This window comes from Macrosteles quadrilineatus, unplaced genomic scaffold (assembly GCF_028750875.1).
Source record: "Macrosteles quadrilineatus isolate MER2022 unplaced genomic scaffold, UCM_ALF_1.0 Scaffold_2__2_contigs__length_208266976, whole genome shotgun sequence".
Classification (NCBI taxonomy): Eukaryota; Metazoa; Arthropoda; class Insecta; order Hemiptera; family Cicadellidae; genus Macrosteles; species Macrosteles quadrilineatus.
The window spans coordinates 112,635,604-112,923,961 of NW_026542595.1; the positions used below are offsets into that span (position 1 = coordinate 112,635,604).

Sequence of the window (288,358 nt, forward strand, 5' to 3'; positions counted from 1 at the left end):
CATGGTCCTCTATATTTATATAACGAAGTATATTGAAAAAATGTATACTAAAAGATCTCTCTGTCTCTTTCTCCTTCATACACTCACAGAAATATTTCATAACATATACGGTACTACTAAATTTTTACTACTAAACTAATTTTTTTTTGCTATTTTTTTACTAAAATTTTCGTGAGCTATTCTAGCAAATTTTACAACTTAACACCTGGTTTTAATCACGCAGGGAAATAAAAACAACATGACATTTCTACATAATTTATTCTTACCTAGGAAATATAATGAGTTACCCTATACAATTTAACATTAATAACACAGAGTCTTAAATAGTTGGTGCCCATCAGTCCTTATGGCACATATATATACACTATTAGCTAGCGAATATCTTCACACTCATACATTCACTTACACACACTCGCGTTGATAAATATGTCAACTCAAATCGTCAGTTAAAAATCATCAGTTTTAAACTTTATCAGCTGATAGTATCATAAGTCAATAGCTACTTAAACTTAAATATACATCAGATGATCGATTCACCAAATGAATTAATCAGCAAATAACTATGTCAGTTGATGGTGGCATTATTGAAAAACATTATTAAAAAGGTTCATTTCTTGGTTCTTTTTAAGCTGAATTGATTGGTTAAGTGATCAACCTAAGTTTTCATCAATTGACTGTACCATCAGCTTTTAGTTTTATGAATTGATAACCTCTTCAACTTTATTTGGACACTGAAAGCGTAATTAGACCTACACGATGAAGCACTTGATGACTCGATCAACTGACTTTATATCGTCCTTGGCCGAAATTGGTCAAATGACACTGTCAGCTGTTTTTTTCTTCTGATGAATCATCCAACTGATAACCTTCCCAGCTGATATGTTTTCCTGACAACTGACTGAATCCTTCGTCCTGCGGTTACAAAGGGAACAGATCCTTGTAGGGGAAGGAGGATGCGATGCCGTCAGCACTCTCCAGCATGAACTTGGCCAACGCCTTCTCTATGATGGGTCTCAACTCGTTTATGAACTGCTCAAAGTTGGCGTTGATCGCGCTGTTGATCACCTCACCTGCAACATGGCGGGGGAAACATAGAATAAAACATATTAATAAAGTGGGAAACAGAGAAATTAGGGGAAAAGTCGAAATAGTGGAGGGAAACATAAAAGTAGATCGAGGAAACATAGACAAATTGTAGGTTAACGTATAAAAAGTACGGATAAACAAAAAAATAGTGAGGAGAAACATATAAATAGTGAGAAGAAACATAGAAATTGTGAGAAGAAACATAGAAATTGTGGGGAGAAACATCGAAATAGTGAGGAGAAACATAGAAATAGTGAGGAGAAACATAGAAATTGTGAAGAGAAACATAGAAATTGTGAAGAGAAACATAGAAATAGTGGGGAGAACCGTAGAAATAGTGAGGAGAAACATAGAAATTGTGAAGAGAAACATAGAAATAGTGGAGGGAAACATAGAATTAGTAATCGATAGCTAGATAAATGACTGTTAAAGGAAAGTAGTCACGATAAACAGAGGTATTGGTCAATTAGTCAAATATTTTAGCTTAACTGGAAAATCAAAATAATCAGCTGTGTTCCCTAAATAATGAAAAGGAATACTTTACTGTACGAAAAATATTTAAATATGTTTCCCAGTTTGATAATGCACAAGCCTGATTGGTGTTATTGATTTAATCAGTATACTATATATTGATCAGTATATTGATCCTAGCTACATAATCAATTATTACCTTTTTGGCAACCATAATATCCTTAGTAAGGAGTATAAAATGAAAGGAAATACTTGTTGTGGTTTTGTTACTGATAACGCTCAGCTGTTTTTTTAGCCTGGACCATTTATATTCATGGTGGAATTATATTACTACCCATGTTTTAAGGCCCGAGACAGCCCCAGTTAGACTTTTAATATATATAATCGGGAATATATAAATTGGGACATTAATTGGTCAGGTGAAAGGATCCAAAATACAGACTTTAGAAAGACAATTGGTTGCCAGTTTCAGTTTAAAACAACGTATGGACGAGAAAACTAGAGACGAAATATTTTTTTGTATATTTCAATTTCGTTGTAAACAGAAAACTTTGTACTTTTGTCACTAGAAAAACGATATCTGTAATTTGTCAAATGAATGAAAACTGTTCTAAAATTGTATGCAAACTGTAACCATCTAACTCCAATTTTAAATTTGTCTTAACATCTTTTTAAAAAAGTCAACAGACATCCCAGACACAAACGAGAAATATGTGGGGCCTGCAGTCACTGTTTTCACATACGAATCTGCCGGTGTAGACGATGTTTTAGACAAAAACTATATCACTCAGCCACCCAGAAATCTAAATACATTCTAAAAAATGCCCGTTAATCACATTCATTGTTAAAAGCCCCAAATAATTGTATAATTAACAATCTAAACGAGATACTTACCCAGCACAGCTTCTCCTCCAAACAGATTGGCAAGATGAAGCTGTCCCTGAACAACTTTAATCTTGATCGTCATCTTGTTGTAGTGAAGATATTCTTCTCCTTTTCTTTTGACGATCAACCCGCCAAGTGTTACATTGGCTTTGGCGTTGACTGAAACGGGATAAAGGAATGTATTCTGACATAAAAATAATTTCATAACATATCAGTTTTTAAGTGTGTATAGCTGGTAAATTATAATATTCCAGCATAACCTAAGTAATGTCATAGATAAAACCTACTCCCTTATAGTTTTCCCATCCTTATGGAACAGCTGAAGCCAATTTTATCGTTAGTTCTGTCCGGTGTACTGCAGATGTCGTGTTTTGTTTACAATTTGTTGCTTGTTATTTCAGTCATTTAAAACCTCGTTTAGCCAAATAAAACGATAAAATCACAAACAATAACTCATCCTCTAGTTATATGACCAAACAGAAAAGCACAAACCATGAAATTAGTCCTAAAATAATAGGAACTAAATTTTGTCGACACCATCCACCAGTGTCACTGGACATGAACTAGACACGGAAAACGAGCTTCAAAATTTACGATGGGATGAGAAGTATATTTGTGTTGGTTAGTTTATGGTAATGTCGAAACGAACTGTCAAAATGGACGTAGTTAGTGAGCCACTGACAGATTGCGCTGAACAAATTATTTATTTCTGTCGAATCACTTGCTTTTTAACCAAGTTGAGCTCATGGGGACAACTAATTGTAAGTTATACCATCTTTTATCTTTATGCCCCAAACTATCTCAGTAGTAAAAGAATGGTAGGATATGAAATTTTGGACACTAGTGCACTCTGTGGCTGGCTCACAGAACTATGTTCTATTTTAATAAAAAACATGTTCATAACTGGTTCATATAGATAGGATGTCTTGGTGAAACTGCTTTATTATCTCAAAGACAAAGTAATGGATGTACTACACATAATTTAAAAAGTGTTGTACAGCTTATGTCTAAACAGTTCTAATACACTTCCAAAATAGTTTTCCAACTACTAAAGTAATTACTTTACAGATTACTACCAACACAACTACAAACGCAACATGAAGACATCCACGTAACAAAAAAAAAAACTCTTTATCCAGAGTGTGTATGTAAATCTCACGCACGTTATGTTAACATTATTATTGTAACGAAATTTAAAATTCTGGTTTAGTCATATTTTATTTGATCTATTGGTTGAAATATGAATTTAATCTATAATTTTAAAATATTGTAGTTAAAAAAGTTATTCATGCTTTACACATTTATTTTAACAAAGGTGAAATTGATGGCGGATATCCTCGTATGTTCTACACTAAAGTAAAGGCGGTGTCTTAAAAGTAAATGGAATACATCGCGAGGTCTAGCGGACAAGACTGGAACCAACTGCAACTACTTTCACTATCCTCCGTCTGGTAGCAGCAGCTACCTCGAAGTCAGTACAAAGTAAAAGAATATAAACTAAGTGCCTGATCTACATACATGAATAATTATTAGGAATAATCTTAAACTTCATACAATCAACATCCCTTCCATGAACATTCCTTTTTCAGCCATCCTATTTAACAGATTTTTACGATTGAGGTGTCATTATAAAGCTCATGTTCTAGCGCGCAAAAGGTAATTTACTTTAGGGCTTCGCCCTCTCACGTTTAATTTATTTCCAAGTCCATTTTCAAAGACCTAGTTTCGCTGGCCAACAGTATTTACAATGGTTTAAATGAGAATTGTTATTAACACCTGTTTCTTCAGTTAATTTTTTAACCATAGTCAGACTGTTAACAAGGGAGTAAACAGATGTTACAAATGTACATTATGTAGGTTACATTTTTGACAATAATTGTGGCTTAATTGGGGTAGGTAAATCACTATGTATAGTGTAGATCTAAAATCAACAAATTTATTGTAAAATAGTAATTCTATTCACTTTATCGTTAAAAACAAAAATAGTCTTAAAATGTAGCCTAAGTGGGTATTGCACAGGATCATTTTACCTAAGAAAAAGGTATTATACACTTTTAAACTGCGCAATTTTCCGGGTTCAACGTCTGTACTCGTTTATGGTAATTTAATATAATGAATCTTGGAAAAAACCAAAAGGTACTTTAAAGTTAGATTTATTAAGGGCGGCATCGATGAGCTGGTTATTTCACCAGCTGAATATAAGAAAAAAATAAAATTACAATTTCCAAACGATAAACTTGTATTGTTGACATGTCCAAGAAACTAAACTATTTCCGCTTTGATGAGAGCACTGACCCGACCCACATTTCAGAAACTTTGCTTACTTCTAAAAAACTTATTTACCCCCTTCCAAAATGGTAAATTGGATTGTAAACAGAATAAATTGGGTCGCAAAACAAAAAGTTAAATTATTTTATACACAACAACTACACTTCTAAGACAAAAGATTGAAGTAAAATATTCAGTAAACTAGTTTGTTTGGTTACTTGTAAAAACTGCATATCATTTAATATTATTATATCACAATGCAAAACTATTGAATAAAATGGGGTTTTATAAAATATAATGTGTTATTTTTCGAGCTTTCACAAATTGTGCTTACATATGTCTCCTGTAAGTCTCCCCTTTCCTCTGATGGGGATGAGAAGAACTCTGCCATCGATGACGTATCTTCCGTCCAACACTAGGTGAGGGAGTTTGATGTTAAACTGATATTGATGGGTCTTCAGGTTCACACTGTAAAACAAAATATATCAGTTGTGATATTGACTATAACTGATATATCCAATCTTAACCATAGAGCTATAGACATCGTGTAAGATTTTTCTTGTTATTGCATTATTGACGAAGATTTGTCATGCAGCAAACCATTGCATATTTGAGTTGACAAGCATACTGGAGTTCAATATGAAGTCAAACTTCTTAAACAAAAGGTGCATCATGTTAGACAGGACAGAACGAGTTTATTGTTTTGGAAAAGTAATCACAAAATGGCAACAATTTAGGTTTCCATACCCTCAGTTAAGGAATAACAGGCTTAGATAAAATGGCTGTAAAGTGCACTAAACATTGTCTTATTATTGATGGGATAAAACATCTTTATACGCCTAAGCCTTTATTCAGCAATCGAAGTTTGTATTTGTGACTTTTGAGAAAAGTTCAATACGTTATAGGAAAGTCTTTTGATGTTCAACTGGACTGCAGAGTGTCAAACATTATTGAAAACTTATTTGTCTTGTAATCTTTAAAACTATGTAAGGATACTAATGTTTCTCTGATTTTCCATTCTTAAAGTGAAGAGTTTCTGTTTAAAAAACTCGGTGTGACTCAAATTTCATTTCCTGTAAAATGACACACGAAATGTACACATTTAACATGTACTTGTTTGAATAATATGGAAATAATTGCATTAAAAAATCATAATTAAATGGTTTATATTGTATTGTGATTTTTAGAATACCGGTACTTGAACTTGTGAAATTCTATAAAAGAACTAGCTGACCCGGCGAACTTCGTATCGCCTAAGTTATAGGTTTCCCCTAAGACAGACCGATGGAAAGAAAGTACCGTTACGTTTAATTTTCAAGATGATCTCGTTCGCATCGCTCAATCACGTCCTGGTTGAAGTTCGTTCGCTACGCTCACTCACCTTTGGGTTGGAGCTCGTTCGCTGCGCTCACTTGCCTTCAGGTTAGCTCGTTCGCTACGCTAACTCGCCTCCAGGTTGAAGTTCGTTCGCTACGCTCACTCACCTTTTGGTTGCAAATTAGCTGTTGTCATAAATGTAAAAGAAATAATAGTGCTGCACCCTGTTGGTAATCCTTGTAACTTTAATGCTATTGAACATCATAGAACAGAACCAACTTGTTTAATTGAAACAGCTGTTAAGATTCATTAATTCCATTTCTCATAAGGTTAACATGGGAAACTCCAGAGCCACTGGGGCGGAGCCCTTTTAAGAATTTCGAAACGGGAAATAGTTTACGTCCGATTCGCATACCTACAGAATTTACACACCAAATTTCATAACGATCGGTGAAGTCGTTCCGGAGGAGTTTGCAGACAAACACTGTGACACGAGAATTTTATATATTAGATAACCTTATGAACATCTCTTTTGTGATGAGAGTTAAAACAACCTGTTGCCTTCTCAAAATATAAATATTTTACTTCTCATTACAATGAGTAACTTCTCAAAGAGAGCAAATTGATAATTCTCAGTATAAGAAACTAGATATATTTAAGAAAAAAAAAGAAACACTAATCCTCTCTCTAGACAAAAAGTTGTAATTTTTCAAGACAGCAAGATAGTTTCTTATACTTTCTAATTCTCATGAAACTCACTTTAACTTGACCAAGGTGAAGTTGGCACACCCGTGCACCTTAAGGTTTTCTGTGGTGATCTTGAGTCCACTTCCCTCTGCGGCGACTAACTCCTTGATCACCAGGGGTTCTAGAGAGGGAACCTTTAGCTCAGGTATACCTGCAGACAAAGGGTGGCTAGAGATACCTTTATGAAAATGCATACTTTAACTTAAGTAGTCCATCCGAAGAAAATCCCACACGAATATGGGAGGAGAATGAGTTTTGAATGGAGTTAAAATGCCTTGTGTAGCTTTGTTACTGATTAGCTGATTTATAACCAAGACCATTTATTTAAAACTCAATGATCAAGGACAGCGGGGTATACCTAATTAAAGTCATAAAATTGTTTATGATACTCTAAAAACAGGGATTTTTACTTTCTCCTCCTATACCATAGTATTGTTTTCGTCAACATTTTCGAGTTTAGGTTTTGAGTGAATATAGGCCAATCTGTTTTGGGTCCCTAACGTATAGTATATAGTATGTTGTAGCACTTTAAATTCTGAACAAAATGGTGTGACTCCCATTTCTGTAAAGATTACGGTTCAAAAAGTATTGTAAATTATGTTATTTTCCCATAAAAAAAACCCCCATAAAATAACGAAAAAATCGTATTTTCTCGAAAATGGTCCAAACGGATTTCTAAAAAATGTAATATGTTATAGTGAAAAAATCCAATTTCCGTAAAAATTGCGGTTCTAAAGTTGTTGTAACTTATGTTATTTTCCTATAAAATAACAAAAAAATCGGATTTTTGCAGAAGAGCTGGTTGTGATCAAAACTAATATGTCATGGTCCTTATAATTCTAAAAAAAATAGTACAACACCCCATTGCTGTAACAATTCCAGTTCAAAAGTTATTGCAACTTTTGTAATTTTTAACTATAAAATACCATATTTACTCTCACCGCTTACTCATGATAAAGGTTGTTGACGATCTAATGGAAGAAAGTATGTGTATGAAGGTAAATAAACGGTATCAGCATTCTTATGCTGATACCGTTTATTTACCTTCAGACTGCCATAGCAAAATGTATTAACAAGCTAAAGAATTTTGTTTTTAAAGGAATACGTAGATATTTTCCATGTTTTTCTAACTAGTTCGGTCACTTTTCTGTAGAGCTAAAACTCGAATGTCTGAACTTTTTCCCAACTGTAGTAAACAATCAAAAAATGTCTGACATGTTTCAGTAAAGAACCAGCTGATATTATGATATAAAGCACTCAGCTACAAAGCTAATTTAAAACAAAAAATCATTACATTTTAAATAATGATTCATTATAAATTCAAAAATAGTGTACAGTAGAACCTCGAAACAAGACTCATTGGAAATATAAGACTTATCAATTGACTTCTTATCGAGGTTTACAAAAGTATGTGATTAATTGTGAAATGAATTCAAGGGGATTTTAAAATGACACTTAATTTGACTTATTATCGAGGTTCCACTGAATCATCTACACAACTCAAGCAACACCACAAACATTGAAGTATTCCAACGTCAATGAAGTTGTCAATGATTCATGAGCAGACCAAGGTGAAGTTCTGCACAATCACTCAAGTGTGCAAAACGGGTGATTTCCATTCAACCCGTTTGATGGGAGAGTGTTGATTTTAGAAATGGCGGGTGATTTGCAAACCGCAATCAAAGTGGCCGTGGTCGTTGAATATAGATAATGTGCGTCACAAGTGTGTGACTAGCAATAATGAAAGTGTGATAATTGTGTGCTGTTTCTAAATGTTAGCATTAGTCTTCAAGGTTGGTGAGTGCGATTTGTGTTAGGCTCGAAGTTTATTTTGAACTTGTGACTACTTTTGTTTTGTACTAGTTCAGAGGTAAACTAATGAAAAAGTTAAATTAGAATTCATTTTTGTATTGCTGTATGTTGATTTATGATTATATGAAGGGTTTGGTTGAAATATATGCTATTCCCGAGGCACCTACAATAATATGCTTTGTACAGGGTGGTAATAAATTATTGGACACATTTTAAGATTATATAAAAAATAACCAAGCAACAGAAACATGGGAATTGTTTCATTGAATAGCAAATTTAAAACTGTTTTATCCAGTTACTGCAAAACAATGATGATATAAATGTAATTAATTTAAAAAGTTGTTATAAAAAGTGTGCAAAAATCAAACAGTGAGTGTAAGTTATGTTTTTTTCTCAATGACTTGTGTTATGGCATACTCAGCATTGATAGCATGGCAAAACCAACAATGGACCTTTCTACACCAGCTGTGTATGACATTTGGTGAATCAAACCTTAAACTGACTTAGCTAAGTAACAAAATAACTAGTGTGCAATAAAAAGCAAAGTCTTTGGTTTCAATGAAAGTAAATCTGTAAAAACTGTTCGAAGAAGGCTTCGTTTAGAGTATGGCAGTAGTTCTCCGTGTAACAGTTCTATAAAATGGTGTTACAGACAGTTCAAACGACTGGGAAGTGTCCAACATATAGTCTAAAGGGTCCTCACCTCAGAAGAACATAACTTACAATAAAAGTTTAGATGACTTTTATAGTATCTTCAAAACTACCGGTACATTTCATAATTGCTGAAATTTTTTAAATTTATTTTTGCAGTTACTGTATAAAACTGTTTTAAATTTGCTATTTAATTAAATAATTCCCATGTTTCTATGTTGCTTGGTTATTTATTTATTTTATCTTAAAATGTGTAAAATAATCAATGACCCTGTATTACAGGTTAGGTTATTCCAACATTACAGAAAATGCAATAAATTCGACTTTATTTGCAATATAACTATACTACAGTCCGTTTAGTAAAGTATCGTTGAATAAATACTTCTTTTAGTAAAATGTATCATCTATATCCCTATGCTACTTTTGTCTTTATTGTTGTCCAGTTTTCTTGCGTTTTATATTCTCTCAGCCTCTTAAAAGTTCTTGTTATCAACTTAATACATTTATTTTATAACGTTCTGTCAACGCAGTCTTAACTGTTTGTATGGCTGGGTGGTTGAGTGGTTATAGTGCTTGCCTGATAATCAAAATGTTGTAAGAAGGATCCTGAGAAAAGTCAGTAGCTACTTAGTCAGTAGTATACTTATCCTTCACTCTAGGTCAAAATACGCACCTAGGTGGCGTCCCCATTTAAATTTATAATTATAATGATAGCTATTTCAAAAATCACTGAAGTAAACATCAAACTAATTGAAATGCATGCATTAAAACTATAAAGTCATTAAATTACTGCTCTGTCTAAGTTTTATTTATAATCTACAAAAGATCTAGCTGAGAAAGCATTTTAAAACGAATCCTTTGGTAAGATGTTATACCCAACCAGTTCTTTGTCTCTTCGTAGATATTGTTTTTATTTTAATTTTAACCTCTTACGAGTTTTTGCCACCAACAAAAAAAAAAAAAAAAAAAAAAACAGCCACAACTGACTACGGTTTATAATGGTTTGACAATGCGCTCTTTGATATTTGGTAAAAAAAAGAGTAAACCACAAAATTTATCGACAGAAATGGTAACAGATATTTATACAATTTCCAACACATTGCACTAAAACAAAACTACTATTAAGGGAGTCTTGGAAAGATTTATTAGAATCAAATAGGTTCGATAGAATATTTTAGTTTCAACTTTTGGAAGTGAGAGCGACTAACGGAAAATTCCAAATGTTCAACGCCAATCCTCAAAAGCTGGTCTTTTATGTAACAATTCAACCGAATCATTAAACATCGTAAAACTATTCAGGAGCTACACTGAAGAGAGGTTTGAGCGAGAAAAAGACAAAGACTTTTCTTATAACTTGTTTCCCCTTTTAGAAACTACAAACATCTTCAGTCATTTTTAGTACTTATGATCAGCAGATAGGTTTCCTATAAAGACATCCTTCAGGTTCCTTCGTCGTGGCACAAAATATACTTGCACTGTAACGGCATTTTTCTACTCATTTGAAAATTTAACTTGAATGTCCTATATCAACATTATAGTGTAATATATTTTATTTCTAAAGTATGGTATTTATACAAAAGATGACATACCTCTTCTAAGATACGGCCTGAGTTCTTCTATGCTATTTCGTATACATGTCTCAACTTGAGGATCATTCCTCTTGCAAACGTGGATGAAGTCGGCTGAAAAACGAAAAACAAAATTATTAAATCAAATCCCCTTGATAAGTTCTTTAGCTAAGGTAAGACTAAACATTATATTTCATAGATCATACCTAGTCATACTTATTATCATACATATTCATAGAAAATGTCGGCCTTAGGCACTAACAAGACTACAAGATCGCGCCACTCATCCTTCACTCATATTTGGGATAAAAAACGCACATAATGGCGTCCCCATCTTAAATAATTGATAATAATAATTGATAAATACTTACTTAGCATGCATAAGTATGAAACATTTTACTAACAATATATACATCAGTAAAATAGTTCTAGAAATGATATTGATTTGTTGTAAGAAATATATTAATCACCTTCAGAGCGTGAATTTGCTAGTTTCACCTTTGGCTTTTTTATATGGATATAATAAAATGTATCCAGACGTTTGCAATCATTCTTAACCTAGGCCTACAATGGAAACTCCAAATTTACAAAACAGAAACTTCATTTTATCAAATAACCGTGCAAAAACTGATAGTAAAGAAAAGAAAGGGATTCACAATAAGAGTTTACAATATAGGGAGTTGAATTTAATAAATAAAAGCTTTAGGCTAGTACAAAAATTTTAATTTAGGCTCAGGAGGTTTATTACATGGATCTTTATCTCAGGTTGGGGTGATCGGGCGGCGTTAGAATTTAATCTTGTGATTTTACAATTAAATTTGGTTTTTAAATATAAATTATTTTAAAATTCTTTTTCTGATTGGTTGAATTAACGTTATGGAATAAGCTTCTAATAGTTTCTTGATTTCAAAATTTGGTACAAATTTCCAAAAGTTAAGGCCTAAAATGTTCTAATGGCTTCCAAGAAAAAGGTTCTACAGGAGTGATCTCACTAATTTAGAAGTCTTCTTCACAGGTAATGAAATAATTCTTGAGATTTGTAATTAATGTTTGTAAAACAAGGACGAATCTTCTTTCATTAAGTTTCACTAATTTTATTCAAATATATTTTTTTGGGATAAATTTTGATATTAAAATATACCAGTTAAACATTCATATCTTCACACTAATTCAGCTCTGTTGGAATTGAGGAAGGTTTGGTGCATTGTTGAACTCAATCACATGTCAATGCTGACTATATCACTGTAAACTTTTAGGTCAATGTTCAAACATATATTATAAAATTTACATTTGCTTAAAAGCTAATATTGAATTTTGAAAAGTTATTTAAGTAAAATTATATTAAATTTGAAGCATTTTTGTTACAACAGGTTATAGGTTATAATATATTTACATAATTAGGTTATTTAAACATTTTCTATATTACATTGTATTGAATCAATTACCTATTGGTCTGCTTGGACAATTATTAAACATGGTTTAAAAAAGGAGATGATTGAAATATAAATAAAAAGAAAAACATATGGTGGAAATTAAATTATTCTATGGAAAATATCAGTGAAAATATTGAATTGATACACGTTCAGATTTTGAAAATAAATTGACAACGTAATTTTTTTTACGTTTCTGTCAAAACCTTTAACCTGCCTAACCTAACCTAACCTAGCCTTTAATATGAAACTGTATGTACACAAAGCAAATGCAAATTAACCAAAAACAAAGAAGGCCTACTACATAGTAGAACATTGCAAGCATATCTGCATATGCAATTAGCCATTGCTATGCTGAGCTAAATACCTCCATTACACTAGCAATAACCATTAAACGGTTAGTTGCATCATGAGGAAAACCAACAGAGTAAAGACAAATTGCACTCTAAGTGCACACAGTGAATGTAGTCTATATAGTGTTGCGCTATGAAACTGCATGCCATAACACACTGAAGAAGAACCAAGCGAAAAAAAAATCCATCGAACTAAGCTAAGTACTCTTGAAACGCAATGGAAAATTAATAGAAAAATGGATCAGGTTTTCAAAAAATATCCCCGCTGCAGAAGAGTAAGCGAAACTCTGCACACTAAGTGAATTGTAATTTGTCAGATCTGAGTTGTAATTCAATATTTTCATAATCAAGTCATATGGATTCCCTCTTAAAATAACATATGGTTTTTCGAGTACTTAAGCCAATTATAGTCATAATTGTTGTATATTTTTTAAGTAAGTTATATTGACATGAGTTACTTTGTAAAACAGTTTTTGTACTGAAAAACGTTCGTAAATCAAGGCATTTTATTTATTTATTTAAAATACGCACATAGTGGCGTCCCCATCTTAAATAATTGATAATTGATAAATCAAATTCTTGTAACGGTAAATACAATTGCAAACTGACTATGTAAACAGCATTATTTTACCAGTAGTAACGACAGGTATATATACTATATTATATACTCATTGAAAGTTAAAACTCCGGTTGCCGGTACCAAATAATCTAAAATTAACAACATTTACAAGACAGTATTATCAGTAACAATATGAATATATAAACTCACTGTATGATAACATTGTTTATGTCAAAGCACCATTGTACTAGCAACACTCGTTCCGGTTGCAACGGTGACAAAATATCTGAAATCTATATTGTTTACGTTGCAGAGTTTTGGTAACAGTCCAAACAATTGCATCGATATAAACTCATTGTTAACTTGTCATAGTTTATTTTAATACATGTACCGGTAACAATTGTTTCGGTTGCAACTGTTCCAAAAATATGAAATTGGCATATTTAGACACACATCAGTTTTATCAGTTACAACTAATTATAAGTTAACATTTTTTATGTTTTTTGTACCAGTAACAATCGTTCCCGTTGTAACTGTGACAAAATTATCTGATATTGACATTATTTACACCACAGTTTTATCAGCAACAGTACAACTGAATAAACTCATTTTAAGTTAACATTGTGTATTTCAAGGAATTGTACCATCGTTTATTTTAATACATTGTTGACCCGGTTACAATAGTTCCAGTTGCAACGGTGCCAAATAATCTGAAATTGACATTATTTACATTGTACAGTTTTACCTGTAACAGTAAAAACTATTGTAGTGAGACAAACTCGTTGTTAAGTTATCATAGTTTATTACACATTATTTTACCAGAAACAATCGTTCCAAAACGGTACCAAGTTATCAGAAATTTAAATCGTTTATAGTTTTTAAAATACAGTAACAGTAAATCAGGTTACAACGTTTGCTATCATCGTTTATTATACATTGTTGAACCGGTAACAACAGTTCCGGTTGCAACGGTTCCAAAAGTTGACATAATTTAAATTTAACAGTTTTATCAAAATAACTGGTTGTAATAAAATAAACCGTAACTTGGTTATGTTGTTGCATTGTTAGTACCTGTTAAAAAAAACTGTTCCAGTTGCAACGGTGACAAATTCGGAACCGCGATTGTTTACATCCCGCTATCAACTCATCACTCGTCGATTGACATTGTTTATGTAATTCCACCGGTCTCCGTCAGATAGCAGGTGCGTGGTGAGCCAACAATGCTGCAGTTACACAAGAAAACCGGTTCATGCTTTCTCCGCTGCTAAACTCACCGATCACAACACTAGCGCTCCGCATAACTTCCATCTCGCCGATATACAATCTTTATCTAAAAATCTATATACGAAGTTTAAAAAAACTATATAATAATAGGCAAACATGTTAAGTTCCTTTTTTCTCAGCTTGTGTGCATCGCTGGGAAAATCTACGCAGTTAGAAATATATTTTCCTGTAGATAGTCAGATTTCAAAATTAAGCACAAAAATGAATTTAAAAAACAACTAGAGGACCCATGCTGCTCCGCATCGTTAAAATAAATTTAATATCCGAGAAATAATCATGATTCATGATTTTTAATTGAGTAATACAGTATCTTAATCGCTTAAACAAAAGCCGATATTTCACTGAAAGTTCTTAGGCCAAAATATGTAGGATTATATAATATAACTGGTGAAATACATCTTAAATTGATGTAATAATTCGAAAATTATACAAATTATATTTAAGTCGAGTACCTCATACAGAAGATTACTTGTAGATACTTGATGGCAAATCTGTACGTGCACACCTTCAATTCGAGACCCCAATCATGAAAATCGGTCGGGTAGAAAAGCCAAACGAACTCGGCAAAGAAAAACCAAATTTTACTCCCATAAGAAATACATGGGGAGCAAATTTCGTTTACGTATAAGTCGAGTGGGATTATAGATAAATATATGCTGATGTTTAATGGCAAATCTGTACGTGCACACCTTCAATTCGAGACCTCAATCATGAAAATCGGTCGGGTAGAAGAGCCAAACGAATTCGGAAAAGAAAAACCAATTTTTTTAAATATATAAGATAACATGGGCCTTATGGGTCGCCATGCTGGTGACGTATTAACGAAATATAAACAGAAAATTAACACAAATGTAAGAAATTCCAATCGCATATTTAATTTACAGCGTGGGGTGAAAATAGATAAGTCTGTAAATTACGCAATTTTGGTCGAGTTTTCGACCACTGGAGGATCACTAGCTAAATTTAATGCGTACAACAGTATGTGGAGTGGAATAGTTTTAAGGCATTTAAGGATTTTAAATGTTAGAAGGGAAATGAATAAACCAGTTATTATTTGTGGAGCCCCGATTACACGTATACCTTGATAGCAAATGTAATTTTCAAATACCCTTGATTCTATCATTGACTATTAATTGTCTATATTCTTAATAACGTCTTATTGCAAATCTCGATAAGAAGTCAAACTTGATAACAAACCTTATCTCAAAATCCCCAAATGGTAATTTCTTCTCTATCATTCAATCTGGTTGTAACAATCATTATAGATAGATTCTTAGATTGTAAAGCCTTAATACACACTTTTTCTACAAATATTGTATACAATTTGTTACAAACACGTGTTACAGATCGGTAGGAAATTCTCTGGATTGTTTTAGTTTAAACTATTCATGTTTACCAAAACAGGCCTTTGCACATTGAGTTTAATTTATTTAAGATTGTGATTTCGTTTTGTAAAAAATTATGTAAATATGAAACAAAATAATTTTTATTGAATGAAAATTGACTTGATTTATGAATGTTTGATGTTATAGTAATGATTTTCTACAAATCGTGTCAATCTCTAATTGAAAAATAATGATAACTTAAAAACAAATTATAGGCTCAAAAATTAAATTTTACAATTTATATTCAACAGAACGGAAATTTCTCATGCTAATGTAATTTTATGTTCAAGATGTTTGTCCATACTGATACGAATTCTATATAATAGTACGAAATATCAATGTTACGTATATATTTAATATCATCTCGCTTGTATCAAGATTTTCAACTGAAAATATACACTACAGGTGTGTTTGTTTGTTAGAAATTGAGACCAAGATCAATAATTAAATTTATTATTTGTAACGTAATTAAAACAATAATGGTATTCAACAATTTAAAGATCAGCCAATACAAATTGCAAAACCTATTTACTGTAGTGCGTATTGAACGATAATACTAGATAAAGGACATTACTAATTTCATAATAATTCAAAATTACTACTTGTAGTTCACCAAGTAAGTGTAACAAAGTTTAATCAAGTAAAGATTGGATCTGCGATGGTTGGCAAACTTTAGATTAATTGGTGGAAAGATCAAACAAGAACCTGAAAGTTTCTTGAAATATGTCAACACAAAGTATACCAATAACTTGAGAGTTATCTAGACTAACAAATTTCAAACTATAAAAATATTTATAAGTTCAAGTTAAGTGATTCTCTTTAAGGCTGATTAGTGTAAACAATCACAGTGAAATTTCAAAAGCAAGTAAAAATCAAACGATTATACTGTAAGGGAGTATGCTGGATAATTGAAACCGAATAACTACTTAAACATTTCACTAACCGTATACTATTGTTTATAGAATATGAATACAAAGTTTTTGAAAAGCGAGAGTTTTCAAGTCACCAATTCGATTTAAAAGTAATAACAGATCATTGAAGGAGCGAAAAGTGGATACAACTAATTGTATAACTTTTAAGTATTTTAGTACCTGTTGTTGAATCGTATGCACATTTCACCAGTTTGTCTGGCATATTCAGAGTGTATTCTTATGCATTTACTAACACTATTGTATTTATACAGGGTTAGTAAAAAGTTTGGAGACCCCCTGTTAATTTTTTAACGGCCCATACTAGAAAAACTAAACTCTACACACCTGTATGGCATGTTATGAAGTACTTTTTGGCCATGACCACCACCTGGTGTACATCCCCAAAATGGGGGATTTTGGGAGAAACTTAAAAATTTCAAATGGTAAGACCCCCTCATTTCGAAGGTCCTGGTAAAATAAAACCAACAACGCAAACTAGAGGTCTATATCTCAATCAAGTAAAAAATGGCAGCCAATTGAAATTCTCAGAAGTGAAATTAAACTTACAGCTTTCCAAGTCTGAAGACCCCCTGTAAATTTCACTAAATTTTCACATTTAACTTACATTTTCATCCGACATATCAAGTTCCCAATTTTAATTTTCATAATAAGAACTTGTAGCACCATCTGAAGAATAACCTGTAGCACTATCTGAATAATTATAATAATCACCATCTGAAGAATTAGAACAATGTTTTCCAAAACTCTTGTGACTTCCTGAATTGTTGTTTTTGTATGAGGTAGTCAGAGAAACATTTTTTTGAGAAACTGACTTGGGACCACCGCCGTTAATAAGAACTGGAGATATAAGAAGAATAATTTAATAATTTAGTGGTCCCAAGTCAGTTTCTCAAAAAATGTTCACAAAAATATGTATGTAGTATCTTTTTTCAAAATGTTTTCAATGTTGGGAAAAGCCGCAATTTTAAATTGTGATTTTAGTGGTTTTCTCGTGCACCGATTTTTGGCAACTTTTAGTATGTCGTTCTGTAAACCCAACACTACAAAATAAAACCATAAAACGTTTTCTTGCAATTTTTTAAGGTCATATCCTATATTTCTCTGACTACCTCATACAAAAACAAAAATTCAGGAAGTGACAAGAGTTTTGGAAAACATTGTTCTAATTCTTCAGATGGTGATTATTATAATTATTCAGATAGTGCTACAGGTTATTCTTCAGATGGTGCTACAAGTTCTTATTATGAAAATGAAAATTGGGAACTTGATTATGTCGGATGAAAATGTAAGTTAAATGTGAAAATTTAACTTATTTTTGAAATTTACAGGGGGTCTTCAGACTTGGAAAGCTGTAAGTTTAATTTCACTTCTGAGAATTTCAATTGGCTGCCATTTGTTACTTGATTGAGATATAGACCTCTAGTTTGCGTTGTTGGTTTTTTTACCAGGACCTTCAAAATGAGGGGTCACTCGATGGGTCTTACCATTTGAAATTTTTAAGTTTCCCCCAAAATCCCCCATTTTGGGGATGTGTGTTTGGGGATGTTTTGGGGGTGGCGGTCATGGCCAAAAAGTACTTCATAACATGCCATACAGGTGTGTAGAGTTTAGTTTTTCTAGTATGGGCCGTTAAAAAATTAACAGGGGGTCTCCAGACTTTTTACTAACCCTGTATAAATACAATAGTGTTAGTAAATGCATAAGAATACCCTCTGAATATGCCAGACAAACTGGTGAAATGTGCATACGATTCAACCAAAGGTACTAAAATACTTAAAAGTTATAGAATTAGTTTTATCCACTTTTCGCTCCTTCAATGATCCGTTATTACTTTTAAATCGAATTGGTGACTTGAAAACTCTCACTTTTCAAAAACATTTTATTCATATTCTATACACAATAGTATACGGTTAGTGAAATGTTTAAATAGATATTCGTTTTCAATTATCCAGCATACTCCCTTACAGTATAATCGTTTACCAGATTTTTACTTGCTTTTGAAATTTCACTGTGATTGTTTACACTAGGCCTACTAATCAGCCTTAAAGAGAATCATTTAACTTGAACTTATAAATATTTTTATAGTTTGAAATTTGTTAGTCTAGAAAACTCTGCCAAATTATTGGTATACTTTGTGTTGACATATTTCAAGAAACTTCAAGGTTCTTGTTAGATCTTTCCACCAATTAATCTAAAGTTTGCTAACCATCGCAGATCCAATCTTTACTTGATAAAACTTTGTTACTCTTCCTTGGTGAACTACAAGTAGTAATTTTTAATTATTATGAAATTAGTAATGTCCTTTATCTAGTATTATCGTTCAATACGTACTACAGTAAATAGGTTTTGCAATTTTTATTGGCTGATCTTTAAATTGTTGAATACCATTATTGTTTTAATTACGTTACAAAATATAATTTTAATTATTGTTATTGGTCTCAATATGTAACAAACAAATACACCTGTAGTATATATTTTCAGTTGAAAATCTTGATACAATCGAAATGATATTTAATATATACGTAACCTTTATATTTCATACTATTATATAGAATTCGTATCAGTATGGACAAACATCTTGAACATAAAATTATATTAGCGTGAGAAATTTCCGTTCTGTTGAATATAAATTGTAAAATTATTTTTTGACCTTATAATTTGTTTTTAAATTATCACTATTTTTCAATTAGAGATTGACACGAGTTGTAGAAAATCATTAGTATAACATTAAACCTTCTTGAATCAAGTATTTTTTTTATTTAATCAAATCATATTTTTTTCATATTCACATAATTTTTTTACAAAACAATTTTTTTTCTTGCATTTTTTTTAATGATCCCTGTGTCAGTTTTCTTAGTTTGCTTGGACTAAGGTGCTATTTGTGACTTGTGGCGTGTGTGATAAATACAACAAAAAACGCTCCAAATTACAACTCCTCCAACACTCATTGAAAAAATGTGATAACCACTTGAATCTGCGATAGCTAAGAAAGTAATTGTCAAGTTGCGGTTTTGCCAGAAGCAACAGTATTGCTGAAAGATAAACATTTCCAGTAGTTCCGCCAGTGAGAGGCTCAGGCTTACATAACGTCAACACAAGGTCGTACAGTGACCTACTGACATTCCGTACAGCTGTGAGTCAGTAGGCTATTGTCGTATGTCTTCGCTTACCAGGGATTTCTAATATACCACACAGAAATGTGAAATTGAATGCTGTCGGCACGCACTATACGTATTTCCTGCTGAATTTATATGAAGAGTGAGAGAAGAATGGAGTGAGATTGTACAGATTCATGGTTGTTACTGAATAAGATTAGCTGTTTTTTACTCAGGACCATTTGTTAAAACACAATAATCAAGGATAGCTGGGCCCGGTTTATGAAAGCAGTAAATCAATACTAGACTAGTAGTGGACTAGAGAAGCATTTATACACACGGTGAAAGTATCTTGCGGGGAATTTTTGTAAAACTTTGTACCGTCAATACAAAACTATTGACTTTTTGCATATTTTGTTGAGTAAAGCAAATACCCCCGCCACAGCAAACCTGCAGACTAAGCGATTGGATTTAAACTAAAATGTCTCCTTAAAATATCACATTTATGCCTATTTAAATATAATTAGTTTAACGCGTACTTAGGTTTGCTGCAACAGGAAGGTTAAAAAAGTGTTTTTTAATGGTAATAGTTTGGTACGATATCAATGCATTTTACAAATTTGATCAAAATATGTTCATTGACAAGCAAACTACAACAATTTACTTATTTTCCAAAAACCGCAGCTATTTTTGGCATGTAGGGACCTCAAAACGAAAAAGAAAATCGGTCCCGGGTACAGGTCTTACCATGAGTATTACGGTGATAGCTTATTCCCTATATGGGAAATTTTCTAAAATAGGATTTCATAACACTGAACTTAGAAATTTAGATAATTGTATGTACATGTAACAAATTTTACTAATAGTGTTTTTGGTCACTGGGGACATCAAAATGAAAAAATAAACCACTCGGGTCTAGACCGATCGGGCCGTCGGTCGTGTGTCGTTGGGTCGGCACCACCTACGTTAATAATATTATAATATAATAATAATATATATAAATATATATATATATATATATAATAATAATATAATAATCATATTACCTACGGTAATAGCTACCGGCAATTCCCTATGGGGAAATTAGCTAAAAAAGAGACAGTACTAAAAAAGAAGCTTGAAACATAGATAGGCAATGGAAAAAAGAGGGAAACATGAACAATAAATTAGAAACCATTGAAATAAGTAGGGACAAACGTAAAACATAGATTTGGAATGAAAAGTAATGTGGTATTAAGAGAGAGTGTGTAAAGTTTGTAATTGTGAAGAAAAAAACTTGTTAGGAGGGAGGAGTGAAAAATATATTTTGGATCATGGAAAAAATGCACTATAAGAGGCTGTAAGCTTACATTCTCAACAATCGAAAAATACTTAACCATCGCAAATAGGAACATAAAAAAATCTATAACAATGCCAAACATGTTTCTAATATAAAACGTAGAATTTTGTAAATACATGGTACTAAGATGCTTGAAACATACAAAAAATGGAAACCACAAAAAGTACGTGACCAGGAGGTCAATGACGCGAAGGATGCAACTGATTAAAATGCACGAGTCGCCCAGATTGCCCAACCGAAGGCGTCCACTTGGTCAAGGTCAAAGGACATCACAAGGTCAAACCGTCCGGAGGAATTCTAAACATGTGAATCACATTAGAACTGACTCTGGAAAATCGAAAAAGAACTGGAGGATTTTGAAATAGCTAATGCATTCCAGTTCTTTTCAAGGTTGTGTGACTTAATTTGACAGTAATTTAAACTGATAAGATACATACGAAAGTCCAGGGCGTTTTTTACGCAACCCAAAATACAAGTACTGTGAGACACTATTTGACGATAAGCTAAAAAATGTTGGTATCCCTGTTTTAATTACTTTATTGTTGGTAAAATGATATGAATTTTTGTCCTAGGACGCTAGGCACGAGCCCGGGATTGTTTTTCACATTACTTCAGGCTAGACCTAGGGGCTGCGGCATTAACACTTAGATAAAATCCATTGGTGATTTAACAGGATTTGAACCCGGAACCTTAGGGACCGAAGTCCCGCGCTCTAACCAATAGACATAGCTCGCTCACCCAAAAATAATATGCATTGTTGCATGAGATTTAGGGTTAATGAGAATCCATAGGAAATAAAGCTCAATATGGTACTTTTGCAAGCTCAAATAGAATACGTATTGTATGTCCATTTATTTTTTTTATTTATACAGATCGGGTTTCTTTAAATTTTCGAAAAGTATTTAACTTGTTGATTTACTATCTACTGGTATCACATCTGAAACTTAAATTCAACCATTTCTTTGTATTAAACTAACTATTTACTTTCAACATATTCTTCTACAATACATACTCTTTGAAATTGTGAAATAACCTTGTTGAGTCTTATTTACAATAAATTCCCAATAAATCTCATAGACAACGACGCAACAATTCATATCAGCTGATTGACAATGAAATAAAGAAAATAGGGATACACCATATAACGTTGTTTTTTCGTTAAAAGAGTCTTATGGTACTTGAAATTTGGGTAGCGTTTAAAGAAATACCCTGTAAGTTATTGGGTTATAAAGTATCTAAAACGAATGGGCTTTAAAAGTTTTCAAAGCTAAGTTAATGAATAATACATATTTGAAGTCTTCAACAATACATTGACTAAATATGTAACATGAAGTATTATTTTTACCATTATTATTATCATTATTTTGATTCATAATACTGAAATAAAATTGTTCAGTTGCTTAGTCAAGTAGTTTATACTATAATTTTATATTTTTATGAATAACAGTTTTCTTCGAAGATTGAAAATATTATAAAAAGGATTTTTGTTGAGATCTAAAGCAAATCGTTGATGTTGGTAAGAAGACTACCGGTAACTTCTAATTGAGAAGTTCTAGATCACTATTGTTGTTTAACAAAGCTCTTAAATAGTACTGGGGGAATTCTCAATCCTTATGGACTGAATAAAAACTCATGTCTGAAAAAAGTGAAACTTTCAAATAGACTAATAGAAGAAAATAGTTCTAAATTTATTTATATAAATTCAAGTGGTGGAAATCGTACTAACTGCTAGTTTTCAAGCGACGACAGCTAGCAAACAAATAAACAGTAATTACATGTAGCAATTAAAACTAGTAATATAATTAAAACCCTGTGTTTCATTACGCATAAATAATAAAATGCTGCATGAGGAAAAGAAAGCAAGACAATTTATCGTGTCAAATTATAATGAATCTGGATTTAGTTCATTCGATGTTAACTGTAGCAATGTTCAATCACGCTTAACAAGACCATAATAACTATTTACATAAACGACGATAGGTGAGAGATTAGATTTAGAATTTGACATGAATTGGTTAATTTATTTCGTACTAAGATATTGACATTTCAATAAAGAAAACACCCAAAATGTTGACCTTCCATGAAGCAGCAAACCTAAGTACTCATTAAAATTTACGTTATTTTTCTAAGTTTGGGCTGTATGATTTAAATTTGTATTTTTTATTTTTTTACTTTGTAAATCAAGTTAAATGTATCGTAACGATGACGAAAATGTGTTTTAAATAGTTAGTTATTGATTTTATGTTTAAAATGTTTTCCTGTTAACACCAACATAATCTGCTGACCAGGGACACAACAAATCGATCTCATTCACAAAGTACACAATCAAAGCTAGTACGACGATGAGTCAAACACCAACATATACTGCTGACCAGGGACACAACAAATCGATCTCATTCACAAAGTACACAATCAAAGCTAGTCCGAAAATGAGTCAAACACTAACATAATCTGCTGACCAGGGACACAACTAACCGATCTCATTCACAAAGTACACAATCAAAGCTAGTACGACAATGAGTCAAACACTAACATAATCTGCTGACCAGGGACACAACTAACCGATCTCATTCACAAAGTACACAATCAAAGCTAGTACGACAATGAGTCAAACACTAACATAATCTGCTGACCAGGGACACAACTAACCGATCTCATTCACAAAGTACACAATCAAAGCTAGTACGACAATGAGTCAAACACTAACATAATCTGCTGACCAGGGACACAACAAATCGATCTCATTCACAAAGTACACAATCAAAGCTCGTCCTACGATGAGTCAAACACTAACATAATCTGCTGACCAGAGACACAACAAATCGATCTCATTCACAAAGTATACAATCAAAGCTAGTCCGACGATGAGTCAAACACTAACATAATCTGCTGACCAGGGACACAACAAATCGATCTCATTCACCAAATACACAATCAAAGCTAGTCCGACGTTGAGTCAAACACCAACATAATCTGCTGACCAGGGACACAACAAATCGATCTCATTCACAAAGTACACAATCAAAGCTAGTCCGACGATGAGTCAAACACTAACATAATCTGCTGACCAGAGACACAACAAATCGATCTCATTCACAAAGTACACAATCACAAAGCTAGTCCGACGATGAGTCAAACGCCAACATAATCTGCTCACATGGGACACAACAAACCGATCTCATTCACAAAGTACGCAATCGAAGCTAGTCCCACGATGAGTCAAACACCAACATAATCTGCTCACCTGGGACACAACAAACCGATCTCATTCACAAAGTACGCAATCAAAGCTAGTGCGACGAAGAGTCAAACACCAACATAATCTGCTGAACAGGGACACAACAAACCGATCTCATTCACAAAGTACGCAATCAAAGCTAGTACGACGATGAGTCAAACACCAACATATACTGCTGACCAGGGACACAACAAATCGATCTCATTCACAAAGTACACAATCAAAGCTAGTCCGACAATGAGTCAAACACTAACATAATCTGCTGACCAGGGACACAACTAACCGATCTCATTCACAAAGTACACAATCAAGGCTAGTACGACGATGAGTCAAACACCAACATATACTGCTGACCAGGGACACAACAAATCGATCTCATTCACAAAGTACACAATCAAAGCTAGTGCGACGATGAGTCAAACACCAACATAATCTGCTGACCAGGGACACAACAAATCGATCTCATTCACAAAGTACACAATCAAAGCTAGTGCGACTATGAGTCAAACACCAACACAATCTGCTGACCAGGGACACAACAAATCGATCTCATTCACAAAGTACACAATCAAAGCTAGTGCGACTATGAGTCAAACACCAACATAATCTGCTGACCAGGGACACAACAAATCGATCTCATTCACAAAGTACACAATCAAAGCTAGTCCGACTATGAGTCAAACACCAACACAATCTGCTGACCAGGGACACAACAAATCGATCTCATTCACAAAGTACACAATCAAAGCTAGTCCGACTATGAGTCAAACACCAACATAATCTGCTGACCAGGGACACAACAAATCGATCTCATTCACAAAGTACACAATCAAAGCTAGTGCGACTATGAGTCAAACACCAACACAATCTGCTGACCAGGGACACAACAAATCGACCTCATTCACAAAGTACACAATCAAAGCTAGTGCGACGATGATTTAAACACCAACATAATCTGCTGACCAGGGACACAACAAGTCGATCTCATTCACAAAGTACACAATCAAAGCTAGTGCGACTATGAGTCAAACACCAACACAATCTGCTGACCAGGGACACAACAAATCGATCTCATTCACAAAGTACACAATCAAAGCTAGTCCGACTATGAGTCAAACACCAACATAATCTGCTGACCAGGGACACAACAAATCGATCTCATTCACAAAGTACACAATCAAAGCTAGTGCGACTATGAGTCAAACACCAACACAATCTGCTGACCAGGGACACAACAAATCGATCTCATTCACAAAGTACACAATCAAAGCTAGTGCGACTATGAGTCAAACACCAACATAATCTGCTGACCAGGGACACAACAAATCGATCTCATTCACAAAGTACACAATCAAAGCTAGTCCGACTATGAGTCAAACACCAACACAATCTGCTGACCAGGGACACAACAAATCGATCTCATTCACAAAGTACACAATCAAAGCTAGTCCGACTATGAGTCAAACACCAACATAATCTGCTGACCAGGGACACAACAAATCGATCTCATTCACAAAGTACACAATCAAAGCTAGTGCGACTATGAGTCAAACACCAACACAATCTGCTGACCAGGGACACAACAAATCGACCTCATTCACAAAGTACACAATCAAAGCTAGTGCGACGATGATTTAAACACCAACATAATCTGCTGACCAGGGACACAACAAGTCGATCTCATTCACAAAGTACACAATCAAAGCTAGTGCGACTATGAGTCAAACACCAACACAATCTGCTGACCAGGGACACAACAAATCGATCTCATTCACAAAGTACACAATCAAAGCTAGTCCGACTATGAGTCAAACACCAACATAATCTGCTGACCAGGGACACAACAAATCGATCTCATTCACAAAGTACACAATCAAAGCTAGTCCGACTATGAGTCAAACACCAACACAATCTGCTGACCAGGGACACATCAAATCGATCTCATTCACAAAGTACACAATCAAAGCTAGTCCGACTATGAGTCAAACACCAACACAATCTGCTGACCAGGGACACATCAAATCGATCTCATTCACAAAGTACACAATCAAAGCTAGTGCGACGATGAGTCAAACACCAACACAATCTGCTGACCAGGGACACAACAAATCGATCTCATTCACAAAGTACACAATCAAAGCTAGTGCGACGATGAGTCAAACACCAACACAATCTGCTGACCAGGGACACAACAAATCGATCTCATTCACAAAGTACACAATCAAAGCTAGTCCGACTATGAGTCAAACACCAACACAATCTGCTGACCAGGGACACATCAAATCGATCTCATTCACAAAGTACACAATCAAAGCTAGTCCGACTATGAGTCAAACACCAACATAATCTGCTGACCAGGGACACAACAAATCGATCTCATTCACAAAGTACACAATCAAAGCTAGTGCGACGATGAGTCAAACACCAACACAATCTGCTGACCAGGGACACAACAAATCGATCTCATTCACAAAGTACACAATCAAAGCTAGTGCGACGATGAGTCAAACACCAACATAATCTGCTGACCAGGGACACAACAAATCGATCTCATTCACAAAGTACACAATCAAAGCTAGTCCGACTATGAGTCAAACACCAACACAATCTGCTGACCAGGGACACGACAATTCGATCTCATTTATTAAGTACATTACTGTACTTGAGGGTAAATTTGCTGTATTTGAATGTAATATTTCATTTTATTCATTAATTATTTAGTATTGAGATTCTTAAAATATGTTAACTTTTGTTCATACACCTTTGCTGTTAATCACTCCTCAGAAAGGCTGGCCTTGTATTCATTAAATTTATTTATACAATTCCATTAATCTATGTTCAATTAATCATTAATAATATTCATTCCATAGCCTATATATTTTTGTACAAAGCCTACAACTTAGTTAGGGTATTTATTAAATATGTAAGAAAATTGCAATACATAAAAATTTCCTATAATATAATTTTAAAATTAGTCCTTAAGGAATCTACAATCAAGTAAGCAGTGATCCATGTGTTCCAACAATAGACGACCCATGTGAACATTCAAATTCGAGAAGACTGAGAAGAGAAAGGAAGCCATAGTTGAAAGTTGAAACTGTTAAAAGAAGGAGTCCAGATTCCATCTAAGTTAAATAGTTTATATTCAAGTTATATTACAGTCAACCTTAAGAGGACTAACTCCAACATTATTTTTCAAAATTAAGTAATACTTTTCCTTTTAAACTCATTTAATTTCATTGCAGATTGGACTTACCTTTTGGACAACCTCAAAATTTGATATTAATTGTAGGGATATTGTAAGTTTAATAAATTAATTATTTTGACACTATTTAATTTATTAATTCTTAGCATTCAAGCCAGCACGACACCCTACCCTGAGATAGAGCCCATCTTAATTATACTATAGTAAATTTGAACCTTTATTTGAAATTAATCTTCTATTTTATTGTAACTTCAGCCCACACTCCATTGTCCAGTCCTTTCATTATAACGTAGCTTAGCCTTTTAAAATTCGTTGCATGTGTGTTCATTTGTTTCAATAAAATACCTTTTTGTAATTTTATATATCGTTCTGTTATTCTACATAGAATAAACCTAGCCTAGCCTAGCCTTACCTAAATGAATATGAATTTAAAACAAAGCTACATGTTCCTTACTTTTTTGAAATATTGTTCCATTCCCCTTTGACGGTGGAATTGTTTACGATTTCTAAGTCAAGTTTTTCGGTTATGTTGATTTAATTTTTAATTTGCATTTCAACACGATGTTTGTATTTAACCATCTAAATTTTTGAAAAAAATTTTGGTTTCAATACAGCGAAAAATGTATACTGCGCTAAAATGAATATTGATACGTTTTTAATAATAAATCATGTAGGTTAGAGCCGGTATATATTATTGTAATGTTTGTTTTTATAAAGTAAAAAATATCATGATTTTTTTACTTCAAAAGACGTTTTATACAAGTCATTTGCCCATTGCAAAATTCAATCGCGTTTTTCTGTTCTTTTATTGACTATGACTACTATATTGATGATGACACAGACCGCTTATGCATTCTACTACTTTGTAAAAGAGCTTTTTATTTGTTAAACTTCCTGAGTGGTAAATTTTCAAATTCTTTCTATTGATTATAATTTTTAATTTAACCATGTTTGTATTCATTATTTACACATATTTAACATCAACATCCGCAGAAACCTTAACAATTCTTATCATTTAAATTCACCTAATTATCAAGTAAGCCAAAACTACGATAAGTTAATATTGTCAAGAAAAAACCCCCAACAAGTGGATTACAGAGATAAAAAAAGACAAATATAAGATTTCAATTGAGTTCTTAAAAAGAACAATAACGATAAACTTACAGCATTAAAAGGCAAAAACAAAACTACAAGTCAAAGTGTAGTAAAATTGATTTTATACGAAGAAAACTACGGTAAGATGAATAGTTACTAGGGGATATGAAGAATGCAACAGAATACAAGGAAAAACCTCTTAATATTAAAATGACCTGAGTGATTCCAATGTTCAAAAAAAAATTAAGTAAATAAAAAGATCATGTGAATTGACTTATTCTAGAAACTGTACGATTTCTGTACACAAAGAATTGTAAAACAAAATAATAAAAAATAACAAAATAAAATTGCATACAAAATAATAATTAATACGCATACTTTTACGGATGAGCTACCGGTACTTGAAGAAGTAAAAATTGACAAATTGAAACACTAAAAGTTTACTGAATCATAAACAAACTGTAACCCTATTGATTATATACAAAGAATAGTGACAATCAAACGTTCAATCCTAGTAGTATAGATTTTCGATACTTTTATTACATGGACAAACTACAACACTAAACGTTTAATCAATTAACAAGAAACTGAAATACAGCTGATTGTATACAAAAAACACTGACGATAAAACCATTGACTTAAGATACTGAAAATAAAACGTACAAGCCAAATATATCATTTTCCAATTAGTGTATGGACAAATTACAACACTAAAAGTTAAGAGAATTATCAAGAAACTGTAATACCACTGATACACAAAAAATCATAACAATAACACCCATAACAGATTCTCCCACACTTAATACACAAAAACACTAAAAACTCAGGATATTTGAGCTAGTTTTATAAGAGCAAGTTATGTAAACTCACGTATCGTGGTGAGCGAGTGGTTGAGAGAGTTAACAGATGTTAGAGCGAGACACAACAGAGCGGCCGTGTAGAACGTCATGTTGCACGAGACTGAGGCAACGCTGGTGCACGACTGGTGGAAAAGAGGGAGATCCTAGAGCCATCAGCTGTTTGGTGACGTCAATGTGTCCGGGAATTAATCTTCCTATTATTCCTTGAAAGGAAGTAGCAGATTGTTTCTATAAGTGAACGAGCCATATATCGTCAGGGTTAATACATCCAGTAACCTTTGAGTTAGAGTCAATACTAATTGAGACAGAAGTGCGATTTAGTTTTACCCAATTATATATTTTCCGTTATATTTATTTCCAATACTAAGCTAAAGTTTTTCCACAGAATCTTTTATAACACTAATGTATATCAGACCTTAAAGAGTCTGTGAAGGCGAACTTTGAACTGTACACAAATCGAATGTCAAGCAAATAAGACCACTCTGTGTTAATTTTGCGTATAAAATCTAAAGAACAAGAACGTTACGCTAAAGGAAAATTTAAAAAAAAACTGTTATTTATTTTGTTGAAAATGAAAACTATAAAAATTAGTATGATTTCAAATGAAAATCCTTTCTTTATCGAGGCAAACTTACGACCTCATGATTTTACTGTTGCAGATAAAATATAAAGATAAATACAAACCTATTGTATAATAGATAACCATAATATAATAGATATAAACATATACTTTAAACAGTTAAACTTGTACTTTAGAAAGTGTTTCGTGTCGATATATCGTAGTATACCTCAGACTTCAGCATCACCCACCATTAAAGTCTCTTTTGAAAACTGTCGGGAGGCCAGTGGAAATGGTAAATTACGAAAACAGTTACATTTGTTGTGGTATCTTATATGTGCGTTAGTCGAATAACTTAAAAATAATACTCAACTTACGGAATTTTTCTTTTTAAAAGCGCTTGCAGAAAAGTACGCAAATTATTTTGTAAACAATTAAATATAATCAGTATTAACCTGTAAAGATAGAAATGCTTGAACATTAGAGTAACAGCAAACTAAAAGAGAAAAATTCCCTGGAATATAGTACATTTTAAAACAATAGACAAAGTTGCACACCTAAGTAATCAGGCTAGTGTTAAGATAGTAAGTTTTCCCATGTCAATTGTGTATATTTACAATCAGAAGAAGTCACACGTAGTTGTATTTATACGAGGTTGTTCACCTACTATTGACCATGTAGGTCAGAACGATGACGTCAGAATCCCATTGACGTCATCCTTGCCCTGAGGAACGTAAGAACAACTCTGCGAAACGCCGTGGATTACCCGTTTTATACAGCTGTTTTATTAGAATGGTTTCTCGGAAACGAGAGGTTTTAAATAATTACGATTTTGAAATTAAATCCCTTCTGATAAACAGCTTTCTTTGAAATGCAAAATTCTGGTACTATTTAATTGTAGTACATTGAGATGGCAATTAAACGTTTTTACGATAATATTAAGTTACAGTTAAAGACAGAAACCTATGCAATTTTAGTGTAATCACATGGAAAACGTACCAAATTAATGTGGCCAAAAGTCATTCAAAAGCTTAAACGGTGGTGAAAATTAATACTGAGTAAACGGAAAATATTTACATCATTGAGTATACAACCGAAAATAATATCTTATTTCATAAATTGATTGATACCTTTATTTGATGATTGATGCAGAAAGAATTCTGGAATTTGTAAATATGATTCCATTACGGATGAAAATAATAAATAAAAAAAATCTTTTATGAGATTGAAAGCTAAACTTAAGTCTATTGACATTCAAGTGTTCAAGTTGATTCAAAACAAGGAAATTAGACTTCAGACTCCACTAAATCCTACAGAAATTATAAATACTGCGAAAAACCACGTAATAAGTAGTTCTTCGCGCGTATGAACGGCTCAGTAGCACGCAACGTTTGAGGCGCCGGCGCCGATGTAAGTGAAAGTTACCAGTATCTGCAACACGATACAAGCAGTCTGAGGCGATACACATAACTGTGTTTATTTTGTGCACGTATACACATTACTGTGTTTATATTGTGCACGTATACACATAACTGTGTTTATATTGTGCACTGATACAAATAACTGTGTTTATATTGTGCACTGATACAAATAACTATGTTTATATTGTACACTAATACACATAACTGTGTTTATATTTTGCCCTAATACATATAACTGTGTTTATATTTTCCATAATACACATAACTGTGTTTATATTGTGCACTGATACAAATAACTGTGTTTATATTGTGCACTGATACAAATAACTATGTTTATATTGTACACTAATACACATAACTGTGTTTATATTTTGCCCTAATACATATAACTGTGTTTATATTTTCCATAATACACATAACTGTGTTTATATTGTGCACTGATACAAATAACTGTGTTTATATTGTGCACTGATACAAATAACTATGTTTACATTGTACACTAATACACATAACTGTGTTTATATTTTCCATAATACACATAACTGTGTTTATATTGTGCACTGATACAAATAACTGTGTTTATATTGTGCACTGATACAAATAACTATGTTTATATTGTACACTAATACACATAACTGTGTTTATATTTTGCCCTAATACATATAACTGTGTTTATATTTTCCATAATACACATAACTGTGTTTATATTGTGCACTGATACAAATAACTGTGTTTACATTGTGCACTGATACAAATAACTGTGTTTATATTGTGCACTGATACAAATAACTATGTTTATATTGTACACTAATACACATAACTGTGTTTATATTTTGCCCTAATACATATAACTGTGTTTATATTTTCCATAATACACATAACTGTGTTTATATTGTGCACTGATACAAATAACTGTGTTTATATTGTGCACTGATACAAATAACTATGTTTACATTGTACACTAATACACATAACTGTGTTTATATTTTCCATAATACACATAACTGTGTTTATATTGTGCACTGATACAAATAACTGTGTTTATATTGTGCACTGATACAAATAACTATGTTTATATTGTACACTAATACACATAACTGTGTTTATATTTTGCCCTAATACATATAACTGTGTTTATATTTTCCATAATACACATAACTGTGTTTATATTGTGCACTGATACAAATAACTGTGTTTATATTGTGCACTGATACAAATAACTGTGTTTATATTGTGCACTGATACAAATAACTATGTTTATATTGTACACTAATACACATAACTGTGTTTATATTGTGCACTGATACAAAGAACTATGTTTATATTGTACACTAATACACATAACTGTGTTTATATTTTGCCCTAATACACATAACTGTGTTTATATTTTGCCCTAATACACATAACTGTGTTTATATTTTGCCATAATACACATGACTGTGTTTATATTGTGCACTGATACACATAACTATGTTTATATTGTACACTAATACACATAACTGTGTTTTTTATTTTGCCCTAATACACATAACTGTGTTTATATTGTGTCCTAATACACATAACTGTGTTTATATTTTGCCCTAATACACATAACTGTGTTTATATTGTGCCCTAATACACATAACTGTGTTTATATTGGACACACATAGGATTTCAATTGGATCTGCTCGACAGCCAATTTCAATATCCAAGCTCAAAGAAAAGGAATATATCCAATTCATAATATTTTTGAATTATATTGAGTGGTTGGTTATTTAAATCCTTTCACGGGTATACATTTCCTTTTTCGATTCACTCTTCTCTTCCCTTAAACTTTTTCATGGTATCTTTAGATTATAGAGACCAAAATTCTCTAAAACCATAAACAAAAAGAATTAAAAAATAGACTGTCAGCTATGCTGCGGTTACCATAGGTTCTGGCGCACACCGCCGTGAGCACCTATGGTAACCTATGATAACCTATGGAACCTATGGTAACCGCAGAACGGCTGACAGTCTATTATTTAATACTTTTGTCTATGCTAAAACCCAGTCCATGAAATGTAACAGAATTTTTAAAATCACTGCCATTTCACAGCTAAAACCTTCACCTTCACTGTAAAGCAAAGATTGATTACCGTCTAGATGATCAATCTTCACAGTAATTACAATCATCGGATTTTCGCGATTCACGGGCTGCATCCATCACGCTCACGCAAATGTTCAAGATCGCACATATAGCTCGTCACGGCGACCAAGACGTCAATGGCGACCTTCAGTTCTTCTTATGACTTCCTCAATTGTCATAAATATTTTGCGTGACTTCCGGCGAACGGACATTTTAAACATTTGTCACGTGGTGCGTTGTGTTGGGTCTCATTTTATATCGGAAGAGCATTAGGATGCATCCACGTTGCATAAGTTGTTGTTGCAAACTTGACTCTCCGCCTTCTAAATAAGTTAAATAAAAATAATTGGTTTTCATAACTCGACATTTATTACTTGGCATTTGAAAAAGAACCGAATAGTCTAAAAAACAGTAGCAGTTTGGAAACTGAATACCAAACTGTTATTAATAACGTGAATTTTACATAGCATTTGAATGGATTAAAGGAAGTTCGAGAGTCCGTTGTACAACGGGAGGATCCATGGCTATTGGTAGGTATGATAAAAAAACTTAAATAAGCATACATACTTAAAAGAAAGAACCAAAAAAGTGCACTCATCCTTCACTCATATTTGGGTTAAAATACGCACATTGTGGCGTCCCCATCCTAAATAATTGATAATTGATCTAATGTTGAAAATGCAAACAATTTGGTAAATAAATTGGAATTCCTCCCCGGAGTGTAGTAGACATTTGGTTTGAAGTCTATACATTTCACTTACATTTCATAGGAAACTGTTCTTCATCAACCGAAACGGTCTCCTAACAAATGTTATTCGCACTGTCACAACATAGGTATAAAACTGAGACTCTTAATATATATCACAATTTTACTTTAGGAATCACATGTGAGACAAAAAGGCATTCACTCACTATAGGCGGGCATTCTTAACTGCTTAATTCAGCAGCCAAAATCAGCAACTAGAAATAACCCGTCTCTTATTGGTATCTAATCACCTTTTGTCGGCATTGCTACCGGACCACACAACTATGCTTTCATCTTTCATCACGGGATAAAGGTATTTTAACAGAACTTTTGTCGGCAACACAGATCAGCCAGCACGTTTTTGTCGGCAACCCAGTACAGCACATGGTATTTAACACGATTTTCGTCGGCAACGCAGTACACGGGTATCGCAACGTCGCCGTGACCGGGGCCCAACTGTTCCAACTGTTGCTCAAGGCTTATCTCGCCGCATAATTTCACTAACCTGCAAGAATGCGGAACAGAATCTCACAGATTTTCATAAGTCGCATTCAGCCGTCATCAAGTCCTGCGATTGTGACAACCTCTCGTTAGAGACTCGTGTCCTCAATAGATTGTTTAATGACGGGTTAGTCTGACGCGGCTGCAACTAGTGGTTTTTACCTAAATAAATCCGGCAAATCTCATGTCCAAACGACTGAGGTGGAGTCCGTAGTATGCTTTAACCTGTAATAGGGTTTGTGTATCAGATTATGACCTAATATTGTATATAGTACCTTTCAGCCAAAAAACAAATACAGTAACGTGGACGAGATACATGCCGGTATTAGTCTAAGCCTCACCTTTCATATAGTGATTTTTCATTTAATTTCAATCTTGCATGTGTCAATTTAGGTTTCTTTGTTAAAATGTATGGTTCAAATCGTCCATGTACAATTGGTGCAGACGACAATTACTTCGTTTACATTTGGTAACTGTGATGTGTGGCTAAATATTTACGAAATTTCCATTGGTGTTCAAAATTGATTTTCACGCGAGTTTCCAAACATTGTTTATACCCAAAATATACAAATTTATAAAAAATGTGTGAGTGAGGTAACTTGTGTGATGTACCCAGCACCGAAGTGAACTTCAGTCGGTACAATAGCAAAAACGTGGCATTTCGGATCCAAACGATGTTCTTGGAAAAACTATCTAGTTGAACATCCACCATTGGTGAACAGACTGACCTCTTCAGGACTTTTCTTTTTATGTCTTTGGTGAGCTATATGAGGCATTGAATAACTTTGGGCCTGTATGGATCGTCTTTTACTCACAAGGCTTTAAACAAGTGCAGCAGCAGGAACGTTTTGATGAGTTCTTTTGTTGTCCAAATAGTCGGTGTTTCTAGTTTATCCAAACCTTATGTCCAAATTCTACTACAACTCCATCAGGTCTACCTAACAACCTTCCTAGGTCTTTTCCGGAAGTGTGGCCGGCCTAGTAAAACATGCTGTTTCAGTCGGTCTGAATACGGCAATAAAGATTGCCGAAATATGTAACCATCAATATCAAATTAAAGTGCTGTATGACAGAGTTAACGTATTTATATGGCTAGTTATACATAAATTTTAATGTGGAGGTATTCATTGTGCACCGTTTATTATCACATTGCCTGGAGGAATAACGAAGATAAGAGCAGGACATTGGCAGAGATGTCCGATTGAACCACTTTCCCCATTGCAACATTCCTCTGTACTTGGCCGAGTTATCATAGTGACCAAGTGTGCTGCATTAGGTGCTCATGGCGTGCTTACTTGTGCTGCGCTTCGTGCTGCAACTAACACTACTATTTACCACCAGCAGTCATTACGCTGCTATTTTACCGGCTGAAGGTCACTTTTACAAGCTGAATGGAATTTTTGTCAAAGATTTGTTGAGAGAGAGATACTTTAATTTTCATCCAATTGAGCAGAACCTATTTCTTGCTTTATTTGGATCTCATCTAAACCAAGATGAACAAAAACTACAAGTAAAAAATTGAGGAATTGGTTTAGTTGATCCGAAATGCATGGAAATAAGAGGAAAATAAGTATTACAGAACATGAAGAACACTTGTTACTAAAAAGAACTCAAAAGAGGCGGAAAGATTAGAAGAAGAATACATTTTGAAACCATGTATTCAAAATCTTCATCAAAGCAGCAAAAAATTATCTTGTGAGGAGCAAGTACTAAAGCGGAGCACAATGGATAGTTATCATGTGTTCCATTGAAAAAACTAAAATTGGACTTTTCTCCAATAGAATTCAGAGATGCTCTTGCCCTAAAATATGGAAAAACTCCTGTCTCTCTTCATGCGATAGCTGTGGCAAAAACTTTAGTATGGAACTGTCAATCACTGTTGATCATAAGAAGACATAATGAAGTAAGAGACACTCTTGGAAGTTTGATGGTGCTGGCATGGTGAAACTTTGTTCGAGAACCACTATCTCTGAGCATATGGTAATTGAATCCTGCACCTCCCATACGAAATTGTATTGGAACATACTGAAAAAGGGAAGCAAAGAAAATACATGACACTTGGCAGAATCAAGAAACGCTTCTTTCACCCCACTACTTACTTCTGTAGACGGAATGCTAAGCAAGGAGTTCCGGACCTTGCACAGAGCAGTGGCAAAATGACTGACAGAAAAATGGAAGAAACAGTGTGGTGATGATCTGGATAACGGTAAAAACCATCTGTGCGACATTAAGGGCCAGCAAAGGGGGGGAGTATGTGTCTGAGGAGAACACGAAAGAAGTGGAGGACTCGCTGAGAATTTTAATATGGGGCAAAAATATTGGTATTTTATTCATTTAATTAGCCTTTTTTGTTTATATTAACTGATTGATTAATATTATAATTATATTTTTTATTAAATGTATTGGGAGTTTCATAACACCAACACCTTTATCAACTAGGGAGTCCTATCTAGACGGAATATCCAGCCCATGTATTCATGCAAATCAATTCATTCCATCAATTTTATCGACAAGGGGGTTCATCTTGAATGATAGTCCAGTCAATGTATTCATTGCAACCATTTTATAACAACTTAATTAACTAGGGGGTCCATCTTGAAGGTTTGTCCAGCAAATTTATTCTTGCAACCATTTCATTACAACAACTTAATCAACTAGGAAGTAAATCTTGAAGGTTTATCCAGCCAATGTATTCTTGCAGCCACATCATTACAACAAATTTATTAACTAGGGAGTATATCTTGAAGGTTTGTCCAGCCAATGTATTCTTGCAATCATTTCATTACGACAACTTAATTAACTAGGGAGAATATCTTGAAGGTTTGTCCAGCCAATGTATTCTTGCAACCATTTCATTACGACAATTAAATTAACTAGGTAGTCTATATTGAATGTTTGTCCACCCAATGTATTCATGCAACCATTTCATTACAACAAACTTAATTAACTAGGGAGTATTTCTTGAAGGTTTGTCCAGACAATTTATCCTTGCATCCATTTCATTACAACAATTAAATTAACTAGGCAGTTTATCTTGAAGGTTTGTCCAGCCAATGTAATCTTGCAACCATATTATTACGACAACTTTATTAGCTAGGGAGTATATCTTGAAGGAATGTCCACTCCCATGAATTCTTGGAATCCATTTCATCAACTGTATCATCTAGAGAGTTTCCCTGGAATAAATACAAAAAAGTAATAGATGTTTAGGAAATATTGAGCAGGAGTAGTGTTAAATGCCGTTTTTTTTACCATAGGATCTTTTTTAAATGGTAGTCAAGGAAGAGGAATTGTGGAGGGACAGAAGATGGAGAGGCCTAGTGAACACCTAGACCCGGAGATAACCGGAATGGGAGAGGATATGTATTTATGTAAGTATCCATGAAGGCAAAATTGGAAGGAAGAAGACCCAAGGTAATACCAAGAACTAGATGGTAGGATCATGTCTAGCAGGCCATGAGACTTTTGGGAATTAAATATTTGAAGATGCTGAGGACAGAGATTGACGGAGGCGCTGTGTTGCTGAGGCCAAGTAACAACGGGGATACAAATGGCCAAGACAGTCTATTTCCTAGGGGGTTTTGGTAAAATTTGGGAATTTACACCGCATGAACTATGCAATAGGAAGTCTATCTATTTGCAGAGCAGCTTTAGGAACAAGTTACTAAAGCATTATTTTGCCCAAACAGCTTTTTAGAACAAATAGTATATTTCCATGGTAATTTCAGAAGTTGGATTATTGAATACACTTCCCATCCCAGCAACTTATTACATAGGAAGTATTTTACCCCACAATTTACAAAAGCTTCATTCCTACAAACCATTTCTAACCGGCCAAATTTGAATTCTAAATCAAAATAAATAAAACCTGAAAGTGTTTAGATTTATTATTAACAAAATATCCAAGGATGTTACAGATTTTAAACTTATAACATTTTTGTCACCAGTTTCTTATGCTTAAGAAATGTAAAATATGTGTCAAATGTATAATGTGTCAAATGTAAAATAGTGTTAACAATACGAGAAGAAATTTAAGAAGGTGAGTGCCAACCACTAATTGCATTGATCATTAACAAATAAATTGGTAAACTGCTGATTAGTTGAAGTTCAAGGCATTACAATTTTACTTCTTTTCCCTCAATCCTTTAACCTCATTGGTCATTTTACTCATATTGTTAAGGCCCGGTTTCTCCAACGCAGTTTAAACCAATGCTGGCGTTTAAGCTGTGGTTTAAACTTGAAAAGTGTTTCTCCAATGTCTTTGACAAGCTTAAACCGAAGATTAGTTTAACCATAGATAAAACATACTCCCTTAGTAGATTTCTCATCCTTATGGAACAGCTGAAGACAATTTTATTGTTAGTTCTGTACGGTTTTCTGTAGAGGTCGTGTTTTGTTTACAATTTGTTTCCCGTTATTACAGCCATTTAAAACCTCGTTTAACCAAATAATACGATCTAATCATAAACAATAACCTGTCCCCTAGTTATATAACCACACAGTAAAGCACAAATCAAGAAATTAACCCTAAAATAATAGAAACAAAGTTTCGTCGACACTAGCGCCCATGTGTCACGTACATGAACTAGACACGAAAAACGTGCTTCAAAATTTACAATGGGATGAGACGTCTACTTGTGTTGGTTAGTCTATGGTTTAACTTCATTCAGGACCATGGTTAAACCAGTGAGTCAAGTTTAAACTACAGCTGTTAGCTATGATATGTTGTCAAATATTGTTTACATTAATAAAATAAATAAATAAAGTCTTCATTTGTCAAGTCTACACCAGATTGTATGCATTTTTCTCACTTTAGTTATTTACTTTTCTATTTGTGCCCCAAAATCTATGTCCTAACATATAATGGAGGAAGTCATAGATATTCTGGATGGGATAGAAGACGAAGATTTCGAAGAAGTAGTTCAAATTAGAAGAGGACCAACAAAAATTCGAACAAGAATTGACCATTTTACAAAGTGGGATGAAGCAGAGTTTTTTGCCAGATATAGGATGAGGAAGAGAACGGCTAATATAGTGTTGGAATTGATCAAAGAGGAAATAAAGTGTGCAACAATTAAAAACAGAGCAATATCTCCTGAAATGAAGTTCCTAGTCACACTCAAGTTCTATGCTTCAAGTGGTTTTTTAATAAATGTAGGGGATCAAAATGGCATTCATAAATCAACAGTGAGCAAAATTGTCAAACAGGTATCAGAGGCTATTGCACGGTTACGTCCACAATTCATTTGTATGCCATCAACACAAGAAGAACAGTCAAAGACGAAACTTGGCTTCTTTGAAATAGCTCGGTTCCCAAACTGTGTAGGCGCTATCGACTGCACTCATGTAAAGATTTTGTCTCCAGGTGGTGACAACGCAGAGTATTTTAGGAATAGAAAAGGTGTTTTTTCAATAAACGTACAAGGGGTTTGTGATAGTTCCCTGCGCCTTACAAATATAGTAGCCAGATGGCCTGGCTCAACCCATGATGCCCACATCTTTACTTCCTGTCAGCTTAAACAAGAATTTGAAAATGGACTGTTTGGAAACGGTGTGTTGGTTGGAGATAGTGGTTATGCCTGCAGTAATTACTTAATACCCCCTTTAGAAAATCCAGTTCTTTGAGAAGAGCAACTGTTTCAGGAATCACAGATCCGTACAAGAAATCCTATTGAACGTTGTTTTGGTGTATGGAAAAGAAGGTTTCCAGTGTTAGCCCTAGGAATAAGACTGAAGCTAGATAGACTGGAAAGTGTTTGTGTTGCTACAGCAATATTACACAACATATGCATTATGGAAGGTGATGATACTCCGCCTGTTTCTCCTGATGAATTAGCTGCAATTGAAGCTCTTCATGATCTGCTAGGAAATGACGGCCAAGTTCCAGAAAGGCAGAGGCAAAGAGGAGGAAATGGACACTTACAGACCCGCAACAAACTAATTTACGAATATTTCAGAAATATGTAACACAGATAGGCCTAAGAAGTATGGCCTTTATTTAAATCTGTTTATTGTAAAAGTAGGTCCTTATTTGATTTTGTTTGTTTGAGGACAGTCTGATTTTTAAAAATATTTATTTTTTATTTTTAAGATTTTGTGTATTTTGCATCTTTGGAATTTTGTGTAAATATATATCATAACTCACTTTTTAAATGTTAACATAGTATAAACAAACTGTAAAAAATGTGTACAATGCTTTTTTACAAGGGCTCGGATGGCAACGCCTTTGGCCACCGGGAACTTAAACTGAAAATAGAAAGGATGCCGGGGCTCATCACGCCAACCAGCTGCACTGGGCTCAACACGCCCAGTGCGGGGATGGGGAAGCACCAGGCTCAACACACCATTTTACATTGCCAAACCTTGGCCTTCTTAAACATTTCATTACAAGTACAAATAAGTAAATAACACAACATATAATTCAACTGAGAGAAATATTTTTTATACAATCAAAAGAAATTTATTAACAAACGTAAGTTAACATGTTTTTTAATGAACACTGTGACATGGTGATAACTACTTATGCATAATTTCCGCTTAAGTTTAACTGGTTTTTTAATTTTACCTCTTCATTTTTTATTTTTAACTGAACTAATCTTCTTTCTTCCTGGAGTAGTTCCATTTTCATGCTATGCTCTTCCTTCTGCATTTTTATTTGTTCTTCAACCATTCTCTTCTGAAGGCCAAGAAGTTCTTCCTTTGCCTTCGCTACTAATTCAATCTTCTGGCCAGCCCTTGAACTGTCTATTATTGTTTTTAGCGAATTTCCCATATAGGGAATAAGCTATTACCGTAGTACTCATGGTAAGACCTGGACGCGGGACCGATTTTTTTTTTCGTTTTGAGGTCCCTAGAGACCAAAAACACCATCCGTTCAAATTTATATATATATATATATATTTATATATATATTCCCAGCCCTGCAGGGAAAGGCGGCCATTCTATATGAGCCTGGAGAAGCGGCCAGGGGGACCCCCACCTATATTCGTAGGATATAACCTCAAAAGCATTTTTGATTGCAGAAAAGCCATCCATAGATGTTCCCGCTTCTATATATGTCTACTTCAAACGTCACACTTAATTAAAAAAATTGCGTTATATATCACTCAAAACACTAAAAGGCGCCCTGGATAAAAATCAGGGGAAGGAGGCCACCTTGAAGTAAGCAGGGAAATAAGGCCATTAGCTATAAGTGTTATATAGTAAGGAAAAGACGACCAGCAAGCTATATTTGCCTGAAATAGATGCCATTAGCGTTTATTTCGAAAAGGCAATATGGTTGAGAAATTATAGGAGTCGTGTAAAGTTTACAATTAATTAACATAGCTATAAGTTGTACTTTGTATACTGTATAATAATTATAGGCCTAAATTTGATACAATTGTTTTATCAGAAGAGATTTGTAACTGTACAGGAAGATGATAAACTTTTAAAATTTCAAATCAAAATTAACTCTAAAATTCTTAGAATTTTTTGTACTAACAAAATATTGAGTGAAGAATTAACCAAATCGGGACTATGTCGAATACACATCAAATCGTTGCTTCTCTAAAAAAAACAATAATTCGGCTTAATGTCAAAACGAACCAGAATTTCTTTAAATTATTTTAAGAGAAAAGGAAGTAGCCCTTTCATCATTGACCCATAAATTGTACAGTATATTACAATATAGTAATACTAGAGAACCCGTGCGGCTCAATGAGCCGCATAGTATGAAACATAATCCCGAGGAAAACATTAACGTTATGCTTAAATTAGAGTTATTCTAGTTAAATCTTAGAGTTGTTTAAACACTTGTTAGAAACTAATTTTAAATATCTATATTTGCGTCGTCAAGGTTCACCTACATTATTTCTGCTCTCAGTTTTAACTGATAAATAACTTCTAATGAATACTAAACGATCTCCTTCAATTCGAGTTAACATGATGCGAAAGTTTTTCCAGCATTGTGAATTGAAGAAAACTGTTGCCTTACTGATAACCTGTGTTAAGTAATTTAAGTTGGGTCATTTTATTTCTTTGATTTGAGACATCCTCCTAATAAAACAAATTTTCTCCTTATAGAGAATCCTAAAAAGTGGGGTGATACAGAATCAACCATTTCATGTGCTCCATTTTTTACTTACAAACTCTGGGTTACCAACTGGACAGCACTAATCCGCTTTGAATAGGCTAAGGCAGCAACACCATTGAATGTTGGTTAACTATTTTAACCAAGTGAATGTATATCTGGATAGGTATCTGTGAATGTATATCTGGATAGGTATCTGTGAATGTATATCTGGATAGGTATCTGTTAGACCCGGCCGCCTCTCTATATCCACTCTCTTCATATGCATAAGATATCTTATTATTAATTGTCTCATTCTCCCGTTTTAAATATTTCTTCTTTGAACTTGAGGTATTTTCTGTTCTTCCAACATAGTACAGTGCAATTAGCTTAAAAAAAGAGCAAACCGGGACATCAAAAAAAAAAAGTTTCAAACCAGCGCCAAATTGTTGAATACACTTCCCTTCATATGTAAAAAAAGTTACACTGATTTGAGTGTCGGGTTTGGGGGGAGAGGGGGTGAAAATGGGGTGAAAATAGGACTTTTTTTACTTTTTCGCAAATATCTAAAAAAAATGGCGCTTTTTTCTTACAATACAATGAATTACAAAAATAATCTACATTAAATTTCGAGCAAAATGATAACAAAATTGCACCGTACTAACAAAACTGATTAACTGTTTACTTGGTCTTAACCTCCTGAATATTACAAACATTAATATTTACTCCCAAAAAGCTAATGAGTTTCTTTTTATAAACAGCTGTTTTTTGTTTTAAAATTTGTTCCATGTATTTCTTATGGGGAAAACCCGACCTTTGAGAAGGTCTCACGCCCTTAAGAGTGGGAATTTCAAAATTCTAAAACCTTATTGCAAAACTACATATTGAGACGAATCTTTTGACACCTTAAACGTTGAAATTGGTCCACAACTAAGGGAGGAGTTGCGTTAACAAAAAACGGCTTCACGTATTATATATATATAGATATAGATATAGATTTTAATCAAATCGAAAAAAACCGGTTTTGTTAGTGTAAAACCAAATGATTATGGACTCAAGCTTTCTAAAAATCCATATATAAACGATCTTTAACCAAACAGTGCTCTGGGTCACCGGAGCAATATCAGTGGCATAAAATGAACTTCCTGGATCGTGTGGCAGGAAGATCAGCGGTGTATACATTAAATAACAGGGGGCGAGTACCGACCCCTGAGACGCAGAGATCAAAAAGATTGTAGAAGTAAATTTGTTACAACCATTTCATTTAATGAAAAATATATATTTTTATTATTTTGTTATGTATTAACAAAGACAAAAATAACAAAAGTGCTCCCAACCCTAAGTCGGGCAATACTTCTCCTAACCACAGACAAATTACAGCCTTCTTGCAATCATCTTAAGGTTAGAATTTTGGAAGTTGGACACATTTGCAAACTCTCCTACCTGCTTACAAAAGATTAAAATAGGCCTATAAATATTTTAAGGTTCTTTTTAATTGTTTACATGGGATAGAGAAGATCAAACCCGTAAATCGTAGATTATTATTACAAACTCTAGTTTTTCAAAATAACTAGGTGTTATTAACTTTTTATCTTTAACTTGTTATCTTCACCCAAAATAGACTATAACCTCAATTGCACATGACGGGAAAAGTTTTACTGGTATGATTTGGATAATGGCCAACTGGACATTAATCTTACTAATATTATAAATTTAAAAGTTTGTTTGTTTGTATGTTTGTATGTTTATTTATTTGAAGCTCAATCACGCATTAACCACTGGTCGGATTAGGTTTAAATTTGGTATGATGATAGCTCACATTCCCGATTAACATTATAAACATATTCTTATCTCAAAAATCCTTTCGGTCTCCACCCCACTGGCTCTAGAATTTCTCATGTTAACCTTATGAGCATTCATATTTTTAAAATAATCAAAGAATTTTGCCAGCTGTTTCAACTACACAAGTTGGTTCTACTATGGTATTCAATAGCATTAAAATGTTATAATGTTTACCAACAGGGTGCATCGCTATTAAATCCTTTTTTTCATTTATGAACCAAGCAGCATCAAAAAGCTGTGCGAACTTAACTTTTTTCTATTGTAATAGTGCAGTGGTAGAACATTAATATTATGGTTATGGTGCATGTGCTATAATTATAGTATACCAAAAATTTTAGTAAACCAAATTTTCTGAAAACGTGTCCTCTCCTATTGTAAACGCAAAGCACGAGTATAACTGTAATAAGCATTTTATACTTATACTCCAACCCCGTACGAAGGACGGGGGTACTCTGCTAGTAGGCTATAAAACGGTTGAAACACCTTAGTCAAACTGTGGCTGAATAAAAAATATTCTTGCATCCTTTACTTAATCATTCAAACATTTAAATGACAATTTGATTAGTAAAATTTAGAATCGTTAGTCCCAAAGTTAACCGATTAGGATTCAGGCCAGGCTTACCCTGTGTCTGTAGGAAGTTTAGTGGGTTTACATATACCAACATCTGAGAGGATATCCTACACCGTTCTCTTTAGGTTCGCTCATAAAGTGTACCTTCTATGAATGAATAAATAAATAACCAATATTTTTAGTACCAATTGTTGTAAATTACTAGCAACTAATCCGTGCTTCACAACATAGGGTGAAGATTAAAAAATCTTAAAATTAATAATACTTTGTCTTATATAAACAAACAATGTCACTTTTTGTTCTATTTTATTCTAAGGATAACATGGAACTTTAAGGAACTCTGTCCTCTAGGTTGGAGACCTAGACATTTTTATATCAAAATAGCTTACTTTTCATATTTATTTCTGCCCAAAGTACAAAGTGTACAAAATGTCAGCTGACTAGATAAATAGGAAGTTGGAGCATTAGTAATGAGTGAGTCAGTGCATTTTATGTAAAGTTACATTGTTTCAGCTCCTATATTTGATTTTGTGCATATATACAGGTTGTTCAAAAAGGTGGGGACATAATGTACGTAGTGATTCCTTGGGTCAAAATAAAATAAAGAGAAAATCAAGAATAACATTTTTCCCAAAATCACTCTTTAACACTATTTGTGCTGTCGACATGTTTGAACATAAAAGTTGCATTTATTTCAATGTTAAGCAATTGCGGGAATTCCCGTCATCAGCACCCAACGTGTTAACCAGATATTTGCCATTTTGTATTTTTTACATAAACATTTTTATCTTTGAAAATTTTCAACTGATCTTTATGAAACTTTGTATGAATGTTAAGGTAAAAGAGACCCCATGTTTGACTAAAGTTCATTTTGATCCAACTAAAAATTCAAAATGGTGGCCATTTAAATTGTTTAAACCCAAATTAATCAAGAATGGCTGATTTCATGAAAAAATGTCAGGAACACTTTTATTTACAATACCAAGCTAAAAAAGTTCAAATAAGAAATAGCTGAAATATTACGGGTTTTAAATGGGGCAAACCTGCCTAGCGTCTGCCTTATTCTACCCCTTTTACAATTAAAAACCGTAATATTTCAGCTATTTATTATTCGATCTTTTTAAATTTGGTATTGATTGATAGGGAACTAAAATTGCTAGGTAAAAGTGTTTTTTAAATTGTTTCATATAATCAGCCATTTTCGAGTAGGCCTTATTTAAGTAAAAAAGTTAAAAAATAGCCGTCATTTGAACATTTAAGTTGGATCGAGATGAATTTTGTTTCAAACATGGGTCTCTTCTACCTTAACGTACATACCAAGTTTCATTAAGATCGGTTAAACAAATGCAAAGATAAAATTGTTTATGTAAAAAATACAAAATGGTGGATATTTGGTTAATGTAGTGATTTTGGAAAAAATGTTATTCTTGATTTTCTCTTTATTCTGACCCACGGAATCACTACGTAAATTATGTCACCACCATTTTGAACATTCTGTATATATAATGTTATGGCATGCAGATATTCAGTTAACTATGGTCTTTCATTTGATGTATGGTGCATATTTTTCATTAGTGTGATCTAAAGTGAAGAGCTTAAAAAAAATACAAATTTATATTCTTTTGTATATTTGCTTTACAATATGATCATCTTAAATTGAATTAAATATATTTTAAATCAATATGTTTTTAACACAAATTTTATTTTAGAATTAATTGTGTTAGGTTAGGCTAATTGATAGTTAAAATCAGACACAAAATAAGGCGAGAGTTATAGACCTATCTCCAAGCGTAACATATTTTAGAATTTTCCTTAAAACAAACTTTTTATATCTATCAGATGAGGTGAAGGCAAATGCACTGGTGAAATGCCAAAGCATTTCGAGGGAGAATGGATTGAAACTAAGCCTAGGTAGCAGCACTGTACTATGTGAAATAAAATTGTAATATTAGGGGGTAGGCAGCCCTGCACAATTCAAGCGTAATGGCCGCCTAACCATGTTGGTCTGGAACTATATATATATATATTTATATATATATATATATATATATTTATATATATATATATGTGTCCGTTAGCGCGATAACTCGAGCAAAAATGATCCGATTTTGATGAAATTTGGTACAAACATGTAAACCTACATTTATTCGAACGAGTTCGGGATCCAGCATAATCGGACCATGGGAACAGGGGTTTATGGGGGGTTTTCCCATTTTTGACCCTAAAAACAAAAAATTTTAGAATTTCTTTCCCAACCATTTTGTAGAGCTTAAAAAAATAAATAATTTAGTATATTGAAGCATTGTTGTATGCCAAACGGTCACGGAGAAAATTAAAAAAAATGCAAATTTAAAATGCCCATGTTATCCTTATGGAAAAAATGAAAACTGTTGTAGTTTACTTGTTTATGGATATATGTTGATCAAATTTGGCAAACTTATTTATTTCATCCTATACTATTGTTGTTTGGTTAAAAAACACTGTTTATGTTCCCCGCAGCAGCAAACCTAAGCACTCGTTATATCTAATGTTATTTAAATTGGGAATAAATATGTCTTATTTATGGAAGTATTTTAGTAAATATGTAATCAGACAAGTTGAAATTCGCTTAGTCTGCAGGTTTGCTGCGGCGGGGGTATTTTTTATTTTTAGTAAATAATGGTGCAGATTTTTGTGTCCTAAGGCTGGCAATTGAAAAATCTTTACCAAACCCACAATGCTTTGCTGGTGTTGTGACGAATACCTTTGAATCAGGGATATTCCTTGGTACTATTCCCTGTCTCTGTAATTTCGATTTCTACAGGTATGCTCAGGTTATTCGCAATCTCTTCCTCACCCACAACTTCGATTTCGTCCATCTCAAAACACTGGATCCTGTCCTCAGCATCATTGTCAAACCTTGTTTGAATTCCAAATAATGGGAGCTCCCCTAAAATTTCTTTTACCTTGCAATCTGTTTCTGTAATAATACTCGGTGGTTTGTAGGAGCCTCCACCAGTGCCTAAAACAAACTTTTTGTCCTCAGCCAACTTTTTTTTGGAAGTTTTCTTTATATTGTCGTATTTTACTTTTAGAGATTTCCAGTCTCTGTAAATCTGCCCGCTTTCAAGGTTGAAATCTTTTTCTATTGTTCGCCAAGTTTCATCTTTTTCTTTGAGCGTTATATGGTCGCTTCTTTTACATTCTAAAATGTCCTTGTATTTTCTCACCAAATCTAATAACAAACTAACCTCACTTTCCTTGAAATTTTTAGTTCTTTTTAGTCCATCCTGTGATTGGGTTTGGTCCATTTTATCAGAGAAACACTACTTATGGAATGTTTAAACTATACACTAGACACAGAAAATAGCCAAATAGTTAAAAAATTCTTACAATTTAATAACATCAACTTGAGTCAATATAAGGTTAAACACAGTTAGCACTGTAAACAAAAACAGATATTTACACTCTGAGCTATGAAATAAACAAACAGGGCTGCCAACTTACTCGCACCCCAGCTTAAACTAAACCTCCTGGGTAGTACAGTTGGAGAAACGACAAAAAAGTTAAACTTAGGTTTAATCTTTTATTTGGTTTAGTTTAAACGTATTTGGAGAAACCGCCCCTAAGTAAAACATTGCTGTTAAGTAAACAATGCTGTTAAGTGAATCTTTTCAATTCTAATAACTGAACTGAAATGGCTAGTTTGAAAAAGGTCGTAGGTAAATACTTTTAACTGTTAGACAGAGGTTATAGAAACTAATATAAAATAAACACCAAACACACTATAAATATATTTGTAATTTCCATTTCACTTTAGATATGGGACATTTTGCTAAAACTATTGACAGTCTTCTGGGTATGGTATGAAACCAAAAATATAGTAAGTGATAATCACAAAACTAGTTCTCTTCGCTGTGTTTTTGGCAGTAAAAACACATACAATGTGGTATGAGTGTTTATTTATAACTATGTTAGCACAGGTAACTTAAAGCATTGTAACAATCATTCAAACGTCCACACTAAGTTCATATCCTAATTTAAGCCCTGTACACACCGGAGCGATACTTTATCGCTGGGGACGCGCGATACTATTCCTAGAATTTTATCTGCGATACTTGGGCGATAATATCGCAGAGAAAACAGGTGCTTCCACACCAGAGCGGGAAAGGGACGCGCGGGAAAGCCAGTACACCTCAGAGGGTGCGGTGGTTGTGAGACTCTAGTTGCAAAAGTGTTGTGTTATAGTTAGTGTTTTTATACTGTACTGTGTGTAAACTTAAAACTATGACATGGTCTGATGAAGAAGAAGCTTTTCTGTTAACTAGCCGTGCTATTATAGAAGATGAGAGAGCAAGGAAAATGTGGGTATACGACATAAATAAAGAACGGCTGCGATTTGGCGAGTACCGTATACGCTCATGACCCAGTTAAGAAAAGATTAAACAAGATTCTACATATTTTGGAATTAATCAGGAATGTTTTGACAAGTTGCTGAGTTTGATTTCTGGCATTATCGAAAAGGAAAGTACCCACTACCGTGAAGCGAGTGCCGAAGAACGGCTAGCAATCACTTTTAAGGTTTTTTTTTTCCTAGGACGCTAGGCACGAGTCTGACTAGCAAAACCTTTACAATATGCTGTGCTATAGCTAATACAATATTGTATGAACTATTAAATAGTAATTGGAATCCTCATCAAACCAGTATTAAATACGTTATTCTGTCAGCAATCACCCAACATTGGATTGACATCGGCACTGGAAAAACTATTGATAATTCAAATCAAATGTTTAAGTGTTAAAATAATTAATAAATCCAAGACGTCTGAATGTTTGGGAATTCTATTGTAAATTCTTCAGAAAAACGTAGTTTAATAACAAATAATGAAGACGAACCCTATTTTAAATTTCTAGTTGCTAAAACGTGATATAAATCATAGTGCATCGGGTATGTATGAACAACTTCAAGTAAATGTTCGGTGATACACGACATGTTGTTGTTGTTTTTACACGTACAGAGAAAAGACAAAACTGAGTAGTTCATCGTTTGGCCACATTGGTATCGCCGCGATACAGCGCTGCAAACAGTGCATGCAGCGTTACCGCGATACTATCGCTACGGTATCGCATTCGCCTCGGTATCGCGTATCGCGGTTCGCTCTGGTGTGTGCGGCTCCATAAGGCTCCATGGTATCGCACGGACCACTGGTATCGCAAGAGAATTTCCAAGAAAAAGTATCGCGCCCGCTCCAGTATCGCACGGAGTATCGCTCTGGTGTGTGCAGGGCTTTAAACAGATATCTAACGACATAAAACTACATAAAATAGTAGCTAAAGTTAACAACAAGTGGTATAAGTAACTAACTAACCTGCAAAATATGATTTTAATTTGTAAAATATAATATTAATATAGGTTGGGAATATTTAAAACCTATACAATCTATATATTAATAGGTATGCATGTTTCTTTGAAAAATGTTTTATCTCAGCTTGTGTGAATGGCAGAGAAAATCTATGCATGCTGTTAGAAATATATTTTCCTGTAGAGTGCAGAATCTCTTTACAATTAATTTCAAAAAGGCTCAAAAATAAATATTAAATTCGAGAAAAATTCACATCGGCCTTATGGGTTGTCATGTTGGTGACGAAATAACAAGAAAATATAAACATAAAATCAAAACAAATGAAAGAAATTCCATTCACATGTTTTATTTACAGCGTGGGGTGAAAATAGAGAAATCTGTACATTACATATTTTTGGTCGAGTTTTCGACCACTCTCCGACCACTAGTAGATTATTAAACACTCAAGAAAAGTTTTGTTTATTTTCAAGTTTTTGTTGAGTTCAAATTACACCCTAAACATGTAAATATTCAGCCTCAATTATTGAGTACACAAGGCTTCATACACCTTTCCTCAGAGGAGTTAAAATTAAGATAACACTAATAGAAAATAAATATAATTAGGATTCATAATACAGTAGGTAGTTACAACACAAAACAAAAAGAACACCTTACATGTAGACGTTCTACCGTTGAACATTCTCCAAGTTACTCTTGAGTAAAATTACGCGATAGTCTGCCTGGTACCTAAGAGTTTAACCAATTTTAAACTATTGTAACCATTTAAATTAATAATTGCTACAATTCCCTATAATGATCACTGGCCATGATCATAATAACATATTCATGGAATTTTAGGAGCTCCTTCCATGAGGGATACCACAATTATTACAGTTAAACATGGGTTTTGCAACTAGAGTTCTGCAGGCACTAAGGAAAATACATAGCTCAGGAATTGAGTTGAACTTTGTCCGCCCCACTCCTCCCCCCCTTGAAACATGTTCTTAACATAAAACCTGCAAACTGGACTGGAGTTGTACATGAACAAACAGTGTGGAAATTTTCAGTACTGAATTGACGACATTGATGTGATTTAAGTTAAATGTTAGCCATTTTGGAGTCAGCAAGCCTAGAAGAAAGTGTCCAGCAATCTACAGGCTATCTATCCAGATCATTCTTTCCCTCCTGACCACCTTTAGGGATTTATTGGCAGAGGTGAGAATAGTTGTAAATACTTTAATGGATTTTTAACCATTTTGTAATCAAATGAATGATTAAACTTAACTTTTAAAATATATTTTCAGTGAAATTTGTTCATGATTAAATCTTGGCTATGCAGTGTAGGAGGCTTTGGAATATTTTAAGAATTATTATTTAATATTGTTACCTTTAATTTTAAAGTGATTTGGTCTGTACGTTTTCACTGTTGATAGACGAGTCCACCTCATCAAGTGCTCCACAACCACGTGTAGTATGTTCGTATTAGTGTTAAAATTCTAACAAAAATGGTATGTGCACGTGATACAAGTGAAAGTTCAAATAAGATAATTAATTTTTTTCAGATAAATGCTCCTACAGGATTGAGGACTTTTCCAGTCAGTAAACTGGACAAGCGGAAAAATTGCTTCACTGCACTCCACTTCCATGCCTAGGAAAACTTAGCTTTAAGGGAAAAAATGGTGCTTCTAGATAGATTTTAATCAAATAGTGCAGCAAAAGTGACAAATGAATGTTGTTTAATTGTAGAAACAATTCAAGTATAAAATAAATGTACAATAGTAAAAAAGGATTTTTTTGTTTGCATCTCAAATTACCCTATTTAATCTGACAAGGCCAGATCACCTAATTTCGGATAGTCGGAATTCTACTGAAACAGGATGTATTTATTATTTTGACATGAGGCTTTTGCGGATATTGGTAAAGAAATTTGAATCTTGAGGAAATACCAAGGATCTGCTATAATTGAATTAAGCTGCCCTCTACCTATGTGTGCATAAAAAAGCTACATAGAATATTGTTGTAAAAGCTTTCAGACCAGTGCCAGAGGTGGAAGAGGAAATAAGGGGCTTCATCCTTAGAACATGTCAGGATCAGATGGTATTTTATCTTGTTTTTTTTATTGTTTGTAAGATATGATTAGTAACTCAACATTAATACAAGTTTGGTTGAGCCTCATTGATCAACTGAGATCGCAAGTACCAGAATTCTATAAAGTAATTTTGAAGCGTTTTCCCTGCTAAAAGTGCCTTAGTTTGTTTAGTGACAAAAAAAAATATTTTATTCCCTCTTTCAGATATTTAAAGTGAAATATTTTCTTGAACTTGGTTGAATTCTTATTCTTCCTTATCATTCTCTCTATTTTGGGATACATTAAGCACATCAAGACATAGAAATAAATTTTTAAAATGATTTCTAACATACAATTCTGACAAATCTCACTAACATAATTGTATTTCATCAGCTTGTTTCAAGCTCTATCACATAATTTAATACCTGTAGTAGGTAATAATTACAATGTCTATACAACCTAGAGTTAAAATATTGTATAACATATTTCAATGAGCATGCTATCGCCACTAGCTATGTTTGTATTATCTTAGACTAATGATAGAAATAGACATACCATCCCAAGGTTTAAGTTGTTGCGGGTTTTTAATAAAAATGGAATGTTGGATTGAGCAGATTGGGCTGATGTAAATTGCTGAATTCTGTTGAACTGAAGACTGTTCAACAAATTCAAACTGATAGAACCACTGATTGTATGCTATAGCATATTTTCCGTCAGGTAAACTATTTCAGTAACAAAAAATAGAGCTTTAGACTCACACTACGGTCCACAAGAGTCTGCAGTTAAGGGAGGAGCCTATTTACCACGTGACTTCAAAGCCAATGAGGACAGTGCGGTGTACCCAAATCTAATTATACCAGCTGATTAAAAAAAAATACTGTTTAGTATATTTTGTATTAGTGTTGAAAATTAGTGAAGGGCGATGTTGCAACGTACAGTCTTGCTATTGGCTGCCGCCAACTGCAGACTCTTGTGGCCCCTAGTATGGTGACCTCTTTGACTTGCTCATCCATATTTTCTTTAATGGTAGGCAACAGCTGGTCCATATGGTTGGGTTGTCCAATTCGGTATCCAAAAATCAATAGTACAACCTAACAGGAACACCAACTTGAATCACTAGAACTGCCAGAAATACCCGGACGATAAGAACTGCCAGATTTACCCGAACCACCAGAACTACCAGTAGATCTAGAGATAGAAATTATATCGGCTCTATGTAACATGGTATTATTTTCTAGTGATGATGAAGGGCCAATAGCCATCAGTGGACGTTGTCGTGTAAGCTTGTGAGCTAAAGTGAGGAAGATGGCATCTATGTTGCTTGCTTCACTGTCTGTCTGCGCTGACGTCTCAAACAGCTGAAATGAAAACAGTTAATAAATGGGTTTTACAAAAACTATTTTTGATAACTTGATAGTTGTAAAAAATCTTTTTCTAAATAATACATTGAGGAAGAGGGGATGCATACATGACTCTTACCGAAGAAAAGCGTTCAAGGTAGTTGAAAGTACACAACACTTGATAGCCTATTTCGCCTCTAGGGGATTTTTCAGAAGAAAGAAGCAGAATGGTAGTTACACTGTTTACTGCCATTTTACTTCTTTCTTCTGAAGAAAAATAACCACGTCCTAAATCTTTATTTGAGAAGGTTCGAATTTTTAAATTTAGGTTCATGTAGTGTTTTTCAACATCAACAGTCCTGTAACTTTATTATGAATAAATAGTCCTTAGCTCTGGTTTTCCGAGAGGAAAACTGAAGAAAAGATCTCAAGCAAAATAATTTATTTCTAGAAGGAGCTAGACAAAATTGGTTGCTCTTGACTTAATATCCTAAGTGTAAGAATCATTTTAGGCAGTCAGTCTAGACAGTAGAACCCAATTATCCAAACTCCAATTTAAAAAAACCTATAATTAGAGTTCAATTCAATTATATTCAATTCGTTTATTAACGGCATAAACCAGTTTACACTTTGTAGTTATAAGATCGTCTAAAATATTGTTATTAAAGAAGGCAGAAGCTGAGATTGTAGCCAAATCCTGAACACCTCTTGTGGTTAGTAGAGACATCTTCATCATCATTTTCCCTTTGTCAGGGAAAAATAATAATTGTCTTCCGTTATGGTGGAAAAATCAAGAATACCACTAACAAGTGTAAACATCATCATCGTCTTCCGGCGGAAAAACTTGGGAATCTCCCGCGGTCATGTAGACATCATCATCGTCTCCCGCTTTTCACAAAAACTATATCCTTGTCTTTGCAATTGCGAGAGAACCATGAATTTCTCTATTGTGACATTTTTGCAGACACATTCTATGATTACGATAGTAAAGTTTAGCTCGAGCTTTCTACTTAACAACTTATATTAACACTATTATAATTATAGTATGAGCAGTACAACTTGGAAAAAGGGTCTGTTTTTTATAAAAAAAAGTACAGTACCTACAAAAAACAAAATAGTATTTTCAACAGAACACCAAAAATTTAGATAACAATGCAACCATCCAAACTTTTGACTACCAGTACCTGAAAACTTAGTATATTCCAATTGATTCGAATGATTAGAGTTCTACACTAATTTAAGTTACTGCATCTTACAGGCATATTGTGAGAGTCCGCTAGTCGCTGGGCCAAGTTGGTACTGACGGCTACAGACTCCACACAATCACACTTGTTACCTACTAATATCCTGGGGATTTGTCTGGTTATATTGTGTCTTTCACACTCCTCCAGCCACACTGGGACATTCTGTAACAAAACCGTAAATTGACTAGTCACAAAAATGTTCAATTAATAAAATATGCCTATAGAAATAGTTCTTTAGAAGAAAAAAACAAAGTAACCCTTCTCCAGTTACCCCTCCGTGTAGATTAAAAGATAAAATGTTAGCCTGCTATAAAAACTACAAGGTAATTTATACAGTGGAATAGTACAAATATCAGTTTTAAAGGTTGGTCTTGTTAGCAGAATAAATAATTAAAGCTTTTTAGTCCAGGCCTACTCCTTTATTTTGGGCAGTCGTCTTACAGTACAATCGAATATAGACTATGCAATATACAATCTATATACAAATACAATAGAATCAGGTTTATTCTGATTACGACCATCAAAATCAGCAAATCACGATCCTTCATCGAAGTTTCGGCCTCGATGTAGAGTGCCCCCCTAAGGGTGACTTGACTTCCGCAATTCTACAATAAGTGACTGTGAAAGCCTATTCGGGAGGATTACTTAAGCCAAGTTAAATTATGACTATCATAGGCCTACCTGGAACGTGGACATTTTAGTGACATCGTACACAATGACAACAGCATGAGCATTTCTGTAGTAGTGTTGAACCATTGCCTTGCGGAATCGTTCTTGGCCTGCGGTGTCCCACAGCTGAAGCTGGAAGTAAAAGAAAATTAGGCCTACTAATGATCCTGCCAATAACCGTAAATAACACACAATTTTAGTTTACAAACTACCGTAATCCACATCCCTGTTCAAGTTTTGAACAGGCCTGCAGGAATATGAAAAAGAATCATTTCTCCTCAAATTAAAATCCTTGTAAAGGTTCCGAACTTAGCAAGTACGGGAAGTCAAATCGATTAAACTAATATGAAGATTCTGTTATAAATTCTTAACCCCGTCACTTTGAATGAGCTAGGCCTACATCGCTAAACTTCTAGATCACGCTGCCTTTCTGGTATGGGTAACTTACTTAGGATAAAAGGTCTGACCTACTAAGATAACTTAGCCTACTCTAAATTACTAGGTAGGCTAACTTAATTTTAACCATGTAGTGAAAGAATGTTGTTAACATATTTTGTAGCCTATGACGATTGCTCAGAAATGTACAAAGTACCTAGCCTAATAAGTTGCATATTCTGCAGGATCAAATGCTAGTGTTGCCTATTTCTGCAGGCTAGGCCTATTCATCATTTTATTAGAATTAATTAGGTATTTTTTAAATCCGGGTATTTGATAAGCGGCGGAGACCTGTAGCGGTATGTCTTAATTCAGTTACTCCAATCCTAGGTCAACAGAAACATTGGAAAGAACAAATTACCCATCCTAACTTTATTATACACAGAATAGGCTACATCAGAGAGTGTGGCAGTAGGATAATTTTAACCCTTAGAGTGCCAGGCGAGAAATAAAAGTAACTCTCAAAAAATGCCGATGATTTTTCCCGAAGGTCGCGCTAAAAATGCCGAGCGCGATCTGGCGATTTTTAGGTTAAAATTTCGTAAAAATCGAATTTTCGATATTTCGACCAACGAAAATCGATGTATCGCATCTAGTAACTTTCGACTCAATGTTAATATAACTTATGGGTTAAAAGAATCCGAGTATCCATTCGGTTGTTATGACAACTGTTCGATCATTACGAAACGTCCGGTCAGCCGGACGTTGGCACTTTTGGCTCGTTCTAAAAACGTCCGGTCGGCCGGACGTCGGCACTTTTGGCTCGTTTTAAAAACGTCCGGTTCCCCGGACGTTGGCACTCAAAGGGTTAAGGTTTGGTATCGTTAAGTGAGTTAAAATTAGAGATAAAAAGAAAAACAGGCCTAGGCTAGAAAACTTACTTTAACTTCCTCCCCTCCAATGTTTACGACCCTTTCTCGAAAGTCTACTCCTATGGTTGCTTCAGGTTGCGTCTGATATTTTCCATCACAAAACCTGTATGTCAAACATGTTTTCCCAACGTTTGAATCCCCGACGACAATAATTTTAAATGTCTTCTTCTCTTTTTGGAAATTCATGCCTCCTTTACCTATTTAAAACGTAGAAATCACAAGACTTTTTTGCAGATAAACCAATAGGATAACGTAAGATTATATTGTATGGATCTAAATTAGCATCCTAACAAAAGGCTGTGCTACAAAATGTTATTTCCTTATGATAGGCCTACTACAACCTAGTAAGTTATCCTTTTATGTTTGAGGTTAATCACAATCAATGCCTAATAAATAACATTGAATTGTCTTCAAGACATTCTCGCGTGCTAATAACATCCACAATATTATTTTGCCTAAACTGACTGAAAATATCAACCGCAAAATTGTCGAATCATATCGTTATTCCATTTAAAACTAAGTTATTTGCAATAGCACATAACAGTCATAACACTAACACATAAAAACAGTACTTAGTAAGGTACTTAGTATTTAGCAATGGCAAAGCAAACAAGAAGAAGAACAAGAAGGAGCAAAGAAAAACAAAAAAACGCAAAAATTTAAAGCCCCCCACCCCCACACACGGAATGGACACACGGAAGGGACTAAGGCTAAAGGTGTAGTGACGTCATATCTCTAATGGGTAATGTCTTCTCTTGAGGCGACACGATTACCGTTACCAAACGATGTGATTTCAGCGGCGTTCGTGGCATAGTTGGTAGCGTATCGGATTGATGTGCAGGAGGTCCCGGGTTCGAATCCCGCTGGTAGCATTGACTTTTTGTCAACAAATTTTTCATATCAGCAAGTTTGGTTGGTTAGGTTAGGTTATGACAGTTTAATTTTAAAAATTAAAAATTTATTTTATAATTTTAAAACAATATTTTATAATTAAAAAGTTAATTTTATAACTAAAAAAAAAAATAATTTAAATTATTTCAACTTAGCAGTTCTAGCGGCGAACGCTGACACTACAAGATATGTTAGCCTTAGTCCCTCCCGTGTGCCCCAACGCCCCACACACTACCAGACCAGACCTCCAGACCAGACCGTCTGGCTGCAACCAGACTGTCTTGGACGGCTCTACACACTCCCAGACCAGACGGTCTAACATTCGTAATCGAGAGACCGTGGTGAGAACTCCAACAAATGGATGAAGACTGTCACGATAGTCGGCCGTCTGACAGACAGCGCTACACACTCACAGACCAGACAAAAATAGTGGTGGGGGAACCTCAGACCGTCTGTGGTCTGAGGGTTCAACCATCAGACACGCAGACCGTCTGGTCCGAGAAAATCGGTCTGCAGACAGTCCCACACACGATAAGACAAGTGCCAGACGCCAGACCAGACGGTCTGGTCTGTAGGTCTGGTCTGGTAGTGTGTGGGGGGCTTAATAGTTGTTTTTTTTTAGTCAGTGACCTTTTTCTTGATTGCTTGCAAGTGCTGGCTTGGTTAAACTACCATGTAGCAGCACTATTTAAACTAGTATCAAGCACGACACGATTATATTAATTTTTTTACGAAGAGATCAGTCATGGTGGAAATCAGTAGGATCAGACAACAGAGGTGGTGCTGAGGGCTGTGCACAGCAATTTTGCACCATGTCTGCCTTACTTAACTCCAAATACATGTACAGAGTGAGGCAATGAAACACGGCCACCTTTAACTCCAGGCCGCGGCCTTCGAAGTGGCAACGTCGCAAGTGGGGTTGTAACAGCTGTTAAGTTTGGCAGCAGCTAATGGTATTTGTGAATTTACGAAAGCTTGGTTACTGGACTATGAAAATATTTACTCTGCTTTAAAGTTACAGATATAGATTTTCAATTCATATTGTTTTGGTTTTCAATTCTGGATGTTTTATTTTCAACTGGATAAGGGTGAAAACCATCTGTGCGACGTTAAGAGCCAGCAGCATGTGTCTAAGGAGGACAAGAAAGAAGTGGAGGACCCTTAGAGAGTTCGAAGATGGGGCTGGAGTACCAGCTTTTTATTAATCTAAATAGAAAAAGTTTTATTATTTTTTCATGTAAAAAAATGTAAATAAAGATTGCTTGTTTGTTCTAGTCTTTTATTTTCAATATTCTTATAAATTTATGTCCATAAATTTAAATAAATAAAGTGCGAATTTGTTAGGTACCAAATTTTGAGGGGGGTAAAAACGTACTATGAATAAATGAACACCAGAACTTACCCGATTTTTAACCACAATAGCCTACTCCGAGGCCTATGTGTTGGCCATAGCTTGGGCTATGGGCCAAAGAACGTAGGCCTATTTTTATTCACAGTGAAGTATACAAACACATCCACAACTACATATTTTTCATAATAGCACTTCGTTTCACATAATAAAGTTAAACCGACCGATTTTACAGATATTTAACGCCGCCGACGACATAACCCCAAACTGGTGTTTATTTGTTTGACCAACGACAGACGACAACTAGACCGGCTCAACAGGTGAATTTCCGATCAGCTGTTGGCTAGTTCTCGAACTCACCACCAGAGCGATTAAGCCTCGACCGAGGAAATCATGATTTGAGCCGGACAAGATTATTCGCTGTTCGACCGTCGACTCGTTAACGAGAAGCCTCTTCGCACAACGAAACTAACTTCGTCATACGATATCGATTCAGGTTAGCTACGTTTTCAGACTTTCCTACTTTTTTTTTAAATATTCTTTTTCCAACATACGCATACTCGTCTGCCATTTATTTTATCCGTTTACGTCCGATTATAATTTTCTAAATTTTATTAACTTAGTTCTTGCCGACTCGTACAAAACCCGCCAGTTCCTGCCTGCCAGTGACTAGCGGTGGATATTTTTCGGCACTCTTAAACCAATTGGCTATTAAATTACGTTAATTCGGTTCGTTTCACGATTAAATTATTACTTAAGTTACTCCAGTTAATTCGACGTTTTAATACCCCGAGACTCGTCGTCTGAGTTCTAAACCCCGTCTTTGGCGGGTGAAAGAATCGAGTCTTGGGAGCAGGCTGAGTTGAATAATCAGCTACAAAAATTAGTATTAAATTTATTTTAAACCACTCACGTTAAATTATCCGTCCAATTATATTAATTAGGCCCCGACGACTCTGTAGGAATTGCTTCTTACATTAGATTCGATTTTATTATCCACCACCGTCTTTAGCCAGATAGTTTACAGTTTAATACGAGTATTTATATCACATTGGCTTAAGATTGAATACTCGTCGGCCCTACAGAGTCATTCTAAAAGTTAGGCAAAATTATCCAAAACACGTTAGCGAAGGTGAGGATGAAATAGCTCCTACTGAGCGTCTGCAGGATTTCCTGAGCGCTTCTAGAGCTCTGAGCCTTCGATTAAAATTTTAAATAAATTGATCAGTCAAAGCCGTGACGACTTCGTATCGACCCCTGGATTTTTCTCGGCTCCTTCTGAGCACTCCGGGGAAGAAATTTGAGTGTGGCCGGTTCTAGGGGTAGGCCTAGCCTGACTTGGTGAATACTAGTTTATTCCCCCCCTAGAATTTTGCGTCACATCTCTGGCACCCGAACAGGGACTCGAAAACACGGTTTTGACTTTGACATTTAAACGAAATTACGAGATAAACGAAATCTACGACGACTTCGACTACTACGACGACCATTACTCGACCCGATACGTTATCGATTAGCCACGTAACGATAGACACGGTGGAAATTCAAACGTTGACGACTACAACTACGACGAAATTTCTGAAATAATGCCTTCGACGATGGAGAGCTTAGCGAGATCGCCGATAGACGACCCGCCTGTCGGTTGGATCCACACTTTGAGCAGACAATAATAGCTGAGATGACGAAGTATCGGCTGGGAACTGGGAGTAGCGTCGCCGAGCTTCGCAAACGCTTTTGCGAGTCTTTGAGAAACCCGTTGGGAAGCATCGGTCAGCCGATGAACCCGACGGTGACTAAGATATCGTGGACTACCGCTTATGCGGCCCATGATAGCCGAATTTGACCGCAGTTGCTGAAACCTCCAACGCACCAGGAGACGGCCAGCATGCGAGATATACTCGGGACTCCCACCGAACATTCTTCACCCGTTCGACGAACCCTCGAAGTGTTGGTAAAGCTGCCAGCCAACATCCCGTCGCCCTGGCAAGATATTCCGTCGCGCATCACGTTTTTCGGTCCAACGACGGAACACGATCACCACATAACGTTCGATAGACGCAACGATTTACCCGACGCCGTACGACCTCCGAGTGGAGCCGTTTGCTCCATTTCATAACGCAATTCACGGGAACCGTCAGCCGCGAACGCGCCCCAGAGATGACCGACCCTTCGTCGACGCGGTCATCTCAGGTGAGACGTTCAGCGCCCTCGTCGATACCGGCTCGTCAGTCAGTCTGATTGGAGATCGTACGTCACCTTCGGACGTGCGGCGTCGTACCCGACCAGGCTGACGTCAACCAACGAACGGACAACGCAGCGTGTGTTTCAGATCGGTACCGAGTAGACGACGAAATCGCTGGCCAACCTTATTCGCGGGATATCCACGTCCCGGGCCTAAGTGTGGAGGTGGTACTCGGCATTCGGTGTACTGCTGACCTCGCTCTAGTCAGAGTACACACCGTAGTACGAAACCTCCACAACGACGATGTCTCCCCGCCCTTTCCGGTCAAAAACATCAACCACGAAATCCAAATTTTCAAAATTACACGAAATTTGCAGAATTTCTGGAACGCGAAATACCGCTGTTTGACAACGATTAGGGGTAGTCGGCGTTGACTGAGCAGACGCAGTGGCTCAGGGCAATTGCAACCCCTGTCAAACAGAGGTACCCCAGAAATCCTGTAACGCAATTTATCGTAAAGGACCGCTTTCCCGAGGCAACCCGTGGCAAACGGGGGCCAAACGGGCCTGGCCACGGTGAGTCACCTCACATCGGAGGTGGCCGACGTGCCTCGTGAACGTTCCAACGTGCTAATTCGCCGAGACCGGAAAGACGACGCATCGAGGCTAACCGCGACGAACGACGGCCAATCGGGCCTTGTCGTGGTGAGTCACCTCACATCGGAGGTGGCCGACGTGCCTCGTGGACGACGCCCGACACGACGTAGATTCTTCAAAACCGAACAGCCGATCGAACAACGCAACGAACTCCGACGCACGCCCTGACGGAGCTGGTGATATCCCTCCCGTTGGTTGATACGATACGATCCGAACGATTACGACTAAACGACGACTTCTACAGGCACCCCTTCTTCGAGACCATTCCGACCCCGTCCGAACCCCTACGTTTTAGATCTTTTTTCCTTTTTTTTTGCTGAAGTTGGTAAGGGGTGTAAGGTACCAAATTTTGAGGGGGGTAAAAACGTACTATGAATAAATGAACACCAGAACTTACCCGATTTTTAACCACAATAGCCTACTCCGAGGCCTATGTGTTGGCCATAGCTTGGGCTATGGGCCAAAGAACGTAGGCCTATTTTTATTCACAGTGAAGTACACAAACACATACACAACTACATATTTTTCATAATAGCACTTCGTTTCACATAATAAAGTTAAACCGACCGATTTTACAGATATTTAACGCCGCCGACGACATAACCCCAAACTGGTGTTTATTTGTTTGACCAACGACAGACGACAACTAGACCGGCTCAACAGGTGAATTTCCGATCAGCTGTTGGCTAGTTCTCGAACTCACCACCAGAGCGATTAAGCCTCGACCGAGGAAATCATGATTTGAGCCGGACAAGATTATTCGCTGTTCGACCGTCGACTCGTTAACGAGAAGCCTCTTCGCACAACGAAACTAACTTCGTCATACGATATCGATTCAGGTTAGCTACGTTTTCAGACTTTCCTACTTTCTTTTAAATATTCTTTTTCCAACATACGCATACTCGTCTGCCATTTATTTTATCCGTTTACGTTCGATTATAATTTTCTAAATTTTATTAACTTAGTTCTTGCCGACTCGTACAAAACCCGCCAGTTCCTGCCTGCCAGTGACTAGCTGTGGATATTTTTCGGCTCTTTTAAACCAATTGGCTATTAAATTACGTTAATTCGGTTCGTTTCACGATTAAATTATTACTTAAGTTACTCCAGTTAATTCGACGTTTTAATACCCCGAGACTCGTCGTCTGAGTTCTAAACCCCGTCTTTGGCGGGTGAAAGAATCGAGTCTTGGGAGCAGGCTGAGTTGAATAATCAGCTACAAAAATTAGTATTAAATTTATTTTAAACCACTCACGTTAAATTATCCGTCCAATTATATTAATTAGGCCCCGACGACTCTGTAGGAATTGCTTCTTACATTAGATTCGATTTTATTATCCACCACCGTCTTTAGCCAGATAGTTTACAGTTTAATACGAGTATTTATATCACATTGGCTTAAGATTGAATACTCGTCGGCCCTACAGAGTCATTCTAAAAGTTAGGCAAAATTCTCCAAAACACGTTAGCGAAGGTGAGGATGAAATAGCTCCTACTGAGCGTCTGCAGGATTTCCTGAGCGCTTCTAGAGCTCTGAGCCTTCGATTAAAATTTTAAATAAATTGATCAGTCAAAGCCGTGACGACTTCGTATCGACCCCTGGATTTTTCTCGGCTCCTTCTGAGCACTCCGGGGAAGAAATTTGAGTGTGGCCGGTTCTAGGGGTAGGCCTAGCCTGACTTGGTGAATACTAGTTTATTCCCCCCCTAGAATTTTGCGTCACAAATTAATGAACTGATGTCACCTGTCTGCCACGTTATCTTATGGGGCGTCTGACACTAACAACCCTACTTGCGACGTTGCCAATTCTACCAGGCCGTGGCCTGTAGTTAAAGGTGGCCGTGAATGAAAGCACCCCAATTTATAAATACATGTAGTACAAACTCAATACTATTTACCTTATTCATATAAATAGCACATCAAAACACAGCTTATATTTTGCCATTTTATCTTAACAAGTTATTTTTCAATTTCTTGTCATCAAAACCCTTCAAGTGACGTCTTGTCCTGTACTTCACATTCCTTTTCAGTCACTTGAAAATGCCATTGAATACTCCTTCGAAAATTTCTTCAGGAATCACTTTAGTTTCTTGGACAATTCAAGAAACTCTCTAGGGCAACTTTGAAAAACCTTAAATTTTCTTTGGGAGAACCCCCAAAGAAAGTAAATAGCCAACTTAAGCTTCCAACAACGAAAGCATCCTGGCCAACCTCTTTTGGACTTTGAGTTACTGCGACTCACACTCTTTCAACATTTGCTGGTGTGGTGTACAAAGAGTTTTGCGGCTCCCACCGATTATTTTTATGGTTTAAGCGTTTAAGCTGTTATCCTAAATAATTTTACCCAGTTCCCTATTGTTTTCCAATCTGGAACCGCACCAAATTGACCAAATTGGAATCTGTTCTACCTATCTCGAGGTGTTTGCACAAGAATCACTATTTTGAAAATAGGTTACTGTCTAAAAATCTCAGTGTTTCAAGTTTCAGGCACAATGTTTAGTAAAATGGTAGGTTTACTGATGTTATAAGCACAGCTGTTCATTCATTTTTGCTTTACTTAATGTGACAACAAAAGAAAATCAGGGTGCTCTCACTGCCTCATCCTGTACTATTTATTGTCAAAAAAATTTATGTTCTTTCTTATTCTTATTCACGTCAAGTGACATTGGTTTAGTTATGGATCAACAGCTTTTTGATTACGGTATCCTTCTCAGGTCGAATGTGTTTTGGACTGGTTTAATGTATGTAATGTTAATGAAACCATAGATAAAACCTGGGATTCAACATACTAACATGAAACGAAGCAATCACAACGTCCCTGATGGCGCTGAGGTACAATCCCCAAAGCCAGTATAAATAGTATAATGACAGGGCCATAAACAAACCAAACCCAGGGTTCAAGGGCCAATGGTGGGAAAGGGGCCAGAATGTATCAAATTGAGGATCTTACGCCAAGAACAGGAAGACAAAAATTCTTTGGAATTACTCCAAGGGATCTTACGCCAAGAACAGCAAGACATACATTTTTTTGGAAATCCTCCAAGGGATCTTACGCCAAGAAAAGAAAGACTAACATTTTAGCATTTGAAAAATTGGTTTTTCTAATTTTATACCCTAAAAAAACTTAAAAATTTCCAAATTTTCCTTAACTGTTTAAATGATTATTAAATAAACGGTTACCTGTTCAATATCCTTTGATTTTGTTAGATGACAACCGGTTTCAAAATGATGGTCACATCATCACGTCAATCCTCGTAGAACGTACAATTCGTTGAATACACTTAAAATTTATAACAAACACATTGTCACACATTAAATTTACAAAGTATTTACAGTTATTTTCCCAAACTGAGACAGAGAAACCTTCATGATGCATTCCATGCGAAACCATGAGAATAAACTCTGATCCATTTATAGAAAAAATTCAAAAAGTTGTAAATTTAAAATTCCTATATGTGATTCTTATGTAGACAAAGTAAACTGCTGTGTAGTATTTGCTTGTTTAAGAATATATTTAATAGAAAATTTATTTATTTTATAAAGTTTTAAATATTTTACTAAAAAACACACTCGTCCCTATAGCAAACAAACTAAAATAGTTTTTTAAACATAATGTTATAAAATTGATTTAATTGAAAATCCAATCAGGAAAATGGGAAAATCGCTTACTCTGCAGGTTTGCTATGGGGGTATTGATTCTTACCAATTTTATGTTAAGCACCTTGAAAAATAACAGTATGTAATTCTGACTATAGCTGATAGCGATATAGCTATAGCTACCTATGTGAATGTAATTATCCTATTTTGTTTCAGAGAATCACAACATGAGTATCTTCTCTGCGTTCGGCAGAACAACTAGTTTAAGTAACATTATCAAAATATGGACCGCAGAAATTTGTTATCCCTAATATATTATCACAGTCTATATTACAGTTTTAGTCCTTGAAGAATAGTGATATTTATTGCATTAAAACAAGGTTGTAACTTGCAGTGGCGGTTCCAAGGGGGGGGGGGCTATAGGGGCTAAAGCCCCCCCTTGGACCCTTGAAATATTAATCAAAATAACACACATTTCAAAATATAAATGCAACGTCAAGTTTTTAGATACAGTTATAGAGGTTGAAAATGGCTTTAAAACGTCACCAAACGGCTTCAAAATAGCAAATTCTCCGGGGGAGGACCCCCAAAACCCCCCTCCTGTTTTGGGACAACCCTGTTAGCCCCCCCTTGACATGGTCCTAGAAACTGCCACTGGTAACTTGCGGTGTTGTTGGTTGTTGCTGGTTGGTTGGGGTTGTCTTCGGTGGGAATAGGCGCAGAGGAGCCCAGATGTGCTGTGTGGAGGGATAGAGCTCCTTTCAATCCTCCCTGCGACCCATGATACTAATTTGTTCGACCTCATCCAACAGGGACATATAGGAATATGGACCTAGGTCCCTAGGTCCTAGGTTAATAAATAAGCCAATAATGTCAATGAGTCATGTATTTAAGATGTACAAATCAGTCATCATAGTTTTAGAACCATGATCCTTTCACGTTCAAAGCTGCGTCACTGGTCCAATCCTGTGGACAACTGACTTTCTGATGATCGAATCGGTGAATCGTAGCTGTGTCTTTATTGAAACTCAACCGATAACCAATGAATATTTTAAAACATGATCCTTTTTTGGTTTTGAAGACAAGTATAAATTCGTTATCTTTTATAAAGGAGATATCGAATAAATGTTTATTTGGTATTGGCTTCGGAAGGCGGTTGATGTACATCCCTTCAACTTCATCTGGACAAGAGTCTAGAAATAACTTTTCTAAGATTAAACCCTCATAAGTTATATATCCAACTGCAATGGGAGTTGATTGGATGGATCCATCTGTTGTTTTTTCTTTCTTGATGTATTTTTGGCACTTGAGCTTGAGGTTTGAGTCGGCTTTTAAAGTCTTTAAGGAAGGCTCGCCAACAGGGTTAGCATCTGTGACCAAATCCATGATTTCGTAATCTCCCCATGGTAGCATTCTTTCTTCTATGAAATACAGTAAATTTATTGGAACAATTAATAAATAAATTATTAATAAGAATTTAACGTGTTATTAAATGTACTACAAGTAGATAATTTTTTAAATATATTTACGCTCATACTATTGATTCAAGAGACAGTAAATACATACAAATGATGGTGAGTTGTGATAGATTTCGATTGGACACTCCAATCATGATCAGACCCAACAGTCGAATGGCAAGAACCTCGATAGCCTCATACTTACATCCAATTGGCTAGTCAGAAGTGATGGACAAGAAGTCTCTAAAAGTACAACCGGAGTCAACATTTACTTATTAACAAATTAGCTTAATTCCATTTTTCATTTTTTCCTTTAAATTGTATGATAAGTATATATAATTCTTTCCAAGCATTCGTCACATAATCTTCTCATACCGTAGTGAGTACTACAATTATTCGCAGTACTATCGTGATAATTAGACCAATTCTTTAATTACAAGGAAAAAATATGGTTCGGACTCCACTATAATCTGTAGGTGTCTTAGTTGCCATTAGCTGTATGGGCTATTAATTAACAGCTGTGTCTAAGGAACATGTAGACCTTAGTCACTAACAAGACTACAAGATCGCGCAAAGAAAAAAGAAAACAGGGATACCAACATAAGCTGGTTTTGTCGTAATGCAATGTCTAACAGTACTGGTAATATTTGGATTGCATTAAACAAATCAACATGTTTAATAACACAATAACTGATTTATATGCTTATTTTTAATCTAGTTTGGCTAGAAGTGCTATAATGTTTTTGCTAAATACTTACTTATATAATCTTCTGCATCCCCCTGAAAAATATGCAAAACTTGAATGACAATTTTCGGTACGAGGGATTTATAGGGATTTAACCAAATATAAATATTGTTAAAAATAGAATTTCTTGACCCATTTCCTTCTACATATTCATATTTCCATATACTTAAGTATGGAATTTGATCTGAACTTACTGTTACTTAATCTAAGACTTAAACTTTTATTCATAATGTGCCTCCAGGATAATAAGATTACCAACCTGTTGCCAAACAATCAACGTACGCTGTCTGTAGCAAATGTTACCTATCAAGATGGACTTTCTATATTTTCCGAGGTACTGTTGGACTTTCATTGGGAAAGTGACGTCATTAAAAAACTGCATTGAAGTAAAAGTCTTTTGGAAGAATGGGGTTGAGTGCCGGTAATGAAAGATTGAAATTTGAGCGAAGAGGATAACTATGGATGCTTGAAGAGCTGTAGGATGGTTGGGTTTTCATAATTAATTATAAAGTTACAAAGATGTAAATGGATGGGACAGTGAGAACTTTGTGAGATCTGAAGACTTCTTTGCAGGATTGGCTTAAGTGCTTGCTTAAGTTAAATGGTTTTGCTTAGCTTTATTTAGTTATATCACAGAGAACTACGGGACAGAGAAAACACCCTTGTAGGACTACCGTGTGCTTTCAGAGAGCACTCTGTGCAGAAACTCCTAATATATAGGGCACAGGGTAATCCTAGCATGATATCATGGGGTGGGATTGGACTTTGCCCTACACACCAGCACTAGTGCTAGACACCACTTAAGACTTCAGTGTACCATTGCATGTCCGCTCTGTACTATACTTGTCTGTGGTCATATGACGCATAATTTAAAACTGAAAAACAAAATTATATACATCGAATAAAACTATTTTCACCTATACTGTTGACTCACAGGACGGTAAATACATATAACAACTGGAAAGTGGTGATCGATTTCGATTGGACACTCCAATTATCAGCATCAGACCCAATAGGCGAATAATGATGACCCAATTCGCCTATTGGGTCTGATGCTGATGATTGGAGTCAATCGAAATCGATCACCACTTACCATTTTTGATATGTATTTACTGTCCTGTGAGTCAATAGTATAAGTGTAAATATATATTAGGCTATTACAAGTGTAAATAGACGTATATATTTGTGTTTTTAAGGTAATTTAATAAAACGTACAAAGTTGATCAAGAAGTCAATTTTAAACTTACTTTCATCATTTCATCTTCGCAATATATTTGTTGTGGGCGATCTCTCTTCAATTTGGCATAGTAGTCTTCAAAAGTGGTAAGCGTGTAAAACCTAGGGATGCACATGACATCCTCCCCCTCACCAAACTTGTACAGCAAAGTGAATGATAACTCTTCTTTATCCTTAAACTTAAGCGGATTCCGACGAAGACTTATACGATCCTTCACATTATTGCATGCAATTTTACGGAGTTCCATCTTCACTCTATCTACCAAGTATCCTTCTGGGGCGTATATATACACCGTAGCTTCTTTGTCATCTTGTACGCATTTAACAACCAAATTTTTGTCTCCGAATGATATTTTGTGCTGCATTAAACGATCTTTCACATTATCCTCTGGTTTGATTGCCGTGTAGTGTTGCATTAAACCATCAAAGCGTTCAATTTGTTTAGGACAGAACATAACTGAAATAAAAGCATGTGGCTTTATTAATAATTGGCATTATTTAACCGTGCTATTTCTGATATTGTTAAGGCAAAACCAGAAAAACCTAGGTCACATAGTTAAATAGACTTTATCAACTGCAATTTTTTTCAAAACAAATTTAGATTCTTTAAAATTGGTCTAAAATATTAAATGTCGTTTTGACCACCTCTGGGTACGAGATTTAAAGTCACGATTCATTCAATGTGAGTAGAAATTGATATATTGTATTCTTATCGTAACATTTTTTGAATGAGGAAACTGTTTTAAAGATATCTTTGACCCATACATTTACACATCATGAAAAGGGGTAAACAAGCCTATAAGCTGTCAGAAGGATACGTCTGTCTGATACACTCATCTCCATTCATACTTGGCTTAAAATACCTACTTTATACGGTTCCCATTTTGTTGGGAAGTATTAAAGTATCAGGAGAGACAACAAAGAAAGCAATTACTAACTAAATAGGTTGTCAATTTTGTCGATGTGTCCAGAAAACTTCAAATTTCTGTCAATGACAACTTCTTTAAATGTCACACTCGAACTAGAAGACTAAACAATACTGAAGTCGTGGGTAGGAAAATTATAGTATTGGATGCATTGGACGAATTCTGCCTTATGCAAAATTTTAAAGTTAAAATATTCTGAGAATCTTTCTAGTTGCTCTGAACTCTCTCTCTCTCTCTCTCACACACACACACACACACACACACACTCACACATTATATATTCTACGAGTTGTTACCTAAGTTTTGAAATGACTATCTAAATAACAGAGTATGATTTAATGAATATTGGAACCCTGTGCGAAGGACGAGTAATCTGCTAGTAAACAATAAAAACACATGAAAACATTTGTTTAAATTACACACTTATTAGAAATTATGAAAAGGACAATTAATACATATAAGTAGATTCAGATAAGATCTTACCAGAAATGGTCCTAAAACCATGGAAAACCACAGTATTAAATCCATGGCAAAGAATGATGGGTTGAACCATTCACAACTATGCAGTTGGATCTCTGTATGTAGTTTTGCTGGTAATAATTTGCCATTAATTGCATGCCAGGTGTGTACTTATCTGACTAAATATAATTTGCGCCGTTTAAAGTCATAACTCATGGCGTAATACACGCTCAATAGCTATATTCATCAAATTTAACATTAACATTTTTTCAATACTAGTAAAATAATATATTGCTTTTGACATCAATGGAAATTTAATCCAATAATATATCAGAGATTTTCTGCAAAACAGTAACTACCATCTAATAAAACAATAGTAGTAATTACTGTCATTTTCGTTCATAATAAATATGGCAAAATAAAAAAAAAATAGTACATTTTCAGTGTCGGCATTGGAGTTATTTACACATTTAAAATGTCAATTTCAGGCTTAAACGGCTTTCATAATGGCTGTCACTAATTTATAATTTCATAAAAACAAAATTAAAACAGTAAATTAAAATAGTAAAAACAAGCGAGTAAATACAGGGTGTTTCAGTAAAGCGTTGCGTGCTATTCAAATTTACATAAGTCGAAAATGTACAATAACTTTTTTTCGATTTCGGCTTAGTTTAGGCGTAATCCGCCAATTTGTATTTTGTTTACAATTCGTAACTCAAAAGCCCTTGGAGATATTTTCATGAAACTTGGTATAGACTTAAGACTACAGGTCTAAACATTCTCCGAAAATATCTTTGATCAGACTCATCAAATTTCAAAATGGCGGCCATTACTGAGAACGGTGAACTGTGAACGGTGAACGATGAACTGTGAACGGCGAAGGATGAATGGTGAACGATGAGCTGTGAACGGTGAACGATGAACTGTGAACGGCGAAGGATGAACGGTGAACGATGAACTGTGAACGGCGAAGGATGAACGGTTAACGATGAACTGTGAACGGTAAACGATGAACTGTGAACGGCGAAGGCTGAGCGGTGAACAATGAACTGTGAACGGGTAAGGATGAACGGTGAACGATGAACTGTGAACGGTAAACGATGAACTGTGAACGGCGAAGGATTAACGGTGAACGATGAACGGTGAACGACGAACTGTGAACGGCGAAGGATGAACGGTGAACGATGAACTGTGAACGGCGAAGGATGAACGGTGAACGATGAACTGTGAACGGTAAACGATGAACTGCGAATGGCAAAGGATGAACTGTGAACGGCGAAGGATGAACGGTGAACGATGAACGCTGTACGGCGAAGGATGAACGGTGAACGATGAACTGTGAACGGCGAAGGATGAACGGTGAACGATGAACTGTGAACCGCGAAGGATGAACGGTGAACGATGAACTGTGAACGGCGAAGGATGAACGGTGAACGATGAACTGTGAACGGCGAAGGATGAACGGTGAACGATGAACTGTGAACGGCGAAGGATGAACGGTGAACGATGAACTGTGAACGGCGAAGGATGAACGATGAACGATGAACTGTGAACGGCGAAGGATGAACGGTGTACGATGAGCTGTGAACGGCGAAGGATGAACGGTGAACGATGAACGGTGTACGGTGAACACTCATATGAAACACTGACGACACTGATTTTAATCTGCTCTGGAGATCCTAAATAAGATTAAAATGAGGTTGCGACGGATTCCAAAGTGAGCTTAAGTGTATGGGAGGCAAAATAATAAGCCGAAATCGCTCATTTTTTAGTTTTTCGCTTATAATTTAAAAACTATGCATCCCACAAAAAAAGAGTTTACATACTTTTCTAATGAACATTACATTCCGCGTCGAATGACGTTAAAATTAGTTTAGTCGTTCTGATACAAGAGGTCGTCAAAGTTCAGTAATTGTAACATTCTCCTTGTCATCCTATTACTGAAAATTACAGCGAGTTCCGCCAGATGGCAGTGTATGCTATAGTTTTCGGTTAAAATTAATGAAATTGACGATCTGTTGTAGCAGAATGACTGAAACTATTTTAATGATTTTAACGTCATTCGATGCTGAATTTAATGTTCATTAGAAAAGTATGAAACACTTTTTTTGTGGGATGCACTGTTTTTTAGTTAACAGCGAAAAACTAAAAAGTGAGCAAAATCGGCCTAGCTTTTTACCTTCCATACACTTAGCTCACATCAGAATCCGTCGCAAAGTAATTTTTAACTTATTTAGGATCTTCAGAGCAGATTAAAACGATTTACAGCTTTCTCCCAATTTTTAGGAGCTACAAGTACAAGTTTAATTTGCCTGGGTTATATTGTTTAGTCAGTTTGCACTGATGATTATATCAAAATGCGTAGTATGGATACATGAAGTATTGTTACACATTTGATCTTCGAAATGCTGAATTTGTGTTACAACTCACACATGTTCTATAATTGCAGCATTTAGCGCCATTGACTAATTATTGCAGCAGTTTAGACTATTAGATACTGAAGTAGACATTGCCATCTATATTATGTAACATCTTTCGCAATTTTTTTTTTTTTAATAACATAGTTTTGTGTGAGTCTGTCACGGAATATGCTAGTTTATAAAATTCTATTTACTACCTTTTAACAGTCAGTAGCTATAGCTCACAATAAAGTTATTCAATTACTTTGAGTTGGTAAAATAGTTTTTGTACTCGACAGAAATTATTTTGTAAACTGGCAACAGCTTTAACATAGGAATGGAATGTATAGTTTTATCAATAGTCTAAGGTTAAAGTAAAGGTTACTACCACAACATGTTTTTAATATTGGCGTCGGCTGCTAAATCTTTTCAAAACTAATTGTTTTAGCGAATTTCCCATATAGGGAATAAGCTATTACCGTAGTACTCATGGTAAGACCTGGATGCAGGACCGATTTTTTTTTCATTTTGAGGTCCCTAGAGGCCAAAAACACCATCCGTTCAAATTCATATATATATATATGTGTGTGTGTGTCCGTTAGCGCGATAACTCGAGCAAAAATGATCCGATTTTGATGAAATTTGGTACAAACGTGTAAACCTACGTTTATTCAAACGAGTTCGCGATCCAGCATAATCGGACCATGGGAACAGGGGTTTATGGGGGGTTTTATGGGGTAAAAATGTGTTTTTTCCATTTTTTACCCTTGTAAGGGTTTTATTTTTAGAAGGACGTTATTTTAATTCGAAAGACGATTTTATTTTATTTAGAAGACGATTTTATTTTATTTAGAAGGAAATGTTATTCTACTTAAGAAAATAGTTTTTATTTTTGTAAATATAAATATAATTTGAACCTGAAGGTATATTTATTATTTCGTCGAGTATAAATGCTTAATTTAAATTAAAAGAATATTTTATGTTTAAAGCCGAGACGAACTTTGTTGTCGACGGGTCGTATCAGTTGTTAGGAGCGATAAGGCGCGGACGAGCACGCACCGTCGAGTTACCCGTCCAAGCGCGTTGCAACCTGCACTCGCGACCTTTGCACTGATATCTGGAAAATTCCTACCGTCACAGGAGCGTATATAAAGGCTCTGGCGTATATAAAGGCACTCGTACGGTGTGGGTTAGGCGAGTGCAACAGTACATGCTGCACCGCTAACACGGAGTAAGGTAAGTTTAGGGAAACGTGTGCAATAGTAAATATTGCACAGTACGATATTAAAGCGAACGGTAGGGAAACGCGTGCAATAGTGATATATTGCACCGCACGGGGTTCAGAATAGGCGTTAGGGATTTCGGCCCGCGTTTATTTTACCCAACGACGATATTCGGCCATCAGGGCACTAATTTAAGCGAACGGTAGGGAAACGTGTGCAATAGTATATATTGCACCGTACGGTTAGGTTGCGTGTGCAATAGTTATATATTGCACCGCTCGGGGTTAGAATCGGCGTTAGGGATTTCGGCCCGCGTCCATATTTTACCCAACGACGATATTCGGCCATCGGGGCACTAATTTAAGCGAGCGGTAGGAAAACGTGTGCAATAGTATATATTGCACCGTACGGTTAGGTTGCGTGTGCAATAGTTATATATTGCACCGCTCGGGGTTAGAATAGGCGTTAGGGATTTCGGCCCGCGTCCATATTTTACCCTACGACGACTTTTGGCCATCGAGGCATTATCCGGCTCTAAGGACCAAAATTTATTTCCGATCGATTACTAGGTCTGTGATAGCTGTGATGAAAAGAGTTGTATTGGAGTAAGCTTTTGCTTGACTCACACTCGTTTCTGAGCTTAGACTTAGTATTTACGTACAAATCGAATCTTACCGACGAAATTACCCACGCTTCGACTGTTTCATCCGGCAAACTTTATTTGTGAGGTACGTTTTTCGACACCCCGGTAATTTTAACCTCACACCCTAAAAACAAAAAATTTTGCAATTTCTTTCTAAACCGTTTTGTAGAGCTTAAAAATAGAAATAATTTAGTATATTGAAGCGCTGTTGTATGCCTAACGGTCACGGAGAAAATTCAAAAATAGTTTAAATGAAAATTCCCATGTTATTCTTATGGAGAAAATACAAATTGTTGTAGTTTACTTGTTTATGGATATATATTGATAAAATTTGGCAAATTTATTTATTTCATCCCATACTATTCACATATGGTCAAAAACACTTTTTACCTTCCCCGTAGCAGCAAACCTAAGCACTTGTTAAATCTAATGTTATTTAAATAGGGAATAAATATGTCTTATTTATGGAAATATTTGAGTAAAAATGTAATCAGACAAGTTGAAATTCGCTTAGTCTGCAGGTTTGCTGCGGCGGGGATATTTAAAACTTAAATTCTAAAAGTATGGCTCGAAATTTTCTTTCCTCTTTATATTACCTTTCCTTTCAAAGAAAAATAATACAAATCTTTGACGACATAATTTGCTTAGAATATTCGCTCCAAAGGCTGTGAACCAAATACTCCTTCGTAGTCGCGGTTTTCCCCCTAGCGATACATTTCAACACTGCATTAGGCCTGGCCTACCATTCTAACCTAAAAATAAAAACACTAAAATCAATAAACAAACAAATACGCAATGTTTACATCAGCAATATCTAAAACAGCCTTAGAAACACTGTATCAGTATTTCCATTAAAATAGGACTGGATTTTTGACGGCATGTGAGACTGAGCACGGGAAATTTTTGACAAAATTTTTCCCATCGGCCTTGGATCTTAAGCTTTAAAATTATTAATTTTCATGACTCTTATGTATGAGTTATTAGCTTTGATGTTTTTTCTGCACAATCTAATATAATGAGTGCTTACGTATTATACTGACCAAATTGATAAATCGACTTCCAAATAATATTCATTAGTTTCAATAACAAAGTCTTCCTAACCTAACTTAACAACACTTAGGTTATAAATATTAGGTGTGGTCGGTATAATACGCAAGTACAAAAAAACTATGGCCAGCGTGGGGTCTAAACCCTTCCCGGACGGGCGAAATCGTGACACAGAACGGGGAAAAAATTATAGGAAAATAAATTAATTTTCCTTATTTGTGTTTTGTTATACACTTATTCATAAAATTATCACACTGGAACACTCCATACTGTAAAAATAATCTTTTACTCGTTTTTAAATATGCGGATATATCCGCTACCCGTCCGCGTATGAGTATAAAAGCAGCGGATATATCCGCCACCCGTCTTTAAAAATATGACCATGACAACGTTAGGCAATAAATAAAGAACAATATGTAAATAATAAAGACAACGTAGTGTTGAGCGCGAGACGTCGTAGTAGAGGTTGGGGGTGTGCGGTAGAGGGTAAGGCGCGGGAGAGGGGTAGGCGCTGAGAGAGGGAGGAGTGCCGGGATTGAGCGCAGCCATGAAGAGAGCAGGAAAGTGGCACCTTTGTACCGCGAAAGGGTCGCCGGAAATTTATCCCACATCTGGTTACTGCTCAAGCACCTACCAGTCTGTCTGAAGAAGGCGGATATATCCGCTTCCCGTCCGGAACATCAAAAACCATAAGCGGATATATCCGCCACCCGTCCTTTATCGCCAAAGACTTAGGTGGATATATCCGTCACCCGTCCGGGAAGGAAGGTAGGGATTCGAACCCCTCTAGCCCATGAAAAACATTCTTTATATACTTTCCCGTAAACGCAACGCGCATTTACATTGGAGCAATGAACTCTGTACACTAAGGCATACTGCCGATGACACCATGGACATGACGTCATCTATGTTGGCTGCGACGTTGTGACGTAGCGTGGAGGTGGCCGAGCGTCGAGACGTTGCTAAAACCGTCCTCAGTTGAGGCGTCGACGCAGGAGGAGTCCAATCTTGGAGCCGTGTGAGTCAAATTCTTACATATCAAGATTATACCTATAAGGTTGCATTTTCACTCTAAGTTCTAAGTGCTGTGTTTTAAATAGTGGGAATATATTTCTCAGTCATCAAACAGTTTGCATAAAGGTACCTCGGCCACGAGCATTTCATTCTGGTTTACATTTAGTTTTCAGTTTCGTAATGATAACTTACAGTAGTCATAGGGTATAAAGGTTTGATAATAGGACTATATTGTGTTACGTGTTCATTAAAATCGGCAATTTGGTCAGTTTCACCAATTTCTTTCTTTCTGTGATCATTGGATTTTAAATCATCATCGTTTCCAAATAGTCCGTCAGTCCAACAGATTCAGAGCTAAGCTATTTCACTATCCCAGCCTTCATAATACCGCGATCACGAGTGCATCTAACAATCGCTATTGATAACATTGAAATAAAAGGTAAATATAATTAATCGTGTGGTAAAATAGCTAGTAATGGTCATATGAGCCATCGAATTGTCCCGTGCAATATTGTACACAATAATAGCACAATGTAAAAGTTACTATAGTATTTATATCATACACACATTTTAATGCATGTAATTGGTTGTAAAAATGACGACTTTGCAGTAAATAATAAATAAATAATTTAAATAAACGGATAAACGGTGTCAGCAATCTGACATATGCTTTCTCCCATTAGCTTGTGAACAACTATCATGGGTAAGCGGTGGGAGTAGGCCTAACTATGATATTGTATAGGGAGAATGTCAAAAGTTGCAATAACTTTTGAACCGTAATTGCTACAGCGATTGGGGGTTGCACTATTTCTTTAGAATTATAAGGAACATAACAAATTCATTTAAACAAAAACCAGCTTTTTCTCTAAAATCAGATTTTTTATATGGAGTTTCACACAATTATATATTCATGTAATTTATTGTAAAAATGGCGATTTTGCACTAAAAAATAAATTAATAATTTAAACAAAATTTAGTTAAAATTCAAAAGTATAAACAAAAGCGACTGAAACTGTATTGTGACGATGCGATTGTAGGAAGAACTTTAAACAAACTTCGATTTGTGTGGTTAAATCGTAGAATGGGCTTGTTTTGATCGGACGAAATTTAAGAAGGTCTGTGGACGAAAATTACCTCATTAGGACGATGTAATTCGTAATTGTGCTAAGACTTTTGATGAGTGTGGAAAATGACTAGCTTTTCAACTGCATACGCAAATTTAGCCGGTTGCAATATATTGATTACTGGGTTATCAATTTATATCACTTGCAATGATATTAATCATCATGAATCTAGTCCATTGTGATTCACTATAAATAATACGTAATTTATATTTGTGTATTGGTTTCTAATAAATATTGTTTAATTTGTTTTTATTAATATGTATGTATTTTGTCAGTTATACTTTCTATCTAATTGAGTGATATAAGCATAGACAAACCACCACAAGTAAGTAAGACTTCTCGTCCCATTTTAAACTTTCAAGCTTGTTTTTTAGTTAATGTCCAGTGTCATTAATCACCAGCGTTGAAAAATTTGTTTCAATTTGTTTCGATTATTTTAGGGTTAATTTCATGATTTGTGCTTTACTGTTTGGTTATTTAACTACGGGACGAGTTATTGTTTACGATTAGATAGTTTTATTTGTCTTGATACTTGATACTTACTTGATACTTGAAAGTCTCCCACTGGAAGCACTGATGTGCCGTGGTCGTCAGTTTGTTGATGGCCTAGTCATTGAAAAATTCTTCCACAGAATAGTAAGGCCTCTTGAGAAGGAAGTATTTTAACGAAGTCTTGTCTAAACGAGATTTTAAATGACTGAAATAACACGAAACAAATTGTAAACAAAACACGACCTCTACACTGCACCGGACAGAACTAACGATAAAATTGGCTTCCGCTGATCCATAAGGATGGGAAATCTACTAAGGGAGTATGTGTTATCTATGATATAAGTAACCAAAGTTAGTTATCAATATGTGATTTATTTCATATAATTCGTCCTTTTATACGCTGATGAACGTGTTTAATGCATTACAGGTATTTTTTACACTATAAAATTTTATTTAACAAGCAGGCCTGCGGAAAATAGTTTAAAGTTATACTTATAACTCACATACTGATATTTCTCAAAATTTACTTTCACAATGTGAACTCTTGGTAGATGTGGTAACTTCGGACTATTTGTGCCATTCTTGTTGTGCCAAAACTGTTTTGTTCACTGTTCATTCATCAACAACTCCCACGAGTTCCGGTAAACACAGGGCCAACTGTTTACTGGTAGACCAACAAGCCAACACTTCAATAGGCCAACAGTCCTACAGGCCAATACGTCATCAGACCAACAGTCCTACAGGCCAATACGTCATCAGACCAACAGTCCTACAGGCCAACACGTCATCAGACCAACAGTCCTACAGACCAACAAGCCAACACGTTAATAGGCCAACAGTCCTACAGGCCAACACGTCATCAGACCAACAGTCCTACAGACCAACAAGCCAACACGTCAATAGGCCAACAGTCCTACAGGCCAATACGTCATCAGACCAACAGTCCTACAGGCCAACACGTCATCAGACCAACAGTCCTACAGACCAACAAGCCAACACGTCAATAGGCCAACAGTCCTACAGGCCAACACGTCATCAGACCAACAGTCCTACAGGCCAACAAGTCAACAGGCCGACACGTGTGTCAATGTAACAAAGGATATTTTATAGGCTCCGTGTGTTGAAACATAGTAAACAAGGAGGCCAAAACGTCATCAGACCAACAGTCCTGCAGGCCAACACGTCATCAGACCAACAGTCCTACAGGCCAACACGTCATCAGACCAACAGTCCTACAGGCCAACAAGTCAACAGGCCAATACGAGTGCCAATGTACCAAAAGATATTTTAGGCTCCGTGTGTTGAAATATAGTAAACAAGGAAAGTTCTAAAAGAATCAACGCTCGCCGACGCAAAAATACAAAACAAGTGGAAATTCAATAAAGCGACGAGAACTCAACATTATAAAATTGTAGATTATTGAGTTATTTTTGTGTATTTATATTGAATTATTATACCACAATTAGTCTAATAAATTATCGTATGGTTATTGAGTAGGTGATCTTTAAAAAGGGGTAAAATAGTTTGTGTTTTTCAAATTGATGGTGAAACATGAAACTGGAATGTAAAACATCCGATCAAGTCATGATCGAATCGTCATTGGCGATTGTCGAAACTTAAACCCAGATTTTCAAAAGCAAAGTCCCGAACTCCTCTTGACCAACCTGACCAGTTTTAAATGCAAAATTTGAACTTAAAATTTAACATTAATCCTACAGTAGATTTTGGAACTTGAAGATGTTTTTAAAAACGATCTTATTTGATCCTATAAATGTCCTAATTTCAAATACTTTTAAAAAAACTAGTAAAAAATAGTAAACTGGCTTTTCAATGCATTTTCAATTGACGTTTTGTTTTACCAGTTTAAAAGTTAATAGCTGAAATTCTATTGGGCTCAAAATGATCATTCGAAACATCAAAGGATCCAAAGATGATATATTTGACTTCACACTATTTCCTCCAAGGTTAATCATTTTGGCGCATCTGGTGTTTTGCTGTGAAGTTGACCCAGTTTTCGGTCTGCTGCCTTTACGACGTACCGTGGTGTTGGTACTGAAGTCTCTTAATCACCTTGTATTATCCACATTATTTTCATGAGTACTGCACGTAAAATATTGTTTTTGAAAAATATCTCAAGCAGTAGAAAAATATTGCCAACCCGAAAATCTACATGACCAATAGGAGGTTATGAAGAAAATATAGAAGACACATTTATGTGAAAATCAGATTAAACAATAAATCGATCAGCTGGACTAAGAAAATATTAAAATAACCAAAAACGCTATTCACAGAAAACAGCTGTTTCTCCTAAACCTTTTTTTCTCAACAAGACTACAAGATTTCCCCTCCAAACTATTCTAATTATTGTAAATTTGCTGATTCTTGGCTTCTTCTGTAAGCTTGTGGTTTGATACTCAATTTTACCCTAGACACATAGCTTTCTGAATGTATAATTATTTGTCGATAAATTGCTGGTCAACAACAATAGTTTTGCATTGAGAGGTTAAAGATAAGAAATTCGCATACACCGTTACACTAGGTTAGGTAGTGGTGAATAAGTGGTATGATAGCCTGGCAAGACCAGCTGATCAGCTGATCCATTTATAAAGCAAAACGATCAAGAACAGCTGGGTCAAGTTTATAACCATTAAAAAGTTACTAACATCTCTCATAGACGTAGTTTTTTGTTTGTTTTTCTCGTAGAACCTACAATTTCTTACAAAAGATGTTTAGGATTTCGCCACGATCGCGGGAGATAGGCCTCAATAATTGGCCTAACGTTATTTTTTAAATTCCGTCTTTTAACTTTGTCTGCATGCTAAACTGTTACTTGCTTCAACCTTTTCTAAGATTAAAGTCTGTTGAAAAACACAGCTGACTGCATAATATTCAAAATGACACATTGAACCTGTCACAAAATCGTTTGAAATCCTTCCTGATCCGAATCTTTGACTCCAGGACGTGAAGTATTCGGAGATCAAGGCTATCCTGGAGTACATGTACCGAGGGGAGGTGAACGTCGGACAGGATCAGTTGGCGCCCCTGCTCAAGGTGGCGGAAGCGCTGAAGGTGAAAGGGTTGGTGGAAGAGAACGGAGCCAAACTGCCAGTTGAAGAAGATCCCAACATGATCACCACATCTTCCCCCGCGGCTCCTCCTCCGATGCCACATAGTAGCAGCGTGAACGACTCTTCCCCACCTCACTCTACAGGTGAGTCGAGCTACATCAACTTGAATTTATATTTGAGATTAATAATGTAAAATCCTACGTGTACAAGGACCTACAGTTTAAGGTATTTTTGTAAGGATAGCAGGCTTTGAATGCGAAAAGAATTGCAAAAGAAGATTTGAGCTGGAAAAAGAACGTTCTTTTTCGTTCTCAGGACGTTCTAAAGAGCCCTTCAGTCGGTGACAGTGAAATTTTCTGTTGTCTAGAATAAATTATTTTAGTGTTTCTCCCAGAGAAGACTCGTTAGCATTCAAAGCCTACTATCCTTACAAAAATACCTTAAACTGTAGGTCCTTGTACACGTAGGATATTCATTACATTATTAATCTCAAATATAAATTCAAGTTGATGTAGCTCGACTCACCTGTAGAGTGAGGTGGGGAAGAGTCGTTCACGCTGCTACTATGTGGCATTGGAGGGGGAAGATGTGGTGATCATGTTGGGATCTTCTTCAACTGGCGGTTTGGCTCCGTTCTCTTCCATCTACCCTTTCACCTTCAGCGCTTCCGCCCCCTTGAGCAGGGGCGCCAACTGATCCTGCCCGACGTTCACCTCCCCTCGGTACATGTACTCCAGGATAGCCTTGATCTCCGAATACTTCACGTCCTGGAGTCAAAGATTCGGATCAGGAAGGATTTCAAACGATTTTGTGACAGGTTCAATGTGTCATTTTGAATATGATGCAGTCAGCTGTGTTTTTCAACAGACTTTAATCTTAGATAAGGTTGAAGCAAGTAACAGTTTAGCATGCAGACAAAGTTAAAAGACGGAATTTAAATGGGAAAGCAAAATTAGGCAAAATATTTCAACCAGTGTGTTAACATCTACCTTCAACAATGTTAAGAAGTGTGACGTACATTTTTTTAGTTATGACATAAATTAAACATACCTCCTTGGGTTAGTCTATGGTTCACTAGGATCTGCACAAGATTATAATATATTTAAATAAAAAAACTTATTTGTATGGTTTGGTTACTATATACTTCTAGTAAATAAGTTTTGAACACTTTTTCATACTAAAATATGCAACCTGTTTGTACCAAAATCACATTTGAAAGCAGGATATCCTCATTAAAATTTAGTTTACTAATACAGTCTAAACTCTTTGGGACTTAGACCTATTATAAAATGTTTCCCATCCTGAAAATCCAGGGATAAAAATACTTTTCTGTCTTGATGTCGAAATTTCCGTCTTACCTCTACCAACAGGCAATGAAAATAAAACATCCAGTATATTTAAGATTTTCCTGGTTCCAAGTTCACATATTTCATGCTCAGTGACCAACATAGGTTCGCCAAATTGTGGTCCATGCAGCTGTTGACGCCTCACACAACATTAGTTGTGACTTGTCACAAACAATTTAATTGGCATTCCCGTCGTACCATCTTCAGTTGTGACGCAGATTTTGAGCTTGTCAACAACGTCAACACGACCGAAACTTTGGCAGAACATCTGATTAGTTTTCTGCTCTTCTCAAAGATTCGTTGGCCACGGTCCGATCTTTAATATTTTGAACATTGAGCGTAGCTGTCAATGATCACTTTTCAAACGTTTTCTGACTCTTTATTTCAGATGGTATTCTTCAGTGACGGATCCATTATGGTACACTCATTCAACATACATTCATTGAGAACCTACTTGAGAAACTTGTAATACTTATCTTTGAAAAAGTGGCATGTGCATGTGAGTGGTCGGTAAATTTAGCGTACTCCAGCTGACATTACCCTACTCCAGCTAAAAATTACCGTACTCCAGCTGACTTTACCGTTCTCCAGCTGACTTTACCGTTCTCCAGCTGACTTTACCGTACTCCAACTAACTTTACCGTACTCCAGCTAACTTTACCGTACTCACGCTGATTTTACCCTACTCCAGCTAAAAATTACCATACTCCAGCTTACTTTACCGTACTCCAGCTGACTTTACCGTACTCCAGCTGACTTTACCGTACTCCAGCTTATTTTACTGTACTCCATCTGACTTAACTATACCAGCTAAATTTACCGTACTCCGGCTGACTTTACCCTACTCCAGCTAAAAATTACCATACTCTAGCTGACTTTACCGTACTCCAGCTGACTTTACCGTACTCCAGCTAACTTTACCGTAGTCCAGCTGATTTCACTGTACTCCATCTGACTTAACTATACTCCAGCTAACTTTACCGTGCTCCAGCAGACTTTACCGTACTCGAGCTAACTTTACCGTACTCCAGCTGATTTTACTGTACTCCATCTGACTTAACTATCCTCCAGCTGCCTTTACCAGTCCCTTTCTGTAAACTTCCACAAAGAGTGCAAAAACCAACAACTTTTTAGTGTAGCAAAAACATTTTCATTCAGGCTATTCATATATCAACTAATGAAAGTAAACAAAGTTGGTACCACGAAAATTGATGAAACGACAAGCATGTGTCAAATCCACCCGTATCACCTTGACAGACGGGTCCACCTCTTGGCAGACGACAACCCGACACCTTGGCAGCAGCGAGCGGTAACCTTCCTGGTGTTTCACCTTTATCTTCCATTGTTCTGCAAGGCGAAGGCCCTTTATCGACAGAATGCGAGGTTCGACTCTTATTTTTCATACGGGACAGTGTTTAATATTTTTTCTTTATCTTGTTGTTCATCTTTACATGTATTCTGGGTCCATAACAAATTAAAATATCACATTCAAATCAATGGTTTCTCATGGAGCCACCATTTTGTAGTTTTACACTGGAAATCAGATATTTTGTCATAAGATATTGACACTAGTATTAAGATTCGTGCAAAATTTTCGAATTCCAAGTACCATGATTGTTGAAAAAACAAAGGCTGAAAAAATAAACTTGTGGCTCTTTAAGTAACCATTGGACAACAGATGGATTAATTGTGATGTAATTTACTATGGATCCATACAAAATGTTTAAATAGGCTGGTAGAGCATTACGAAACACCCTGTATAACATAACTGATCTATATGTCGGGACCCTCTTCTAAATACTAAAACCTCTGCAATAATAAACTAATATCACATTATCAATTAATGATACTATTTTACATTAGGTCAGTGTAGGATACTATTAAGACTAGGATTTGTACAGTTCCCAAAACCCCGTTAATATGCCATATGCATGGACAAACACTAAAATTAAGTTTAGATTAGGCCGCAACTAGGAGTATGTTTGGTATGTTAATGCTAAATCCATATGATGAAGGACGAGGACATTTTTACTGACTAAGATCAGCTGTTTCTTAGACAATTAAGAGCCCAATAATCATGGACAGTTTGGAAATACATGCAAAAGTTCACCAGAGAAAGAGCGTATTTACTCCGTCCACAAAGTTTAGATGGTTTTAGGGGAAGAAATCTATCCCCTCCACTTCATCATGCCTTCGAAACAATAGCTCAACAGCTGGGGCTGGCCAAAACGTCAATCAGCTGCAAAGCAAAAAAGTAGTGGGGAACTTCCCCTCAAACCAAGTACATTTTGTGAACGGATCATGTAATGGCGAATTAGATCACGTCATAGAAAGAAATGAGACACATATCTCGTGCGGGGGTTTATACAATGATGTTTACAGTATTCTGAGTCTATAAGTAGAGTTGTAAGTCAGTTGGCGAGATAGCAGTAGGTGTCGCCAGTCTCACCATCTCCTCTGCCAACTCAGCTAACAAAACCTACAGAGTAAATAATCATCAAATCATTTAATTGAACAATGATTGGACTGTCTTACTAGTGATCCGAAGTTACAAAACCTACAGAGTAAATAATCATAAAATCATTTAATTGAACTGTCTTACTAGTGATCCAAAGTAACAAAGCCTACAGAGTAAATAATCATAAAATCATTTAATTGAACTGTCTTACTAGTGATCCAAAGTAACAAAGCCTACAGAGTAAATAATCATCAAATCATTTAATTGAACAATGATTGAACTGTCTTACTAGTGATCCAAAGTAACAAAGCCTACAGAGTAAATAATCGCCAAATCATTCAATTGAACTGTCTTACTACTTATCCAAAGTAACAAAACCTATAGAGTAAATAATCACAAAATCATTCAATTGAACTGTCTTACTAGTTATCCAAAGTAACAAAACCTACAGAGTAAATAATCGCCAAATCATTCAATTGAACTGTCTTACTACTTATCCAAAGTAACAAAACCTATAGAGTAAATAATCACAAAATCATTCAATTGAACTGTCTTACTAGTTATCCAAAGTAACAAAACCTACAGAGTAAATAATCATCAAATCATTCTATTAAACTATCTTACTAGTGATCCAAAGTAACAAAACCTACAGAGTAAATAATCATCAAATCATTCTATTAAACTATCTTACTAGTGATCCAAAGTAACAAAACCTACTGAGTAAATAATCATCAAATCATTCTATTAAACTATCTTACTAGTGATCCAAAGTAACAAAACCTACAGAGTAAATAATCATCAAATCATTCTATTAAACTATCTTACTAGTGATCCAAAGTAACAAAACCTACTGAGTAAATAATCATCAAATCATTTAATTGAACTGTCTTACTAGTGATCCAAAGTAACAAAACCTACTGAGTAAATAATCATCAAATCATTTAATTGAACAATGATTGAACTGTCTTACTAGTGATCCAAAGTAACAAAGCCTACAGAGTAAATAATCGCCAAATCATTCAATTGAACTGTCTTACTACTTATCCAAAGTAACAAAACCTATAGAGTAAATAATCACAAAATCATTCAATTGAACTGTCTTACTAGTTATCCAAAGTAACAAAACCTACTGAGTAAATAATCATCAAATCATTCTATTAAACTATCTTACTAGTGATCCAAAGTAACAAAACCTACAGAGTAAATAATCATCAAATCATTCTATTAAACTATCTTACTAGTGATCCAAAGTAACAAAACCTACTGAGTAAATAATCATCAAATCATTTAATTGAACTGTCTTACTAGTGATCCAAAGTAACAAAACCTACTGAGTAAATAATCATCAAATCATTTAATTGAACAATGATTGAACTGTCTTACTAGTGATCCAAAGTAACAAAGCCTACAGAGTAAATAATCGCCAAATCATTCAATTGAACTGTCTTACTACTTATCCAAAGTAACAAAACCTATAGAGTAAATAATCACAAAATCATTCAATTGAACTGTCTTACTAGTTATCCAAAGTAACAAAACCTACAGAGTAAATAATCACAAAATCATTCAATTGAACTGTCTTACTAGTTATCCAAAGTAACAAAACCTACAGAGTAAATAATCATCAAATCATTCTATTAAACTATCTTACTAGTGATCCAAAGTAACAAAACCTACAGAGTAAATAATCATCAAATCATTCTATTAAACTATCTTACTAGTGATCCAAAGTAACAAAACCTACTGAGTAAATAATCATCAAATCATTCTATTAAACTATCTTACTAGTGATCCAAAGTAACAAAACCTACTGAGTAAATAATCATCAAATCATTCTATTAAACTATCTTACTAGTGATCCAAAGTAACAAAACCTACTGAGTAAATAATCATCAAATCATTTAATTGAACTGTCTTACTAGTGATCCAAAGTAACAAAACCTACTGAGTAAATAATCATCAAATCATTTAATTGAACTGTCTTACTAGCGATCCAAAGTAACAAAACCTACTGAGTAAATAATCATCAAATCATTTAATTGAACTGTCTTACTAGTGATCCAAAGTAACAAAACCTACTGAGTAAATAATCATCAAATCATTTAATTGAACTGTCTTACTAGTGATCCAAAGTAACAAAACCTACTGAGTAAATAATCATCAAATCATTCTATTAAACTATCTTACTAGTGATCCAAAGTAACAAAACCTACTGAGTAAATAATCATCAAATCATTCTATTAAACTATCTTACTAGTGATCCAAAGTAACAAAACCTACTGAGTAAATAATCATCAAATCATTTAATTGAACTATCTTACTAGTGATCCAAAGTAACAAAACCTACATAGTAAATAATCACCAAATCATTTAATTGAACTATCTTACTAGTGACCCAAAGTAACAAAACGTACAGAGTAAATAATCATGAAATCATTTATTTGAACTATCTTACTAGTGATCCAAAGTAACAGAACCTACATAGTAAATAATCACCAAATCATTTAATTGAACTGTCTTACTAGTGATCCAAAGTAACAAAACCTACATAGTAAATAATCACCAAATCATTTAATTGAACTGTCTTACTAGTGATCCAAAGTAACAAAACCTACAGAGTAAATAATCAATCACCAAATCGTTCAATTGAACTGTCTTACTGGTGACGAAAAGTAAAACAAACCGTAACAGCAATCTGACACATACTTTCTCCCGTTAGCTTGTCAACAACCTGTATCATGGGTATGCGGTGGGAGAATATTTTATAAGAAAAATCACAAAAGTTGCATTTACTTTTGAACAGCATTTTTGCAGCAGTGTTGCACTATTTATGGTTTGGAATTATAAGGACCATACCATACAAATTTTAATCAAAAAACTGTTTTTTAAATCCGAATTTTCCGTTATTTTATGGGTTTTTATGGAAAAATAACAATAACTTTTTAACCGTAATTTTTACAGTAACGAGATTAGTAGGGCTACCACTTTGTTCAGAATTTAAAGGGCTATAACATACTAAATTTTTATCAAAATTTAATTTGATTAGCCTATTCCGTTATTTTATGAATTTTATGGGAAAATCTTCGTTAAAATAAAAATTTAAAAAACGCTTGGAGATACCATACATACCGGATCCCTTTTACTCCAATTTTTCAATCCAAATACAATTTTTAAACTGTGGAATATCAAAAATTTAGGTTAGGTTAGTTTATAGCTTTACTCACAGGTTTTTTTTTACTGAACAGAAATAACCACAAAAGGTCAAAAACCACATAACCTAAACTATGGATTTCCAGAGTTTAAATAGTGGCTGCCCTCTTCTGAAAAAGACGCTCGTTTATTTCTAAGACAAAACAAATTATGCTAATTAAGTTAACCATTGATAACCGATCGATGCGTTTTGTAAGGTGGAGGCGCGCATAAGAGTGAATGGATGCGCCAAACCACCCAGAGATCGGTGCCGATATAGAACAATGTCAGTGAATGTGTGAATGTGGGGGAGCTACGAAAATAACCTCCTGGAGAAAAGGTCGACCTCATCTCCCGTGGAACACTGCGATTGTCAAAACACATGTTCTCTCACAACCTTGTAAACAAATGATGTGATCCATGCGCAAATCGCGAATTTTAACGGCGTTCGAAACTTGATTCAATGGTAAAAATAATACAATGCCCTGTTACCATCCCATTGTAAAGTTTAAAGCTCGTTTTCGTGTCTAGTTCATGTCCGATGACACCGACTGCTAGTATTAACGAAATTTTGTTTCTGTTGTTTTTGGGTTATTTCATGATTTGGGCTTTACTGTTTGGTTTTATAACGTAGCTTATGAATAGATCATTTTATTTGGCCGAGCAAAGTTTTAAATGACTGAAATAACAAGAAACAAACTGTAAACACCCCAACAAATGAACCTCACCCCATCAACGGTTAAACGTGACACGATCAGTTTAATAATAAATTATTAAACTGTCACAAGCAGCCAACGTCGACTTAACAAAATTATAAAATAAATTTCAAAATTTGTTTATTATGAAATTAATTTTTTTTATTATAAGACTAATTTTACACTTTTTAATTATAAAATTAAACTGACATCACCTAACACAACCAACCAAACTTGCTGATAATATAAACAAATAAGATAAAATCGAATGAAAGTCTACTAAAAAATATAAAAAAAATGTCCTGTTTAAAAAATAAAATTATAAATGCCTCAAATTTTTACTGTACAAAAGATGTACAGTTAAAAAATAATCGAATTCTAAGCAAAATATGTGACAAAAAGTTCGCCAAGGAGAGGGATCCCGATCTGGATACCTCATGAACACCAGTCAAGTAAGATTTTCACTACTTTTATATATTATCAGCAAGTTTGGTTGGTTAGGTTAGGTTATGACAGTTTAATTTTATAATTAAAAATTATATAGTTAATTTTATAATTTTTCTTAAGTCGACGTGAGGGGCTCTCGCACAATGTCCGACGTGTCCGACTTCTTCGCAGAAGAGGTTTACATCGGCTTCCGGCCTGGCGCCTGAGACAAGCTAGTCTCGGCGCGCGGTGTCACTTTTGATGTTGACGTTACTCGGACACTTGGTATTTCCATATTTTTTAAAATAATTTATTAAACTCGGACAAATGAAAACTCGGACAAATGAAACTAGGACAACTGATTCTTCTAATATTTTGTAATTTTTAACAAACTCGGACAGTTGAAAACTTGGACAAATGAACCTCACCCCATTTAATCAACGGTTAAACGTCACACGATCAGTTTAATAATAAATTATTTAACTGTCACAAGCAGCCAACTAGTTCTGTAAGCCTACCGCTACATGAAGCGGTTAGAAATTCCTTGGCATTATTGTATAGGAAGTGTTATTTTACACTTGGTTTCGTCGAAGTCTAATTTGCGTTCTTTGCCAAGTGTTCAGCGTCTACTCGCTGTGAAATTGTCTTGTTCGAAGCGTTTCGTCCAATTTGAGAGGGAATTTATTGCGTGAACATTTAGGCCACGTGCGTAAATGAGAATCAATTGAATCATTAGCATACCAGACTACTTAAAATTTGATATTAGGTGTGGAATCTTCGATCTTGAAGGAGTATTTGTATACATTTATTCTTTATACAGTATACGGAACCGCGCCGAAGTTGGACAACGACACACGTGGACAACGATAAACCTGAACAGATTAAGTTTTCCAGGACAACTTTAAAATGTGTCCGGGTTCGTCGTTAGTGTGCAACGTTAAACTGAGACACTTCTCAATGTGTCCGGTTTCGTCGTGTCGTGCATCGCAAATTCAGAACAACTTTAAAATGTGTCTGGGTTCGTCGTTTGCATGCAACGTTAAACTGGGACACATTTGAATTTGTCCGCGTTCCTCGTTGTCTGACTTAAGCGGTGTTTGTTTTTATCGTTGTCCGACTCCGTCATCGTTCCCAGTATACACATTTGTTAGAGGACCATTCATGTTTTTACTGTCATAAAAGTTCCCAAAAATATTTCTTGTTGGTTGATTTAGTCCTATATGCATTTTCAGTCACGGGTGGATTTGACGGTTGAAGACGTTGGCCATACTTACACAAATTCACTGGCATACAATTTTAATTTACCGAATGTTAGTTGAATAACATTTATTGGACCTGCCGATGGAACATTTCCAAGATCAAGTTTAAACAAACAATAGCCCACGTGGACCCGCGAAGATCACATAAATAAAAGGTTATTATTGAATCTCCCCCGTCAATCTGGGCCGCAAAACAGCGCTAGTGAAACTTCAACCTGTGACTAACAAACAGCCAAGCAGTACTGAGAAAAGCAATTAATTAGGGTAATTATGTTTGAATTAAAGGCTTTGAAATAGTTCTGGCAAGGATACAATTCTGCGCAACCTGTTTTAAACCACGGCTGCTGGTGTGTAATTGTTCCGTCGACTGAATTATGATATGAAGTTTTACAATGTTGAATGTTTTCAATCTTCCCTGAGCACAGAATAAAGAAACATATTTTTTTGGCTTGAGTAGTATTTTTAGGTGACGAAGTTATTTGTGATGTTAGAATGATAAATCAGTACCTAATATTACGTTCCATATCGGCGGTTTCTATACTATAGTCTGTATGAGGGAACCTGTCTCCTGGTAGTCACGTGATATTTGTTTACAAGATAATTTTCCCTATTAAAACTTTATGCGTGTAAACTAGCTGTTCTGAATTATATCCAGTTTTAATCGACTACTTGATTCCCGTACGTAGGACTGGCCGACAGCTAGTACAGAGGTAAATCAGAAATACTTTGTGGATTTTAGTTCAGAATTTTATTTTGAAGAAAAATCTGTAATCATAAAACCAGCTGTATGAACTATCAAGTGTTTATTGGGAGCATACCATATAGTCTAATCTAATACCTCTACGTTGGTCTGTGGCAACGTCGCACCGGCCAGTCTCGTGTCGGTGAAAACAAACGTGTAAACATAAACATTGTGCAGACGCTCCATTATGAATGAGTGCAACAGCTGATTCGGTAGGCCGGAGCTGCGGTGTTGCCACTTTTTTTCTCGCCACGGCCTTGTATTAGAGGCTATGGATCATCCCTTTACGATGCAGTTAAACATTACAGATTTATAATTATTTGCCTAATATTAGCATCATTGTTGCAGGAATCTCGGAGAAGCGAGATGTCAATCAAAGTAGACGAAAATGACCCAGTTGGAGGTGAGAAGAATATAAATATGTGTAAAGAGCGTTATAGTTGTGTAACAAGTGTATAATATAGGTAGTGAATTTGAATGAGGTGGCTAGCTTGAAAAGTGATACTCTTGATCCTGAATTGATAAAATAACTCACTATAAACCCCTTTCTACTCTAATAGACACAGTCTTGGGATTGTTTGTCACTCTGCTTTAAGTCATAGGGTAGCATGTGACTAAAGCTTGCACCATTTCTGGCATTCAGTTCTTTTATGAACTAGACCGCATCCTGATCAAGGTCGAGCTTCTTGCGGTGAACACCCTGGAAGATCTGTGACACACAGGTCCTATTGTCCTCACTCTCCGTCATCATCTACCGTGTCCAACGACATATTATTGAGTCTTGGCGAGGCCTTTCCCAAGAAAGGCAGTGGGGAAGAAAGTGATTTCCGCATTGTCCTGAATACCTGGGCAGTAGATACGGGTGACATGGCTTTGGCCATCCTGAACAGGTACGTCTAGAAAACCTGTGACCTGTCAGAAACTGGGTGAGGTAATAATCAACTTTCTAATCAACACCGAACTACCCAAGGTAGCCCCAAGGCTTGCTGAATCAATCACCTGGTCCAGCTTCCCGTGTCTTCTGTTTAAAGCTCTTCTGCCTGAGCTGGTACATGCAGGTGGGCTCAACTGTTCTTGCCTGGTCCTACCCTTGCCACAGATAATTTTCCTTCCTATCTGCTGCCAAAAGTTTGACGTGGATGATTCCAGCAACGACCAGGACAGAGAGTTTGAAGACGAATGCTATCCTGAGTGCTGCCTGACAATGAAAATGGACTGCACCATACGTGCAGTCTTCGTAGAATGGACTGGACAGTCCAGTATAGACTCCAGACATCAACATTCTTTTTCGACTGGATGTTTACTCAACCGAGGAGGACCTCTGACAATGACATTGGCCATTAACCGGCTAAGGGAAGAAACAACCTTGGCGGCCTTGTCCCCCATACGGAAGATCTGGTCCCGCCAGCTAAGCTTAATGTCCACCATAACTTCAGGGTACTTGGCAGCACGGAGAATTTAAACTCTGACATCCTTCATTCTCAAAAGCACTGTCGTGTCAATCCGCTTTTTGGTTATAAGGATTTTGTATTTGCTCATAGCAAGCAAGAGACCGTGGTCTGCCATCCTTGCGCTGGTAGTACACATGACTCGATTCAGCTTCATCTGGGCCAGATCAATGATGCGTGCAGCTATCAAAGCCGCATTGTCATCCGCGTACCCAACTATAAAACGGTTTCCTAAGGCATCTCAGACCTCAGGAGGCTTTCGTAGGAGACATTCCAGAGGTCCGGACTGAGTATCGAGTATAATTCCTTGAGTATCACCAGAAATGACACTCTTTGTCCACAAACCTTACATAGTGTCATAAATAAAAAGGCGGAACTTGAGGTAATCCTTTATGATGGCCATATGGTATGCTGGAATGTTAAAGACGTTCTCCAGAATGTCCATCATATCACAACATCGGAATTAAATGCGTTTCACACATCGAGTGCTACTAGCAGCTCGATAGTACTTGGTTCTAACATCCTCATCATAGCGTTAACCATTGGTCGCCCCTTCCTGAGGCCGTAAGGGACGGCCTCCTTAGTGACTGTGGCTGAATTCAGTCAGGAACGGATCAACAAAGGACTTTTCTAACTGTGTCAAACATACGGAGAAATCTGTAAGAGGATGGCGGGTCTAGGTCTAATTTTCCCACGAACACAATCCTAGCTGTTTTTACAAGGGAAACACCCTTAGCCAGACAGGCGTTTTAGGTGCTCAACGGGATCAGGGGATGCATTTGAACCTATGGTTGTGAATAGGATTAGGTAATTGTTAGAGCATGACTGAGTCAGCTGACAACACAGACTGTAGATTCACACAGCACACAGGCCAGTGGCACAGTAGTACAGATTGGCACTCTGCCAACGATGGCCGACTATATTTACAACAGACGCTCTGGAATTTGCAGAGCCTCTGGTTTACTCTTCTAACTTCTTGATTTGTTCTCCGTGTTAAAAGCATAACTTAAATAAACAATAGGGTTACCACACAGTTTAGGACCCTTTAGTTTTGTGATAAGTTATTTTCTACTTGGTGTTTTATTTGTATTTGGAGTTTAGCATAGTTTAAACAAATAAGAGTGTAACCACACAATATCAGACAATTTTAAATCTGAACAGTAGTTAAACTCTCTACACTGATATTTTATTACGGAAGAGAGGTCGTGTCTGAATCGTAAATTTTTAATATTTTTATTAATGTGGAAACAAGTGACAGAATCAAATTTAAATGTTAAGCACTGCTCATGACAGTGTTGCCCATTTTTACGTTTAACTTTGAACCTTTTATTACAATGTATGTTTTTTTCATATGCCACTTTTTAGGGGGATTGGGGGAGAGGGTTTTAAAGGTATGTTTAGGCTTACAGGTAAACACAGGGTAAGAAGGAAGCCTGTAGTGTGAGTCTCGTTGAACAAATAACTCACTATACCCTGATCAGTTAGACAGATCTGAAGTTTTCCGATTATACTTTTCAACCAAATTAACAAATTGACGTGTTTATCTCGTACATTGTTGCAAATTAATTATGATCTATTTAGTTTTAAAACACCTTTTTGCAACTTAATTACCGGTAATGTTTTTGTTTGCAGAATTGGAGCCCAGTTTCCCCTACAGAGATGTCATAATTAAAAGAAATGTGGACATGAAAGAGTTTTATGACTTGGAAGATGAAATCGGCAGGTATGTGACCCAAGTTATTTGCTTATAGCAAACCAGCCCTTCCCTTAAAAATCTCAATTTTGTTAGTAACTACAAGATGAATTTTGCACCGTACTTAGATACTTGGAATACTCTTACTAATATCTCATCAATGTTGCTGATCGTCGTCAGATTTTTTCTTCTTTTTTTCATTTTCTTTTACTTTTTTATTACCTCTTCCGGGAATCATCTGGCCTAGAGATAAATTTCTTCCACAGTGTAGTCTTTTAAATATATTTTTACATGATCTTATTTTTTTTTTACTGAAGGTTCTTGGGTGATATTTTGAGGCAGACTAACGTAAACACTCTCTATCTTCCTCATTATCTTTCTACCATTTTCAAAATCGTAAAATAACAATACTACAAAAACGAGTCATTGGATTGGGAAATAATCCTTTACCACACAAAATGGTGTTATAGATTCCACATAGTTTATGAGGTTGTTTGCCTACATAACAAAAGTATATCTTCACCCAAAACATCCCAACTGGTTAATATTTTTGCGTGAGTCTGAAATTCTCTAGTTTTATCCATAGAAGGCTTGTCATAGTTCTAACTTTTGCACGAGATATTAAAATAATAAATGCATGTTTGTTTCAACAAGCTCAGTGTTAATCCCAAGCGATTGCCAACTCACATAATTTTGTTGCAAAAGATTCATTGTGTATCAAACTGCACATTCAATTCCTTTGACTCACCAATGAATCTTTTAATGTAGACTGTAGAAATAATAAAACTATGTTCAGCTTTGTAATACTTCAAACTGAAAGCATCAGCTGTCCTTGATCATTGCATTGGAAATTATTCTTAATAACTAATCAGCTGATCTATGCAATGATGTAATTTCATTGTTAATTTGCTGTAAAATACACGCTCAGGTGTGACAGAATGGTAAAAATAAATCTAAACTTCTCTTATCTCTTACGTAAATATAACTTTGAACAATAAAATACCCCAAAGGTTTGAAAAAAGCCATAGACTTTGTAAGAGACAAGGTAAATGAAAATTTTCTTATTTGGTTAGAAACAAGAATTATTTCCAGTAATTGTATTCAAACTCTTTCACAAAGTGATTATGAGTCCATATATTCAAATACTTATGTTGGATTGATAAATCGGTTTAAGAGTCGCTAATATTAATATAAGCAAAGTACATATTCCACTAAGCAAAATCCCTGTGTAGACTTAACTTGTAATACTTAGTTGAAGTACTTTGAAGTAATTAGTTTGGATAGCACCACGTGGCTAAACGACCGAGATTTGTAATACGAACTGCTTCGTGTAATTCAAGTGCGGGTTAATGAACAGTTTTGGGAGGTGAACACTGCTATTTCCAGATGAGATAAACATTTGAAATATTGGCACTACGGGACGAGGATGTTTTGGTTTGTGTATCCCACGTCTATTTTCTATTTCCACGGTGCTCTGCCACTTGTAACCGAGCTGTGTTTCTAATTGAGGAAATTTTGTCCCAGTACATTTTAGTAACGTATCCGATCTAAAGTAGCTTTTAAGCCGGGTATAAAAAATTGTTACAGTTGAACCTCGTTTGTACGAACCTCAATAAAACGAATTCCTCGATAAGACCAATTTTTTTTAATCCCCTTGACCCTTTCACATAGGTCAATGCTAAAAACACCTCTATACAACGTAGTAATTAAGTTAAAAACCTCCATAAGACGAATTTGTTTGTGACATGGGCTAGGACCTTATTAACCTCTATAAAACGAATATTCTTAGGACAAAACCTCTACAAGACGAACGTGACCTCTATAAGACGAATTTATCATATTCTTCACCTCCATAGTACGTAGTTTTCAAAACAAACAGAAGCTTGTCTCAACATGAAACCCCCATCCATTCCTCCTCCTTCCTCAGTCATTGTTTGGAGAAACCTTGGAGCGAGGAGAAACCTCTATAAGAAGAATAACAGCAGCATTAAACCTCGATAAAACGACCCTCTTTATTAAGAATACCTCTATAGTACGAATTTTTCCCGTACCCCTTGACATTCGTCTTATAGAGGTTCAACTGTACTTTTATTAACGATAAAATGAGATTGTGATGGTTTAGAATTAGAAATACAGTAGAACTTTGATAACAAGACTCTCATGGGTATTAAATAAGACTTGTTATCGAAGTTGACTTCTTATGAAGGTTTGCAGTAACATGTGATTCTGTAAAATAAACTCAAAGGTATTTGAAAATGACAGTTGTAGTCGAGGGTGACTTGTTAACAAGAATCTTGTTATCGAGGTTCCACTGTATAAAGATGCATATCCACTCCTAATTTTCCTTGCTTTCTATGAATTGTAGACATTTTACTCCCATGTTGAAGTTTTCGCCTCCTTTGGAATGTATAATGAACATACAGTTGAATAAAGTTAATTGATTATTAATGAAAAACTAAGTAAAAATAAAATTTTTCACAAAGATTAAGTTCCAAAATTGTTAATTTCTTTCTTCTTTCTTCTAAGCCAACATAGTTTATTCTTTTATACAAAAATTTGATTTTCCTTGTCTTTGTTGGCGTTTGCTTTGCTGACAACGTCGTGTAGACAGAGACAAGGTCAGAAACATAAGACTGTTGACAGACTGGAAACATTTTTGAACATCTGAAAAGATAATACGATGTAATAAAGAAGCTGAACTAAGGTCAGTGTTGCTAATGAAAGACAACAGAAATAGAATGTTTGGCGGACACTCAGTCAAACAGCGGCAGACGGTTTAGTTACGAGCAAACATCAATGTACAGATACTTACAAGTTGCTGTGGAATGAATGAATACAAGAAGTGATATTGTGAAGATAAGTTGATGTAACAATAGTTGCGGGGAATCATGTATGAAAATGAATACCAACAGATTTTGTACCAATGAATAAAAATGTTGATGTACCAATAGTTATTGTGAAATATTAGATTATTCATCAACATGAATATCAACAGTAATGAACCATTTACTGAATAAAAATGTTGATGTACGAAATAGTTGAGAGGAATCGTGTAGCAACATAAATACAAAAGTGATGCACTGGTAATTTACTGGTGATGCAAGTATGCACTGGTACCAATAAAGAATGTTGATGTATCAATTATTGTCAGCGAAGGAATGGTGCACCAAAACAAAAACTAATATTGTATTGAGGATTGTTTGTGAGATAAGCCTACATCCTCTAATAAAATCCTAAAAACCTAAGCCCTTGTGCTCTATGTTACGTCCTTAATATTAATCTTCCATCGCTGGAGATAATGTGTTTAATAACACGAGCAACTACAAATTTGATGATTACAAAGAACAATAAATGAAACAAGCAAAAATACCAAAGAAGAGATGAAATAGCGGATATATATTTTTGGGCAATTATACTAACTTAATTCAAACTTTCTCGAAATAGTCAATGTATAAGATTACTGATATGCAAATAAATGAATCAATAAGTCAAATAACAATATAGAAAAGATAAATACATTTTGTAGCTTGTAGCAATTGAAGAAGTAATTAAATTACTAAGAGAGTTTGGACAATTTAGGGTGTGCTTTAAAAATGGCAAAATGTTATTGGTAGAAACTAAAAACGAGTAAGCGTATGATTGAATGGTAAAAAGTTACAGGCAGATAATCCGAGTGGAGGTAGAAGTAACAACAGTGAAGAAGAATGTTGGCTGATGTAACTGGCAGACAGCCACCTTACAGCGGTAAACACCAGTAATGCTTGATTTTGCGGAAAGTAACTCAGGGAATTAAGGTATAGAGGAAACATTCAATGGTAAACTTAAGTGGTGTCTAGCTCTAGTGGTGTCTAGGGAGAAGTCCAACACCACCTCCTCGTCCTAATCTACAACGCTGGTGGAAGAAGACCCTGTGCAATAGGAATTTCAGCAGTGCTCATATTGCTCGGGCTCTTCCTTGATCAATAAGTACTTTTCCAGCACTACTAGAGCTGGAAGCGCACGGCCGTCCCATAAGCTTGTTTCTTCTGTATGGTCCCTTACTTCTCTGTACTGAGCTTATCAAATACCAATACCTATACTTTGAGTCCATAGATGAAACTTTATGAAACAAATACTATCAACTCCTTTACCATTGAATTTTGGGTACTGAAGCAGACATCCCATCTACATCGATCAGCTGTCACCACTCACAGAATTTTATTTGTTTATGTTTCTGAGATGGTTGATCTAACATAAAAGATGCAAAAGTAGCCCTAACAGTTTGACTTGGTTGAAAAATCAGTACATTCTTCAGAAATCAATAACTTAAATCAGCGCATTCTGTCAGTGGTTCTATTCAACTACAGTTTGGATTTTTAAAATTGGCAAAAACTTTATCATGGGGATGGAATGTTTAGTACTATAGTCAATAATCATAAGTTGTATAAAAATAACAAAAGTGCCTGTTTCTCTTTATATTTGGTTTTGATTTGGGTTGTGTAATCAAGGTGATTCCGGTTTGATTAGATTTTCATTGAAAATCACAGGTCATTGAAAGAAACCAAAGTTCATAATTGGTTCTTGGCCAGGCAAGAGTTGAGCCAAACCTAATATAGATGGCGTACTCTTCTTGCCAATCCCTGATGATAATTGATATCTGCAACCTTTAAGTGAAAGTTTTATCTGTACATTTAGTTAAACGTGCACATTTTTCTGTGTAATCTTGTTTTGTCTTGGACATTTAGTTTATTTCCACAATTACTTGCCCAAACCAAAGAAACATATGCAATGAATGTAAAAATGTATTCTTTAACACTTGGAAATATACGTTTTGTGTCCCTCTGAACCCAAAAAAGTGGTTTTTGAAATAATACCATCCACCCCTTACGCATTATAAGGGTTTTTGACAAGCTACTAGGAGCAAATAATAGGAGAAAGTATGAATCAGTTTAATGATGCCGTTTGTTTTTTATCATTGTTATTATTTTGTTATGTCATGTACTGTTATTTTCACTTTTGTTATTCAGTTTGTGCATTTTATCTTGTTGTTTCTTGTTAGACTTTATCATTTTAGATTTTAAGATAGTCTTTGTCTAGTACTAGAACACCATTATAATTTTAAATCATCAAATGGGTCATTAAAGAAGGATTAACCAGAACCGATATCTTAATGTTTCAGAGGAAAGTTCGGGACGGTGTACCGATGTAGAGAGAAGAGCACCGGGTTGACGTTGGCCGCTAAATTTGTTGGCATCGCAAGACGAGAAGACAGAAGAAATGTGGAGAGGGAAGTGGACATAATGAGAATGCTGCAACATCCGAGAATCATCCAATTGTACGACGCCTTCGAGTCCAGCAACGTCATGTGCGTCGTACAAGAACTGTGAGTGACTAGACCACATAGTAGATTAAACTTACGATCCCTTATAGGGTTGTCTTGTCATCCTATGAATCAGCTGAAGACAATACATGCTGTCTAGATCATGTAGGGAAGTGTTATTTTATGATATTTTTGTTCTTTAATATTAATTGTTGGGGAGCGAGCTGGCGTAGTGGTTAGAGCGCGGGACTTCAGTTCCTGAGGTCCTGGGTTCGATCCCCGCCAAGTCACCAATGGATTTTATCTAAGTGATAATGCCGCAACCCCTAGGTCTAGCCTGAAGTAATGTGAAAAACAATCCCAGGCTCGTGCCTAGCGTCCTTAGGACAAAAAAATAAATATATTAATTGTTGAGCTACAAAGTATTCTTTTAAAGGTAAAAGGGTATTGCATTACTTATTATGCCTCGGAGACAAATTTGAAACCTGATCCAACTTAACTTCCAAACATATGATTGTGCAGTCACATTAGATGTCAAGGAAAACGACTACTGAGCCTACATGTTTTTTTTACAAAAAAAAAAGCTCACAATCAACTATAGTCTTGTTTGTTTCTCTAGTATTGAAGGAGGGGAACTATTCGACAGGGTGATTGGAGACGACTTCATCCTCACAGAAAAATCTTGTACAGTCTTTGTCAGACAGATCTGCGAAGGAGTTGCCTTCATACATTCTAAAAACATCCTTCATCTTGATTTAAAGGTTTGTATTATTTTTGTTTTTGTTTAAAACTAATTAGAATACTCAATCCTTTTAGCTTTAAAGGCTTGGTGTTTAGCACCGCCCCCCTCACCCTCGTACTACAACACTCACAGTGGAGGAAGACCCTGTGCCTTGTGCGATAGGAATTTCCGCACAGTGCTCACCGCTCTGGCTGTTCCTTGCTCGTCACATATTTCCAACACAACAAAACATGTACCAGATCTGAAATCGCACGGTCGTCCCATAAGCATGTTTCCTGTGTACCTTACTTCTCTGTAGTATAACTCAACACAAACAAATAAAAGCTTGTACCTGACATGTTTTGCTACCTGGGAGTCAAGTTCAAAACTAATACGCTTGGTCTTTTGACCAATATTTGGTGTTGTGGATTTTTAGAAGTAAAAGACAACGTAATATCCAGAACTACGAGAGAATTAGCAAATTTTGTATCACTGTTAACTCATTCACGTGCCTCGAAAGAAACAAAAAATTTACATTTGTTTGAAGTTTTGTTTTTCTCGAATCTCTTAGATAATTTTTTTAACTTTAATATTGAAATTTTCACTCCTATGGTACCAATAATGTATATTTATTTTTGTAGAAACTAAACCAGCAGAAAATCTCTGTTGTGAAAGTGTTTAAAATATAATGATTAACTGTAATATCTACATTAACTGTTTATTTTATTAAGAAAATCGATTCAAACTTTGTCAATTAGGTTTAAATTAACCAGCTAAAAATCCCCGTTTACACGAGTACTTGACTCAGTTAGTGAATTTGAAATAGGTAACCTGTATGCCTACAGGCCCCGTTTAAACACGGCTTAAGAGAATTTTACTGAAGTATTACATTACAGTGTCTGTGATTACAGCCAGAAAACATCCTGTGTCTAACACGGACAGGTAACAGGATAAAGATTATAGACTTCGGTCTGGCGAGGCAGTTTGATCCCAGCAAGAAGCTACAAGTCCTGTTCGGAACTCCGGAGTTTGTCGCTCCGGAAGTCGTCAACTTTGACTCCATCGGCTTTGGAACTGACATGTGGAGCGTGGGAGTTATCTGTTATGTTTTGTGAGTAATTTACAGTTTATTACTCTTACCAAAATATTAGTCTAAATCAAAAATATTAAATTACAGATAATAAGCTGATGTGAAATCAGGGGTTAAGGAGGAGTTTTTGTTTCCCTTATCAAGGTTTTTTTTTTATTTTTTCACCTTCTTAGGACAGTAGGCGTTAGCTTGGAACTGTAGTTAAATAATTACTAGAGGTTGTCCAGTGGTCGAAAACTCGTCAAAAAATATTGTTAATGAATTCTCTATTGTCACCCCACGCTGTAAATAAAACATGCGATTGGAATTTCTTCCATTTGTTTTGATTTTCTGTTTTTATTTTGTTGTTATTTCGTCACCAACATGGTAACTCATAAGGCCCACGTTAAATTTTTCTTAATTTTAAATTCATTTTGTGTCTTTATTTTTGAGCCTATTTTAATTTATAAAGGGATTCGGCACACCTACAGGAAAATATCTTTCTAACATTATGCCCAGATTTTCCCTACGATGCACACGAGCTGAGAAAAAAGTTTTTAAGGAAACATGCTTGCCTATTAATATAGATTTTGATAATTCAGAACTGCAACTAATCCTTGAAGTAGATCCAACAGTGTACATAGTAAATTGCCAGTTCCATTTCACTTTTAATTATGAGAACATCTCCCAAGAATACTTCAATAAAGTAAAGAAGTGTTTTTCTTTGGTTTCAGTATGACTAGCATTGTGAAAGAGAGAGTATGAATTCTACACTGCATTCTTAGGCTAAGCCAATAATCAAAACTTTTGCACCAAAAACCGAGACTCCACTAAAAGTCAACAACCCAACAAAGGTTTAAGGGAGTTAAGCAAATTATTAATACTAATTTAACTTCATAGCAATATTTTACATTTCAGGTTGTCCGGACTGTCTCCGTTCATGGGCGAGACCGATGTTGAAACAATGGCCAACGTAACAATCGCTCAGTACGATTTTGACGATGAAGCTTTCGATGACATCTCCGAAGACGCAAAAGACTTCATCAGAAAACTGCTCGTCAAAAGCAGAGAGTAAGTAGAACGATCTGTGTCAAATAGTTCGTATTGTACATAGTGGTTTTTAGAAATATAATAAAATATAATCCATTTAGTAACTCACCATTTAGATTCGCTGTTAAGCTTAAGGATTGAGAGTAAACAATTAAATTTAGTCTAAAAAACTAGTTTTGTAAATAAATTTAGGAGTAAAAATGTCTGCTTTTCTAATATGTTTGTGTCTAAATTTTAATGAAAGGTTTTGGGACTTTTTAAAGTATAAATGAAAAACTTTCAACTGACACGTTTGACAGAGAATAACTAAAAAATTGTTAAGGGGCCAGTGATAAAAGTATATTTCACAGTCATTTTTGTTACTCATCCATAATCTAATGTTCTAAAACTGTAATTCTAGACCACACAAATTTACCCTTGTAAAATAAATCGATACTTTCTCTTCAATCTCGAAGAAAAAAAAAATTGAAGTATAAAAAATATATTCAGCATCTGCTAAGGTGGGACAAAGACCCTGTTTTGCTTATTTGCTTAGTTCCGAAATTATACTTACTGCTTTGTAATAATTGAATCGTTTTCTGCTTTTTGTTGCTTTAGTTTAGAATCTAAGAAGCCAATAAGCCTTTTTAGTTGTGTGTGAAAATATTCATGAACTTAACCTGATGTTGTAACAGCTGATTTTATCGTATTCTATAGAATATTTTTTTGTTATTACCATCCAAACAGTCTAGGTAAGATACTAATCAATAACGGTTTTTTTGCCAGGCAAAAAATGTAACAAAAACAATGTGTTGACTCGTTTTATTGGGTTTATTAAAAGTATAGTAGATTGTTTATTTTGCTATTTTGTTGCCTAAGGATCCATTCAAGTGTTTATTTTTATTTGGGATATTTTGCAGCATGAACAAACGCTCTAACAAAAACAACAAGTTGAAAAATGTATCTTCTTGTTTTACAACAATGCCTATGAATAAAAAATATTGTAAGGCACCACCAAAATAATAAATGTACCAACATTGAATAGAACCATTGACTATGGATACCCTATTTCGAACTACTGTAGACCTTAAGACTTGTCTATACACAAGGATTTCTCGTACGTTTTACTTGCGCAGGTAAAGTGTTGTAGTCAAGTCGTTGCGTGTGGACGGTAAAACTGTGCATTTTTGAGAACTGCTCGGAGACAAAAGACGGAGAGATGAAATTATTGAGGAGAGCATAGTTTTGACAATGTTTTCAGACTAGACGTTGCGTGTGTACCCTGTCAACCTTCATGTCCTGTTAGAGGGATAAGTGTGTTTTTTTTACGATGGCAGATCTTTGCCAATGTTACCGTGAGTTTATTGTCGAATTCATCGAACTGTACAGAAGTTTTCCTTGTTTTTGGAATTTCAAGAGTAAGGAATATAGTGACCGTGATAAGAATCAGACTTAGTCTTGTTGGAAAAATACAAAGCAGTAGATCCAAATGTGAACAGACAAACGATTATGAAAATGTTTGCCTTTTAGTAATCAACGTCTTGACCATAGTGAGCGTCGTCTTCGCTCATACTTATTTCTTTGCTTTGTTGCAACACAGACTGCAAAAATAGACCACAATAACACATCTTCCTTGATAAAACATGCACATACACTGTAAGTTATCACAAAACTACATACAAAATTATAACCTGTACTGTGTGGGCGCATTTCTTTGCTATGACTTGACTGCAACGTTTACCTGTGCAGATAAAACGTACATGAAATCCTAGCGTGTAGACCGGTCTTTAGATTACCATATTGGAGTTTTAACCAGTTTAGAATAAAATAACGCTAGAGCGAACTGACACATGGCACTCTGTCGAGGCAAATTGATTTCAAACAATAAAATTTCTATGACCTCATCCACTATCATTGCGAGAAAAACTAAAAGGAAGACCTTTAACAGTAGCATAAGCCTTATCTATAAGTATGAACGGTCTACTTCTGGTCCATATAAGTTCATGGGACGTATTTCAGTCTTAAATCAATATGATACTTAAGGAATTTGCACTAAATTAAGTACAAACTTATCATGGCTGAATCAAGGATACCTTAAATGCCCTCGTGCGAAGCCAATGGCAAAGAACGATGATTGTTCAGAAAATACTACTACAGATCAGGTCAATTAAGATAGCAAAGTGGAGGGGTGAGACAGACTCCCAATATGGTACAACACTTTTTGATGGTTTGAAACTGGACCCAGCTGTCCCTGAGCTATAAATTATTATCCTGACTGATGAAACAGCTGATCTCAGTCAGTAACAAAACGACACAGATCATCTCACACCATTCTACACTCATCCTTCACTCATATTTGGGTTAAAATACGCACCTATCCCCATCTCAACTGATGATGTTAATTACACTGATAGTCACACCACTAGACGCTAGTCATATTAAATTCATCCAACGGCAATTATTTGCTGAGATTACAGTACAAAATAACAAAGCGACGATGATCGAAAAGGGCTTTTATGTGCACACGCATTCGGCTTGCCTTTCTACTTTACATGATCCATACTTGTCTTAAAATACAAGTTTTCAGATAAATTACTCTCACCACTATCTTTGCATGCCATTTTGTTGATGTTCACCTGTCTAACCTTTTGTCGCAACATTTCCTCGCTATTAACCTGGGTCTTTGTCTGCCGTTGCAGAGGGCGCTACACGGCGGCCGAGTGTTTGTGTCATCCCTGGCTGGCTCGAAGACCTCCGCTGCAGCCGCTACTGGACACTACCAAGGACAACCTGCGCGACACGGTGGAGAGTTGGGGCAAGAGAGAGACGAGTCCGACACAAGTGATTGTCCACAACTTACCACCGACACCTCCCGTCACACCTGTCAAACTTGAGCTTGTCCCGACACCCGTGGAGCATGTGCCTGTAGCAACAGAAGACGCTACCCCGCCTGCGCCTACCAGTGTAGCTACTTCTAGTGTCACCTCACCTGCTACTGACTCATCTGCGACTGAAGAAAAAGAGCCTCCGAAAGTCGTAATCGAGCAAAAACCTTCTGAAGATTCTACCAAAGGATCAAAGAATGCTGGTGACCTCCAATCGCCAAGTCCGTCAAAACAAGCAAAGATAGATTTGGTACCTGTTAAAAGCAAAGAGATAAAAGACACGGGCCCGGAAGAAGTGAAAGTAAGCACATTTTCTTGGACTAAGAAACCATCTGGGATTCAATCACAAAAGAGCCTTCCAGAGGGGAAACCTCCGGTTAAAACCAGTTCCAAATCGGAAGAGGAAAAAGTTTCATCAAAGTTTCCGTTGAAGCCTTCAGGGTCTGCGTCGAACACTGGTCTTTTTAACTCGAGGATCCAACAGGGAGGGACGCAAATTAATATAACCAAGAAAAATTTAAATACCAGCCCTCAACCGAAGATCGCGGGAATAGTTCTCGGACAAACACATCCTAGAGGTTCAGAGAGTTCAGGGAAGGATACGAAGCGAGAAAGTGAGGCTACAGTTACTAAACCTAAAATAATCACACACAAAATATTTGTTGAAGGTAAAGACGCAGAGACTTCAACCACCGCAAAACCTAAAGAACCTGTGAAACTTTCAAACCCGATCAACATTGATACGCAAAAATTGAACCCGCTTCTACGTAATCTTCAAACAGACCGATTCGAAAGGCGGTGTTCAGATATTTCGTGCTTTATGCATGACATAGAAAACTCAATCGATGGTGCGAGCATCATGAGCGAAATAAAAAAACTGTCCACGAGACTCTTTGAGAGCGATCTGTTGGACGAATCTAACAACAACAGCAGTAGTTTTCTGCGCCAGATAGCAAACCGTGGGGTAGCTCCTAAAAGGCCAAAGTTCCGGGTGACGAATTTGAACAGAGATGTTCCAATAGGTTCTCCTCCGCCGGCGACAAACATGACTTATTTTATTCCTCCGAACCCTTTGACTCCAGAGTCTTGTCAGACCCATTCTGCACCTCAGACGCCTAGAAGTTCGCCTGAGCGAGTAACCGAGCCTCTCAACAAAGACGTCATCTTGCGGTTATTCGACAAACTGGAAGGTCACTCGGAGAATTCTTCAGCGGAATCCGTCTCTCAAACTAAACATAGATCGAGTGAGAAGAAAACCAAAGTTACCTCGATAAGTTCTAAGTAAAAGCGTATTCTGACCAAACAAATGTGATACTCGGACAAGTCAAACTGGGCTGTGCATGAAATTCATTCTAGTTCAAGTTTGTAAATATTTTTAACACCAGATGTTGCCTTAGGTTGTATTTATTGTACTTTTAAATTTTAAACATACAGTAACAGTATTTCTTTTTAACCTATCCCTTGGCAGATATGTGCCTGAATATTTCCTAAACACATGCGGTTGGAACAAAAGTATGACATATAAAAGTACCGGTACTCAATATTTTATCAATTTGAAACAATTATCGTAGCTGCAACAAAAACACAATTGCATGTACTTCAAAAACTGTGAAGAGCAACATTCACACCGGGTCTTTTTAAACTTGTCATATTGTTAGCTGTTATGTTTTCTAGTCATATTTTGTTGTGCCAAAAGTTTTGTTATTAATGAATGTAATTTCAACAAGGCTGATTCAACTAGTCTACGAGTTTTATACCGTTCTGTTAATAATAAATGCAAGTTGATGATGAGTCTTAGAAAAAATACTTCATCCCTATCACGAAGACAAAATATATTTTTTTCTAGCCTGTTATATGAATAGCACTAACATTTTAAAGATTTGTGAGAATAGCGTTAATAGACTACAAAAATAAGACAACCCCAGTATTATTTATTTAAGTTTATTTTATGTTCTTTTCATTCAATCACTAGTTTATGTTTAGTTAATTACATCCAACCATTAAAAATCTGACTTTCCTAAGGCAGTAAGTAAAAGGTGTGACAACATGTAACTTATAGCAATAGTCAGTGATATTTTAAATTAATGAAAGTACAACTTCAATAAACTTTCCCTTCAATTCCCTTTTTTTCTACAACTCTATCTTTTGAGTGCAATAAAACTAACACTAGCAATATATTTTATTGTAAAAATGTTCAAAGGATCAAATATATTTTAATTTACTTCATAGAATTACTTAACTTGTATTTGTATGTGTATAATTGTAAATTTGTAATAAATGTACATATATTTTGAATTGTTAATCATGTGTTTTCATTAGACCTCCATTGAGACCTTTAATAAACACTGCATTATTGAATAATATAACAATATCAACCTGAACAAAAATATTAAAGCAGACATTTGGTTTTGTTCAAGAAAATGCTCCCTGAGCTAGGATTATGTTTCTTGGATGCATAGCATTGCACGACGTCCAATGATATAAGTGAGTGTCACGAGGCCCAAAACAAAATATTTGACTGTTACACAACGTCCAAAAGTACAGTAACTGAACAGTAAACTTAGTCCTTCTACAAGCTTTAGACGTCATGGAATTAGTCGTCGTGCAGCAACAGTTTTTGACATGGTGCTAACTGCTAAGTTTTTAAGAGTATAAAGTGCGCTGTTGCATGACGACCAAAGCGTAGAAAGACTATGTTTCTTACAGTTACTGTACATTTGGACACGATGAGATTTGGAAGTCGTACAATAATGGTTTATATTGGACATCATGAGAGCTCAAGAATGATATTTTGGACGTCGTGACACTCACTGACTTGTATCATTGGACGTCATGCAACACTCCCAATTTTTTAAGGATGCAGCCAGCTTATCTTTGAAAAAGTCAACATAGACAACAGTAAAAATAAAAGACATATAACGCACAATAAATCGCCCCCTAAAGGAATTTGTCAAAAGTAGAGAGTAATATGACAACCGAAGCACCTTAAGAGGCATTGAACCTTTCAGGGCTTGTTTGACTTGTGCTGTTCAAAATGTTTATTCAAAACTGCAGAAGTTATTCTTAAAAATAGCATGATGTTATTTTCCAACATTGGAATAAAGTTGAATTTGGCCAGCTGCTTTTTTTGGGGTTGAAGTTCTAAACTATAAATATACAAGTTACTTTGCTGCATATCAGCTTGTTTGTTCATTGCAGCCTACTTACACAGTTCCCTATCGTTTACCGATCTGGAACAGCGCCACGTCGACCAAAGATGGTATGTGATCTAAACAATCCCTGGTTTGCTCAAGAATAGCTATTTTTAAAAATTACACAGCAAACTCAATGTAAATAACCCCATAGCACAATTTTTACAAAAGTTTCATAGTTTAATAATTGATGTTATAAGCACAGCTGTTCATTCATTGTTGCATTATCGTGGCACAAGAAAATTGGGGTGCTCTCACTACCCCAAACTGTAAAATGGAATTTATAGAATGCCTAAGTGAAACGTAAATTCTTTCAGAGTATTGTTGCGATTTATTTTCCAGAGAGAGAATGACTCCGGGGGACACATTGAAGCACACTTGGTTGGACAAAGCGGCCGATGTGAGACTCGACAAGACCAACCTGAAGAGATACGTTATCAAGCGACGATGGATAAAAATCGTCAACACCATCATAGCCTTGCGCAGGATGGGGGCCAAACTTGACTTTTAGGAAAACTTATACCAGATAGCAAGTCTACCGTAGGGAAAGGAAGAAGAATTTTCAAATTTTAAGAGAAAAATCTGGACAGACTATTTTGCATTTTCTAATTTCACTTAAGAACCACTAAGCCGCTAACTACAACCTCAGATTCTTTTATTAAATTTTAAGAGGGAGAGGAACATTGGTGTAACTAGGATCACCCTAAGGGGGGTTTCACCGAAGGGGTCTGGAATACCCACCAAGGTTGAAGAGTGGGTATGGGGGTCACAGAAAATTTAACCTGTAAACTTGCATATTTAGGCTATTTATAGTCATATAAGAGATTTAGTTGTAGAGGTTAAGGGGGGTTTATGCCCGTAAACCCCACCCCCTGGATATACCACTGGAGAGGAACAGTCAACTCGATTCTTCCAAGTTGAGAAAAATTAAGAAGTCCTATCAGAGATCAAAATTATGTGTTTGGATTACTCAAACCAAACTTGGCAGATTTTCCCTTAAAGCCGGGTTTTCCTTGGCGCGGAAGTGGAGAGCGGAGAGCGGACTGACTTGTCTTAGGTAATTTTATGTTACTGTTTTCCTAGAAGCGGAGCAGAACACCAAGTTAATCTCTTTTCCGCTCTCCGCTTCCGCGCCTAGGAAAACCCAGCTTAAAAGAATGTAAAACAAATAGTTTATGTTAGCTTTAGCATTGTCAATCCTTTAATTTCCAAGAGTTAAATGTTAAGAATCAAGTTAACCAAAACTATCATTGAAAAGCTGCAATACATATAAAAATATTCTTATCGAGGAATCTAATTAAAAACTCTTGAAGCCGATTTGTGCAAAATTATTGTAACGCACATAACGAGTAGCTTAATTTGTGTCAACTGTTGTGACCTCTAATATCTTTACGAGCTACGTATGTTATGGTTACACTCCACAATTTGCTAAATTTTCAGAGAAGTATTTCCTACAAATGATCTCACGTTTATACGAGATTGTACATATTTAACCTGTTTAAAAAGCATTTAAGACATTTATTCTCCTTCCAATAATTAAATTGTACAGTGTTAAGTTTTGTACAGTTAAAACTAAGATAAGTTACTAACTATAGTATTCCACAACTATGTTCAGTTGTATAGTATTTCAAAGAAAACTTAATTTCAAACGAGTATTTTCATATATCTTCTAGTAAGTTCTACCCCAAGTTGGAGTACAAACTAAAGACATCAGTGTTTAGAGTAAAAGTGGGTGTTTTTAAATTAGTTAGCATTTAGATGTCCATCCAAAGGCAACTTCGTAGTATTTGAGTAGTACAAATAATGTAGCTGTTGTGTCTTGTGTGTTTAATAGTGTGACTTGTGTTAATGAAATAAATAAGTGTTTAACAAATTTAATGCATTTCAATACAGGGAGGCAAAGGTTTAAAAAACATTTTTCAATAATATGTTTTCCCACACATATTTTAAGTCCTACATTATTCAAATAATACTTTCTCATTCTAATTCCACAAGTATTCATTTTATAGTTCTAATTGACGTTAAGCATTTGTAAATGTTCACTACTTTCTTGAAGTGTAACAATTTCAAAAGAGCATTTAAACTACTACTTAAAATCGTATTAAAGCATCCATGCGTTCTTGTGACATTACTTTAATGGTATTTGTTGACAGTATTATGTTATTAATAAGAATTAAATGTTTGTGTTGATCTCATCTTTTTATTCATATCCTAAATTTGTCCAACCATACCTCAATAAATTCACTATTCCCAATCCTTTAAAATTAAGTATTCAGAAATATCCGCGACAATTAAAAACGTTGACCAGTAAAACATATTGCAAAGTTTAATTGTATTATATATGAATGGTTAACGTAATTTCCTATATCAGGGTGTCTAGTTTATTTCCATTATAAAATTCAAGACTAATTCCAGACTTTTCAAGACTAATTCCAGATTTTTCAAGACTAGTTTTTTCAACAATTAGTGCGTGTTGATACCAAAATGTATCAATTCTCGATTCTTGATACCGATACCAATTTTTATAGCTTAACCAAATTTTCTGAATAATACTACACCAACCCCTGTCTTTGTCATAAAGTAGTATTATGAAAATGTGGTGTTTTCAAGTAAAGAAATAATGCAGCAATAAAAAATTATAACTAGCAAATTTGTTTTTTTTTATCATGAAATCTTCCACGTACCGTACGTTTAGACATCATCATTGACTGCAGAGGTTACAGAAACGTGATCGTCATCGTCCGCGATAGCGGCAAAATCATGAACATTTCCCGCGGCCGTGTAGACATCAACGTCGTCTCCCACGGTCACGGAAACGTCATCGTCGTCTCCCGCGGTCACGGAAACGTCATCGTCGTCTCCCGCGGTCACGGAAACGTCATCGTCATCTCCCGCGGTCACGGAAACGTCATCGTCGTCGTCCGCGATCGCGACAAACTCATGAACATTTCCCGCGGCCGACCATGATCGCGACAAACTCATGAACATTTCCCGCGGCCGACCATGATCGCGACAAAATCATGAACATTTCCCGCAGCCGAGCAGATATCGTCGTCTCCCGCGGTCACGGAAACATCACCGCCATCTCCCGCGGTCACGGTAACGTCATCGTTATCTCCCGCGGTCACGGATACGTCATCGTCGTCGTCCGCGATCGTGACAAAATCATGAAAATTTCCCGCGGCCTCGTCCGCGATCGCGGCAAAATAATGAACATTTCCCGCGGCTGTTTAGACCACACCGTCATCTCCCGCGGTCACGGAAATGATATCGTCATCGTCCGCGATCACGGCAAAATCATGAACATTGCCCGCGGCCGTGTAGACATCATCGTCGTCTCCCGCGGTCACGGAAACGTCATCGTAGTCGTCCGCGATCGCGGCAAAATCATGAACATTTCGCACGGCTGTTTAGACATTACCGTCATCTCCCGCGGTCACGGAAATGTTATCGTCATCGTCCGCGATCACGGAAATGTTATCGTCATCGTCCGCGATCACGGCAACATCATGAACATTTCCCGCGGCCGTGTAGACATCATCATCGTCTCCCGCGGTCACGGAAACGTCATCGTCATCTCCCGCGGTCACGGAAACGTCATCGTCATCTCCCGCGGTCACGGAAACGTCATTATCGTCGTCCGCAATCGTGACAAAATCATGAACATTTCCCGCGGCCGAGCAGATATCAACGTCGTCTCCCGCGGTCACGGAAACGTCATCGTCGTCGTCCGCGATCGTGACAAAATCATGAACATTTCCCTTGGCCGAGCAGATATCATCGTCGTCTCCCGCGGTCACGGAAACGTCATCGTCGTCGTCCGCGATCGTGACAAAATCATGAACATTTCCCGCGGCCGAGCAGATATCATCGTCGTCTCCCGCGGTCACGGAAACGTCATCGTCGTCTTTCGTGGTTTCGGAAACGTCATCGTCGTCGTCCACTATCGCGGCAAAATCGTGAACATTTCCCGAGGCTGTGTAGACATTATCATTGGCTTTTGCGGTTACGTAAACGCAAGACGACGATCGCGGCAAAATCATGAAAATTCCCGACTTTTAAATCAAATTTAAGACTAAATCCCGACTTTCAAGACCATTTTAAAATTCAATACTAATTCCCGACTTTCCCGATTTTCCCGACTACTAGACACCCTGTATATGTTCTGGTTGACCTGTTCAAAGTGGTATTTGTGAGACAAAACGAACTTCAAGAAAGGTAGGGTTTAACAAACCATTTTATTGATAAAAAATAACAGAAGACATTAACGGTATGACTTCTGGTATCTGGCCCTGGCTCCTGGACCTCCGAACTTCTTGGGCTCGCAGCGGCGAGGGTCGGCTACCAACAGTGTCCTATCGTACTGGATCAGAATGTCCTTGATCTCTTTCTTGGATGCTTCATCAACATCTAGACAAAGTGCAGTATTACTCTACTGGTCTATGGGTTATAAACATTTACAAATTAAGTCTAAACATTATAATATGGTGATACATGACAACAGTTGATGATATTGCAAAAGTTTGTGACGGATTCCAGCCACATAAAAAAAATAGCGAGTTCCTTTACTGATAAACAGGTAGTCCTCGTTTGAGTGTCCAACAAAGTCTTGCTTACGGGATTCAGAAAGTTAATGGATATTTAATTGTGGGAAGTACAATAATGCAATTGCGCCTAATGCTGAGTAGACTGAACAGTTTGGGCGTTGGCACGGAATTGATTTTGATCAGCAAGTACGCAGAAAACATCACCTATGAGTAGGGATGGACGAGATTGGATTTTTAGTTCGAGACGTGACAAGATTTTTGATTTCTCATAAAATTTTGAGACGAGATCGAGACGGGATTTCCCTTCTCATACACAACGGGAAATGCACGTTCAAAATTTTTACCTGATTTTGTAACATTTTGTTAGATGACTGTTTAAATACAAAAATTATGATAATAGGCAAGAATATTTACAATCTTTTATTAAAAAACATCAGCATAACATTTTTTTATTAATCACGCCTAACTTATTAAAAATGCCTACGATTAGGAAACATAGTGATATCAGTTAGGATAGAGTTCAACTTATCCTAAAATAAAATAAATCATAAAATAAAAGCAATATTAATTTTTATAAAATAGTTACTTGTTTTTACTTTTTATAGTAATAAAACATTCCTCACACTGCTTACAAAACTTCTCAAATGTTATTAAAGTAATATTATTAAAATAATTAAAGTAATATTTACATTTAAAGAATTAATTAAATAAGAACGCCTTCGCAATGGAAACGCAACTACAACACGCTCCTGTATTGCGGGTATTGCATTGACTTTCTGCAGACGTTCTAATTTTTTTTTTTTTTTTTATTATTCTCGTCTTGATAAAAATCTCGGCCAAAAAGAAATCTCGTCTCGTGTAACGAGATTTAAAATTTCCCGAAATTTCGAGACTTGACCATCCCTACCTATGAGCTATCCTCTCCCTCCCTCTCTTATTATTTCCCCCAGTACGCAGAATCATTTAGTTGTGTTTTCCAAGCCAATTGCATTTTTTTACGTTTTGAAAGGGAACGGTCCAAATCCTGGTCTTGTGACTATCTAACGTAGACCTTTTCTAAAAAGCACCATTAACAGATAGCCCTATGACAAATAGCATATGAAAACGATCTCAATAGCCCATGACCGATAAGAATAATTTGGTGACTCGTTAATTACCCAGGACTAAAGATGAGTTAGTTAACAATACTTCACCTCCTCCTAAATCAATACCGTGCATTTTATTATAAAAACTAGAATAAATAAATAAACAAGAAATACTGCTGGTTTCCAGTCTGTTGTTTAGGACAACACCCATACATGACACTCACAAGCACAATATTTTTGTCTTGCAAATTAAAAGGTCTTGAGAAAAACAATCACTAGACCCGGCTTGACAAAGTGTAAAGATATAATTGCTGTATTACTTCATTGTTTTAGAAATAGAAAGCACTTGAAGTTAGATGATTAGGACAAACGACTTTGAAATTAAAAAAATCAACTTCACAGTATTAAACATCCTAAATAAGTTAGAGATTAGGCATGGACTTACATTTCTGGTAGTAGGAGACAAGAGCCTTGGAAATGGCTTGTCTGATGGCATAGATCTGAGCTACGTGACCTCCTCCGTTCACTCTCACTCTGATGTCTACTCCGGAGAAACGCTCCTGCGACGATCACAACAATTTATGACAGATCAGGCAACGGGTTAAATGTTAAAAATATCCAGGTTAACAAAAACTGACTATCATTATGAGCTGCAACACAATTGGCGCTTGCCTAACAACGACCACGTCAAAACCTAGTTATTGTCATGCGGCCTGAGCCTAATATGCGAACCACAATGACAAATGTAAAGTTTAAATGTCATGATAGGACTTTGATAATAATAATGTTGTTGTGCATTTGCAAGCCTATCGAAGGCAAGGAGAAAGCGATATTGGGGGCATCTAATATTGGCTGAAGGGGCGAATAATGAACTTTAAAAAAATAAGAACCACATCAATATGAGGATGTATAGACAATCCTTCCTTTGATAGCCAAAACTCCCAGCAACAAAAATTTAATTGAGAAATTTCGAAACCATCTACCAAATTGCACTGAACTTGTACAAATTGTTCTATTTTGGGCCGTAAGTCGGGCCCAAGCAAACTCTAAAGCCTCTATTTACTCTTCGTGATCTTTAGTTATAAGGTAGGATATAATCAGACATTTTCAATAAGTCACAAAAAACAATAACTACCAAATTACACCTGAACTGACTTCATTACCGACTAATACTGAATAACGGTTTCCACTAAAATGTGTGCAAGCCCAAAGTGGTGTGACAGTACAAACTGGCATTCTAGTATTACCTATTTAGAAGTTCTTCATGTTTTTAACTCATTTCCTTTAGTAAATAATTTTCTTTATTAAATAAGCTAGCTAATACACAGTTTCGGTTATGATGGAATGAAAGTAAACCTATGTTAGTAGGTAACATGGACACAGTAAAAAAGAGTTCCACACAGGGATGTCGATCTTTTCGATAACCTTAAGTGTGTTATATCGCAATGAGTTTGGAGTAGAAAATGACTAAATTCGTCAACTTCCCCTCTAAAATACTCGGTAAATGTCAAAGTCAGCTTGCAATTGGAGACAATAGGCCTACAAATAAAATTGTGTAATTAGATGTAATGCTTCTAGACTCTTACTAGCCGTTTCAGTTCAGATTTTGGAATAAAATATTCGCTTAACAGCATTGTTCACTTACTTTTAACATTGTTTTTTTTACTTAACAACATGGGTAACGGACCAATGATGTTCAAGGATTGAGAGAAAAGTAAAAATGTAATACTTCGAACTTCTAATAAGCTGTTCAGGTCAATTGAATTGTTGAGGGGTACAATTAGTGTTTGGTACAATGAATCGTTGCATCAGTCAGTAGCAATATGAGGTTATAAACGAAAACCTAACCTCTCTTGGAGGTTATCAGTAGTGAATTCTAGTAATTAAAAAACAATCATAGGTAAAGTAATGTAGGCTACTAAACTCGTGTAAATAGGCTCGTACCTTAAATATCAACTTGTGTCGTTAAGACTCTTATCTTATGTGATCGTTGTGTAAACTAATACAATGCCTAATAAGTTTCTTTAGCCTACCTTGCCCAAGAGAAGGATGGGTTCCTGTAGCTTGTATTGTAGAACTCTCGGCTCCACCATCTCCAGAGGTCTGCCATTGACCCTCAGGTTACCCTTCCCTCGCTTGCAGTAAGCAACTGCTGTAGCGCTCTTCTGCAAAGCGGAATTACAATCTATTAATTATGTTACTTAAATATAAATAATCCAAGATATGGTGTCAGTCCACTTCGTGCAGCCTTTTTTCCTGTCTGTGAGGCTTGTCAGGCAAGCTATTTACTATTTAACTTAACAATTCCTCGTTATCAAGTTCTACATGCAAAACTTCCAGGTCAAATTATAGCATAGCGTACCGTAGTTAAATAATTTGTGGGCCTGATTACCTCAAGGTAGGCCTAACTTACACTAAAAAGCATAAATTGAATTCAAAGCACCAAAATTAACTCTAGGCTATCTTAACCCTCCGAGTGTTAAGTGTAGCGTAATTGACGCATACAACACACCCGCCGTGGTGCTTTAGCGACACACAAACATCGTTTACAGCGAAGGCTCTGGGACTGACTGAATCAGATTGAACAGGATCGAGATTGGTTTTGTTGTTTTCGGCAGATTCTAAGCTTTATCCTGATGTCTGTTTCTAGACACTTTACATTTTAGTTCCAAAAATATTGTAGCAGACAGCGTATTTGTAAACAGCTTAGTTAACCTCGCACCGATGACTGATGTGTTTTATTACGTTTATCATTGTTTTCGTGTTAAAAAACAAAAGTAGTGATATACGTGGTGCATTATAAGAAGATTTAAGTGATTTTGAAGGGCTGATTGATGATCCTGAAGAAGTAGGTAGTGATATTAATGTAAATTATCAGCCAGATTCCTAGCTATGGTTAGGCTATGCATTCTTAGCTAAACGCTATACGTATCGAAATCTGTTATTTGCCCATAACTTATTTATTTGCAAACCTACTTTCTTTACTATTATATTTTTGGAATCCTCATAAAATTCTGAACAAAGTGGCTGCTTTAAAATATTCGTAGACCTAGCTTATAAATTATAACGATTTATTGAGCGCAAACATAAAGTTTTTTCATTTATTTTATAACTTTTGAAAAATGTTAACCCCACAAAAATTGTTGAACTTTTTTTTGTAATGTTTTATATGTTACATTGAAGCCCATAATTTTCTTAACAAAATTATAAACTGTATACTTTGCATTGTTTTTAAGTTTCTAAGATACATTTTAATAAAACCCTGCGATTGCGCAATAAATGGGCGAACATTAAGACCAAAACTAGAGACAATTGAAGGGTTAGGCCTAGCTAAATAAATGAGTTATTCAGTTATTGTATATGCTAATGAAAACTTAATTATTAACCTTCCAGAGGTTGCATCACGGAAGTAACCTCCAGGAATGTTTTATTTTTCGCGATTATATTATTTTGAGTGGTGTCGGTAGTGTGATTGTCACTGTACCTCATGCATGTCATTCCTAGAATCGAGTGAAGGTCAAAACTCACCCCTACTATTTTATATTTGTTAGTTTTGTAACAAACTGGCTGGAAGTAACTTCCGTGTGCGCTCTGCCGATTCTTATAAAGCCTGGAGGCAACTTCCGTGATGCGAACTCTAGTTTACTGCGTGTGTTGATTATTGCGTGTAAACAATTACTGTAAATAATGATTTTTTTACGGATCATGGCATTATTTAGTAAATATATAGTTTGTACAAGATGGGTGAAGAAGTTAAATTTCGAATTGCAACACTCTTAGCCGTGCTAAAAGGGAGATTCACGAACGACGTATGTACAGAGTCATTTAGTATTAAGATACCCATTCTGTTAAATTACTTAAAACATCAGGTATTGAGAGTGTTATAATCTATAACCACATTATAGGGCATTGAGGTAAAATTTAAAGGTTATTGTTCAGTTTCCACAACTCACCTGAAACGCACTTAAAAACGTTCTTAAACTGTTCTTTGACATCAATACTACAACTCGCTTAAATAACTTTTTTGTCGCCGAGGCTTCCTTACTCGCTAAAATAATTAAACTCGCTAAAACATCGAGACAACAGGGTTTTTGTTATCAGCCATTATTCCTACTCACTAGGGGACAGAGTGGGAATCCGGGGTTTTGGGTGGGGGGAAAAAGTCGCTTAAACATCGAGACAAAAGGGTAATTTCATGGGAAGATGGGTAATTTGTACAACGAATATGGGAATTTTTTTTAATTATGCGGGATAAAGTACCTAAAACGGGATAAAAATCAAAATTACTGGGGATAATATCCCCATTTTAGGGATTTTATGCACATATCAGGGATAAATGCAATGCCACGTCACTAGGTTTGTTGTCGCGTCGCTATTGGCCAATGATACGTCACTTGGGTTGTTGACGCTTCGCTATTGGCCACTGGTTATGAGTCAGCAAGGCAAAGAGTAATAATTCTCATCATACCAATGGGTTGTAGACTATGTAAAATAACCTCGGAAATACTTTATTTAGGCATGTGGGGAAGGGGAGACGGGGATTATGCGGGTTCGTGGCTGCAATAAGTGTTTTGAAGTTAGGTTAGATTAGTAAGGTAAAGTATAGGTTATAGTTGGCCGGGTTGTTTATTTATGTAAAATCTACAACGTTTTATCACTATTGGAACATTGGCTTAAACAACGAGGCTACGATTTCAAAAATGCTTGCATTTTTGAAATGGTACCGTTGTTTAAGCCAATGTTCCTATAGTGATAAAACGTTGTAGATTTTACATAAATAAACAGCCCGGCCAACTATAACCTATACTTTAACTTCACTAATCTAACCTACCTTCAAAGGACTTAGTGCAGCCAAGAACCCGCATAATGTCCGGCCCCCTTCACCACATGTCTTTTCATATTTGTTGTATAATGAGTTTATACAGCAAGTTTGGTTAGGGTTGGTTAGTTTAGAATAGTTTCAATACAAAATACGAATATGAATACTATTACAGCAAGTCTGCATAAGTTTAGTTACTTAACAGCAGTTCTGTCATGGCCGCCTTAGAGGCGGCCGTAAAGGCGGCCGTGGTTCTGCTGTATAGTTTCACTTTAACCAGCGCTTGTCACTTCTGCTAAGTGGTTCGGGACGGTTGTGCTACATGGTAAAAGTTTTTGCGCTGCGATTTGGTGTACTAATAGGGAGTTTGCGGGATCACATAGCTATTTTGGAGGGGATTTCTGGTGAATCCTGGGGGTTTTGCGGGTGATTCCTGGGGTAATTTGCTGTAGTGCTTCGTCTTCGTTAAACCAGTTTTCGCCAGTTTTAGTAGGTTGTTCCGAGATGGCTGACGTAATCGAACCTCAGTGCGATTCTTGCGAAGTGAAGTTTTTGGACAGTGTGCGTAGATCGCGGACTGACATTGTCTTGTTTATGGTTAATCACGGTGTGATGAGCCGGGAAAGTGCTTGCACTCGATGTGGTAATTTGTGCCCGCTGGTCGTGGACGATCTTACTTTTCGTTGTCGGCGCCGGTTGTCGATCAACAAGAAGAGAAAGCGGCAGTGCTCATTCAACGTCTCCGCGCGGGCTGGTACCTTCCTAGAGAACTCTCATTTATCTGTTGAGCAGATATTTGTCTTCGTATCTATTTTTCTTCACCTGAAACCACCTCGTCAGGCCTTCATTCGTCGGGAGCTGGGGATTGCCAGCGCGACCATTGTTGATTGGTAGGCCTACTCGTTCACCCGGGAGGTGTACGTCAATCACATGGTGGACCGTTCGGAGAGGATCGGTGGACCGCAGGCGGTTGTGCAAATTGACGAGGCGAAGTTCGGACGGCGGAAATATAATCGCGGGCGAATTATAGAAGGACAGTGGGTGTTCGGTGGTATTGACGTGAACACGAAGAGGACCTTCCTTGTTCCTGTGGAATCAAGGGACTCTGCGACTTTGCTGGCATTGATTCGCGAGTGGATCCTTCCTGGCACAACAATCATCAGCGACTGCTGGCGGGCGTACGACTGTCTAGGCCAGGAGGGGTTCAGGCATCTTCAAGTCAACCACTCTGTGAACTTCGTTGATCCCGAGACTGGTGCTCACACGAACAATATTGAGCGTGTTTGGAGGGAGGTGCGGGCAACCATCCCCCGGTATGGGATTCGGAAAAAACACTTTGTGGGATATTTGGCCGAATTCCAATTCAAGCAACGGTATTCGCCGCTTGAACGTATCCACAATTTTTTCAAAGCTGCTGGCCAGCTTTACCCTCCACAGCGCTGATGACGTCATCGACTGTTAGAAGGCATTGATTGCGTAAGTGTTTGTACGAGTTGTTTATTGTCAGTTAGGTTCTTAATTCACTTCCTGAAGTGTGGAATTGTGTAAATTGGTGTAATTATGATTTTTTGGACATACTTAGGAAATTAATATTTTCGGTCATATAATGACTTTTCCGCCCATCAGTAAAGTCCAAAACTTCATTAAATAGCCTACACTTTTTACACAATTTCACACTTCAGGAAGTGCGTTTTAGGTGAGTTGGGGAAACTGAATTTTTACCGAATAGTAGTTTAATTTAACATTTATAAGATCTAAATTGCGTTATTTTATAATTAAGAGCTCACTAAACACACTTTTGATGCTTATATTTAAAAATAAAGCTTAATTTGTGCACTAAAATACAAATTTTACTTCATAGGCCTAAATGTTTGTTTTTATTGACCTGGAAGTAACCTCCGGGTGCGCCCTCTGAAAGGTTAACTTAAATTAGGCTATGTTTACTGTAAGTTAATGAAGCATTGTAGAAAAAACTGTGTTTATTGCATTTAATGTGATAATTTTTATAAGCCTATTATGTTAACTAAGCAATAATTACCTGATTTTTTTCCCCAGCATTTTTTTTATAGCCTACTTAGGGCCTGCTTGCAGTTGAGTTCCTTTAACCCTACGTACACAATAATAGGCACAAAGTAGGCCTACATGCTATAAAATACCTCTGATATGGATGAAACTAAATTCAAACGTTATCATGGACTCAACCACACAGTACCCTATCTGCTCCCATCACCAGGCAAGGCTGACAATTCCGCAGCCGCACTTACCGTCTTTGGGTACTGAAAACAAACTAAGTTAGGCCGACTCTTTGAATCAAATATAACGTCTGTCGGGGCTAAAAAGCTGGCCTTGGTTCTCATATTGGCCAAGGCCTGGGTTAAGGTGATTCTAGGGTACATAGGCTTAAGCCTAGAACTTTGGTAAATAATAAGTAACTAAACTTAAAGATTCAACCTAGCCTAACTTATCACACGAATCTTAAATAGAGTTTATGGATGATTCATAGAAAGAAATATTGGCAAAATCATTTCAATCAAACATAACAGAATAGTCTAAAATGTGATAATATGCCTAGCCTACTAACCTTTCTTCCAAACACCTGGACACTTTGGATGGGTTCCTTCGCCGTCTGTAACAAAATTCGTGGGTTAGGAATAGTTCTGTGCTTCAAAATATAAATAAAAACAATATGAACATTAGATATAACACTAATAAATCAATTAAATTACCTTAGGAGCTTTCTGCATTTTGCCGAGCCAATCTAACCTCGTGGAAATAGGCAAGAAAAGACTACTGTCTGAGGTTTGGGGAAAGAGAAAGAAGAAGTCACAAAAAAAGCAGGAAGAAATCTAAAGAGTATAGCCACGGAGTCATTATGACGGCTCAGAAGCTCGAATACCATAACTTCGAATTCAATACTAGGAGTCCTGTCGAACCTTTATTTATTTATTTTATTGTTATTTATTAACTTGAGGGTGGATAATGGATAACCCATTGATTTCAAATGTTAGTACTGCAATAATTAGACATCATTTTATAAGATCTGCAGCTTATTTGGAATCCGGTAACGCCTGATTGTGTATTATTGATGAAGGAAATAGTTATTTGTCTTTGTTATGTAGACTTTGGATATACTACCAAGATGATCAGAAGTTACCCGGAACAAATACAAATATTATTTTGGTGCATTTGGTCTTAAATAACTTAGTAGTAGGTACTAAATAAAATATATAATTTAAATAAAAATAATACTAAACAAACTTAATGCCAATACAAGCACTGAAGCGTTACCAGAGGTACATGTATTAATGACGATCATTATCATTAGATACAAATTATGATGGTTACTCTACAATAAACATAGTTTAACCTGTGATCAATTGTCTGAAAAATCTATCCAGTTACATTTTACAGATTACATAAAATTAGTATGCTCTTTATGGGAAAGCAAACCTAACAAACTCTTTGATATGCCGCGGGAATCGAACCCCTATTTGCCCCTAGTCCTAGTAATTCACATATTCAGACCCTAACAGCACCAGATATCCAATTAATATTCAAAGTCCACTTATACTGTCAAGAGAATGAGAATGAGAATTTTATTTGGTCTTTTAAACATGCAGTTGCATGTTACATGCAGTTGCATGTTACATGCAATCAGACAAGTCATATAATAATCATCTGGCAACAATCAGTTAGGCTAACAGTTAGGTTACACCCCCAGCATAGTTGACCACAGAGGAATGAGGATGACTGATCATAAACTAATATATTGTTGTATATCTTGTCAGAAAGACAAAAGGGGGTCGAAGCTTATCACTTATAGAGATTACTAGCTGTAACCCGCGGGCTTTGCCCCGTTTAACTTCTTAATTTTCAAGATTATCTCGTTCGCATGGCTCAATCACGTCCTGGTTGAAGTTTGTTCGCTACGCTCACTCACCTTTGGGTTGGAGCTCGTTCGCTACGCTCACTCACCTTTAGGTTGGAGCTCGTTCGCTACGCTCACTCACCTTTAGGTTGGAGCTCGTTCGCTGCGCTCACTTGCCTTCAGGTTAGCTCGTTCGCTACGCTAACTCGCCTCCAGGTTGAAGTTCGTTCGCTACGCTCACTCACCTTTTGGTTGCAAATTAGCTGTTGTCATAAATGTAAAAGAAATAATAGTGCTAGTGCTGCACCCTGTTGGTAATCCTTGTAACTTTAATGCTATTGAACATCACAGAACAGAACCAACTTGTTTAATTGAAACAGCTGTTAAGATTCAATAATTCTATTTCTCATAAGGTTAACATGGGAAACTCCAGAGCCACTGGGGCGGAGCCCGAAAGGATTTTTGAAATAAGAATACGCCTATATGTTAATCGGGAATGTGAGCTATCATCATGCCAAATTTCAGCCCAATCCGACCAGTATTTTTTGCGTTCACTTGTCACAAACATACATCCATACATCCATACATCCATACATCCAAACTTTCTCATTTATAATATTAGTAGGATTCCAAATTCAATGTTGATACTGCACTAAATATAATTGCTGATATTAATTGGAACTATGTGTACAAACTAGAGTCTCCTGATGAGATTGAGAAATTCATTACCGATAATATAAAGATGGTGTTTGATGAGGTTGCTCCTGTTGTTTGTAAGAAGGTAACACGGAAAAAAGCTCCTTGGATAAATGAAAAGATTAAAGAATTGTCACTAGTAAAAAATAAGCACCGTAACAAATACTGGAAGACCAGAGATTCTTCGGACTGGTATGAGTACAAGACTTCGAGAAATAAATTGAATTCCATGATACTAGAGGCTAAAAAAAGATTCTTCTCTAACAAGCTTGCAAAATGTGAAAAACCTGCAGAGTTCTGGAATTGTTTAAAAAATTGTGAAATTATAAGTAGTAAGAGAAATAGTATGCTCCCCCCTGATTTAGATATAACAGAATAAATGAATATTTCACCAATATGGGATCTGGAAACGATATAGATATTGAAATACTAAATATATTTCAGAATGATAAAAAACACGGTAATAATGGATAGGTTTAATTTCAAACTTATTACAGAAAATGATGTTAAGGAGGCAATGAACTCGTCTATAAAATCAAAAGCTCTAGGTGCTGATGATATATCCATAGAAATGATAAAATCTGTTAGCCCATATGCAATAGGAGCAATTACACACTTATTAAATATGAGCCTGTCTTCTGGTGTTTTTCCTAACAGTTGGAAGATTGCCTACGTGAAACCTTTGACTAAAGTTACTGCGCCAAAAACCATCCAGCAGCTAAGACCGATATCTGTGTTACCTGCTATTTCAAAGATACTAGAGAAGATAGTAACCGAGCAAATTGCTTTATTTCTAGATGAGTATAATATACTGCCTAAGCTACAGTCAGGGTTTAGAAAAAACCACAGCACGTGTACTGCACTGACTAATATGTTTGTCGATCTATTTGAAGCCAAAGACAAAAAGGACTCTACAGCACATTAGCTATCTTAGATTATTCTCAAGCATTCGACTCTATTGATCATGAATTATTATTGGCAAAAATGAAGTACTATGGTTGCAGCGAAAAGGTTGTATGTTGGTTTCGGTCATATTTGGAGTCCCGACTGCAGGTTACTAAAATTGGGAGTGGGACATCAGATCCGCTTTGCAAATTGCGAGGTGTTCCTCAAGGTAGTTGTTTAGGCCCGGTGCTGTTCAATTTATACACGTCTGACTTGCCCAGAAGTGTAAATTATTGTACAGCACACTTGTATGCTGATGACTGCCAACTACACTTGTCATACAAGCCAGACATGACATCCGCAGCAATTGGACTCATCAATGCTGATTTGCATAGCATTTTTCAATGGTCTGTCATGAATGGCCTTGGACTGAACGTTGACAAGTGTGTTGTCATGCATACTGGACCACATATTCTAATGCAGGAGTTGAGAAAATCTGACATTGAAGTCACCCTTGATGGCATGGGATTGTCTGTTTGTGACACTGTCAACACGCTTGGTGTTGTACTTGACAAGGACCTCTCTTTTTCTGACCACGTCACATCTGCAGTCCAACGTGCAGTGGGAAGATTGAGAGGTCTTAGCAGATTTAAAACTCTCCTGCCAGAATATGCCAAAACGCAACTCATGCGGTCCTTGGTCCTTCCAGCCTTCACATATTGCTTTCCTGCATATGGAAACAGCATCTCAAAGGAGGACATGGCAAGAGTTCAGAGAATTCAAAATTCTGCCATAAGGTTCATTTTTGGCCTTAGTCGCTTTGACCACGTGTCCTCCTACCGAGATGCTGCTAAGCTCATCCCAATGGATGACATGTGCAGAAAGCTGACCTGCTGCCTGGTCCACAAAGTGCTCACGCTGGGAGAGCCTCATTACCTCAGTGAGAGGCTGAAGTACAGGAGGGAGATCTGTCTACGTAGTACTCGCTCTGACCTCAGGCTTCACTTTCCTAAAGTTAGGCTTGAGGCTGGAAGAAGGTATTTTTCTTATTTCGGCCCGCAGTTGTACAATGGCCTCCCTCAAGTGATTAAGGGTTCGAAATCTTATAACTCATTCAGGGCCGCAATGAAAAAAACAAGTGTAAAATTTATGTTTTAAATCATTCTGTTTGACATTTCTTGTATATACTTATGTAAATATATTAGGATAGTTTAGATTTAGTGACTTGAGTTAGTTTGAAAAACATGTATCATGAAACTCGCTCGTAAATAAAGGCATTTTTATTTATTTATTTATTTATTTAACAGTCCCAGTTAGTAAACTGGGTTGACTTAGCTTAAATCACACCATGCACAAAAACAGGCAAATATAATAAATAAATAAATAGTTAAATAATGGCAACTACAATAGTGAATTATGCCTACAAAGTGTTTGACAGTATGCCTAAAGGTATTTAAACCATTATTTATTAAAAGTTTTAAAATAATTATTTAAATTAAAGCTTTTTTACTTGTCTGCATTGCCTGTTATTATATTATCTGTTGATTTTTGTACAGTTTTTTTCCTTGTATAGCATGCTTGGTACTTAACTTTTTTTCTAGTACAATTTTGTTTTATTATTACATTGCATTAGTAATGTAGTGTAATTGTAAATTATGCTATGTAAAAATGGCGTAACCGTGTAAAATAAAATAAGTAAATACATTTTCAGACAGACTTCAACCATAGACAAATCAGTGTAATATAATGTAGATGCTACTTCTATAATTATTACATTAGTTCAGTTACATGCCGTTAATTATTATATTCAATCAACATGATAATTATATTCAACCTCTATGGATTGTTGTCACTTTATAGAGTGCTGCTAATGTGTTTAGCGGAAACTTGGTGAACTAATTACAGTCGAGCCGTTCAGTGCTGCGAACAAGTGCTAGCGGAGACTTAGTGAACTAATTGCAGTCACACTACTCAGTGCTGCGGCCTGTCGCAAAGAGTGGAACTTCCGGAGGCGAGTGGCGCCAGAATACATTCGCTCCCGTATGTTTGAAGAGTGTGTTTGTAGTTGCAGTGTTGTGCGAAGTGCTGTTAATTATTGTTGTAAACAGTGACATAGTGAACAGCTGTATTCAACTACAACACGTGAGTACATACATGAAATTTACATTACATTAGTTGAATTTAATTTAGAAGTAATATGTTTTATTTAAAACAAATTTATGGATAAAAATTCAAAGTAAATAATTATGATTTTAATTAAACTTAGGCATAATATACATTAATTTTGATTTAATTATTCCAAAATTAATAAAACATAATTTTCTGTAAATTTCTATAATAAATAAAATCAGTTGGCTAGTTTATATTGAAAAGAAAATATTTAAATAATAATAACACAATTTAAATTAAATACTGTAACATCGTGTTGAATTTTGACTACGCTACAAACTATATTCATAAATTTATTGATTATTATTTACAATTAGTGAATCTAATAATGGTTCTCACTATTTTTTAAATTTTTATAGATTTGAAATGTTTTATAGTAAATACTACCTTCGAGCAAAATATTAAGTTCAGTTCTCTGATAGTACCAATGAGTAAGGTATTCCAAACTTTCAACCAGTTTTTCGTGCATTAATGTGACAGAATTGAATAATGCTTGCACATTCAGCAAATTCTGTATTATTCTCACAATATATTTATTAGAGCTCATGATAAATTTTCGTTCCAGGAAGAAAACAAATAATTTACTGTTAAAGGATAGCCTTACATATAAAAATAATTACTACTAATTATTAGATTGGGCAATGTTTTATTCAGGTATTTGTGATTTTCTTACTGCCTAAGAAACGAGAGTAAGGGATAATATTACGTTTTGTTTCAGTAAGTGAACATCTACGAACAAAAATATATTTTTTTGTTTTTAAAATATAAATTCCACATTATTATTAGTGGCCTAGAACGGAATTTTCTTACAAATAACTAAATTAGGAAAAACCCACATAATAGGAGAACGACAAATATATGATCGAACCATAATAAGAAGATTTTCAAGCAGATAAATTGATTTTGTTAAAATTACTTATCGAAGCTCCTAAAAAGGATTAATGGAGAATCTAACATTGATTATAAAGTGAGTTGTCAATGCACTGTGATATAAAAGTCCAAGTCGAAAATGTTAATTTCGGCCAAACTTCCAGATCTGTATCGATCAGCTGATCGATTATTCTAGTTATCGATCAGCTGATCGATTATTCTCATTATCGATCGCCGTGGTTGACAGGTTATCGTTCACAGCTCACTGAAATATTGGGTTAATTTGAACCAATAATAGACTTAGGTCAGTGGACGATCTGGACATATGTTGGTGATTGGACAATTCCTACGTTGTTGTAACAGTTTACGTAAATTATTTAGGTTTGTCAATCAATTTATTTAGTGTACAAAAATCGTGATGGGACGGTACTTAGGCTATTTGCTTACACTTCCGTGCATATTTTAAGCTTATAAATCCATCGTTGTGTAGAATTGAGTGAGATGATCTGTGTAGCTTTACTGACTAAGATCAGCTCTTTCTTGAACTGAAATCAGCTGTTTCGTGGGCCAGGACCATTATTATAAAGCCCAATGATAGGACAGTTGGGTTCAGTCTCGAACCTTCAAATAAGCTAGTGTTCTTGATGGATTGAACCGGGGACTTCTAGATAGTCAGGAGAGCACCAAGCTAACCACTAAACTATCCAGCTAAGTAAAAACCCTATAAGATGAGGGAGGGTCTTATTCAAGCGGGGAAAATGACATACAATGTGTCAGTAAATTAATTATGGACAAAATTTACCTTCATAGTTAATCCACTGAATACTATGCCACGACAATGACAAGAAAAACGTTTGCGCATTATGAAAGGAAAATATTGTGTGTCAAGATTTGTCCAATTACTACGCAACGTTCTCATCTACAACAACTAAATTTTTAATCAATACATCAACTAGAGCTACGTTTAACATTTTAAGATATCGTTGAGACTAAAACATGAAAACTTGGCGTACAGTATAGTAAAAACATTGCAATTATGGAGAAAAACTTTACAATTAATAGAAACCTCTTTTAAAAACTAACGTGAATCGTAATTGTAGCATACTTAACAATCAATAGTTAAGAGATGTATTTATTTTACTAAACAGCTGATCTTCGATTAAACAGCTGACTCACAGCTTAATTGGTTTAAATGACAGATTGAATTCATCAATGACAAAACTTCTTCAGTTGGTTTTCTTGAGTTTATCTCGCACATTGTTCTTCTGATTCACTATGAAGTAGAAGTGATGTAAACTTGATATAAAGTTACTTTTCATTTATTTGGTTAATTTACAATCAATAATATTATGTATTGCACATTGGCATCTAATAAGAAATGTGTTGTCAGTTTTGTTAGGTTGTGGTAATTTGATTCACGTATTTTGAAGTCATCGTTGCAATACTTCGATGTATGCAATGAATACAATTAAAAAATCTTACTTGGAGGTTACTATTTTGCAATATCATTTGAGAAATTACTTCAAACAGTAAATTAAATTATATTTAAATGGTAGTTCCTACAACTAATTAATTACATAAAAATCGCAAAACACTCAACAATAATGTTAAAGTTGTATATTACTCAGGGTCCTGTGAAAATACTAAATAGGCAATTCTATAGGAAAACTTGAGGAAATGTTTGTAAGTTACAATAAACAGTATCAGCAATCTGACACATACTTTCTCCCATTAGTAACTAACCCATATATTGACTAAGCAGTGGGAGTGACTATGATATTTTATAGGGAAAATCCCAAAACTTACAAGCACTTTTAAACAGTAATTTTTACAGCAAAGTTGTACAGTTTTGTTAAAAAGTTAAATGGGCTACATAATAAATTTAAAACAAAATCGTTTGAGCCATTTTTTTAAAATCCGATTTTCTGTTATTTTATATGGGGAATTCACCATCAAAATAAAAGTTTTCAAAAATATAGAAAAACCCGGAGATACCTGGTAGTAGTAGTCACACACAGATGGTAGTATTACAAGTAAATATTTTTAAGTATAATCGAGATGTTTTTAAAGAATAGTATAATCTATGACTAAAGCTGATTCACCTTATCCGTTTCTCGCACAGGCAAACTGTAAGAGGATTTGCCATGAAGCCTTGCTCATGTCGATAAAGCATGCAACCTTACGTAAACTGCCATTGTAGGCTACATGGATAACACGTTAGGAAACGGGAATCATTGCAGTGATATAGCATTTGACTATATTTACAATATAGAGAATAAGATTTACACTTTAAAAAGCAATAAATGATCGCAAAAAATAATATCTCAGTAATCTGACAAATACTTTCTCTAAGCTTGCTGAAAATCCCATGAGCAGCGGTGGGAGTAGTTATAACCTATAACTTATTTTATCAAATTATAACAGTTGCAAAAATTTTGAACAGTATTTTACAGCAGGTTGCGAATTTTTGTGTAAGGTTAAAAGGACTACATACTAATTTTAGTCAAAATCGTTCGAGCCGGTTTTATAAAAATTCTTATTTTCGTCATTTTATGTATTTTTATGGGGAAATTCCCAAAAAATATTGAAACTAAACAAGTTTAAAATATGTCTGGATATACAATGAATCAGTAGTCGCATACCGGTACCAATTTTCGAAAAGGAATCGGACCACATGTGTAGTCTGTAGCTCTGTAAAAGTGGTTTTCAAATTTATATGTGGCCACCTATCCACATATAAATTTGAAAACCACTTTTTGGGTTACGGGACATATTTTCTAAACCGGTCATTTACACCAAAAACTCAAACTCGAAAATGTTCTAGACAAAAAATAGGTACTTCCTCAATATACTATGTTTGGGGAGGGATAGTAAAAAGTAGGTCTACAATTTCGGCTCTTATGTTTTGTAATGCAATACATTTAAAATCTAGCGTATTCTTCTTCTCTTCTTCAACATTTCGAGCTTTCTTACGTTGCAAAGTTTTCTCAATAATCGTTAACAGTTCCTCAGTTGACTGGTTCTCAATTGGCCCAGACACAGTTGTAGGTTATGGGTTTTCTAACTGTTTTTTATGGTTATGGAGCTTTTAACACAAACTGGAAACGATCCGTGACTAAATCTGTGGAACAGTTTGTTTTGACCTTCGTTTATAAAGTACGCACTACCATGTTTTAATATGTAAGATCGACGTATCCTATTGTAAATTTAACTGATAGCCAAATAACAATTTGCTTTGATAAGGTTTGCAATTTGTGTTAAGGTTTTCCTTTTTGGTGCTGAGGTTTGCATTTTTTGCTAAGGTTTGCAATTTGTGCTAAGGTTTTCCTTTTTGGTGCTGAGGTTTGCATTTTTTGCTAAGGTTTGCAATTTGTGCTAAGGTTTTCCTTTTTTCTAAAGGTTTGCATTTTTTGCTGAGGTTTGTAATTTGTGCTAAGGTTTGCAATTTGTATTGCCGATTGTATTTCATTAGAAGCATACTTTGCTATACTAAATCGGACATTATTACGATCTTTTGTCAACGAAAGATATGCAGTTTATATACGTAGCTTACTACACTGATGTGCCGTAAGAGAAGTTCATTCATATTCTCAGCTCGTTCAAATATCGTGACAAAAATAATCACGTGATCAGGATAAATCCAAATTATAACTATTGGACACAATGTCTTTAATGTATGGTGGGACTTTTGATTTGCTTATGTTATCGAAATCTTAATAAAATTTTTATTTAATTATGAAATCGGTGCTGACAACACTTGTTTTCAAAAAATATCTTTTCAATCTAATTTTCAAGCTCTTCTCATACAATTTTGTGTGACAGGTCACCAAATATTCAAAAATGTGCTATTCAATTCTGAAACTGTGCGAAACCTTTTCATCATTCACTCGGTTCCTCTTGCTATGGAGTATTTTGACAACACATTTTGCATAGTGTTATCAAAGCGAGGAATCAGGAATGTATAGGGTGATTACCGAGAAACGCATGTTTTTTAAATAACGAGTACTCAGGTTATTCAGACCAAAAAATGTATTTATGAGTGGAAAAACAGTGTACACAATATGCAATTTCAGAATAAAATTACTTGCAATTTAGCATTTAAAAATTACATCTCTAAGGTGGTGGTTAGAGAACATTGTTAATTTTACAGGTCGCATTCTGCTTGGATTCAGTGTTGAAGGTGTTCCTAAAAATTTGCTACGGATTTTGCTATCATATCTCTAGGAATGGTGTTGATTTCCTGGCAAATAGCTTCTTTAAGTTCCTGTATTGTTTTTGGTTTGTTTATGTAAACTCTACATTTCGAAAATCCCCATAGAAAGAAATCTGGAATTTTAAGACCTGGTGAGCGCTCGGCCAAGTGACACCACCAAAACGTGAGATAACTCTTTTAGGGAATGTTCGGCGAAGGAATTCCATTCTAATGCGAGCCCTATGGACTGTTGCCCCATCTTGTTGGAACCATACGTCATTACGTATCTCAACACGTTGATGGCACAGTTCCGGCAAGAAATATTCTTCCAACATTTCTAGGTACCGTTGTGGATTCACTGTCACTGCTCTGCCGTCGCGGCTAGGACTCTGAACTGTTGCAAGGCGCACTCTTTCAACTGTCTCAGGGGTACTAACTGTCCTTGCCAGTCTAGGAGGTTTCTTCTTAAGCAGAGATCCAATTGAGTTAACATTATGTATCCAACGCAATATCGTGTTACGATCAGGGATAGCACCATGCCGTGCAATGTTAAAATTCACCATTTGCGTAATATCGACGCATGACAAACGTACGATGTTCAAGGTCCCACATCTTGGCAAAAATTGAAACTGCACACTTCCCCCTCCACAGCTAAACAACTTCCGGCCGTAACCGAACGATATTCCTTATGTACAGTTGAACCTCGTTTGTACGAACCTCGATAAAACGAATTCCTCGATAAGACGAATTTTTTTTAATCCCCTTGACACTTTCATATAGGGCAATGCTAAAAACACCTCTATACAACGTAGTAATTAAGTTAAAAACCTCCATAAGACGAATTTGTTTGTGACATGGGCTAGGACTGATTAACCTCTATACAACGAATATTCTTAGCACAAAACCTCTACAAGACGAACGTGACCTCTATAAGACGAATTTATCATAATCTTAACCTCCATAGTACGTAGTTTTCAAAACAAACAGAAGCTTGTCTCAACATGAAACCCCCACCCATTCCTCCTCCTTCCTCAGTCATTGTTTGGAGAAAACCTTGGAGCGAGGAGAAACCTCTATAAGAAGGATAACAGCAGCATTAAACCTCGATAAAACGACCCTCTTTATTAAGAATACCTCTATAGTACGAATTTTTCCCGTACCCCTTGAAATTCGTCTTATAGAGGTTCAACTGTACTACGAAAGTCAAAAACATGCGTTTCCCAGTAATCACCCTGTATAATTGTATATTGAACCTCCAGGCTATTGACGAGAGTCTACTTTTAATCTATGAGTAGTGAAAGCATGTGGTTTTCTGTGGTTCTGAGACATGTGGTGGATGTTGAATGTGTTATAATTGCTGTGGTCAACCCATCACGGATCAAATGCTGTTTGAATCTAACTTTTTAGACCTTTAGTTTAGAAATTGTTTATATTCTCCGTTCATAACCTTTTAGAACTATTAACATTTTGAAAATTAACTATCTGAAGTGGTTATAATCCTTACACAATCAAAAGGTTGCCGGTTAGATCCTGAAAAGAGTCAGTAGCTTTTTGATGGTTATAAATTGGACCCAGCTGTTCCTGATTATTGGGCAAATAAATTATCCTAACTAAAATAAACAGCTGATCTTAACCTTAACAACGTAACAAAGTAACAAAGTTACACTGATCAGCTGTTCATTCTACACTCACCTTGCATTACAGATTACAGATTACGAATGGATATTCTTTGCTAAATTTGAAAGAAGTGTGTACAAACTTTGTGTATTGTACGTATTAAGTAAACTAATAAAATTCTTTTTGACGTAATTGATAGACAACTTCATAATTTTAGTGTCAATTGTAGGTAAAGATGAATTTGTTTGACTAAAGTGACAAACGATTCTGAAGAAGTCTCAGGACATAATGAAGAGTTCCAGACTTTTCAGAATTCCCTTATTTGTCGAAGAGCCAAACTCACAGCATGACTTCAAAACTTCCACCTGTAACTGCGGCACCCAGCTGGCATTTGTTGACAGTGTTGCCAAACTTTGAAAAATTAAACACCGTAAATTTAAGAATACATTCAATATGTTATAATCCCAACCAAAAGACGATAAAATGTATCAGTCAGTCAAAGTGTTCAAGTCTTCTTAATCACAAGTGTAGGTAGTTATAAATACGCATCATTTTTATCTGTCATGTTTTCTGCATCAAAATAGTGTTATAATGTCAGGACTACTATGTTTTATTGTCTACCCAATTTTAATAAACCATTTCCCCATGAAGTAAGCGAACAGTAATTATTACTAACGTAAAACAAAACAGTATTTTTTAACTGCAGTGGAGTCAGGATTTTTTTTCAAATTACTTCAAGCTATGTCTAGAGGTTGTGGCACTATCACATCGGTGATTGTTGGGATTTGAACCTTGTTCTACCAGTACACCAGCTCCCCGATTCAATACTATAATAGCAAATACATCTCAACTGATGTATCAACAGATTGCAAATTGAGATGCTTTTTGAACATCCGTTCCACTTTTCTTTGAAGACATCAACATCATCTAACCACAACACTTTCTCGCTTACACATATGAGGGGAGAGCTGTGGTTGGAGGCGTTGTAATTATACATTACACAGGTCTACAATTTTATTTTCTTTGCTTCTTCATTCCGCAAAAGTCGCATAATGTGTTTCATTTCATTTGTTGCGCCAACATAACTTTCTCGGGATCTCTCAACTCTTTTGCATGTCATAAGTCTGAAGAACAAGAGATCTCATGGTAGAAGAGATAAAGTGTTTTTGGGTGTTCTTGGACGTTTGTGATTAACAATCTGTGAAAATACTTAACATTAGTTGTTTAACATTATTATTATAGGGTTTTAGAATCTTTTGTGGCTGAATAAATTATACTCAATTAATTCATCGTGATACTTTACTTTACTACTTTCCAATGAAATGGCGCTCATACAAAGTAGGTATTTTAAGCCAAGTATGAATGGAGATAAGTGTAGGATGAGTGGCGCGATCTTGTAGTCTTGTTAGTTACTAAGACCGACTTATCCCTTAGACACAGCTGTTAGTTAATAGCCCATACAGCTAATGGCAACTAAGGGACCTACAGTTTATAGTGGAATCCGAACCACATTTTTCCCTTTTTTCCTTGGTATATACGAATTGGAATAATTTTCAGGATAGTACTGCGGATACTTGTAGTACTCACTCGTGCGGACGTTAATCCACACCAGGGAGTATCGCATCCACAGTGCATGCCTATAAATATCCACAATTTGTAACCTCCTAGTAGCTGGATTACAGGACGACGCCACCCGTCCCAGATCTCTACGATTAAGTCACAAAACATCTCAAAGACGTTTGAATTGAAACTGCGCTGGGTTGATGATTACAAAGACCACTGGAGAGTGGAGAGCATCCTTCCTGAGTCATAGAGCATAACGGCCACATGGTGAATACTCGTGCCATCCTAACCGACGAAACACATGACATGCTCTCTGGTCCGTAGGAAACTGCGCGCGCGGATCTGGCGTTTATAATAACGTTTATAGCGTTTATAATAGTGTTTATAGTATCGTTTATAGGCTTCGTGGATAACCCGATGCACTCGGTGATATTGTTTCATGCTTTACGGGAACGGAAGTCATTCTAAGATCAATATTGATCGGAAGATTAATTGTAACAAAAATGGTCCTACTTAGTTCAGGATTATCAAGCATGATTTTCCAACAAAAATTTGTATGTAACTAATACTGGTTTTAGAGATTGGCAATAGTTACCGGTATTGGATAATACGAGGAAAATCTTAAGCAAGGATTGTTTACAACCTTTATAATCAAAGTGTACTATGTCTATAACCAAAGGGATATTGATCAGAGTTGAATAAAATATAATGTGATATGCGATTGACGGCCATTTTTGAATAACAATGTAATAGTCAGTTACTCCAATTCGTACGTAACACCTTCACATTTAAAAATGCGAAGAATCACGAGCAATGATCAAAATGAAGATGATACATAAAACGTATTTATAGCCTCCATTCAAGCATTAAAATATAAAAAAAATGTAACTAGCTGTATCTATAGCTATATAGTGACAATAAAAATCAATCAAGTGTATCCAAATAAACAACGTAGAACGAGGTAAGTAAGTCACTTAAAAAAACATTGGTCTATAAATGGGAAGATATAATTGCTCTTTAAAATCAGCTGATCAAGATTACATTGCGGAAGTTACAAGTACTAAACGACTCAATTCTGATTACTCTTCACCTTTTACCAAACAATGTACCAGGCTGTTTATAACAATGTCAGCGATCCACAGGTTATTGACCTTCCTCAAGATTTGAAGTTGATAAACACACATTACCTCAAGGGTTCAAGGTTATATCTTGAGAATGTTTGAGTAGTGTACAAGGCCGTGTTTGGTGTGGCAACATCGCACCGGCCGGCCTGTTGCCATGGTGATAACATTAATAACGTGAAAACATAAACATTGCGGGTATAGTGCAGCAGCTGTTTTCGGCAGGACGGGACTGCGACGTTGCCACTTTTGTCGCCGCGGCCTTGTAATAGAGGAGGTGGTAGCAGTCATTGGAGATGGTGTGTGTAAAAGTTGCACAAAAGTGTAAAACTGTGTATAATGTGCAAATGTTGAATGTAAAATACATAACCCTTAGTTCATAGTTACTTCTAAAAATTGTCTACATACTTTGGAGATACATAGCTACTGAAACGACTACAACAAGACTCAAAGAGAAGATTTAAATTTAAAACCTAAATCCGATTAGGAGGACAATACTACAAAGTGAAAGTAAATCGTATTCTTCAGTCACCGGTCCTGTTATTTAACCAAATCTGACGCTACCATAACTTTAGGAGGATTAGGGTCAGACTTGTAATGCTTGAATGGAATGCCATCTTGATTTAGTCCTTGAAATGTACCTACGTCTTATGTTCCAGTATTACTATAGCTATAACGTTATGAAATGTTTAAATTAGGTTTGGGGTCCATGAATGGTGGAATAAATCTAGTCTCTTTTAGAACATCGGTAGAATGTTTAGTAAACATCGTTAGTAAATACCAGATTTGTCAGCTAGAGTAGATTAGAGAACTTGAAAAACTGTAACTTTCCCAAGATAGTGTAAACATAAAACTTAAACTCGGTTCTCCTAAATTATTTATTCTCTCAGTTTCCAATTACACCTGATGATGACCGCTGACTGAAACAAAATCGTGATATTTTTCTATTTTTACAATTTTATGTTTACTGTTTAAGTATACATGTATCTGGTATATGAAATTGGCTGATTGGATGTGTGGTTAGTGCACAGAACAATCAAAAGGTTGCTGGATCGATCCTGAGAAAAGCCATTAGCTTTTTGACGGTTTTGTAACTTGACCATTGGGTTACAAATGATTCTGGCTAATGAAACAGCTGATCTTAGTCAGAAACAAAGCTACACCGATCACAATCGATTCTAAAATCACAATTACCTCATATTTGGGTTAAAATACGCACCTAGATGGCGTCCCCATCTCAATCGGCAATAATAATGATGTATATATTAATAATACTAATAATAATAATATCAGAAAGTGTCACAAGACGTACTGTATTCAATGTGCACAACGAGTATATTTAGTATCGTTGACATATCCGAACCGTTAGCTTCCAAACTTAATTTGAAAACCGCAAGTGAAAATGCGTCGTCTGGAATCGTAGAAATGAAAGCAATTTGTCACAAATGGAATAGGAATAGAGGAACAGCTGAAACGGAACGTCTGACTCAGGGACAGCTCAGCCTAATTGTGTTGACCGGACAAGAATGTGAACGGAAATATGGCAAACACAGCGAGTAAGAGAAAATTAGAACCAAAATAATTCCTAGATAGTGAGAACATTGAATATAGAACAATGTCCTAAGACAACGTTTTCCCGAAATCCATCCATATTTTGAACAGTTTACTAGTGTACTTGAGCATAAAGATTGATTTACCACACTATCTATACAACCTTATAAATAATGCAAAAGTACTTTACCATCCGAGGAAGATTACATTCACTTTACAGGTTTACAGACTTGATAAACAAACACGTAGACATAAACAAACGTGTGTTCAAGGTCATTCTCAACATTATCGCAAAACGTACGAGTTTGCAGTGTTTGTATAAGTGATTCCTATCTACAATGAGAAAATGTAACCAGAAAATAAACAGCTGATAAGCGTATAAGGTTTTACACAGAATCAGCTGTTGGCAGTGATTGGGTGATAATTTGGCGGGTAATGAGAAACAGCTGTTGGCCAGGTGCGCCGTGCCACGCGACTGTATGCACTACGCACCGCTGCGTACACACACCTGGTTCTACGCATCCCCCCTCCATAACAGACGAGCATTACGCATGCGCGTTGTCATTATGGTCGTTTTGTGGAGAGACATCTTCACTATGGAGAAATTTCTTTTAGAACTATCTCTTTCTACTTGACGTGGACCTACAACTTGTAGTTACCTTTTAACAGTCTAAACCATTGGGTTAGGAGATTTACTACTTGGTACAAAACTATTGAAAATATAATTGCAAACTGTTCAAATAAACATTACTTGTGTTCTCAATAGCTATCTCCTTATAAATGTACGCCGTAATTTCAATAATGGTACAGTAACAACGAAAACTTGCTTTGCAGGTCATAAAGAGACCATCGATACACAGAATAGACTTCCCATGTAAGGTAAAAATTTGAAGAAAAAAACGTAGTGCAATCTTTTAAAATGAGCTACCAAATAATGATAATATTCTGTGTCGAGTGATAAATCAATCAGCTGTTTGCTACAACACTACATTTATTTTAACTATTTTTTAACCCAGCTATTATCCTCTGGTGAGATGGTCCTGAACTTAATCTATTTTCTTGACTTCAATTTTTGACATTACATGTGAAGTCTATTCTGTGTATAGTCTTTCTTAGAGTAGCAAAAGTTTTAAAAATGTATTCTTGATAGCAATGGAGACAGAAATTTGTTTTACTAAAACTTACCACACCTAAATTGGTAAAATAAAACCCTTAGGTTAGGTTAGCTTAGGTTAGGTCAAGTTAGGATGATTTTGTTTCAGACTAACTTATTTGGAAGTCGATTTATCAGTGTGGTCGGTATAATACGTAAAGTACCAAAAGGGTTCTTGATATCAACGGATATAAAAATAGTTTTTTACCGAAAATAAAGTCAATTTTCGTTGTCTCTACAACGACGAAATCGTCTAGCTATCTACGTACAGTTACAACGGACTCACAATCCCCCTAGTTTAGCACCATACGAGATAACGTGGACTGTGGACTGTGAAATTGGTTGTCATCGCAGTAGAAACACGACTAGCCGCGGGCCGCAGTACTCCTGAGATTTATAAAGCTGGGTTTTCCTAGACGCGGAGTCGGCCAGCGGAGAGCGGACAACGGAGAGCGGAATTGAAATTAACATGGCATTCCGCTCCGCTGCTAGGAAAACAGTAACATTAAATTACCTAAGACAAGCTGAGTTCGATCTTCGTTGTCCGCTCTCCGCTGGCCGACTCCGCGTCTAGGAAAACCCAGCTTAACACCGAAGATTACAGGATCTGCGATAAGTTATGTCGGCTGCGAGAGGATAGCGATCAGAAGGCGTCAAGGCTGTGATAAGACGTGGGTGATAGGTCAGGAATCAGCTGACCTCGTCCACACACACGGTGAGGGATGTGCGTGTGTTACGATGACGTCATAGGAGCCAGTGTTAACATTGCTACAGATTTTACCGGTGTATTGGTTAACTTGGCAAGAGAAAATCATCGTAGTAAATGATGAAGCCTAATGATAAGCATAAGGTTCTACTACGGGGACCGGAAAGGTCCCCCCCCTGCATCGTATCCCCCCGTATAGGTTTCTACCTCTACGTCATATTGACATCAGAGGCTGGGAGACATGTCAAGCCCTTGGGGGATACGATTCCGGGCGCGGGCATAGCTTTACCAGTTGGTTGTCTGGTTTCGTGACGTCACATTCAGCCTGGGGGGAGACGTTGCAGGGGGATACCCTTCCAGTTACCGATGGGTCACCGTAATATTCGTAGTAGATGGGGTATTCGTAATAGATGTAGGTACTACGAATGTAAAGATGTTTTTTATGTTGTTTATTGCATTTTATGTTGTAGTTAGTGTGGGACGTTTTAGATAGTTTTATCGATGCTTTTACCAAGTGAACATCCTACTATATTTATTCTGCATTTACTGAATATAAGTGAGCTTATAGAATACAAGAGTGGAAATGGAAAAAAGGAGTAGTGTAAATGTGTAGAAAATGAGGAAAAAGATCGTGAAGGATTGGGGTAGTACAAATACAAACATATATGAACTAATATGATATTTGCATTAACCAACTGGTACGAGTATGAATTGTCAATGTACATTGTCTGTATGATATAATCTGTCTCCTGACCACTACCTGGGAACAGACCGATGGTTTAATGCACGACCCTATGTAGATTGTGTCAGTAGGAGACAAGTTCCATCACACAGACTATGGACAGGGACGAAAAAAAACAGAAATGTGAGAATAAGAATAACGAGAAACAAAATTGTTCACCTACTTTTAGAATCGCTTTCCTCATCACACACGGATTGCGAAAGAATCACCTCTGTAGAATCAGTTAGGATTATTAGTCGGTGTATAGAACAATAATTTTAGATCATATTAAAAAAAAAGCCAACAGATCAGGGTGTGAAATTTAAGACGTAAATTACTTAAGAGTCATTAATGAGATGACAGCTTTGTTACTGACTAATATCAGCTGATTCTTAATCCAAAACGATTTAAAGTACCAGTAAACACACTATGATACGAGAAACTGCGCCCTGTACCGACGAATCCGGATGACTATTACATGAATAGGATGGCGTATGAGTCAGAATGCTGTCAGAACAGGTGATTCAACTCAAGGTCAGGTCTCAAGTCCCATTCACAACAATAACCACTCATATCTAGCGGTCGGTGTCATTTAAAGCCTTATGTGGTCAATTAGAAACTTGTTGAGTCAGAAAGCGATTGCATCTTAACGGTCATAGATTCTAGGAACTATTTGGAGTGTCACTGCTATGGTTATATTTGATTTTAAATTGAATTGTTTTGGAATTTTCGAGAGTCTTGTTCACCATTTCAGTGTTCTGTGCTTGTTTCCATAATGTAAATTAGCTACAGGTATATTATCATATCCGCTTATAGTTACTATGTCGCGTTGGTGAGTGGCAACGTCGCACCGGCCGAACTATTGCTAAAGTAAACATAACATTGCGCAGACGCTCCATAATGAATGCAACAGCTGTTGCAGTAGGCCAGGATTGCGGTGTTGCCACTTTTATCTAACTGGCCTTGTATAAGAGGATGCTATGATATTATTCGAAACAGTTATATGACAAACTAAATGTTACCAATCTCCAATAGCTTGAATGCATTATTGGATTTTATTTATACGACGCTAATTAGCCAGAGTACTGTTTTAATACGTAAACGAATGTTGAATGAATCAGTGATGATAGTGGTAGATTTGTTGTGGACCAAGATAAAGTTTCATTAACATGGAACCTCGATTGAAAGCTTGATCAAGGGCAGTTGGAGTTTTGGGTATGATTCCGAACCATCAACAGCTTGTGATCCTATAGTCTGTGTGATGAAACCTGTCTTCTGGCCCTACGTATACCTGAAACTGACCTATAGGCCTTAATTGGTTAGTCCCCAAGCGGATGAGGAGACAGGTTACATAATACAGATAAAATTGAATTCAACTACAGGCCTATAGGTTTAATTGAAAGTACTTCAATAATTCATAGTTAACAATATATGTTATTTTACCTTTTCTATTTAACTAATTGCTATTTTTTTCCTTTTGCAGGTGAGTACCAGCATCCATTTGCTCTAACATATTGAAAGAAAAGAAGGTAAGAAACTGAAATCGAATAGTGTAATTCAATGTCATATGTTGTATGATGATGTCATCAAATGACTGTGTAATTTACGTTACAATTCAAACAGGTATTTGCACAGCTGACTCATGCGAGTGTGTGTGTATCGTGTGTGTTTGTGTGCGTTTGTTATCAGAAGGTATGACAAGCTGGTATTGATAACACAGGCTGCCTTATCATCTACCGTGTCATTGCAGATGTAATTGACAGTAGTTGTAACTTCTTCGGGAGTCAGTTGAGACTACAGAAAATGAAACAAAATTCAACTTTGGGGTATTTTCAAGAAGAGGGCCACAACTATTTTTCTGTGCGCTTCGGCGCGGCGTTATTTTTGGTTCTGTTTTGTTTATGATAATTTCAAACCATGTACTATTTACGAAATTATCATTTTCCTCAAAACGTCCTCAGAAGAGGACACGAATTTTGTGAGGATTGTGCTAATCCTAGCAAAATTCACATATGTAAGAATAGTTTTTAAAAATAAAGTAGCATTAATAAGTTGCATCTCTCTGCATTTCCGGGTGAAGTTGTAAAATAATCGTATTCCATTCTTGGACGCCGTAATATTTATGTAGCAAAATTATTCCAAACAAATCAACTCTTGCAGATTGCTTCCTAGATTAGATCAGTGATTGCATACAACTGCAATCCAACTAATAGATTGCACGCAATGAATCTTGTGGGAAGTGAAAAATAAGTTAGGTGATTGCAGCAAGTTTATGGTCAGTATGAAGCTTTACTGGGGATTGACCGTATCATTGAGTTGTAAAGTGTAAAATACGATAATATGACTTGGAATATCACTTATCTGGGGATAAGTAGGGATAATAAAGTGACGTGGTACTTGCAAACATCATTCACGATAACCTCTAGGTTTTATTTCATTGAGTAGGTTTACATTATCATAGATTGAATGGTAAATGGTGCATTAAGATGGTAAGAACACTTTTCAGCTCCTCACTAAATGTATTCTTATAAATTTTGAAGCTCAGTTACAAGATAAAATGTTTTTTGTAACTGTCTGTTTTTACAGTATACTGTACTAAATCTTGTACTATTTAAAGACACGGTTAAACTATTTTTTTATTATTATGTCTTTAATTTGTTTGTAGATGCGTTAATTGTAATCCGTACAATTCTTCACATATACTCTGAGCATTTAAAGTGTATATATGTTTTTTAATCGATGGCTTCAGGAATGAGTGAATGATAGAAAATAAAACGTGCACACCTCCATAGGACTCTTTCGTATTATTGATCTATTAATGTATTAATATATTATTGATTGCATAAAATTAATGTAATATAGTGATAAAGTATGTAATATTTTGCTGCCACAATATAAGTTCTTATTTTTGGTTAGACATAAGTAAAAAATCGCAAAAAGGGATACGAATGGATTGTATATCTCTGTCATCTGTTGTATTATGACACTGACATTAGATTTTAATTGGTCTATCTTTAATTAATTTAGAACTTGCAGTAGTGAATAAAAAACACCTACAAACGTAAAATAATGTGAAATAAACTTTAAAAAATCGAATATAATAAATGAGTAGCAACTGTGTGTAATTTATTATCGGATAACTAATTAAGTTACTTAATTGGGCTATATTTATACAATTTAACCTCCAACTTCAACATTTTCAGTACCGGGCGTCACACTCCTTTGCATGTAGAGTCGCCAGACACACGGAAGTGAGTGTGTTACACATCTAATTTGTTTGTCATAAATACCTTGTGGAGCAGTTTATTTATGAAATTTTGAGAAAACATTTATTTTGATCAGCAACTTTACATATAGCCTACACCAAAGCCCTTGGACTCTCCTTAGTGGACTTAATCCTCTAGATTTCCCTGGTTTTATTGTACATTGTCTCACATTTGGGTAGGTTAGGGCGGAGACTCCCACAATCCATTGTAGTAAAAAGCTTTGGTAATATATGACGCATTATACTGTAGTTCGTATTTAAACCCACGGGGTTTTTATCCACCAATCTTAGCTATAAAGGTTGTGGGTAATAGGGGTAATTTAGTCCTAAAGTTACTGTAAATGATTATTATGAATGCAGGGTTTAGACAGTTACCTCACAAAACATTTTGGAATACAAAGATTTGGATTTAACAATAATAACAAAACATTTTAGTCTGTTGAATTCTGACCGTTGATGGTTAGGATTTTTGCTTGGAGTAAACAAAAAGCAAATTTAATAAGTTCATTATTGTAATAAAAAAATCTCCTAAAATCTGGATCATTAGTGGAATATTATTGGTCCTCATTTGTAGTTAGTCATAATTATGTGCAAATAAAGTAGCAGACAATGTCCAACAAATATAAATCAATGTAAGGCCACATGTCAATAGATCGGCACTCATACTAAATTAGTAAATAATCAACGACTGATTTAGTGATCGAATTAATAGTCTAAAATCTTGATTAAGTTAATAAATCAGGATGATTAACTTAAATGTTTAACTGCTGATACAATACATCCATAACGTCTCGACCATCTAAAATAATATATAATTAAAATAACTAACCATTCAAATATAGTCCCTTATAGATTTATCATGGTTCATCAGATTACAATTTTAAGGTCAGTTTTATTTAGTTCATGCAAAAAAGGTTTAGTTGTTTAATATTTGTTTATCGCAAATAAAAAACTTCTAAATCATTTTGGCTAAATATAGCAATGCATGGCAATACATTTGAAACCAGTGCATATTCTAAGGTGTGATATTATAAATCAAGAACTTTAAATGTACTCAAAATGAGAAATTTCATAGTCATTATATCTTACATCAGAATGGGAAGCCTACTTACACTATCCAAAGTGAATTTTTAAACGTACGTTGGCAAATTTGCCACATGAACTTGACTTAGATATATTACGTTTTAAAATCATTGTCATCTTAGCAATTTGCAATTGGTATCTTTTGGGCACTTCGTCACTATAATACTTTCTAGGGAAGCGCCGATGAGCTATGAAAGTTGAATAATTGTTTAATAATCACAGAGGAAGTGATTTAGAGAAAGTGTCAAAGAGTGAATAAGTGTCACTTGCAAAAACTCCTTTCACTTACAAGTGACAAATCCTTGAGGTAAATAAAGTAAAAAATGGAAGTAAAATTTTGATGGAGTAAGTTTTTAATTGAGATTGTTCTCATAATTGGTATTACCAATAGTAAAAATATTGGTAAAAACTTGTTCTTGCATAATGAGTAAAGGATAACCAATCTGACAACAATTAAACTGTTCACGATCTCTGGATTTTTACAGTGTTTTGGCGCAAATAAAATTAGAGGATGGAAATGCAATTGTGAAGGTAAATGAAATACTTTAGAAGTTAAAGATAATTGGTAGACAAATTTTCATAAGTTAGTATGTAACAGACTATTTAAAAAACTTAGAAGAAGTTGTTGATGTTATGATTTCAACATTACTTATGTTCCAATTCCTGCTTAAATGTAATATTTATTACTCATAATGATAAAGAAGAGTTTGGTTTCATGCACAGTAGTAATTTAGTCCATTGCAGATCACGAAAAATATAAAGATACTGTTGTCTATCGCCAGTTGAATATGTAAAAGAACTATTCGTAATCATTACGATTTTAATGAGGTTAATGGAATGGTAGCAATTACTATACAAAATAGAGATTTTATATATTGGCATGATATACAATGATCATGTACTTGATTATTCAAAGAGATGTGCGTTTTTTAAGTTGACTCAAATAATTAAACAAGTATTTCACCACTTTAAAACAATATAAAAAACGTAAATCGTTAAATCCAACAAAATACATTCTAAACATAAACATGCACTTTACTATGGTAATTTTTCTGTCTCAAATAGTTTGATTCCCTTATGAGTGTAGTTTGGCTGTCTGCCCAGAAATGTGGTTTGGACGTATTTGGAGTTGCATTACATAATGAGATGGGCAATTCCAACTTCCTACTGGAATTATCTGATCTAGGTTATTGGAGTTTGTACATTCATTGAGCCAAGTATGTATCCTATTGTGAACTTCGTTAAAGCCAGAATACAGCTTGAAATAAAACTTAGAAAGCGGTGATAAAAAAAATTGTTTTAATTAACAAATATATAGTATATATAGTAAAGGGTGCGCCAAAATAACCTGACGGTTTTTAATACTAAATAGCTCAAGAACAAACTACAATTTCATGTATTAAATAACGTTATATTGTACACACTACTATGCCATTTTCATTTATGAAAAATTATATCACTCAGGTTATATCACCTTCTCCTAAACACAGGCTTCCCATTTTTTTGCATATTTGCAGTCACCCTCGCCTGATGAATAGAAGCAATCTCTTCCCTGATACACTGCTTGAGTTCAGGGATGGTTTGACATTTCGAAACAAAAAGTATCCCCACAGCCAACAGTCACACAAAATTAAGTCTGGGGATCGAGCTGACCACAGCACATCACCAAACCAATTAAGAGATCCCTAAGAGTTCACGCAAAGCTGACATTGAATAATTGGCTGTATGACAAGTTGCGCCCTGTTGAAACCACGTGTTAGTCATGTCTATCCCTCATAACATCTGCAGTTGTGGAACCAAAAACCCCCTCAGTATTTCCAAATAGCGTTCCGAGTTTACAGTGACAGGGGCTGTTCCCACTTTCGTCCTCAAAAACATATGGTCCGACGACTCCAAACAGTGCCACACCACACTGCACCACACTAGACAGTAACTTTCTTTTGACGACGTGATGTTTTACCAAACATAACCTAAAAATGGCATAACATAAGCAATCGTTCACTACAACAATGAGGTCTCTAACTAGTATAACAGCTGACTTATTACAAAACAGAAACCGTCAGGTTTTTTTGGCGCACCCTTTATATAGTATATAGTATTTTGTATACTATTTTAATTTGGATTTCATAAAATTTTCAAAATAAAAACAAAAATGTTCTTCTGCGACCTTTAAAATAAATATAGTCAACCTAATACATAATTATATTTTTTTAACAAATGCAGATCTTCATAGGTTTAACATCATTACGAATCAAGTGGAGACGATTTTCAAATAATGTTTCTGACTGATGATTTTAGTTAAGCTGATAAATTGGTTTGATGTACTATTTATTTAACGTGTTCGCTATTAAGTGACTCATATAACATTCCATGTGATATTCGGTTGAGAATGTGTTTCAAGTAACTAATTCATACAAAACTAATTTGTTAATCAAACTACTTTTCCTGTATTTTTTGTGATGAAGAGTAAAATATCCATTGTAAAGTTTACAATAAAATAAAATAAATAAACGGAAATGTGATACATACTTTCTTCTATTAGCATGTCAATAACCTTTTTATCATGGGCAATCGTTTGGAGTAACTATAGTATTTTATGGAGAAAAGAACTCAAGTTTGTGATACATTTTGAAACGTGATTTTCTAAAGCATTGGGGGTTGTACCATCATGTTAAAAGTATCATAACATACTAATTTTTTATCAAATCCGTTGTAGCTATGTTCTAATCGTTTCGTTCCCCGTTATTTTATAGGGTTCTATGGGGAACTCATCACTACAAATCAAAATTTCAAAAATATGAAAAACCGGCAGAAGATGCAATGGATTAGTACTCACATACCAAATTTCATCAAAATCTTCCCACATGTGCAGTCTGTAGCTCTGTACACATCCAAATACACATAACTTCGAAAACAACGTATTCACTTCAGGCAGGGATACCCAAAACGGATACTTCCCCCCAAAACAAAAATGTGAAAAGAGGTACAAAAATAATACTCTCATATACTATGTATAGGGGGAGAAAATACAATTGTAATATTTTTACATCAACATGTAGGTCAACCGGTTTCCAAATACATGTTTCGTATCAAAATCAAATTCAGTGTTCAACATATCCACCCTTTCCACGTCATTCAATGACATCGTATAATCTGCATACGAACTTTAACAGTATTTGCATTCGAAAGTACACTGATAGTAATTCAATAATTGCGATTGTACTGTGTATTTAAATACTACAGTCGAGAGAATAATGCATAATGCATAATGTTGCAAACACAGAGAATAGTAAAGAGGCTATGGAAAGTCAACGAGGTCAAATAGTACAGTAATAGTAACATTGTAGGAGAGTGGTAATTTATACGTATTTTATGTTATTGTTTACAAAAACTATCACTTTTTCTATAACGTAACAGTAACACAATAGTCACAATAGTGTTTTAGTACATTCAGAAAAGTGGTATTAAATTAAATTACATAAAGATTTTAATAGGAATTGATTTTAAACGATTTTTAATAGCTCTTTTTATATACAAGCACGGAAATGTGTGTGTGTGTGTGTTTTTTTAAGACATTGCGGTGGTATCCCGGTATTCAAAGGTAAATTAAATTGACATTTTGATCTAAAATGTTTCTTACTATCGTCAAGATATTTAAAAGTGAAGACTGTGTAAAGCATTTTCTTAAGTACATGTAATAGTGCATATTTATTAGAAAAAAAAAAATTGAAGAAATTCGTTATCAATGTACAAGTGTTAGCAAAACGGGAGTGCCGATGAAGACCAGGTCAAGTCCCTTCAAACGCACGCACCCCCACAGGTCTCCATCGGCACTCCCGGTTTGCTAGAGGTATAAGTATTCTACATTAACTAAATATTACAGTCTGTATAATATAACCTGTCTCATAAACCTTCGTCTGGCCCGGTTCCCAAACCACTGGTCAATACCCAGGTAGAAGAAAGATCAGAATACAAGCTATATCATACAGAGTATAATAAAGAACTATAAGGTAGAGACTTCTTTGGACAAAGAAGTATGTTGAATCTATGTCTACAAGAAGAACGCTTCGACTGGCGAAGAGACCATCCGTCCCCAATTTCCTAAAACCCAAGATTCAATAGTAATTTCAAGAACCGAAACACAGCTCCAGAAATTTAAATCTTTCAACTTAAAAATGGCTTCTTGACAACACTTGATCAACTAAAAAGTTTGGTGTATTTCAGAATTGTCAGAAAGTCATTGTGCTACTACTTTTGCTATCACTAATTATTTAGAACCGAAATAATTTTCTGATAGTTTCCTATACATGCTAAGTATGATGGTATGATCTACTTCAGGAGGTGGATTTGTAGCTATGGATCTTTCAGAGTGTAGAAACTGCATGTTCATCAGGGCGCGCCTACTCGTTCAAATCTGTTCACATTCAAATTAACATCGCTTAGCAATTAACGCACCCATTACAGAGGTCAAGTGACCTGGCCTCTCTCTCTCCCTCTCCCCCTCTCATTCTCTCTCTGTTTTTTACCTCCCCCTCTTAGGTGTTCAGTCTACACCCATACTTATCCCAAACTCCGTTATGTACCTTATGATCAATCAACGTCAAAATCATCACATATTGATTCAGATTGTTCAAACCTCGATCATTATGTGTCCCTCATTAACCACTCATATTTATATTTAGTTTCTAATCGAACATTTTGCGTGACTATCTTGAAACAATATTATTATTTAATGGTATAATTCGGACAAAAATCTTCACCTTGTTCTGCTTACGACATCAGCTTACATTAATATTTTTAATATCACTCTATTCTATTATATGATCTGGTTTAAAAAAATTCAAAACAACTCTTTGATTTTGCGATCGTTGCTAAGTGGAAAATAGTATAATGTTTTCTTGAGTACTTAACATTTACTTAATTAGTGTATGAATTAACTTTTCATGAATTAAAAGTCTCTATGGTTATTACAATTAATTGTTGATGTTACCATTCTAACATTGTAAAGTTACTTAGATTCAATTCAAGATTTAACGGAAACGACTTCCTCAATGCAGGTGGGGTCGGCTGTTCTGGATTTCCGTTTTTGATTTGCACATCAATGCCCCACCCTTGCTCCTTTGGGGTGTTTGGGAATTTCCCCTCAGCGGTTGGGTACAAAAGGGGGAGCGTTGAAATTATCTTTTCAAAACTGGGGCGAAGGAAGTTTTGTTTTACAATACATACTTCATTAGTGCATCATGTAAATCGCACTAGCACTTCAAAGATTTAGTTTTTAGATTAGTTCCATTGTAAACACTTAAAAACCCCAGTTGAAAATCATAAATAATATTTTCGAAAAACTGATATTGCACCAATTTGTACGCAACTTTAACTCAAAGTGAGTTCTAACCCAACAGATAATTTTTCTTTTAGGGGTGATTTAAACTCTCTTCGACTTCATGAACAAACTGCAGGTTACAGACACAGTGACTAAATGCTTTAACAAAACTATCGTACAAACAGTTGAAATAATTTAGCTAGCGAGACTACTTTTACCTATCCCTTTGTACTTTTTTAAAATGTACAACCATAAAAAAACACATTGAAATAACACAAACCAAAATATCCAACAATCGATTCAAACATTACGAAACCACGATTCAAATCGGTCTACACTACATTCCACTCCGCTGCCGCAGTCGTTATGGCAACGATTTGAAAGGTCAATAAACATTTCCGTAAATACCATAAAACTTGACAGGTTTGGAAATAATACCCGTATAAAACCCTAATGAAGGTTGGTTGGGTGAAGATAGCCATCTAGACCACGTGTAGACAGTGTAGAACTTCGGTGAAACCCAGCGTTGAAGTCTCCGGTTCTCCGGTGTCTTCGTCGCAGAAAACCTGCCTCTATTTAATTTAGTAAATATGTACGAGTATTTTAACACAATAAAAGGGGGTTTACAGTAAGAAATATTATAAATCTTACAATTCTAGTCTTCTATTAGCCATCAATAGCTGAGACCACATGTATAAGACTAAAATAGAGCTTCGGTCAAACCCAGCGTTGGAGTCTCCGGTGTCTTCGTCTCAAAATCCTGTATGATTTATATTTTTTTTAATATGTGCTGATATTTCAAAGCAATAAAACGTTTTTTTTTTACAGTAGTACAAATTGAAATATCCCACCGTTCTAGTCTTCAACTAGTAAATTATAATTAATTCAGTAAACGTAGGACAATAGTTGAGTTGATTGAAGCCAAAAAACTCTATATACTCTGTATGTAATAAAAACAATACTTGTGGTTTACTGCAATGGAATACAATAGATGATTTCATACAACCCACCGTTCAAGTCTTTTAAAGAAGAAAAAACTTTTAGTGGAAAATTAGGAAATAATATTAACTATTGAGTGTAGTAAATGTAACACCTTACGCATCGCTAAAGTTTTTATAAATCTCATTAGCGTAGCAAACTCAAAAAATTTAGTATCATAGCGGTTATAGGCATAGTCCTCTTCAAATCTGAAGGACACTGGTTCAATTCCAAGATAAATAGTTTCCAGATCCGGATGTTATTTGTCACTGGGCTATTAATTAATGGTTCTAACAAATGCTCGACATTAGATATTAACAATACCCCCGCTGCAGCAAACCTGCAGACTAAGCGAATTTCCGTTAGCCTTATTGGATTTGCACTAAAATGTCTCCTTAAAAATATCACATTTATTCCCTATTTAAATATCATCAGTTTAACGAGTACCTAGGTTTGCTGCAACAGGGAGGGTATACATGTGTTTTTTTTTTGTAAAATGTTTATAGTTTAGTATAAAATAATGCATTTTCCAAATTTGATCAAAATATGCTCATAAACAAGCAAACTACAACAGTTTTCAATTTTATCCATAAGAATAACATGGGAATTTTAAATTTACACTTTTTTTTAATTTTCTCCCTAACCACAAAAAATTATGGGAAAAATCCAATTGTTACCCACATTTAATTACGAGACTCATGGCTCGTAGAAAATCGTCGACCAATAAAAACTCAACTAAACAGCTTCCTCTGAAACATTAAAAAATAATATTGAAATCCCCAAACTCCTGAACTGCCGCCGTAGAACATATCTTCGTGGGTTTATAGTTAACATCGTGCTATAACAGTTGCGACTAAAACCAGAATATTACGTCGTGGACTGTTATGCGGGTTCTGAGCAATAATCGTAATAACAGAAATATACCGAGGGGCACTGTCCTCTCGTAGTTGTAATGTTTTAATGGGGACTGGTTTTGTGCTTTTATTTTGCGAGTGCTTTAACAGGGGATTAAAAATATATTGTTTGGATCTTGATCTGGCTTTTAGAGTTATGTACGGTAAGTTAAGGTTGATTTAGGAAATAAATTTCAATCTGGTTCATTATTGTGGGTTAAAAATCTAAAGTTTAATGCTAGGTTTTATCTAAAGCTGTTACCTCAAAGCTTGTCTACAAAATAAAATAATACATGGGTGAAACTATCAGGATGATACAGTGAAAATACAACCTTTTATTTGAACTATTCCAAACTAATTTAAAATTGTCACTAGTGACAAGAAAAATGATGTGTTTTCAGATTTAATCTTCTTCCAACTTTCAGATATTAATTTATTTATACGTTTTTACTATTACAGAAATTTTGAAAACTTAACGCTCACAAAACGACCCAACCGTAAACTATAGGGCTTCGTGATTTAATATTCATTCAAATGATGGACTATTAATAATTATTTTCTGAATTAAAAGGCTTCACACTTTTACGTTTGTTTACATACTGTAGGTATATTGTGAGGGAGATCATAGAAAATTTAAATGTTCATAATTGAACAGAATGCTGAAATCAAGGTTGAAACATGCTGGAATTAAGCATGAATAAACAACAATTATTTTATATTTTCAGCCAACATGCCAAAATTATATACTGTAGCAGATACTGTAGTATGATTATTTCCCCCCCCCCCTAACTTCAACACAATGCCACTTGTTACATATAGGGGAGCTGGGACTGAACATCTGACGTTTCTAAGCCACATCTGCCAGCGTACTCAGGCCATGATGTAAAACCGCCAAACTCATCTGGAAATAGTCACCTTTCTATATGAGGTGTGATATTAGATTTCTTTTAGTTTTATATATTAAAAGAATCATAAATTTTACGACGTTTCGGAATAGTTTAAAACGTTTGTCGTCTTCAGGTGTGAAAACGAGTAATAGTATAATTAACTGATTTACGTAGGGGTAGTAATATGAGAAAATACTATCACTTAGTCATTTACTGACTGTAAAAGAGGGAGATTATTTGCATGAAAAAAGTAAAAAAATTACATCGAGAAGCTTGTCAAAATTTAGGCAATGTGTTTTGCTGTACATTACATTTTACAGTTTCATGAAGTTTTTGTTTCTTCTAATTATTTTCTTGTTCTTTTAGGTGGAATTCTGACAGATTCGACGGAAAAACGTTTTCTCCACAACTTTTTTCAAGAGGTTTTTGCTACCTTTTACAAACATTAGGCTAGATTCTTAGTATGTTTCCAAAAGTTATTTTAGCATAAACCCCCAGTATGTTCGCTAGCGCTTCAGTGTCACAATAAACTTCGAAATAAAAGCAACAATGATTCGGATTCAAACTTAACGTTGCCACTTAAAATTTATTAGTACAGTTCATTCGGGTCATGTTTTCCTGTACGACTCACCCCTTGCTTTGCTGGAAACAGTATATACATAGGTCTCATAGACAAATATGAAAGAGAAAATGTAAGGTTGAAAGAGGCCATTAACCTCTTATTCCAAAAGTTTGGACCGTTTGCATCAAATATTTGAATATCTGACTAGATCCGGCAGCGTAGGTGTGTCCAAGCTTATTAAAACAAGACTCTTGGTTTTTTGGATTGTTCAACTAATAAGGAAGAAGACTGATGTCCAAGGACGTCGTGGATAGGTCCAGGTGGGAGCTGGGAACAGCTGATTAAACAACAGCTGATCGAACTTCAAACAGCTGATGGGAGATTAGCCAAAACTAACCTAATAATTGGATTTGAGACTGGGTGTGATAATCGAATTACCATATTTTAGCGGTTCTTCTACATTATCTGGGCCTCTTAGCTTTGTAGATTGGTGAAATAAAAGGATATGTTGACATCTACACGGTTATTCTATTATTTCCACTTCGTGAGATAAAGTTGTCACATTGTCAAAATATTTTCGTAGTGTTTATTGACTTTGAGGAATGAAATGAAGTTGAACTGGAATAATAGAAAACTTCTCACCGGGTTTTAAAGAATATTTGATTCAAAATACTCCCATCTTTGTTACATGTACGTAGTTTATAAGGATGAATTAAAAAAATAGTATTCTCCAAGTACTGTGGTTGAACAAAATTAAAATCAACGACTATTTATAACCCAAGAGATATTTTGTAACTGGATGTTTTCCTGCATTTTCAAATTTAGATGAATATATTAGTACTTAAGGAAATTTGCTCCTAGAATAAGAGCATAATCATACCTGAAAGTTGTATACATATAAATTACATTAGTAGTATAATATTAAATTACTTTATATAGTACGGTGCATTGACTCGCTTTTTATGGAGGAAGGTCCAAAATTTTGAAAAATAATTTTCTCCATTATAAGAGAAGATATCCACTCAAAAATAAGAGATCCATTTTTTAATTTCATTTAAAGACACAACTTAACTTTGGCTCTTAACTATTATATCACTTTAATACGTGACACGTTGTGAATATAGCCTGTATGATGGAACCTGTCTTTAAACCCTTGGTATGTTTACCTGGGGACTAGCTAATGATTTAGGCCAGGGTCAGCTCCAGGTAGACGAAGGGTTGGAAGACAGGTTCCATCATACAGACTATAGTGTTTCATAACTTCATCCTCATGATCCTTGTGGTTAGAATATGTCTCCTGGTAGGTCTACATGGAGACTAGCCAATGGTTGACCCAGTCCAGGTAGAAAATGGTAAGGAGACAGGTTCCATTATACAGACTATATACGTTTTAAACGCTGGATTTACCACTAGTTTACAGTCTCGTTTTGTGTGCGTACCCATGGTGGTCGTACTGCACGACTTGCTCCACGAGCTCTTGTACCATGTATTCGTGAGCGATGTATCTACACGTTTCCGCTTCGCCGCTGGTCCTAGACGCTACACTAGTAGACGAGGAAGACGAGCATTATGAGGATACGAGTCGACCTACTAGGTACAACGGTCTAACCATCATAACCATTGCTTTTTCCACCTTCACATACGTTAGGAATCGAAAACCCAATTTGAACTTCAATTTAGGAATAGAGGGAAGTGGTATTATCACGGGTGATTATCGGGATTTGAACCTGGGATCTCAGGTACCGAAGTCCCGAGCTCTTCTCCAGGCATTAGTAGTAGCCGTGGTGCTTGTATTGAGATGATTACTGTGCTTGGTTGTATGAAAAATAATTGAACTACTCAGGTAGAATAGACAACACGTTTTTACTATAGACAAACGAATAGTGATTTAGTACGGGTAATCAATTGTCAATACTTGCAATCTTTGATCCATCTGTCTCAGACAATTCTGTAAAATTTGTAAGGATTTGAAAGTTTATCAACAAAGGGTTATTTATCATTGTTCTTGCTGGAGAACCAATTGACCAATTGGCAACCCTACTACTCAAAACATCGCAATCATTTTGCACACCAAACAATTTAGTTAGCTCTTAAGTTCCAGTAAATATTTAAGAATTTCCAAAGACCCAACATCTGCTATTCACGGAGTTTCAGTGAATTACATTCCTTGAAGCTGTCTCATGCTTGAGAGCTAACATGAGATGTAACTTAGAGAACAGTTTGGGAAGAAACAATATTTAATAATGGGATTCACGTTTTCCACAAATAACCTTTAGAGCTCATAAAGAAGAATATGTACGTGTCTATTACATTTTTGCACAAGTTGACTTACTCAAGACCTGAGTCAAACTATTGTCTAGGGAAGATAACGCACGTGTGTATGACTAACTGAATCTGTGGTGAAACATAGTATGTCATCTAGCGGAAATGACTATTTCTGTTCGTGGTAAGAATCTACAGTGAAATCCCTTCGGAAATGACACAGCTTCAGTTGAAAAGGAAAGTAAGTTATAGACAGTATAAATTCAAAAAAATCTAAAGAGTAACTAATTGACAACAACTGTTTATTCTTTTACGTATACTTTTTCGAAGAAGAATACTTTTTATTAGGTACTTACGTATTATACCAACCACACAGATGAATCAACTTCATGAATGTTTCACAATGAAATAACAAAATTTTTCTAACCTAACCTAAAACATAGTCCACCCTAAGGTTAGGTTGACCTAATTTTAGGTGTGGTTGGTATAATAGTAGGTACCTTTTATTCTCTTGAAAGACCTAAAATGATAATAGATTTCCACTCGTAGTCTGTAAATCACAGAAAATCTTTGTGTAAAGAAAACAAAAAAATATCATACGTAACTGAACTATTCGAGAGGAGAGAGTGTTTTCCCAGATGAAGGATATTCTTCTGTGCACATCCTTACAATCCTGCGGTCCTTGGCTTTGATCCTGTGATGCTGTGAATGTCCTTGAACTCTAGACATATACTTATCACACACTCTGTCATCACTGGTCCTTTCACTCACTCTCACACACACAAACACACAAGCACACGACGGTTCAAAAAGTGTTCTTTCGACTGAAAAAGTCCTTAAATGGAGAGAAAATGTCAAATGTTATTTCGAAAGTATGGGGTTTCAAGATGATTTCGTGTGTTTCAGAATTCTGTAATAAATTACCATTATTTTCGTTACAAAAAAGGTGCCCTTATTCTTATTAACAAAATTGATTTATTTAAGAGCAGTTTATTTTAATAGCGTTTCCAAAAGATACACTCGTTATTGAATTAATTAGTTGCAGTGACAATTTTGACACTCGATATTAAATTAATTAGTTGCAAAGACGATTTAGACACCTGGGGCCCATTTCATAATAAACTACAAGTTACAAGTTACAACTTGTAACTTGTATTTTCCATTAGATTTGCATTGGGCGATCAGCTGATTTACTAATAATATTAGTTTGTAGTTTATTATGAAATGGGCCCCTGGTATTGAATTTTAAAATTAATTAGTTCAACTTAATTAACTTTGACACTTGACATTTATTAAATTAATTAGTGGCAGACGGTTTAGACACTCTTTATTGAATCAATTAGTTGCAAATGTGACTTAGAAACTCTGCATTGAACTAATTAGTTGCAAAGACTACTTAGACACTAGTTTTTTGATTAAATAATTGCTAGACCGACCTAGACACTCACTATTGAATCAATTAGTAGCAATGACATCTTAGACACTCGGTATTGAATCAATTAGTTACAATGACAACTTAGACACTACATTTTGAATTAATTAGTTGCAATGACGACTTCGACACTACATTTTGAATTAATTAGTTGCAAAATGGACTTAGACACTCGATATTAAATTAATTTTTTGCAAAGACGGCTTTGCTTGAGTGTATTTACAGAAGGAAGAAAATTTATTAATATGCGAAAAATCTTTAAAAAAGCCTATTAAAAAAATTTCTCTAGCTGAAGAAAATTCCCACATGTTTGAACTGATAATATAAAACTTCTTGGTCAAAAACAGCTGATTTGTTAACATTGGTTATTGAAAAACCCAACAATTATGCCACGTTGGTGTACAAGTTCTCGCATATTTGACGAAGTCTTCGCATTCCGCCCGGAGTGACTGGAGACGTAGCGGGCGGCGCCACGAGATTATACCTGTGGTTTACTCTTCCTGCAAAATAATCTTCACGCCTAATGATTCTTTACGCCATAATTACAGCAATATCCTGACATAACACGAGCTCTGCTGGCGGCTGGAGCTATTACACCAGGTAATGGACAGAGATCTCAGATAGGGACTGAGCTTTGGAATATTTCTAGCAAATTATCACCGTTTATAAGTACGAGATGCAAGATGGAAATTCTAATTGTAAAGTTGTATCCGTGTCTATCTTCAACGTTTTGTCATTTTTCATCTGTATCGTTATTTTCTGGTTCTATAACACCTTGATATGATTATTTTCATAGGATAGTTGATAGGGTTGAAAAAACTTTGAAATGTTATAGTCTATATGATGGGACCTGTCTTCAGACCTTCCGGCTAAGGGTCAGTCCTAGGTAGACTGAGGGTCAGGAGACAGGTTCCATCATACAGACTATATGTGGTTCCAGTTCAATAATGTTAGGAAAAAAATAGCAGCATTTTGAAATCACATTTACGAGTTATTAGGAAATATCCTTGCTTCAGAACGTTATTGTTTGGTCGTGTTTCGAAATGTTTACATTATTTGTTGGTTCAAAGCTAGACATAGCTGCCTTAAATTTTCAATTTTTAAAGAAATAGTCCTAGTTAATGAATCAGCTGATTTTTGTCAGTAACAAATCTGTCATCTCATTGTACACTCATTCACTAATCTTCACCTTAAGTTACACACCCTTAGGTCTCAGCTTCGTATGAATTCTATCTAGAATTATTGTTTTATAAACCTACTAATAATTCTACCCGATCCTATAAGGTATTTCAATCGCAAACTGTGTCATGAGGAAAGTGATTCCAGAAGTAGGAGAATCATTCCGCGGTTATAGCACGTTCCTCATGTGATTATTGCAACCACTGAACAACTTTCGCCGTAATTATGATTGGGCGTCGTTACTTTTTTGGTCCTTCGAGTCGGATCATAGTGGATTGAGATTAACATATCGATGAATGTATCGATGTAGATATCGATATGGATTTGAAAACTCGGCTGATGAGCTATAACAGTTGCTATAGTTGACCATAAGTAATTCCCTAAGTTTGACTTGGAATTTAGTAATTTAGATCAGCGCAATCTGTCGATGAATCACAATCAACAACGATGAATTTGATAAAGAAAATCCGGCTACAAATTTAACATGGTGATCTAATATCTAGTTGTATTAATAGTCAAAGTACGGGATTTTGACCTGGATAAACGGGTTCAAATCTCGAAAATCGGCAATAATTGTAGTTGGATTCAGTAAATTGGTGTCTACCAGCAGTGAATCAGTGAATCAGCCTGTTTATACAACAATTACTGTAAATGAGCTGATTTGAGACAATGAGGGCCCCACTGTTTCGGATAACTGTCTCATCTAAAATGCATTCGATGTATGATTTTACGCATGAAGGTTATTCCGAGCAAAGCTCGTTCCCCGCTATTCAGAGGCGACATCGGCGACGACCTTGATATGAATTCCCGTTTAATCAATCTCCTTTCCATTTCGTTGTCCAGTTTCTCCAAAAGTGAAATACACCAGATGCAGTTTTTGTAATTACTAGCGAAACGTCTTGCGATTAGATGGGAGGAATAATTTTTCGTTTCTACTGGGTAATGTTTATGCTAATTTGGATCAGTAAATAATCACGGTAATATGGAATCTCTAATATAAATTGTCGTTACTTTTGTGCCAAAGACCATAAATATGTACATTTTTAGTTTTGTTTTAAAAAAATTGGAAGAACGTGTACTGTATATGTTTATTTGGACTTATAAAACTCAATTTCTTGGATTTTTTTAGTAATTTAATCTGGGATAAAATATGAATATATTTACTTAGATATATGTGGAGTGGATACATGATATATACACATGACACATTTAATGTGAAAATACATTTTTCACAAAAATAAATGACATGAAAATAAATGAAATGATAGAAAAACTAAGATTCAGATAGTGTTTTTCTAACATAAAATAATTCAACACTAGTGTCACTTTAGAAAACGTATGATAGATCCAATTTGTGAACTGGTATTTTTTTAAATAATTAAAGTACTCGCTGGTAAATAGATTACTTATTACTTATCCCTTGTCCCAATTGACCACACTGAGGCGTAAAACCAATCAAGCTTTCCATCGAGAAAATCAACACGAAAAGAAAGTCCAGAAAAATTGTACTATATGTTTTGCAATCTCCAAACACTCTGATTAAAGATTCCCAGCTTCTCAGAGGCAACGCTCCACCGAATAATCCTTAAGTTTTTTCCCTTTCAAACTGGTTTGCAACAATATTTGTTTGCGAACCAGAAACAAAATGGTTTGTGAGATATCATTTACAAGGCCGCGATATGTTTCACATCGTGTAGGAAGTGTAATACCATATGGACCGGTCACTGTTAAACTTGGGACTAGAACAACCAAGCTTGCATCGTCCTTTACTTGTCTTCAGGTCCTAAAATCCGGTTTCAACAAGTGAAGTACTGTAATTGATTCGCCCATATCAAATTGTGTTTACAAAAAGATTAAACAAATTGCGTAATACATCGTTCCACTGGATTCGTTCGTAGATTTTTTGTATTCTTTAGGGTTTAGTCCGGTATTGTTTTCCACATTGCTTCAGGCTAGTTCTAGATGGGGGTATTAAATACCTAGATAAAATCCATTGGGGGTTGGCCAATGGATTTTACGTAAGGGATATTGCCGCAAACCCTTGTTCTAGTATGAAAAACGATCCTGGACTAAATCGTAGCATCCTAGGACGAATTTTATTTGCTGGATTTGAACCCAAGACCTCCGAGACTGAAGCTCCGTGATCTACCACTAGATCAGCTTGCTCCCTGGATCCGTTCATGTTGGAGAAAAAACAATTGTTTATTAAATGAAATAAAATATATAATGTTTCTATAACTTATTGCATTTTTAGTATATTATTTTTAGTATTTGAGCACTTATGTATATAAGCATACAAAGAGTTATATAAATTTATGTCTGGAATCTCAATTATTCCAGGGTTTATGGTGTGAGTTTTGCCTAAAGTATTTATACATGTTTTAAGGCAAGCAGATTAAGTGCTTAATTTTTTTATTAGTGCAGATTAATCTATTTTTTAGTTTTCATCCTATTTGCTTTTAAAAAACATACAACAAAACTGTAGAAAAAACAATTGGGAAATTGGCATTAGTGTGGAATTGTAACACTGTATGCACAAATACAATTTCTTTTCTATAACATTTGTAATTAACCCACATTATCCTTTCTGATTTAGTTACATACTACAAAAATGAGATATCTCAAAACACCTTTTACATAAATTTGTTTTACTATAAGGTCATACAATTATATTCTAGCACAAAAAAGTAACCATTATTAAAATACACAAAATTACATAAATTAAACATATTACTAGTCAAAAACCATAAAAAATACAGCTTTTTTTCAATTTTTCAAAAAAGCACGTGATAAGTGCGATAGGTCTGTAGTTAGTTCGGTCATATTCGGCACCGCGACCGTGAGAGATTCTCTCCCCTTGCTCCCCCCGCAATCACAGGGGTGAGTCAGTAACGGTCGTTCTCCCGGGATCCGGCAGCTGCCCCCCTTCATGATGGGGGGGGGGGTAAACCGTCATATCACACCGGGTACATCGGGTACAGTGGCGCGTGCCCGCATACCTCGTACCCGTAGTGGTCGTGTGGACGGAAACGAACTAATTAGGTACACTCGACCGTTGCTGAAAATTATGAGGTCTTCACAGCAAACCTGACAAAAACTGTTAAAATGAGAACAATATTTAGAGTTTTCTGAAAAAATCCTCAAAATGTACTCGTAAAGGTTTGATTTTTCAAATAATTGTGTTGTTATTTTTTTTGTTGCGATATCGTATAAGGTTTTAAAACACAACAATGTTTCCAGACTTGCATGTATAGTGCGCTCGATATACTTTAGTTTAGCATGGGTGATGGGAACAACAATGAAAACCAATATCAGCTGATCAATAATGTAACAGTATTTTTGTCTGTCTAAAGGTGACATTTCATATTTTATTTACCAAAATTGCCTTATGCCTATTGCAGTTAATATAGAAATTAAGTTTAATTTAACCAGTCAATTCATTGAGACAGTGAACACGACGCATACTTGGGTGCGTAACAAAATATGAGTGAAGGATGAGTGCAACGGAGTGAAATGATCTGTGTAGCTATACTGACTAAGATCAGCTGTTTCATTGGGCAGGATTATTTATTAAAACCCAAACACTTAGTCAACAGACTAACCATAAACACATGAAACGATATCAAAGCAAAGTTTTATCACCAATTAACCGCTCTAATACATGCTCAAGTCCAACCCTGTTTAGCAGTAACAGTTATCATTGCTGCGGTAACGAACGCGGAAACGCTTGATTCTTCTGAATAGAGAATAGCCGCTTAATTGCGCGCCTGTGTTAATGCAAATGTGCAATTACACAGCAACATTGACTACAGATATATCGGCGCATAGATAACTCTAGGATAATTAGCGGGATTTAAGCAATTAACAGTTTTGATTCAAATTGGATAAGTTGCTTGTTTGGGTCGTTAATTGATTAGAGATAGGTGAACTACTGGAGTAGGTTGTGGTTTGTATATGTAAACTGATTATGTTGATATATTGATTGGGATATGTAAGGTTAGGTCAGGGTTTGGTCAGGTTAGGTCAGGTTTTTGTTAGTTTATGTTTTATTTAGTCGGATAAAGCTATTTTAGGTAATTTTAGGTTAAATATTGTTTTGGGTCACAGTAGGTTAAGAAAAATTAGGCTATGTTTCTGTTTAGCCGAGTCTAGGTTAGGTTAAGCTATTTTAGGTTAGGTTATGCTTTGTTTTTAGTCGGAATTCCCGTTATAGCCGGGTGATGTAGAGGTTAAGGCAGGTTAGTTTTCGCTTTATATTTAGTTAGAGTAGGTTAAGGTATTTTAGGTAATGTTAGGTTAAGTTTTATTTAGGACAAAGTAGGTTAAGCTACTTTAGGTTATGCTTGGTTTAGTAGAATCAATGTAGGGTAGAGGCTTAATCTGTATACGCTAGGTCATGTTTTATTCAAGCCGGTCAGAATAGGTTAAGCTCTTGTAGGTAGGTAAAATCATATGATTATGCCAGTCAGGGTAGGCTAAGATATAATATGATGTTCTAAATTATGTTTGAAGCTCAATTCGATTAGGTTAAACTAAATGTTTGACCTATATTAGATACATATGAACGTATCCAGTTCCATTCCATGTAACACGTTTGATTATTTTTCTAGTCCCTCACCATCCAATCTGTTGTCATGGGTTTACATAATCAGATGGGCTAAGCCACTGAACAAAGTTTATATGATCAGCTGATATTGCACTCACTGGTTGGTCGACTTCGTACATAATATTTTCACTAATTGCTTCCACCACTAGTAACAGCTCGACCCTATAGTGGACACTAGACTGTATAGACGAGTCCGGCGCAGGAATGTCATCGCGCATGCGTTGTACATTCAATTGACGTTTGCGCATACATTAGCCTGCGTCCTTCGTCGTGCGTCCGATAGAAGCCAGTGACTACTGAAGTAGAGGTTTTAATTGGAACTCGTAGACAACAATGTTTCGAATATATTTGAATTGAAATGCCAACTAGAAATGTTGGTGTGGAAATTAAAATGCTGTTCATGTGTACATTGTTGTAAACACTTTTACTACGATTACATTGAAAAGGATTTTGTTACTAACAAATTAATTTAAAATTTAAGGTAAAACATTTTAAAATATATTATTAGTAACCTGAACTGTACGAATATTCTTGATTTCTCCCAAAATAATTGTATTAATCATTTTTTAAAGCTCAACAAGCTTCTTCAAAATTGTTTTTCAAACGTATTACATTTTTACCTTTAAATTGTTCGCTCCTTTTGAAATGTTTTTTTTTTATTATATAACTTTACTAGCGCAAAAACTTACTTTGATGTTTCAGTATAGTGTTTCTATTACATGCCTTCAAATCAGATGTTTGCTTGTTCGATCCTCAGAAAAGTCAATTGATTTTTAAGCTTTTGAAATGCATCCTTCTTCATTTGGCTTTTAAGTGGTCTTGGCTAAGGAAACTACTTATCTTAGTCAGTAACACAGTCACGTGGTTATCTACCTTCATTTTACCCTTACCCTGAATTCATATTCTAAAAATAAGTGTGTAGAAGTGAGTAGGTCTTTAATAGTATCGCTTGATAAAATGGAGGAACAGTCCTACTGCCTTGAGGTGAGCCCTATTGTCGTCATACTGAGAGGGCACTAAATAAAAACTTGAATAAAATATTATAAACTGTCTCAGATAAATTTGTAGTCCACTCAAACTCGATACAAATGAAGACTCGTTCAAACCACCATAGCTTCCTCTAAACAAGGCCGCGACGGTGTGGCAACGTCGCACCGGCCGCTTATTGCCATGGTAACCACAGTATAAACATAGCGCAGACGCTCCATTGCAACAGCTGTTTCGGTAAGCCGGGACTGCGGTGTTGCCACTTTTGTCGCGGCCTCGCATCAGCTGATTTAGAGGCTATAACACTATCCAAGTGGCTCTTTAGCAAAGTTGGCGTGATATTCGAGTAAGTTTTTTGTACAGCTTATATAAACAGGTACATACACGGTCTGAGCACAGAGAAGTGTTGAGTTACTAAGACTTGGTGGCTTGTTTCAGGTCGAGGTGGCAACATGGTGATCGACTGAGCACTTTGCAACCTGTATCTCTAAACTGGTGAGTGGATTTTTTCAGATTTTTAAGAGTTATTTTGTGGAGCTTGTAAGGTCTAATATCTAAGAATATCCAACATGTAGGATTGATTTTTCTGTACTAACCACGTTGCAAGATGAAAATTATTGCAGAAGTCTTGCCCACAGACTACATGTCTAGTCTTAGCACAGAATTCATAGTGAGAGGGTAAAACGAACTTCTTAATTTGTAAAAGCTGTTTCACAGAGAGAGCAAAACGTGGACAAATTTATTCTGACGCGGTTGACGGCCAAAACAGAATATTTGTGAGAACATTTATTTTTTAGGTACACTAATTTAGGTGGTTTTAGGGGAAGAATTTATTGTCGTATCTTAAAAACAACACCTCAACAGCTGAGGTTTGTCAAAACGTCAATCAGCTGCATTAACGTAGTTCTTTAACGATTCCAAATGGAATCGAAGCTGAAACATTTTCTGTATGTTGATATTAATTTTTTCCATGCACTTGATTAAACAAATTCAGTAATCCCCGAGTATCAAAATAATATTAGTTGCATCTAGTGTTATTCTAGTGAAAATTGGATAAAAAGTCATCACTGAAACGAATATAAAACTCAATACTCAGGTTTTGAAACGTAATCAAGGCCTACGTCCAAATCTAGTGACCTTGACTCTGTTTGAAAAACATTGCGGTCAAGTTATCTCCTTTAATGGCGAATAGTTTCACCTAAAAGTGTTCTATATCTCCCAGAACCCCAATCTTGTCTAATGTCTGTCTCTAATATTCGAGTAGCCTTTGAAGTTGATGAGACAATTTGACGAATCAAACTCTAGGTTAGCGTTTTGCATCATGCAACCAATTATTCTTAGATACCCAAACAAATTTGAAATTATTTCACATCTCACTTAATTAGTTTTAAATTGCTACCAGGAGGTCACGAATTGTGGATATTTATAGGCATGATCTGTGGATGCGATACTCCCTGGTGTGGATTAACGTCCGCACAAGTGAGAACTACGACTCGCAGTACTATCCTGATAATTAGACCAATTCGTTAATTACTAGGCAAAAATGTGGTTCGGATTCCACTATAAACTGTAGGTCCCTTAAGTTGCCGTTGGCATGTTAATTAACAGCTGTGTCTAAGGAATATGTCGGACTTAGTTACTAACAAGACTACAAAATCGCGCCACTCATCCTACACTCATCTCCATTCATATTTGGCTTAAAATACCTACATTCGTAAGGTCGCCATTTCAGAATAAAGTAAAGTAAGTATTAAAAAGTACAGTTACATAAAATTCTAAAAACCGATTATCTAGTGTTATGTTTATACAGTGTGTAAATTAAGTATGGAAACAAATCTGTATTTTTAAAACCGAAATAGATAGAAATATTCTATTTGTGGCAATAATAGTTAACAAAGATTCCGCAATTTTTCACATGAAAAATATTTTTTTACCCCCCTAACAGGGTAGGTGGTAGGGGGTGACTTATTTTTTTCAAATAGCAACCCCTATTGAGTGACCCCTCATTTTGAAGAGTTTGTCAAAAGAAACACAATGACGCAAACCCGAGGTGAATATCTCACTCCTAGCCCAAATGGCGGATATTCCAAAATTTGATTTATTGTACGTGAAAAGCACCAATTTCACAAATAATGGAAAGAAATCTGTATTTTTAAAACCGAAATAGATAGAAATATTCTGTTTGTGGAATTGATTGTTGACATAGGTTCCGCAATTTTTTTAATCAACAATATTTTTTCAACCCCTTTAACAGGGTAGGGGGTGGGAGTGACTTATTTTTTTCAACAACAACCCCTATTGAGTGACCCCTCATTTTGAAGGGTTTGTTAAAAGAAAAAGAATGACGCAAACCCGAGGTAGATATTTCACCCCTAGCCTAAATGGTGGGTAATAAAAAATTTAATTTTTGTAAAAAAAGCCCATTTTGGAATATCCGCCATGTTAGCTAGGAGTGAGATATTCACCTCGGATTTGCGTCATTGTGTTTCTTTTGACAAACCCTTCAAAATGAGGGGTCACTCAATAGGGGTTGCTATTTGAAAAAAATAAGTCACCCCCTACCACCTACCCTGTTAGGGGGGTAAAAAATATTTTTCATGTGAAAAATTGCGGAATCTTTGTTAACTATTATTGCCACAAATAGAATATTTCTATCTATTTCGGTTTTAAAAATACAGATTTGTTTCCATACTTAATTTACACACTGTATAATGGCACACCTCAGGTCAGTCTAAAATTAGACTTCACCTGTTTGTGTTTTTGTTTTGAGACGCCGAAAGCATTTTAAACCATTTGCTACGGATCGACCAAACCACAAGTGTTACTTTCTATCAGTAAATGTCCACCAAACAATTAGTATACCTAAACAAACAAAGTTGTTACCATTACGTTGGATATTTAGAAAAAGTGACGAGCAGTTTATAGATTAATTATACAGTTCTTGGAAAATCAGTAATTTACAAAATGTAATATTGATTTTTGAGAATCTAAATTATTTACAAGTCAATATTTTATTGATTGCCAGTCGTGGTTGCGAGGTGACCTAGTGGTAGAGCGTGGGGTTTTGGTCTCTGAGCTACCGGGTTCAAATCCCGCCAATCACCAATGGATTTTACATGATAAAAGCCAGGAACCTCTAGGCTTTGTATGAAGTAATGTGAAGTTTTTGACTATTGAATAGCGTCCTAGGATGTGAAGGACCAAAAAATTGTTTTATGTTGCATTGACACCTTACCCACAATGCAGTGCGTCCCGGCTATCCTGTGTCACTGCAGATCCTTGATAACGTCCTGGTCCTTAAACTGCTTCGCGAAGACAGGAAACCATCAGACATTGGTTATTGGTTTAAATGCACATAACAGGTTCTCTTCGTGTGTTATGAGTCTGCTCATTGAGGCTATAGAGCGTTGTATCTCAAATTATACCTGAACAATTGATTTTAAAATGTACCTAAATATTTTTAACTTTTTGGTGTATCAGTTTAAATTTGTTTAACACAAGTGTCACAAGTTAAGACTGATATTTTTTGTACTGAGGGAGGATTTTGTACCCAAAAACTACTCTAGTTTGGGGTTTAAAAATTTTTCTATAGCTATAATTTTTTACTTTAGGAATTTTATTTCTCAGCTTCTCTATGCTGTAGTATGATTTGCTTAGCTTTCAGTTGAGTTTTCTCTTGTAATCTTTAGGATGGGTTAAATAATGTAAAATAATATAGCAAACACGAACATGTTTTTTTTAGAATTTGTTGGTAAAAGTAGGCTTTAACGTTTAAAACTTGAAAAATACCTTTAATTGTTTTTTTCACCCTTCTTTTACATTTAAATACTATAAATTTGGTGTAAATTCATGTGACCTAAAAAAGACGCTTGAACTAGAACTACTGAAACTAAAACTGTTATTTACACATTTCATACATTTATGTCCAGTTATTTTTCAAGGTTCACTTGATGGAAAACAACATTGTTTGTATTTCAAGTATATTTTAAGCAAGAGTAGTAGGGCAAAATGCCTTCTTTAGTGTAGCTCATTTATAAAAACAAAAACATCAATTACTTTAATCAGAGACATGAATACCACAATACATATTGAGTCTCAATAGTAATCAAATAATAACATATTTCTATAAATTCATAAATTTAAACTCCAAATTTCTCCCTATTAATCCGTGGCTTCACTTCAAGTTTACGTCCTAAACTCATTCGAATGAAAATATCGATATACAGATTATTCGATATATCGATTATATTATTCGGTTAGTTAGGTTAGGTTAACGTAACAACCCAAACTTGATATATCGAAATAAGTAATTGATATATCGATCGATATATTCATTCGAATGAGTGCAGCCTCCGTCTCGACAGAACGAATAAACTGATTAAATCGGAAGCCAAATAAAACCGGTTTTTGAAACTGAAGTTTTACACCTTTTTAACATCTGTTTGAGGACCAAATATTTAAACCCAAATTATAGCAGATTCCTAATCATTACCTTCGAGTCATCGTCTGCTGCCAAACGATCGTCAGCGATCGTCAGATGTTAACTTTACGATGGTGATATTATCGTGAAGCTCTTGGGGAAGATTAGTTAAAAATCCCTGTTCGAGTTTAACTATCTTGAATTTTCGAGTTTATAGTTTTTTTTAATTAATTTTAGTGCCTTTTAAGTTTGAACTGTAACGTGAAATAGACATTCATTTCCAGTATTAAAGTTGTGGCTAGTTTTAGAATTTAAAATATTCCAATCAATCATTTTAAAATGTTGACGTAGAATACTGGTTTATTGTTAGTTTCTTATCCTAAGGGGGTTTGGGGGGTATCGAATAACTCCCAGGGAAAAGGCTCCAACCGGGGCCATCCTCCGAAAAAATTGTAAGAATTAGACCTGTTAACTCACGTTTTTAGACTAATTTGAGACATATAAAAGAGATTTTTTGATTGTAAACAACAAATTTTGCTTGTCAAAATCACTTTTTAAGGTCAATGGGGGGTTCTAACCCCCCCCCCCCCGTATACGCTACTGTTAAGGATCACCCTCAAGAGGTGAAATGTTATGGAAATGTGATGTATTTGTACTGTCATTTCAATGAGGTTGTTTACTAACAGTAGGTTGGACGATTTTAAGTTTCAGGCAGAAAATGAAAACCCAATAATGTGCAAACATTTTACTTTTTTAATTATCAAATTGCGTTATCATATATCAATCCCATGTAGTCTATTGTCTTCATATTGTCATATAAACATTGTGACGTTAACAATTGTTTGCAAAAATATTGGATTTATATGATACCAAATCATTATAGTGGATTCCGCATCATTTAAAACATAAGGTACTGAAAGAATCGAAACAATTTTCAGACTATACTCTATAAATTAAAGCACAAGTTAAACAAAGAAACAACATTTTTAGAGCTTTTTACAAAAAAATTTCACATCAAGCTCTAGTACCTCAAAATTGTAGGAAAACATCGGAATTTCCAGAAAAAATGAAGGTTTCTAAAAAAATATGTGTTGACTTAATTAATTTACCGTAAATATTATTGGCAAGTTAATAGAAAAAATTACTGTACCTTATTTATGTTCATATTAGTGCTCCTTTACTTATACTTTCCGCGACTGCGACACTGAAATCTTTTTTGTCCTAGGAAGCTAGGCCTGTGATTGTTTTTCACATTAGCTAGGCCTAGTGGTTGCTACATTATCACTTAGATAAAATCCATTGGTGATTGGCGGGATTTGAACCCGGCAACTCCAGAACCAAAACCCCACGCTCTACCCCTAGACCAGCTCGCTCCTCAAGACTCTAGGACCGCCCCCAATCGCAACGTAACCAAGATTGTTTGCCAACCACATCTCTCTGATAGGGGAATTGTTTTTGATATAGAAAGCAGGTGATCACGCCGTGGACAGGTACAATAGGTTACGTGAAGCCCTGCAGTGCTCGAGTTGCATAACTCTTTATCATTGATCATTGATTACGGATCAACCCCAGTGGCAAGGTAGAATTGCGTTGCCTAATCAAATCAGAAAGGGTTGTGGCGGAAAACCAAAAGCGAGCAGTATTTGTTATGTGGATTATACGATAGCCACTTGTTTACTTGTTTGATTTTTTCAGGTTGAAATGTTAATCAATACATACTGTTTAGTTAGGTTATTTTTTGTTAGATTAGGTTAGGTTAAATCATGAGTTATTTGTTCCATAATTACCAATTGCTCTGTTTTGATGTTAAATCACGGTACAATATTGGAATTGACATCTCTTGTTGAGGTTAATGCGTACAAAAGACTAATAACTCAAACAATTTGGCTTTTGTGGTAACTATAACAAGAATCACTGACTACATGTTAACGGATACCAGCTTTTCAACTAATGTTTTAGTTCTTTCCTAAACCTGAGTAAAATCAGTCTCCATCTTTAGCTGTTGAGGAAGTTGGTTAAAAGTGTTATTCAATTGTTCAAAAGATGATGTTGAACGGAGGGGAATTTTCAAGATGCAAGAAATGTGCAAGGAGTTTCTAATGCAGTTAGTGTTTGTGTTAAATATTGACTGATGCATTTTGAAATGGAAAGGGTCTCAAGGATATATAGTGAGGGAAGAGTCAAGATAGCAGCTGACCAGAATGATTCCTTACAAGATGGTCTTTTGAAAAGGGGAAACATAGCTTGATAAGCCTTTTTTGCATTTTAAAAGGGGGAACTAGGTACTCTTTTTCAGATCCCAAAACAGAGCATAAACTAGATAAGAAAATATTAAGCCAGTGAACAGAAAGAATGTTAGGTTAGGTTAGGATCATGACATAACCTAAAACTTCTACTGTGTTTAGTTAGTAAATTGTCGGATAAAATTCAAACGAAATGTAGAAGATTTCCCACAAGACACGTGTTGAGTTAGGTTTACTTTTGTGTTCCCAAGGATGTTGACCGCGACAAGATGGCGTTGACAGAGCGGAACGGAGTCGCGAACTGACAGGGACAGCCTTGTGTCGTCGTCCGCAGTATTACGTCCTAAGGCGGTTTCACACTGGCGTCCGCGGACGATAATTTCGTCCGCGGACGGATGAAATGATTCGGGTAGATGCTACGTTCACATTGCGAGCTACGTTTCAAACGTCCACTCATTCGCGCATGCGCATAGGGAAGTTGGCAATTCCTATTACAATCATAGATTAAACATACTTCCTCTTACAACTCAGTGGAGGTGTGCAAAATGTCTGAGCCTTCTGTCCCATGGTGTCAACCCGGATTTTCTGTTCTGTGGCTTGATTCAAGTAGTGATGATGATAGTTACGACGAGGTTGTACTTTTGTACTCATTATCAAAAAGGAGAAAGTGGGTTCATCCGATTAACAGTAAGCGGCAGCGATTTGGTGAATCATTGTAATAATGCAAATAATCATAGTAATACAAATCATTGTAATAATGATTTTCTGTACAGTAATTCGTATGTATACATGGTTATTGGTTAGGATACTTTATTCTCTTTGTAATCTCTTTGGAGTGTAGTCGCAATTTCCAACCAAATTTTTTCTTTCTCTTGTTGATCTCTATAAATTTCTATAGTTGTATCCCAGATAACTGGGTAGGCACGGACAGCCTCAATTAATTCAGCCATAACAAACAACAAGGGAGGACACAAAACAACAAGTAGAAACACTATGACTGTAAACACAAACTACTAAACACTGTGATGCGAGTGGAGAGCTACTGCTCTAGTGCTCTGTCTGCGCATGCGCGAGGGCGTGATCGTCCGCGGACGTTTTAGAAAAATCGCTCCCAGAGCGATTCCACCAAATCGTCCACGGACGAATTTCTGCATCCGCGGATGGACGCTACGTTTCAATGGGCGGTGTGAACGGTCCCATCTGATAACATGGGCAGCGATTTATTTTCGCATCCGTCCGCGGACGAAGAAATCGTCCGCGGATGCCAGTGTGAAACCGCCTTTAAATCCCAGAATCCTCGGTTGCTATAGTCTGTGTGATGGAACCTGTATCATGACCCACCTGGGACAGGGGCAGCCTTGTGTGGTCGTCCACAGTATTACGTCCTCCTAAGTCCCAGAATCCTCGGCTGCTATAGTCTGTGTGATGGAACCTGTATCCTGACCCCACCTGGGACAGGGACAGCCTTGTGTGGTCGTCCACAGTATTACGTCCTCCTAAGTCCCAGAATCCTCGGTTGCTATAGTCTGTGTGATGGAACCTGTATCCTGACCCCACCTGGGACAGGGACAGCCTTATGTGGTCGTCCGCAGTATTACGTCCTAAATCCCAGAATCCTCGGCTGCTATAGTCTGTGTGATGGAACCTGTATCCTTACCCCACCTGGGACAGGGACAGCCTTGTGTGGTCGTCCACAGTATTGCGTCCTAAATCCCAGAATCCTCGGTTGCTATAGTCTGTGTGATGGAACCTGTATCATGACCCACCTGGGACAGGGGCAGCCTTGTGTGGTCGTCCACAGTATTACGTCCTCCTAAGTCCCAGAATCCTCGGCTGCTATAGTCTGTGTGATGGAACCTGTATCCTGACCCCACCTGGGACAGGGACAGCCTTGTGTGGTCGTCCACAGTATTACGTCCTCCTAAGTCCCAGAATCCTCGGTTGCTATAGTCTGTGTGATGGAACCTGTATCCTGACCCCACCTGGGACAGGGACAGCCTTATGTGGTCGACCGCAGTATTACGTCCTCCTAAATCCCAGAATCCTCGGTTGCTATAGTCTGTGTGATGGAACCTGTATCATGACCCACCTGGGAAAGGGGCAGCCTTGTGTGGTCGTCCACAGTATTACGTCCTCCTAAATCCCAGAATCCTCGGTTGCTATAGTCTGTGTGATGGAACCTGTATCCTTACCCCACCTGGGACAGGGACAGCCTTGTGTGGTCGTCCACAGTATTGCGTCCTAAATCCCAGAATCCTCGGTTGCTATAGTCTGTGTGATGGAACCTGTATCCTGACCCACCTGGGACAGGGACAGCCTTGTGTGGTCCACAGTATTACGTCCTCCTAAATACCAGAATCCTCGGTTGCTATAGTCTGTGCGGTGGAACCTGTCTTTTGACCGTTCGTTGGAACTGGCTAAGACTTAAACCTCAGGTCAGGAGACATGTTCCATCCTACGAAGTCTACCTCGATGGTTCCATCATACAGATTCTAACGTCCCTAATGTTAACTCCCAAATGTCTACGGGTTTGGTTCATTTTTCATCCCCGGTTTCCGCTCAGTTTTCGTCTTCAAGTTCCCAGTTTGTACTATTTTGACTTTCTTGTTTTTCAATGTTAAATTCTACGCTCCTGGCTTTATTAGTTTAGTTTCTTGGTTTATGACCACTTTTCATTTTTGACTTTCCAGTTAATATTTTTTTAGTTCCGATCACCGATCTCCTAACTATGTTTTCTATTTTCTTCGCAATTTCCGAGTTTTCATAGAACTATTTCAATTTCCATTCCCAAGCTTCCGCCTCCAAGTTATAAGTCTACACGTCTCAGCTAGTAACTCCAAGTTTTCTGTTTCTAATTCAATATGTCGATTTTTACCGTTCCGTCTTCTCTTTTATTTTCTAATTACACCCGTTGTGTTCACTCCCTACTTCATCTTAGATTTAAACATCATCGGCATACCAGGGTGTACCTATTTTAAGAAGGAGATCATCCATGTTACTAAAATATCAAAATCGTTTTCTACAGGAACATTCCGGTGTATCTAATACCATTACGCCCCTTATCTATTTGGGCGATAGGTTCAGTCACTGAAGAAGAGCCAAAACAGTTTTCGAATATTTAATAGATCTCACACATCCTTTTAGTTTATGTTAGTTTAGTCAAGTTTAGCTTAGTTTGTATGGGTTCTAAATACATGGCTGGACTGAGGAACAGCTGTTCTTCTGGAAGAGCGCTGGACTTCGGAACTTCCCTAAAGTCGTAGGTTCAGTCCCCGACGAATCGCCAATGTATTTAATAAGTGATAATGCCACTAGTCTGAAGTAATGTGAAAAACAATCCCAGGCTCGTGCCTAGCGTCCTAGGAAAAAAATACAAGGCTGGACTGGGAAACGAGCTGGACTACTGGTAGAGCGCGAGACTTCGGTCCCTGAGGTCCTAGGTTCAACTCCCACCACATCACCAATGTATTTAATTAGTGATAATGCCACAACCCCTAGGTTTAGCCAGAAATAATGTGAAAAACAATCCCAGGCTAGTGCATAGCACCAGGACAAAAATACAAGTCCAGAATAAAGAAAACTCCACCATGTTTATTACAAAATCCATTTCCTACAGTCCTGACAAAATGACAAGCTGATTCCAATTCCAAAGTGAACACACATTTGAATACAATGCACCAAACATAACCTGTATATTCTTTGAGTAAATGGGGATTTCATTTACGATTACAGTTCAAAAAGAACATTTCATTTCTGAAGTCTATTGCTGACTAAACCCTCTTCGAATGGACTTTGTGTTCGGATAATCGGATAATCCGACAATACACAACGCCCACAAGATAATCCGAACTCCCACGTAGTCATTTGTGCATTACACTTTACATGCAAGCCTTGGCTGTCCAACCCGTTTGGCAAACGTTTATTTCAATCTGAAGAGCATAATCGCTTTAAAAGCTTTTTAACTAGGAAGTTAATCTTACGGCGTGTAATAAATGTAAATATGCATATAGTGACAGTGAATTAAATAGTGGTTATGTAAATGTATATAGAATCCTAGTATTGTAATGCAAAACACTCATATTATTGCAAAAGGTGCTTTACTTTGATTTGAATGCCAATTAGACTATATATGTACACATTTAATCTTTTATTATGTTTTTAAGAATCATCTTCATATTTTAGGGCTTCTTCTGTAGGTTTAGGATAGTATGTCAATTTACATACTGTAAGCCTAAATAAAACTACAAGGATTTTTTTATTTGAAGGAAAATAAAAGCACACACAGTCTTATTACAGTTTTCTAAATCCTAAAGTGTGCATGTAAATCCTATATTTGTGTATGTGTAATGATAGGTCCTACCTAACATTTACAATTTTACTTCATCCAAGAGAAGAGAATAATTTCTTCTGAAGACGAGATTAGATACCAGTTAATAAAACGTCAAGAAAACTTAGTTATTACTCATCGGTATGGAAAACGTCCTCAAAAAACTCTTACACAAGTTAACTCTTTGAACAGTTACTTAATATAGTTTGAACACATCACGACTTTGGTTGTCTACATTACATTTTTAACTATTTTTAAGCTCTTTTCCCCTCTTTTCATCTCTTTTATCTTTCTTCTTTCTCCTCTTACTTTTTCTTTAACACTTTCTTATTAAATGGCGACCATATAAAGTAGGTATTTAAGCCAAGTATGAATGGAGATGAGTGTAGGATGAGTGGCGCGATCTTGTAGTCTTGTTAGTGACTAAGGCCGACAGCTGGTAATTAATAGCCCATACAGCTAATGGCAACTTAAGGACCTACAGATAGTGGAATCCGAACCACATTTTGGCCTTGGTATATACGAATTGGTCCAATTATCAGGATAGTACTGCGGTTAGTCGTAGTTCGTAGTAGGTACTAACTCGTGCGGACGTTAATCCACACCAGGGACACCGGCATCCACAGCGCATGCCTATAAATATCCACAATTCGTGACCTCCTAGTACAGTAGCTGGATTACAGGATGACGCCACCCGTCTCAGTCCATCCTTTGCTATCCTCCTTTGCTACCCTATCTTCTTTCTCTCCTTAATATAGTTTTAATACATCATGAATTTTTTGTCGTATACGTTAAATAATTCTTATTAAGCTCACTTTTCCCCTGTCCACTCTTCTTTCGTCTCTTTTCTCTACATTCTTTCTCCTGTCTGTCCATCCTCTATGTCCTATCCTATCTTCTTCCTCTGATCATCTCTAACGGACGTCTCCAGGTCCAAGTTCACACCACGTTATCACACAATCGCAGTTCAGAAGTTCATTAAGCCTCCTGATTGTCCAATTTGATGTGGACCTCGGACCCCGGGGCAGTGGAATGCCGTCCCTTGGACACCGTCACTCGTCATCGTCACCCGCGGAACGACAGGAAACGACCTCAGCACTTCCTGGCTGATTAGTTATGCGACTTTTGGGGTTTTCTTCAAGATACGTTTCCGTTTCGGTTTAAAAGTTTATGAGAGAATACATTATTCCTTTTCAGAGGTTCGAGATGCTTGAGTGTTTAACTGTTTCGAATAAATATCTGTTGGGAAGTTAAATTATCTGAAAACTTTCTAAGAGGGGACTTGTAGAAAATGGCTAAAAACATGTAAAGGGCCAGTCTAGTTATAATAGATTGGATCTTGAGTTTTTGACGTGTTTGAAGTATCTGCTGCGAAGTAAATCCTCAAACGTTCTTTAGAGTCTGGAAATATAGAAAATGACTGAAATCACGTAAATGGCCTATCTAATTATTCTGGTTCGGTCTTGAAAAAGATTTAAACTAGTCGTAACTAATCTTTACTCGAGTTATCGTGGTAACGTACACATGAAAAATAACATAAACACATATAAATACACATTAAAATTAAAAAATAAATCGGTCTCGGGTCTATGTCTTACAAACAAAAAAATAATTGAAATGAAACATAAAAAAACATAATACATTTTTATTCTTCTAAAACAGAAAGAGAAAATATAACTTTAATGGCAGCACTCTGTATGATAGGCTTTATCATTCAACTGTGTACTCTTCAACGAAAAAAAACTGACTAAAGATGGCCCATGAAGGATGTTTCAATATCCAAAGTTTATAATCCAAGCGTTTATAATTTTCTCATCTTCGGAAAGAAGTAAACATAACACCTTGAGTATCTCGAATGTTTTCCATATTGTAGAACGCTGCCTACGCGTTGTGACGATAGAAAACATTAGTCGTGTATTCTACGAGTTCCTGAAGTTGTCTAGAGCAATCTATGCGACCTACACACCAGCATGCATATAGCACGAACATTGAGAAAGCATACCTAGGATGGTGTGGTTTGGGTAAGTAAAGATTTGGGAAAATTAAGAGTTAATTGAGTTTGAAAAATAAATTCGTTATTCCTCATAGAAAATCAACGGATTGTAACGTCTCAATGACTTAACTCTCAATTTCATTTAATTGTATTTATTTTATTTTGTATTTTTATCAAAGTTTCTCAGGGATGGGTTCTTTGCCACGTGACTGATTTTATCCTAACTGCAGAATGTGTGAAATGTGAGATATAATGTTAAGTTATACAGAGCCACTATGTGTAAGTGTTATTTGGTCGCAGCACTCTTAAAATAAGGTGCCAGACAACTACCAAATATGCGTGCTTGTTAAGTGTTAAGCCGCAGCACCAGCGGTCAGCCGGGGCCTGACAAATGCTTTGTATGGAGTTAAATTGTTAGTGCCACTACTTGTAAGTGTTATTTCGGTCGCAGCACTCTTTAAAAAGGTGCCAGACAACTACCGAATGTGCGTGAGTGTTGAGTGTTAAAGCCGCAGCACCAGCGGTCTGCCGGGGCCTGACAAATGCTTTGTGTGTAGGCCTATTCTAATTTCTATCCTACTTACTTGTCTAATTCAAATTACCTTATTAATATTTCAAATGAGTACACAATTGGGACTGACCTTATTCCTTGTTTTTATTTTCTTTTACAAATACAAATTTGATTACTATTGATTATTGTTTTATTTGCGCCTGGCAAATGGTTTAAACCCGCAGCGCTGACTGTCAACTCGTGAAGTATACTGAAGACTGGCCTGTGGACTGCTGTATTTATACCCGATTTGGTTGCTATGGTGACCATGGAATGTTCTAGAACTTTAAACCCAGATGTTTCCACCAAAAGTTATCTTCCTTTTCCGGCAGCCTGACGTCATCGCTGCCCGCTTGATCGTCGTTGATCCAACAGCTGCTGTCGGCTGGAGCTCGAGCTGTCAGAGAAGCTATTGTAAACTAGTAAACAAACATTCAAGCAAATTTAATAAATAAATATGTTTTAACTATTTAGTTTGTTGTGTTATATTTACATGTGTATCCCTTTGTTTGTGAAATAAAATAGTAATGTACATTCATAACTGTTATTGTGTTGCTGAAATATTTACAATGGATAACCTAACCTAAATACGGTAAGTGGGTAAGCTAACCTAGGTACGGTAAGTGGGTAGAAATATTCTTTATTACCACTATTTACAAAATAAACTATTAGAAACATTATTTCATTAGTAATTTAAAGAACATTAAGAAATATTTAAACTATGAAAAATGTGAGATAGGCCTACTTTTATTACAATTGATCTAACAAAAACCTAACCTAGCCTAGGCATAACATAGCCTAAAACGGTTACCGGTAAGTTAAATTGAAACATTACATTATCTTGATTTAAACTCTCAGGATGGTCACATATTTCCAAATTAACGTCAAATATCTATGAAATATTAATATTAGTTCTAGCATAGCGTCCTTTAATACAGCGGTGTTGGTGTGTGGCAACGTCGCACCGGCCTAATGCCATGGTAACAAACGTGTAAGGCAGGTAAACATATGATAGTGCAACAGCTGTTTCAATAGGCCGGGACTGCAACGTTGCCACTTTTCTCGCCGCGGCCTTATAGAGGAAGCTATGGTTCTGGCAATGAATCAGACGGTTCAGAAGTATGAAGGAAGAAGTAAAAGATGTGAGATTGATATGTTATGTATATGAAGTTTCCAGCTAATAACTAATCAAACAAGTTTACCTGCCAAGTTTTCGTAATTCCAACTGTCTCGTTCATCTATTTCATATCATAGTGTAATAAACCATTGCTTTTATATTCACGAGTTATTTATTCCGTCGTTCGTAAAACAGTATAATATACTCAACTTGCAGTTATATTCGCTTAAGTAGCGAATATAAGCCGGCACTAAACTTGTTTTGATTGTTAAAAATTCATTGAAATGATTATGATTTGATTATTGACATCCGTTGATGCTTTACACACGGTGATACATAAATGAAATTACAACGTACCAAAGAGTGTATCGGTATTAGTGAGGGAACGACGCAACAAATCCACATTTCAACAAATCCACATCGCAACAAATCCACATTTCAACAAATCCACATTGCAACAAATCCACACTGCAACAAATCCACATTTCAACAAATCCACATTACAACAAATCCACATCGCAGCAAATCCACATTACAGCAAATCCACATCGCAACAAATTCACATTGCAACAATACATCTGCGCAAGTCAAGTAACATCACATCGCAATAGGTATCAGCAGTCTTCGGGGAAATCACTTTGATCTTTCTCGCTGACCTTCGGTGACAAAGAGTATTGCCTTACTCGCTGATGAGTCTTACCTTACGTATTACTCTTCCTTGAGTAGTGAGTAATCCACGTTCTTAGTCGTGAGTAATGGAAAATTACTACGGTTTAGTTATCCGATTGGACTTAGAGTGGAATGGAAATTGTCAGATACAAAACTCAACGTAAAGATTACCATGGTGAGCTGTGTATTGGTTTTCTTTTAGAATAATATTTTAAAAAGTTAAGCGATACACCTCCTAAGATAGAACTATTTGTGGGTTAAGCAATAATGATTTCACTGCCAGGAGGAGTTCTCAATAACATTTTTCGTCGTACTGCAGTGAAAACGTATGCATTCAACTATTTTTCGTTGGAGAGCTAAAAAAACTTAATACAGTTAGTTATTCTTATTCATGTGTCCAAAATGAACCAGCTGGCGTCCAGTAAATCAGCTGGCGACGAGGAAATCAGCTGTGATCTGAAGCTATGAACGATTATTAAAATTGCTATGCATAATAAATTCATCTATGTTAAAAAAAGGAACAATCATACCTAGTTGCCTACTTATCAACCTTCACTTGAACTCCAGGAAAAAAAGTAAAACGTTATTATTCTCATGTTTGTAAAATAATATCTACGTATCACAACAGTCATCAACACTTTCAGTCATAATAGAGTGTATGATCAGCTGTTTCATAAGCGTCTTATTGTTGTAATTTGACAATGCGTTGACATAAGAGTGCAATAATCGGTTAGCAATATCTCATAATATGAAAAAATAGTTAATGACACAACATTAAAGATAGTGAGCTCCAGAGGGTTATATAACTGCATTTGCATTGCATTAAAATCATAATAAAGTACATCGTTTCCTTACGAAATGAATATATTATTTTGCGAGAGATTGAAAAACAAATTCCACTTAAGACTACAACAAATGACATTGAAAATTGAAATAAAACAATGTAGGTAGTGAAAGTAATGAAATAACAGTAAAACCACAAAACCGTGTTCAAACTATTTTATTTTACAAGTGAACAATGGAAAGTAACTTAACGTTTATTTAATAGTACGTGTTAAATTACAACAGACAATGTTCTTCAACACCCTGTAGATAAGCTAATGGAAAACGCTGGTGAATTGCCATAAATCCGCTTGTAAACAATAAGTGAAGGCGTTAAGTACACTTGGAAGTTCAGCAACATTCTTGCATATGAACACGTACTTTAACATAACCTCTAATACAAGACCAAAAGTGGCAACGTAGCAGTTTCGGCCTACTGGAACAGCTGTTTCGCTAATTCGGAGCGTCTGTGCTTGTTTATGTTCACACGTTCGACATTCATTACCATGGCAACAGGCCGGTGCGACGTTGCCACAACGCCGCGGCCTTGTAGAGGAAGCTATGAGGGCCGCTTTCCCCAAATCAAGTTTAACTCTGATCGCGGTTTAAACTCTAGTTTAACCTCAGATTCACTTTCCCCAAAATAATTTCTCCGTTTAAACTAGGTTTAAGTTAACCCTAGGGGTGAGGCTGGTTTAACTGGCGATCCGTGGGTTAACCCAGGAGAGAAGAATAATAGCTTGATTTTGATTGGCTCTTGGCTGACTTGTTACGTTCGGCAGACGGCAATGGCAAATATCCTTTTTGACATTTGTTAAACATAACCTAAAATAAATTGAACTGGAAATAAATTAAGAAATATCAAACCAGAACCTATGTAGACAATTAATTCATGACTATTTCAAATTTAAAGATATAAGGCTACAGATATACAGTAATGGTTTTAAGGTTTTTAAATGCGTAGGGTAGGCCTAAATTATTATATTTTCGGTAGGTAGTATCGTAGTTGTGTACAATCGATAGGTTACCTTGTCCACAGCAACGCAACAGTGGTTGGAAAGTTTGCTCATAAGAAGCCTTTTGGTTTGATTTTATTTTAACACGAGTCTTACATTACACAAAAGTAAATATTAAACATTCGGGCCTAACCACTAGTCTATTTGCTATTATTATCATGTGTAAATTAACAACTACTGCAGTACGCCTAAAATTAAATTTAGTTTAGAAACATCGAACGTGTCTAATGCTGAGTAGCCTAGGCCTGCCATTACAAAGGATAGGCTCTAGTTTTTAATCCACAAACATTAATTTTGCGTCTTTCCCAACATTTTATTTTCCCATGATTGTAAATGCTTTTATTTGATGCGTACAATAGGCCTACTGTTTAATTAAGTTTGAGGCTTAAATAAACACAATAAATGAAATGCTTATAAATTAGCATCAGTACAATTTATAAGCCTGCAAATAAAAATGTTTATTTTTAATGTCAACAATTGGAGACAATGACACGAAACCTAATACAAATAACCAAAACACGAGAAAATTAATGACAGATAAGTCATAGTGGGGAGTTAAACGGCTAATATTGCAGACAAAATTGCATACCAGTGTTGCCAACATTGTTGCTTGCAAAGAAAAGCTAGGTTAAACTAAACTTTCATGACAAAATAGTGGGGAAAGCCATCCTAAGTTTAACCCACCGATTAAAGTTAACCGAGATTAAGTTAAACTTGATTTGGGGAAAGCGGCCCTCACAATACTTAATTTTTACACACTGAACATTTGTTTATTTATTTGTATACAATACATTTTACAAAGAGACACAATCACCACATTGCAATGAAAGAAGTTCATTTTCCAAGATGGTCCACCATACATTCCGTTCGTTTTTAACTCACTTAAACGCTTCTAGTTAAAAAATCCAGCTATATTTTTTATGATCTTAAGTAAAAAAAAAACTTCATCCTTAAAGGCCCTGGGTTAACTTCCTTAAATTTTGTCCACAATTTTTTTAGGGTAAAGGATTTTTTTTTCTACGACATCTGTGTTTATCTGAGCCTTTAAACTGGAATGCGTTGCCTATATTCAAAGTGCCTAATAATTGGTAAAATTTTAAGTTTTGATATACATTGGCAGATACTGTATAAGTTTCTCTACGTGGATTGAAATTCAATTTTCAACTTGGTCACCAAACTTACATTTTGGCAGTTTTCACGTTACAAGGACAATTCCAAAAACCCAGGACCAGTGCCAGGCTACAATATCTGATGTTATTTCTACAACACCTACTGCGACGTTTCATCAGCGTTTCCCGCCTTCATCAGTGGAAACCACCGCGTCGTCGGTAACGTGTGTGAAGTACGTGCTGCGCATGAACCTCTCAGCTGTTTATTGCTGCGTTCTTCTTCTTCTCACTACATCTTCTTTAATTAGCTAGACCACCGTGGACATCTCAATGCGCGCACATTTCAGTAAATTTACGGTTGAAAGAATAAACGCGTAATAAAGTTGAAGTGTTAAAAAGTCTTCCTAAACATGTTACTCATCTATACTGGATTTATGGGATTACTTTAAAGGGAGTTTCAACCAGTTTAGAGTCGTTGGATAGAGTTTGACATGACGTTTCCCCACCAAAATAATTAAGAAAGGACTTTTCATTCCTCATTTACCGTACTGCATTTAAGTTAGAATTACACAGGTCCTCAGTAAATAAGCTTAAATTAAATTTGTGGAGTACAACACCATTCACAAACTATAGGTCTAATAATAATTTTTATAGGTATATAGAATTCGAGTTGCAAATAGAGGTTGCAATTTCCTTTCAGACAATATATAATGAAACTCGCTGCAAAATATTAAAATAAAGCTTCCAACTGAAGTCTTTATTTTTTAAATAATCCGAAAATATCTCCTGGCTTGGAAGAAATATTTTTAACCTTCTGGATAAATATACCATCAGCATAGCTTCCTCTTATACAAGGCCGCGGTATGGTGTGGCAACGTCGCACCGTCTATCGCCAGGATAGACAGGAATGTAATCATAAACATTGCGCAGACGCTTCGTTATGAATTAGTGTATCAGCTGTTTCCGTAGGCCTGAACTGCGACGTTGCCACTTTTGTCTCGCCGCGGCCTTGTATTAGAGGCAGTTATGATCAGCTTATATCTCAGTTTTGTTTGATTTTAGAATTTTCTAGTTTTTTAGCGCATTCCACACGCGTGTGTTGCCATGACGACGTTTGACGTTTCGTCACTGTATCGCTGGCCGTCGTCCAGGCCGTGTCTATTGTCGTGGGAATCTCGCACAGTCAATGTCCTGTCACCTATATGAGTTGCGTACCAAATCACCGTCAACCAAAATCTGTAGAAATATCCTCGCATATTCAGTGTCTTCTTCAGTGTCATTTTATATAAGGAGCTATGTAGTTGTAAAAGCTTTAATTTTTCTCAGTTTTAATCCTGTGTCTGTTGACAACGAAATTAACGTTTAAAATTAATGTTTGGACATAATTAAAAATTATTGTTAACGGTACAGATAGTAAAACTCTTAATTTTGCACTGATTAGTTTAGTGATGAATTAGTAGGTTTGTAGATATATAAAAGAACCTTGAATATTTTATTAACTTAACTATTAGACCATTGTTACTATATGAGGACCCCTATGACTTTACTATTACATTGGAACTGATGTCATCCTTAATCAGTGTGTAACCTTGATAACAAGTATAAATTTTGCCTTTTGAGAGTAATTTGTACGTAATTTTACATTTACCAAATTATTGAAAACAATAATTTAGCTAACTGTTGTTACAGTTTATTAAAAATTGTTCTTCTTCTCAGGAAATATTTGGTAACCAATCTATCAAAAACACGCAAGATTGTTCTTAAGCAAGTGTAAAACAATATTAAAATCTTTTTGGTACTGAGTTGTTGTTAAGTGGATAATTTTGACCAACACATTTTCATTCTTCTGTACAATTTTGTTGTAGATCCTCGATGACAGGATTAAAAGTAAATTTATGAAGTGAATTTGTATGTAAGCCAGTCTGATTTTTGTATTTAAAGTGAATGTTTATCTGTCCTCAGATGCTATGGGAGAGTTTCGCCGCAGCCGCAGCAAGGTTTGGTGGTCGCACTTCCCTGAGGATGAAGAGGAGGAGATGTCCCCCTCAGTGTTGCCGGGATGGGGTCCCGGAGTCCCGTTGAGTCCGGACAGAGGCAGCCCCAGCAATGGCAGCCACAAGAGTCAGGACTCCGGGTTCTCTGACTCCGAAAACTCACCTCCCAACCCGAAACCTTCCGAGGATCTCGAAGAAGAAAAATCTTCACCAATTCCTCAACTTCCTGAAACACCAACAGCGAGAATACCTCGAGTGTGTCTCTCAAGATACAAAACTACTCTCACGTTAGACAAATGCCTCAACAAAACCTGGAGCGCAGAGGACTGTGTTAAAACAAACGATCGGTTCAACCAAAGCGACTGTGTAAGCGATCTTTTAGGTGCTGAAGAAGCAAGGACTTCATTCGTGATCGAGAGTGATGATGAGCAAAGTGATGTGAAAAATGATTCTGAAGTTCCTCAAGACACGTCGTCGGAAAGTAGTGATTCTACGGAAAATCAAACTGCTGTGTTTATTCCAAAGTCCAAGTGGTTGAATCCCGCTCAAGTTGTGCCTCCCAGTCCGATAACTTCTAGACCGTGTTCTCCCAAGTGTTTAAGTCCTACTCGGTTCCTGAAGACGCCTACGTCAACTAAGGTTGCGTCTTGGGGTTCAGAGTTGGACGTCTCCGGAACCCTAGGTGCTCCTGTACACTGCTCAACTCCGAAGACTGTTCCCTCCAGTAGAGTTCAGCCTCGGGGGTCCAGAGTCACCAGAAGGCCCGTCAACTTGAACAAGAACTTTGAAAGGTACGAAGTTTTAAAGTTATTCTCTTATGTACGAGTTAGGTATTACAATTTTGATACGGATTTTTAGAACTTATGTACATAGCGTATATGTTACTCATTGGTTTTATTGCGTCTGTATGGGTATAGAAAGAAAGGCATTTTAAACTTGAATTCTTTCATAGAAAGAGTACCGGTATTTAACAATATAAAAAAAAATTAAACAGTAAATATTTTTCAGGATGTCAGGATTGTACCCGAATGGGACCAAACTCCACTCTAGCAAAAGAAACATTAAATTAACACAATCACAAAATTTTATTGTCACTGACAGCATTTTTCAACTGGTTCAACTTATTGAAAATGCTATTAGTGACACAGAAATATTCTAATTGTTGTTTATAGTAATGTTTGCTGTGTTTCTTGTACCAGTTTGGATTATTTCCCATCCATGTAGTCTGCTACAACCAATGATCCTTGAAACCTAAGCCCTTGTGTTATATGTTACAGCCTTAATCCATAGCCATAACTTTAATGTTAAAACTTCAGAATCTATCAAACAAACAATCAAAATAGTCTATTTAACTATTAAAATTATTTCTTCAATTTTACATTTTGAAATAACAGGTACTAAAAGTAATTCAACAAGTCCCATAGTGCAATCAAATGTAAAAAATTAGGAAATGAAAACACTTCTTTTCTTATCAAATAAAGGAAGTTTGTCCTTTCCCCACCAGTTTTTTTAAAGTTTTTTTAAAGGGAACGGTTCAAACCTTGGTCTTGTATTAGCAACTAACGTGCTAACGTCTACCTTTAAGCATCAATTATTCACATATATCCAAGACTTTAGCCGACTTATCTTAAATCATAATTGAAGAATCTCTATAAAACTATCCATCAAAAGGTAGACTTTAGATACTGTAGTAACAAGACCAGGGATTCCCTCACAAAAAACATTTAAAATTGTGATTGCCTATAGAAAAATACCAATAAATAAACAAAAGCAAAACAGCATCAAATTTTAATTCATCATTTTTGGAAAAAGACTTTATCAACGCTATTGCTGAGATCGCTTATAAAGTTGATCCGGGTGAGGAGTGTTAAGCCGTCACAATGTCACCGATGTAACACGAGCCGCAGACAGTTCTGGTACGCTGAACATGATGTCTGATGTCATTGGATCTCGTATCAGCGGATCACAGCATCAGCATTCTAGAACAGCATCTCTGAGAACACAGTTGCTGAGTCGAGTTTTCTGACGTTCTAGAAACTTGTGTTCTTTCTTCGGATTTCATTTTGTAATTGTTGTGCACTAAATTTCCAGTAAAACCAGTATTTGATATTTCATTGCTGTGAAGTTGCGATAACTTTTGAATTGTAGTGTTTACAACATTGGGGGTTGTACAGTTTTGTTTTGAATCATAAAGGCCATAACATACTGAATTTTAATCAAAATGTTTTTAAATGAGATTTTCCTCTTGTTTTTTTGGAGAAAAATCACCATTAAATACAAAACTTCAATAAAATAAATTAAAACGCTTGGAGGTACCATGGATTAGTACCCACACACCAAATATCATCAAAACGGGAACACAATTAAGTATGGTTTAAGCTTTGTAAATATCCACACATACAACTCCGTGACTTTCCCACACGGAAAAGCGTAATTTTATACACACACAGACATCACTTTGAAAACCATCACTTTTTGGATTCAGGGGGACCCAAAATGTATATTTTCACCTTGAAACTCGAAAATTTTTGCAAAAACAATACCTACTCTCTAAATCTATGATGCTATAATTTGTATGTTACTTCCAGCATTGCACCGCCTCCGGCTACGGAATTTCCTCCCCCGCCAGTACAACAATGGTGTCGAGAGCTGCGATTGTTGTGCGAGCCAGAGTGTACCACTACGCTGCAAAGTAAATCCCTCACTGCTGATCTGAGCAGACAAGTGACCCTCATGGCAGCCACTACGACAGAGGCTGTGCGAACATTACAACAACGGACACGGACTATATCACACGAGTTTACCAAACTGTACAGGTTAGTGGGGGAATAAATACTTGAGAAAATTGTCTATTACAGAATTAGTTTGGAAAAACACTTACAGTCGGACCACGTAAGTTTGCAGTTGAGGGAGGAGCCTATTTACCATATGGTTTTGAATGAACTAATGAGAACCGTGCGGTGTTGCCAAGTCTAATAATACCAGCTGATTTGAAAATATTACTTAGTATATTTTAATTAGTGTTGTTAACGGGCGATGTGGCAACATCGCACTAGCCTCGTCTTGTGATTGGCTGCCACCAACTGCAAACTTACGTGGTCCCTACTTTAGGAACACATTAAGAAGGAATGGGTACCTACTTAATTAACTAAGTGAGTCAGTGGCTCAGTTGGTAAAATCACGGACTTCTGGACTTCGGGCCCAAGGCAGGGATGTCATAGGTTCCGAGTTCCAATCCTGGTACCTGCCACTACTTTTTATCAGTACAGTTCACCCTTGTACTGTACAGACTCACCTCTTGCTTTCCTGAAGACGTTCCAGGCACAGAACTCCGTGACCCATTTGGACAGGCAAATGCAAGGTAAAAGAGGCCGTCCACTTCTTCTATTCAACAATATGAAAAAAATTATCTAAGAAAATTTTAGGCAGTTGAAAATACAAAATGGTCACGAAAGAATTAATTCACAACTAAAAGGGGGCTTCTTCAGGAAGTAGCGGTAGAATTATACTATAACTACTTTGCTTCTATTACTTCCCTACCATTCTAATGTATCTTTTAGTGTTAGTTCAAATGTTAAATCCAACTTAAAGTTACATGCAAAATTCTTCATTGGTCACAATAAAGCAAATCATGTTTTTAAAAGCTTAACATGATGACTCAGAGGTTATTGTTCAAGATACCCTACACTGCTTTACTATATTCTCAGCAGTTTTAATAATTTTGTTTGATTGATTAATTTATGTAATTTCATTGTTGGAAATAGACCGTAATTATTTATTTTTTTAGATTACATAGAGAAGAATATCTTAATATCCTGAAATTCTTTGTGGCACTCTTCTTGGCAGGCATATAGGTCCATTAATGTTTTTTTCAGTTTTTTTAAGTATTCTGGAAATTAAAGAAGCAATTGATTTTCTCGTTATCTACTGTAGTATTTAAGTAGGTTACAAAGTTGTATTAAAACCTGTTTTGATCAGTGGATGTCACAGTTTGTCATCATTTGTTTATATTCAATGAATGAGTCATGTATAAGTAGATCACTAAACCAGTAATCATGATAAAACGAGGCCATAGTTAGAACTTGTTAAGCTGTTAAGTGCTAGACCGAGCTCCCAAACCGCCTATTAATGTGACACATTTGGTAATTTAAGCTTATTTGTAACAGATATTTAGTGTTGCAGACTGGTAATAGTGTTTGTTTTCAAATAGAAATCTTGTTTTCTTTTAAAGTTTTGCTATCAGCGAATTTCCCATACAGGGAGTAAGCTAGGTATTATTGTAAGAATATTTTATACACTGGATTCTTCATCCCAAAAGGGATTTTTGCACCATTAGATAGATAAAGTGGATGGAAGAGAGAGAAGGATTTTAGGTTCTGGTGTCAGATTTTCTTTTTTCATGTTATTCAGATAAAAATCAACCCTATTTAAATTATTTTTGCATATTAGTACATCAATACTTTAACAGCTATTTCAGCAAACTTCAACAGATCACTTGGGGTAGGACATCAAGTTTAGAAAAAATCATATGTGATAAAATAGGATTTTTGCGACCTGGTTGGTGGGATTTTTGTTTTAGCAGAAACACTGATTACATTTGTTTGTACGTTTTTAAGGAGTGTTTCAGCATAATTTAACATGTCCGTTTGTTGCAGGAGGGTAGAACAAGAACAGTTGGAGCATGTAGGTCCATTAGTGCAGAGTCTGCTGGGTCACATGACAGAGCTGCTAGCAGTCGTGGAGCTGCCAAGTAGTAGCAGCGAGTGCTGCGGTCAGTTGGTGGCTGCAGGAGAGCTGCTGCGTACTGCGTCATCTGCCAAGACTCTGCAGCAACAACAGTTGGTGGAGAGTGTCACCAGGCTGGGCCGAGCATTCACTAGCGTCATGGACCATCTACTAGCTCAGCAGATTAAGGTGAGGGACACGTTAACTCGTATGTGGTTTGATACGTCAAATTAAGCTTTATTCTCATCTCATGTTATTTTAGAAAACAAAGGATATTGAATAAAACACTAATTGGCACTTAGTTCAAGTTGAATAGGTCCAAAACTAGCAAAAAAAGTTTCAGTAAATGTTTTATGGCTCAAAAACTACCTTAATTGCAACTAACTATTTAACGAAGTTGAAGGTGTTATTAACATCCTATTCACTTGCTTGACTCCAATTCCAATACTTAGCTTCTACTAGTGGCGGTCCTATAACCTTGTCAAATGGGGGGCTTCCTACACCTCGTAAGAATAGACGGGGGTTCAGGGACCTCCCTAGAAAATTTGGTACTATTTTCGATATTTGGTGACTTTCATAAGTCAGTTTTAACGTCTAAATAAGTATACCCAAATCCTCCATTATGAATTTAGGACAAAATGTATGTTTAAATTTTGTTTTCTATGGTACAATAAGTTAACATTAGCCGCTGTACCCCCGCCCCCCTTGGAACCGTCACTGACTAGGCACATAATTAATTTTTCATACCTTGCATGTTCCTGGGACAAGGTATGAGGTAGAACATATCAAGAATGTATTAATTATACTAGTGTAGCACAAAATTTGAGTTGTTGGAGAACAAGTACAATCCCATGTTATCAATGATGATTGTAACACACTTATTTCCCCATAGTTACTGGTGGCAGTGCTAGAGGAGCCGTCGTCTAACCTGGCTTTGCTCTCGGCTCTGTCGGCATTCTCAGGACTCGGCCTGGAACCTGGCCACTTGGGCGACCTCATGTCTCGCTGTTGTGGTATCCGAGCTCTCCTCGGCCTCTGTCTGGACTCCAAGTCAGCCTCCGTGAGAACGGCCTCTCTACGTATCCTGGCCACGGTGTGTTGTTCATCGGCGACCATCAGGCAATTTGAACAGGTAATTTGATATTTTCTTTGTTTGATTTTATTTAACTTTTTTTATCATCACACTAGACTAAATGGTGATTGATAATCACCCTTCATGATGTTCTCAAGTTCACAGGCTTGCTGCGCTTATACATACATGTTGTATTATTGCAGGGTGGAGGTGTAGAGATAGTGACAGACATGTTGTCAGATGAGCGCCGTGGGGAGGCGGAGATCATGGAGGCCGTGTCTGTACTGGCGCAGGTCACGGCACCCTGGGTGGAGGACAACCACACTGTACAAGGCCTCACAGTGTTGTATGTTGCAGGGTGGAGGTGTAGAGATAGTGACAGACATGTTGTCAGATGAGCGCCGTGGGGAGGCGGAGGTCACAGAGGCAGTGTCTGTGCTGGCACAGGTCATGGCACCCTGGGTGGAGGACAACCACACTGTACAAGGCCTCACAGTGTTGTATGTTGCAGGGTGGAGGTGTAGAGATAGTGACAGACATGTTGTCAGATGAGCGCCGTGGGGAGTCGGAGGTCACAGAGGCAGTGTCTGTACTGGCGCAGGTCACGGCACCCTGGGTGGAGGACAACCACACTGTACAAGGCCTCAAATTGATGTATGTTTCAGGGTGGAGGTGTAGAGATAGTGACAGACATGTTGTCAGATGAGCGCCGTGGGGAGGCGGAGGTCACAGAGGCAGTGTCTGTACTGGCGCAGGTCACGGCACCCTGGGTGGAGGACAACCACACTGTACAAGGCCTCACAGTGTTGTATGTTGCAGGGTGGAGGTGTAGAGATAGTGACAGACATGTTGTCAGATGAGCGCCGTGGGGAGGCGGAGGTCACAGAGGCAGTGTCTGTACTGGCACAGGTCACGGCACCCTGGGTGGAGGACAACCACACTGTACAAGGCCTCACAGTGTTGTATGTTGCAGGGTGAAGGTGTAGAGATAGTGACAGACATGTTGTCAGATGAGCGCCGTGGGGAGGCGGAGGTCACAGAGGCAGTGTCTGTGCTGGCGCAGGTCACGGCACCATGGGTGGAGGACAACCACACTGTACAAGGCCTCACAGTGTTGTATGTTGCAGGGTGGAGGTGTAGAGATAGTGACAGACATGTTGTCAGATGAGCGCCGTGGGGAGGCGGAGGTCACAGAGGCAGTGTCTGTGCTGGCGCAGGTCACGGCACCGTGGGTGGAGGACAACCACACTGTACAAGGCCTCACAGAGCAACTCACAGCATTGGTCGCAGCACTTACCAGTAAGTGGTAGATATTATAATTTTAGTCATGGTCATGTTTGCTTTTTTTTCCTATTAACTTTGTTAATGAATAGATTTGATGAGTACAAATAAACAAATAGGGTATTAGTGGCTTCTTCCTTGGGTCAAGTACATTTCCACCCCACCATACCAGAGCTAAAAGTGCATGGTTGTCCCACAAACATGTATTCTCTGGATGTTACTTCTCTGTGTTTTGCAGCTAAACAGACAAATATATAGCTTCACATTTTTGATGTCTTAAAGTTAAGAATTATCCCTCAATGATCTGTGATTGTACATTTTTCTAATCTACCCGTTTGACAGGACTAGTCAACAACACTACCAGCAGCGTATTGTTGCTGCTATCAGCTGCTGCCTTGTGTCATCTCAGCTTGCTGGAGCCACAGTGTGTCTGGAGGCTGCTAGACTGTAAGACTGCTGGGACTTTGCTGCTAGCAGTCAGGAGACAGGGTCCTCACGCTTCCGTCTTTCTTCAGGTAAGTTTACATTTCAGATTTTGAATTTAAAAACTAGTACATTGATCTGTTAACTCAATACAAAGTCTCAAAACATTTAAAAGAAGTACCTGGCTTATCAATTAAGAATGAATAAATATAACAAATAATCAAATTGTTCAATTAACAAGAGAAATTAGAAGAACTAGGAACTCTAAGTTATCAAAATTATGTAAAAAATTGAAATGTAACCTCAAGCATATGTTAGTAAAATCAAAAAGGGAACATTTTGAGAAGAAAATTAATAACTCAAATAATGTACAAAAAACTGTGTGGGGTCTGATTAACTCAGAGATCGGGGATAAGCCCAGAAACAGAGTCAATAATGTTCAGTTAAATATTGAAGGAAAGAAAGTATCAAATCCAAAAATTGTGTCTAATTATTTTAATGACTATTTTTCTAGTATAGTTAAAGACAGTAATCCAAATGTTAATGCTTTGAATATTCAAAATAACTCGAAATGTCAAAGTATAGCAGATAGACTACTTAAACCTATGTTCTGTTTTACTACTGTAAACAGTGATGAGGTGGAAAAAATCATTACCTCATTGAAAAGTACGAAGTCGAGTGGGTATGATGAGGTCCCAGTAACTGTGTTGAAGGAAGTGAAAAGGGATATCAGTAAAATTCTAAGTCATCTGATCAATTCTTCATTTATCACTGGTTCATATCCAACTAAATTTAAAAAATCTAAAATTATCCCGGTACCAAAAAAAGGTGATGCTTCAGATGTAAACAACTATCGTCCAATATCTCTGCTTCCATCTTTATCTAAAGTTTTTGAAAAAATAGCTTCAATCCAGTTAAGTAATTATTTAGAAAAATACAATTTATTGGATGATATTCAACACGGCTTTAGATCTGGTAGATCAGTTGTTAGTGCCGCAGTCTCATTTGTGGAATCTGTAATTGAGTCTGTTGACCAAGGAAAATTTACAACTGGCATTTTTTTGGACTTGTCTAAAGCCTTTGACAGTGTAAAGCACTCAATTTTATTACAAAAATTACAATCTTTAGGAATATCGAAAAATTCTCTAAATTGGTTTCAGTCATATCTTTGTGACCGCAGTCAGTATGTCGAAGTAACGTTTCTATCAAACTCAAATAAACTTATTAGTATATCTTCAGAAACTCGCCCTGTTAAATTTGGCGTCCCACAAGGTTCAATATTAGGTCCTCTGTTATTTTTATGTTATATGAAAAACATTGAAAATGCCTTATTATTCCAACCTAATTCAAAATTAATTTTATATGCCGATGATTCAAACTTGAAATTATCATCAGAGACTTTGGAAGAAACTGAAGTAAATTGTAAACTAGAATTAGAAAACATCAATAAATTTCTCAAGGATCATAATTTATTTTTGAATGTAGGAAAAACTAATTGTATTAATTTTAAAACAAAACAAAACAGAAATAAGAGAAAACCAGTGATAGATTTGAATTCTCAGCAAATTATAACAAAACCAAATGCTCAGTTTCTTGGCTTAACTATTGATCAGCATTTAGATTGGAATAACCATGTGGACAAAATTTTACCAAAAATTAGTTCTGGAATATTTGCTTTGAGGAAAATGTCCTTTTATTGTAATATTGAAACAATGCGTAAAATCTATTTTGCATACATACATTCCCATATTGCTTTTGGGATTTGTTTATTTGGAGCAACTTCAAAAATTAATCTTGAAAATATATTAAAAAAACAAGAATATGCAATTAGAATAATGCTAAAACTACAGCGTGATGCCTCTGTGAAAAAACACTTTGTTGAACTCAATATTTTGACAGTCTACGGACAGTATATTTTTGACTGCATTTTAATGGCAATTAAGAAAGCTGATTCTCGTCCTTCAGATTATATTTCAACCCTTCATAAATACAATACTCGACATAAAGACTCCATAATAACATATAAACATCAAACAAAATTTTTTGAAAAGAAACCTTCCTACATCGGTCAAAGATATTTAAATACAATTCCAAAAGAAATTAAAAAAGAAAGTAATAGAAACAAATTTAAAAGAAGATTAAAAGAATATCTGATTAAAATAGCTCCGTATTCTTTTGAAGATTTTTTCCACCCATCACAGTCATAATGAATATATAAACACTTTTTCAGTCTCCTGCATAGAGTGGATGAGATTGTCACTTAGGCTAGTTTGAGTTGTTGTACAACCTGACACTATTCGATGTATATATTGTACAAAATAATGAATAAAGAAGTTTGAATTGAATTGAATTGAATTGAATATTCTATTTACCTTTTTGGTAAGTTTTAGTACGAAAAAAGTGAAACTTAGGTTGTAATGTCAAATTGTGTGCCAATGAAAACTTATAATTTACCTTCTCATCCCTTACTTTATTTGATACGTTCCTTAGGACCATATGAGTTGAAATATTCAAGCTTAAAAGAGGCCATCCTTTAGTTTTAGTCGATAATTAGTTTTACAACTTCATCTCACGTTTTCCTATGACAATATCTCTGGCTACTGATTCTTTACCAACCTTCTGTGATGTTCAGGAACAGGTAGCAGGACTGTTAGCCAACATGGCCGCTGTGCCGGAGGTGAGGCCGCACCTAGCCGAGCACCGCGCGGTTGTAGCGTTGCTGTGTTTCCTCCAGGTGCGCCACTGTCCTCTCCAACGAGCACCAGAGATCGCAGCCGCTGAGAGACTACAGCATAAGTCTGCTATTGCACTGTCAAGGTAAGTGTCGCCATAGAATGTAGCCTAGATAGATGTCAAGGTTTTATAATTAGAGTCGGAGGGTGGAAATCTAGTTTTAAAGACTTTTTCTTAAATTGGAATAACTTTGAGTCAAGCTTTAGGTGAGGCAGTGGTTTAGGCGATAGTGCTATGGAATTCGGACCCAAAACAGCGATGTTGAAGGTTCGAATCCTGGTATCTGCCACTTGTTATTAGTAAACTTCACCTTTGAACTGTACCAGTTTACCTCTTGTTGTTGGATACATTCCACGCAGCTCCATAGCCAATGGGACGGGCAAATACAAGGTTTATAGAGACCAACTCTTATAAAAAACTTTGTGATAGCAAAGCGCCACTTAAAATTGTTGAAATATTTTGGAGAAACAGTTGTGTAAACTATTATTATCATTACGTATGACCTCAGCCACGGCCATCTTTAACTCCAGGCCGCGGCCTGGTAGAATTGGCAACGTCGCAAGTAGGGTTGTTTAGTGTCAGACGTCTCATAAGATAACATTGCAGACAGGTGACATCAGCTCATCAATTTGCACTTTATTGATTTAAATTTAAATTTATGAAAATAAATTTATTAAAATATTGAAACATACAGAATTGAAAACCAAAACAATATGAATTGAAAATCTATATCGGTACATTTAAAGCGGAGTCAATATTTTCATAATCCAGTAACCAAGCTTTCGTAAATACACAAATACCATTAGCTGCTTCCAGACAAAACCGCTGTTATAACCCTTCTTGCTACGTTACTTGGCCGTGCATCATCACTACTACAGGTAAATAAGCTGAATGCAGAGTAAATGTAAAATGGAGTAAGATTATTTTATTTCTGAGTTAGAAGAGGGAAAATGCATTTACGCTCCTTGCCAGCCTGTACTGTGGGACTTCTGAATTGATCAGAACACTCACTAAAAAAAACTCTTCTCTGTTGGATAGAGACTTAAGACTGTCACGTTTCTACAGGTCAGGCCAACGTGTGACCTAATCTCTTAAGGCTCATACTGTTTCTGGCATCAAGTTCTTTTACCTGAGTTATTTCTTTCTTTCTTTTATCCTGAAGGCTTCTTGGTGTGGAGAATATTCTGGACTTGACAAATTAATCCAATTTTCCTCACCCTCCGTCATCATTGAGATGACAGGGCAGAAATATCTTGTGCAGCTTTATTACTGACTAAGATCAGCTGTTTCTATTATCCTAGTGATGAAGGACTGGGACCAGTTTCAAACCAAAATGTTACTGTTTTTCGAAATCATACTGGCGACCTTATGATTGTATTGAGCATTATAACGACTTTGTATTTCAAGCCGTTTCTCGTTTTCACAGGTTATGTAGCGATCCCAGTGTGGCTGCTCAAGTAGTAGACCTGCAAGGTATCAACCGTCTGGTCCGGTTGTGTAAGGAAGAGAGAGAACGCAACCACAGTGACGGAGTCTTGGTTGCTTGTCTGGTGAGTGCTGAGCTTTGCTCAAAGAAAATCAATCATGTTATACAGTTACAGCTCCTTTAGCAAAGCACCTAGTTCAGAACTCTTTGATAACATAGCAGTTATCTCTGTTTCTTATCCACAAAATTATGATGTTGAGGTTAAAATGTGCCATGCTGTAAAAAAGGTTAAAAGTAGGTTGATCAAAATTAAGAATTTTACATCTTTGACATTAAAATCTGTATTTTATAAGACAAAGGAACCGCTTTGTTGGATGCTGTGGTCGAATCAAGATATATTCAATATTCAGAGGAGCGGAAAAATTGTCGGAAAACCAATAAACCAAAACACACTTAAAATAGAAATTGCATGCTTGATTTAAATTTACGAATACTCTTGTGACCCAATAATGGATATTACCACACGAATCTTAAACTGAAAAGGTTTGAAAAACACTTTTGTATACTACGTATATACTACGTTTAGGGGGAGAAAGCAAAAATAAGAGTTATTTTGTTGAAGTGTATATTGATATAGTATATTTTTCATAGTGTGATAACTATATTTCCTTTTCTTAATGAAATACTGTATCCTACAGGCGGCTCTTCGTAAGATTGTCGCAAACTGTGGACTAGAGGTTGTGGATCAGTTGAACGCTCGAGAGCTCGTAGAGCCGCGACTACTCGACTCGTTCTTCCTCTACTCGTCTCGTCAGGAGAGCTACGTGTGACGGACTCCAGTTACAGTCACCTTGGTCGAGTCGTTCACCCGTTACGACTCTTTGACGATCTGACACCTCCGTAACTCGAGTCGTTTCTTTTTCATTTCATTTTCATTTCATTTCATCCAAATATTTCTACGATTGTCACACATGTAATTGACACCGATGCTCGCTTTCTTCTTAGTCTATCCTTTGTGAACGCTGAATTTATCATTATGAAATTAGTTTCAAGTGTTACATATTTTAATGTTTGTTGATTTTAAAGTTAATTTGATCTCTGATTAGCTGTAGGCTTATTTTAACTTCAACATGCATGCATATCTGTTGGATTCAAGGTGATCAAAAACCATACTATTGAACTGGATTTCATCTTAAATTTCCTGTTTAGCAGTATTTTTGTAAAAAAACTATTTAAAAAAATTAAAAGTATTTTTTAATATTTTTATCTTGAAAGGTGAATTGTTGTGTAAGTGAACTTGTCTGGTAAACACACTGAAACTACTGCAGAACTTAAAAATATCTTAAAGCTCCAACTTAAAACCCAAACAAAAATTGTTAATTTTTGTTTTTAATTTTTGTTTCAATAGTAATGTCTGTTATATGTTATTATGATTCCTCATTGTTTAGTATAGGAAATTAGTGCTGGTATTTATCATTTCTGTTCTAACCAGATATGATCAATATCACCACAATTTTCTTTAACGAAACCTTCATAAATTATGTCCTAAATTTTTGAAATATAAATGGATTTCCAGTTTTTACCAAAAAAAGATATAATGAAACAAATCCTATCTTTCCCAACCGATTTGAAGATCGAATTATGTATTTTGTTTGTATTTAGTTTGCAGAAGTAATTGTCATACCATTATAGTCTGTATGATGTAACCTGTCTTCTGGCCCTCCGTCTACCTGGGGACTAGCCAATGGCTCAGTTCCAGGTCGACGGAGGAACAGGAGACAGGTTCCATCATACAAGCTATAGTCAGTTACATGGTAAATTGCATTCTAGTTTCAGTTTTTCTTCTTCCTTGTTTTCAGAATCTCATGATTGAAAACTAAAAACAAATGCAAAACCTGTAAAATACCTGTAATATTCATCTACTCCATTACAATTTGTCATATTGTCTATTAAAAAGAGTTGTCTTCAAAAGATCTACAAGAAGCTCCGTCACCACCATTTGAGTGTTAGTTTAAATATAACGCTAATGTGTTCCATACTTCCCCCACAACTATTACGGCCGCTGCACCATAATGCGATGCTTGGTATTGTCGTGGTTGTAACATAGCAGGGAAAATTGGCGCTAACGCCAAGTGTAAAATGTGACAGGATTAAGTGGTCAACTCCTTTTGAAATCTTGCAGAGATGACATTTACGAAAAATATTTGGATGTAAAAAATGTTTGTATGTACAGAGAAGTTAGAAACAGAGGATAAATTCAAAGGTACACTTAGTGGTGTCTAGCACCAGTTGCTGGTGTCTACAGCAAATTCTATTTGTCGTCCCCTTCTGCTCTCCTTTCCCCCCTTGCCATCACATACTACAGCGTTCAGGCGCTAGGAAGATCCTGTGCGCAGCAACTGCTGTACAAAATATGCTATGTGGCCATTGCAGTTCTGGCTCTTCTTTGCTCGATACTAGTACATTTCCACTCCAGCATACCAGGGTGCACGGTAAAGTGCACGGTTGTCCCATAAGCTTGTATCCTCTGTATCTTACTTCTCTTTGGCGTAAGATTGAGGGGAGGTGTTTGGACAATGTCAATCACATTTGGTCAATGTCCAAAGCGAGAAAAACTTAAGTAAATTTGTTTAGCGAATAATAACAAATCTAAGACTGCTAATAAAAAACTCTTTTTATCTTTAACTTGCGGATCCACTAGAAAACTTTTTAAAATTTTGTTACAGTCACGGCGGAAACGCGCCCGATCTCGTCGTTCAAATGTAAGACATTCTGCGATCTTTTAAAACCACCGAGAGATCCATCAATTGGGGATGGATTTCAAAAGGGTTGACTTCTTTAACCACCAAAATGTTACCAATGATCGTAATTCTTACATGGAGCGTTGACTTTTTTTACCTCATTGTTAACGGCTATCACGATGATACTAACCATCGCATTAGGGTCGCATTGGGGAGCCTGATTGAATAGTAGTGAGGGAAGCAAAGAACATGATACTTATGTTGGATTTGAACTAGCTTACTCCACCACGAAGGGAACTCGATGGAAATGTGAAAATTTTTATTTATGGTAAACCGTCATTTTAGTAGGTAGTGTACTACCATTTTTATTCGTTCCAAATACTATTTACATTTTTTTCAACTTCATTAGGCTTTTATTAATCCTTTACTATTTCTAAATACAGTAAGCATTGTTGAGTGCTTTTTTATTGTATCATTTTATGATTTAGGATCAAAAGTTGATTTTAATTATACTGTACATAATTCTTATTAAAATTACTTCCTAGTTCGTAGTTCCTACGTCAAAACTTCTAATCTGTGTCATTGTTTGTTAGTTTTTAACATTTTAGATTTTATTTTAGTTTCCTTACTTTATCTCTGTCCTTTTCTGCTATACAGATGTTGTATTAGTATTGAAATATAAAATATGTTAAACATAATGTGTATTCTTTAAATCTCTTATAATTGATTTGTGATTACTCTATGTCTTTTTTATATTGATTAAAATCTACAAATTTAAAATTATTTGGCATTTTTATATTTATTAATTTTGTAATAATTTACATAAATATTTAAGTCATAGATCACCAATATTTGTTTGCTTTTGTTACTAATTTTTTACCCAGACCAAATATAGAATTTATAGTGAAAAATACTTAGCTTTGAGGAATTTATCTAATGATCTTAGAAATTAGAACTTTTTTATGGCCAACTTATTTATTGATTATTTTATTTATTATTTTTTGATTGTTTGACTTAGCAATCCTTTTAAGCATTCTAGCTGTTTCAAAATAATATTATTTATTTTAAGACCTTTGTTTGGTGTTAAATAGTTCAAGTGTATTTTTCTGAATTGTAAGCTCCATATTTACTTTATTTATTTTACCACACTGTGGTAATTTATACTTAAAATATTTTGTAAAACATTACTTATATTTTTTATTTTTTACAAAGAAGTATCAATGAAAACTTCCGTGTAATGAGCTATACTCTGTATCATGGAACCTGTCTACCCAGACCGTAAAATTGGCCGGCCCCCAACTTAACAGAGGGTCTGGAGACAGGTTCCATTGTACAGAGTATAACACACACATACAATACAAAGTGGGAAAAGAAGGAGTAAATATAGAGGTGCTCTCTTGGCTACAAATGTATACATTTGATCAAAAATTGCAAAAATGTACATTTTTCTTTTAGAAACACAAACCACGCAAATGATTACTCTGTTTACATATTACAGTAGAACCTCGATAACAAGTGTCATTTTCAAATCCCCTTGAATTTATTTTACCCCAAATCACATGGTATTGCAAACCTCAATAACAATTTAACCTTGATAACAAGTCTCATTTAGTAATCCCCATCAGAGTCTTGTTATCAAGGTTCTACTGTATTTCTCTGTGGCTAAGATTCAGTAACATATTTTAGTGTTGTCATATCAATAATAAGACATAAGTGTTAAACCTTGTTTACGAATGTGCATGTATAATGTACTTAAGGCCAGTCCGAAAACTGTAAAATGTGTATAATACTGTATAATATGTATAATGCCAAATATTTATATCTGTAAAATAAATTGTTTCAAATAAAAATGTGTTTAAACTTCCTTTTGTTGAATATCATCGCCAAACAACACTGTAAACGACATATTTTGTGAAATTGATATTTTTTAAGAACTGATGCAGATGCAAATGACATTAAATTGTGTGGGATATTTCAGTTTAAAAATATGTAGGTTGGTAGCACTCTTACAAGGGATTAAATGCATGGAAAACTGGCTGTTTTGGCATTTACACAGCCAGAACAGTTTTGAGTTTTCTGAAAATATTCACTTTTTTCATTTGCAACGTTGTTTGGTAAGCTATTAGTTTTAAGTTCGCTATTTTATCCTTCTTTTTGTTTAAATAAATCGTGATTAAACCACTCAGAAATAGGAGAAAAAGAAACTTTACAATGACACTAAGAAACAAAACAATATCATCAATGCTTTCATTTATTTTATAAATTTTTACATTTATGTACATTGTATTTACAAGGAACACACGTTAACTATAACAATTCAATTCAATTCCAAACTACACCAAATTAAATTCGTAACCATTATATTACACAGATGTTTAATGAGTAGCAGTTATTAACTATGGAAGATTTCTTACATCTATTATTGACTTAGTGTTATTGTACAATTTTGAAATTGAACTTGACTTACGCTACAGTTATTCGACCAATAATATTTAGATATGGACAAAGGCACAGTTAATTCACAACTCGTTGGTCTATTCGAATTTGACGTGAGAAGTGGTCGATGTGCTCGGAATAGGCTCGCAGTGTTTTGGGCTGAGTTTTCTGTATCCTCTGCTTTTCCCCTGAAACGTAAATGGCAGTTTAAACTCTCAGCATTTTTGATCACCTTATTTCTTTGAGCTGCAGGAATCATTCATTAACACATTGAGTGCTGATGACGGGAATTCACACCATTGTTGAACATTGAAAAAAATGAAACTTTTATGTTTAAACATATCAACCGCTCTAATAATGTTAATTTAGCTATGCCAATGCTATTGATGTTATTCCCATTTTAGGAATACACATTCTTTGTAGGTTTTCAGTCTGGAGCTGTTTTTTACACATTACTTCAGGCTATACAAGAGGATTGCAAAATTATCACATAGTTAAGATCTGTTGGTGATCGGTGGGATTTGAACGCAGGGCCTCTGGGACGGAAGGCCCGTGCTCTACCACTAGACCAGATCACTCCTGTGAGAGGGTTTAAGGTTAATAACCTACGTTCACGTGCCTATCTCATAAAAGGCTTAGGAAAAGCTAAAAGTGTGGTTATCCACTTACTTTACCCACATAAAAGTCATATACAGAGGAAACCTATGAGACAGCGCACTTTCAACACTTGTATGTTTGTGCCTGAAATATTCTTGTGACGAGCAAGGAAGCTCTAACAGCAAACACTTTGTGGAATTTTTATTGCACAAGATCTTCCTCCACCGTGAGCGTTGAGTATATGAGAGCGATGGGAGCAGTATTGGACTTTACTCTAGTCACCAGCACTAGTGCTTGGCACCACTTTCCTCTGTACCTTACTTCCCTATGACCAACTTACCTTTTCCATATACGCCTTCGCATAGAAGTTCCCAAACAGCACAATGAAGGACATCATGTACACCACAAGGGCATATTGCATCCACAGCGGGAAATCACAACCTGATCTGATTCCGTTTATGCCGAGAATCAAAGCAGTGGTGAATTGAACCTGGAAAAAGTTTTAATTTCAGTTTTTGGAACATAGAAGAGTGTGAGAGCTGATTTTATTCTTACGATTGCCGAAAGTGTTATCTAAGATTGCGCCATTAAAGTCATGATCAGGAAGTTCATTATCATATTTCATACCCTTGCTTTGCTGGATACGTTCCTCGCAAGGACTTTTGAGGCCAATTTAGACAGGTAAATGCAAGATTGAAAGAGGATGCCAAACTATTAAAAAGATAGATAGTAAAAAACCCCATCAGGGTGCAAAGGTGTAGATGAGAGTTGAAAGAATTGTGTGATCGCTTAGACCATCTGCTTCTTTGGCTAAAATAATCACTGATTATAAATCCAACGATCAAGGTAAGCTTGGTAAAAGCTAATGCAAACAAGCAAAATAAAACGCACCAGTTGCAGTATTGTCAGGTATTTCTTCCACCAAAGGAACGGAGCTATTCTCGGCCCCAGAGCAGCAAGGCCGTAGTAGGAGTACATGAGAACATGTATGAAGGAGTTGACCATGGCTGGCAGAAAAGTGGAGCCGCTGGGAACCCACTGGAAGGGAAAAAAAATTCACTGTCAGCAAAAGTGTAAAATTGTAAAACAATAAAACTACTTTTATGTATATTCATAATCGTAATATTCATAATTTCATAATCGTCTAACCTGGACGATCTAGCCCAGAACTTCACGCTTCGCCAAGAGGGTCGCATCATTATCACTTAGATCAAATCTGTTGTTGCTCCGTCCAGGACCATTTATTAAAAACTTAATAATCAAGAACAGCTGGGTCCAGTTTTGAGTCATCGAAAATGTAATACATTTTTAAATCAGCAGGCTTTTGATTAATACTCCTTTCCCAAAATTTAGGCGGTTTTAGGGGAATAAATCTATCCCCTCCACGTCTTGATTCTACCACTAAAAAATATCTTAACAGCTGAGATTTGTCAAAATGCCAATCAGCATTCATTTAGCAGAAAAAGTAGTGGGGGAACTTCCCCTCAGACCGTCAAAGTATTGTGAACGGAGTATAGATGAGCAAATGAGCACTTTGACCACTCAGCTAACTATAGTTAGCCTAACTGTGTCTTTTTACAAACCTTTTGTAAACTGTACAAAAACAAAACAATATTATACTATTCATAATCTTTATACGAAATCCGTTTACCTTGATTCCAATCCACCACAGGGAGAACATGGTCGAATGGTGGTAGACATGTAAAAATGTCAGCTGCTTGTCTTTCTTTCTCAGGATGAAGAAGAAAGTGTCGGAAAACTCCAACAGCTTCGAGAAGTAGTACCACCACACTGCATTGGCTATCTGTAACGTACCGTTTACATTAGTAACCGAATAGGTGGGTGAAAACGACAAATAATAAAATGAACACTATAGTCTGTATGATGGAACCTGCCTCCTGACACTTCGTCTACCTAGGACTGGGCCGAGTTTTAGACCATCTGTAGGTAGACGGAGGGTCAGGAGACAGGTTCCATCATACAGACTGTAGCTGAACATGGCTATCTCTGTTTGAACTAAAATATCCATGGCATACATGAAATCACTGAACAAGTAAAGAGTATTGGCCTTTAGTTACCGATTGTATATACTCTTTTATTGAATTGTTTCCAAAAATTATGTCTATAGATAACCTATAATGTTGACTATAAGTTAAAGTTAAAGGTTTATAAAAAATATGAGAGTTTTTTTGATAATATTTTTTGCTAATACTGACATTTAAAAAAATGATTAAATGGAAATCAAGAAAATTGTGGTGGTGAATGAACGGATATCAACAAATTTATGTCTCACCAATTTGAAAATGAGGAGTTAGTCAACTTCCTACTTAACTATCCTAACTGGTGATAAATTTACAGAAAATAATGTTTTTGAGTAAGGGACGTTCATGCATATAGCTCTGTAGTTGGTATGTACACCGCAACGAGATAGGACGCCGCATACTGGCATAATTTGAGAACAGAAGCACACCATTTGCAGCTCTGTAGCTGATGTGGACGCTTTGCTGTATGTCTAAAAATTTTTTTAACAATCGAATCTTCTGTTGCATGTGAGAAAAGTTCAGTGATACCTTTTTTGACTGCAAGAACCAAATTGCATACAACATTCATCGCCACAGGACTTTAAGGCCCTAATGCGAAGAGTGAGGGGAGAGATTCATCGCCACAGGACTTTAAGGCCCTAATGCGAAGAGTGAGGGGAAAGTTTGGAAGAAACTAGTATCACTGAATTTGCATGTAACGGGAGATTCAATCATTTAAAATTTTTCCACACAGCGTAGCATACGTCAGCTACAGAGGCGCAAAAGGTTCACAAATGATGCCAGTAAGCGACAAGCAACCTAGTTTCGGCATACACGCAAACTACAGACCTATACGTACAAATGACTCTTACACCCCTCGTATTTTCTGATTTAATTTTCCTCAAAACTGATGTTTCGAATCGCAAACTCACCCTGAGCTCTTCCTTGTGGGAGACTTGTCTGATTGGTTGACAGATGTAGCTGTACTTTAGTCTCGTTGAGCCGATGAACAGCTGAACACAACAAAAACATATTATGAAATATAGTGTATGTGAATCGTTGTGATTATATTGTTTATTTTACGTGCAATAGTTCAGGTTGAGGTTGTACTTTATTGGCATTTAATTTTTTATATGAAATTGAGCCCTAGCCCTGGCTTCGCCTTAGAGTAAGAGGTGAGACAAGCAATGATATCTTATGGGGAAAATTGCAAATTATGACTATTATGAGATAACTTTTAATTAATAACTTTACAGCATTTAAGGACTGTACTTGGTTTAGAGTTAAGGAGACAATAACATACAAAATTATAAACAAAATTGTTTGTGCCTTTTCTGGAAATTACTTTATTTTATGGGTTTGTATTGGGAAAAACTACCCTTAAAAATTAAAATAGTCACCTACCACCCAATAGTACCCACATACTGTACCAAATTCTGGTGTAATAAAACCACAGGAAGCATTAATTATGGGAATAAAATAGTTATGTGCATGGCCAAAGCTAGAACATATTACATATCTTTTTGCATTAAGATATCCCTTCAAGATTTGACCTACCGCAACCTCACTACACTACGAAACGTCGTACCTCAAAAGCGATGTACATGTTGAGTATGGCCATGCTGAGGTTGTACGGGACGAGGATCCACTTGAGTTTGAAGGGTTTGCGGTCTCGCATCAGTCTCGGTCCGACGCAGACGATGCTTAGGTAGAGAAAGGTGTAGAGGAGTGTGGGAACTGGAGAGTCTACCATCAGCCATCCTCGGGTACGCTCGTCTGCGGAAACGGATACAGAGTTGTAGAGAGATAAAAGTAATGATAAATTATACAATCCATACCTAGGTAGCCATAGGGAAGTAAGGTAGAGAGGAAACTCGCTTATGGGATGACAGTGCGCTTTCAGCTCTAGTGTGCCGGAAATATTTTTTTTCCTTTTTTTTTTAAAGATGTTGGTGGCCTCTTTTAACCTTGCATTTGCCCTTACACATAGACTAACTGCCCTGCATGGATCGTATACAGCAAAGCAAGGAGTGAGCCGGTACAGTACAAAGGTGATCTGTACTGATAAAATGTTTTCGGCAGTGACCAGGATTCAAACCCACGACATCGCTGCCTTGGGCCCGAAGACCGACTGAGCCACCGACTCACTAAGATCTACTTGCGGGGAGCAAGGAAGAGCATCAGCGGCAAACACTGTGCGAGATTCCTATTTCTCCCCGACACCAGCATTGAATGTTTCCTCTGTACCTTACTTCTCTGTTAGAAAAATTACGTTTTCTACACAATATAAAAATTTTCAAATTCAATAAATAAAGTTTTCTTTATACCGAGTTTTGACTTAATCATAGAGTGGATTTAAAACATTGACTAAGCAATTTTGTACTATAAATAATTTGTTATTACCAGAAATTGAGAGGTAATAGTGGTAGTACTCGGCCAGCTGGGAGAAGAAACTCGATGTGGTATTGAGCAAATTGGCCATTTTTCCTGAAAGAAAACAAGAAATTGAATATTTTAAATAAATATTATCAGATTGATATGTCGTATATTTTCTTCAAACCATTAAAAAACACCTTTATGAATTTAATTTTATAATTTAGCTAAAAAAGTGAAATCTCAATAAGGCCCCTTGATAACAAGACACCCTTATTCTCCCATGTTAACAAGCGTTGAAGAAAATAGATTTTTTACCACCCGAATTATGTTATAGCAAACCTCGATAAGGAGTAATCCTTGATAACAAGTTTTTTATACTCCCTGACTTAATATTGAGTTAAACTGTATTTGTTTTAAGTTTTTATTGTAAAATTACAGCAAACTGCATCCTAAATTAAGGAACGAAATAGTTTTTTTAAATTATATTACGATAATTATTCACCTACTAAAATACAAAATAATCTAATCAGCAGACATTTGATTAAAGCTAAGTTCATATTTCAAAATTTGTCATCATTAAGTTAACCGACTTATTTTGTCAGGAAAATATTTAGCATTTACAATACAAGTAGCCTTATAAAGAATTCGTAAAAAAAAAAACAGCTTACATTATTAAAAAAAAACTTTAAAGTATTTTCAGAGATTCTCTTTTATGTTGTATTTTAAATAAATAAACTATTTTTTAAATTTTAACATGACATATTGTTTTTGATTCCGTTCAATCAACAGTTAATGTTTAAAATTCCAAGGAGTTATTAGAATTGTCCAACAAAATACAAATCGATCTTGTATGAAATGTAGAGAAAGTAGTAATCTTTTGGCAAACAATCTAACCCTGGTAGATTTGACAGTAACATCTGAATCAAAACAGATGTTTAATTAAACCTGGAATACTTCAAGGTTGTCACCCTTCACCTCAATTATTTATTGCAGTTGTTTTTAGAAAGCGTTGACACTATAAGTGAACTTCAAACAGATTAAGTAGTTATTGATTTGTCTGTAATGTGTTTACTTTGAATTTTACCTCGAATTAGCTATTTGAATCAAGGTTAGTCTACGTCTTAGTACAGTACGTTAATTTAAAAATATTTTTTTGATTTTTTTTAGAAAACACTGTAGATACGATGTTTTTATAGGCTTGAAAACTTGTGTACAAACAAGAGTTGAGAGAAAAAATATCAAGAAATAAACACCTTAAAGCACACATAAATAAAAAAATACATAGGATCTCATCCTAAAAATAAGAGGTCTATTATATTTTGAAGCAAGAGCTTCATGAATAAGGGTTTGATCAAGAGTTTCCAGAAATTTTTCGTCCGTGTAACCACATACAACAAAGTTTCTTTTCTCTTTTTTTGTCCTAACACAACTTTACATTAGACAAAAAAAAATCGAAATAAATTGTAAAACAATCTATCTATACTATTATAAAAAAGAGGTGGTGTCTGTGTGTGTGTATGGGAAAAGTAAACGCGAAAACTACTGGTCGGATCGGGCTGAAATTTGGCATGATGATAGCTCACATTCCCGATTAACATATAGGCATATTTTTATCCCAAAAATCCTTTCGGGCTCCGCCCCAGTGGCTCTGGAGTTTCCCATGTTAACCTTATGAGAAATGAAATTATTGAATCTTAACAGCTGTTTCAATTAAACAAGTTGGTTCTGTTCTGTGATGTTCAATAGCATTAAAGTTACAAGGATTACCAACAGGGTGCAGCACTAGCACTATTATTTCTTTTACATTTATGACAACAGCAAAAGGTGAGTGAGCGTAGCGAACGAACTTCAACCTGGAGGCGAGTGAGCGTAGTGAACGAGCTAACCTGAAGGCAAGTGAGTGTAGCGAACGAGCTAACCTGAAGGAAAGTGAGCGCAGCGAACGAGCTCCAACCTAAAGGTGAGTGAGCGCAGCGAACAAACTTCAAAAAGAACCTAAATTTCTTAAACCATGTCCTCACTCATAACTGCTATAAGCATTTGATACTTATATGCCAACCCCGTACGAAGGACGGGTACTCTGCTAGTATCATAGTAAAAAACTAATTATCAAAGAAATAACACATTGGTTTTGAATTGTTTGTTATGGTTGCTTAGCACCGGGAACAATTGAAATAACGTAGTTTATTACGTAACGTAGTAATTAATTATTGAGGATACAAATAGACTATATTGTTATGAATGTTTCAATGAAATAAATTGACAGCATATCTTGGAACAAGGGTAGTTAAAACTTAGTTTTAGTTTTAGCACATTTGTTTTTCAGATTTTTACGACTGACATCAAAATTTAAATCAAATCATAAAGTGAACTAAATCAAACTTTTAATAAATGTACGTAGTAGTAAGACCAAATGTGGAGTTCAGTAAACGCATGTTTATCTATGGTAAATCAGCTGTTTTCAAACGGCATTTGATACCTTACAAAAACATTAAGCTGGTTGGTGAAACAATAGTTTGGATACCATGTCAAAAATCACCTGTTTTCTCTTTTGATACATTTTATTTAACTGTATTTTAGAGACAACTCTGTAAAGTTCTCGTTGTTCAATGGCTGTACAAAATAAACGGCTTCAGAAAACTGACGCACACTTTCTCCCATTAGCTTGTCATCAACCCTGATAATGGGTAAGTGGTAACTATGATATTTAATAGATAAAATCGCAAAATTGCAAACACTTTTAAAGAACAATTTTTGCATCGTTGGGATAACATATTAAATTGTGATCATCATCGTTCCAACCATTTTAGTGAAAATCTTTTATTTTATGAAAAAAAAACACCATTGAAATCTGAACTTTAAAAAATATTTAAAAACCCCTAGAGACACCGAATAAGTAACCATATACTAAATTTTGTAAAAATCGGACAATGAACACATCCTCAAACACACACATCACTTCAAAAACCTTTTTGGGGTCAGGGATACCCAAAAACAGATGTTTCCACCAAAAACTCAAACTCGAACTTTTTGACCAAAATAATACTGTTTCCATATTATACTATGTAATTTCTCTATGTACATATAACATGTATAAGGCCAGAACAAAATATTTTGTCTAAAAAGCCGCATTTACACGTGTTTGTAAATAAACTACCGTTATTTGATTGTTGAAATAGACTCCTGTAAAAACGTGGTTTACTCCATAATAGTCTTCTAACCCTTATTTTTAATCCCTACTTCTATCTAATAATATAAAAAATATTTTTTGCGTCTAAAATCTTATGTTTTATAAATTTATTATGAAGGTAGTATTGAATATAGAAAAAATTTAAACTGATTACATCTAAACTACTGAGAAATCGGTTCTAAAAATTGAAAATGCTAGACGTTCGGTTTTGACCACCAATAAACCATTTTAGAATTAGTTTCAAAATCTTGTTCTATGGATTTCAGATATAACATGTCAGAAAAATGCATCAAATACTTAATACTAAATTAGCTGATCAAAAGCGTTTATTAAGTTACATATACAGTTCTAAAAACTTTGGAAAAATTACTTGTTACAACTAGAATGTAGAATAAGGAAAGGTACTCCTTTCTTATGAACATTCAAAATCTCTTATTGTAAAAATAGATCTTTTAGCATGTTAAATACCAATTAATTAAAATGCAATACATTTAATTAGATCTATTGTCAATATTTGTAAAACATTTTTCTTCAAATAGATTTTTTGCGTGTTGTTAATTTATTTTCTACTGCATCTAGTTTAGCGAATTCGTCTGTAGGAAAATTGGTAGGCCTTTTACCGTAGTGTTTATAGCAATCGGGACTAAAAGTATTCCAACTTCTGTAAACATTTCTGCTAAATTTTTACTTTTTAAATAAATAAAAAACGCGTACATTTAACACAAACGTAGTATTTATAAAAGTTTTATACATCCTATGCCTACAGATTATTTTGTACATTTATATTTGTTAAAAAATATTTAATTCTCAAAAGAGTAGACAATTATTTAGTTTGTAGAGTTTTTTTTGTGCAGTAGTTCTATGAAAAAAACGTGTACGGTGTTTATAGTATTTTCCCTTACAGGTAGTTATAATGTAACCGGTTCGTTAAAAAAGCATTACTATGTTCTAAAAATTATTTCCTTTAATATAGCTGATAAGATTTAAAAAACTATAGATTTTTAAACACGATAGTATAAATCGTGTGATTTTATTATGTTCAGAATGTATAACTATGAAAAATAAGGTGATATACAGGGTGATTGATATAAGTGTGCCAGCCGTTTTATTAAAAAACTATAAGATATATCAAAAAAAGTTAAATGGTAAGTGCCTTGGATTTTTTATTAAAAACATTATAGTCAAGTCCAAAAAATTATTTTAGCCGCCATTTTTCAAATATGGCCGCCAACTTTGATTTTTCTTATGTAACACCCTGTATTTTATGATGTATTCTGATAGAAAAAGTAATTTTAAGACGATTTTATTCTTGTGATTTTTTTCATAAACCTAACCGTTTCAAAGATAATAATGGTTTAAGTTGTGAAATTTTGAATGGTTTTCGAGCAAAACAGCTGGCATGCTTGCTTAGGCCTTTATCGAAACTCTTTCTCATGCAGAAATTTCAAAACTTTAACCATTATTATCTTTAAAACGATTAGGTTTATGAAAAAAATCACAAGAATAAAATCGTCTTAAAATTACTTTTTCTACCAGAATACATCCTAAAATACAGGGTGTTCCGTAATAAAAATCAAAGTTGGTGGCCATATTGGAAAAATGGCGGCTAAAATATTTTTTGTTGTTTTTTAAATAAAAAATCCAAGGCACTTACCATTTAACTTTTTTTGATATCTCTTATAGTTTTCGAATAAAACGGCTGGCACACTTATATCAATCACCCTGTATTAATAAATTCAGTATGATATATAAAATAATTAACTGCCGTCATTTAAAAGCTCACATTTTTGTAGCTTCTGATAGTCTGATGAACATTTGATACTAAAAATAAACAAGCATGTCATTCATAGGTAAAAAAAAAATAATAAACATTTATTTGAAGAATTATTCAATTTATAAATGCTAATAATCCAAAACTTTCTAAAAATAAACACAATTATTTTAAGGTTAATGTCACCTGATACTAAAAGCCTTACCAAACCCTACCATTAAAATATTTGATTTATCAATAATAGTTTATAAGTAACTGTAGTATTTATCCCACGGTATAATTAACATAACATGAATCCAAACAGACAAACTATACAAAAAATACAATATTTTACATTTCTTAGGCCAAAAATAAATAAAATAATTTATAAATTTTAAATGAAAATACCGTTTATTTTATAAAAATTAAATACCTACCTGTGACATGTGGTAAATAAACACCACAATTATTGTGTTAAGGTTAATCCCACCAGGGTTTTAAACTCTTGACAGCCCTAGATGTACTATCGAAAATTCTATAGGAATAAATTATTTTTAAGTACCTAACTGTAGTGTAAATACAAGATGGAATAAATATAAAATTACAACAGAAAGACGATCTGACAAAACGCAATCTTGTGTAGTTCAAATATACTCGAAACAATTTTAAAATACACAAAACTATATTTTTTTACTGAAAACCTAGTTGTAATGTGCTCGAAATAAACAGCAAAATTGTTTCAAAGTTAACCCCTTTAGGACTTTAAACTATTAAAAGGATTTTTTTTGTCAGTGACAGTGGTAAGAGAGTGCTGGCCAGCCCTTACAGTTTTAACCAGTTTTTTCACTTAATAATTTGATCAACATGACTAGTTTTTACTATTGTGATTCTGACAGTGTTTTAAAGAATCTTTTGACATACCACTGATGATGTGGTTGCATACAATGACCTGACGATTTTCTAAGGAACGAAACTAGTTGTCATACTAGCAACTAAGGTTGGATAAGGTAATTCTTCCATTTTATCAATTTTATTTTATCTATTAAAAACCCTACTATTAAAACACTGAATTATCAGTATTGAAAACGTAGCTGTGAAATTATGTGCTTTAAATAAACATAGCCATTAACTACGTAATATTTTTAGTAAAACAATATTTCTCCAGATAATAAACAACTTCGTAAAAACCATTGACTATTTGGAACTGAAGTATTATTATTAAGTATTACTGAAGTTGTATTAATATTCAAAGGTAAAACCTTACACTAAAAATACTTGATAATAAAATATTTGTCATTGGGCTGACCATCAATTAAAGAATCTAACAAAAAGTATCAAAACCAGGATTTGTAATTTTTGTACGAAAATAAACTTTAAGAAAATTCCACTGGTGTAGAACACATGCAAAAGATAGTAAAAAAATAGTTCAAAAGTAGTTGTAGTATTTTTAACACCACATAACATCACTCCAGACAGACAGAACGTCAAACGATATTGCCTTTCTTAGGTAAAAAAAGACCAAAAAATACGCAAAATTACTATACAAATTGTAAACAGTGCTAAAACTTATTAATAAACATAATAGAATTAATCTAATTGGATGTTAAATATTTCCCAACCTTCAAAACACTTAGTTTAAGAAATAGTTTTTAAATTATTGTAGTATTTATCATAAAATACAATATATTTAAAATTACTCCAAGATGCTTCTGGTATGTTTTACCTTTGGCTCTCCTAGCAGGACACTGGCATGGGATGACCAAGGACCGCGGTGCGACGAGGTGGAAGACTGACTGGAAGTGATCAAATCATTCCAGCAGCGACCTAGTCCCCCCCCTCCTCTACCTCCCCTAAACTGTACTGGGGGATAACCAAGAGTCGGGTGGAGTCATTTCCACCAAAGTGTTTTAATGTAAAATGAATATTTCCGATTGGGTTTAAACCGAACGTTTCGGGAAGTGTGGAAACTCATGCAGTTTTCAGGTGAATCTGACCTAATTTAAGGGTTTTCAAGCTAATTTTACTTAACCAATCTGGTGTACTGGATCCCTTTTTAATGTACCAAAAAATTTGAAACCTGATACAAGTGTGTTGACACAAAAGATTAAACTGAAACTTTTACATTAGTTTGGAATCTCAATTTTAAAGTTTAGTTTAATTTATCGTGTCACTTTTTCGAAATTTTGTTCAGGTGTATAATTGATTTAATTGATTGTATTAATAAATCAAAATAAATAAATAGAAAAATACATATCAGTTAGATTGGGTTGGAAAGACCAGTTACTGTAGTAAAAATAATAACTTTATTTGAAAACGGGAGTTTTCTTCCATCCCAAAACTTCAAAACTCGGTACAGCTTTAAAAATTAGTGATTGCAAAAGCCCATCCATTTTGACCTTAAAATTAAAATGACTATCCTTCTCAATCATGTGCTTTTAACACGATAAGGGCGGTATTTGATGAATTCACAGATTGAAATATAATTTCTTTATTGAATTTATTAGGTCAAAAAGAAGATATTTTTTCTCACTTTGCCTTTGTTTATGATAAATACAAAATCTATTGCACTGATTGCGGTGAAATTGTACTTGTTTTAGGTGTATTCGTGTTCTTAAAGCTCTTACAGGCTATGCGTCCTAGACGTCCAATAATTTGGGGTGGAACTAAGTAATTATTGATTGGTCTTTATAGGAACGAAAATTAATTCTTTATTTTTCACGATAGTTTAGTTGACCCCAAATTTAGTAAAAAACGTATGCCTTCACATGCAACAGCATAGCTTTAATAGTGGAAATGAATTTAACAACCATACCGATTAGAGCAAAAGTGATCCCTCCACGATTTTGCAGAAGATACTCATACTATACAATTTTATACATAATGCAGTAGTCTAAACAGTCTGAACACGGTTGCACAGAAACTTATTATGGTGTTTTACCACTTAAATACAAATGAAATTTAAATTTTAAAAATTATATTCTAATTAAGATTAAAAAGTTTTCAGATCTAACACAAAAAAGACCATCAAAACAAAGCTGTAATTCATAAATTATTCCTTCGGTAAATATTTGGGCGATATAAAATGCACAAAAGTGTTTAAATATAGTTTTGGATTTTTACCCAAAAGACTTTAAATTTTCAAATATTTCATTCGTCGAACAAATCAAATTAAAAAATCATACAATTTAGTACACGACATCATACGAATTGGTTAACAAGATATTAAAAGTGCTCAAATCAGTACGTTGTCTACAGCATTATTAAAATGGAAAACAAATTAAATACCGTCGGTTTTGGGTTTTAAAAGATGTTGAAATTTGAAATTGTATATTTTCATCACAGAATGGTATTTTCGAAGAAAATTGTTGCTTCTAGCAGCAAACCTGGGTACTCTAGTTTCATTGTTATGTTAAGTGTTGATACAATATATTTCCTAGTATTTACACTATACAAAAACCTGTTTGAACGCAAATTCAATAAATAAACTATAAATCAACTTTCCTAGGGTTGCTGCAACGGGGAAAATATTTTCTCAGCAAAGGGTGGATTAACCTATAACAGTAGAAGTAAAAATTTTTTGATGTGATATTTTAAAGCAAACTTTTAAAATTTTTTTACAAAACGTGATCAATGCTTACCTGTGGAATGTGGAAGAACACAATGTCACATAGTTTGTGAAATACAGCGATTACTAAACTATTTTGTACTAACTATGGCAGTGATGACGTAGGGTAGCAACCCTAGTGTGACGCAGTCCCACCCCCAAACCGACCCACAACACAGGGCTACCAACACGACAACGTAAATATGTTTTAGAGGTTGGCAACAATGATAGCCTACATCGGGGGAAGTTCAGTGAAAACCTGTGAAACCATCAAGCGTGTTGGAATAAAATGTCAATCGTCGAAAATCGTTTGTATACCAAATCTATTTTAAATTACTCTTCACCAGCGGTGCTTATTTACTACTGTAGACAGATTCATGTATAAAGATTTTAATTGGAGCGTTTTCCCATATTTGTACGTAACTAAAACGATTTCACAATAAAATAAATTACCCATGGATTTTTAAAACTTGATTTTTTAAATATTTTTTGTATTACAGTAGTTTAGTTTTAAGGTCACAAATGGTGCTAAAATATTACTTTTCATTCATGCACGTCTACAATTAACATAATTTCACATACATATTAATTATTCGGCTTAACAAACAACTTGGAACAATAAAAAGTTATATTCATTTTGTCGCACTGTTTGGTGTTAAATTTTGATGTTTTGACGTGTTGAAATTGCAAAGAAATATATCAGCTGTATATCATTGAAATTTTGACATAATTTATGATACTGGTGGAGGTAATACATAGCCAAAAAAGTCAATTAAAAGTATACTAAAACGAGTTAAAAATTAACCATTATAATTTGAGAAAACATTGTACATTTAAATCTTATTATATTTGGACGTTTCCCCCTCAGTTAAATCAACAATTTCATCCCTTGAGATTTTATTCAACTGTAGCCTAAGTTTACAAAAGCAGTCAAATTTGTTTGAACTACTGTACATTATTGATGAGTGATTATGATCAATGAGTTGATTCTTTCTAAGATCAGCTGTTTTTCAGCTAGTTTATTGTAGTAATTTATTAAAAGCCCAATAGTCAAGGAGAACCACAGGACAGTTGTGTCCAGTTTCGAATCATTATGTTTTTGTCTATTTTCAGGATAGAACCGGCAACTCTTTTAAATACCAGGAGAGAACTTTAACCACTTGCCCTGATATTCAAATACTACGATACAAGTTAACAACTTAAAAACGTTATTCATTTTGTGTTATAGCCTGCATGATGCAGCTTGTCTCTTTGATGAAGTTGAGGAGACAGGTTCCATCATACAGACAGTATGAATTTTTCAGGAAGCACACTTTGTGAACAGAACGGCCCATGAGAGCCGGAATCTTTCGAAATAGTGGGAATTAGTGAAATCGGTCTGCAGTTGGGAGACGTCCGAAACGAAAATGATGTACGTGTTGACTGAGCGAATTGAAGTGCGGAGCGTGAAGATGATACAATGGTCGGCCTACTATCCAGAGAGAGCAGGCACTTTCTCCAGACAAAAAGCCAACAGTCAAAAGTGTATTTAATACATCATTTGTTCGCTACCCACAGTCTGAGATTAGGGCTAAGATGGTATGCCTCGCTGGGAGATTCTGTATGAAATGCGGTTGGAGTTTATGAGGTTGAAATCTCCCCGCCGCAGCAAACCTGGAGATTAAAAGAATTTGTCTCATTGGATTTTACTTAAATATTTCCTTAAACATGTGTGATCTATTCCCTATCCAAACAACCTTAGATTTCATAATTACCTAGGTTTGCTGCTACAGATAAAGGAAGGGTGTTTTTTTAGGTAAAAAAATAGTCTGAAATAAATAAATTCACCAAAGTTTATTCAAATATATAACCATAAACAAGCAAACTACAGCAGTTTTTTTCCCCATAATGATAATCCATGAGAATTTAAAATGTACAGTTTTGCCAAATTTGCTCCGAATACTGATGTTGTATCTCTAATTTACATTTACTTCATTATTTTAATCGTATATGAAAGCTTAGTAACCAATGTAAATGTCTAAAAAGGTTCTCGCATAAAACCCGTCGTTTATAAATAGATTTATTAATACTTTCATTGTTGAACAGCTGATTTCAGTAACACTGCCTATTAAATATCATAGTGGCACAACAGTCTTGACATAATAAACCCGAGTATTCTTACATTAGGTATTTTTACAAATATTTAGGCTAGAATAAATTGTTAAAAAAGCTCATGCTGCTCGTCTTCGAGTAAATTTTAAACTAGTTGATAATCTAATTTTACTGTGTCAACGATTATTGCATCACCTTGTCTAGAAGTTTCCTTACGATTAGCACCGTGGGACAAGTGAATGTTTGCTGAGGATAACAATTTGATCGGCTCAAGGTCAATGTATTAGGTTGTTATTTACGTCAACCCCTTTCCAAATAAGAAGAATAATTTGTTAAATCAAACCGTCAATTAATAACACAACTGTAAACACACTAAAATAGTACACTTTTCATTGCGGTATAGTTAAAAGTGGGGTTCTACCATAGACAAAAAGAATTAAAATATAGACCGTCAGCCGTGCTGCAGATACCATAGGTTCTGGCGTACACCTTTGGCGCCGTGTAGTTATGGTGTACGCTACGTAACCACACGGTGTTCCCAGCGGTGTGCGCCTGAACCTATGGTGACCATGGTAACCGCAGCATGGCTGACAGTCTATATTTAATTCTTTTTTTCTATATTGGAACCCTCTTAATCTTCTAATTTGTTAGATTATGTCTGCTCATACTTACACGTTTGATTTTTCAAATTGTTTTAATAACTTTTGGAACTATGTAAATACATGTGTTATACTAATAATTTTAACGTTTCGTTGATTATAAAAATAAATACTGTATGTGCAAAAAGCATTTTATACACAAAAACTTTTCAAACAAGGAATAATACAGGTTTACACTACTTTTAACTTTACAAAAAATAAATAAACATCAATTAATGTATTTTTAAGCCAATGTTTCATTTAAACATTCTTAATTTGGAAACAAAATAAACTGTACCCTATTTTTGAGCCATGTTTTCTCGGATTGATATATTATTTTCAAATTTGAAATCATAAATTTTCTAGTAGTTAAAAATAATGGTAAGGTTTTAATTAACTGGACAGTAACCAAATCAACCCTAATAAACGAAAAAGCTTTCATTGTTATCAATAGGTACAATTAATTTGGTTAAAACCCGGTTATTGTGGACATGTTTTTTACATAGAGGAACATGTAGATGCTTATCACATGTTCTATAGTTCCTATATAGAAAATATAACACTGTTTTTTTCAGCTGAACAAGTTTTAAAAGAATCAGCTGTTTAAAAAACGACATTCCTAATAACCCCCAAACGGTTAAAAATCAAACATCTACAGGAACACAATTAATTGTAGTTTTTTTACAAACACATCAAGGAAGATTTAAATACCCCCGCCGCAGCAAACCTGCCGACTAAGCGAATTTCCATTTGTCTGAATTGATTTTCAGTTAAATATATTTTAATAACATTTGATTTAACGAGTACCTAGGTTTGCTGCTACAAGGAAACTAATAAAGTGTGTTTTTGAGTAAAATATTGATAGCTTAGTACAAAATAAATAAATTTGCCAAGTTTGATCAAAATATATCCATAAACAAGCAAACTACAACATTTGACAATATTCTCCATAAGAATAACATGGGAATTTTAAATTTACAATTTTTTTAATTTTCTCTGTTACTAATAATCGAACAAAAATACTTTTATATACTAAATTATTTGTTTTTTTAAGCTCTTTAAAAAGGTTTAAAGAGAAATCGGGAAATTTTGTGTTTTGAGGGTCAAAAGTGAGAAAAACCAATTTTTACTCCATAAAACCCCCCGTAAAGCCCCGTTCCCATGGTCCGATCGTGCTGGTTCGCGAACTCATTCAAGTTTATCCCGCTTTACACCTTTAAACCAAATTTCATCAAAATCGGACAAAAATTACTCAAGTTATCGCGTTCACGGACGTATATATATATATATATATATATATATAAGTCTATATATATATATATATATATATATATATATATATACATATATAAAAATTTGAACGAATGGTGTTTTTGGCCTCTGGGGACATCAAAATGAAAAAGTAAATCGGTCCCGGGTCTAGGTCTTACCGTGCCACCTACGGTAATAGCTACTTCCCTATAGGGAAATTCGCTAAAATCTACCAATAAATTTCATTTAGTTATTTTTAGTGTTTTTTTGCACGATAAACATAAAACAATTTACATATTGACTTAGTTTAGCAACTACGTATGTAAGCAAATTTGTAAAAAATAATGTTATTTATCTTGATGATATGTTATTCTCTTGTCTTACTATTTATCACAGACTTGTTTTAAACTTGTACACTTACAATATTTTTCTTCCTGCAGTGTAATATTAATGGCTTATTGTTGATACACCATCAACACTAGAACTATTTAGACCTAGACGAGTTTGTTCTGATGTTGTCCGTACGATTTGATATTATTTGGAGATTTTATCGTAGGCCTATGAGAGAGCTTACCAGTTTTAACGCTTTAAAAAGGTCGTCGCTTTTAAACCAGTCTCATAAAACAGAAGTTAAGTTTTAGATTATATTTACAAATACATTTCATTGTTGAACAGCTGATTTCAGTTACTAAGTGATGCAATATTAACATTAATTAACCGAAGTTTTCTTACAATACTTATTATTGACAAATAGTTTTTTTTATTATAACAATATGCTACTTATCCTAATAATATGTTATTCTCTTACTATTTTTCACAGACTTGTCAAAACTTTAACAAGTTACAATATTATTCTTGCTATGTAATATTCATGGCTAATTGTTTAAACACAATCAACACAAGAACTCTTTTAGAGCTAGACTGTGACAATATCCAAGGCACATAAGTGGTTGGTTGAGATTGAGGAAAGTAAACTTTTTGTATTAATCTTCCCGCAGTAGGTGAAGCAGATGAGTTCGTTTTTACAGTTCACTTTCGTCTGTTTCTTGTACTGTTTTCATGTCAAAGTGACCTTAATTCTTCCAGTGGCCTTGATTCCTAAGGAGAATCTTAAAGTAAATAGTTATATAGGAGAATTTCAGATAGTCAAATGATTCAGGCTTGTTTCTTTAACATGAAACTCTAAAACTACTAAAGTTTGTACATATATTTAAAAAGATAATCGTCAAGAATAAAGTTTCGTAGGAGGAAATATTTAAACTAGTTACGCACCATTGAAAACATTTAAATTCAGTGGAAAGTGAGGATTTAAAACTGTATAAAAATATTATTTTGCTTTGCCAGTTATAAGAAACGTTCATACACATTGTAAACGGGTTGTGTAAACTTATATTATATGTATTGCCATTTTCGAGTCTCAAGAAAATCGTTCATCAAAATAGGGATTTATTCGGCAGGTTTAAGAATAAGAATAAGAAAGAGTGTGCAAATAAAGTACGAATTGTGCATTACTAAACTGTCTTAGTTTAATTCGATAGAATTACATCACTGTAATAAAAATCTTAAAAAATTACCTGATTTTTAAAATTTCATAGTATGTATTGAAACCTGTTGTCAATCATCATAGCTTTTTCAATTTTACATTCGTTTACGTATAAACAGATGGCCATAATAAAATGTTTAAATCCATACGAAAATGGAGTTATCGTTACAGTTGGTGATGTTTTAGTGAATTCAATCAAAATATTGTGATGTTATTTGTATATAATGTAAATGAGAAAATGACTTTAGATTTTGTGTTTTGATAGAATTTTCAATAGAAAATTGTCAATTAATTCAAATATCCCGGACTTTGAAGTCACGAAGTGACGCTGGCTGCTAGTAATGATTAAATTCAAATTGAAAAGTCTTCTAAAATATGCAACACTTTCACTTGCACAAGTCCCGGATACTAAGTGCATATTGAACTTGGATTGGGGCCCAAGACACTTGAGGAACTCCAGCTGACTATTCCAGCTGATCATCTTGACATAAACAGCAACCCACGCCATTTCTCCAGCTGACCTGGATGAGAACGACACTTGCTATACTCGCCTTTGTTCTACAGCTGTAGGCGATACTTTCATCTCTGACAATGCGCTCGTTTGTAGGCAATCAATTATAATACTAGAGACAACAGGGTATTGTTGGTAGATTGTAAACAATGTTTGTGACATATCTTCGTCTTGTCAATGAGATTTGTAAGTGGTTTTAGGATATAGAAAGCATTCTTGAAAACTCTAATTTACTGGGTAAGAGGTATTTGCAGGTTGGAATGAAATTTAAACTCAAAATTACGCTCCTTTAGCATATCCTTTGAATTTCCTTCTAAATAGTTTAGTTGTATAACAGTCTCGTGTCTATGAATTTTCAAAGTTGTCAGTTTCTCAGTCAGTGGTGGTGGTCCCTTGCGCCTCTTTCATTCAAAAATTTAAAATTCTTTGCAAGATAATTTGGGATTCCGATATTGATGGCCGAAAGGGTAATGAAAAGTATTCGTATTTTTCTGATGTCCTCCAATTTCAAAATTGATTCATTAATGTAATAGGGTGTGACATGGTCATCACGCCTAAGATTGAACAAGAGTCGAACACAATAATTTTTTACTCGTTGTAATTTTGTAATTTTTTCTTGCACTATGTATAGACATCTGACACCTCTGGCAAAGAAGTTATTTTTTTGTCGAATTTATTCGAATAATTTGATTAGTCTACTTGACACCACGTTATTACCCCATTTAAATAATTTTCCTGTCTCGAAAACAATGAACATTTTAAATTTTCAAAACTAATAAAGCTATGATTGCAAACAACCAAAGAGGGTTGATGTATAGGAATGTAAAATAATCCATCTATTTTTGTGTTTTACTTCTTCTCGCTTAAAAACACGAGATACTATATACAAGGTTTAAGTTCAAACCCGATCGATCACCAATTTAGCTTTTCGCTTAAATCACGAAGTAATTTTCGTAACTCATCTTTAATGGTGGGTTCAGTAACTTTAGCTAGAAAAAGAAAATGTAGAACGAGAACTATCTCAATAATGGAGATCTCACTCTACTAAAATCCATATATGGAACCACATAAGCACCCAACAGACTGAAGGAATGTTCTTCTCACACCAGGGAAAGCGGAAAAATCTAAGAGTCCTCCGGGAAAGCGGGGAGTCCCGTATGACAACTGGGAAACATCTGTTTTTGTGGACTCCCAAATGCGGAAGCGAACTCGCGGGGTTTTCTGGACATTAGTTGAATGGAAATAGAGAAATCGCCTTCATAGATACATCCTAATTTGTGAGTTTGCTCTTGAAAATGTTTGAAGCTTTAGAAATCTAGCTAATAAAACATCATCCATCAATTATATTCGCAAAATTCATTTCAGTAATTTTTGAAAAAAAATAATAATGGTTTTGTCTGATTTTGGTGGAGTTTTATTTTCCAAGCAACAAATTTTACTATTGGTTTTGTCACTGTGCTAACAATTAATTGAGCTTAATCAATATGGAAAAATTTTAATCATATAGGACTATGTCTAATCCATTTATGATACGTACATTCATTCATGATCCACAATTTTTACGAATTTTCTTTTGATAGTTTAAACCCCGATTACAAGGGTTTTCGGTTATTTCCGCCAAACTTTTGAATTTTAGTTACACTACTCTATGGAAAGGAGTAATATTTTTATTTTATTTGGGAAAATAATAACTAACTATTAGGGTTTATAATACCATAGACAAAAATAATTAAATAATTATTTTTGTCTATGATAATACGTCCCGGTTGGACATTTCCTTTGAAACATAACAATCTAAATTGTGTTTACAAAATATCCAAATAACAATTTCTATCGATATGCTTTAAAAAGTATAATGAAATTGTTGACTTTTGTGCAATTTCCCGAAAATACTTAAAAAGCACACTCAAACAATAGCCAAACAATTTGGTTCATGTTGCTTTTAGTTTGGTTGCTCCGAACAATTATTTTGAGCCACAATACAAATATGCATATTGTTGCAGAAATCAAGAAAGCGTCAATCACTATATCTATTTTAAGGAGTCAACTATCCTTGATGAATAGGATTAATGAACCTGTTTGAGAAACATCTGATCTTTATCAGTAACTCTTCCCTGTACAGTAAAACCTCGATAACCAGTGTCTTACGTGTCTCAAATAAAAGTTGTTATCGAGGTTGGTTTACTATCGGAATTTGCAATATGTAAGGGGTATAAAATCAAGAGTATTTGAAAATGACACTTGTTACCAAGGGCCTTGTTATAGAAGTTCTACTGTACTTTCAACACCCATCTTCATTTTAAACTACCTTCCTTGAGTGTCTGTACATAATTGTACATAATTATTCATGCTGTATATAACTGTGTGTACATAATTGAACGATCTAACAAACAAAACTTGGTTCATTGAGATTACCACAGCTCACTTAAAATTAAAACAATTCTTGCCTCCAACAAACATTCTTGAACAGTCATTGTTTCAGGTCAAGACCTCTTAACTTTACCAGTTAACAGCTAAATCAAGCCAGATTATGATTAGCTTTCTTCAAACCGGAGAAACTGAATGACTGAGCTATTGGCACCAGCTACACAGAACCGCGCGGCTGCATGGTCAAAATGCCAGTCAGCCTCCATGTACGGCCGGCGACCATTTGATGGGCCATTGTACAGCATGTAGCTGACGTGGCACTTTCGACTAAACGGCAATCTGCAGCTTTCGCCAGCGAGATGGGTCTGTCGATATGGTGACCTTGAGGTAGAAAGAACTGACAAAATGGTTGCTCTGATAATTTGTAGCCCAAAATTTACCCTTTTAGCAGTTCTATAGGGTATACGATTTATCTTGGAAGAAGATTGGATTTCCTCGTCTATCCTTTCAGTAACTAAATTCCTTATTATTTTTTTATGCTGGATAGTTATTCACGTTATTTCAGGCAATGCGTAAAGGTTGCAGCATTACCACTTGGAAAACATCCATTGGTGATTGATGGGATTCGAACTCAGGGAGCAGGGACCGAAGTCCCGTGCAACAGACTACAGAACTCCCCTGCTCTCACTAGCTCGACCCCCAAATTCCTTATTGCATCGAGGCGTATTTAAGGCAAGATGAATTAACAATGAGTCGATGAGTGTGTGAATGACGATTATCAGCTGTTAACTGGCTATAAATCAGCTGTTACTTCAGTCAAGATAATTTATTAAAATCCCGAATTAAGGACAGCTGAGTCAAGCTTTGAACTATTAAAAAGATTTGGACTTTTCTCAGGATTGGATCAGCAACCTTCTACTGAATGACGCAAAACCTTTCTTGTTGGTGATTGGAAGGATTTGAACATTAGTCCGCACAATTAAGGTGCTGCACTATTAGACGAGCCCCAGCACGAACAATCGTCTATAAGTAAGTTTAAAGCACAAGGAAATTGACAATAAAATTAAACTAGATTCTTACTTTATTAAATTGGTAGACCTGATGGAATTTATAGTAATAAAGATGAGACTGTTCTCGAAGAAAACGAAACATCCAGTCTTGGGGATTCTGGAACAAATTTTTCACTAATCACCAAACACTGATTAAATTTGGTTATAACGTGTAAACCTTCTTTAATTCCAACGAGTTATCAAACCAGCATGATCCATAGGAAAGGAATTGTATGGGGTAAAAATGGTGTTTTCCTATTTCCGACCCTTAAAAAATAACAATTTCCCAATTTCTTCCTGAACCATTTTGTAGGGCATATAAAAAACGTAATTTAGTACAATGAAACATTTATATACGTCAATCGGTTACGGGAAAATTCAAAAATAGGCTACTATAAATTTAAAATTAATGTTGTTTTTAAGGATAATAAATAAACTATTTTAGTTAGCTTGTTTAGGGATATATTTTTATCAAATATGGCAAATTTTGTTTATTTAATACAAACCTTTCAAATAAAAACATACTCTATCAACTTCCCTATAGCAGCAAACCTGAGTACTCATCAAAATTAAATACGAAATAAATCTGAAGATTTTAAGGGAATGTTTGAATGAAAATCCAACCAAAATGTAAATTCGCATAGCAGGCAAAGTATTAACCTTTGCTAAAAAACCTTTAAGATTACTAGAGCCAACAAATCTACAGCACGAACTATTTTTTACATGAGACAAGAATCAAATATTCAATCGCTGCTAGTGACAGTGTGATACTGATAAGAGGCGAATGTAGAATGAGTGAACATTGTTGTAAGTTATCAGCTGTTCGCCTTGACCTTGGCAGACATGTTGTAGGATCGTGTCGAACCAGTGACCGGTTACGGACCTAGTCGTGTGTCCCTAGTTAGTTCTTGGTCCACTCCCACTGTTCCATATCCATACCTAACCTACAAACAGTTCACAACTGGTTCTCTAGTGGCATTTGTTTCGTTCTAGAAGATTTGGGACTGTATTTGATCAATTTAGTAAGTATATTTATGAAAAAGTTAAGTATACTAACATTATTTTACCGTGTGTTATTTTAATTGTATTATGCAAGTTTGTAATTTTAAGGTTATGTATTAGCGAATTTCCCATATAGGGAATAAGCTATTACCGTAGGTCTCATGGTAAGACCTAGACCCGGGACCGATTTACTTTTTCGTTTTGAGGTCCCCAGAGGCCAAAAACACCATCCGTTCAAATTCATATATATATATATATATATATATGTGTCCGTTAGCGCGATAACTTGAGCAAATATGATTCGATTTTGATGAAATTTGGTTCTAACGTGTAAACTTACGTTTATTCAAACGAGTTCGCAAACCAGCATAATCGGACCAAGGGAACAGGGGTTTATGGGGGGTTTTATGGGGTAAAAATGGGTTTTTCCCATTTTTAACCCTAAAAATAAAAATTTTTGCAATTTCTTTCTCAACCATTTTGTAGAGCTTAAAAAAAGAAATAATTTAGTATATTGAAGCGCTGTTTTATCCCTAACGGTCACGGAGAAAATTATAAAAAAATGTAATTTAAAATTCCCATGTTATTCTTATGGAGAAAATGAAAACTGTTGTAGTTTACTTGTTTATGGATTATGTTGATAAAATTTGGCAAATTTATTTATTTCATTCTATAGTATTGACATATGGTCAAAAAACACTTTTTACCTTCCCCGTAGCAGCAAACCTAAGCACTGGTAAAATCTAATGTTATTTAAATTGGGAATACATATGTCTTATTTATGGAAATATTTTAGTAAAAATGAAATCAGACAAGTTGAAATTCGCTTAGTCTGCAGGTTTGCTGCGGCGGGGGTATTGTTTTATGTATTGACAGTTGGCACCCCACAGGAAAATTCCTACTTGCTTATCTTTAACAAACAATGTAAGTTACAACACAACATTAAATTATTGCTGTCAAGAATCAAGATAATCATAAGGAAAAAACTTAAACAAATCAAAATAAAGTACAAATAACGTTTTTTGTTGAAACTTTTCAAATTACATTTTTTACTTAGAAATTTATATATTTAATTTATTAATTAATAACATAATATATGTAAAAGTATTTCCCAATATTTTCCTTCATACAGTAAACTGTATGAAACAAATAAATATAATTACATATTATTAAATATAAATATAAATACAATGTAATTTATTTTTAAACAATAAAATAGCTTACGCAAATAATTAAATATGAATGAAATAGTAAAAGCTTTAAGTGGTAAATTCCAAATCACCATCAGATTAGATACCTCAGCACAGTGGCGGTTCTAGGACCACATCAAAGAGGTGGCTAACGGGGGTGACCCAAACCAGGAGGGGGGTTTGGGGGTCCTCCCCCGGAAAATGTACTATTTTTGAAGCCGTTTGGTGACTTTTAAAGCCATTTTCAACGTCTATAACTGTGTCCAAACACCTGCTATTGCATTATATTTTAAAATGTATGTTTTAATTCATATTTCAAGGGTCCAAGGGGAGGAGCTTTAGTCCCTATAGCCCCCCTTGGAACCGCCACTGCCTCAGCATTCAGTTAATGTAATATCTAAGAACTTCTGATTGACTTTAGTCAGGATTGAATCAGTGAGCTTCTTATTAATAGGCGAGCACTACCCAGATATTGAGATATTTGATATTAATAATACCACAGACAATAGACCATTTGTCTATGGTATTTCTTTTGTCTATGATAATACCTAATACCATTTTTAGAATATTTGTTGGATAATGAGAATATATTACACATAAATTCAATAATGCAAGTTGTGGAGTGTTTATACTATATGTATTGCAGAGAGCAAGCTGGTCTAGCGGAACAGCTCGGGGCTTCAGAGCCTGAGGTCCCAGGTTCAAATCCTGCCATTGCCAATCGCTAATGGACTTGATTTATCTGATAATGCAGCAACCCTCTAAGACTGGTCTAATGTTATAAGTAAAACAGTTCTGAGCTTGATTCTAGCGTCCTAGGATGTGAAGGTGGGTATAAAAAAATAAAAACCGATGTGTTTTGCAGCCCGCTGAGATGGGCAGAAAGGGAGGCAAGCTGCGACTAATCACCTACATGTGTCCGAGCCACCCTGTAGAGTTGTACGAGTTGCTCATGGTGTACCTAGAAGAGGCTCTAGATTGTGAGGCGACACTCATCTACGAGACACGAGGCAACGGCCCTCTCCCCGACCGAGAAGATCCCTTCACTGCTGACTCCGTTGATATAGGTTAAAACCTTTAACTTAATTTGTTTATCTTTGAAACGTCCACCTAAATTGCACACAGTATTTATTTGTAATATGTAGTAACTATTTTGGTTTACTGTTCAGATTTTTTAGACATTGACAAAAGATTTTTTGGGTGAAACAATTTGCTAATTTTGCAATCTATTTCTTTCTAAAACAGAAAAATCTGTTATAAATAAAAATATTCATAGAAAAACTAAGGCAACATCTGAATAATTGTTTGAAATAAAAATAATTAACATGCCATTGGTATCAAATGTTAAGTCACACCATTGACTATTGGATACTGAAGTAGACATCCAATCTATATAGACCTAGTTTTTATTAAAAGAGAACGTTGTTGTGTGAGCCAGTTACAGAATGCGCTAGTGTCTAAAATTCTATTTTATACCTTTTTTTTGTTGCTGACCAAGTTGATGGGTCATAACAGTTGTAATACCCACAATAAGTCAATCCACTAGTTAAACATATTTTAACTTGTAAAATTCCTAAAAATGTGTATTCAGCAGAAATTAGTAATTTAGATCAGCACAATCTGTCGATGGCTCACACCGACTACGACAATTATTATTAAAAATCTGGCGATAAATTGAACATGAGGATGGAATGTCTAGTTGAACCAATAGTGGATGGCTGCACATGCACATAACTAATATATTTTTCTAAATAAAACCTGTTTATTGCTGCATCTATACGGTAATCAAATTTCAGATGTTCTCAAATGTATATAAATAATATGAGTCACACCTTACATGCTGTTTCACGAATATTTGTGCTCATAAAAGAGTGGAATAAGTTATCGAACTGCGCAATGTTAGGAATGTGAGACAGCGCCTCACTATGAACCGCGTTAATCTGTATTTTTAGGCAGAATCTAGCATCAATACAGTTTGTGATGTTAAAACATTTTTTTTTAATTACATATTGAATTATGTTTAATGTGTGATACCATTTGATTTTAACATTGGACTGGACAAGGCCAAAAAATATTTTAAAAACAGGTTTAACTCCTAACTATGATTAAAGACAGAGAATAGTGTAATATTATAGAAGTAATATTATTTGACAATATTTTTGATATTTCAGCTTTCGTAACTCCAGCTGCCTACAGAAAGGTGGTTGAATCAAGAAATGAATATGCCGAACTTCTACCAGTCGCTCCAGTATTCAAACATCCTCTGAACAAGGACAACTCTCCTGGATATCACTCGGACATCATCATCCACATTGACGGAAAGTTAGTCCTCTATAATACATAATAATAAATTGTGTATGCAGTAGAACCCTGCTAATCCGACCTCGACTAGTCCAACTCCTCGCTCAATGTGACCGTACCATCGACTATGGGTGACGATGTAGCCGTGGTAACATCATGACTATTCGTCATGGTGTGGTTGTGCGGAGATCATCACCATCTCCTGCAATTGGGACAATAATCTTGTTTATGCCCCTCGATTTTCATCCTTTGTGATCATACATATCCCACAGTCATGGGAACATGAAAATCGTCTTGTGCGTCGTATACAAATATTGAAAGGTTCCCGCAGTAAGTTTTTTTCCCCCGCAGTCAGGTTATGTCAGTGAGTTTTTGGAGGAGGAAAGCACCCGACAACATCTCGCCCCAAGTGCCAAAAAACAATTTCCGAAGTATTATTATCTGAATGGGATTCGGTTTTAGTTGATCCGGAAGATTGAAGCTCTATAGTATTGCGTCTCTCGCCCAATATTTTACTGATGTGAAAAGAGAACAGTGTAGTATAACCGTTAAAAAAATTGTTTTAGTTTAAGAAATATATGCTAAAGAATGTGTGACATTTTATTTCACAACGTAGAGAATAATGAAAGAATGTGAGAAATGCCTTCTCATCGGAGGAAGGGAAGGGGATCAGATAATTCAATAAAGGATTGAGTATCTTTTATATAAATTATATTATTATGAACAGCAGCCAGTGGTATAGTGAGGAAGGAATGTGTGGGAACAACATTTCCAATCTTTTTTTCTAAAATCCCATGTTTTATTTGGCGACCTGTCTTTTTCCAACAGGATGATGAGCGTTCTCGCACTGAAAAATGTATACACTTCTGACAGCAGTCCATTCCGATGATTGCATAGATGTACTAAATAAATAAAATGTTTAAATCCTGTCGCTGTACAATCTTGCGCTTTCAACTTTGGTATATTGCCTCGAAAATGTACTTGTCATTAGCAAAGAAGAGCCCTAGAAGCAAACACTGTGTGGAAATTTCTATCGCACAGGGCACATGGTCTTCCTCCACCATGAGCATAGTAGTATATGATGGTGACGAGGTGGTGTTGGACTTTGCCCTATACACCAGCGACTAGTGCTACTCACCACTTAAGTGTACAATTGGATGTTTCCTATGTACTTTGACAATTTATACCCTCCATATGCTTATTTCAACTCCATCTTAAATTTACCCTCTTTTTCCTCCATATTTCTTTAATTGAAAAATAATAACTTTATTAAATTTATATATTATTTCTAGGAAGCATGTCAAAGAGTTCCTAGATCTGCGAGGATGTAGATGGGCGTACTCGACTGATGAATCTCTCAGTAGTTCTACGATCGTGCTGAAGAGGTTAAAGGAATTGGGAGAAAACGCTTCCTTCTTTGGAAACTCTATAAGTAAGGACACTGTACAGGCTTTGTTGTTTTAAGTTTCAATACTTTTGATGGTTTTATTGTCTGACAATGTAAACAAATAATAGTTGTAGCACTTAATAATTTTTCTTTGTAAAGTAAATAATTATACTTTAACCTTATGTGCGTTCCACAAAACTTAAAGCACTGATTTTACCTTATATTTATTCTAGTCAAACTGATGATGTGCATTGCTACCAACTAAAATATGTTTGATTTAACTCAAAATTGTCTATGGTCATTCTACTTGCAAACAAAAATAAGACATTAGAGAGGGTTTGAAAATGTTGCATGCGAGCGAAAGTTACTTGACAATGGCGAGCTGCTTTGCATTGTTATTGTCACAGAAGTTCCTAGACATTCATCTCATTCTCGGAACCTATTTGTTGTAGGAGTAGTAAATAATCGTAAAAAATTAACAGGAACAGGAGCACTGCTGTTCGCTGAATGACAAGTAGCAATATACAATTGTACTAGTTTTTATTTGACAAGAATAAGAAGCTGCTCAATGCTCAACCAATGCTGCATGTGTAGCCCCACTTTTAGGGACACAAGAGGTTTTAGGTTCTTTGGGGGCGTAAGGAAGACAAAAATTCCCCACAACGTAGGAAGAGAGGGGCGGAATTATCTATCAGACCTATAGCAAATCACATACAAACAACGGGCCTGTGTGCAGACCTGCTAGAAGAGTAGATAATATTCTATTCATGAACGCCCCCGTGGGGAGGCCATAGTCCCGCTGACGTTACGGGTAGCCAATTCCTACAATATTATGGTTTAACTAAACCACCTTTATTTCAAAACATTTGTTTAGTCATATTCTTTACATTTGATGGTTAAATTGACTGTTCTGTACCAATAGGGTCAGGCTCTCATCTAGCCTCGATACAGATGGTTCTACAGAAGCAAGCGGAAGCAGCAGCAGTTGACGCTAACACTCTAGCCTACAACCAACTCTACCTTCAAGACCGAGGGAAAGACATCTTTGTATTGGACAGTCTGGGGCCTTTGCCTCCTTACCCAATCATTGTCAACTCTAGGATGTCAGGTACTGTGATATCTTTGTCTTAGGCGGACTCTTGACTCATAAAAAACCTTTCAACTTTAGATTTTAAGGTAGGTAGGCTACTGGGCACTAGCTTCTTTAATAGTATTTCACCACAAACAGAGTCGGATTTACCCTTAGTCCGACTAGGCTGGGGCCTATTTGAAAGCAAAAGGGCCGAAACATTATGGTACAACAACATTTTGTGGAACAAGAGTTGAAATATTATTTTTCAATTAGTAATTTGCTACAATTGCGGCAAACAATGATGCTGTCTAAGTTATTGTGGGAGATGTTTACTATTTCTCCGCAATCACAAAGAAAAAATGATGATGATGTATCCTTGATTGCAGAAGATTGCATGATACCTCTGCGATTGCGGGTAACAATCATGATGTCACCTTGATTGGGGGAGATGTTCACGGTTTTGCCGTGATCGTGGGGAAGTTTAACCTAAGGGGCGGGGGCTGCTAGGGTTAATTTGGCCAAGGGCCCCAAGTACCCAAAATCCAGCGGTGACTACAAAGAGAGGAGCTGTATCTCATAATGTTGTTTTCATTCAATGCCTGAAATATCTGATATTTTCCATTGTTGAATCTGTTGTTCCTTTCGTTTTCAAAGGAATATTTTACTGTGGTAAGATGAAAGTGATTGAGCTTCATGCCTACAAAATCTAAATTTAAGTTGACTAGATAGACAATTTGAAATAACTTTAACGTTTAAAATAATTCTAAATTTCACAGATAATCATTGGCAGTTTCGCCAACCCACTTTCCAAAAAAATGTTTTAAATATGCACTCTTGAACTGGTGTCTAAACATGTAAAAAATACAAAAACAAATGCCATATTTATTGGTAAAAATCAACTGTAGGAACCTCCTTCTACTATCCTGAAATATTATCTATTTCAAAAGTTTGTAATATTTTCAAATGATTTTCCCCCAGATGAACGAAAGAAACAACTATGTTCAGCACTTTTAAAGCTGACTGACACTAGACTTTGGGGCGAGAGAATTTCCAAATTTGGAGTCACTGGATTTGGAAAAAACAGCGAAGAAAAGTATGATCTCGTTACAGAGTTAATGGACTCTGTGAAAAATATTGGCCTGGGCGTAAGATACTATTAATATTGTTTATAATTTTGAACAAAGACTGTAATTTTTGTCAATAAAGTCATAATATTTTGAACCATAATTGTATTAAACAAAGTCAATGTTATTTTGATACTGATTGTTCTTGTATGTTTTGATATTTGCAAATATAATGTTATACTGGCTTTTTTATATTTTTTAATCCCGTCAAACAGTTGTCAAGGTTTTATTTTAGCTTGAATCTTTTATACATGCAATATATATATTTTTTTCATAACCCAGTTTACAATATGATGATATTTTTATTTAGAGATGAACAACATAACGTCTCACAGCGCTTCATAGTCAAAAACTTCATAATCATAATCTTGCAATGTCTTAATATGTAAAAGAAAACACTCTGTAAAGAATATATCATTTGAAACCTCACGTACTTCACCATCATGGAGCAACGTACCGTGTTGTCCAGAATGAATCATGAAATGAATTAAACCAATCATCTCAGTGCTTCAGTACACAAAACATGATTACAGTGATGTGATGTTTCGATGTTTTGAGCTCACCCCTCTCACGGCCCCCACACGAACTAGTGGAAGCATGTCCCCCCCATAGTGACAGTGCGATTGGTCGCCCCACAACCCTACCTAAAATCTGAAAGGCCGTGGGTGAACGGAAAAGAATAAAATTAGAAACAGCTTATAATATCAAAAATCAACAAACAAAACAAGTGGTACAACAAACCAAAGAGTTATTTTAAAAGTTTCAAATAACATGGGATTTAATTTACCCTTCCTAACAAAATGGTAACTGAATATTTAACAAATAAATAAATAAACAAATAACTTTTAACAGATAAATAACAAATTACTAGAAAATGAACATAAAATAATTCATCGGGGGCAGTAGTAGTCATTTTGGGGGTTCTAGGACAGAGGAGGGAGGAGTGTAGACCACGTGGGTTGAGGTAGGTAACCTCACTTTGCCTAACCTAACCTAACCTTACAGGCAGAGACTGATCCTCTGATTTGGACGACTTTACAGAAACGACAACAACTTTTGAATCTCATTTTATATAGGACCACCAATAGGTTCTCAACTGCACAAAAATGGCGCCGATTGCATCATTCGGTGCTCATGTTTTCACTAGAGGATTTGTATGAAGATGCAGTATTTCGATCTCAATGTATACTGACACGCCATTTGAAACTCACGTTCTAGGACAGAGGAGGGAGGAGTGTAGACCACGTGGGTTGAGGTAGGTCGGGAAGGGAGGTGTGTCCATGACGTCACATGTAAACAGAGGATGATCTTACAGACAGAGACTGATCCTCTGATTTGGATGACAATTTTTTTTTGTGTAGATATAAAGAACGTTAAATCAGTTCTCATTTGGCATACTTGTCGTACAATAGGATCTCACGGCTGAGATCGAAAACGACAACAGCTTTTGAATCTCATTTTATATAGGACCACCAATAGGTTCTCAACTGCACAAAAATGACGCCGATTGCAACGTTAAATCAGTTCTCATTTGGTATACTTGTCGTATAATAGGATCTCACGGTTGAGATCGAAAACGACAACAGCTTTTGAATCTCATTTTATATAGGACCACCAATAGGTTCTCAACTGCACAAAAATGGCGCCGATTGCATCATTCGGTGCTCATGTTTTCACTAGAGGATTTGTATGAAGATGTAGTATTTCGATCTCAATGTATACTGACACGCCATTTGAAACTCATTGTTTTCATGTTGATTTTTACGTGTCTTTTGAGTTGAGTCGTTCCGTGTTTAGTGACGTCACTTGTCTTGGGATCATGTGATCATGGAATGTTCTAGAAACATTACCATAAAAGGAAATGCCACGTGATAGGTCACGTGATCATCTTGGAACGTTCGAGAACATTACTATATATGGTCATGTGTTTCGACGATTGTGCAACAGCCCGCGCGGTCTTGCGTCAGTCTTCTCTGAGAGGTGGTTGTGAGAGGTGCTATTTTTCGAGTCTTTGAAATTGTGTAGTGCGTGAAAAGTAAGTTTTCAACCATTTATAAGTGTGACGAGGATTTGCGGTGATGGCTAGTGTCAGTGCTACGAAGCGATCGTTTCCTAGTGACAACGAGAGTGATGACGACAGCCTTCCTACACCACCGAAGCGTCGTTGGTTCCAACGTTATAAAGACGATATTGAGGAACAACAAGGTGCTAGGGAAGAACACCGCTTGGATGTTGCCTCGGTCTCTGACGGAGAACATCATGTGTCACCGGTTGTTCAAAGTGCTACCAAGCGGTCGTTTCCTACTGACAACGACAGTGATAACGAGACCCGTCCTATATCACCGAAGCGTCGTCGAGCCCAACATAGTGAGTTGGATATTTTGGAACAACTACAAGGTGCTAGTGAGATGATGGACATTCAAGAGCAGGAAGAAGATGTTTCGGATGTCGTGCAGGTTCTACCTGTCAGGAGAGCCGATACAAAAACATTAAAGTTCTGTGATGTATGTCACCTCAGTATTACTAGGAAAAACTGGGCCCGTCATACTGGGAGTGGAGCTCACCAAGCGGCGTGGATACAAAAACAGCAACTAAACCGACCATCCGTCATAGTTCAGCCATCCATCATAGTTCGGCCATCCATCATAGTGCAAGTCCCACGTAAGCCTCCGCCACCACCTAATCTTGAAATCATCCAATCTAAAACGGCGTTCAGAGGTCGAATGAAGACGTTTGAGATCAATAATGTCAAAGTAAATGGTTACAAAAGTGTTGAAACTTTTATTGAAGATTCCAAAAAACTTATAATTGAAAAGGTTCGTGATGAGGGAACTTCATTGAAAATCCAACTTATCCTTAAGGCAAAGTTCGCTAAAGGGATTACGGAAAAAGTCGAATCTGATTTCGAATTCAAAACGAAAAACATCATCATTTACGAAGATTCTAATCTATCAGATTTGTTAAATGAGGCAAAACAAAAACTATTGACTGAGATGGAAAGTTTTAATCACAAAGGCTCCAATTGGAACATGAAAACGATTGAATGTCTTTTTTTACATATCAACCGACTTAAGAATTTGAAAGGGTCTAGTTACATAGCCCTCCCAGAAAAAATTCGCTTGAAACGTGCTGTTGTAAACATAAAAAACAACGATCAGCGTTGTTTCATGTGGTGTTGTCAAGCAGCACTCCACCCTTCAAACGTACACCCGGAGCGGATCGACAGCTACACTGCTTACGTAGATGGATTTCTCAAGTTATTTGATGGGATAGATTTTCCAGTCAAACTGACTGATGTAAAAAAATTTGAAAAGCGTGCAGGATTATCGATCAATGTATACGGTCTTGAAGAAAATAGTGATGTTTTTCCCTTGTGTGTAACAGATGAAGAAAAGCCCGTGCATGTAGACCTGTTGTTGGTTAAAGATGGAACGAACTCACACTACTGTCTAATCAAAAACCTATCTCGTTTAGTTCGCAGTCAAGCTACAAAACATAAAGGAAAATGCTATATATGCAGACGTTGTCTTCAGCACTTTCATAACGAAGACAATTTGAAGACACATATGGAGGACTGCTCTAGACATGATCCCTTAAAAATAAAGCTCCCTACCGCTGGAAAAAATGACAAAATAAGATTTACGGAACACAATAAATCAATGAAAGTTCCTTATGTCATTTATGCTGATCTGGAGAGCATGCTCCTCCCGATTTCTACTTGTGAACCATCGGGAGTTGATGAAAACGGTGCTAAGAGATCGTACACATACAGCTATCAGAAACACGAAGCTATAAGTTTCTGTTACTATATCTCTGGCAGTGAAAAGCCTCCAACGACATATTTCGGGGAAGATGCTGGACGAAAGTTTGTCGAGGTGTTGAAAAAGGAGGCCGTAGAGATAAAACAAATCTACGAAAAGATCATTCCAATGAAACCACTGGAGGAAGAAGAGATACGTAGACATAAAGAAGCGGTAACCTGTCACATCTGCCAGGAACCTCTCAATGAAACCGACAAAGTGAGGGATCACGACCACCTCACCGGTTTGTATCGAGGCCCTGCCCATTCCAAATGTAACTTATTGTTTCTTAAGCCCAAATTTATTCCTGTTTTCTTGCACAACCTTTCTGGCTATGACATACATCAGTTCATCAAAGAAATAGGACGACAAGGTGAGAAACTCAAAGTGATTCCCCAAAATGATGAGCGATATATATCATTCACCGTTCAAGTTAGGGGAGGGTTGGAACTGAGATTCTTGGACTCTTTTAAGTTTTTAAGTGCAAGTTTAGACCAATTGATTAACAATTTAACTACAGATCAGTTGGAGCATACAAAGAGATTTGTCAGATCATCACAGATAGAGTTGGTAACAAGAAAAGGAGTTTATCCCTATGACTTTATGGATAACATAACAAAATATGATATGACAACTCTGCCGGAACTTCATGATTTCAAAAACAAATTAAATAAGTGTGATGTATCAGAATCAGATTATGAGCATGCTCAAAAGGTTTGGAATGAGTTCAACATCAAAGATATGAGAGAGTACACATTGTTTTACAACAAGATTGACGTCCTCCAGTTGGCAGATGTTATGGACAACTTCAGAGACGTTTGCCTTCAAACATATAGTCTCGATCCAGCGTGGTACTTCACAGCTCCCGGATTAGCCTGGTCGGCGATGCTGAAACTCACTGATGTAGAGCTCCAGTTACTAACCGACCTCGATATGATTCTAATGGTTGAAAAAGGAATTCGTGGAGGTGTTTCGCAGTGTTGCTTGAGACAAGCTCGAGCCAACAACAAGTACATGAGTCAAGGCTTCGATGAGAACAAAGAACCTAGCTACCAGGGGCCCATTTCATAATAAACTACAAGTTACAAGTTACAACTTGTAACTTGTAATTTCCATAAGATTTGCATTGGGCGATCAGCTGATCTACTAATAATATTAGTTTGTACTTTATTATGAAATGGGCCCCTGGTGTACTTAGATGCGAATAACCTATATGCTTGGGCTATGTCGCAGGCAATGCCATTCGGTGACTTTAGATGGCGAAAAGATACTGAAATAAATGTTTTAGACATCAGTGATGACGCGGCCACCGGCTACATTCTCGAAGTTGACCTCGAGTATCCTGAAGAAATTCATGACCACCATGCAGACTTTCCACTGGCACCTCACAAAATGATTCCACCTGGGTCAAAAATACCCAAACTAGTCACCACTTTGTACGACCGATCTAGATACGTTGTACACTACAGAAATTTAAAACAGTATCTCAACCTCGGAATGAAACTAAAAAATATACATCGGGTTCTTGAGTTTTCTCAAAAACCGTGGATGAAACCATACATCGATTTAAACACTAACATGAGGACCAAGGCAAAGAATAAATTCGAAATTGACTTCTACAAGCTTATGAATAACGCGGTATTTGGGAAAACTATGGAAAACCTTCGGAATAGAGTGGACGTTCGTCTGGTAACTGATGAACGACAGGCGGATAAATTCATTGCCAAACCTACATTCAAGAGTAGGAAAATATTTACGGACCATCTTGCAGCTGTGCACATGACCAAAACATCACTTCTTTTCAACAAACCGATTTACGTGGGGGCGGCTATTCTAGATGTGTCGAAAACCCTTATATACCGTTTCCACTATCAAGTGATGAAGAGCAGATATGGTGATCGGATCATAATCGCCTATACTGATACCGACTCACTGATTTACATCATATATACAGAAGACTGGTACATGGACATGAAAGAAATGATTGACGAGTTCGACACGAGTGCATATCAAAGCTCCAACCCTTTTGGTATGCCTCGAGTAAACAAAAAGGTTCTCGGAAAAATGAAAGATGAGCTGGAAGGTCTGATCATGGTTGAATACGTTGGTCTGAAGTCAAAAATGTATGCCACTGACGTAGAGGAAGGTTTGAATTGTATAAAAACATCTAAAAAGGCTAAAGGAATCAAGAAATCAGTGGTGGAAAATGAAATCACAATAGATGACTATCGCAGATGTTTGAAGACTCTCGAAGATGTGTACAGACAAATCAACAGCATCCGAAGCCACCTGCACGATGTTTATAGTATGACACAATTCAAGAAATCACTTTCGCCAAAGGACGACAAACGGTGTGTTCTTCGAGACGGAATAAGGACGCTACCCTGGGGACATAGAAGAATTCCTACTGAATGTACATAAAAAAATGTAAAAAACTATTCCTGTAAAATATATTTTTTTCGTGTTTTACACTGTTGTTATTTATTGCCCTGGTGTGCACAAGGTTTTTTGTAGCTCTTTCTCATAAAAAGATCCAATTATTTCTTCACCACTTTTATCTTTGATTCTATAGGTTATTGGAAAGGTGTCTTGCACTTTGGATATGGTAAATATCTCTCTAGTCCAATTGCGACTGTATTTATCGGCAAACGTATCTTTTTTTGCCACAATCCTCACTCTGTCTCCTAGTTGAAATTTTATTTTTCTAGGTGTATGAGGAATATTGGAGAACCTCTCAAGCAATCTAGGTACGTCCGCCTTAGTAACCTCTGCAGGTTTCATACGAATTGTACGATGGACACTATTGTTGTACTGATGTAACAGGTCTTGAACTATGTCCAACCACCGAAAACAATTTCGAGTCTCGAATATGACTTTCATTTTTTCATTCAACGTACGATTGAACCTCTCAACGATTGCACTCTTTTCCTCATTTTCAGTATGATACATTTTTATGTTGTATGATTGCAAAACTGACTTAAAATCACGGTTAAGAAATTCTTTACCCTTATCGGTGTGTAACAGTCTGGGAGCGGTGTGACCGTTGACGTCAATTGCCCGCTTCAATATGAGCATAAACGATTCCGCTACTTCTGCACCCCGTTTGGTCATCAACGGCTCTGACCAGGCGAATTTTGAAAAGGTATCAATCACATTTAACATATAACTATAGCCATCATTCTCACTGGCATACTTTCTCATGACAACCAGATCTGCGGCCCACAGATCGTCTATACCTAGAGTAACAATACGTCGTCGAGGAAAGTGCTTGATCACTGGTCTATGTACTTCCTTGGCGGCCATACTGGGCTTAGGAACTTTGACGAAGGCGCCTTTACGCTGACCGCAAATATTGCATGTCGTATTTAAACGCCATTTGTTGTTAACGGTTTTGACATACTCCCCACTGTCTTGAGAAGTGGTTTTCCTTTTGCATTTCATACAGTAGATTTCCATTGGCTCTTATATAAGTGGGAAACACTTAAAAATGAGTGAACTGCACAGACACAGAATTCACTTGTCCGACGTTCAGAAGCGTAAGCTACGCATCGCGTTTAAGAAGCGTAGAACTGCTATAATTGGTTTAACTAATGATAGCCTCTCACGTGGAGCGGATCATATACTGCTTAACGAAGCACAACACAAGGCTGTTGAAAAAGCTATCCGGAACAAAACCGGTCTACGTCTGGCTGTGAGCTACGACCAGCTTTTGAAAAACAAAGAGGGTGGTCTTTTGAAAGAGATGTTGGAAATGGTTGAATCAAAGGTGCCATATGGAAAACGTTTCATATCTCCATTGATACGACATCAGGTGGCACCGATTCTCAAGAACCGATTCGTGCCGTGGTTGAAAAACCTGATCGATAACGAGCTAGATTCAATAATTGAAAAAGACCCCAAGGGAGCCGGTCTTAAGCGATGCATCAACAACAAGCTGGACTCTCTTTTAAAAAACCCGTAAAGTCGTTTGAACCTATGTCACTGGGAGAAAAAGAGCTTTATGCTAACCAATTAGGCATCCGTGGCTTTCGAGGAGTGTTTATGAGACAGATATTACCCAAAGCCCCTATGGAGTTTGAATGTGGAATCTTGAATCTGGGTAATATCGATTCTTCTGGAACCCATTGGACTTGTTATGTTAAAGACAAAAACAAAAAGTTCTATTTCGATTCGTTTGGAAACGCACCCCCACCACTAGAACTAATAGACTATTTAGGTTCAAACGATCTCTTCTATAATGACATTGCTGTTCAAGAGTATAATGATCCACCTATCTGTGGTCATTTGTGTTTGGAGGTTTTACGAAGAAACTCTAGTGATGAGCCTTGGGATGATATCATAAGAGCTATACGGGATGATAAATACGTATGGAGTTGGTGGTGGCAGCGGAAGATTCATGTTCAATAGATTCGGGGACGAGGTGGACTACCAAAGCTCAATTCGTCAACAAATCGAATCACAAACAAAGTCTGAAATTAGGGATCTTGTCAAATCAGGTCTTTCGGAAATGAAGAAAATGATGAGAACACCTAACGACGATTCGAGCCATGTAGCATTAAACACTAGACTTGGTAAAATAGAATCTACGATGAACATCAAGGATAATTTCATTGGTTTTAAAAGCAAACGTTTGGTTAGCGTCTCCAATGCAATTGATAAACATGATGTTGTAAACAAATATCAATTAGATACTGTAAAATCAACGGTGGATAGACTAACAAAAACATTCGATGTTTTGAACCCTGAGGTGGTGAATTTAAACGGACATCGAAGAATAGGAAAAGTCAGCAGATCAAAAGATCTTTATGACGTGATCGTAAGGAAAGAACTAAACGAGTTAAATGAAAAACTGATTATATTCCAGACAAACCTTAACACGATATTGGGTAATATACACGATGACATTATAAATTTAAAGAGAGCACAAAATGGTAATGATATAAGTGACAAAGATGCCGCTAGTGAAAATCCGGGGCAAAGGATGCCAAATGACATTCCATCCAGAGCACCCTATCCGCCTCAGTGATGGTAGCAAGTGCCGACTAGCTCTAGTTAGCTTTATGTCGGAGAACTACATAAACAACGTGTTAGAACCGGGTAACATATATTTTTGGGACAGCGATATTTATCTGATCCCGACGCCATTTACGATCTCAAGGGGATATTGGACTATTGAAAAACTAAATGAAAAAATCAACGAATATATTACTGCATTGAAACTTAACGTACCTACCAACCAATTTTCAATCAAAAGAGAAAACAATCGTATCGCAATAACAAGTCCATTGAAATTTTATCTCGACGAAAAGGCGGCTTCATTCCTCGGATTCTCAAGTCCAGGAGAGAAACCATTAACCGAACAGAAATCGTTTTACGATGTCAATACATTACTGACTGCGCCAAACGCACCCAATTTCAGGGCTGTGGACGCCATAGAGGTACACTGCAACATCGTAGAGCACAGTTACATCAGCCACGATGAGCACAGACACAAACATGTGGAAGCAGAACTGTTGTACACGTTCTTCCTGAATGTAGCACATGGCTACAAGATATATGAAGTGCCAACAGAGAAGTTGTACGTTCCTCTGAGGAATGGTTTACAAACGATCAACCGAATCGACATCACTCTCCGAGATCAAAACAATCGCTTGCTTCAAAACGAAAACGTTGAATGTGTAATAGTTTTAGATTTATATAAGTCCTAAAATGGATATCAATGTGTACTGCATCGAAGAAGGATCCATAAATAATCTATTACCACACCCATTAAGATGTCTTATAGTCGGTTCATCAGGGTGTGGAAAAACAAACCTATTGCTCAATTTTATCTATAACGTAAAGGGTGTAAAGTTCAAAAACCTTTATGTATTCAGCCGATCCATTGATCAGCCAGCATACACACAGCTACGTAAACACTATGAAAAAGTAGAGCACGCACTCGGCACAACTATTGCATACTTTTACTCAAACTGCAGTGACTTGATACCTCTAGACGAATGTAAGTCCAATTCTTTGGTGGTGTTTGACGATTGTCTTTTAGAAGAACAAACAAAAATAAAAGACTATTTCATACGAGGGCGTCATAAACAGATATCTTGCATTTATTTAAGTCAGAGCTACGGACGGGTAGACATGCAAGTAATAAGGAATAACGTTAATCTTTTGTGCATATTCACACAAAACAAACACTATACACAAAAGATATACAACGACTTCGTTGGATCCGATATGATATACCAAGAGTTTGTAGGCATGTGTAAAAAGTGTTGGGCGGAACCTCACGGTTTTATGTCAATAGACACTACTAAAAAAACGCATCTAGGTAAATATAGATGTATGTTTAAGGAAACGCTATATCCCTAATAAAAACATTTATGCATCAAATACGTGTATTTTGTTACATTAACGATATTTTATACGTAAGAGCGTATTTACACTAAATGATAGTGTTTATGCTAAAAAACGATATTTCAAATTAAAGAGCGTTTCTGCGTTAAATAAACGTTATATTTTTATCAAAAGCGTTTCTACACTAAATAAACGTTATATTTATGTAAAGAGCGTTTCTACAATCAATAAACATTTCACATGTACATGTTGGAATAACGATGTGAATCTTACGTCGTGTTTATGTGTTACTAAGTGCACAATGGATACAAAAGAAGCTAAGCGACTTGAGACTCTAGAAAAGAATCTCGTCAAAAAATTTCGGACAGCGGAACAGGAGGAAAAGAAAGAACGAGCTAAGAAACTGGAGGAGATTACAAACTCCCATCCCAATACACATGCAATACAAGACATCACAAAACCCCCAACACGAGTAACAAGTAAAACGCGAGATGAACCTCTGACAGTTGAAAAAGCTAGACAGCTGGAGCAACTGCAAACCACTCTGCAAAACCAGTTCGGAGAAATACATGTTAGGGAAATGGAGGAACAACGTGTAAGGGAGAAAAAGTACGAGGCTATCACCAAAGCGATTAAAGAGAAAAAAGAAAAGGATGAGGTACTGGAGAAAAAAACAAAAGAAATGCTGAAAAAACAAAAATACAACCAGCTAATGAAACGCAACTTTAGACCATCAGTCTCTAGTACACCAGACCGAGTTGGTTATATCGGTTCCACTCAATACGATGATGATGAAGATGAAAAAATGGAAGTAGTTGCGGATCAATCAATAAAACAGTTGATGGATACCAAGGTCGTTAATCTCGGAGTGGTCGGAGCTAAATATCTACCACGAGCTAGTGACTCTCAATTCGGCATTTATTTCGATGAGATAGATGAGCAACTAAAAATCGGTTCTGAACCGATTGGGTTTGATTATGATGATATTATTGTAAACAACAAACGATTTAAAGGTACTGAAGGACTTTGGAAACTTTTAACGAAGAAAGGGTTTGTGCAGTCTAATGAATACACATCAAACGATTGGCAGACATATAAAGATATGCTTTTGATGACAAACTCTATCTTCCAGAAAAATGATCCTACTACACGACGTCCAAAATCTAGTTCAGGACAAAAATGGCGGAAAATGATAAAACCTATTTGGGACGAAGTTATCAAACCGACCGATCCGATTGAACAAGATATGGAGAGGGATCTATTGACGGGATCCGGTTTAAAACGCTACCATGACGGTCCGGTTGAATATCGCTACATCAAAGACCTCAACGAGCTCATCAACCGTCTGAATTTTATTTACGCAGAGGAGGTTGCAGGCAACAACAACTTTCACAACGAAAAACTATCTGTTGTTAAATTCATATCCGACCGTATGCAAGAACTGATTGACCAACCGAACGGGGTCAAATACGTAGTACGATGTTTGTCAGCCTTGCCTGAACGCGCGATAGAAGGCTCGGGATTGTTGAACGACATCATCAACAAATTACCTGTAGAACTACACGCCCCGCGTAACTGGAAATTCGATACGTACAACTTCTGCGGTCCAGGCACGAAGCTCGCTGAACGATTAGGTCGTGGTGACAAGGGTGTGAACCCTTTAGACGATGCGTGTAAACAGCACGACATATGGTACAGAGACCACCGGAAGCCCGAAGACAGATGGGTCGCAGATAAAGCGTTACAGAAAGCGGCGTGGGATAGAGTGACGTCTAGCGACGCGGACCTTAACGAGAGGAGCGTAGCCCTCGCGACCACAGGTGCGATGTGGTTGAAACGTAAACTAGGGATGGGTTTAGGTACATCCGCGTGTTCATATCCCTGTAGGAAAAAAATGGGTATATATAAGTGAACAGCATGGACAACGCTTGGCGAATCTTGTCCCGCGAACCGAAGGCACCGAACGGTGTACTCACCGACGAGCTCGTTATGAAGTTCGATAGGTACCTCAACTGGGACCTGTTGTCAGTTCACTATGATTTCTCCATCGATATGCTACGTATTTACTTTCATCGTGTTGACTGGGGTCCTATTCTGAAGAGGCAAAAATTCAGTGAGAGCTTTCTTCGTGAGATGGCACCAAACTTTGAGCATGCGTGGTTTGCTGTCAGCAAGCACCAAATACTTTCCGAGTCGTTCATACACGACTACGCAAACAAAGTCGATTGGGAATACATTAAAAAATTCCAGATCGTTTCACAACAGTTTTTGCATGATCACAAAGCTTACATGGAAGAGGAGTTCGATGAGTAAGCCTATATATATATATACCATGTAATTAAAAAATAAATAAAAATAATTAGCTTATATTTTTTTTGTTCTTCTGTGTTATTAAGTCATTGTAGACAATGGAAGCACTGTACGAACGTTTCTCCACCGGAGTGGTGAAAAGCGAGTACCGAGCTGTTATGCCGATATCCGAGTTGAATTTCAACACACCAAACAATTACACAATCTTCAAACTCGATCACGGAGACACGTTTTACGACTCAGCAATTCAATATCACATCTGCGGTGAGGTAGTAAAAAAATCCGATGGTAAAGCATATGATGCGACTGCCACTATAGCCCTTATTGACAATTTCATACCATACCTATTTACAAGAATCGAACTGAAAAAACACAACACAACAATCGATGTGGTCGATCATCCGGGAATTACAAGCACTATCAAAAGTATTCTAAACTATCCTCAATCGATGAAACCCGCTTTGCAAAACTGTGGGTTCGCATCAAGATACTCGCTTGGTGGTGGCAAGTTCGAAGCAATTGGAACCTTAGCGCATCTCGGGTTAGGGTTCTTTGACCACATGCGATACCCCATGTACAAAGGTGGATTCGAGATTGTATTCACAAGAGCTGAAGATAACGACGCTCTATACCATTGGAAAGGAACCGGTACCGCAGCTACCGAACCTGAGGATGGCAAAGTGAAAATCACTTCCTTCGTTCTCAGAGTTCCCATAGTGGAATATACGTCAACTAGCAAAATCCAACTAATCGATGGTCTAACAAAACTTAGTGAAAAAGACGAGTTGGTCTACAACTATTATCAGTGGCAATGTATTGACAAAAAGGGTGTGTTCGGATCTACGTACACATTCGACATTACAAACGTTTATAGAAACGTATACAACCCTAGATTCGTAATCATGTGCTTTCAAACTAACCGCACGAATGATCAGAAAAAGAACCCGGCGCAATTTGACAGCGAAAATATAAAAAACTTTGCAGTTAAAATAAATGGTCAACGTTACCCTCAAGAACTACAAAACGCTGCAATCCTCGAGGGACGTTGGAGAGTGATTTACGAGCAATTCATGAGATATCGTAAGGTGAATTTCGATGACAGCTCAATGATCATTGACCCAAGCGAGTTTATTTCACACTACCCACTGTGTGTTGTCGACACACATCTTCATCCGATGAATACAGACCGTTCTAGAAGTGACATTCAAATAGAATTCGATTTCACAAACGCAATCGCATCACCATCGGCCGATTCAGGCACTACCGCATATGTCATCGTAGTCTCTGAAAACGCGTTTGCCTACGACATATCAAGGAACATAATCAAGGTGATGTAACTGCACATTTATATAAGTGAGAGACATGGCACAATTGGTAGATTTACTTAACGTGTGCCAAGCACCCAAATACACTAAAATCGAAGAGCTGCGACATGAGCATCCCTACAGAATAGTGGAGTTGCAGCGAGTCGTGACGAGATACGGTCCCTCGGTAACTGCTACTGTCGAAGAAGACCCTTGTGGCAATCTAAGAAAATTGTATCTCCCATGCAGGTACAACAACGTTTTGACAGACGTCATGATTAGAAACTACAACAACGGTGTCAATGAAAAACTTGCTTTGATACCCAAAAGCCATGGTCAGATCGAGTTTACAACAATAAACTAATATAACAGAAATAAAATACGCAAAATAACTGAAAAACACAAAAAAATATTTTTTCGCCTCCGAAGGATTGGCGTGGTCGGAACCACGTGCTGAGTCACTCAGAAGACACGTAAAAATCAACATGAAAACAATGAGTTTCAAATGGCGTGTCAGTATACATTGAGATCGAAATACTACATCTTCATACAAATCCTCTAGTGAAAACATGAGCACCGAATGATGCAATCGGCGCCATTTTTGTGCAGTTGAGAACCTATTGGTGGTCCTATATAAAATGAGATTCAAAAGCTGTTGTCGTTTTCGATCTCAACCGTGAGATCCTATTATACGACAAGTATACCAAATGAGAACTGATTTAACGTTGCAATCGGCGTCATTTTTGTGCAGTTGAGAACCTATTGGTGGTCCTATATAAAATGAGATTCAAAAGCTGTTGTCGTTTTCGATCTCAGCCGTGAGATCCTATTGTACGACAAGTATGCCAAATGAGAACTGATTTAACGTTCTTTATATCTACACAAAAAAAAATTGTCATCCAAATCAGAGGATCAGTCTCTGTCTGTAAGATCATCCTCTGTTTACATGTGACGTCATGGACACACCTCCCTTCCCGACCTACCTCAACCCACGTGGTCTACACTCCTCCCTCCTCTGTCCTAGAACGTGAGTTTCAAATGGCGTGTCAGTATACATTGAGATCGAAATACTGCATCTTCATACAAATCCTCTAGTGAAAACATGAGCACCGAATGATGCAATCGGCGCCATTTTTGTGCAGTTGAGAACCTATTGGTGGTCCTATATAAAATGAGATTCAAAAGTTGTTGTCGTTTCTGTAAAGTCGTCCAAATCAGAGGATCAGTCTCTGCCTGTAAGGTTAGGTTAGGTTAGGCAAAGTGAGGTTACCTACCTCAACCCACGTGGTCTACACTCCTCCCTCCTCTGTCCTAGAACCCCCAAAATGACTACTACTGGGGGCCTTTCAAGATTCAATAAAGTCTTTAAGTAGAAATTTTCCACAATTAGCTTGCGGAATGGCGGTGGTCCACTTACAATAGGTAGGTCGGTCACACTTGCTGTAGGCAGTGGTGGTCCAAACTGGTGGTAGGTAGCGGTGGACAGCCAGTCCAAGGAGAAGGGAAGCTGGCAGCCCGAAGAGGGAGATGGTGTAGTGACATCCAGGGCGCCCCTCTCCGAGTGCAGCAACAAAGTAAAGCCTCCCATTCGGGACCTCGTCTGACGCTTTTGGCTCACAAACATGTACTGTTTTAGTCTTTACTTACAATAAAGGTTTTGGAACAAAAAAACAAACACACAAAACAATAAAAAACAATAGATAACATGGTTACAATGACAGTAATGGGCTTCTAAAAAGAACATACAGTGGACGTTGTTTATGGGTTAAGTCTGCAGCAAAAACTCACTGTCAAAAACTTGATAAAAGCTTTAACCCTTCCCGGACAGGGGAAATTAAATTAATTTTCCTTATTTGTGTTTTGTTTTACAAGTATACATAAAATAAACACAATGGAATACTTCATACTATAAAAAAAATTGTTTACTCGTTTTTAACTATGCGGATATATTCGCTACCCGTCCGCGGATCAGTAGAAAAGTAGCGGATATATCCGCCACCCGTCTTTGAAGGTGTGACAATGATGAAGTTAGGCAATAAATAAAGAACAATATGTAGGCCTAAACAATTATTAAAGACAACCTAGTGTTGAGCACGAAACGTCGAGGGGGGATTTTAGGAGAGTTGGGAAGTGCGCAGGAGAGGGGGCAGGCGCGAGTGAGAGGGGGGAGTGCCGGAGAGAGCGCAGCCATGGTGAGAGCAAGAAAGTTGCAAACAACTTTTCAGTTGCTAATGAGAATAGAGACATTGTTGTAAATTCAAACCAAACATCAATATATTCTCAAAACTCAGTTAATTACCTTGGAATTGATATAGATTGGCAACTTAATTGGCAAACAAACATTAAGAATCTATCAAAGAGACTCAGATCAGCTATACTTGTTCTTCGGGTAATTCGACATACTACAAATTTAGACACACAATTAGCAGTATACCACGCTTATTTTTCTTCCATTATGAATTACGGTTTAACGGTATGGGGTTCTTCTAGTCATGCCGAACAAATTTTTATCCTCCAAAAAAGAGCAGTTAGAGTCTTAGCGAAAGTGTCTCGAATTACTCACAGTAAAGAGTTTTTCATTCAGTTTAAAATTCTTACTTTGTATAGTTCTTATATCTTTAAACTAGCTTTAATGGTTAAAAGTGATTTTGACACATTCATGGAAGATCAACATGCCCATCCTCACAACACTAGATTTAAAAACAATATAAAACCAGTTCAACACAGACTTAAAGTATTCCATTTATCTCCTCAGTACATGGGCCCAAAAATATATAACAAATTACCTTCTTCAATTAGGGACACTGATTCATTCCCTAAATTCAAAAAGAAGTTAAAAAACTTTCTTTTGGAGAAGGCCTTCTTCTCATTGGAGGAATATATGGAAGCTATGTAGATGTTAAGGCTCAGCAATGAAATTTATTTTAGAATAATTTTAGTATAATAGAGACTATAAAATATTGTAACAATGACGAATCACCTGTCTGAATATGATGTTATGTGATTATTGGAAAATAAATAAATTAATAATTTGTGTTGCGCCAAAACGGCACAACAATTAATTGATTTGGAAATATACTGAACCGAAAAAGGAAAAGATATAAGTCGCCACCTAATTATCTAAACCAAGTCTGTTCAACACAATAATACCCGACTTAGACACATATTTCTCTGTAATGAATGAAAAAAAAAACAAGATGTTTTGGTGAATCACTTAAAAACTTTATCACAAAAAACACTTTTTAAAGTTAACACTGCTTCCGATAGAATCAGAACACTGTTGTTACAAAAATGATCATAAAGTCCTTTTGTCTTTATTCCATAAAATGAACCAACACTAACTTACTGCTTGAAAGTAGTTCACCAGCAACCGTGTGCTCTAGAGCTTACAGTCACAGTAAGTAGCCCCATCCATCGCTACTTACGGTGGTAGCCAGACCATTCTGTTATCACTACCTCCCTAGTAATACACACTAGTAACACAATACATAGGTAGCCAGACAATTCTATTATCACTACCTCCCTAGTAATACACACTAGTAACACACTACATCACTTGCTGTATATCATTCTCATTGAAACACTGGATTCACAAGAAATCATATTGTAAACTATCACTTCACTTTATATTCACAAACCATACCACTAAACACTGCTTGGTATGGTATCAAAATCATAAAACAGAAGCCACTGCTAAAATTTATATTATTCTTTAAAAAAAATTTGATCCCACAATATACATCACCAAAACTTAGCAGCGTAAATCATTATGATAAATAATTATCATTAGAGGTGAACAACATCTCAGAGCACTATACTATAAAAAACTTTATCAAAATCTTTGCTTTGTCTTCTGTAAAACACATAATGGTCCCAAAAATATATGATTTTAAATTTTCTAGTACTTTACCATCACGAATCAGCGTACCACGTCCAAAAGAATGACCATAAGAAACAAACCATGTAACTTCTCACAGCACTTCACGGTAATAAACTTGTTTAAGTCATTAGATGTTTTTTATACCTGAAAATAAATCACATGAATATATAATGGGACATTTTACAGAACATACCAAATCAGCCTAAAATTGTTTTAAAAATATCACGAAAAATGAACAACGAATAATCTCACAGTGTATTAACGTCAAATAGTTTATCAAAGTCTGAAAATGTTTTGATATCTGTAAAACACAAGAAAGAACTGTATCGCTATTTGCTCTGTCCAAACAATGCGAAAAAAATTACAATCATCAAAAATACACAATAAATTATATAATCATTAAAATATCACTTTAATTCACAAACAACTTTACACTTTACTGGCACCACTCTCTTGATTCTTGGTTTGGCTGTATCTATCACTGCATGGTGGACAAATCTTCTTATCCTATTCTTCTATCACTTCAATTCACAAATAATGTTACACTTAACTGTCATTACTATCTTGATTCATCATATGACTGTAGCTCTTACTGCGTGGAAGAAACATCTTCATAGTCTATTCTTCTATCACTTCACTTCACAAACAACATAACACTTAACTGTCAACACTCTCTTGATTCTTCATATGACTGTAGCTCTTACTGAGTGGTAGAAACATCTTCATAGTCTATTCTTCTACCACTTCACTTCACAAAAAAGTTCACTTTACTGTCACCACTCTCTTGATTCTTCATATGACTGTAGCTCTTACTGCGTGGTAGAAACATCTTCATCTATTCTTCTATCACTTTACTTCACAAACAACGTAACACTTTACTGTCACCACGCTCTTGATTCTTCACATGACTGTAGCTCTTACTGTGTGGTAGAAACATCTTCATCTATTCTTCTATCACTTTACTTCACAAACAACGTAACACTTTACTGTTACCACTCTCTTCATTCTTCATATGACTGTAGCTCTTACTGTGTGGTAGAAACATCTTCATCTATTCTTCTATCACTTTACTTCACAAACAACGTAACACTTTACTGTTACCACTCTCTTCATTCTTCATATGACTGTAGCTCTTACTGTGTGGTAGAAACATCTTCATCTATTCTTCTATCACTTTACTTCACAAACAACGTAACACTTTACTGTCACCACATTCTTGATTCTTCATATGACTGTAGCTCTTACTGTGTGGTAGAAACATCTTCATCTATTCTTCTATCACTTTACTTCACAAACAACGTAACACTTTACTGTCACCATACTCTTGATTCTTCATATGACTGTAGCTCTTACTGTGTTGTAGAAACATCTTCATAGTCTATTCTTCATAGTCACCACTCTCTTATTCTTGGTTTGACTGTTTCTCTCACTGAATAGTAGACATCTTCATAGTCTATTCTTCTAGCACTTCACTTCACAAACAACGTAACACCTTTACTGTGTGTTTATTGGACTGGTTAGATATTGTTGTGGCGATATCATACTCTCCCTTTTATCCTTTTCTACTTTAATATTTAAAAATCACATTGTATGAATAAGTATAAAATTTCTTGGACATGAAAGGATTTCTCCAAGTTTTCTTTATTTTTATTTTAAATATTTAAGTGAAAACAAAGTTAAAAAAATACATCATATCCTTATCAGCTAAATGCATGGCAAATTGGATTATCATGCTGCTGAAGGTCTCAAGTATTGTATTTTATGTAAAAAAGTTCTACTAATAAATACATTCAATAATGTTATTACTATGGTTCAGTATTTTAATAACTTGAATAATTTGTGTTGCGCCAAAACGGCACAACTATAAATGATTTGGAAATATACTGAACTAAAAATGGAAAAGATATAAGTCGCCACCTAATAATCTAAACCAAGTCTGTTCAACACAATAATACCCGACTTAGACACATATTTCACTGTAATAAATGAAAAAAAAAACACTTAACGTTTTGGTGAATCACTTAAAAACTTTTTCACAAACAAACAAACACTTTTTAAAGTTTACGCTGCTTCTGATAGAATCAGAACACTGTTGCTACAAAAATGATCATAAAGTCATTTTGTCTTTTTTCCATAAAATGTACCAACACTAACTTACTGCTCAAAGTAGTTCACCAACACCCGTGTGCTCTAGAGCTTACAGTCAAAGTAAGTAGCCCCATCCATCGCTACTTACGGTGATAGCCAGACCATTCTGTTATCGCTACCTCCCTAGTAACACACACTAGTAACACACTACATCCATCGCTACTTACGGTGGTAGCCAGACCATTCTGTTATCGCTACCTCCCTAGTAATACACACTAGTAACCCACTACATCACTTGCTGTTTATCATTCTCATTGAAACCACTGGATTCACAAGAAATCATATTGTAAACTATCACTTCACTTTATATTCACAAACCATACCACTAAACACTGTCACAGCTTGATATGGTAACAAAATCATAAAACAGAAGCCACTACTAAAATTTATATTATTCTTAAAAAAATTTGATCCCACAATATACATCACCAAAACTTAGAAGTGTAAATCATTGTGATAAGTAATTATCATTAGAGGTGAACAACATTTCAGAACACATTACTATTAAAAACTTTATCAAAATCTTGCTATGTCTTCTGCAAAACACATAATGGTCCCAAAAATATATGATTTTAAATTTTATAGTACTTTACTATCACGGAGCAGCGTACCACATCCAAAAGAATGATCATAAGAAATAAACCATGTAACTTCTCACAGCACTTCACTGAACAAAACTTGCGTAAGTCGTGAGATGTTTTTATACCTGAAAATAAATCGCATGAATATATAATAACATTTTACAGAACATACCAAATCAGCCTAAAATTGTTTTAAAAATATCACGGAAAACGAACAACGAATAATCTCACAGCATATTAACGTCAAATAGTTGATCAAAGTCTGAAAATGTTTTGATATCTGTAAATAAACAATTATTGAAAGAAAATATAATGTGTTACATCTCAACACCTTACTATAATCATAGACAAATAGAATAAATATAGACTGCCCGCAGTACTGCAGTTAGCTTATGTTCCGGAGTCCACTGGTAGGCGTGCTGTGTAGTTATGGCACACAACATTGCAGCGTCTGCTGGTAACGTTTCCTCGCCTGCAGTGTTGTGCGCCATAACTACAGGGGACTCCTAACGGCCCATCGTGGAACCTTCTTTTGACAGTCCTATACTTATTTTATTTGTCCATGGTATAATGTAGTGGCCTACAGTTTTCAATGTTGTAAGATATTTTAACACAGATTGAAAGTAAATATTACTAAACTTATCGTAAAAAAACACAAGAAAGAACTGTATCCCTATTTGCTCTGTCCAAACAATGCGAAAAAAAATACAATAATCATAAAAAATATTCAATAAATTATATAATCACTAAAATATCACTTTAATTCACAAATAACCTTACACTTTACTGTCATCACTCTCTTGATTCTTGGTTTGATTATATCCCTCACTGCATGGTAGATAAATCTTCATATCCACTTCTTCTATCACTTTACTTGACTGTATCCTTCACTGCATTGTAGACAAATATCCATAGTCTATTCTTCTACCACTTTACTTCACAAACAATGTAACACTTTACTGTCACCACTCTCTTGATTCTTCATATGACTGTAGCTCTTACTGCGTGGTAGACCCATCTTCATAGTATATTCTTCTATCACTACACAAACAAACAACATAACACTTTACTGTCACCACTCTCTTGATTCTTCATATGACTGTAGCTCTTACTGCGTGGTAGACCCATCTTCATAGTATATTCTTCTATCACTTCACAAACAAACAACATAACACTTTACTGTCACTACTCTCTTGATTTTTCATATGACTGTAGATCTTACTGCGTGGTAGACACATTTTTATAGTCTATTCTTCTAACACTTCACTTCACAAACAACGTAACACCTTTACTGTCACTAAACTCTTGATTTAGCTGTATCTCTCACTGCGTGGTAGACACATCTTCATAGTCTATTCTTCAAGCACTTCACATCACAAACAACGTAACACCTTTACTGTGCTTTTATTAGACTGGTTAGATATTGTTGTGGCGATATCATACTCTTCCTTTTATCCTACTCTACTTTAATATTTAAAAATCACATTGTATGAATAAGTATACAATTTCTTGGACATGAAAGGATTCCTCCAAGTTTTTTTTTTATATTTTAAATATTTAAGTGAAAACAAAGTTAAAAATACATCATATCCTTATCAGCTGAATGCATGGCAAATTGGATTATCATGCTGCTGAAGGTCTCAAGTATTGTATTTTATGTAAAAATATTCTACTAATAAATACATTCAATAATGTTTTTACTATGGTTCAGTATTTTATTATTTTGAATAATTTGTGTTGGTCCAAAACGGCACAACAATTAATTGATTTGGGATTATACTGAACTGAAAAAGGAAAATATATAAGTCGCCACCTAATAATCTAAACCAGGTCTGTTCAACACAATAAAACCCGACTTAGTAGTCCAGTCAATGAATGATCCAAAAGTAGGTGTAGAGTGCTTGAGCAGGTAACTAAGCGATTCCTTCAGAAACTTGTTCAGGGGGCTTATGGTGTTAACATACCAAAAGTCCTGACTCCTAGGTGGTGAGCCAGGGGGTGGAGGGGGAAAAAAGGGGGGGGGGAAAGGTACGCATTTTGGGTTTTTTAATTATATCTCGAAAACTATCAACTTTTTGTATACTATAGTAAATTTAAAAAATGAAGAAGATTAAATTTTCTACAAGAAAAGTATATAATGTGTTTATTTTGGTTCAACAGATTACGAGTTATAACTTATTTAATTGATATCTTATTAAAATACTCCTTCCATAAGAAATACATGTAAATTAGTATGCGAAATGGGGCGAATCCTATCCGCCCAAAGGAAATATAAATGATATTCTGGAAATCTTGACAAAATTTCCAGTAATTTGACACTTTAATCATGAAATTTTGTCAAAAATTAAAGCGAGGGTGAGCGTTTAAAAATGGGATGATTTAAGGTTTGTTTTGTATTTCCAATCAAAAAACACCAAAACTCGACATTTTGTTACCTCGCCCTCGCCTTAATTTTGGATCAATTTTAATGATTAAAGTGTCAAATTACTGGAAATTTTGTCAAGATTTCCAGAATATCATTTATATTTCCTTTGGGCGGATAGGATTCGCCCCATTTCGCATACTAATTTACATGTATTTCTTATGGAAGGAGTATTTTAATAAGATATCAATTAAATAAGTTATAACTCGTAATCTGTTGAACCAAAATAAACACATTATATACTTTTCTTGTAGAAAATTTAATCTTCTTCAATTTTATAATTTACTATAGTATACAAAAAGTTGATAGTTTTCGAGATATAATCAAAAAACCCAAAATGCGTACCTTTCTCCCCCCCTTTTTCCCCCCTCCACCCCCTGGCTCACCACCTAGGAGTCAGGACTTTTGGTATGTTAACACCCTAAGCCCCCTGAACAAGTTTCTGAAGGAATCGCTTAGTTACCTGCTCACGCACTCTACACCTCATTCCTTGACTGGACTATAGACACATATTTCACTGTAATAAATGAAAAAAAAAACCCTTGATGTTTTGGTGAATCACTTAAAAACTTTATCACAAACAAACACTTTTTAAAGTTTACACTGCTTCCGATAGAATCAGAACACTGTTGTTACAAAAATGATCATAAAGTCCTTTTATCTTTTTTCCATAAAATGAACCAACACTAACTTACTCAGGCCCGTTTTTGACCCTGTCAGCGCCCTAGGCACGTCTAATAGTAGCGCCCCTTTGCAATACATACAGGGTGGTTGAAAAGTAACTTGCACCCCCACTTAACTTTTCAACCATTTGAGATATTTGAAATCGGTTTGCGGCAACTTTCTTAGATATGAGGGGCTACAATAATTATGGTCAATTTTGAAAATTTTGCCCTTAGGGGTAGCGGGGGTAAGAGGCAGCTCAAAATTTTCAAATGACAAGTATAGTCAAGTTTGGTATCATTTTACAGGTCTTGACGAAACATGAACATCAACATAAAGAAAACCAAAATCGGCTCACTAATAACAAAATGGCGCCCTAAAACGTTTCAAATCCAAATAACCATGAGGGTGGCAAACAAATTAACTTGCACCCTCCCTAACTTTTTAACTATTTGAGATATTTGAAATCGGTTTGCGGCAACTTGTTTGGAAATGAAGGGCTACAATAATCACGGTCAGTTTTGAAAATTTTGCCCTTAGGGGTAGCGGGGGTAGGGAGTAGCTCAAAATTTTCAAACAGCAAGTATAGTCGAGTTTGGTATAATTTTGTAGGTCTTGATGAAACATAACAATTAACATAAAGAAAATAGAAATCGGACCATTAATAACAAAATGGCAGCGCAAAATTACTTTGAATAACCATTGTCTCAATCATTTTTAGCTGCCATTTTGTTATTAATGGTCCGATTTCTATTTTCTTTATGTTAATTGTTATGTTTCATCAAGACCTACAAAATGATACCAAACTCGACTATACTTGCTATTTGAAAATTTTTAGCTATCCCCTACCCCCGCTACCCCTAAGGGCAAAATTTTCAAAATTGACCATAATTATTGTAGCCCGTCATATCTAAGAAGGTTGCCGCAAACCGATTTCAAATATCTCAAATGGTTGAAAAGTTAAGTGGGGGTGCAAGTTACTTTTCAGCCACCCTGTATATAACAGGGTGTATATCGACCGGGAAATCCGGGAATCATGCGGGAGATCTTTGAACCGTGAATTTTGTATTCCTACCTGGAGTTTTCAATTTACCGTGATCGCTCATGACAACAGTGACGTTTCCGTGATCGCGCATGACAACAGTGACGTTTCCGTGACCGCGGGAGACAATAATAAATGTCTACACACGGCCGCGAGGGATGATCAGAATTTTCCGCGATCGCAGAAGACGATGATGGTATCTACTATCTACAGATGAGCCGCAACGGATGATCAGAATATTACCACAATCACGGAAGACGATTGATGTCCACACGACCGCGGGAAACCTCAAGAACTTTTCCGCGATCGTGGAAGACGATGATGATCTCCACAAAACTGCAGGACATGATTAAAATTTTGCCGCAATCGCTGGAGACGATTACCATGGATTCATGACTGCGGGATACGTACGATATCTACAGGACCGCGGGAGATATAATAACTATTTCTACACGGCCACGAGGGATGATCAGAATATTGCCGCGATCACGGAAGACGATGATAATGTCCTCACGACCGCGGGAAAATATCAGAATTTTGCCTCATTTGCGGTAGATGATAATAATCTCCTCACGACTGCGGGATACGTTCTTATATTGCCTCGATCACGGAAGACGATAATTTTATGTCCAAACGACCTGACTGCAGAAAATAGTAAGAATCTTGCTGCAAACGCGGGAGACGATTACGATGCCTACACGGCCGCGAGTGGTTATCAGAAGTTTACCGCGATATCATGCAAATACTACCACGAATTTGTTTTAATTTCCAAATTTTTGGCGCCCCCCAAAAAAGCCAATTGCCTCGCGCCCTAGGCACGTGCCTACCGTGCCTATTCGGTAAATCGGCCCTGAACTTACTGCTTCAAAGTAGTTCACCAGCAACCATGTGCTCTAGAGCTTACAGTAAAAGTAAGTAGCCCCATCCATCGCTAGTTACGGTGGTAGCCAGACCATTCTGTTATCGCTACCTCCCTAGTAATACACTACATCACTGTCTTGCTGTTTATCATTGTCATTGAAACTCTGGTTTCACAAGAAATCATATTGTAAACAATCACTTCACTTTATATTCACAAACCATACCACTAAACACTGTCACTGCTTGATATGGTATCAAAATCATAAAACAGAAGCCACTGCTAAAATTTATATTATTCCTTAAAAAAAAATTGTATCCCACAATATACATCACCAAAACTTTGCAGCGTAAATCATTGTGATAAATAATTATCATTAGAGGTGAACAACATCTCAGAGCACTATACTATAAAAAACATTATCAAAATCTTGCTATGTCTTCTGCAAAACACATAATGGTCCCAAAAATATATGATTTTAAATTTTATAGTACTTTACCATCACGGAGCAGCGTACACGTCCAAAAGAATGATCTTAAGAAACAAACCATGTAACTTCTCACAGCACTTCACTGAACAAAACTTGCGTAAGTCATGAGATGTTTTTATACCTGAAAATAAATTGCATGAATATATAATGGGACATTTTACAGAACATACCAAAACAGCCTAAAATTGTTTTTAAAATATCACAAAAAATGAACAACTAATAATCTCACAGCGTATTAACGTCAAATAGTTGATCAAAGTCTGAAAATGTTTTGATATCTGGAAATAAACAATTATTGAAAGAAAATATAATGTGTTACATCACAGCACCTTACTATAATCATAGACAAATAGAATTAATATAGACTGCCCGCAGTACTGCAGTTAGCTTATGTTCCGGCGTCCACCACTAGGAGTGCTGTGTAGTTATGGCGGACAATATTGTTGCGTCTGCTGCTAGTGGCTCCTCACCTGCATGTATAGGCGCCATAACTACAGGGGACTCCTAGCGGCCCATCGTGGAACCTTCTTTTGACAGTCCTATAGGCCTACTTATTCTATTTGTCTATGCTATAATGTAGTGGCCTACAGTTTTCAATGTTGTAAGATATTTGAATACAGATTGAAAGTAAATATTACTAAAATTATCGTAGAAAAACACAAGAAAGAACAGTATCTCTATTTGCTCTGTCCAATCAAGGCCAAAAAAATTACAATAATCATCAAAAATACCTACAATAAATTATATTATAATTAAAATATGACTTTAATTCACAAACAACTTTACACTTTACTGTCACCACTCACTTGTTTCTTGGTTTGACTGTATCTATCACTGCATGGTAGACAAATCTTCATAGTCTATTCTTCTATCACTTCACTTCACAAACACTGTAACACTTTACTGTCACCAGTGTCACCACTCTCTTCTGATGACTGTAGCTCTTACTGTGTGGTAGACACATCTTCATAGTCTATACTTCTATCACTTCACTTCACAAACATCGTAACACTTTACTGTCACCACTCTCTCGAATCTTCATATGACTGTAGCTCTTACTGCATGGTAGACACATCTGCATAGTCTATTCTTCTATCACTTCACTTCACAAATACTGTAACACTTTACTGTCACCACTCTCTTGAACCTTCATATGACTGTAGCTCTTACTGCGTGTTAGACACATCTTCATAGTCTATTCTTCTATCACTTCACTTCACAAACACCATAACACTTTACTGTAACCACTATCTTAAATCTTCATATGACTGTAGCTCTTACTGCGTGGTAGACACATCTTCATAGTCTATTCTTCTATCACTTCACTTCACAAACACTGTAACACTTTACTGTAACCACTCTCTTAAATCTTCATATGACTGTAGCTCTTACTGCGTGGTAGACACATCTTCTAGTCTATTCTTCTATCACTTCACTTCACAAACATCGTAACACTTTACTGTCACCACTCTCTTGAATCTTCATATAACTGTAGCTCTTACTGCGTGGTAGACACATCTTCATAGTCTATTCTTCTATCACTTCAATTCACAAACAACGTAACACTTTACTGTCACTACTCTCTTGAATCTTCATATGACTGTAGCTCTTACTGCGTGGTAGACACATCTTCATAGTCTATTCTTCCATCACTTCACTTCAAAAACACCGAAACACTTTACTGTAACCACTCTCTTGAATCTTCATATGACTGTAGCTCTTACTGCGTGGTAGACACATCTTCATAGTCTATTCTTCTATCACTTCACTTCACAAACAACGTAACACTTTACTGTTAATACTATCTTGATTCTTCATATGACTGTAGCTCTTACTGTGTAGTAGACACATCTTCATAGTCTATTCTTCTGTCACTTCACTTCACAAACACTGTAACACTTTACTGTCACCACTCTCTTGATTCTTGATTTGATCGTATCTCTCACTGCAGGGTAGACACATCTTCATAGTCTATTCTTCTATCACTTCACCTCACAAACACTGTAACACTTTACTGTCACCACTCTCTTGAATCTTCATATGACTGTAGCTCTTACTGCGTGGTAGACAAATCTTCATAGTCTATTCACTTCACTTCACAAAAAACGTAACACTTTACTGTCACTACTCTCTTGATTCTTCATATGACTGTAGCTCTTACTGCGTGGTAGACACATCTTCATAGTCTATTCTTCTATCACTTCATTTCGCAAAAAACGTAACACTTTACTGTCAATACTATCTTGATTCTTCATATGACTGTAGCTCTTACTGTGTGGTAGACACATCTTCATAGTCTATTCTTCTATTACTTCATTTCGCAAACAACGTAACACTTAACTGTCAATACTATCTTGATTCTTCATATGACTGTAGCTCTTACTGTGTGGTAGACCCATCTTCATAGTATATTCTTCTATCACTTTACAAACAAACAACAAAACACTTTACTGTCACTACTCTCTTGATTCTTGATTTGATCGTATCTCTCACTGCATGGTAGACAAATCTTCATAGTCTATTCTTCCATGACTTCACTTCACAAAAAATGTAATACTTTACTTTCACCACTCTCTTGATTCTTGATTTTACCGTATCTCTCACTGCATGGTAGACATATCTTCATAGTCTATTCTTCCATGACTTCACTTCACAAAAAATGTAACACTTTACTGGCACCACTCTCTTGATTCTTGATTTGACCGTACCTCACACTGCATGGTAGACAAATCTTCATAGTCTATTCATCTAGGACTTCACTTCACAAAAAATGTAATACTTTACTTTCACCACTCTCTTGATTCTTGATTTTACTGTATCTCTCACTGCATGGTAGACAAATCTTCATAGTCTATTCTTCCATGACTTCACTTCACAAAAAATGTAACACTTTACTAACACCACTCTCTTGATTTTTCATATGACTGTAGATCTTACTGCGTGGTAGACACATCTTCATAGTCTATTCTTCTAGCACTTCACTTCACAAACAACGTAACACCTTTACGGTTTGTTTATTGGACTGGTTAGATATTGTTGTGGCGATATTATACTCTCCCTTTTATACTACTCTACTTTAATATTTAAAAATCACATTTTATAAATAAGTATACAATTTCTTGGACATGAAAGGATTCCTCCAAGTTTTTTTACTTTTTATTTTAAATATTTAAGTGAAAACAAAGTTTCAAAAATACATCATATCCTTATCAGCTGAATGCATGGCAAATTGGATTATCATGCTGCTGAAGGTCTCAAGTATTGTATTTTATGTAAAAAAGGTCTACTAATAAAAACATTCAATAATGTTATTACTATGGTTCAGTATTTTATTAACTTTAATAATTTGTGTTGCGCCAAAATGGCACAATTAATTGATTTGAAAAAATATACTGAACTGAAAAAGGAAAATATATAAGTCGCCACCTAATAATCTAAACCAAGTCTGTTTAACACAATAATACCCGACTTAGACACATATTTCACTGTAATAAATGAAAAAAAAACACTTGATGTTTTGGTGAATCACTTACAAACTTTATCACAAACACTTTTTAAAGTTTACACTGCTTCGGATAGAATCAGAACACTGTTGTTACAAAAATGATCATAAAGTCCTTTTGTCTTTTTTCCATAAAATGAACCAACACTAACTTACTGCTTCAAAGTAGTTCACCAGCAACCATGTGCTCTAGAGCTTACAGTAAAAGTAAGTAACCCCATCCATCGCTACTTACGGTGGTAGCCAGACCATTCTGTTATCGCTACCTCCCTAGTAATACACTACATCACTGTCTTGCTGTTTATCATTGTCATTGAAACTCTGGTTTCACAAGAAATCATATTGTAAACAATCACTTCACTTTATATTCACAAACCATACCACTAAACACTGTCACTGCTTGATATGGTATCAAAATCATAAAACAGAAGCCACTGCTAAAATTTATATTATTCCTTTAAAAAAATTGTATCCCACAATATACATCACCAAAACTTTGCAGCGTAAATCATTGTGATAAATAATTATCATTAGAGGTGAACAACATCTCAGAGCACTATACTATAAAAAACATTATCAAAATCTTGCTATGTCTTCTGCAAAACACATAATGGTCCCAAAAATATATGATTTTAAATTTTATAGTACTTTACCATCACGGAGCAGCGTACACGTCCAAAAGAATGATCTTAAGAAACAAACCATGTAACTTCTCACAGCACTTCACTGAACAAAACTTGCGTAAGTCATGAGATGTTTTTATACCTGAAAATAAATTGCATGAATATATAATGGGACATTTTACAGAACATACCAAAACAGCCTAAAATTGTTTTTAAAATATCACAAAAAATGAACAACTAATAATCTCACAGCGTATTAACGTCAAATAGTTGATCAAAGTCTGAAAATGTTTTGATATCTGGAAATAAACAATTATTGAAAGAAAATATAATGTGTTACATCACAGCACCTTACTATAATCATAGACAAATAGAATTAATATAGACTGCCCGCAGTACTGCAGTTAGCTTATGTTCCGGCGTCCACCACTAGGAGTGCTGTGTAGTTATGGCGGACAATATTGTTGCGTCTGCTGCTAGTGGCTCCTCACCTGCATGTATAGGCGCCATAACTACAGGGGACTCCTAGCGGCCCATCGTGGAACCTTCTTTTGACAGTCCTATAGGCCTACTTATTCTATTTGTCTATGCTATAATGTAGTGGCCTACAGTTTTCAATGTTGTAAGATATTTGAATACAGATTGAAAGTAAATATTACTAAAATTATCGTAGAAAAACACAAGAAAGAACAGTATCTCTATTTGCTCTGTCCAATCAATGCCAAAAAAATTACAATAATCATCAAAAATACCTACAATAAATTATATTATAATTAAAATATGACTTTAATTCACAAACAACTTTACACTTTACTGTCACCACTCACTTGTTTCTTGGTTTGACTGTATCTATCACTGCATGGTAGACAAATCTTCATAGTCTATTCTTCTATCACTTCACTTCACAAACACTGTAACACTTTACTGTCACCAGTGTCACCACTCTCTTCTGATGACTGTAGCTCTTACTGTGTGGTAGACACATCTTCATAGTCTATACTTCTATCACTTCACTTCACAAACATCGTAACACTTTACTGTCACCACTCTCTCGAATCTTCATATGACTGTAGCTCTTACTGCATGGTAGACACATCTGCATAGTCTATTCTTCTATCACTTCACTTCACAAATACTGTAACACTTTACTGTCACCACTCTCTTGAACCTTCATATGACTGTAGCTCTTACTGCGTGTTAGACACATCTTCATAGTCTATTCTTCTATCACTTCACTTCACAAACACCATAACACTTTACTGTAACCACTATCTTAAATCTTCATATGACTGTAGCTCTTACTGCGTGGTAGACACATCTTCATAGTCTATTCTTCTATCACTTCACTTCACAAACACTGTAACACTTTACTGTAACCACTCTCTTAAATCTTCATATGACTGTAGCTCTTACTGCGTGGTAGACACATCTTCATAGTCTATTCTTCTATCACTTCACTTCACAAACATCGTAACACTTTACTGTCACCACTCTCTTGAATCTTCATATAACTGTAGCTCTTACTGCGTGGTAGACACATCTTCATAGTCTATTCTTCTATCACTTCAATTCACAAACAACGTAACACTTTACTGTCACTACTCTCTTGAATCTTCATATGACTGTAGCTCTTACTGCGTGGTAGACACATCTTCATAGTCTATTCTTCCATCACTTCACTTCAAAAACACCGAAACACTTTACTGTAACCACTCTCTTGAATCTTCATATGACTGTAGCTCTTACTGCGTGGTAGACACATCTTCATAGTCTATTCTTCTATCACTTCACTTCACAAACAACGTAACACTTTACTGTTAATACTATCTTGATTCTTCATATGACTGTAGCTCTTACTGTGTAGTAGACACATCTTCATAGTCTATTCTTCTGTCACTTCACTTCACAAACACTGTAACACTTTACTGTCACCACTCTCTTGATTCTTGATTTGATCGTATCTCTCACTGCAGGGTAGACACATCTTCATAGTCTATTCTTCTATCACTTCACCTCACAAACACTGTAACACTTTACTGTCACCACTCTCTTGAATCTTCATATGACTGTAGCTCTTACTGCGTGGTAGACAAATCTTCATAGTCTATTCACTTCACTTCACAAAAAACGTAACACTTTACTGTCACTACTCTCTTGATTCTTCATATGACTGTAGCTCTTACTGCGTGGTAGACACATCTTCATAGTCTATTCTTCTATCACTTCATTTCGCAAAAAACGTAACACTTTACTGTCAATACTATCTTGATTCTTCATATGACTGTAGCTCTTACTGTGTGGTAGACACATCTTCATAGTCTATTCTTCTATTACTTCATTTCGCAAACAACGTAACACTTTACTGTCAATACTATCTTGATTCTTCATATGACTGTAGCTCTTACTGTGTGGTAGACCCATCTTCATAGTATATTCTTCTATCACTTTACAAACAAACAACAAAACACTTTACTGTCACTACTCTCTTGATTCTTGATTTGATCGTATCTCTCACTGCATGGTAGACAAATCTTCATAGTCTATTCTTCCATGACTTCACTTCACAAAAAATGTAATACTTTACTTTCACCACTCTCTTGATTCTTGATTTTACCGTATCTCTCACTGCATGGTAGACATATCTTCATAGTCTATTCTTCCATGACTTCACTTCACAAAAAATGTAACACTTTACTGGCACCACTCTCTTGATTCTTGATTTGACCGTACCTCACACTGCATGGTAGACAAATCTTCATAGTCTATTCATCTAGGACTTCACTTCACAAAAAATGTAATACTTTACTTTCACCACTCTCTTGATTCTTGATTTTACTGTATCTCTCACTGCATGGTAGACAAATCTTCATAGTCTATTCTTCCATGACTTCACTTCACAAAAAATGTAACACTTTACTAACACCACTCTCTTGATTTTTCATATGACTGTAGATCTTACTGCGTGGTAGACACATCTTCATAGTCTATTCTTCTAGCACTTCACTTCACAAACAACGTAACACCTTTACGGTTTGTTTATTGGACTGGTTAGATATTGTTGTGGCGATATTATACTCTCCCTTTTATACTACTCTACTTTAATATTTAAAAATCACATTTTATAAATAAGTATACAATTTCTTGGACATGAAAGGATTCCTCCAAGTTTTTTTACTTTTTATTTTAAATATTTAAGTGAAAACAAAGTTTCAAAAATACATCATATCCTTATCAGCTGAATGCATGGCAAATTGGATTATCATGCTGCTGAAGGTCTCAAGTATTGTATTTTATGTAAAAAAGGTCTACTAATAAAAACATTCAATAATGTTATTACTATGGTTCAGTATTTTATTAACTTTAATAATTTGTGTTGCGCCAAAATGGCACAATTAATTGATTTGAAAAAATATACTGAACTGAAAAAGGAAAATATATAAGTCGCCACCTAATAATCTAAACCAAGTCTGTTTAACACAATAATACCCGACTTAGACACATATTTCACTGTAATAAATGAAAAAAAAACACTTGATGTTTTGGTGAATCACTTACAAACTTTATCACAAACACTTTTTAAAGTTTACACTGCTTCGGATAGAATCAGAACACTGTTGTTACAAAAATGATCATAAAGTCCTTTTGTCTTTTTTCCATAAAATGAACCAACACTAACTTACTGCTTCAAAGTAGTTCACCAGCAACCATGTGCTCTAGAGCTTACAGTAAAAGTAAGTAACCCCATCCATCGCTACTTACGGTGGTAGCCAGACCATTCTGTTATCGCTACCTCCCTAGTAATACACTACATCACTGTCTTGCTGTTTATCATTGTCATTGAAACTCTGGTTTCACAAGAAATCATATTGTAAACAATCACTTCACTTTATATTCACAAACCATACCACTAAACACTGTCACTGCTTGATATGGTATCAAAATCATAAAACAGAAGCCACTGCTAAAATTTATATTATTCCTTTAAAAAAATTGTATCCCACAATATACATCACCAAAACTTTGCAGCGTAAATCATTGTGATAAATAATTATCATTAGAGGTGAACAACATCTCAGAGCACTATACTATAAAAAACATTATCAAAATCTTGCTATGTCTTCTGCAAAACACATAATGGTCCCAAAAATATATGATTTTAAATTTTATAGTACTTTACCATCACGGAGCAGCGTACACGTCCAAAAGAATGATCTTAAGAAACAAACCATGTAACTTCTCACAGCACTTCACTGAACAAAACTTGCGTAAGTCATGAGATGTTTTTATACCTGAAAATAAATTGCATGAATATATAATGGGACATTTTACAGAACATACCAAAACAGCCTAAAATTGTTTTTAAAATATCACAAAAAATGAACAACTAATAATCTCACAGCGTATTAACGTCAAATAGTTGATCAAAGTCTGAAAATGTTTTGATATCTGGAAATAAACAATTATTGAAAGAAAATATAATGTGTTACATCACAGCACCTTACTATAATCATAGACAAATAGAATTAATATAGACTGCCCGCAGTACTGCAGTTAGCTTATGTTCCGGCGTCCACCACTAGGAGTGCTGTGTAGTTATGGCGGACAATATTGTTGCGTCTGCTGCTAGTGGCTCCTCACCTGCATGTATAGGCGCCATAACTACAGGGGACTCCTAGCGGCCCATCGTGGAACCTTCTTTTGACAGTCCTATAGGCCTACTTATTCTATTTGTCTATGCTATAATGTAGTGGCCAACAGTTTTCAATGTTGTAAGATATTTGAATACAGATTGAAAGTAAATATTACTAAAATTATTGTAGAAAAACACAAGAAAGAACAGTATCTCTATTTGCTCTGTCCAATCAATGCCAAAAAAATTACAATAATCATCAAAAATACCTACAATAAATTATATTATAATTAAAATATGACTTTAATTCACAAACAACTTTACACTTTACTGTCACCACTCACTTGTTTCTTGGTTTGACTGTATCTATCACTGCATGGTAGACAAATCTTCATAGTCTATTCTTCTATCACTTCACTTCACAAACACTGTAACACTTTACTGTCACCAGTGTCACCACTCTCTTCTGATGACTGTAGCTCTTACTGTGTGGTAGACACATCTTCATAGTCTATACTTCTATCACTTCACTTCACAAACATCGTAACACTTTACTGTCACCACTCTCTCGAATCTTCATATGACTGTAGCTCTTACTGCATGGTAGACACATCTGCATAGTCTATTCTTCTATCACTTCACTTCACAAATACTGTAACACTTTACTGTCACCACTCTCTTGAACCTTCATATGACTGTAGCTCTTACTGCGTGTTAGACACATCTTCATAGTCTATTCTTCTATCACTTCACTTCACAAACACCATAACACTTTACTGTAACCACTATCTTAAATCTTCATATGACTGTAGCTCTTACTGCGTGGTAGACACATCTTCATAGTCTATTCTTCTATCACTTCACTTCACAAACACTGTAACACTTTACTGTAACCACTCTCTTAAATCTTCATATGACTGTAGCTCTTACTGCGTGGTAGACACATCTTCATAGTCTATTCTTCTATCACTTCACTTCACAAACATCGTAACACTTTACTGTCACCACTCTCTTGAATCTTCATATAACTGTAGCTCTTACTGCGTGGTAGACACATCTTCATAGTCTATTCTTCTATCACTTCAATTCACAAACAACGTAACACTTTACTGTCACTACTCTCTTGAATCTTCATATGACTGTAGCTCTTACTGCGTGGTAGACACATCTTCATAGTCTATTCTTCCATCACTTCACTTCAAAAACACCGAAACACTTTACTGTAACCACTCTCTTGAATCTTCATATGACTGTAGCTCTTACTGCGTGGTAGACACATCTTCATAGTCTATTCTTCTATCACTTCACTTCACAAACAACGTAACACTTTACTGTTAATACTATCTTGATTCTTCATATGACTGTAGCTCTTACTGTGTAGTAGACACATCTTCATAGTCTATTCTTCTGTCACTTCACTTCACAAACACTGTAACACTTTACTGTCACCACTCTCTTGATTCTTGATTTGATCGTATCTCTCACTGCAGGGTAGACACATCTTCATAGTCTATTCTTCTATCACTTCACCTCACAAACACTGTAACACTTTACTGTCACCACTCTCTTGAATCTTCATATGACTGTAGCTCTTACTGCGTGGTAGACAAATCTTCATAGTCTATTCACTTCACTTCACAAAAAACGTAACACTTTACTGTCACTACTCTCTTGATTCTTCATATGACTGTAGCTCTTACTGCGTGGTAGACACATCTTCATAGTCTATTCTTCTATCACTTCATTTCGCAAAAAACGTAACACTTTACTGTCAATACTATCTTGATTCTTCATATGACTGTAGCTCTTACTGTGTGGTAGACACATCTTCATAGTCTATTCTTCTATTACTTCATTTCGCAAACAACGTAACACTTTACTGTCAATACTATCTTGATTCTTCATATGACTGTAGCTCTTACTGTGTGGTAGACCCATCTTCATAGTATATTCTTCTATCACTTTACAAACAAACAACAAAACACTTTACTGTCACTACTCTCTTGATTCTTGATTTGATCGTATCTCTCACTGCATGGTAGACAAATCTTCATAGTCTATTCTTCCATGACTTCACTTCACAAAAAATGTAATACTTTACTTTCACCACTCTCTTGATTCTTGATTTTACCGTATCTCTCACTGCATGGTAGACATATCTTCATAGTCTATTCTTCCATGACTTCACTTCACAAAAAATGTAACACTTTACTGGCACCACTCTCTTGATTCTTGATTTGACCGTACCTCACACTGCATGGTAGACAAATCTTCATAGTCTATTCATCTAGGACTTCACTTCACAAAAAATGTAATACTTTACTTTCACCACTCTCTTGATTCTTGATTTTACTGTATCTCTCACTGCATGGTAGACAAATCTTCATAGTCTATTCTTCCATGACTTCACTTCACAAAAAATGTAACACTTTACTAACACCACTCTCTTGATTTTTCATATGACTGTAGATCTTACTGCGTGGTAGACACATCTTCATAGTCTATTCTTCTAGCACTTCACTTCACAAACAACGTAACACCTTTACGGTTTGTTTATTGGACTGGTTAGATATTGTTGTGGCGATATTATACTCTCCCTTTTATACTACTCTACTTTAATATTTAAAAATCACATTTTATAAATAAGTATACAATTTCTTGGACATGAAAGGATTCCTCCAAGTTTTTTTTACTTTTTATTTTAAATATTTAAGTGAAAACAAAGTTTCAAAAATACATCATATCCTTATCAGCTGAATGCATGGCAAATTGGATTATCATGCTGCTGAAGGTCTCAAGTATTGTATTTTATGTAAAAAAGGTCTACTAATAAAAACATTCAATAATGTTATTACTATGGTTCAGTATTTTATTAACTTTAATAATTTGTGTTGCGCCAAAATGGCACAATTAATTGATTTGAAAAAATATACTGAACTGAAAAAGGAAAATATATAAGTCGCCACCTAATAATCTAAACCAAGTCTGTTTAACACAATAATACCCGACTTAGACACATATTTCACTGTAATAAATGAAAAAAAAACACTTGATGTTTTGGTGAATCACTTACAAACTTTATCACAAACACTTTTTAAAGTTTACACTGCTTCGGATAGAATCAGAACACTGTTGTTACAAAAATGATCATAAAGTCCTTTTGTCTTTTTTCCATAAAATGAACCAACACTAACTTACTGCTTCAAAGTAGTTCACCAGCAACCATGTGCTCTAGAGCTTACAGTAAAAGTAAGTAACCCCATCCATCGCTACTTACGGTGGTAGCCAGACCATTCTGTTATCGCTACCTCCCTAGTAATACACTACATCACTGTCTTGCTGTTTATCATTGTCATTGAAACTCTGGTTTCACAAGAAATCATATTGTAAACAATCACTTCACTTTATATTCACAAACCATACCACTAAACACTGTCACTGCTTGATATGGTATCAAAATCATAAAACAGAAGCCACTGCTAAAATTTATATTATTCCTTTAAAAAAATTGTATCCTACAATATACATCACCAAAACTTTGCAGCGTAAATCATTGTGATAAATAATTATCATTAGAGGTGAACAACATCTCAGAGCACTATACTATAAAATACCCCCGCCGCAGCAAACCTGCCGTCTAAGCGAATTTCCATTTAGCTGAATTGATTTTCAATCGATCTATTTAAATAACATTAGGTTTAACGAGTACCTAGGTTTGCTGCTACAAGGAAACTAATAAAGTGTGTGTTTTAAGTAAAATAATTATTGCTTAGTATAAAATGAATATATTTTCCAAGTTTGATCAAAAGAGATCCATAAACAAGCAAACTACAACATTTTAAAATATTCTCCATAAGAATAACATGGGAATTTTAAATTTACCATTTTTTTAGTTTTCTCCGTAACCAATAACCGTACAAAAACACTTTGATATACTAAATTGTTTGTTTTTTTAAGCTCTTTAAGAAGGTTTAGAGAAAAATTGGGAAATTTTGTGTTTTGAGGGTCAAAAGTGAGAAAAACTAATTTTTACCCCATAAAACCCCCCATAAAACCCTGTTCCCATGGTCCGATCATGCTGGATTGCGAACTCATTCAAGTTTATCCCGCCTTACACCTTCAAACCAAATTTCATCAAAATCGGATAAAAATTACTCAAGTTATCGTGTTCACGGACACATATATATATAAATCTATATATATATATATATATATATATATATACATATATAAAAATTTGAACGAATGGTGTTTTTGGCCTCTGGGGACATCAAAATGAAAAAGTAAATCGGTCCCGGGCCTAAGTCTTACCATGAGACCTACGGTAATAGCTTATTCCCTATAGGGAAATTCGCTAAAACATTATCAAAATCTTGCTATGTCTTCTGCAAAACACATAATGGTCCCAAAAATATATGATTTTAAATTTTATAGTACTTTACCATCACGGAGCAGCGTACACGTCCAAAAGAATGATCTTAAGAAACAAACCATGTAACTTCTCACAGCACTTCACTGAACAAAACTTGCGTAAGTCATGAGATGTTTTTATACCTGAAAATAAATTGCATGAATATATAATGGGACATTTTACAGAACATACCAAAACAGCCTAAAATTGTTTTTAAAATATCACAAAAAATGAACAACTAATAATCTCACAGCGTATTAACGTCAAATAGTTGATCAAAGTCTGAAAATGTTTTGATATCTAGAAATAAACAATTATTGAAAGAAAATATAATGTGTTACATCACAGCACCTTACTATAATCATAGACAAATAGAATTAATATAGACTGCCCGCAGTACTGCAGTTAGCTTATGTTCCGGCGTCCACCACTAGGAGTGCTGTGTAGTTATGGCGGACAATATTGTTGCGTCTGCTGCTAGTGGCTCCTCACCTGCATGTATAGGCGCCATAACTACAGGGGACTCCTAGCGGCCCATCGTGGAACCTTCTTTTGACAGTCCTATAGGCCTACTTATTCTATTTGTCTATGCTATAATGTAGTGGCCTACAGTTTTCAATGTTGTAAGATATTTGAATACAGATTGAAAGTAAATATTACTAAAATTATCGTAGAAAAACACAAGAAAGAACAGTATCTCTATTTGCTCTGTCCAATCAATGCGAATAAAATTACAATAATCATCAAAAATACCTACAATAAATTATATTATAATTAAAATATGACTTTAATTCACAAACAACTTTACACTTTACTGTCACCACTCACTTGTTTCTTGGTTTGACTGTATCTATCACTGCATGGTAGACAAATCTTAATAGTCTATTCTTCTATCACTTCACTTCACAAACACTGTAACACTTTACTGTCACCAGTGTCACCACTCTCTTCTGATGACTGTAGCTCTTACTGTGTGGTAGACACATCTTCATAGTCTATACTTCTATCACTTCACTTCACAAACATCGTAACACTTTACTGTCACCACTCTCTCGAATCTTCATATGACTGTAGCTCTTACTGCATGGTAGACACATCTGCATAGTCTATTCTTCTATCACTTCACTTCACAAATACTGTAACACTTTACTGTCACCACTCTCTTGAACCTTCATATGACTGTAGCTCTTACTGCGTGTTAGACACATCTTCATAGTCTATTCTTCTATCACTTCACTTCACAAACACCATAACACTTTACTGTAACCACTATCTTAAATCTTCATATGACTGTAGCTCTTACTGCGTGGTAGACACATCTTCATAGTCTATTCTTCTATCACTTCACTTCACAAACACTGTAACACTTTACTGTAACCACTCTCTTAAATCTTCATATGACTGTAGCTCTTACTGCGTGGTAGACACATCTTCATAGTCTATTCTTCTATCACTTCACTTCACAAACATCGTAACACTTTACTGTCACCTCTCTTGAATCTTCATATAACTGTAGCTCTTACTGCGTGGTAGACACATCTTCATAGTTTATTCTTCTATCACTTCAATTCACAAACAACGTAACACTTTACTGTCACTACTCTCTTGAATCTTCATATGACTGTAGCTCTTACTGCGTGGTAGACACATCTTCATAGTCTATTCTTCCATCACTTCACTTCAAAAACACCGAAACACTTTACTGTAACCACTCTCTTGAATCTTCATATGACTGTAGCTCTTACTGCGTGGTAGACACATCTTCATAGTCTATTCTTCTATCACTTCACTTCACAAACAACGTAACACTTTACTGTTAATACTATCTTGATTCTTCATATGACTGTAGCTCTTACTGTGTAGTAGACACATCTTCATAGTCTATTCTTCTGTCACTTCACTTCACAAACACTGTAACACTTTACTGTCACCACTCTCTTGATTCTTGATTTGATCGTATCTCTCACTGCAGGGTAGACACATCTTCATAGTCTATTCTTCTATCACTTCACCTCACAAACACTGTAACACTTTACTGTCACCACTCTCTTGAATCTTCATATGACTGTAGCTCTTACTGCGTGGTAGACAAATCTTCATAGTCTATTCACTTCACTTCACAAAAAACGTAACACTTTACTGTCACTACTCTCTTGATTCTTCATATGACTGTAGCTCTTACTGCGTGGTAGACACATCTTCATAGTCTATTCTTCTATCACTTCATTTCGCAAAAAACGTAACACTTTACTGTCAATACTATCTTGATTCTTCATATGACTGTAGCTCTTACTGTGTGGTAGACACATCTTCATAGTCTATTCTTCTATCACTTCATTTCGCAAACAACGTAACACTTTACTGTCAATACTATCTTGATTCTTCATATGACTGTAGCTCTTACTGTGTGGTAGACCCATCTTCATAGTATATTCTTCTATCACTTTACAAACAAACAACAAAACACTTTACTGTTACTACTCTCTTGATTCTTGATTTGATCGTATCTCTCACTGCATGGTAGACAAATCTTCATAGTCTATTCTTCCATGACTTCACTTCACAAAAAATGTAATACTTTACTTTCACCACTCTCTTGATTCTTGATTTTACCGTATCTCTCACTGCATGGTAGACAAATCTTCATAGTCTATTCTTCCATGACTTCACTTCACAAAAAATGTAACACTTTACTGGCACCACTCTCTTAATTCTTGATTTGACCGTACCTCACACTGCATGGTAGACAAATCTTCATAGTCTATTCATCTAGGACTTCACTTCACAAAAAATGTAATACTTTACTTTCACCACTCTCTTGATTCTTGATTTTACTGTATCTCTCACTGCATGGTAGACAAATCTTCATAGTCTATTCTTCCATGACTTCACTTCACAAAAAATGTAACACTTTACTAACACCACTCTCTTGATTTTTCATATGACTGTAGATCTTACTGCGTGGTAGACACATCTTCATAGTCTATTCTTCTAGCACTTCACTTCACAAACAACGTAACACCTTTACGGTTTGTTTATTGGACTGGTTAGATATTGTTGTGGCGATATTATACTCTCCCTTTTATACTACTCTACTTTAATATTTAAAAATCACATTTTATAAATAAGTATACAATTTCTTGGACATGAAAGGATTCCTCCAAGTTTTTTTACTTTTTATTTTAAATATTTAAGTGAAAACAAAGTTTCAAAAATACATCATATCCTTATCAGCTGAATGCATGGCAAATTGGATTATCATGCTGCTGAAGGTCTCAAGTAAATGAAATGAAATGAAATGAAAAATGAAATGAAAAATCCTTTATTTTTTCAGGCAAAGTTAGGGCCACATGGCCCTTTCTTACACTTAACCTGACATTAAAAATATAACATAAATAATGTAACATAGGGATAACTTAATCTAATTAAACATAAAATATTTAACAATTCAAGTACCTACATATCTAAAAAAAAAAAAAAAAAACATAAAAATTTAACAAATAGAAAAACACATTCACACACTCTCGCATACACGCATCAGCAAACGCGCAAGGTAACAGTAGCCCTAGGACACGCCAGCCGAGACCATCTTCTCAAAATAGAGCTTTTTCAGTGCCGCCACAAACTGGGAACGTTTTTCAAGGGTCTTAATGTGTAGGGGTAGGCCGTTCCACAGACGACAAGCGGTAACAACAAAAGCCCTGCCATAAGCTGTGGTCACATGATGAGGTATACGCAATGTAATCGAAGAATAACGAGACATTCGTGAACTACCCTGAGACACAAATTTAAAATCGGATTTGAAATATTTTGGGGAGCCTGTTTTCAAAATTGAAAAAACCAATGACAGAATTTTAATGAATCTTTGATCATTTAATTTCAGGATGTGTGCCTCAAGGTAGTATGGCGTGATATGCTCCATACGTCGCAGACCATAGACAAATCTCAAACAATAATTCTGTGACCGCTGGAGCATACCCGCCTGAGTCACAGTCAAGTCATTGATCAATGAGTTGCAGTAACTGAAGTGGGGTAGTACAAGTGATTTTATCAAATGTAGTTTAGTGTGTTGTGGTAAAAAATTCTGTAATCTTTTCAATGAATGTATGGAGGCAAAAACCTTTTTTCGTGTGTCCGTAACTGCTATGTCCCAAGTAAGTGAAGAGTTGAAAGATATACCAAGATTCTTGACATTGTCGTAGTATGGAAGTGCTTTGCCATTAACTGTGATTGGGTTTATGGAGTCTAAGTCAATTGAAGGTCGAAGTCGAGAATGGCTAATGACAATCGGTTTCGTCTTTTCGTGATTTAGTCTCAGTCCATGATTCTCAGTCCAAGTAACAATTCGGTTGACATCTTCATTGATCCTTCTGACACAGTCGTTTTCGTTGTTTGCCGTAAAATGGTCATAGATTTGTAAGTCGTCAGCGTACATGTGGTGTTTACAGTTGACCAAGGTCGAGTTTATGTCATTGACGTACAGTACGAAGAGCAGAGGCCCAAGGATTGACCCTTGAGGCACACCGCATGTAACAGTCACCCAGTCTGATCTCGTGTCACCAATCTCCACACATTGCTGCCTATCTGACAGATAAGATCTCAGCCATTTAAGAGAATTCTGGGAAAACCCTATGGCCCGTAATTTCTGAACCAGCAGGTCATGATTAACACAGTCAAATGCTTTAGAAAAATCAAATAGAGTTAGAATCGTTCCTTGTCGACGCTCCATAGCAAGTTTTATGTCTTCAGTCACTCGAAGGAGTGCTGTCTCTGTACTGTGTGCTGTCCTAAAACCAGATTGATAGTCAGATAAAATGTTGTTTTCTGTGATGAATTCAGTGATTTGACAGTGAACGATTCTTTCTAGGCCTTTAGATAGAGCGGGCAAAATACTTATCGGCCTGAAATCCCCAACCAAGGTTGGGGCTGAGATCTTTTTTAGGGGACGGATAATGGCAGACTTCCAAGAAGAAGGGAAAGAATGGTGCCTTAAAGATGCATTAAAAATGAACGTGATAGTTGGAAGGATGGCATAGAGGATGTCTTTGATGAAACGAATAGGGATACCATCAGAACCGACAGCATTGCTTCGGATTCTGCGGATAGCCATCAAAACATCGGACTGAATAACTGGTTTAAAATTAAACTCAGGATATCTCAGGTGTGGGGTTGGAGAGTTAACTAGTTCATTTAAGTAACTGTCAACTTGATGCTGGTTGGTATTTTGACTGCAAGAAGAAAAGTAAACGTTTAATTCATTTAGAGGAATGTGTACCGGTTGAGAATCAAATTGTTTCCCTAGCCCAAGACTTTTAACCTTGCGCCATAAAACGTTTGATGGTTGCTTTTGATTTTCAAAAAGTTTCTGAATGTATCTGAGTTTTGAATTTCGTAGAAGCTGTTTAACTCGATTACGATGATTCCGATATTGTTGTTTTAGTTCTAAATTGTTGGAGCGTCTAGCCTTTCTAAATAAGCTATCACGTTGAGCCATCAGACTTTTAATTTCAGGGGTCATCCACGGAACAGGTCTTCGTTTTGTCACACGTTTTGAAACGATGGGAGCATGCTTGTCAAAGAGATTCAATATGGATGAATTTAGCTCATGAACCATTTCATCGACAGAATTTAAATTTTCAATGAAGTGCCACGGAGTTTGTTGAACATCTAACATGAACTGAGCGACATTCATATTTTTAAAATCCCGATATTTAATAAACTTTGCTTTGGGCTTGGGAGATTTGATTGAGTACACACAGAAAATGAGGTCATGTTTAGATATTGCAGGGATTGGAAGCTGCCCATGATGAATGATATCGTGGTCATTGGACACAACTATTAAATCTAAGAGGGTGTCAGAATTGGCAACATGATGTGTGGGATCGAGTGGTAGTACAGTTAAGTTGCACGATTCAAACATGGTAGTCAACTGTCTGTGTTCAAAGTTATGAGTCAACGATAGTAAGTCAGTGTTAAAATCACCCATGATCAAAACATGACTGTATTTGAACATCTCGTTAAGCAAAGCATTTTCAAAATCAAGCAGATGCCCTGATCTTGGTGGGCGGTAGCACACTCCTAGTAACAGCGCATCTGCTCCAGGCAAACTGATCTCAATAAATAGGAATTCTGGCCCAGCCGAGTACTCCGATGGTGAAGAAAAGACTGTTTTAAACTTTAAATCCTCCCTGATATACACCGCAACGCCACCGCCCTGTTTACCAATCCTGTCATTACGTTGCAGCACATATCCAGGGAGGGACACCTCATTTGAATGAATACTCGGCTTCAGCCAGGATTCAGAAATGCAAATTAAATCAAAATTACCGGGACAAAATATTTCTCTAACCTCATCAATGTGAGCACGCAAAGACTGGGCATTGATGTGCGCCGCTTTCAGGTGTTTGGGATATGGAGATAAGGAGCGAGAAAGACAATCAGCGGTGGACAATGTAGGGTGTAGGATGGGGGAGGGGGGAGAGATAAGCGGGTCGTTGCGGCGAGCACTGTGCGGCTGTGGACTCGCTATCCCGGGTCCACAGGTCGCGACGTCACGACAGGCGCACCCAAGACCACTGTACAAGCTGCGATCACTGATTCACACTCACACACATACATACATACATACATACTTAAATTATTAAAGTAAATCAAAATCACTGTTAAGAATAAAACAACACGCTTGTCTGGCTCCGCTAACAATTCACAAATGAACAAAAAATAAAAGATTTTTTCCCCTTTTTTCAAGTATTGTATTTTATGTAAAAAAGGTCTACTAATAAATACATTCAATAATGTTATTACTATGGTTCAGTATTTTATTAACTTTAATAATTTGTGTTGCGCCAAAATGGCACAATTAATTGATTTGAAAAAATATACTGAACTGAAAAAGGAAAATATATAAGTCGCCACCTAATAATCTAAACTAAGTCTGTTTAACACAATAATACCCGACTTAGACACATATTTCACTGTAATAAATGAAAAAAAAACACTTGATGTTTTGGTGAATCACTTACAAACTTTATCACAAACACTTTTTAAAGTTTACACTGCTTCGGATAGAATCAGAACACTGTTGTTACAAAAATGATCATAAAGTCCTTTTGTCTTTTTTCCATAAAATGAACCAACACTAACTTACTGCTTCAAAGTAGTTCACCAGCAACCATGTGCTCTAGAGCTTACAGTAAAAGTAAGTAACCCCATCCATCGCTACTTACGGTGGTAGCCAGACCATTCTGTTATCGCTACCTCCCTAGTAATACACTACATCACTGTCTTGCTGTTTATCATTGTCATTGAAACTCTGGTTTCACAAGAAATCATATTGTAAACAATCACTTCACTTTATATTCACAAACCATACCACTAAACACTGTCACTGCTTGATATGGTATCAAAATCATAAAACAGAAGCCACTGCTAAAATTTATATTATTCCTTAAAAAAAAATTGTATCCCACAATATACATCACCAAAACTTTGCAGCGTAAATCATTGTGATAAATAATTATCATTAGAGGTGAACAACATCTCAGAGCACTATACTATAAAAAACATTATCAAAATCTTGCTATGTCTTCTGCAAAACACATAATGGTCCCAAAAATATATGATTTTAAATTTTATAGTACTTTACCATCACGGAGCAGCGTACACGTCCAAAAGAATGATCTTAAGAAACAAACCATGTAACTTCTCACAGCACTTCACTGAACAAAACTTGTGTAAGTCATGAGATGTTTTTATACCTGAAAATAAATTGCATGAATATATAATGGGACATTTTACAGAACATACCAAAACAGCCTAAAATTGTTTTTAAAATATCAAAAAAAATGAACAACTAATAATCTCACAGAGTAATAACGTCAAATAGTTGATCAAAGTCTGAAAATGTTTTGATATCTGGAAATAAACAATTATTGAAAGAAAATATAATGTGTTACATCACAGCACCTTACTATAATCATAGACAAATAGAATTAATATAGACTGCCCGCAGTACTGCAGTTAGCTTATGTTCCGGCGTCCACCACTAGGAGTGCTGTGTAGTTATGGCGGACAATATTGTTGCGTCTGCTGCTAGTGGCTCCTCACCTGCATGTATAGGCGCCATAACTACAGGAGACTCCTAGCGGCCCATCGTGGAACCTTCTTTTGACAGTCCTATAGGCCTACTTATTCTATTTGTCTATGCTATAATGTAGTGGCCTACAGTTTTCAATGTTGTAAGATATTTGAATACAGATTGAAAGTAAATATTACTAAAATTATCGTAGAAAAACACAAGAAAGAACAGTATCTCTATTTGCTCTGTCCAATCAATGCGAATAAAATTACAATAATCATCAAAAATACCTACAATAAATTATATTATAATTAAAATATGACTTTAATTCACAAACAACTTTACACTTTACTGTCACCACTCACTTGTTTCTTGGTTTGACTGTATCTATCACTGCATGGTAGACAAATCTTCATAGTCTATTCTTCTATCACTTCACTTCACAAACACTGTAACACTTTACTGTCACCAGTGTCACCACTCTCTTCTGATGACTGTAGCTCTTACTGTGTGGTAGACACATCTTCATAGTCTATACTTCTATCACTTCACTTCACAAACATCGTAACACTTTACTGTCACCACTCTCTCGAATCTTCATATGACTGTAGCTCTTACTGCATGGTAGACACATCTGCATAGTCTATTCTTCTATCACTTCACTTCACAAATACTGTAACACTTTACTGTCACCACTCTCTTGAACCTTCATATGACTGTAGCTCTTACTGCGTGTTAGACACATCTTCATAGTCTATTCTTCTATCACTTCACTTCACAAACACCATAACACTTTACTGTAACCACTCTCTTAAATCTTCATATGACTGTAGCTCTTACTGCGTGGTAGACACATCTTCATAGTCTATTCTTCTATCACTTCACTTCACAAACATCGTAACACTTTACTGTCACCTCTCTTGAATCTTCATATAACTGTAGCTCTTACTGCGTGGTAGACACATCTTCATAGTCTATTCTTCTATCACTTCAATTCACAAACAACGTAACACTTTACTGTCACTACTCTCTTGAATCTTCATATGACTGTAGCTCTTACTGCGTGGTAGACACATCTTCATAGTCTATTCTTCCATCACTTCACTTCAAAAACACCGAAACACTTTACTGTAACCACTATCTTGAATCTTCATATGACTGTAGCTCTTACTGCGTGGTAGACACATCTTCATAGTCTATTCTTCTATCACTTCACTTCACAAACAACGTAACACTTTACTGTTAATACTATCTTGATTCTTCATATGACTGTAGCTCTTACTGTGTAGTAGACACATCTTCATAGTCTATTCTTCTGTCACTTCACTTCACAAACACTGTAACACTTTACTGTCACCACTCTCTTGATTCTTGATTTGATCGTATCTCTCACTGCAGGGTAGACACATCTTCATAGTCTATTCTTCTATCACTTCACCTCACAAACACTGTAACACTTTACTGTCACCACTCTCTTGAATCTTCATATGACTGTAGCTCTTACTGCGTGGTAGACAAATCTTCATAGTCTATTCACTTCACTTCACAAAAAACGTAACACTTTACTGTCACTACTCTCTTGATTCTTCATATGACTGTAGCTCTTACTGCGTGGTAGACACATCTTCATAGTCTATTCTTCTATCACTTCATTTCGCAAAAAACGTAACACTTTACTGTCAATACTATCTTGATTCTTCATATGACTGTAGCTCTTACTGTGTGGTAGACACATCTTCATAGTCTATTCTTCTATCACTTCATTTCGCAAACAACGTAACACTTTACTGTCAATACTATCTTGATTCTTCATATGACTGTAGCTCTTACTGTGTGGTAGACCCATCTTCATAGTATATTCTTCTATCACTTTACAAACAAACAACAAAACACTTTACTGTCACTACTCTCTTGATTCTTGATTTGATCGTATCTCTCACTGCATGGTAGACAAATCTTCATAGTCTATTCTTCCATGACTTCACTTCACAAAAAATGTAATACTTTACTTTCACCACTCTCTTGATTCTTGATTTTACCGTATCTCTCACTGCATGGTAGACAAATCTTCATAGTCTATTCTTCCATGACTTCACTTCACAAAAAATGTAACACTTTACTGGCACCACTCTCTTGATTCTTGATTTGACCATACCTCACACTGCATGGTAGACAAATCTTCATAGTCTATTCATCTAGGACTTCACTTCACAAAAAATGTAATACTTTACTTTCACCACTCTCTTGATTCTTGATTTTACCGTATCTCTCACTGCATGATAGACAAATCTTCATAGTCTATTCTATGAAGATAAAACACTTATTGTCACCACTCTCTTGAACCTTCATATGACTGTAGATCTTACTGCGTGGTAGACACATCTTCATAGTCTATTCTTCTAGCACTTCACTTCACAAACAACGTAACACCTTTACGGTTTGTTTATTGGACTGGTTAGATATTGTTGTGGCGATATTATACTCTCCCTTTTATACTACTCTACTTTAATATTTAAAAATCACATTTTATAAATAAGTATACAATTTCTTGGACATGAAAGGATTCCTCCAAGTTTTTTACTTTTTATTTTAAATATTTAAGTGAAAACAAAGTTTCAAAAATACATCAAATCCTTATCAGCTGAATGCATGGCAAATTGGATTATCATGCTGCTGAAGGTCTCAAGTATTGTATTTTATGTAAAAAAGGTCTACTAATAAATACATTCAATAATGTTATTACTATGGTTCAGTATTTTATTAACTTTAATAATTTGTGTTGCGCCAAAATGGCACAATTAATTGATTTGAAAAAATATACTGAACTGAAAAAGGAAAATATATAAGTCGCCACCTAATAATCTAAACCAAGTCTGTTTAACACAATAATACCCGACTTAGACACATATTTCACTGTAATAAATGAAAAAAAAACACTTGATGTTTTGGTGAATCACTTACAAACTTTATCACAAACACTTTTTAAAGTTTACACTGCTTCGGATAGAATCAGAACACTGTTGTTACAAAAATGATCATAAAGTCCTTTTGTCTTTTTTCCATAAAATGAACCAACACTAACTTACTGCTTCAAAGTAGTTCACCAGCAACCATGTGCTCTAGAGCTTACAGTAAAAGTAAGTAACCCCATCCATCGCTACTTACGGTGGTAGCCAGACCATTCTGTTATCGCTACCTCCCTAGTAATACACTACATCACTGTCTTGCTGTTTATCATTGTCATTGAAACTCTGGTTTCACAAGAAATCATATTGTAAACAATCACTTCACTTTATATTCACAAACCATACCACTAAACACTGTCACTGCTTGATATGGTATCAAAATCATAAAACAGAAGCCACTGCTAAAATTTATATTATTCCTTAAAAAAAATTGTATCCCACAATATACATCACCAAAACTTTGCAGCGTAAATCATTGTGATAAATAATTATCATTAGAGGTGAACAACATCTCAGAGCACTATACTATAAAAAAACATTATCAAAATCTTGCTATGTCTTCTGCAAAACACATAATGGTCCCAAAAATATATGATTTTAAATTTTATAGTACTTTACCATCACGGAGCAGCGTACACGTCCAAAAGAATGATCTTAAGAAACAAACCATGTAACTTCTCACAGCACTTCACTGAACAAAACTTGCGTAAGTCATGAGATGTTTTTATACCTGAAAATAAATTGCATGAATATATAATGGGACATTTTACAGAACATACCAAAACAGCCTAAAATTGTTTTTAAAATATCAAAAAAAATGAACAACTAATAATCTCACAGCGTATTAACGTCAAATAGTTGATCAAAGTCTGAAAATGTTTTGATATCTGGAAATAAACAATTATTGAAAGAAAATATAATGTGTTACATCACAGCACCTTACTATAATCATAGACAAATAGAATTAATATAGACTGCCCGCAGTACTGCAGTTAGCTTATGTTCCGGCGTCCACCACTAGGAGTGCTGTGTAGTTATGGCGGACAATATTGTTGCGTCTGCTGCTAGTGGCTCCTCACCTGCATGTATAGGCGCCATAACTACAGGGGACTCCTAGCTGCCCATCGTGGAACCTTCTTTTGACAGTCCTATAGGCCTACTTATTCTATTTGTCTATGCTATAATGTAGTGGCCTACAGTTTTCAATGTTGTAAGATATTTGAATACAGATTGAAAGTAAATATTACTAAAATTATCGTAGAAAAACACAAGAAAGAACAGTATCTCTATTTGCTCTGTCCAATCAATGCGAAAAAAATTACAATAATCATCAAAAATACCTACAATAAATTATATTATAATTAAAATATGACTTTAATTCACAAACAACTTTACACTTTACTGTCACCACTCACTTGTTTCTTGGTTTGACTGTATCTATCACTGCATGGTAGACAAATCTTCATAGTCTATTCTTCTATCACTTCACTTCACAAACACTGTAACACTTTACTGTCACCAGTGTCACCACTCTCTTCTGATGACTGTAGCTCTTACTGTGTGGTAGACACATCTTCATAGTCTATACTTCTATCACTTCACTTCACAAACATCGTAACACTTTACTGTCACCACTCTCTCGAATCTTCATATGACTGTAGCTCTTACTGCATGGTAGACACATCTGCATAGTCTATTCTTCTATCACTTCACTTCACAAATACTGTAACACTTTACTGTCACCACTCTCTTGAACCTTCATATGACTGTAGCTCTTACTGCGTGTTAGACACATCTTCATAGTCTATTCTTCTATCACTTCACTTCACAAACACCATAACACTTTACTGTAACCACTATCTTAAATCTTCATATGACTGTAGCTCTTACTGCGTGGTAGACACATCTTCATAGTCTATTCTTCTATCACTTCACTTCACAAACACTGTAACACTTTACTGTAACCACTCTCTTAAATCTTCATATGACTGTAGCTCTTACTGCGTGGTAGACACATCTTCATAGTCTATTCTTCTATCACTTCACTTCACAAACATCGTAACACTTTACTGTCACCACTCTCTTGAATCTTCATATGACTGTAGCTCTTACTGCGTGGTAGACACATCTTCATAGTCTATTCTTCTATCACTTCAATTCACAAACAACGTAACACTTTACTGTCACTACTCTCTTGAATCTTCATATGACTGTAGCTCTTACTGCGTGGTAGACACATCTTCATAGTATATTCTTCTATCACTTCACTTCACAAACAACGAAACACTTTACTGTTAATACTATCTTGATTCTTCATATGACTGTAGCTCTTACTGTGTAGTAGACACATCTTCATAGTCTATTCTTCTGTCACTTCACTTCACAAACACTGTAACACTTTACTGTCACCACTCTCTTGATTCTTGATTTGATCGTATCTCTCACTGCAGGGTAGACACATCTTCATAGTCTATTCTTCTATCACTTCACCTCACAAACACTGTAACACTTTACTGTCACCACTCTCTTGAATCTTCATATGACTGTAGCTCTTACTGCGTGGTAGACAAATCTTCATAGTCTATTCACTTCACTTCACAAAAAACGTAACACTTTACTGTCACTACTCTCTTGATTCTTCATATGACTGTAGCTCTTACTGCGTGGTAGACACATCTTCATAGTCTATTCTTCTATCACTTCATTTCGCAAAAAACGTAACACTTTACTGTCAATACTATCTTGATTCTTCATATGACTGTAGCTCTTACTGTGTGGTAGACACATCTTCATAGTCTATTCTTCTATCACTTCATTTCGCAAACAACGTAACACTTTACTGTCAATACTATCTTGATTCTTCATATGACTGTAGCTCTTACTGTGTGGTAGACCCATCTTCATAGTATATTCTTCTATCACTTTACAAACAAACAACAAAACACTTTACTGTCACTACTCTCTTGATTCTTGATTTGATCGTATCTCTCACTGCATGGTAGACAAATCTTCATAGTCTATTCTTCCATGACTTCACTTCACAAAAAATGTAATACTTTACTTTCACCACTCTCTTTATTCTTGATTTTACCGTATCTCTCACTGCATGGTAGACAAATCTTCATAGTCTATTCTTCCATGACTTCACTTCACAAAAAATGTAACACTTTACTGGCACCACTCTCTTGATTCTTGATTTGACCGTACCTCACACTGCAGGGTAGACAAATCTTCATAGTCTATTCATCTAGGAGTTCACTTCACAAAAAATGTAATACTTTACTTTCACCACTCTCTTGATTCTTGATTTTACCGTATCTCTCACTGCATGATAAACAAATCTTCATAGTCTATTCTTCCATGACTTCACTTCACAAAAAATGTAACACTTTTCTAACACCACTCTCTTGATTTTTCATATGACTGTAGATCTTACTGCGTGGTAGACACATCTTCATAGTCTATTCTTCTAGCACTTCACTTCACAAACAACGTAACACCTTTACGGTTTGTTTATTGGACTGGTTAGATATTGTTGTGGCGATATTATACTCTCCCTTTTATACTACTCTACTTTAATATTTAAAAATCACATTTTATAAATAAGTATACAATTTCTTGGACATGAAAGGATTCCTCCAAGTTTTTTTACTTTTTATTTTAAATATTTAAGTGAAAACAAAGTTTCAAAAATACATCATATCCTTATCAGCTGAATGCATGGCAAATTGGATTATCATGCTGCTGAAGGTCTCAAGTATTGTATTTTATGTAAAAAAGGTCTACTAATAAATACATTCAATAATGTTATTACTATGGTTCAGTATTTTATTAACTTTAATAATTTGTGTTGCGCCAAAATGGCACAATTAATTGATTTGAAAAAATATACTGAACTGAAAAAGGAAAATATATAAGTCGCCACCTAATAATCTAAACCAAGTCTGTTTAACACAATAATACCCAACTTAGACACATATTTCACTGTAATAAATGAAAAAAAAACACTTGATGTTTTGGTGAATCACTTACAAACTTTATCACAAACACTTTTTAAAGTTTACACTGCTTCGGATAGAATCAGAACACTGTTGTTACAAAAATGATCATAAAGTCCTTTTGTCTTTTTTCCATAAAATGAACCAACACTAACTTACTGCTTCAAAGTAGTTCACCAGCAACTGTGTGCTCTAGAGCTTACAGTCAAAGTAAGTAGCCCCATCCATCGCTACTTACGGTGGTAGCCAGACCATTCTGTTATCGCTACCTCCCTAGTAATACACTACATCACTGTCTTGCTGTTTATCATTGTCATTGAAACTCTGGTTTCACAAGAAATCATATTGTAAACAATCACTTCACTTAATATTCACAAACCATACCACTAAACACTGTCACTGCTTGATATGGTATCAAAATCATAAAACAGAAGCCACTGCTAAAATTTATATTATACTTTAAAAAATTTGATCCCACAATATACATCACCAAAACTTAGCAGCATAAATCATTGTGATAAGTAATTATCATTAGAGGTGAACAACATCTCAGAGCACATTACTATAAAACACTTTATCAAAAATCTTGCGATGTCTTCTGCAAAACACATAATGGTCCCAAAAATATATGATTTTAAATTTTATAGTACTTTACCATCACGGAGCAGCGTACCACGTCCAAAAGAATGATCATAAGAAACAAACCATGTAACTTCTCACAGCACTTCACTGAACAAAACTTGCGTAAGTCATGAGATGTTTTTATACCTGAAAATAAATCGCATGAATATATAATGGGACATTTTACAGAACATACCAAATCAGCCTAAAATTGTTTTAAAAACTTCACAAAATATGAACAACGAATAATCTCACATAATCAACACCTTACTATAATCATAGACAAATAGAATTAATATAGACTGACAGCAGTACTGCAGTTAGCTTATGTTCCGGCGTCCACCGGTAGGAGTGCTGTGTAGTTATGGCGCACAACATTGCAGCGTCTGCTGGTAGTGGCACCTCGCCTGCAGGTAAGTACGCCTTAACTACAGGGGACTCCTAGCGGCCCATCGTGGAACCTTCTTTTGACAGTCCTATACTTATTCTATATGACTATGCTATAATGTAGTGGCCTACAGTTTTCAATGTTGTAAGATATTTGAACACAGATTGAAAGTAAATATTACTAAATAATAATAATGTTACCTTCTTCCGTTCCAAATGATTGTAGTTATTGACTACGACGCGTTTCGTCAGCACAGTGACATCATCAGGTATCCGCTATCGCTTCGTCTTGAATATATTAACATAAAACAGTCATTGCACAATACACAAACACACATTTAATACATTTAAAGACTGGTCGTTGTTGTCGTCGCAGTGGCCACAATTCACGTACGCACATGACTAATTCTGGGCGACGACATTTCCGCACACATTCCGAGTCGTCGCCCAGAATTAGTCATGTGCGTACGTGAGTTGTGGCCACCGCAACGACAACAACGACCGAAATGTATTAAATTTGTGTTTGTGTATTGTGCAATGACTGTTTTATGTTAATATATTCAAGACGAAGCGATAGCGGATACCTGATGATGTCACTGTGCTGACGAAACGCGTCGTAGTCAATAACTACAATCATTTGGAACGGAAGAAGGTAACATTATTATTATTTATCAATAACTAACGTTCCAGTAGTAGGAAATGAATTCTAAATATTACTATACTTATCGTAGAAAAACACAAGAAAGAACTGTATCGCTATTTGCTCTGTCCAAACAATGCGAAAAAATTAGGTGCAATAATCATCAAAAATATATAATAAATTATATAGTCAC

General features: G+C 35.7%; 11 protein-coding genes across 13 annotated transcripts; 5 read left to right on the forward strand and 6 right to left on the reverse strand.

The window, feature by feature from the left end:
• Positions 1–241: 241 nt before the first annotated feature.
• LOC128986210 (protein takeout-like) lies at positions 242–29,695 on the reverse strand. The gene is made up of 6 exons (XM_054406430.1): positions 29,591–29,695; positions 10,827–10,919; positions 6,787–6,925; positions 5,045–5,178; positions 2,452–2,601; positions 242–1,070 (listed from the first exon to the last, which is right to left on the reverse strand). Exons 1-6 carry the CDS (start codon positions 29,667–29,669, stop codon positions 919–921), a joined length of 747 nt encoding a protein of 248 aa, XP_054262405.1. The 5' UTR covers positions 29,670–29,695; the 3' UTR covers positions 242–918.
• Positions 29,696–39,776: 10,081 nt separating this feature from the next.
• Positions 39,777–40,880, forward strand: LOC128984784 (putative nuclease HARBI1). Its single transcript, XM_054404152.1, has 2 exons — positions 39,777–40,497; positions 40,684–40,880. Exons 1-2 carry the CDS (start codon positions 39,777–39,779, stop codon positions 40,878–40,880), a joined length of 918 nt encoding a protein of 305 aa, XP_054260127.1.
• Positions 40,881–48,866: 7,986 nt separating this feature from the next.
• On the reverse strand, positions 48,867–57,893 carry LOC128986342 (putative Ras-related protein Rab-33). Its single transcript, XM_054406668.1, has 4 exons — positions 57,335–57,893; positions 56,031–56,150; positions 55,362–55,511; positions 48,867–54,123 (listed from the first exon to the last, which is right to left on the reverse strand). Exons 1-4 carry the CDS (start codon positions 57,509–57,511, stop codon positions 53,857–53,859), a joined length of 714 nt encoding a protein of 237 aa, XP_054262643.1. The 5' UTR covers positions 57,512–57,893; the 3' UTR covers positions 48,867–53,856.
• An 8,977-nt stretch (positions 57,894–66,870) lies between these two features.
• On the reverse strand, positions 66,871–70,958 carry LOC128986821 (uncharacterized). The gene is made up of 4 exons (XM_054407365.1): positions 70,847–70,958; positions 69,449–69,894; positions 68,215–68,236; positions 66,871–67,420 (listed from the first exon to the last, which is right to left on the reverse strand). Exons 1-4 carry the CDS (start codon positions 70,914–70,916, stop codon positions 66,918–66,920), a joined length of 1,041 nt encoding a protein of 346 aa, XP_054263340.1. The 5' UTR covers positions 70,917–70,958; the 3' UTR covers positions 66,871–66,917.
• Positions 70,959–71,136: 178 nt separating this feature from the next.
• On the reverse strand, positions 71,137–72,459 carry LOC128984785 (putative proline-rich protein 21). The gene is made up of 2 exons (XM_054404153.1): positions 71,656–72,459; positions 71,137–71,163 (listed from the first exon to the last, which is right to left on the reverse strand). The coding sequence occupies exons 1-2, from the start codon at positions 72,457–72,459 to the stop codon at positions 71,137–71,139; spliced, it is 831 nt and encodes a 276-aa protein (XP_054260128.1).
• Positions 72,460–77,130: 4,671 nt separating this feature from the next.
• Positions 77,131–108,369, forward strand: LOC128986065 (calcium/calmodulin-dependent protein kinase type 1G-like). Of its 2 annotated transcripts, none has more exons than XM_054406166.1 (8): positions 77,131–77,150; positions 92,296–92,350; positions 95,028–95,118; positions 100,247–100,450; positions 101,007–101,148; positions 102,020–102,219; positions 103,096–103,248; positions 105,906–108,369. In XM_054406166.1, the coding sequence occupies exons 2-8, from the start codon at positions 92,314–92,316 to the stop codon at positions 107,374–107,376; spliced, it is 2,298 nt and encodes a 765-aa protein (XP_054262141.1). In that variant the 5' UTR covers positions 77,131–77,150; positions 92,296–92,313; the 3' UTR covers positions 107,377–108,369. The 2 variants fall into 2 exon arrangements, with proteins under 2 accessions (XP_054262141.1, XP_054262140.1); XM_054406165.1 differs by lacking the exon at positions 77,131–77,150 and adding an exon at positions 77,165–77,274.
• On the forward strand, positions 77,848–79,857 carry LOC128984786 (uncharacterized). Its single transcript, XM_054404154.1, has 2 exons — positions 77,848–77,851; positions 79,316–79,857. Exons 1-2 carry the CDS (start codon positions 77,848–77,850, stop codon positions 79,855–79,857), a joined length of 546 nt encoding a protein of 181 aa, XP_054260129.1.
• Positions 108,370–113,501: 5,132 nt separating the features above from the next.
• Positions 113,502–122,565, reverse strand: LOC128986182 (40S ribosomal protein S16). Its single transcript, XM_054406378.1, has 5 exons — positions 122,460–122,565; positions 122,315–122,359; positions 116,948–117,079; positions 115,360–115,474; positions 113,502–113,692 (listed from the first exon to the last, which is right to left on the reverse strand). The coding sequence occupies exons 1-5, from the start codon at positions 122,475–122,477 to the stop codon at positions 113,547–113,549; spliced, it is 456 nt and encodes a 151-aa protein (XP_054262353.1). The 5' UTR covers positions 122,478–122,565; the 3' UTR covers positions 113,502–113,546.
• Positions 122,566–127,226: 4,661 nt separating this feature from the next.
• Positions 127,227–199,494, forward strand: LOC128986183 (protein inscuteable homolog). Its single transcript, XM_054406379.1, has 11 exons — positions 127,227–127,324; positions 164,738–164,794; positions 184,528–185,350; positions 187,148–187,375; positions 189,215–189,473; positions 190,177–190,416; positions 191,484–191,655; positions 191,980–192,152; positions 194,693–194,877; positions 196,220–196,343; positions 196,918–199,494. The coding sequence occupies exons 3-11, from the start codon at positions 184,533–184,535 to the stop codon at positions 197,047–197,049; spliced, it is 2,331 nt and encodes a 776-aa protein (XP_054262354.1). The 5' UTR covers positions 127,227–127,324; positions 164,738–164,794; positions 184,528–184,532; the 3' UTR covers positions 197,050–199,494.
• A 1,800-nt stretch (positions 199,495–201,294) lies between these two features.
• LOC128987054 (elongation of very long chain fatty acids protein 4-like) lies at positions 201,295–215,082 on the reverse strand. Of its 2 annotated transcripts, none has more exons than XM_054407720.1 (8): positions 214,969–215,082; positions 206,418–206,501; positions 205,603–205,790; positions 204,947–205,027; positions 203,645–203,797; positions 202,885–203,031; positions 202,334–202,483; positions 201,295–201,584 (listed from the first exon to the last, which is right to left on the reverse strand). In XM_054407720.1, exons 2-8 carry the CDS (start codon positions 206,494–206,496, stop codon positions 201,495–201,497), a joined length of 888 nt encoding a protein of 295 aa, XP_054263695.1. In that variant the 5' UTR covers positions 206,497–206,501; positions 214,969–215,082; the 3' UTR covers positions 201,295–201,494. The 2 variants fall into 2 exon arrangements, with proteins under 2 accessions (XP_054263695.1, XP_054263696.1); XM_054407721.1 differs by lacking the exon at positions 214,969–215,082 and adding an exon at positions 213,054–213,166.
• A 10,174-nt stretch (positions 215,083–225,256) lies between these two features.
• Positions 225,257–232,645, forward strand: LOC128986053 (uncharacterized). The gene is made up of 6 exons (XM_054406146.1): positions 225,257–225,406; positions 227,442–227,643; positions 228,748–228,898; positions 230,170–230,309; positions 231,187–231,372; positions 232,315–232,645. The coding sequence occupies exons 2-6, from the start codon at positions 227,451–227,453 to the stop codon at positions 232,494–232,496; spliced, it is 852 nt and encodes a 283-aa protein (XP_054262121.1). The 5' UTR covers positions 225,257–225,406; positions 227,442–227,450; the 3' UTR covers positions 232,497–232,645.
• The last annotated feature ends 55,713 nt before the right edge of the window (positions 232,646–288,358 follow it).

What these genes read in the sequence shown, in the direction of transcription:
- LOC128986210 (XM_054406430.1), bottom strand. Translation starts at nt 29,669, where the DNA reads ATGACGTTCTACACGGCCGCTCTGTTGTGTCTCGCTCTAACATCTGTT. An exon ending in CCACTCGCTCACCACGATAC is followed by an intron (nt 10,920 to 29,590) that starts GTGAGTTTACAT and finishes TTCGTTTTTCAG; the next exon opens with CCGACTTCATCCACGTTTGC. An exon ending in TTCACCTTGGTCAAGTTAAA is followed by an intron (nt 5,179 to 6,786) that starts GTGAGTTTCATG and finishes TTTGTTTTACAG; the next exon opens with TGTGAACCTGAAGACCCATC.
- LOC128984784 (XM_054404152.1), top strand. Translation starts at nt 39,777, where the DNA reads ATGGAGGAAGTCATAGATATTCTGGATGGGATAGAAGACGAAGATTTC. An exon ending in AGATAGTGGTTATGCCTGCA is followed by an intron (nt 40,498 to 40,683) that starts GTAATTACTTAA and finishes GTGTTGCTACAG; the next exon opens with CAATATTACACAACATATGC.
- LOC128986342 (XM_054406668.1), bottom strand. Translation starts at nt 57,511, where the DNA reads ATGAATTTCCAAAAAGAGAAGAAGACATTTAAAATTATTGTCGTCGGG. An exon ending in CTAAAATGTCCACGTTCCAG is followed by an intron (nt 55,512 to 56,030) that starts GTAGGCCTATGA and finishes GTTTTGTTACAG; the next exon opens with AATGTCCCAGTGTGGCTGGA. An exon ending in CGGACTCTCACAATATGCCT is followed by an intron (nt 54,124 to 55,361) that starts GTAAGATGCAGT and finishes TTTTCATTTCAG; the next exon opens with CTGTTTGAGACGTCAGCGCA.
- LOC128986821 (XM_054407365.1), bottom strand. Translation starts at nt 70,916, where the DNA reads ATGGTTCAACCCATCATTCTTTGCCATGGATTTAATACTGTGGTTTTC. An exon ending in TGGTTTTAGGACCATTTCTG is followed by an intron (nt 69,895 to 70,846) that starts GTAAGATCTTAT and finishes CTTTTATTTCAG; the next exon opens with TTATGTTCTGTCCTAAACAA. An exon ending in GCGAAGATGAAATGATGAAA is followed by an intron (nt 68,237 to 69,448) that starts GTAAGTTTAAAA and finishes CATATTTTTCAG; the next exon opens with GGGGATGCAGAAGATTATAT.
- LOC128984785 (XM_054404153.1), bottom strand. Translation starts at nt 72,459, where the DNA reads ATGAGTGTTCACCGTACACCGTTCATCGTTCACCGTTCATCCTTCGCC. An exon ending in TTCACAGTTCACCGTTCTCA is followed by an intron (nt 71,164 to 71,655) that starts GTAATGGCCGCC and finishes ACTGTTTTGCAG; the next exon opens with AAAATCTCTGATATATTATT.
- LOC128986065 (XM_054406166.1), top strand. Translation starts at nt 92,314, where the DNA reads ATGTCAATCAAAGTAGACGAAAATGACCCAGTTGGAG. An exon ending in TTGGAAGATGAAATCGGCAG is followed by an intron (nt 95,119 to 100,246) that starts GTATGTGACCCA and finishes TTAATGTTTCAG; the next exon opens with AGGAAAGTTCGGGACGGTGT. An exon ending in TCCTTCATCTTGATTTAAAG is followed by an intron (nt 101,149 to 102,019) that starts GTTTGTATTATT and finishes CTGTGATTACAG; the next exon opens with CCAGAAAACATCCTGTGTCT.
- LOC128986182 (XM_054406378.1), bottom strand. An exon ending in TCCAGGTGTTTGGAAGAAAG is followed by an intron (nt 117,080 to 122,314) that starts GTTAGTAGGCTA and finishes TCCGCTTTGCAG; the next exon opens with AAGAGCGCTACAGCAGTTGC. An exon ending in CCATCCTTCTCTTGGGCAAG is followed by an intron (nt 115,475 to 116,947) that starts GTAGGCTAAAGA and finishes TGATCGTCGCAG; the next exon opens with GAGCGTTTCTCCGGAGTAGA.
- LOC128986183 (XM_054406379.1), top strand. Translation starts at nt 184,533, where the DNA reads ATGGGAGAGTTTCGCCGCAGCCGCAGCAAGGTTTGGTGGTCGCACTTC. An exon ending in TACTAGCTCAGCAGATTAAG is followed by an intron (nt 189,474 to 190,176) that starts GTGAGGGACACG and finishes ATTTCCCCATAG; the next exon opens with TTACTGGTGGCAGTGCTAGA. An exon ending in TCTGCTATTGCACTGTCAAG is followed by an intron (nt 194,878 to 196,219) that starts GTAAGTGTCGCC and finishes TCGTTTTCACAG; the next exon opens with GTTATGTAGCGATCCCAGTG.
- LOC128987054 (XM_054407720.1), bottom strand. Translation starts at nt 206,496, where the DNA reads ATGGCCAATTTGCTCAATACCACATCGAGTTTCTTCTCCCAGCTGGCC. An exon ending in CTATTACCTCTCAATTTCTG is followed by an intron (nt 205,791 to 206,417) that starts GTAATAACAAAT and finishes CCGTTTCCGCAG; the next exon opens with ACGAGCGTACCCGAGGATGG. An exon ending in CGAAGGCGTATATGGAAAAG is followed by an intron (nt 201,585 to 202,333) that starts GTAAGTTGGTCA and finishes TTTACGTTTCAG; the next exon opens with GGGAAAAGCAGAGGATACAG.
- LOC128986053 (XM_054406146.1), top strand. Translation starts at nt 227,451, where the DNA reads ATGGGCAGAAAGGGAGGCAAGCTGCGACTAATCACCTACATGTGTCCG. An exon ending in TGCTGACTCCGTTGATATAG is followed by an intron (nt 227,644 to 228,747) that starts GTTAAAACCTTT and finishes TTGATATTTCAG; the next exon opens with CTTTCGTAACTCCAGCTGCC. An exon ending in TGTCAACTCTAGGATGTCAG is followed by an intron (nt 231,373 to 232,314) that starts GTACTGTGATAT and finishes ATTTTCCCCCAG; the next exon opens with ATGAACGAAAGAAACAACTA.